Source organism: Pholcus phalangioides, unplaced genomic scaffold, assembly GCF_987345545.1.
Source record: "Pholcus phalangioides strain wild (caught in Gottingen) unplaced genomic scaffold, Ppha-v1.0 ptg000042l_1, whole genome shotgun sequence".
Taxonomy (NCBI): Eukaryota; Metazoa; Arthropoda; class Arachnida; order Araneae; family Pholcidae; genus Pholcus; species Pholcus phalangioides.
The window spans coordinates 25,613,859-25,863,081 of NW_028301628.1; the positions used below are offsets into that span (position 1 = coordinate 25,613,859).

Sequence of the window (249,223 nt, forward strand, 5' to 3'; positions counted from 1 at the left end):
CAGATTAGTGCGTGTGTAATTCAAAATTCTATTGTCACACACAGGCTGGTTTAATTGGCAAATCAATATTAAATTAATTAATATTGAAACACATAATCAAAATATTTTTTGAATAATATAGAATAATGCATATATCAAAAACTATACAGAAATTTTTATTGTGTTTAATTAGCTATAACTTAATATTAGATTGTAATAGAAAAATTTTTTGGAAAATTTCACAATTTTTGGATTGATAAATCATTTTTCCTATCAAAGTAAGTAATGTATAAAAGTTCACTATCAATAGTTTTACTGAAAATTAAGAATTTTATGACCATTTACATTTATAACTACGTATTATCTCTATTATTTATCCCTATTTTATTTTATTTATAATTCAGTTTTATAATTTCTATCAATCATTTTTTTTATTTAGCATATTGATTTTTATCTTCATATAATTTCTATAGTTTTATCTTTATAATATTTCTAGATCTTTAATTAAATCTTCATAACATTTCTGAAATTCTATTTTCATGAATTTCTTATAATTTTATCTTTGCAATTTTTTAAATTATTTTATCTGCATACACATAGTTTTTCTATCTATATACAACTTTATTATATTTCTATTAATTATTTTTACATCGATAATTTCTTAATAATTTTTCATCTCATTATTTATAGTTTTATCGTCGTATATTTTTATAGGTTTATCCTTGTAATATATATAATGTGTATCTGTAATTTTAATCCCAGTAATGTTTAATTTTCATAATTTTTCTTTTTCCATTTTGATGATTTTCAAAAACTACATGTTATAAAATAATGCTTATCTTCAATATATCTATAATTTTTTTCCGTTTTATACCACTTTTTTATTAAAATGTCACATACAAACACAAGGCCACAACAGGCAAATTGCCCATCGAGGTGGCTGAGAAAAAGATGCCCATAACAAATATGGATTTCATTGATTTCTAAACTACAGCAGTCCAATTAAAAGTGCCATTATAAAAACTCAAGACTATGCGTACATGATGCAATATAATACAATGTCTATGAAAAATAATTATGGCATCTTTTTTTATTTTTTTACATTTTTGTTGCATTCGTAATTTCTCAGAAAGTTCAACTTTAGTTTTTTTTTCTCAAATTTTATTTCACTATCAATAATTTCACCGATGTGATTAAGAACTAATGATTATTTTCATATTTCATTATTACTTTCATCTGATAATTATTACTGTATTCAATTTCAATTTTATAATTTTATTAATTCGATTTTTTTAAATTTAGAATAACGTTTTTTATCTTCATAATAAGACGGGAAAGACTAACGCATTCATAATCCTAACTAGCTATAATACCCGACGCGGCCCGGGTTTTCTTCAGTGAGGCTTTTTGGATCACGTGGTATCTCCCTCTTTCTTTGAGGGACATACAAACTGTGTCCACGTAAACAAATATGGCAACTTCCTACACGACTCATGAAATAAACAAATCTAGATTTAAGGAAACGTAGAAATGAATATATATATATATATATTTTCCTTTTTTAAGAGGTGCGCGCTAGGTGTTTCGAGTCCCCTCCCCCTTAATCTTCAAATTATCCATCTGCCTGTTTCAGATTCCAAAAATGCTTAGTTAAAGCTCTGGAATTTTTTCGATGAACTTTTTGCGGGCCCATAATTAATTTTAAAATACCTTAGCCCACACGAATTTATGCAGTTGGATATCAAATGGCAATACGGCGACATTAATTTTGATGCTTGAGAAGATATAAATAAAAAGTTGAAATCAATGTTATTGCAGGAATATCCAACTCAAATGTAGGTCCTACTAATTACTTCATATTTAATCTCCTAGGCTTCGCATATCTCTAAACGAACTCAATATTTCAGAAATCAAGAATTCACTACAATTTTTAAAACTTCTAATGTGACAGAAAACCCCACCAAATTTCCGCATTTCTACAGTAAAATCGGCAATTTAGCACTGATTTCTATGAGGATCACCCTTTTCCTGACCCTCAAAGGGATGCTAATGATGATTCAAAAAGCCTCATTAATGAGAGTATTGAAAATGTGACAAACTATTGTAAAGGCATATACACGTCTAAAACGCATTGCTAGGGAACCACGGTTACCAAAGTAAACGTTCGGAAAGTGATTGTTGATCCCCCAAAACCATTGTTGCCTGACTGTTTCATGCCCATTTGGGGCATTTGCCCTGCTGTGACGAAATTTTAAAGTATCGTTCAAGTCGGGTCCCATTTGATGTAGGCTATATGCAAAATTTGACGACGATCGATCTAAAATTGTAGATTTGTATAGAGAACATACACACACACACAGAAAATCAATTTTATATAGATAGATAGATCTACACTTTAATCTTCATAATTTTTTGAAATTGGCATATTTGAGATTTTCTAATAATTTTGTCTTTACCACATTAAAAATGATTTTTATCCGTTACAATATATAATCATGTAGTTTTACTACAATTCCATAACTACAATTTTTTTTTGCACTCATAATGTTTGAATAATTTTCATCTTATACACTTTTTACAGGTTATAGTGTAATGGTTTATCCTCACAATATAATATTTTTGTAATTTTAATCTCTCCATAGTGTTTCTGAAATTTTAACTCTCATAATTCTTCTGCATTTCATGATTTATATATATATGTAATTGCATTTTTTCGAATATTCTCTTCTTTATGATCGGTCTATAATGTTTCTATATTTTTTTTCTACACGTTTTTGCATCCATAATTTTCCTGCTATTCCAACTTTTATAAATTTTCTTCAATCTCTTTTCCTTATAAATAACTTCACTGAAAATTATTTATAAGGAGAATTATTTTCATATATATATTTCAATATTATTCCCATTTCTCTTCACTGTGTTTGCATTTCAGGTTTTCAATTTTTTTAAAATATTTTATACAACTTCTTTAGTTTTATCTTTACAATATATTTTAACAATATATTCATGAGCTTTTCTTCAATTTTCATACAGAAAATAATCATCTTTTATAGGTAATAATGACTCAAAAAAATAAATTATAAATAATTATTTGAAACATATTCAAATTGACGAGAATAAATATAATTTTTTTTATGATGTACACGTGTACTTACGATGAATCACGTTTGATGATGTCCTTGGCATTAGTTTGAATAGAGTTATTTTCCCATTGACTGTTCCGTGGATTCCTCGGTAACATTAGTGAAGATTCGAGGGCAAATAACTACGTATTTCACATATTATTCCGACAAATAATTTTCACATCCTCATCTTTTCTTTTCTCAGACGTTATTTTCCCAGGCGATTCGTCAGTTCGGAACGGATTCCTGTTTTTTACGGAAATTTTTTTCTTTTACTTCGACCTTTTTCCACCATTATTACTTTCGGATTTCTGAACAAAATGAAATTTTTAATGTAAAATATTAATTTTATAGATCATACATTGCCTATTAAATCTTTCTCATGATCAAGGAAATTGTTGTTGAGTATCTTAAAAACTATTTTAAAGTTTAAAATTAAAACTATTTAAAGTATACAAGTATATGATTCACAAAAGAGATACATATATTCTATTTATTCATACATACTTCTTATTCTCTATTCGCTTTTAATATATATGTAGTAAAAGGATATTCTGCGTTTTTATTTCTTTTAAGAAATTAATAAGCCGAAATATCAGTTTGTGAATGAAACATTTCGGAAAACTTTAATATTTTTTTTCATCCTCATATAATTTTTTTTATAACAAAGTGAACAGTATATATGAAAATTCATTGTATGTAATTTCACTGAAGGTTGAAAACTTTACCGTTCATTTTATACATATTTCATCTCTTGCCTCAGTATTGTGTTTATATTTCAGTTGTATTGTTATCAATCATTCATTTTTTACCCAAGTATCATAATTTACCAAGTGTATCATAATTTTCATCTTCAAAATTTACCTTATCATCCTCGCACAATTTATTCTTATAACAATATTTTTACAATTTCAGTATCCATAATTATTCTGCATTTTGATATTCATTATTTTTTCATATAATTTTATCTTTACAATTTCTCTAATAATTTATCTACTGGTTCGGCTTTACTACGGGGCTGGACAAATATCCAAAAATGTACATACCACTTGTAGCTTAGAATAATAGATGCCCGAATGAATATTTTACATGCTCCAAAAGTATCACTGGACTCACTTAAAAGATTTTAAAACCAATTGATTTCATTTGCGTGAAAAAATATCGAAAGTGTAATAATATTTTTTTAACAATCCAAATTTACAGGCTGCGGTCCGAATTATAGAATGCGCGGACTCAGTTTTACTAAAGTGCGCTATTATCCAACTGGAATCAACTGTTATCCAACGCTGGAATAACATCACAGGGCTGATGTCCGCGCCTTTTATTCACTGTGACGCAAATTTGCATACGGTTCCTTCTTCCCCACGTTACATTTGCATGCATGGTGTTCTTTTTCTCCAGATAAATTTCAACAGGAATACCGTATTAACGTTTGCAGAACGTCCGTTTGGAAACGTGACTTGAGCGTTTGCGTTTCATGGTAGACCATGCATTTTTGATGGCAATTGTTTGTATTGGTGTGCACTATCACCAGGGCCAGACTTAGGCAGGCGCGAAGGGTGCGGCAGCACCGGGCCGCAAAACTGGATAAAAATACTACTTTGATTACATTTTGACTTTAATGTTTTTTTCGTTTTGCTCAACGTTAACAAAGCAAATAGAGTAAAATTCAGTCCATGACCAATGACCTCTACAAGGATGGGTCTGACCGGGTTCTAGTGTGGACCGATTCTCATCGCTTTTTGTTTTTTACACTATAGATTCACTCCGGTGGGGCCGGCCAAAAATCCTAGCCTAGACTTCTGCTGCAGAATGTTTGGGACCATGTCAAGGCCTCTAAAATTCCGGCATCAAACCCTCAAACCCCATTAAACCCAGGGTAATTGCAATTTTTTAGATGAGCAACGAGCGCTATCGTCCAAATTTATTGTCGAATGGTTTTTTTATGACTGTGAAACATGAAATAGCAGTTTAATTAATTCTCGGTTATCATTGTAAACCATGGGCCCTGAGGTAGTGGGAAACTCCGTTTTAGAGGGCCGCGAAACTGTTTTTGCACCGGGCCGCTAAAACCCTTTCAAGGTAACCTCGTCAAGCAGAATTTTCCTTGAAAATTTCCCTATTGACTAAATTTTTCCCACACATTCTGAAAATTATGCTGCCACGTATCGGTGGAAATATATAATCAAGTATTTTACACTAGAAAACCATTGTTTTGCATTTATATATTTTTTCAAATAAAAATTCTTTTGTTTGATGAACTCTCAAAATTTCCCACAAATGCCTAAAAATTTCCCATATGGACAAATTTTGGCCAACTTTTCCCACAAGTTACTATCACTGACTTGAGCCCTGACCAGGGCCGTCTTAAAAGCATCATGGGCCCCCGGGCCAAGTGGTTTTTCTGAGGCCCTACCAGATAAATTCTAGAACATTTTAACTAGATCTCGTTTTCCTGAGGCCCCCGGGCAGTGCTCGGGTGGGCCCATGCGTTAAGACGGCACTGGCCCTGACTATCAGCTGGGCCGTCTTAAGAGTATCATGGCCCCCGGGCCAAGTTGTTTTTCGGAGGCCCTACCTGGTAAATCCTAGAAAATTTCAACCGGATCTCATTTTTGTGAGGGCCCCTCTTCTCTTGAGGCCCCCGGGCCGTGCGTTAAGACGGCCCTGACTATCAGTCTATCACCTCTTAAAGTTTTGCTCATCTTTTCTGAATCACTCTGCATTATTTTCCATTTGACATATCGAAAACATTGAATCGAAATGTTTGTGCTGCCATCTATGAAAATAAAAATTAAACTCATACGAAAATATTTTTATGAGGTAAATATTTATATATTAAGAAATTCTTTTTAAAAACTAACATTTAAAAAAAAAAAGTTTTCTTTTATTTTTTGATCGGGTAAATTATTTTTAAAGAAAATAGTTTTATATAAATCATTCATCAATTCATTAATACTATTTGTTACCACACGCTATTTTCAATAAATATGTCAGTGCTCAGATGGCGCCACTGCACACATGCTGGTTGTTTGTGTATATAGTGCTGGAGGGAGTACGATCCCCCATGGAGATCAATGTTAAAATTTCCGATTTTAGCATAGAAATGCGGAAATTTAGTGTGGTTTTCGGCCACATCAATAATTTTAAGAATTGAATTTTTGATTTTCGAAATATATTCAGTTCGATTAGGAATACGAAAAAGCCCAGAAAATTAAATATGAAATATTCAGCCAGACCCACTTTTTAGGTGGATAATCCATATGCAATAACATTAATTTCAGCTTTTTATTTATATCTTCTTAATCACAAAAATGAGAATTAATGTCTCCATATGGTCTTATATTATCCAATTGCATCAATCCATATAGTTTAGGATGTTTTGAAATTTATTATGGGCCCATATAAATTACATTGAAGAAATTCTGCAGCATTTTTTAGCTGCAATAGCAAAAATAGGCAGATCGATTAATTTCTATGTTTCTTTAACTTAGATTTGTTCCTTTCATGAGAGTAATTAAAGATAATTCCAGAATTAATGAAAGAGATACTTTCAGCATTGACGAAATTGATAATTTCAAAATTAATGAGAGTGATAATTCCAGAATTGACGAAAGTGATGATTCCAGAATTGACGAAAGTGATGATTCCAGAATTGACGAAAGTGATGATTCCAGAATTGACGAAAGTGATGATTCCAGAATTAATTAAAGTGATAATTCCAGAATTAATGAACGATATTTCTAAAATTGATGAAAAATAATTCCAGAATTAATGAACGATATTTCTAAAATTGATGAAAAATAATTCCAGAATTAATGAACGATATTTCTAAAATTGATGAAAAATAATTCCAGAATTAATGAACGATATTTCTAAAATTGATGAAAAATAATTCCAAAATTAATAAAAGAGATAATTTCAGTTCCAAAATAAATGAAAGTGATAATTCCAGCATTTACGAAAGATAATTCCAGAATTGATGAAAGAGATACTTTCAACATTGACGAAATTGATAATTTCAAAATTAATGAGTGATAATTCCGAAATTAACGAAAGATAATTCCAGCATTAATGAAAGATGATTCCAGAATAAATGAAAGAAAAATTCTAGTTTTAATGAAACAGATAATTTCAGTTCCAAAATGAATGAAAGCGATAATTCCAGATTAATAAAAGAAAAAATTATAGAATTAATGGAAGAGATAATTCCAAAATCGACGAAAGAGGTAATTTCAGCATTAATGAAGTGATAATTCCAAAATAATTGAAAGCGATATTTCCAGCATTAATGAAAGATAATCTCAGACTGATGAAAGTGACAATTCCAAAATTAATGTAAGCGGTAATTCCAGAATTAAAGTAAGAGATAATTCGAAAATTAATGAAAGAAAAAATTCTGGAATTAATGAAAGAAATAATTTCAGCATTGATGAAAGTGATAATTCCAAAATTAATGAAAGAGATTATTCCAGAATTAATAAAAGAGATTATTCCAGAATTAATAAAAGAGATTATTCCAGAATTAATAAAAGAGATTATTCCAGAATTAATAAAAGAGATTATTCCAGAATTAATAAAAGAGATTATTCCAGAATTAATAAAAGAGATTATTCCAGAATTAATGAGATATAATTTCAGAATCAATGAAAGCAATAATTTCAGCATTGATGAAAGTGATAATTCCAAAATTAATGAAAGAGATTATTCCAGAATTAATAAAAGAAATAATTTCAGCATTAATGAAAGAAACAAATATAGAATTGATGAAAGCAATTACTCCGGAAGTAATAAAAGAAATAATAATTAATAAAGGAAATCCCAGAATTAATGACAGAAAATTCAAGAATTAGTGAAGGAAATTTTTCAGCATTAGGGGTCATTAAAGTATTACGGCAGCATCGGGAGTGGGGGTTTGAAGGTTGCTTACGTCATTAACCACCCTTTTTAAAGATATGAGATATTCTAAGCTGCTGACAAAATTTTGCTGACAAGGGGGGGGGGTCAAAAATGGTTAAAAATCTGCTTACGTAATACTTGAATGGCCCCTTAACGAAAAAATTATTCCAGCATTAATGAAAGAAATGATTCCAGTATTAATGAAATAAATAATTTAATCTTTTTTCATCATTAGATGAGTTCTCTATCATTTCTTTAAATCTTTAAAACCCAATATATTTAGAGACCGAACTCTCAATTTCTATGGGCCAACGATCTTTTTCACCGAGTCACGTGGTTTCCTCCATTAATATAAGCTCATAAGCTCGATGAGCTTATATTACTGGAGAGGATACGATGTGCTTATATTACCCCTTACAAAAAGATACAAGAACTGAGAATGGAGGATGTCTGCGCGCGCGCCCTTTGTGACGTCACTTATCCCTATTTCCCCAATAGATGGCGCTACTATTCTGATTATAATAATATGTATATACCCGTCACTACAATAACTTTTCCCAACTCTAAAACAGAACTGCTAAAAAAAGCAGAAACAGAAAAAATTTATGCTTTCTGGGAATTTCGTTTCGACGGCTACTGGTGAATGCGTGTGGAAAAAACCACTAATATCAATGGAGAAATATATGTTTTAATAAAGTGGTAAAAAAAGTTTTCCCTGGAAGAAAATAATTCAGGAAACCTGAAAAGGGGTGGACAAAAGGGCTAATTTTCCGAAACGTGGGGGGACGCTTGAAATGTCATCAAAAAGGAGGACGGTTGGTATCCCTTCCTATACAATACATCGAAAACTCGATACCGAAACTTAGCGGACGAAGAAACAAATATTGTAACAAAATAGACACGCTTAAATTTATACCATTGTATGCATCTGTTCTGAACTGACGTTGTTAGTACTACCATAAAATACATTTTGTGAGTGTTTATTCATGACAAAAAAAAACACTTGCAGAGCATTTAAGAGACCCGTGGAACATTTCCAAATCTCTCAAATGGTCGTGGCACATTCACGGATCAATCAGGCGCCCACAGCACATTTCCAGTTCTCTTCAGAGATACGCGGCACATTTACACCCCACGGTACATTTGTAGCATTAACGTAAGTTAGCTGGGGCAACCGGGATACTGCCGTAGGGCCATGTGCCCAATGGCGGTTCCCATAGAAACGCGCACTTATATTGCGTAGTAATGACCCTTTCAAGGGGGGCCCCCCGAGATGGCACAGATTTGCAGATAACTCCAGTGACTCCAGATATATTTAAAACCCCGTGGCACATTTACAGAACACTGCGGCACAGTTCCAGAGCACTAAAGTGACCCACGGTCCACTTGCAGATAATTTAAATAACCAGCGCTGCACCAGATCACTTATTTGAGTGGTCTGCTGCATGTTTTTAAATCGATGAAGTGGCCCACATCCACCCTGTCTTAAAGGTTGAGCACCCTTGATCTATCGAACCTACACAATATAAATCGCTCCTCCCAACACATTGCCCTGAAACTATTACTAGTTTCTCTTTGCCCCTAACTATTAATTACTCCAGAACATGTTTTTCCCCATGGAGGTGAGGCTGCACTGCATAGAACCGCACACCCCCGTAAAATTTCACTAAATCGGGGCGGGGGATTGGCCTTACTCGTGACATTTTTCTTCAATATTAGTTTGCTCAAAAAATCAATTCAATAACAAAGGTCTCGCTCCTTGATGTGGGGAGCAGATTCGACAAGTGGGCCAAGAGAAAAGAATAGGGTCCAAAATGGGCCATAGGCGAAAAAGGTTTAGGAACGCTACGAATTAACAAACCAAATATCGTAAATGACAGTCGCAGCAGCCAAGCTAAAGTGTAAGGTTGACGTAAAGCAGTGATTCCCAACGGGGGCGTTACCTTGGGGGCGATGGAAAGTTCCAGGGGGCGGTAGAAGCTACGGGTATAACACAGGATCCTATGGGTTAGATTGCGTTGGGGGGAAAAAAATTTCTGAAGAAGGGGGCGATGGGACAAAGAAGGTTGGGAAACTGTAACGTAAAGGATGGAGAATATCCTTCGAAAAGTAAACGCATCACGCAGGCAATACTCTTGTCCACATTTAAAGAACTAAATTTGCTTTATTCCGTCGTTTCCCAGCCCCATCAGGCTGTCTTACGACATATAAATTGCGTTTGTGAGGCTCATCCATATAAAACGTGTACAAAAAATTTATCCAATAAAATATTGCTTAATTTTGAATTGATATATATAACAAGATGAATTAGTTTCATTATTTATATTTTTAAATAAAGACAAAGCTAAAAAAAGCAAGCTAATTTTATTTTTCTTGCCAATTGAGACGCTTATCGAATAACAACATTTTTTTAATGTTGCTTGTCTCTACCTGTAACAGATGGCGATACTGAAATCTTAAACTTCCGATAATCTACACTATCAGTACTTGTTAAATTTTATTTTTTAAAATAAGCGTTCCGTCTTCGGTTTCTCTCTCTCCTATGTTTCTGTCACACCATCAGCTTCTCTCTTTCAAACGAAGCACAGCTCCGGTCTATCGCCACGGGTAATTCACTACCGAGTGAGTTGTGCCTGAAGTATAAAAGTAGTGTGTGTGTGCGCGCGCGCAATGTCGAACCGTCGATCTTAGAGGCATACTTCCAATTAGAAAAAAAGTGTCCAAATAACATGTATACGTCATTCGTATTGCAAATGTATTTGCACACTGCAGTTATTAATATACAAAAACTAACTTTTTATACGGATACCCCTGTCCTAAGATAACCCAATTAGAGAATTTTCGCCCTGTCACTCCCGACGTCAACAAAGAAAGAAAAAAATTCCCATGTCCATAAGTGCAATATTCGCAGAGATGTTTGAATATCGAAATACCGGAGAAAAATTGGGAAAGAACAGCATAAATAAAAGAAACGTTTTACGTTAGTTTTTGCTGTTGTTGCACAATTTTCCCCCGATTTTTGAATTCAAATATCTCAGTGAATATTGAACTTAGAAACGTGTTTTTTTTTTTGTTTTTTTTTGGCCTCAGAGAAGATACGGGACAACAACTTTTCAATTAGGCTTTTGAGGACAAGGTGGCAGTACAAAAAGTTAGTTTATGTATTTAAATATATATACAACCTCTTGCAATATGATTGACGTATCTGAGATCTGCACGTGATTTCGATACTTTCTCCAATTGGAATATGCGTCTAGGATCAACGGTTCACCAGTAAAATGCGGCCTAGCGTCTTTCCTTACTTCCCTGCAGTGTTTGTCTGATTTTTTCAGTGCTGCCATATATTTCAGAAGTGAATGATTAAATATTTGTATCGTTGCGGGCTCTGTGGCGAGACTACTCTCCACCACTGACAATCCAGTTATCGTTCGCTGCCGACGCCAATAAAGACTACGACTTATAGTTCAAAACTTCAACTGGGAACTAAATCTATGCCAAGAGTGATCAGACGTCCCAGTTTGTGGTTTGACTAGTAGTAGTAGTGTTAGCATATTTCTTAAGTTGCTCCGGATTTGGTAGCATCATTTGTCGTAAAAAACAATGTTTGGGAAAATCACATTTGACAAGAATCAGTAATACTTGGCGAAAATCAATGATATTCAACTCTTACAGAGGCACTGATAAGATACCTCACCAAACTTGATGTCTTTTGCCAAACTTGATTTTGGCAATTACGAGATATCTCGACTCCTCAAAACTCTCTTATTTCGGTGATGCTGATCCAAAAGATCTCTATAAAGCAGGCTTTTTCGTGAACATGTTTTTCACCCCTCCACCTCTTCCGAAAAGACTGGCAAGGGTCTTCAACCTTTCAGACATCGCTGGCCAAATTGGATCTTCCACGAAGCCCTCCAGACCAACCGTGATACCCCACCCCCCGCTCTGTCCCTCTAGGGGGATATAAGCTAAAATTATTCTCAAAGGGACGTGGGCCTTTCTTTCTTTCTTTCATACCGAGCACAACTCAGGTCTATCACCATTTATGGGCGATTTACTACCTAGTGAGTTGTGCCGGACATGTAACTGTGTGTGTACCTAACAGTTTGAGTGCATATGCAGTGTTGTGTTTGATTTTTCAGTGCTGCCATCTATATTTCAGAAGTGAAGTGAATGATGTGTTATGATTGAATTTGTGCTGTTTGTAGGTCTGTTGCTCTCTGTGGCGAGACTTTTTAACGGGGAGATCGGCCCGCATTCGCGCCTTGAAGCTGGGAACCACAGGAAACCAACTTCAGCCGACCACCACTATGGCGACGGTGGGGTAGGGACGTGGGCCACGGTGTTCGAAGAAGCTCGCAGGCTACCATTACTGAGGTAATTAGAATGGATGAGGTGTTAAGATGGAATCCAAATTGACAATGGCACAGTGACATCTCAGCTGAAAAACTAACGGCACTCCCCCCGCCTCCCGTGTTTGAACGGGGGGACCAAAATAATGTGTATGACCTCATTTATCTTGAAATTATTTCTTTTATTAATTATCAATTTCGATTAGTTCTGATAATCATTTCTTTCAACAATTCTAGAAGAATTTCTGATTAATTGTTTTCTTTTAATTATCCTGAAGTTCAGAAATTCCGGAATAATTTCTTTCTATAATTATGGAATTAATTTTCTACAAATTATGAAATAGTTCCTATCGCTAATGCTGAAATTATTTCTTTCCCAAATTCTGAAAATATTTGTTTCAAAAATTACTCCTTTCTGGAATTATTCTTCCATTGATTAAAATTTTTATCAATTACGAAAAATATTTCAATAATTCCGAAATTATCTCGTCACAAAAATTCTGGAATTATTTGTTCGTTAATGTATGTATATTTTTTTGAACTTCTGTGAATTTTGTAATTAGCTATGTGTTTTTGAATGAAAACTTTTCCTATCTGAAATTGACATAAATGTCCATTATTCAAAATTAAAATCATTGAAATCAGGGGTCCCAAAAATTGTTTGGGCCTCATGGTTGCTCAATCGTCTTTCGATGTCTTTAGCCATTCTCTAAAAATAGTAGGCGGGTCGCGGTGAAATTCTCCGAGTACCAAAAGCGGCCAGTGGGCCATCCATTGGAAACCCCCGGGCTGCACTGTTGTATCAAAGGAAAATTCTGAAATACACTGCTGGCCACCCAAATTGCAACACCAAGAAAGACAAGAGATATCGCAACAATATTTATTTTGTAGATAACATGTTGACCAAGCATCAAATGATTAAATTTATAGACTTCTGTGAAGTGTGGTTCCTGCCAAAATCAGTAGCCAGAGTAGCCGCCATTGTTGGAGATCACCGCTGCCACACGCCTCGGCATTGATTCAAAGAGACTTTGGATGTGTTCTTGGGGTACAGCAGACCAAGCAGCTTCCACGCGTTGCCAAAGTTGATCTGGTGTGGCAGCTGGGGATGTAATCTGGGTCAATCGTTGAGCAACCATGGACCACATGTTTTCTATCGGCGAAAGATCCGGAGAGCGAGCTGGCCAAGGAAGCAATTCAATCTGGCGATTGACGAAGAACCTTTGGACAATGCGTGCCATGCGTGGTCGCGCATTATCCTTTGAAATATGGTTGTGGGCAAGCCCTGAAGGTAAGGAAGGACAACTGGCTCCAACACCTCGGAGATGTAGCGCTGGCTTTTTAAAGTACCGGCAATGCGTACTAGAGGAGTGCGAGAGTGATATCCAATACCGCCCCATACCATAATACCCGGTGCAAGACCAGTGTGGCGGTGCATAACGCAGCTGTTCAGCATCCTCTCTCCACGGTGTCTCCAGACTCGAATCCGACCATCGTGGTGTTGCAGACAGAAGCGTGACTCGTCAGTAAAGACAATTTCATTCCATTGTGCCGTCCACATCCTTCTTTCATCGCACCATTGGCGGCGGAGACGGCTGTGGTTCTGCGTCAAGGGTAGACGAAGCAATGGACGTCTTGCGGACAGACCACTCTGCTGTAAACGGCGTCGAATGGTACGCGCAGACACTGGATGATGCGGTACAGACTGAATGTGCTGTGCTATGGTTCGTCATGTGGCTGAGCGATCCGTCACTGCCATACGCACAATACGCCTGTCATCACGTGAAGTGGTGCACTGAGGTGGATGCGATCGAGCACGTCGGTCCGTCGTACCCTCCTGCATCCAACGATCACATATCCGCATTACAGTTGTTTGGTTTCGTCCGACACGACTACCGATTTCCCTGAAAGATAATCCACAATCTCGGTAGGCCACTATCCTTCCTCTGTCGAACTCGGATACTTGATCAAAAGATGATCGCTGTTTTCTACGAGGCGTAATTGATCGTTTTTTTGAAAAAACCACAAGAAAAACACAATTGCCGTACTTCAAATCGTCGAAATCTCCAAGCCTTAAATAGCGCTTTGAAGTGGCGCCACAGGCGCGCGTGATGTGCGTCTGCGTTGAAATTCTAATCATTTGCATATCTCACCTCCGCTAATGCATGTTGTAAATTTCATATTATTTGCATGCTTCCTTCAGGGTGTTGCATTTACGGTGGCCAGCAGTGTATTATCAATAGGGTTAGGATTTTTAATGATCTAAACACAGATAGAATATGCTCCGAAAAAATTCATTCATGCCCTAAAAAGTTGAGAACATGCCGTTAAAACCTAAAAATATGCTTTCAGAAACAGACTGACCATATTTCCTAGAAATTACGGGAAAGCGTCAATCATTGTAGAAAATAATGCCAAAGACACAAATAAAATTGCCAACGGTTCTTAATATCGCCGGAAAATCACCAATCATTCCAAAGGTAATATAACATAACATAATTTATTTGTCCTCAGTCAATTACGATAACACTATACGAACTAGAGTTTTCAATTAAATTACATTTTACAATATTTGAAAATTGTTAGTTATTGCTAATATCGCCGAAAAACTGCTAATGAGGGAAATGAAGCTAACGAAGAGTTAACTTGGGGGGAAAATCCTTCTTCATTGTTCTGGTGGAATATGCAAAATAATGCTCAAAAATATGAAAATATGGATTAAAATCTGTAAATCATAAAAAGTGCCTCAAAATTTCTGAAAAATCATGAAAAGTGCCTCAAAGTTTCTGAAAAATCGAGAAAAGTGCCTCAAAGTTTCTGAAAAATCGAGAAAAGTGCCTCAAAGTTTCTGAAAAATCATGAAAAGTGCCTCAAAGTTTCTGAAAAATCATGAAGTTTTCAAATAACTGGAAAATGATGAATAAAAGCTCTATCACATAAAAATAGGAGAATATGCAAAATCATAAAAAAAAACCGTGAAGTCATGGAAATTCGAACCCTAATCATCAGTATTCAGTCTTTTCCGATCGTGGCTAAATTGTTTTTTTAAAATTGCCAGATATCAATGAAATTTATGGTCCATATATAATACCGTACTTTATGAAAACAAGATGTCCACATATTGTGAGAAGATATCGGATTTATGACTGCTTCTGGTCTGGGAAATTCGACAGTAATGAGTATAATAGCAATGATTATAATAATAATAATCGGAACCCGGATGTATATAAAACCATATTCAATCGAGAACTAAAGATATTAAATGTCATTTCACAAATGGCCATTGCATGCCGTTTACTGTCAACAGAGGCGAAATATTCGGTCACGACTATGAAAGTTTTATGGTTCGATTCGAATTGATTGGAGTTAGAATCACTCTCATTTATGACAAATTTTGTAGTAAATAGCGCATAAATATTATAAAATACATATATATTTTTTCTTTTTGAGGAAGTGATTTTATTCTCGTGAAAATCGCTCGTTTCTAACTAAGGTAATGGAACGATACTCTGTGGGAAAATGTTTGAAGAATGTTATAATAGTGACCTGGGAAATTTTGAGAAATAAAGAAATGTGCAAGCACAATATTCAAGTCAACAATATTGTGCAGTCAATAATTTTTTCAGTATTTTCCATCGTTCACGATGTTACGTATGTTTCATCAATATTTTTACGTGTTTTTCATTGTCAATATATTTACATATTTTTCACCATCCAATAATGTGTGTTACCTATTTTTCATCACAATATATATTTTAGTATTTTTTATCGTCAATATTTTCCTTTTATTCATCAATATTTTTCCGTACTTTTCATCAATATTTTTACGTATTTTTCATCAATATTTTTACGTACTTTTCATCAATGTTTTTACGTATTTTTCATCGTCAACATTCAGCGTGTCACGAAATCAACCGGGTATGTCCCAAAGTACTTTTACAAAAGTCAGTCTAGGAATTAATTTTAGGACCATAAAACATGCAGTATTTTCTAATTGGCCGAATATATTTCATCATCATCACACACACACACCTAGCTCTGCAAAAAAAAAAATTGTTTGGTGTCTGGAATTTTTTAACAAGTTTTTAAGTTAACAAGTTTAACAACAATTTTTTTTCAAGTCACTCTTTTAGTCATCCACATGCTTGCACACTGTTTTGATCACCCACATGCTTGCACACTGTTTTGATCACCCACATGTTTACACACTGTTTTGATCACCCACATGTTTACACACTGTTTTGATCACTCTTTTGATTGCTCACTGACACGGTTCCTTGCTGGGTTGCTCTTTTGATCATTTATACCTTTACAAATGCGCTAGGGCAGTCTTTTGATCATTCACATTCTTGCACGTGATCACTGTTTTCACCATTCACAACCTTGCATGCTCTTTAGATGACTCTTTTGGTCATTCACATGTGTGTTTGCACTCTAGGTCACTCTTGCGCGCATTCACAATCTTGCACACGCTCTAGGTCACACACTAACCTGGTCCCTGCTTTGCATACATAAGGTAAAAAATGCCTGGAGCACCAGCAAAGCACCATTTCTTACTAACCGAATACATTTTATCCTATATTAAGACAAGTACACTACTGTGTAGTATTAGGACCGCCTTTACCAAACGCGGGACCCGGTGCGAAAATAATAGCGGAGCTATACAGATTGAATTAACAAAAGAAATTTAACGGAAATTTCTTACAAAAAAAATTTTAAATTCGTGAAAGGAATAATTTCAAAACCAGTTAAATTTGCGACCTAATGAGAGAAATTGTCTGAGAAAATTTTTAAACTCAGAATATAATCCCAACACCATGAAAATTCAGAATAAATGAAAGAAATACGTCCAGAATTGATAAAATAACAGAATTATACTGTATAACTGCAGAAAATTCAAAACTCCAGAGCAGGGTCGTAACTAGATCGGGGCAGGGTAGGATTGGGGGCAACTGTCTCGGGCGGCAGTTTTAGGTGGGAACAAAGAACACCGTTACAAAATTATCGAATTTTAAAGTTTTGGGGGCGGCAAAAATCTTAGTTACGGCCTTGCTCCAGAATGAACATACAGAATAAACGGAATAAATGAAAGAAATGGAACTGATAAAAATAAATGAAAAAAATGCCTCCACAATTGATGAAATTTCAGAATTCCACAACTTATGAAAATCAAAAATTCCAGCATACACGAAGATTCAGAATTCACCAAAGAAATTTTTATTACCGTATGTACGGGGCTCGGTGCAACCGAACCTGTTGCACACCCCGAGGGCGGCTTTTGGGCAGTAACTATAAGTATTGTGTTAGATCCTAGATCTAACAATAAATTACCCCATAATTAAGAGGGCTTAGTTATAAATAGGTTATGATTAAAAGTTTCACAAATATTTTATCCTAAGTTCATAAAGAACTTGATAATTCCAGAGCCTATAATTCAAAAGAAGTACTGTGATTTTTATGACTAATTAAACATCTTTGATAGTGTACTTAAAAATCAAATTTTAATTTTAATCAGCAAAAAGTTTAAGTGAAATTAAAGTTTATTATTTAAAATTAAAATATGAATTCAGAAATTAAATTTAAAAGTTTAAGAAATAAATTATATTATCACTCAAATGGTCGCAACACCAACTAAATATCTAAAGTTTGGAGATTATTCAATTAAATTAATATTTTCGACTTCAGTTGAGCTTAAAAAATCATTTAACTCAGGAAAATAATAAATAATCAATAATATTAAAATTCGCAATTAAAGGAAGAAATATTTCTCAAAAAATAATTTTCCTAACACTTTCCTCAGGAAGAGGTATTCTAACACTTCCGAAAATAATATTTTAGATAATTATCGCCATGCTTGTACGGTAATTATTATTTATTAATAATTACCGTACAAGAGAAATCATCACATCTTTTTCGAATTAAAAACAGATATGATCTGATCGTTCAGAAAAATGCATAATGTATCATCGATCTGGGACAAATCCCGATTATTGTTCGATTCGGCCTCTTCTTCTTACTCCACTGACCTGTACTTCCTCAAGGCGTAGACGATGGCGTAAATAAAAAAAAAAATTATCAAGAAATTCCATATTAAAAAAGCATTTTTTTTTATCCCTTATTTTTTTTTCTGATTTTCCAGACACCGAACTTACCGAATGGTTTACTGATATTGCTTATAAATAAACGGTGGTCAGGGTTATTGACCGGTATTGAAACTGAAAGGGATAAATGGTCATTCCATCATTAAAGGCCCACAGGGGCTGGTGGCTACTAGTGTGATTTATTTTCTGACGGAAAGTAGACTGAAGAGCTCTGCCCATCTCTTATTGAGTATGACATATCGAAAAAAAAGAAATGGCTTCAGGGAGGAAGAATCGATGAGGAAAATCGATTATGTTCTACCTTTTTCTACATTTATCATCGGCTGTGATAGCTTGATGTATGCTTCTTTTCAAGATGATGCTTGATATAGATTTAATTACAGTAAATGCGGGTGATATAACCACTAATCTTGCCACCTGGGTAGTGAGAGTCCATAATGTCTCACCAAGTATAACCAAAGATTTAGATAATACGTAATTGCGTCTATTCCTGTTAGGGCCGCCCACCAAAAAAAAAATGTCTGAGCTCCATTTAGCCAGGATTTTATTTATTTTTGTGGGAAATCGTTCCCCAAAATCTTCCTTTTCTACAGAATCTACAGGAATTCTGAAAATTATAAGCACACAATGAAATGTAAGTTAACATAAAAAATTAATAAAAATTTTGGAATAAAAAAAAAATTAATTAATGAAAGAAATAATCAAAGAGCAGATAAAAATTCAGAATTGATTAAATATAAATAAGAAAAAAATAATAATTGAAAGAAATAATTCCGGCACCTGCGAAAATTCAGAGTTACTGAAAAAATAATTCTGAAATTGATGAAGATTTAAAATTAACGAAAAAAATAATTCTGAAACGGATGAAGGTTCCGAATTAATGAAAGAAATAATTCAGAAATTGGTGATGATTCAGAAAAAAGGAACAAAATAATTCTGAAGTTGATGAAAACTGTGATGACTAAAATAATTCGGAATTAATGAAATAAATAGTTCTAAAATTGATGACGATTCGGAATAAATGGAATAAAATTATCCTGAAACTGATGAAGATGCGGAAATCTAAGAAAGAAATAATTATGAAAATTTCAAATTAACAAAAGAAATAATTATGAAATTCATGCCGATTCGGAATTAACGAAAGTAAAAGCACCGAAATTGATGGATATTCAGAATTAACAGAAGAAATAATTCTGAAATTGATGGTGATTCGAAATTAAGGAAATAAACAATTCTGAGACTGATGAAGATTCCGAACCAACGACAGAAATAATTCTGAAACTGACGACGATTCAGAATTAACGAAAAAATTATTCTAAAATGGATGAACATTCAGAATTAATGAAAAAAATAATATAATTCTCTGAAATCAATGAAGATTCAGAATTAGCAAAGAATTAATTATGAATATTCAGAATTAATGAAATAAATTATTACAAACATTCAGAATTAATGAAAGAAATAATTATGAAATTCATGACGATTCGGAATTAATGAAAGAAATAATTATGAAATTCATGACGATTCGGAATTAATGAAAGAAATAATTATGAAATTCATGACGATTCGGAATTAATGAAAGAAATAATTATGAAATTCATGACGATTCGGAATTAATGAAAGAAATAATTATGAAATTCATGACGATTCGGAATTAATGAAAGAAATAATTATGAAATTCATGACGATTCGGAATTAATGAAAGAAATAATTATGAAATTCATGACGATTCGGAATTAATGAAAGAAATAATTATGAAATTCATGACGATTCGGAATTAATGAAAGAAATAACTGAAATTGATGGATATTCAGAATTATCGGAACAAATAATTCTGAAATTGATGACGTTTCGTAATTAATGAAATAAACAATTCTGTGAAACTGATGAATATTCAGGCCTTACGAAAAAAATAATTCTGAAATTGATTGCCGATTCAGAATTAGCGAAAAAAATGATTCTAAAATCAATAGAGATTCAGAATTAATGAAAGAAACAGTTACGAAATTCATAAAAATTCAGCATTTAATGATTGAAAAATTCCAAAAATGATAAAGATTCAGAATTAATGAAAGCAATTATTCCAAAATGGATGAAGGTTCAAAATTAAAGAAAGAAAGAATTCTGAAATTGATTAAGGATTAATGAAAGAAATCATTTCAGAATCGGAGAGTTAATTGAGATAACTAATACTGAATCATGTTAAAAAAAATGGCATCGGGTCGTTTAAAATTTTTAAATTTCTTCATCCATCAAATTCTCAGATTTGAAACAAGGATAACTAACACAAAATTTCGATACAATAACATATGATTATTATGAAAAAAATATTTCTTCGTAGAAATAGATTTATATCTACACTTCCTTCACGAAATAATACAATTTCTACTTTTAGCATCACGTGTGAAACACTTCGATGTAAATGATTTAAAAATATGTATGTTTCTCTTTTTCCTACGTCTATGCCTGAGGTAAGAAAGCATATTTGCACATTTTAAGTGTTTCGATCTGGAACAACAACAACAAGACGCCCCCGAGCCATTAGAGAAACGTTCCAATGATTGAACACTTCGAAAATTATTAGAAATTATTTTATTTTGTAGTTTAAAAAAAAGGGGGGGGGGCTTCTTCCCTAAATCCTAAATAATCCTTAATACGATGTTCATCCGATTGTGTCGCCTCCTATAGGAAGCTAAACACTGTATGCACCTGTAAGACTTGATCACAAGTTTGATTTCTTTTAATGCCTCGTATAATCTTCTAAGTTTTCCTTAAATATCAGACTCGCGTATATTTTCACTGTAAATTATTTCATCATTACGCAGTGATATAGGATATTCCAAGCATGATTACCGATTTTTGGGGGAAAATTTTTCTCATTTCCAGGCATGAAGAGGCTTACTGTGTTTAGTAGTGTATATTGTGGATTAAGCATTTGAGATGTAAGACGTCTTTTGAATTTTAAGACATTATTGAGTGTTATCACAATCGCAAAGATATATATGTATTAATAATTAGTTCATTTTAAAATATATATATTTGAAATCAATTGCGAATTTTGATTCGATGATGATGAAGAAGGAAAATACATGATAGTTTAGAAATTCATAAAAATTAAAGAGGAATCGAAATATTTGAATGCAGTTTGCGAAAAAGGTATTCTCTCACGAAGGGGATCAAAGCGATAGGGGAGTTTCTCTTGATCATAGTGTGTATACACATCATATATGTGTATTTCTGCCATCTATGTAATACAATAAAATATGGAGCATTCAAAATATTGTCATAACTTTCAATAAATTCAGTCAATTTACTTACTCTTTCTTGCTTTAATTTAGAAGAATTTCAATTTTTAGAAAATTTTTTGTGATGATTGCATCTTGCATTCTCATTGATGTATAACATTTTAGAATGGTAAATTCTGAAAAATAAAAATGATTAAAGCACTTCCATTTCTTAATGTGATGATATTCTGAAGATTCAGCCCTGTCGAAACTCACACACCCAACTATCACGTACAAACAATTTCTAATCTTCTTCATCCAGCTCGTACGGAGCAGCATCGAACAGCGAAACTTATGGAAGTCAATAGACTAGGTACGGCCTGAGAAAATGCATCTACTTCAGTCAGTCAGTCTCTTCAATTTCCTAAAAATTCACGTGAATATTTAAAAAGTCCTTTCAGGACGAAAATACTAATTAGGACACACAAATTCCTAAAAGAAAATGGCACTATTATCTGACCTGATAAAGGCTAAAACGATAAACAACTCGCATCATGAATATCAAAGTGTCTAAGTCTTCTGCCCATGACCCTTTCTATGTACATATAATTCAGGGTGACATAACCATAATAATCATCACAGTTCGTACCTGTGGATATATGTAGCCAATAGAATACCCACAATTTAAATATGCACGTCCCTTTTCTCTCATTCAAAAACATGACCGGTCTTAAAAATTCTCGTTGGGACACAAGCATCACGATTCAAAGTATTTATTTATTTCTTTTCACCATTGCAAGAAATTGGAGCAAATTTCTAGATAAAACAACCAGAACATTAACAGCAACAAAAACAAGAAACTGAGATTCATGGTACCGGAATCACACAGACATTGACACGATTAAAGGTGTATAATAGGAATAAAAAAAAAGATTCTTAAAAATAGGAAATAAGAATTACAATATAAAACCACATCAGATAGTTCTCTTTTGAATTTTATTGTCTTCGCGAAAAAAAAGGGGTCCAAATTGGAAAATATTTGAGATGAATATCTATAATCATAATTATCGTAATATAATTTGTATGTTCTAAAAATAATCTTAGTTCTTGATTTCAAGAAAGAAAATCTTCTAGTGATCTCTTTGTTAAAAAATTGGGTAACGCGGATAGAGACAAAAATTACGAGAAAATACGGAAATATCCGAGAAATATGGGTCATTCAAAATATAGCCGTAATTTTAAGTAAATATAGTTCATTAACTTAATTTTTTTTATATATTTTAAGAAATTTTTATCTCGAGTCATAAATTTTGCAACGATCCCATTTGTAAAAACCGATGAATATCATCCTGAAAAGGAATCCTAATTTCTAAACAATAAAGAAAATGATGAAAACAATTTCTGAAAAAGTAAATGAATATTTGAAAATTTATTTCACTACGAAAGCGATGGGTTACAAGACACAAATTCTCTAATGGCATTATTATCTGACCAAGGTGAAAACGCTAAACATTTCGCATAATGAATATCAAATTATCTAACTCTCCTGTCCATGACCCTTTCCATTTTACCATAATAACAACATATTTCGTTCGTTATACATATACGTATATATAGCCACCATGTCCACAAATTAAATATTCACGTCCATTTTCTCATATTCAAAAACGTGATCGTTCTTAAAAATTCTCATTGGGGCGCAAACATCACGATTATAAAGAATTTATTTATTTATTTTCGGGCATTAAAAGAAAAAGGGAGCAAAATTCACAGATAAAAAAACCAGAACATTACTAGCAACAAAAACAAGAAACTGAGATTTATGGTATCGGAATCACACAGGACATTGACACGATTAAAGGTGTATAATACGAAATAAAAAAGATTTTTTATATAGGAAATAAGAAGTAAAACCTCATCATCCTTTTTTTTTTTTAGGGTTTTTTGTTGTCTTCGGGCCTGGGGCGTAACCAGCAGTGGCCGCAGGTTTTCTTTTTCTTTAGTGACTTCTTCAAAGAAAACAAGAACAAGTCGGTTAAAAACGGAACAATTCAAAAACATACATTTCTTGTTCTTTTTTACTTTCTTATTTGTTCTCCTTTTTATAGGCGATGTTATAAGAAGAAACATCAAAAGATGCCTTGATGAGAATGGAAAAGAAAATAAGAGAAAAACTCTGCCCATCCTTAGATACTTTCCCTGTATTCTTTTTCTGGTCAAGTGAAAGTAGAGCATCGGACATTAACTGTCCTCTCGCATTGGTCTCTTCCAGCCGTTAATATTGTTATGATATTCTATATTCAGCTGGTGAGCTGCTCGTACGCGTTCAAGCATCGTGATTGTAATGCAATTTAAACTTGACAGTGAATGGCTGTGTTGTGAATGCACAATTAATTTTCTTCTTTTTTTTTTTCCTTACATTACGTTATTATTTTTAAATCAGGACGGAATGTTTCTATCCTAATGCTTAAATACGTGCGGATTTTGTTAAATATTTAAGGGTTAAAAGTTTCATAAATTTTACGTCGTGAAGATTTTGTCTCAAAGAAAATGATCATACAGTAGAATCTCGGTAATTCGAGTCTCGAAAGTTCAAAGTTCTGGGTAATCTGAGGTGCTTGGATTGGTTAAAATTCATTCTCAGAATTTTACACTTTCTGTTTTTCGACAAGAACGCGTTTTTGATTCATTTATTCCTACGAATGCCAGTAATTTTAATTTAAAGAGGACTTGCCAGAGACTGAATTGGTCTTGATCCCAAGGGTGGAGTCTTCGTTGGGCCTCTCTGGGCCAGAATTTCCACAGGCCTCTCTATAGTAAATTCACAGTGTAAAATAAATAAATCATATTATCGTATCTCGTCGCCCCCCCCCCAGGGCAGGAGCCCCTGTCAGCCCCAGTTAAAAAAAAGACATGGGTGTATTGACAGTCCAAATTAATTTGATTAAAGCCAGTGAAACAAAAACTATACATAAGAACGAAAGAGTAAGTACGAATACGCAAGTTTAAAGAAGGAAAGTTAGAATAATCTCATCATATGAGAACAGTTCCAATTAGTTCGATGGCCCAGGATTTTCTAAATTTTTACCACAATTTCAGCCAACTAAAAAACACAAATTTCGTACATTTCTCTGCAAAAGCGAGGTGGGCAGAGATGAGTTCGGATGTTTTTTTTTAGCTGAATGGGCTTTGTAGGTCATTATATTGGATGAAAACTAACATGGGGCGAATAGTGAAAAAAATGGGACCTATGGTTCCGGCCGTTATTACGGAACGATCGCATTAACGTATCATCGTTATAACGAGCGTCGACTATACTTTACATCTTCATTACGAAGAAAAAAGTTGTAACTGGTAAATTCTCTGAATGGGCTGCCTAACAGATATTCGCTCTTGGGTTCTACTTTTTAGAATATCTCAAGACAAAAATATTTTTTCCAAATGTTTCTTCAAAATTTAGCTAGTTTCAATTATAATTCATATTCTTGAGTAGATTTCCAATCCGAAAAAATATTCGTAATACCCGTATACAGTCAAACTCAGTTATAACGTCGATAACAGGTGATCTAGAATGATCTCCATACATATTAATCGAATTTTAAGAAACCTTTCTTATGATGTCAGTGAAAATGCCACGAACACGGATATAACGACACAGTTTACGTCATTTTATGATGTCTGGCACCTAATGATGGAAAAAATGGCATTTTAAAGGTTTAGCTCTCCGACGTGATCAACATGTCCCATATACTTTACACTAATATATAATTTCCCGTAATTTCCCCTATTCCGATTTTTTTTCATTGCAAAAATGTCCCGTTTCCCACAGTTTTTTGGACAAAGAGACCTATAATTCTTAATCCTATAAAAATTCATGTTGTATATTCACGTTGACTTTTTTTCCCCGCGAAATACATTTTAAATTAACGCATATCTTTTCTAATACTCTATTTTTCGCCTAAAGTCATCCGTTAATCAAATTCGGCAATTTTTTCTAACGTATGGTAATAATTTTTGGCGAGTATTGGTTATTTCTCATATTTATGACCCCGATTTCTCGTTTTCTCTCGATCAAATATGGTCGCCCTAATCATAATGGAATATAACAGCATTTCATTGCATCTGATTGCATTTTCCGTCGAAAGCAAGTCTCGGAAAAGGCAATCTATAATGTAACGGCACCTTGGTTATAACGACAAAACTTTTTTTTTTTTTTTTTTGGCAGAACTTCCAATATCGTTATAACAGAGATTGACTACACATTCAAAGATTTCTCTGAACTTTCCCAAAAAACCTTCCGTGATTCACCGTCAAGAACATAAGATTTAAAGATAGAAAAATTTCCCACACCATTTATATGTATCAATCATATTCCCTCTAATATATCCCATCTATAAATATGGTTCAAAGCACATACACAGATGCGCATAAATCGAAGGCAAAAAAAATAAAATAAAATCGTACCATGCGTTAAATTATTATCAGTGAGAGAAAACTTTCTTCACGATCGATCGAGGAAGTGGATCGATAGTTATGGTGTGTGTGTGTGCTCAAGAGAAAAATTACTATTCCTTTAAAAGAAGACAAAATGGGAGAGTGAAAATCTTCACATCCCAACCCTCGAGCATTACCTTGCCGTTGAAACAACAACATGTCAGTTTTATGAAGGAGAAGAAAAGAATAGAGACGAACGGACACAAGAGAAAAGATCTAGCTCAGATCTATTCTTTTGACATGACAGAGCGCAATAGTCTCGAAGACAAGACTCTTTTAAAGAGCCGAAATGACCGCTAGACCGTGAAAGTACGGAAAAAATAGCTTTCCACTTTTAAAAAAGCTCTTTACCTGTTTTCGATTTCAGTAACAGTTTTCAGCCTTCCACCATAAGGAATATATAACAGTTTCTCTTTTCCTATTATTATTTCTTTAAATAATTCATTTCTCTGCCGACGAAAAGAAAATTAACTAACTTACCTTATAGGTTTTTAAATTAAGAATCATTTTATCGTAAAGTTCTTCCGAAACCTGTTTGTTTTAAAATGTTACATGTGTGTGAACTGTCCCTTTATATTTATTTTATTTTTTTATTCTCCGAGTGGTTTCCGTGCTAAAAATAATTTATTTAATTTTTTTTTTTATTTTTTAGGAAATTTAAATTATATCATGCTGTGATGGAATTTTTTTTTTTTTACGTGGTGAATTTGTGTTTTTTCCTGTGTGTCATTTGTTTTGTGAATGATTTCGGTCACAATGTTTTTAGAAGAGTTTTAAAATACAGTCTTCGTCCCCGCTTAATTGGATATTGTATGCTGGAATCGTTGATACCCGATTACGCGGGGAACAATTCAACTACTATGTTACAGTGTTAGTATAGTTTGTATACCGAGAACACTGATGGAGGATCAATATTAATAAAGCTTCTCGAATGAATCAGACATAAAAAATGAAATAATGAAATGAAAATTATATTTAATTACAAAATGATCATAATACCTAAGATTTTTACTTTTTATTAGGAAAGTTCTCTTACGAGTTGAATGGTGTCGCTATCCCGGATGCAACTAGGGTCACCGATTTGGGAATTATCATTGACGAGCGGCTTAGGTTTTCTGAACATTGTTCAGCGGTGGTCAAAAAATCGAATAGAATGCTTGGTTTGATTTTCAAAAAGGTCTCTTCGCGTTCTTCTAAAGTCATTCTTTCGTTTTTTTGAGGCTTAGTTCGTCCTGGACTGGAGTATGCTGTAGGGTTTGGAGACCATACCTACAGAGGGACATAGACTTGGTTGAAATGGTGCAGGAAGAGAGACTTCATTTTATTATATATTTTTCTATTGGATGAGCGCAGGTGTCAGGGAGATATGATCGAAGTGTTCAAAATTTTCAACGGGATAGATAGGATGGACCATTAACATTTATGAAACCATCACCTGCTTTTACAAAGGGACACCAGTATCAATTGGTAAGGGACAATGCGAGGTTAGGGTGTCGCAGGGAATTTTTCTGTAATAGGGTTGTAATAAATGGAATAGCTTACCCCCCCGGAGGTAGTAAATTGTAACACAATTGACACGTTTAAAAAGAAAACGATAAACATGTTAGGGTAAATCGAGAAGCTATCCATACTTAGAATAAGACAACCATAAGTATTCTTAATGGCCATTGTATCATATGTATATATGATGTATCATGTGTGCCTGTTGTGGCGTTGTATTTGTATAAAGTTAGCGTCCTCTATTGGCTTAACAGAGAACAAAAATAAAATATTTAAATGTACGTATTCAACACAACTTGAATACTTGTAGGCTTGTACTGCTCTCATATGTATTTATCTTAACTTAATAACATATTTTTTGTTAATCGAAATGTTTCATTCAGTAAAACCGTTATGAGTATAGTGGTTGATGAGTATTAACAGTTAACGTGTGAAGCGTAATATTCGATAAGCGGGGATCTTTAACATTGTCTCTATGGGAGAAATTTTGGTGCCGAGGGACTTTGCCCATTTAAGCGGGATATCTGTTATTCGATTGAGCGGGCCAACTGCATTTGTTTTTGTGGTGTATTTTTCATTGTATGTTACTTTTTTTTATTATTCTATACATGGTGCATAGGGAAGTCCCTTTTCCTCTAATAACTCGCGTACTGTTGATCCTAGAGGCATCCATACTTCCAATTGGAAGAAGTATCTAAATAACGTGTAGACGTCAGATGCTTCTTCATATTGCAAGCGATGTATAATTATTAAAATAAAAAAAGCTCATTTTTTATTTGGTCACCCTGTCCTAAAAAGACTCTATTAGAAAGATTTCCCGTCACTCCTGAGCCCAACAAAAAGATTCCACGTTTTAGCTAAGTGCAATATCCGCGTAGGCATTTGTATCCGAAAATCACTGAAAATGGAGCACAAATTGTCACATCCGTGACAAGGCAATACAGCTTGAGACGGAATGTAAACGTTAACAAAAAAATTTTATATTGTAGTAGGGATAAAATTTTAAATTACGAAATTAGAGTGAAATAGAGTATCATAGGCGGAGATAGACTTGGAAGTCTGGGGGGAGGGGAGGCAAAGTCATTATTGCTGGGGGGCACGATGATGATGATGTCAGTTCATATACATACACATACATTAGATCTGCCCACTCCACTTTTGATGCTGGGGAGGAAATGTCCCCCCCCCCCGTATCTCACCCATGAGAGAAACATAGCCGACAATTGATGAATAACTTCAATGAGTTCTTCTACGAAATTATTTCACTCGAAATTAGTAAATGCTACGACTATAGAAATGCCTATGCCGCATGAGCAACTCTTGAAAATCGTATAAGGCTTGGGAAAGGGTGTATACAGGATCGACCTGGAGGTGGATGGCCACACTGGGTTTAGGGGAGTGCACAAGGAATCTCTTTTAGAGAAATTTCGAGTTACTAACCTTCAAAAAATATTTTAAGTCGATAAAAATTCTAACATAGGTATTTTCTTTCGAAATTTTACATATTTTCAAAAATAAATTGAAAAATATTAATAAATTTTGATCGTCTCGGAAGACAAGGGCTCTCCAAGGCCCTTAGTATGTTCAAGAATACGTAAGATGTTTGCGTACCCCATAGAAATGCGTAGGAAGCTTAGGGGCCATTCAAGTATTACGTAAGCAGATTTTTAGCCATTTTTGACCCCCCCCTCGTCAGCAAAAGTCAGCAAAACACTGACCCCCACCCTCCCCCCCCCCCCATCAGCAAAATTTCGTCAGCAGCTTAGAATATTTCACATCTTCAAAAATGGTGGAAGATGACGTAAGCAACCTTCGAACCCCCCCCCCTGTCATCAAAAGTCAGCAAATCCGAACCCCCCCCCCCCCCGATGCTGACGTAATACTTGAGTGACCCCCTTACATACGCTTCCAAATGCGTGAGAGGCTTGGGTACTCATAGAAATACACACTGGCCCCATTCCATATCCCCAGTAATGCGCGCGTAGGAGGTACTCCCAGAATATTCAGTACGAAAAAATCTGTGTGTGCCCCATAACGAATTTTTTGCACTTTTTTTATCACTTTACTCGTTTTTCCCCCCGTAAAACATGATAGCAGATAGCCTTTTCAATCAGCAATTTGTTAATGCAGGAAGTTACAGAGTTATGCATGTGAGATAAGGGTATTCTAAAGGGACTATATGCCAGTTCAGAAGCGACCAACGCAGTCTCTTGAGTCGGAAAATTCGCACAGTAATAAAATAAAATTCCGCAATAAAGAAAGATAGAAGAAAATTGTCAATTATGATGTTGATCATCGTTGAATTATGAGGAACTTGCACCAAAAAGAACCCACATAAATGCATATAATAACGATCCAATATAATCATGGGAACTGAACAGTTACAGAGGCATTGAATCGACTCAGATTGTTACAAGCGATTAACTGACATAGATACAAAGTAAAACAACAGCTTCGAGTTGTTTTCCCGATATTATTGTTAGCTGCTGCTGTTGTTTTGCGTGGTATGTATGTCAACAAATAACTTGCAACAATCTTTGCGTTGATTGAATGCATTCACAATCACTAATTTCCCGTGATTCTAGAGAGTTATTACAATGCGTTTCTTGTAGGCGATTCCTCATAACTAGAGACCGGAGTATATAAAACTGTGAAAATATTCACTAAAAAAATTCGTATCTGTAATTTATGGGGAAAAAATAAAAAATGAAAACGATAGATATTTAAGGTTGGCTGCCCTATATATTAGCTATTTTTCCATATTATTTTGTAATTGCATTATTAGTTAATCCAAGTTGATACTGTCGTGCAAAAATGTGTTCTTCCAGTGCCTAGGTCGGAGACGAATTAATCGAATACCAACTATGCAATTAGCTAACATGCAAAAAAAAGTACTAGTTAAAATTAGAACATAATAATAATTAGTGACTAGTTGTATAATTATGTTTTAATTAGAACTCAAAATGTCGATGTGAGTCTGACGGTTTGTTGTTAATTGCGGTCTGAAAACTATGTATAGCAGAGATGAAAAATCTTTGTCGCACATCTATGCTTGACAACACTGTTTCGTCAGATGTCTACATCTCAAGCATTTATGCATATTTGCATTCGAATGCTATTGGGAGGGTCAGTAGGATTTTCTGATAAGAATGAATTGAGAGTGAATGAATATTGAATGAATATTGAGAATTCAAATTTTTAAAAGTGCAATCGAATAGGTGAGCAGAAGAATAGTACTAGTCTGAAATTCTCCGACAAGTACTAAGGGGCCATTCACGTATTACGTAAGCAGATTTTCAGCCATTTTTGACCCCCTCCCCCATTGTCAGAAAAAATCAGCAAAACACTTACCCCCCCCCCCCATTTCGTCAGCAGCTTAGAATATTTAATATCTTCAAAAAGGGGTGGTTGATGACGTAAGCAACCTTCAAACCCCCCTCCCCTCCTTGTCAAAAGTCAGCAAATCCGAACCCCCCTCCCTCGGTGCAGACGTAATACTTGAATGGCCCCTAAGAAGTCTCACCACAGAGAATAACAGACCTACAACGGTGCAATTATTCAATCATTACACTTCATCCATAGTTTAAAAAATTTATGACAGATAGCAGCACCGCTAGGTTCTTCACGTTAATCTTCACGTTAGGTTCACAGCACGTATACTCACATTCCGGCATGTACCAATTCGTTAGAAATTCCGTAGAGGAATGTGTACGAGGTGCATATACGGTTAAGTAGTGTATCTCTCCAGTTTTTTTATATCTAGGACGGGTCCCTCATAGACTTTCTTCATTGGATAGCGCTCGCTCAACATCTTTCTCCTGTTTGTATCATGGCCCACCGCTCTGTCTCAATGAAGAGATATAAGCAGGTGATTGGATAAGACCTGGCACATGTTGGAAAATGCGCGTGTACGTGTTGTGAACCTAACGCGAAATTTGTTTCTGCGCAATGCTTGTTACAATGCTGCCATCAATTTTTCTAACTGTGAGTGAAGTGTAATGATTGAATTTATGTACCGTTGTGGGCCTATTGCTCTCTTTGGCGAGACTTTTTTGACTGGGAGATCGGATGACATTCACACCTCGAAGTTGGGAATCACAGAAAACTAACTTCAGTCGTCCACCACTGTGGCAACGGCGAGGTTCGCAGATCTATGCGATGCGAGTCCACGACTAGAACACCACAGCGGTGCCCTTGCTTAACCCGATTCTTAACAAATTTTAAAAAGTTCTGGATCATAGACCAGCAGAGTTTAGTCATACGTCGTCACGTACCGTGCCAAGTATCATCGTTTTGAAGAAAAGAATTGACGATTTTTATACCCACATCCAATCACTATGCGGTATTTGTGAGCCAATCAAGAAGATTCTACGCCAAAATAAGAAGAAACGAAATAGGATGCCGGTGTTTCAAAATGTGGCAAACTTGCTAGGTTCTGAAGGACGTTTATGGCAAACAGTGCAGAGGCCTTCTACCCTAGGAGGTGCTGCACGTACCCGGGCGTTTAACAGTCGTAAACAAAAATTTTATGCTCCGACACATGATCTTGTTGGTTGCGTCTGATGAGTATTGGAGATTGTTTTGTACATGGTAGGCCGCCAATCTCTTTGAAATTTATTATGTTATCGTGTCTAAAGGTCTGGAATTTAGCTGCTGCCGAGACGATCAAGTAAATACATTCATCCTGAAAGTAGATTCAATTATGCCTCATTGTCATTATATTCTTTTCATGGTAGTACTGAAATCTCTATCGCAGGGAAGGAACGAATGTTCCCCCTCAAAGGAAAATAATGGTAGACATTCTCGAAGCGTTTTTCTGCTTGTAGAGCTGCTAGAAATTGCACTACGGTGTAATGTCTGTTTTATCCGGACAACTATCCGAGGACAGATGAAGCTTCTTGACAGAATCCGGAATTTTCGTTGAAATGTAGTCCAGTAGAAAAAAAAGGATACTTAATTTGGGGCTTTTCTTGCTTTCCCTTCGTAATAAACATAATAGTGGCCCGCATTTCTTTTTACATTGGTAATTTCAGAGGCATTCACCCACGATAGTAAAATGTCTCTCGAATGGGTATGTGTGGGAGAGGGAGGTTTTGCATAAAATTAAAACTAAGCACTGCTACGCAAGGGATTTTGTTCACACAGATCCGAAACGTCTCTAAGCTCATCGAAAAACTTATTGGCACGACTTTGATGGATTATGAGCTGCGCTGTCGCTACTCTCTCAGCGTCGCCATTTAAGTTTTTTTCCCGGATTCTTGATCCCAAGTGCTCTCATTCTGAGAATACGTTCACTTTCAAGGTCGTTGAAATCTGAGGTTATGGTTATTATGAAAAAACTTCAAGTAGTATCCATATTTGATTTCATTTCAAGGTATTGTTAGAAAAATATTTTAAAATATGCAAAAAGGTATCTTTTTTGCATATTTTAAAATATTTTTGTAACAATGCCCTGATCCGGAAAATTAAATCAAATATGAATACTACCTGAAGTTTTTCATAATAACCATAACCTCAGATTTCAACGACCTTAAAAGTGAACGTATTCTCAGAATAAGAGCACTTGGGATAAAGTGCTAATAATTAAATAATAAATTTGCATAACAAAATATGCAAAAAAGGTACTTTTTTTACATATGGGCATTTTGCCTGAACTTCCGGGTTCTACTCATAACTTAATGTCCCATATCATGGAGACTCCGGTCGCCACACAGAAACTACCATCAAATAATTCTATACCGTCCCGTAAATAATTAAAAAAAATATATTTTATTACATAAAACGTGATATTTTGAATTCAATGCGTGTAAGAAATAGAATCAAATATTTCCTTAGAAAATTCGCAAAATGTATTTATCAATTATCAGTCTGATTTCCTTTCACCGTTTCTGAGCGTTTTCGTTTTCCCTCCCACAAGTTTAGCACTAAAATGGATCCACAACCTGACGAACAAAGGCACTGACAGTTCCTGTTACGCGTACGTGGTATTCTTTCGTCCATTGTGTCTCTAATGGTCAGCGGGTTATAACAAGTGTCATCACAAATAACCTAAAAATGAAATGAAGGAAATCCATACTTTGATATATTTACTGAGAAAAACCGGTAAATAGAGTTTTCATCTTTTGGGAAACAAAAAATAAAGAATTCGTTTCCCGTTACAAACATGAGGACATACATTCAAGATAATATAGAATTTCCTATATTAAGGACATTGAACTATATTTTCACATGATTGTTGATTAAATAAATCATTACATGAAGTGTTTTGAGACAACCGGATCCGGATAATTAGTTCGGTATTCCTATATTCCTATATTCGGACGTACACGGTCATTTTCTATGGCAGTTGAATTGTTTAAATATGAATATCGGAAATGGTGTAAACTGTATTTTTGGATATTTAGGTCAGAAGAATGATGGCATCTATTATAATTGTCTTTATATATAGTTTTTTTTCGATTCCTCATTATCATAGAGGTTAGTTAGCAGTCGTAACTACAGTAATACCCCGTAGGTACATTAGGAGGGACCGACGATAATCGCGTTAAGTCGTGGCAAAATTGTGCAGACAAAAACATATTGGTAATTGGGGCTAAAATTTAGGAGAAATATCTACCTGTTGGTAAAAATTACAATGAAAAAAAAAATGCAGTTATTCCTGCACAACGTACTAAATGGAAAGCAAAAATTTATTTTTATGATGATTACTTCATAAAATCCAAGGTGCCTCATGGTTGCAATCAAATCCTTAAAAAAAGTCCATATTCTCTGAAATTTGTTCAAACGAACATATGTAGTACGGCTTTAGTTGTTTTTCATAAAACCTTAGTTTCGGAGGCAAGAAAACAACTTTCACTTGTGGGTTAAAATTAATTAAGAGTTGCAAACCCAGTAAATTATCATTGATGAGCATCACAGTATAAAAAAAAAATTTAAAGCTGGCAATAACATTGGACTTCAGGTGTGAATCATGACCAGTCTGCTTGGAGTAAGCCCCAAGACTTGAAATAACATTTTTAAAGAACACGGCAGTTTTCATCGTTAGCAACTTTGCAAGCTTACTACTGTATCTTCTCAACAATCAGCTTAGTTTAGTGCAGTGGTTCTCAACCGGGGGAACGACATAAGGCCCCCTTGTGGTATTGTGATATTAAGGGAAGTCACGGGCGAAAATAAGATGAAATCCATGACAAATGATGAAGGGGCCACAGAGACTTGTAAGGAAATGAAACTTTCAAGGGAAATATGTGCGTGCATAAATGTGCCTACTTTTAGGATCCAGCTAATGTGTTCAACCAGGGAATCTTAACCCATTGTCTTCCTGGCCCGGGGGCCTCAACTAGAAACGAAAGCATACTCTGGCGTTCGAGGCCAGTATCCATTATGGCTCCCCCCCCCCCCACCGTAATTTTGAATGGGACAATGGTAAACCCAGCTATCGGTGCACCAGACCACCTCCCCACTCCTGTAGTTACAGCCCTGCTTATGTTTATAGGAAGCCTATACATGATATTTGGTACTATGATTTTCGAGCGTAAGTATATAAATATGTAAGCTGTTACTTCCAGCTAAATATGGATCCCCAGAACATCACTTTTCCCAGGGAACCATGATGTTGTGATGGCTATGCATAGAACCCCGACAATAAAAAAGGTTACTGTAACTTAAAACGAATACACACTAAACTGACGTGGCGTGATTTCACGTCATGCCAGAGAATGAATTTCCACGAATTTTATGTGAATTTCCACGAATAAGATTTCACAAATTCATCGTAGTGTTTTTCGGTCTTAATGCATCAGACCAGTGTGTAAACCGTATAATGTCTGATATGATCCCGCGCCATCTGACGTCACGTGGTTACACGTCACGTCATAGTAGTGTGTATCCGCCTTTATGGTAAGCGCGGACCCATGATGATGTGTCAGGAGGGGCGATTCATCATGTAGGTTTATTGAATCGTCTCGTATTGTACATAGACATGTTTTTCCATACAAATCGGCACTTAGGAAGAATGATTTCCCCCTCCCCTTCTGTATATGTGCCTGGCCCAGGTTTACTGGGATCGATCCTAATTATAACATTTTTGTTTATTATAAATTGAGTTTTAACAAAGTTCAATTCAGTATAAGTAACAAGGATTTCCCTTCTGGGAAAAGAAGAGGTGGGGGAGGGGTATGAGAAAAAAGGGGGAAATTCGAAGAGGGGCCCTGGGCTAAAATAAAGAAGAAACACTGGTTTAGTACATGCACTCTATTCTGATTTACCAAATAATTCTAACTTGATTATAACTTGATAATCTCTACCGACTCAGCAATTCGCTTAATTATAATTTGTGTAATATGCATTTTTTTACAGGCAATCGCGTAACTCTGAATTCTTGTGTAACTCGGGGTATTACTGCATTGAATTCTTTTTCTGCAGAATACATGAACGTAAGCTCAAGGAAAAGACTTTGGAAATTTCTGTATCAAATTCATAAAATCAAATTCATTCATTAATATCAATGAAATGTAATTTGATTGATAAATGTAAATCTCATTCCACAATGATAAATTCATAAATAATTATAATTATCATAATATTAATGAGACTTTATATGTTTCTGTCATATTGATGTACTGATTTTTCCTTGATTTGCTTCAAATTTTGAATGTGAATAAATATATGTTTTAAATATTGTGTGAATTAATATATTTAGCATTTTGAATTTCTTGAATTCGATTCAATTTATTCTGAAATTTTTAATAAATTCATTCTCAGAGCTAGAATAAATATTTAAAATTTTGAAATCGAACCAATTTATTTAAAATTTTAATAAAGTCATTGAAAATTTTATTAATTTTGATTCAATTTATTTAAAATTTTGATTCAATTTATTCAAAATTTTGATTCAATTTATTTAAAATTTTGATTCAATTTATTCAAAACTTTGATTCAATTTATTTAAAATTTTGATTCAATTAGTACCAAAACTTTAAACTTAAATCAATTTATTAGAAATTTCGATTCAATTCAAGCCAAATTTTTTTCAATTTAAATCAATTTATTTAAAATTTTTCAATTCAAGAATTTTAAGTTTTGATCCATTTATTCTGAATTCAGGAATTTTTAATTTGAATCAATTTGTTTTCAAACCTTGATCCACGATTTCATCAAAACAGAAAATTTACAATAAATAAAACTCATTGATTATTGCAATTCGGATAATGAAAGAAAAGCATCTTCATGTTCAAATAGTATACGATATAAACTTTATTTAATATTTCATTTGAAATTTTCAATTTTTTTTTTAATTTATCATAGGCATAATTTTTGATAATTTTAAATTAAATATTAAATATCTGCTGGGAAAAATAATTTTCAGCTACATTTTTGTTGGTTTTCTCTTGATCAATTTCACTCTTGAATGAAACTATTAACCAATCATCAGGCAACGAAATCGTTAAAAAGCTATTGTTTTACAAAAGTGCGAAAAAATGTGAATCATTTTCATTCATGAAAATGAATTATTTCTGTCATATAACCTGACAGTATATAAAAATTATGTCAAAATTCTATTTAAAACCCTGTACACAAATTTGTTATCCATTCCATTCTCCAATTTAATTCGAACAAAATAAGCAGGAATTTCATTCATCATCTTATCTTATCAGAAATTGCGTATTGAGTGATGATTTATCAATGAAATGAGAAACCATTATTTTACATATTGGAACCCGCCCCCGTTTTGAAGAGTTCAAGAAACGGTGGCGCATGATGGGCGTTGTGCGGCGCTGCCTATTTCAATATGTTTAATGGCCCGTAGCTTTTCACCAGCCAGTGAATGGGACTATTGTAGATTTCACGATGACGCGAGAAATCGAAAGTCTTTTATCGGGTTTTCTTTTACGCCCATAGACACAATGTAGTTGCCACCTTGTTAACTATCATCACTACATGGTTATGTGTCACTTTTATTTCTTTTCTTTCGATAAGAAAAATTGAATGAATAAAAGGAGCTGTCATTTAAATTTTTTGAAAAGGAAGCTTTCTTCTATTTTCTGAATAAGTCGATATCAAAATCGAAAATATATAGTAGACCAGTCAATGTCCTATCGTGAATAACCTAAAAAATAGGAGATGGCAGTGCTTCGGTGAATGTAATTTCCTCATTCGATGTATCAAAGCACAGTGATTAGTGATTTCCGACATTCGAGTACAGTTTCTGTTTAGAGTAGTTGTTTTAATCTAGCGGCAGCAGCACTACTGTTGAAAGGGCGTTGTAACCCAGACAGGCAATGTAGTTTATACGAGTATTATAGGTTAGTCATATACTGTGGCAGGGCCGCCCTTACCAGACGCGTGGCCCGGTGTGGAAATGATAGCGGGGACAGAGGCATCTTAGTAATTTCGGGGACACTTAGTCCCGATTAACATTTCTGATATTCTGTGGGAAAGGGGGTATCGGTGCATCCGAAATACCTGCCACAAACCCTTTAGGGTGGAGCTGTGCTGTGGTTGGGGGACCCCCAAACTCCTCCGTGTGTCGGAATAGTAGTCCTGTAGCACCACGTCTTGAAGAACAACTCAAAAGAATTGATATTAAAACGTGTAATATACGATCAACTAATTATTAAAGAATTATGATTATTAATTACTTAATGTCAGGAACTAATACGTTCATGATTGATTCATTAAAAACCGGCTTCTACTCTTCGAAGTAAATTAATTAATTACAGTGGTTAATCAATCCATTAAGTAGTTATTTAATTCCATGTACCAAGTACCAAGTATTTGAATTATGTACTTCTCAGTCTGTTTTACAAAGCTTACCAATGAAGAGTCCAAAAGGAGAGAGAGAGAGAGCTCGAAAGTATTTCTTGCATTCACTGATCGATAAGGGGGTTAAAAATCAGTATCAAGATAGGTACAAAATAGCCTGCAATGGAAGAAACTCGAGAATGCTCTAGCTAGGGCTCCTTGAAACCCCAAGCTGCCTCATCGTTTATCTTTGAGCGTAAGTTTGTCGTATTATCGATATTTTTTATTTTTTTTTTGTTATTTCGACGTCACTTGGAGCGCCAAAACCAGTATTTGGTCCAAAGACAGAACACGATGAGTCTGCCTTACTTTCTAGGGATCTAGGTATTTCAAGGGGCTCAAGCTGGGGAATACAACAGAAACTGGGCTAATTTTTTTTTTCATGTAGAGCAAACAAATGCTCTACGATTTTGACAGAAATTTTTTGAGCAGTACTTTTACCTCAAATGTCTATAAAGGAGACTAGACGCATCCACTATGTTTATCCTCAGTCTGGGTCCAATGAGATTCTTGTACCGTTCTCTATAAGAAAGAAAACAAACATGCACATAATTATTTTATACCGGAATCAGAACGATTCGAAACTAAAGAGCACGGCATTTTCGTATTTAAAAAAATTATTGAGACAATTAATCGGAAGAACGATCAAATTGAGAGTAGCGTTTGAAGGGAGTGTATTTAAGGATAACAGGATAACAGTAAGCATCTGGTCTTAAATCTATTAAGGTCTAAATTAAGGCATCCAGGTCTTAAAAGCGCTACAGTCTATACTGCTGTATAACATCTCAAGCATTCAATTTTTTTTTGCAGCTTTGTTTCTGTTTGACCCAACTAGGTTAGACCGCTCGGTCACAACAGTCTATATTCTTCTCCTCATCGTATACAAGCAAGTTGTGGGAAAGGAAAGTACATGTGAAATTTCTCTGAGGCAACGTGGGTACGCAACTAACTCAATACAAAACATAAACGGCATTGACGTTTAAGATTAAACAGCGTATAATCTTGTCAAACAATACTACGAAAACTCTTTTGATGTAAGGACTCTTTTACAGTAAACCCCGAGTAAATAACTAATCACTTGGCGTGATAAATGTATAAAAAAATCACCAAAAATTAATCCCAAAGCAACAGCATGTCACACTAAACATGACCATTTATATAACTGCTGACTTCGATTGAAACAACCCTAGAAAATAGTGAAAGGATTGGCCTATTTCAAGCTTCACAATTTAAAAAAAAAGAAGAAAAATCAAGCTAATAAAATGCTTTATTACAGTTATTACATTGTACGTATTTCACACATATTCAGTTCTGATCTCACAACCTTAACTACAAACTATAAACCAGATTTATTTATTAAACTTGATTTACATTCTGGCATTTTATTTCTTATGCAGATTCCAGATTATATAGTAATAAAAATAACAAGGTATCATCTCTCAGCTATTCTGCTCCATATATTTAGCTTTCACTTCCTTATATACGGGCGCATCCTTCCACATAATGACCAGCTTCCATCACTGTAATCATATATATAACTTATAATATAATATTGTATACGGTATATATAGAGAGAAAAGTCTTTTATATGGGATAACCACTACCTATGGGATTTTTGGAAAGCGGTGAAATCAAGACTATCGGACTATAATTTGCACAATCATTTTTTTTTAAGGGAAGATACTTCTCTTTTCAATGGATTTTCCCCGTAAGGATTAAATAAATATATGAAGTTACGCTATTTTGGTTCGAGCACCTCTTTGAGATGACCACCGGTCGAGAACTTCCGATTTTATGTCCATTTTTTCTTCTTCTTCCTTATCTTGACCGGTTTTCTTTCTAGTCTTTTTCCTAAGCAATCGTAACATCTTTATGGAAGCCTTAAATTTTCACTTCTTTTCTCTTTGTCTCTGCTTCGTTGTGAATACATTGCGGCTTCGATATTTTTTATGGTCTGATACTGTCAAGATTTCGCGGTTATCATTTCGGTTTACGGTTTCCTTATTATTGTGCATTGGCATGTGAAAGTGATAACGGGTTTTGGCTTCGGAAAAAGAAATGCAAAAAAAAAAAAGAAACTATCTCACAGATGTATTAAAAATAATTTGACGTGATAAGTGTGGTGGGGAATATTTACTGTCTTAACGGATTAACTGTCGTTAATTCTTTTTCAGTATTTTAGTTTATGGTGTGAGCAATAATCTACCGCAGGAATATTTGTAGATAGCACGTCGTAAAGTATTATGACATTAGTCTAATGATTGGGGACACCCCCCCCCCCACACACTCCTGAAATGGAGGCGTGAGCTTGAATCATTAAATAATTATTTAGTCAAACTCGGTTATAATCACTAATAATCAGATTGAATTTTTAAATTTTTCTTTTTTGATTTTTCCTTCTGATCCTTTAGTTCAAAGATGATGTCAACCAATGGAGGTATAGATATCAACCAAAAAAAATTCGTGAAAAAAATTTTCTAGTTGGTTTTCTGGACCTTCCCATGTCTATAGCAACAATATTTAAATCAGAAGCAAAAAAATGTTCATTTCACCTTAAAAATTGGTGATAAAAAATAAATAGCATAAGTGCTTAAATAAATGAATTTATGAATTCTGTTTTGAAATTAAAAGTTTGGAAACATTCAGAAAAAAATCAGGTGCTTTCAAAAAATCACTTGAAAAATCATTCATGTAGGAAACATATTTTTCTCTAATAAAACCGATGTTTCCAATTGGGAACATTTGCCGTTAAAAGGTTTTCGAAATTGCTTTTGGCTTTTCGATGTAATCTGACGTTTGTGCATTGCTGAGAATGTAGGTTCTCTTGTAATATGGTTAATACACGAATATAGTTCTTCTCCAAGGACGATTTCACTCTTCGCCATCCATTCGAAGGTTTTCAACAGTTGGCTGATGCGAAGATGAATTTAGGAAGGAGAGAAAATTCAACTGCCCTCTTGCGGGGAATCGAATCCATGTCCTCTCACTTGCCGGGTGAGCTCCCTAGACCACTAGACTACAAAGGCAACGAATCTCAATCTTTCCTTAGAGCTCCGGTGTGCTTAACGGGACCATACATGGAAGGTCGGACCTAACGATATTGGCTCGATATATATTGAACCTAAAAATGTAATCTCTCTCATTGGCTCATTAGCTCATTTGCTCACTCACTGGCTCATTAGCTCATTTGCTCATTTGCTCACTCACTGTCTCATTAGCTCATTTGCTCACTCACTGGCTCATTAGCTCATTTGCTCATTCACTGGCTCATTAGCTCATTTGCCCACTCTCTGGCTCATTAACACATTCGTTGACTCATTAGCTCATTTGCTCACTCTCTGGCTCATTAACACATTCGATGACTCATTGTTTTCACTCAGTGACTCATTTGCTCACTCTCTGGCTCATTAACACATTCGATGACTCATTGTTTTCACTCAGTGACTCATTTGCTCACTCAATCACCCATTCGCTCACTCGTTCACTCATTTCCTCACTCACTCGTTTACTTGCTCACTCGATCATTCCTTCACTCGTTCATTCAATCACTCACTTGCTCTTTCGAACTCATATCGAACTGTTGTCAGTTAACTGTGTGTCGTTGTCGATGAATTTTCCATTTGGTGGATTTTCCCAGCGGTAAATTTTCCGAACACAGTTCTATGTGAGTATGGAGCATTTGTATGTTCTCTGTCATTCCACAAGTTTTTACTGTGTCTCGAACCATCTCATGTTGATGCATCGAACATCACTAAAACCATGGAAAAAAAATCATTGTAATATTAATCATGCACACTTAAAATAGATTATGCTTCCTTATTGTCTCTTCAGGTATTTGCCATTGTCGATCATTTTGATAAGCTCATCCAAATACAAAATACACACACACACACACGTCCCATTTAAAACTGGTATTATCTATGCTAATCATGATCCATCGATTCCTTAATAAGCTACTCGAAAGATCTCCCGAGTTTATCTCTAAATCGTTCATTCCAAATGGGAATTTATAAACCGAAATTGGCGTCGCGTCAACCTTCTGCGTTCAATTAGGCCTATTTTTGTATATGTTCGGGTATACGATCATTAGAGGGTTTCCCGTTTGATCGATCAAACTCATTTCAATTGAGAATGTTCTGATTTCTCATCATCGTGGGCGGTTTGTCCAAAATAATTATACGAAAAAATATATCACCATTTCTCTTATGCCATTTCAATGTAGAATGCGCAAGACATCGGAAACTCATTAAGAACATGAATCAATCATTATCATGCCAGATTATTCACAACATGAACGTTATATATATATAATGTGTGAAGTCATATCTTTATACATCCTTTATCTTTTGAACCGATGGTGATTAGAAAACATCTTTCAATGAGGAAAAAGCATCCAAATAACGTGCGCGTTTTTAGATATGCCATTTTTTTCTACTAAGTGTCTTATATGTAGTGGGATAGAAAAATTTAATTTTTTACACAACTCTCCTGTTCTGTGATTTCCAATTATAAAGTTGTTGCCCTGTCTCCCCGGAGCCCAAAAAAAAAAAAAAAAAAAGTATATGTTACAATGCGGTAAACAACGATAAATGTGATAAATCGCTTACCATGCATGACAACCGGTTATTATGCATAGTCGCTAATTGTCTATGCAAGTTCGATAAATTTATTACTTTACCAACGATTACGCATAATACCCAAGAGTCGTTGGTAAATTTGATAAGTGATAAAAAATCGTATTTAGTGATAGTTGGATAAAATGATACGTAATATACGGGTGCAATCGTGAAATTTGTTGAATAGCCGTTCGTTATATCGAGATCCGATTGTAGAATTCGCCAGATGGGACTAATCTGAGTCTGATTGTTTTCGCGCAAAACTTGTAGAAACTCGTTCAATCAAATAATTTATTAACTGAAAGTTCGTTATATAGGAGTACGATCGCAAACTTTGTTAGATAGGAGTTCGTTATATCGAGGTGAAATTTCAGAATTCATTAAATAGGTGTTATTTTGGAGAAGTTTGGAAAAATTCGTTGAATCAGAGTTCATTATATCCCGTTCAGACTCTGGCTCATAAATACGGCCATCCAAATAATTAATCCTATCACGGCATTAGAACGATTTATCATATTTACTGGCACGAAATGCCGACTATGCATAATAACCGGCAAATGTGATGAATTTATTACGATTTTTCATATTTACCAACGACGCTTGGGTATTACGCATTATCACCGTTAAAAGTGATATTTTATATAGCGTTTAGTAAATTAATTAGCAACGCTTGGATATTATGCATAATTGCTGGTAAAAGTGTAAATTTAGCGAAATATATATCGAACTTACCAAAATGTCGGTGGGTTTGCGTATTAACTGGATTTATCACATTCACCTAACATATAATGTACTGTTTGTAACATGCATGGCTTTTCTTGAAAATGACATTACCAATATAGAATTCCCAAATAGGAAATGCATGAATATGTGAATGTGATAAATGTGGTTATTGTTTATAGTAACTGATTATAATGTCTATTTACCAAGAATTTCCAAGTTTGATGAATTTCCCTAAATTAATCATTTTTACCAGCATTTATACATAGTGTCCAAGCGTCGCGTCATCGGTAAACATGATAAATCGTACTAAATGATTTTTTACCCCGTACTTGATAGTTCATACATATACTGTATCACTATATCGGGGTACAATCGCAAAATTTGTTATCATTATATCGGAGTTTGAAGGGATTCATCACGCATACTAGACTCATTTGGATTTTTTTTTTTTTTTTTTTTTTTTTTGCAATTTATCAAATTCACCAGTTACACTGGGGTATTATGCATAATCACAGATAAAAGGCGGTAAATTTGAATTATTTATTTAGATTTACCAACTACGCTTGGTTATAATGCATATTCACCAGTAAAAGTGATAAATTTATCCATTCATCGTAACAAATATATACCATAATATATTCATGTGTGAAATTTAGCTTTATTACATTCATTGGAAAATTATAATTATAATTCATTCGAGCAAAAATTCAATCGTCCATTGTTCAAGTAAATGTGTAACAGTAAAAATCGTTTTTTTTTTAAATTCAGATTTTAAATATATGGTACATATTTTTTGCTTCAGAAAACAAAACCAAAGGACAAACTCCATTCTTCCAACAAAAAAAAAATTCATGTTAAATACACGGGTATTTTTAATTTTTGTGAAAGTTTTCCCTATTTGCAGCGTATCGTTCGATTGAAGGAAGTACAATGGATTGAAGGAAGTACACCTTAATTCATTCTGATTTGATGACATAATAAAGTCATCGAATCGGTTTTAAATGAGGAAATGTTAATACTTGTTATAATTTAAAGAATATTAATATTCTGAGTATTGACAAGGAATCTGAAACCAATTTTCAAAACCATTTATTAAAAAATATTTTGCAAATTATTTTAATTATTTTTTTCATTTTAGAGAAAATTATAGTAAAAAAAATGTTTTAAATATTGTTCAGATCTATTTCACAATATTGCCCGAATCTTTTTAAAATATTGACCATAGCTTTTTTAAAATACTGTACAGATCTTTTTTAAATATTAACCAAATCTTTAAAAAAAGATCAAGTTAATTTTTTTTTAATATTAGCCAAATATTTTTAAAATATTGTCCATTTCTTTTTCAAAATATTGTCCATTTCTTTTTTAAAATATTGTCTAGATCTTTTTTTAAAATATTGTCTAGATCTTTTTTTAAAATATTGTCTAGATCTTTTTTTAAAATATTGTCTAGATCTTTTTTTTAAAGTATTGACCAAACTTTTTTAAAGTATTGACCAAATTTTTTTCAAAATACTTTGATCATTCAAATCTTTTTTGAAATATCGCTATAAAATTCTTTCAATATAAATAATATTAATGTGCTCAACACCAGATTTTTTTCAAATAATTAAAAAATTATTCATTCATATATTCCTTGGTTTTTCTTAAATACACACTGTTATATATAGTGATACTTCCAAAAACTGACTGAATTTTTTTTTCAGCAATGAACTTCGAAAACTTTTTTTTAAATATATTACGTGTTTATAACATATTCAGTGCATTATAAAATTTTCTTGGGTGTTCTCAAACAATTTCATAAATAGATTGAAATTTTAAAAGAAATTAATGAAATAATTCAGACATCAAAAAAATATTCTGATATTGATTTCTAAACTTTTCATTTTTTTCAAGTATTTTGTAAATGTTATTATCCTCGGTGTCTATTCCGAAAAACACATTTTTTTTAGTACTGTATTGTTAAAATTGTTTTTTAAACATATTTCTTTTTAAAGATAGTAAAAACTTTTTTTTTCAATGTTGTGAAATTTTATTTTCTTAGATATTCTGAAGTATAAAACAGTATTCCAAATAAATCAAAGTATTTTTCCTTTTATTTAAAGAGAAAAATGTGAAAAAAATCTTTTGAAAAAACTTCCTATTTTTTTAATATAATTTTTGTAGAAATATTCTTAATTTTTCTGAGTTTCCTAACAAATATCTTTTACGGGGTGTTCGGAAAATTCTCTCTGAATTCTGCTCCAAAAAGTTTTTTAAAATCAGTCCTTAATTTTTTTAAAAATTAATGTAATCTAACTTTGTTACCACTGCATTACAAACTATTATTTTTTATATTAGACTTTTATATTTTGCAATAGTGTATTGGAAATATTTTCGAAAGTAATCTTAATGTTTTCCAACGATCTAGAAACGTTTAAAATATTCTAAAAATATCAAAATTGTTCAAAATATTAAAAAATTATTGTTTTAATACCATTTAAGAATATTTAAAATAATTATTTAGATATAATATATTTATTTCTTTTGGAATTAAAGAATTTAAAATAACATAAAAAAATTCAATACATTTAAAAATATTGTATATTGTTTCACAATATTCTAAAAATATTTGATTTTTTTTTTGAGTATTCTGAATTTTTTTTAACATTGTTCTGAAACTGTTTACATCCAATTTTTTCATTTAATTAATCGATTTATTTTTTATGCTCTGCTCTGTGATCGTAATTCAAAACTAATGAACGAACAGGATAAATTTCGGATCCATTCACATCATTCAAGCAACACTTTTTCCTGAAGAAAACGGGGAAATAAGAATGCTCATAAAAAGAAAAAAGTGTAACTTCTTGAGAAAATTTAACCAAATCAATTTCTAATAATGCATTCATTATTTTTTTTTTTTACTTTCTTCCTGAGAAAGAGATCTACATATTAATTAGTCTATTTTTGATACACCACCAATATCCTTCTTGTTGAGTGTATGGATTAAAATTATCACTATAGGTATAGAAAAATTTGTTTTCTTTCCTCGGTCATCATATTACAAAAAGAAAGTTCACGGAAACAAATAATAATGGCAATAATCACCAAACTTTTGGCTTCTTTTGGCGACTTTCACTACTGACTTAAAAATCAGGCCGCTCGGGATGATTCGAGCATTAACAAAAACGTCTCTGAACCTACTCTTTCCTGGATAACTTGCCTTTTTGTTTGATGTCCATCGTTGGTAGATAAGAAGCAATTGCGCGAATTTTATTTTCCAGAGAAAGTTATAGTGTCACAACATGAATCATCAAACTGTACAGGTGAGGGCTAAGTAATTTATTTCACATTTTTCATGACAATGTTTCCGAGATTCTTATACTCATTTCATTATTGCTAGATACTGTATTTTTATTTTATTACAAAATAAATTCATATATAAATCGTATCTATAAATTTTTAGTTTTCTGTTGAGTAATAGAGAACAATAAGAAAAAAATTCATATTATACACCAGTTGATTGAAAAGAACTCGTGATGAACTAATTTTTTGTCTTTATTGATTTTCTAGTGTGCACAATGCTCAACTTTATAAAATTTTATATACGAGAGTGCAATTTATAAAGCTACTGGTGTTATAAGTATTTGGAGAGAATTATTTTACAAATTAGTAGTTACGATAGAAATCAAATAAATAACAATATGATATAATCCTCTAGTAATATTTTAAAAAGTTGTTAAAATTTAATTATTTATCACAAATGTGTCCCAATATATAAATATACTTCAATGTTATAAAATGAAATAAATAAATTTATGTTAAGAAACAAAAAAGATTCTCTTATTAACAAACTTTTCTATATGATGAAATTTCTACTAGAAAGCTCACACTTCTATTAGTTTACTTTCTGTGAATTACTTTCATTAATTCACTCTGAATTACTTTCACTAATTTGCTCTGAGTTAATTTCATTAATTTACTTTGAATTTCTTTCATTAATCTCATTGAAACTTATCATCTATACGAATTACCTATATAACGACAATTTTTTTATGGAACAAAGTGACTTCGATGTTACAGATTCAATTTCATCTATGATAACCAAATAAAAACTACAAAATTTCCTAAAACAAGTACGTTCTCATATATTTTTTTTATCAATTTTAAAATTATAAAATTGTAGTTGAAAGCGATTATAAAATATTTCATAAAATGGATTTCACAATTTTTTCTCTTTTAAAAACTATTTTATTCGGTTCATTCAGAAATATCAAATGAAATATCAATCGATTTCTAGCAATCGAAATTTTAGATTTTTATCCTTTCTTAAATTGCAAATAATTAAATTATCATCAATGATTATTTTTTCCTGTAAAACAATAATTGTTATTTTATTTTTAAAAAAAACATGTTTATGAAACAAAATATATTTGAAAATGATGTTTCATACAAAAAAGTTTTTTGTTTCATTTTCATTTGATCATTTTTGTCGCACCACGGTCATTTTCTGCACACGAGGGTTAATTAGACCGGGACCTACAATTTATCCCCGATTCCGAACGGCAGGCTTGTTAAATTTCATTTTCAATGTAAAAAAAAACTATTCCCGACACAAGTTTTACATTGTAATATAAATCACTTTCCACATTTAATAATAATAATAACAAAATGTTTCCTGAGATACAGTATTACTAAAATGTAATAAATTTATTAAACTAATTCAAAATCTGATAAAAAAGAAATTGAACTGAATAATAAACAGTTTTTATCTTTATTGATCAAAATTTATAAATTCAAATCACAGTAATAATTCAAAATTTGTAAAATTTTAGATGAACATTTTGAAAACTCCTTTTGAGTGAAAATAGTGATAAAAATATACAGTATTAAATATTGAACTACAGAGCAGGAAATTATCATTTGGACAATATTCGTAAAAGGCGTATTCTTAATAGAGGTGAATTAATCTATTCGAAGAAATTTTCAGCCATTAAAAATTTGGAAATGGCTCTTAAGGGGGATCTCATATATATATACCTTTTACCACGGTCAAAAATTTTGGTCTAGTGGGAATATCATTTCCAGAGCCCAGAAGTTCAGGCAAAATGCCTCTTTTGCCTATTTTCAAACTTTTTTTTTTGGATACTTTTAGCATTGAGAACTTAAAAGAAATTTTTATGATTAAGATCTTTTTTATGATTAAGATAACCAACCCTTAGGACGAATTAATTAAACGGGGCCGGTTGATTGCTATCAAAATGGAAGGGTTTGAATTTTCGTGTTACCACCGACAGGTCAATTGCCCTTTCTGATTTTCATGATTGCAGGTGATGGGGGGGGGGGGATTTTGACACGTCTCAAACGTTATTTGAAGCAATGATATGAAAAAATTATGTGCAATTTGTTTAAGAAATTGGAAGAGCGATAGATATGTTGATGCGTGTGCCAAAGAAGAAATGTTTGTTTCAGTGTTCTCTTTTTTTTTTTTGGTTACATAAAACACTAATATCTGAATCGATGAATCTTATAAGAATACCTATATCATTTTTTTTTGGAAAAATTTGTGTTGTAAGTTATTATATTGATAAAATTTATTTTAGAAAAGCTCAGTTATAGCCAAATTTGTTGCAATCAAAAATATCGGTTAATTTATTTTTATCTTATTTTGTTGTGGTGGACTGTATTACCTTTCGAAGCAGTTTCAGTTTCGGTTTTTTACGTGTGAAAATAAATTAAATTTGTTTTTTAGCGGCATCTATCTTTGACATTGAATATCATTTTCTAATTTCACACGTATAAATTTTTATCATTTTTATCACACACATTTTCGAGCGTTTTTTTACTCCGAGAAATGAATTTCTCAATAATTTACAGAATAATTAATAATTTTGGTAAGTTTTTCCCACTTATAAAATAATTCGGATACAGTGAAATATCTGTTAACACGATGTTTTTTCTGCCTTAATGTGACAAAACTAAAAGGCGTGCCTGTTTCAATTAGTGCGGCCAGTTTTTAGCCTAGTTTTTGGGTCCTTAATGCTGTTGCTTTTTAGTTTCTTCCTATCGCCTTCTTCCCATTGATTGTAAATGCCTTTATTTTAGGGCATATTTTACCATTTTTAGTGCCTGAACTTCCAGGCTCTGATCATTACAAATATCATTAAACCATTGATTTATTTCAAATTCTTTGCACATATTTTTGATTATATATGCTATGTCATGCCAGCACATCAGCGCAATGTGTACACCATATCTCCAATACTTATTTTTGGCAAATGTTCGATCAAGGAAACAATATTTTATATTAACACTTTGCACGAATTATGAAATGGCATGACAACAATGCAAGTGAATAAAAATTCATTGTGAAAATGAAGAAAACTGTTCAATTCATAAAATGAGGCAAAATGTTTAGATTTCATTGGATTCAGTCTTGTTTGAAATCGAATTTGGAATTCAAAATTTAAAATAAAAATCAAAAATATTTTTTTTTTTGTATACTAAATCAAATATTTATGGATAGATCCCAAATATTTTCATTTGATGTTTGATGGGCTGAATAATTTCTGCTTTTGAAATAATTTTTTGTTCAATTACACAGATATCATGCCATTTTATCGTGCACGCAAGATGTTGATAACGAATTTTATTTCTAAATGCCTGCAAATTAGCAAAAAAAATAAAAATAAAATAGGTTATAGAGATATGTATAAAACGTTATTGTAGGGATGCACGCACAACCTTTCCAGTCCGCGGACCGAATATGCGGTATTTGGGCTACTCGTGGATCCGAAACTTCTATAGAGTGACCATATGACCCTTATTTTACTAGATATTCCAGTAATTTTGTCCGTCTCAAGTTTTTTATGTGAAAAATGTCCGGTTTTTTCCTCTATTTTCAACAAGGCTTAGTTTAATTTTTGAAATCAAGAATTAAGATTATGTTCATTACTTGTAAATTTTAAATTTTAGCTCCCCCCCCCCCCCCCCAGCGTCAAAGGTGGAGTCGACTGATCTAATGCATATATGTATATATGAATTGACATCATCATCATCGTCGTCGTGGCCACACCAGCAATAATGACCGTGCCCCCCCCCCCAGACTTCCAAGACTGCCTCCGCCTATTGATGATTTATCAGCAATTTTAGTGAAAGGGGGGTAACTTTACTTACCTTTGAAAATTATTTCGGACAAATTGGCAATTTTACTTATTATATTAAGAACTCTTTGACAATTATTTTGTCCATATCCCATATTTTCACGAAAGAAATTATCAGTCTAGGTATTTAAGCATGAATTTTTTTACACCCGCATGAGAAGTATGTGAAAAAAAATTTGAAATAAATCAATTGTAATCACAAATAATATTTTTATACTTACAGAGCGTAGTTTCTGAGGCATTTCGACCATGTGGTCTAAAAGGTACTAGACTCCTTTAATCGATGTGGCCCTCACCCCTTTCTCTAAATTTTAAGTCACTTTCGATCGATTTCATTATCAATTCACTTTCAGTAATCGATAATTAATTGAATTTTTGAATATTAATTAAATTAAATTAATTCCTAGTGGAAATGTTTTAGTTTTTCAATTGGTTGTATAATAGTTATTATTATTGTAGCAACTTTTCGTAACCACTAGAGGAACCACAAAAATAATAATCATTATCTGATGTAAGGATCATAATAATAACTCTCAATGGTTAATTAAATCACACGTTTAATGACAGTTTTTTCTTCCTCTTTCGCTATTTTCAAGTTTCATTGTATTTAGATAGAGGAATAATGATGGATAAAAAAAAGGAAAAGAAGCATCAATCGAAAAGCCTCAGACTAACTGAAGTTAATGAGGTGATAAATCATAATAAAGATTATAAATATCAATAAGCATCAACCATTATGATTGATCAGTTTGTCATTAACCTGCTCATCGAATAACGATTCATTTTATATGACCGTATCCTTTAAGCTATGCCCCGGGTTATGGATTGTTAATGCTTGGATATCGTCTTGACATAATACGTGAATGGAAATTCATTATTCATGAATAATGACTTCGGGAACATGTCGAAACGATTGCCTTCTTCCTAATTAATCGACTTCAATTGATTAATTTTTCCCCCAAATTTAGAGAAAAATAACAAAAATATTGTTAAATAATAATAAATTTTAAAATGAAAATTATCAATAATTTTCAAGATTCCTCAGCAAATAACTATTTTTCTAAATTTCCGAAATTTAAATTCAAACGGGCAAAACATTAAGTATTTATGAAAAAAGTCAGGAAGAGTAAAATTACGGGAAAATATGGGATATGTCAAAATGAGCAAGTCGGAGAGTCAAATTTTCCACAGTTGAGTATCGATAGAACAGACGAAAAATTTAATTGTAGGAAATTATTGTGAAAACTCCTCAAAAAAACGCGAGCAGAATGTATGAAAAATGTGTCATTATATCCGAGGTCTATCAGCACTATTCTTTATAGCAACGGTTCCCAACGTTTTTCTACTCACGAAGCCCTGTTTAGCCTTTGATTTCTTATGGTAAAGAACCGTATACTTTTTTTTTATTTATTCCACACATTTACTGATTTACTTCATTGTCCTGAAGGGGCTATGTTAGGGCCACGCAACATGTTATTCGTGTAACTGATTCGCTAGAAATTCCTCAGAGAAATGTGTGTGAGATGCATGTACGGTTGAGTCTGACCTGTCTTTTCGTTACAGTACAGCCGGCCTGGTGCCCAAACCCCGAAGATGTATTCAAACTAGTATGTTATAATTGAATTTCTCTAGGTAAGATCCATCTTCAGACAAAATTGGCTTCTCTCTCCGCATCTTTTACTGCCTGGGATATAGCGTAAAATACTGTAATTTCATTTCGATACTGTGCCGTAGGAATGATATCATAATTTGAAGATGTATTTTCATCAACATGGTATCGTCAGATTTCCCAATTCGGATTTTCTATAGAAACAAAAACCTTAAAGTACAGTATAGCATGTACTTATTTACTTATATATGAGCGTGCGTCGTGATATATCGGTCAGGGGCATCTTGCGATATCTTGGAAATAAAATTTTATTTTGTATTGTAAAATTTTAATAAGGATGTGATTCCTGAAAACTGTGTAGACAGGATTGGGTGTGTTGCTATGTATTGGAATCAGACACAGAGGTGCCGCGAGATAATTTATAACTTCCAACGGTGACGCGAAATCGAAAATTTGGGGAATCGCTGCCTCAAAATCAGTTCCTCTTTAATACTGTTCCCAACTTCGAGTAGTGAATATGAGCCGATCTTCCTGTTAAAAAGTCTCGCCCCAAAGAGCAACAGTCCTATAATGGTACAAATATTCAGTCAGTTCGTGATACTAGATGCCTATAATACTGCATCACGGTTCTTTAACGCGTAACCCACTACTTCACCAACTCTGGCCATATCGCTATATTGCAATTTACCGCCATTAGTGAGATGGGTTGGAAGTGAAGGCGCTGTCTATCGGTGGTCGCCTCGAGTTCGTTAGGGAAAATATCTTATCTATATCCTCCCTTGGGTTCGAACCCGGGACCCAGACAACAACCTTCACGATGGTAGACGAGTATCTTACCACCATGCCACACGGACACCGCATAGCCCACTGGCCACATGTTGCTCTCGGAGCTTTTTGTTGTAACCCGTAAACCATTATTTTTTAAAATCACCAAAAAGTTTTAAAGAAAATTTAATCAAAAATGATTTGATGAAAAACTCGCAAACCAGTGAATAAGTTGGGGAATAAGTTAACCGAAACGGTTATTCGGGCCCTTGATTTTATATATTTCAGGACAGAGAAGTTGGCATCTAAAAATGCCCAGCTAGTTATGAAGTTTACAGAAATGTTGAAACATACATTAATAAAAAAAAATTTCAAAAGAAACAGCTTTGGAGTTAATGAAAGAGATACAAAGTTCGAAATGTTTTAATAGTATATAACAAAATAATGAAAAATAATATCTAATAATAAAGAGATATAATTTCAAAGTTATTCAAACTATTTTATAATTCATAAAAGTTTCTAATTAATGTCATAATAATTAAAGAATTATCGAAGAAAATATTTTTTTGAATATTTGAAACAAATAATTTCAAAATTAATGAAAGAAATAGGTAACAAGAATCAATAAAACACAAATGATTTCTAAATATGAGACAGAAATATTTTCTTAATTAATAAAAAATACTAATTGCAAAATTGTTGAAATAAGTAATTTAAAGATTTATTGGATAAGTGATTTAAAGATTTATTGGATAAGTGATTTAAAGATTTATTGGATAAGTGATTTGTGAAGATTTATTGGATAAGTGATTTGTGAAGATTTATTGAAATAAGTGTTCTTTTTTTTTTTTTGCAAAGAGAATTATTGAAATAAGATTAGAAGATTTAGTGAAATAAGTGATTTTGAAAATTTATTGAAATAAGTAATTTAAAGATTCAGTGAATAATTTGTCGAAACAAATCATTACCGAACCACTTGAAGAATTTTTCAAAAGAATTAAAAGAAGTGATTGAGATCAAAACGTTTTTCAGTAAAAGTGAAAAATGCGATCTCAGAACTAATCAAAATTAATAATAAAAGAAAATTTTTCACAACAAATAAATTTTTTAATTATTTTTGTGGGTGCCCCTTTGTCTCATCCGTCAAAGTATGGCTACACATTACAAGCTTCTGTAAATCTGAACTAGTACGAGTTGGTGACTCGTAAGTTCCAATTTGGCCCAAAATGTCTGAAACGTTGAAGACCCCTGGACTACGTGAAAAAAAATTACTATTTCCCTCAAAGTTTCAAATTAATTTTTTTTAACTCTGGTGATTTCAATTTCCATTGCGGGGTATTATGGTACATTAAATGTAATTCGTATGATAGAATTTTTCCGATTCAGCTCACGTTTACTCCTCCAATTCGGATAAAATGCAATGTAAAATAGGTCGAGATTTTCTCCTGTTAGTCTTCTGGGCACCGCTATCTTGATTTCGTATTCAGTTCCCTGGTCTCTCTTTAATGTACACATATCTTTGATAAATTCATCTCCTTGTCCACTCGTATCACGTCTTGATGGAATCAGATAAAAAGCGGGCATAATTGTGACTTTTCAGTAGCCGTGTATCATTACAATCACCACCACCACCATAGAACATATAACATCTATACACACGTTACGGTATTAAAGATGGGTTGTGCGAGTGGTGTATGTAGACGTCTATATTAAGGTGAACTATGCGGACGGACAATAAATCTGAACTGGAACGCATTTTTTCCTCTGAGGTTTCTTGACCTTTATTCTAATGAGAAGTGCAGAAAGGGTTCAAGGTTTTTTTTTTCATTACTGTTATCATTATTCTGTACATGGTCTTTCATCCGACGTATGAAAGCTCGTAACACGCATCGGACATTCGTCCCTCATCCGTCATTATCAGTCAGCAACGAGATCGGAAGAACGATGAAAAGAGACCACAAAACATCTCTATTGAGCGCTCGTTTTGTTCGGTCTGTTTATTGGGAAGCGGCTAACCATCAAAAGACTCAAGAGGCCTATATATAATAACTTAAAAATAGATATCCTTTTTTTTTTATCAATATTGACATCTAGTTTTGTAGACCTATATATAGTATACAAGAAGGTACTCCTATAACTTCAATTAAACCCAATTAGCGTAACATTGTATTACTTTGTTGTTTTATTCTAAGGGAGTCACTTCCCAACTAATTAATTTTTTTGTCCGATGCCTCTACTGTTCTAGATGCCATTATATGGAGTTCAAACATATTTTAGAGTGACTTTTTGAATGGTTTTTTTTTCAGCAAATATGCGTTTGCATACTCCTACTTGCACTGACGTATTCGTCGGCGGCTAAAGAGATCAACTCGACACAGGACTTGGCCAAAGAAGAGACCCAAGGTTACGAGACGTCTTGGGAAGATCCAGGAACTCGAAGCAGTTCGAAATCTCACTCGTCCAGTTCTAGTAAAAGCCATGGTTCGGGTGCCGGCCAAGGCACTGGTTTCGGAGAGAGCAAGAAGAAGCCAAAGGGGCATTACGTCGTCGGGGTTCCAGAAGAAGAGTTCAACAAACAAGAAGGTGGGGGATCGTTACTGAGTACAACATTTTTTATTTCATATTTGCACGTATGTGGCGCAAGTGCTTTCCTGTTCGGTGGCGGAAGACTTCTACTCAGTAAATGTTGGTGGGATCTCCAATGATTTCACACGATAACTACACTAACATGATGAAGCGTCTTTATTTTACTGCACACCTCCGCCTGCCGTTATGTAGCATTAAGCCCTGCGGTCAAAGGCTATAGCGCTATAGCTTTAGCATAAACCACACGACGGATATTAAGAGGGTTGGCACCAATCCTCGAATATGGCTCCGCTGGCTCTCGATTCGGGAATTTCGTCCGTCTCGCCAAGTCAGATCTGTACTGAGTAGGGTGGCGGCGTCCGATTTACGAAGCTACCTGAATACTCTTTGGGTTGGGACAGGAGTATATCACTGAGATTACTGTACACCTCCCAAAACACAACCTTCCAGGGCAGAAGCCACATTCCAACTCACGCTCCGTCCTCTCTCAGAAGATAGTTTTTTTTCTTCACCTTCCTTTATCAACTCATAAGCAAAACAAATCATATTATGCGGTACAAGGCCACAGACAGTTAGTAAAACAGCCACACAAATAAAATAGATTTGTTCCGTGTATACATTTCATTATCACGTTCAATCATTACAAGATATCCGTCTCACCAATGGTCTTTGCATGTTCCAGAAGTCACCAGAACACTCACAAATTCATCTCCGAACTCAGTTCAAGAATGACCAATTGTGCACTCTTCTTATACAGTTCACTGGTTATAATATCACGATATTTGCACTTGAGGATTACAGCATGAACTGATAAAGATAGAGTTGAGCGCAACCTCGAATGCATAAAAATATCTTTACGGGACTTAATCCTGTTTTCAGTTTTCAGGTCCACTTTTGTGATCATCTCTTTCTATGTTCTGTGACATTCTATCATATCCCGCTCACGGCATTGGATCCATAAATGTGTGGTGCTACTTCCGCAATTGACCTTCTATAGTGAAGGCAAATGGAAAATGAAAAAAAAAATTCTTTCGGTTCTCTTGATCAATTTTTACCAGAAATTCAGGATATTTGAGCAAGCAAATATCAATTTTTTCTAATTAGCCTATGACCTCTTATGTGGGCTATTTTCAGTTGCAATGGTAGAAGTTTCATCTGAAATGGTAAAAAATCCTCTGACGATACTAGGTGCATTCGCGAGAAGTTGCATAACATATCAGTGTTTTGTACGTCTGCTGGTAGATTTCGTTAAGAAAAATTCCAAGGATACCACTCCAGTCTTAATACCTCTTCTGTCTAGGCACCAAACTCGCGGCCCACTTTCGTAACGAAATTGTTTTGCGCTATTTCTCGAGAGGTTCGCACCGCAAACAGAGGCTAACGATGTCGTCTTATAGGCATTTTTGAGACAACTCTAACGATGCTACTCTGGTTTTAATACCTCTTCTGGTCTGGGCACCAGGCTTGCGACCCGCGTCCGTAACAAAATTATTTTAGGCTATGTCTCAGGAGGTTCGCAACGCAAATAGACAACATTGGTATCGTTGTCGTGGGCCATGTGACGCCATATTATTGACACTAAACTTCTCAATGTGTTAAAATTTTATCTTTGAGCAATTTCACCAAAAAATTAACAGTTTGAGATTTTTTGAGGCTCTCTGCAGATCTTAGGGCCCTAGGCTGCAGACTGTCTAGCCTACAGGTAGGTCATGACCTACCCCTGAAATAAATGCTAATAAATTGAATTCCGTCATTGTCCATTCATTCTTCCATAATCATCTCGGAATCAATTAATATTAAAACCTGACACGCTTACCTAATAGTGCAAAGGCCTCCCCAAAATGCCGGTACTCAACATGAACAAGTACCGTTCTGCGATGGCTGATTGTGAACGGATTCGATCTGGATGTAATAGCGTTTCATTTTAATGACGAGTTTTAAAAATGGCTGCCCATAAATAGTGTAATGAACCCGTTCGGAAAGACGTTCGGCAAACAACGATTCATTCCTACTTCCTTTTTCTCCCACTGGTAAATCGCAGTGAAAATCCGACCTTTCCTCCAATTTTGGTGAAGAAGACTTTCTTTTTCCGTGTACGAGCTTCGAAAATCGAAGAATTTGAATACATATAAACCGATCAGATTGATTCTTTGCTTTTCCCCCATTTCGTTATTACTAGATAATCGATAAAGAGTAATAATAACATAGTATTCTTAACTGCGAAGTCTTTCATCCTTGTCTGATGGGGATTTTAGAAAGAAAAAAAATATCGTAAGCGATTAACGGCAGTAAAATACAATTTGCTACCTTTTTCTCCCTTAAATACACACTTTGTAATGCATGAATGGCGCAAAATAAAAACACTCAAGAGACGAATAACCTGTTGCAAAAAAAATTATTAAATTGATTACCGTATTCCCTTGCATCAGCCGGCATGCCGAGAAACCCGAATCACAAATACAGTAAAAACCCTTCTTGACAGACACCCCTCAGATGCGGTCATCTTATACGGCCAAATAATGACTTCCTCTTGTATAATAAAAGTATGCATTTCATACCCCTGATTAATGGTCACCCCTCTTTTACAGACGAATTTTTTTGTCCCACCCAGAGAGGCTTTACTGCATCTTTATTACAAAAATCCTTTATATAAATTGGTTGAATGTATCCCGGTATGCGAGGGGGAATACGGTATAATTATTGGCATGATGATGATTCCGAGTGTGTGGTCATCGTGATCATCGTAAAAAAAAATACTGCATACTATCAAATGCGTCTCTTACTTGGCAAGAAATTATGATTCTTTATTGGTTTAAGGTGACATCTATTGTGAAAAAAAAATTAGCGTAACGGGACGTATGGTCTCTCATACTTTGCTTTTTGAACAATAGTGCGGTTTCAATATAAAATAACAGGTTCGTCTTCTCTAGGGTCTCCTAAGAGAGAGAAGCTAAAGCCTTTCACCAGCCTTTCTCCCAGTTGAACGTCTCGCCGCAGAGAGCAGGCAGACCTACAACACGATACTGGCATAACATAAAAATTCAAGCATTTCCATCTTTACATCAGAAAATGGAAGACAGATGGCAGCATAAAACGAAAATCAGCACAATTGAAAAACATAAATACGTTAGGATAGGGCTACACATAAACTCTGAACACAAATTCCGGCATGTGCCGATTCGTTAGAAATTTCGTAGAGCAATGTGTGTTCGAGGTGCATGTACGGTTAAGTAGTAGTAGTGCATAGTAATAGCCTTTCACTAGGGTCATTGACGTACGAAAGGGGGGGGGGAGGGGGTTCTAACCCCCCCCAATCAGAGTAGTGTTATTTTGCAGGAAAAAACGTAACCCCCCCCCCTTTGTGAAGAAAAAAATTGAACCCCCCCCCTCCCTCCCTTGCGAGAATTCTACGTACGATACGCTCACCTCTTTTCCAGAACATTTCAATTTCTCAAAGAATATTAAAATAGATCTTTAAAAATAATTTCCAGTTTCCTAGTAAAGGTTTCCATTACTATGAAACACATTTCATATAATCAAAAAGAAAGAACTTCAAAATTATTTGATGTTAATTACTTTTTTTCAAGAAATATATTTTCTTTTTGTTAATTTAATATTTACTTTTACATGTATTTTATACAGTGATTGCAATTTCAATCACCCGCAATATGAATAGTGTCTAAAAAAATAGCTTGTTTATTTTAATTATTCACTTCCAGATTGTATTTTAATCACAAAAACGACACATTTCAAACCATTTATAGTTGTAAATTTTGCCAACAGATAGCATGCAAGAAATTTCCTATGATGATTTTCAAAATAGGCCAGTGCCAGAGGTTCTCAAACGGTGCGCCAGCCTTTATCTGGGACGGGCACGGATCTATGTGTGTGTGTGTGTGGGGGGGGGGGGTTTGATCACTAAGCGAAATATATGCAATATTTCCCTCGATGCGATTATTCATGAAATTTTCGGAACACGTATATGATAATATTGCATTCAATCAATACGTTGCAAATTACGTGTATCAACGCTTTTGAATTAAATAAAAGAAATCAAGAAAACTTCAACTAAAAAAAACGGGGAAAATCGGAACCGAGCAAAAATAGTGACTGTTCCGGAAAATATGGGACAAAATGTGGGAGGTATGGTCAACCTATTCACAGCAATTCGTAAAATCACTCCTCCCAACAGCAAGCTCTAGATCCGCCTCTAATCAGGGGTGCCACGGAGCAGCGGCACGACAAAGCTTTTCCGAAGAGATTCTATAAATTATTCTATAGATTCTTATTTTGTTAAACTGCTCTGTTGTGTTGCGGATAAGCGTTGATTAGGTTAAGAGGCGCAATAAGTATAAAAAAGGTTTGAGAACCTTGAGGTTAGTCATTTTTCTTTAGCACCTTGTATGTAAGGTTCACTGTAATTAGTTCAATTATTTTTAGATAATTCAAATAATGTTTTCCTTGATAATCAATTCCTTAGCTGCCAAAAAGAAATACCACGGTTCCGGTAGCGGTTACGGAAGCCATTCCTCCGGTGACGGAAGTTATTCACAGGGTTATGGCACCGGCAGCGGTGGCTCCAGTGACGGAAGTTATTCCCAGGGCTATGGCACCGGCAGCGGCGGATACAGTAGCGGCCATCCTGCGTACGGGGCACAACACGGAGGTGGACAAGGTGGAGGCTACGGACAAGGTAACGGTAATAACTCAGGTTACGTTATATAAATAGTAACTCGAAATGTGATTCTACCTAATGAACCGTACAGTCAGATTGTTTCGGGGCAGCTATCGCTTACTTTCCCCCCCCCCCTCCCCATATGTAATATATATTCTCTCAATATTGAACGACTTTATAATTATGATTATAAAAGCCTCTAAATCACAACACAATGTATAGGAAGTGAGAGGAATAAACGCTCATTTTCATTCTGCACGAGGAAGTTGGAAATATGTAACATGCCCAGTGAAGTGAAGAAAATGAATGGATGTAATAAGTGATTGAGGAACTTCCTCTGGGAATTTATTTGAAGCTTTTTTATACCCGTGAGAATTTTCGATTTTAATAAAGGTGAGCAGCTTAGGGCGGTATTCACCGACATGGTTTAAGCCAGTGGTTCTCAATCGGGGGTTATATGGCCCCCCTAGTGGTATTAGGATACTTCAAAGGGGCCGTGGAAGAAAATTTAGAAAGGGGTCATGACAAGCGGTTTGGAGGACTGCAGAGAGCTGAGAAGAAAAATTAAGGTGTGAAGAAATAGTGCTTTTTTATATTAGTGACTATACACTTACAGAATCCAACAAAATCACCCATAAAACCAGGTCCGTCTTAGGGCATGGACCCACCCGGGCCCGACGGTCTACATTTCACAGCAGGTTCCCTAGGATGGGGGTTTTTCGCAGGACCCCGGCTAGAGTTTTCACGTAGCCCACAACGTGTTTCCAACCCGATGAAGTGGTAAACACCGCACTCCCTGAAAAAAAATATTGAACACCCTTGATTGAGGGAGGGGGGGGGGTCTTGTTGGGTATTTTTAATGCCTTCCTATGCAAAAATTGTTTCCCAAAATGGGCAATATCACCCCTTGAGGATCTGTGTAGAAGTACAGATGCATCATTCAGATTCGGGCCGAGATAAAATTCCCACCCATGCGAGACATCATTTTGGGGCCCATTCGGCGTATAAGCCGCACCAATACCACGTCGTGGGAAAATTCAGAGACTTTTACACGCAATGCGTATGCTTCATACAATTACAATTTCCTTCGCAAATTTTTCCATCCAAGACATTCATGAGTTGAATTTTACTCTGACGAAACATTTTTTTTTTTTTTTTACAAATTTCTCCCTGCATTCATTTTTATTTTTCCTAACCCCTGATTTCACGCACTTTCTATATCGGTGAGAATTTCTGGTATATATCCGTCATGGTAACCTCTTCCAGCAAAATTTCCCTCAAAAATTTCCCTTTTGACTAAATTTTTCCCACGCATTCAAAAAAAATATGCTGCCATCTAGTGGGGGATATACGTAATCAAGAATTTTACAATAGAAATGTATTGCACTGCATTAATTTTTTTATTTTTTGCAAAAATTCTTTTTATAAATTTTTTATAAATTTTCAAAATTTCCCACAAATGCTAGGAATTTCCCACTTGGGTGAATTTTGCTCAATTTTTCCCACGAGTTACCATCACTGGGTGTAATCAAGGCTACACACAAGTGAAAACTGTAATCGCGTTAGTACTGTCCTCTAGTGTCGAGATATTTAACTAAAAACAATATCCGTGGCATTGTCTTTCTTGTATATGTATTTTCTCCAGAGTTGCTCAACTTTATTATACCATATTTTATTATTTTTGACAATGTATTTCAATAAAATAATTGCATAAATGAATATCTTAAGTAAAATAACGAGTGCCATTTGCTAATTTTGATGTTATATTTGTGTCTATAAGGGGTCATTCAAGTATTACGTCAGCATCGGGGGGGGGGGGGAATTTCGGATTTGCTGACTTTTGATGACAAGAGGGGGGGGGGGGGTTTGACGGTTGCTTACGTCATCAGCCACCCCTTTTTAAAGATATGAAATATTCTAAGCTGCTGACGAAATCTTGCTGACGGGGGGAGGGGTCAAAAATTTCTGAAAATCTGCCTACGTAATACTTGAATGGCCCCTATATTCTAAATCACTACAGGTGGACTACTCTGCTATGAAAAAGTACTAGCTAAAGAGGATTAGTCTTGAGTCATCCTCCTAAGAGGCCACAGAAATTATGTGCAGGGAAATACCCACATCAAACTAAGGCCCCTAAAAAAAATCAAAGACCAGAACGGGAGCACTGTTTGTCTTATGGCAATGGATCCCGCTTACCCACCCTTCCGGAAGCCTCTATCACCTCATTAACAATCCTTAATAATGAATGATCACGAATTTTCCTTGTAATATTTCTAAGTAAGGGTCTTCAATCTTTCTCAAGTAGTGAGCTAAGTCTTTATCCAGCAATAGGAAAGGGGGGGGGGGGGGCGATGAGTACCCATAACAGCATCTTTTATGTGATACTGCTATATACAATGTTAGTTCCACTCAGGGGGCGAGGGTAATTATCTCCCCCCCACCTCAGACGAAGAAAACCCTACACTTAAAGAAAAATTTGAAAAACATAGCCCCCTCATGGAGGTTGCAAAATTTACAATATAGCCATATAATAACGTAAAATTATGTAATGAAAGAAATAATGAAAAATTAATGGAAAATTAAATTTATATAAATCATAGCCTAGATGGAACGATTAATCAATACTGGCCATTGTCTCCTATAGGATACGGAAAATCTCAGGGTCCCTACATCGCCAATGCCTACATCGAAGAAGAGAGCCCTGAAGAAGAGCCACCTACATATGACAGATACCACAAGAGAGCTCCAGTCTCGGTCGACGGTTACTCGTCATCACAGGGTGTGAACACCGATTCAGACCGTCAAAACCACCACCACCAACCAATATCCAAGCCCGTGTCTTTCGAATACCCTAATTACCACGGTGGATATTCCCCACTTCATGACCATCAAGCTCAGACCACGGGTTACAGATCGACGAGCTCGTCCCCTGAGCACGGACACCACTCTAAGCAGTGGTTCCATCAAGATCCAAGTTACCACCAGCATCACCAATCGTCGAAGAGCCAGCAAGGATCGACAAGATATACCACCACCTCAGCTAGACAGAGTAAAAAGCCCGAGTATCAGGCTAGATTCGGACAGGTCCAACCTGGTAAGAAAGACGGAGGGCAGGTATCCGTTTTCATCAGACAGCTTGGCCATGCTCCACCACCGACGGAAAGCAAATCGTACGGCAATGGCGGGGGCAGCGTAGAACAGAATGGATATCTCCTTTTGCCAGTGGTTGCAAACGAGGGAAGCGACGGGAAGAAATATTCCAGTGGAAATGACGATTACGCCACGGTCCCAGATAACCAGAAGACTTCGAGCTACAGTGACAATCTTGATTCCAGCAACGGTTACGCCACTGGGTATCATCTACAGTACGGCACTGGTATCAAACCAGAAACATATCTCACCACATTCGGCAAATCGGGAAGTAGCGGATACAGTGACGTGGAAGAGGGCAACGAAAGGGATGGAAAATCTCTCAAAGGACAAGAGGTTTATTCTTCTTCCAATAAAGGCAGTAGCGATCAAGGCTATCACACTGGATCCAGTTACGAACCTTACTCCGAGAAGGACAACCCCTCGCCTAATGACGAGTCTTACGAAGAGAAGCAGACATACCAAGATAATACTGATAACGGGGAGAAAGAAGCATTCGACAGCATACCCCTACCGCCACTGCCACCACTGAAAGACATCAACCTCGAGTACGGATTCACTCCATTCGTCGAGAACGCAGTCTACGACTCCGACAACAAAGCTGGGAACCAGAACGCTTACGGTAACCTACAGGGATCATACAAACCCTCTCCGGAACCTATTGAATCGTACCAGACATTCAACAACGGTCTCAAGAAGCAAACAACTCGCGTCATCCACAACAGGCCCGAAATCCCGAACATCCTCACGGAAAACATCGACTACGGCGTCCCACTCAAAAACCTCGATGGACTCATCCCGGAAAACCTTTTCAAAGAGATAAGCATACCAAAATCCATCCCAGAAGCCGGTTTCGTGCCAATGATCGGCGGTATACACGGCAAGCAGGTCATCAGCCACGAACCATACGGTCTAAGTGTCTCCTACAACAACAACCACGACATCGGTAGCGGCTTCCTACCTATCGGAGGACTCAGCTTTCTCAACGGTGGTTACAACCCGGACAGTAGAAGCTCCCATAACTTCCACAGGATGCACAGGCATATCCCACTCAGGCCATATTACAGGGGTCCTAACAATCAGAAGACCAAGCAGTTCGCCATATTCATGCAGAAGGCTCCCGGATTCAGTCCTAGCCCAGTTATACCCCAAATCGAAGGACTCCATAACAATTTCAAAAACCTGCGTGTTAACCATGGATCCAATTTCAACATCGGTAATTTGGCGTCGAGAAATTACGGTGCCAAGAACTTGATACAGCGTGGGGGTTATTTACACGATATGAGTCTGATGGGGTCGACGATTCTACCGTTCGGGTACCACAGGAACTTCTAAGGTAACTCCAGAAAGGATAGAACACTATGCAAACACGAAACATTGTTCCTTATGTGTGCATTTGTAAATAACAGTTTCTATACATACATGTATTTGTTACAATTCAGTCAGTCTACAGACATTATGACATTGTGTATTACAGTAATACACGGATCATGGGCCATGACCAATATCCTCACTGGCACGTTCATTGTTTGCCAGTTCATTAATGCACATCCGAAAAAAAAATCAAATTTATTTTGTGTATTTTTGTATATTTTTTTTGTATATAGTTTTGTTAATTTTTATGTATGAGATGAAGCCAAATAAAGAAATTAATTAATTACACATATAAACTGTCATTAGTTACTTCATTTTTATAAAAATCGATATCGGTGAAATAATTCTATAAATCAAGACTATATTTCTTTTGATAATTTCGAAAAACATTGGTGGCAGTCATAGATTTTTTTCCCCAGTTATTTAATCAATTAACCCTTTGGTTTTGCGAATAGTCGGAGTAATTATTCTCTCTTTTGTTGGAACGAAATCAATAATTCCTTTTTTTCAGTTTTCTTTTGTGAAAAATAGATGGCAATCAGACTCAGAAGTTGCAAAATCAGTACAATTGAAAAAAAGGGGGATTGTGATGGAAACACACAAAACCAAGATTCGAACCTACTGTCACGGGGACACTAATGATTGGCGGCAGACACTCGACCTCTACACCTCTATACAAGCTCATGTAAACGCATTCTGTATAGCAGGGGTGGCCAACATAGCGGTTAGCTGCAGTGTCGCAGACCGTACCTTCCGACGTGTAAGCCGCACCAGCATAGGTGGAGATAGACTTGGAAGTCTGGGGGGGGGGGGGGTCACGGTCATTATTGCTGGAGGACACAATGATGATGATGATTATATCAGTTCATATATACAAGTATACATTGGATCAGTCGAATCCACCTTTGCCGCTGCCCCCTCCCCCATCCCGTATCTCCGCCCATAGGCACCAGTAAAATGACTCGGAAAACTCGTAGATTTGTATGTGTCATAAGTGTTGTGGAGAAACACGGGCAATTCAGTCAAACTTTTAAACTGGTTTTTGTCCTCCTCCACTTCATAAACTGATTCTTATTCAATGTGTACCTGGTTTCGTTCCCAGATAGATGCAATGCATCAAAAAAAAATTATAGATTCTTCTGCACACAAATTATTCTATCCAATACATTCATATTTCCCTCTGTAGACAAAACTTTTTTTTCAAATGTTTTTACGATCATTTTCACCCAACCCTTGATTGAGCATCCCCGAGGTGCACAGGTTATTACGATGAATTGGTTCACGTACCGAAGGTGTGTAGAATTTTTATTATCGGGATGAAATTTTGCTCTAAGACAGGCGCGTGCTACTATATCCGGTTCGAAGGCACCTAAAGAGGGTAAACACGTGATGGTACCATGATGAGATGGACCAGCTTTTCATCGACGAGACATTCTACCTCTAGATGTGAAAAGATGTATGCTCGATATTTGATGCTTCTGTACGTCCATAAAATTACACTGAATCATGTTCGCGATATGCGTATTATTATTACGTGAGCTACTTTCTTTAACCATAATATCGGGGATTCGGTTTGAAGAAGTGCCACTCTGGTGCCACGCAGAATATCATCAGCTTGCCATCTCGAAATTCAGAGATGACTGCTTTTCAGTTAGATAAGGATTGCCTCTCCCATTTTAGCGAGAATAATCATCGCGTCAGAGTGTGGAATTCCCTTGGTCAAAGGCATAATATGAACCCGACATGGGCGAAGATGTGGGGGGGGGGCCCAGCAACAAAGATGGAGTCGACTGATCTAATGTATATATGTATATATGAATTGACATGATCATCATCATCATCTTCCCCCCCCCAGCAATAATGACCGTGCACCCCCCCCCCAGACTAAGCCAAGTCTATCTCCGCCTATGGTGGTGGTGGTCATGTGGAACACATACTGCTGTAATAAACGATTTGAAGACATTTTGTTCGTTATTTACGCATCTTTTCTTTGATTTGTGTACTAGGGTGGATCGAAATGTGGATAAAAGAATCGGCTTATAGGATGCAAAAGTTGTCTTTTAAGCACTTTAAGCATATAAATTGAAAGCATTGAAATTGAAAATTTTTTTCAATTTCAATTAATTTCTCCCGGCTCCTCAAGACACTTAAATATTTTCCAAAAATCGATTTTTATGCAAATATTGAATTTTTTAAAAAAAATGAGTTAAATAATCGATTTCACAGGGAAAATACTATAGGTAGAGAATGGAAAATCGTTTATTGCTTATTATTCAATGTATAAAATTATTTAGAATTGTAAACATTGGAAGGAATGGTGAAAATATTCAGGCCGTACCGAAGCAGTTGAAGGATGCATTGCCTAGGGTCTGAGGCGTCGGAAATGTGTGTGCGTGCCCAGAAGACACACGGCTTCATATTGAATGGGATAAAATCAAGAAGCCATATCAAACATTTTAATACCAAAAAGCATTACAATATTTAGAAATATGTAAATCACTTCAAATGAATACAATTAAAAAAGCCATTATATAAGTTCAATTTTTATAAGTTTTATGATTTATTGCTTTGATTTTTAAACTTATACTTCATATATTATTATAAAATTATTATTATTTATAAGTTTGTACTTTAATTCCATATTTATTTATAAACATTTTTCATTAATTTACAATTTTTAATACATTTTCATAAAAGTGTGAATTTTTAACTTTTTGGGGCGCTTGGAACACTGGAAGATATGAATGGATTTCAATAAAAAAAAATTACGCAAACTAATATGCAACTGTATATACCCAACACACAACTTTTCCACCCCACGCCACCACACACACACACACACACACACAAAAGTAGTTGAAAAAAAAAAATTTCTCCTATACTTTTCGATCCACTCTATTGTGTACGTCAACGCCACCTACCGACTATTATTTCCCCCGTCAAGAAAATTATCGTGACCTAGCAATGCTAACCCTGCAAACCGTTTTTTATTTCAGTTATTTTTCCGGTTTTTATGAATTTTTCATTTTTTACGTTTCTAGACTTTTTCCCACCCTGTACAATTGTTTATCCATGAATTCTTGGGGGTGGGAGAGCTAAGCCCTTTTACAAAGTTTAATGGTGGGGGGGGGGGATTGCAAGCTGAGTCTTCAGTTCTGGTGTCTATGCCCAATATGGCGTAGGCGAGACAAACTTCTACCAATGTACTTGCATACACAATCTGCATTGCGATAATCGAATTTATGATTCAAAAATAAAAACAAGTTTAGACCTCAAAAAAGAGACAAACTGAACACTTTTACGAAAATAAGAGGAGAGCTGAACAATATTTTGCAGAAATGTGGAGAGAACGCTCGTGTCCCGTAAAAACAGGATGTATGAACTGCATGTTAAAATTCGTAGTGTGGGACGCGCATCGAAAATACTGTGCCCGAAATTGGTTAAATACATCAATAATTAAGTAGAAGTCACCCGATAGAGGAACGGGTTGACAATATGATCACTCACTCACTCATAAGTTCAATTATACAGTCGCCCAAACATTTGGGGCGAAATATCGGGGAAGAGGGAAACGTCCGAGGGCGAAATGTACTAAGAGCGAAATGCTGAGGGCCACCTTTTCGTAAACCGTAGCTACAATAGATTTCGATCGAGGGAGGGGACTAGATTTCGATGTACCCCTGATCAATCAGACTTTTTCCTGGAGTGCCTCCCAGGGCCGTCTTAACAGCATTACCGGGACAAATTAATGCTCTCTCTGAGGGTTGCCCTTATCTCTGGACTCTAGCCCCGGACCCAAGGAGATGAATCCTGTTTTTTGTACAATAAATCAACTTTAGAGAGGGCCCGTGAAAAAATCCTGGTCTGGAGTAAGCCAACTATCACAGCCTAGGGGCCCCACTCCAGAACGTGCGAGTCATGGTTGTGTGGACCTGATGCTCGATGCCGATTTGTGTGTCTCATCTAGCTTGGCTTGCGTCTTTATTTTCAGTTTCGAATTGAAATAATGGGTTCAGCTCTATGGGTCAGTAAGCCCACCACCTCAAAACCCGGCACCAACTGGCACAGTGACTAGAAAAATACTAGCCCGTGATACCATTGCCACGACGATGTTAAAGTGTAAGTGGCTGAGCAACTGACCTCCAATGATGCGAGAGATATTCGAGAACACAAAGGGTTCTCGACTCAACCAGCCAGGAGATCAAGATACTCGGCACCTCGCTGATCCGCAGAGCTGAGACCTCATCTAACCGGGATGACAACAAACAACAAAGAAAACATCAAACTAAAACACTGGATTATCCCCCAAAGCGGCCTAACCATGTCAATGCCCAAAACCGAACCCTAAGAACTGTTATACTTACTCGAGTCTGAGTTAAGCCTCAAAGAGAGGCCTTTCCTTTAGGGCAAGACGCAAATGCGTCTGACCCGAACGAAATCTGCACCATGAATGAGAACTTCAACAAGTGTTTCAATATTTCCAAAGCGTATTGTTGGAGATCTGTTTGGCGAATATTTGGTCAACAAATAAAGGAGTCGTTGCTTGGCATTGTTGCTGCTTTAATATTATAGCAAGGCTGCCCTTACCAGAAGCTGGGTCCTATACGTGAGAAATAGCGGAATCAAGGCCCTTCTTGAAAGGGGACGATGACATCTTTTCATGATCTCGGATGGACAAGAGGGGGAATTTGACCCACGGGCATCAAAGCATGGGCGGAGATACGGGGGGCCGTGGGGGCATTGCCCCCCCCCCCCAACGTCAAAGGTGGAGTCGACTGATCTAATGTGTATATGTATATATGAATTGACATCGTCATCATCGTGGCTCCCCAGACTTCCAAGTCTATCTCCGCCTATGGAACCCGACTATGCAATTTGAGACATTTTTGCCCTCTGGAATTATTAGTCTACATACCTAGATGGTGTCATTGCGAGTACACATTCACTTCGGAAAAATTTCGTCACAGTGAGCAGAACATCAAATATGCATTCCGCTGCAAATACAGAGCCCACTACAGTCAACTTGCCCAGCCGCTGTGGTCGTCGAGTGGTTATAGTGACGGACTCGCGATGCGAGGATCCGGGTTCGAACCCCCACAGTGGTGGTCGGCTGAAGTTGGTTTTCTGTGATTCTTAACTTCAAGGCGCGAATGCGAGCCGATCTCCTCGTTAAAAAGTCTCGCCACAGAGAGCAACACGCCTACAACGTTACAAATATTCAATCATTACACTTCACTCACAATTTGAAGTATAGATGGCAGCACTGAAATATCATACACAACACTAGCTACACACTCAGACTGTTAGGTGTACACACTCACTTTGTTCGAGACTCTGCCACGAAGCTGGGCTGGAAGAGATCTCGGCAACGGGATAAGTCCGGTGGCAGAGACCCTGACGTTCATTCATTCAGTCAACTTGCCCAGCGAGGTGGAAGAAAAAAAAAATTTTCATACCAAACTTTATGAGCAATTCGTGTGCTCGAAAAGGTGAAAGAACATGGTAGTTTTTTTTTTTTCTTCTTTCTTTTTTTTTTTTTGCCAACAGAAATAATTGATGCGAATAGTTTGTTGATCAGGAAGTCTGTTGTTAGAACCAATAGCTCAAATGATGATGACGCATTTAATGCGTTTTAATACACAGTATTTTACCTTGTCGGGGGCCGAAAAAAATCACCTCGTGGGTCAGCTGTTGGCCACCCCTGCCATATAGAACAGAGAAATATGAAAAAAAACTAGAACATATATATAAAATATAGGAGGATTGAGAAGGCTACTTCGCTCTTCATCGTTTGATAATGGGAGCACTTTACGGGTTAAAAAAACACATGCCGAATTTTATTTTATTAGTTTCATGAGATTTGAGTGATTCCGGTAAATAAGGAGACACCTTATAGAGGAGGTATAAGGGAGTTTATATATCTCTTCTAAGGAAGAACTGGTCTTAAAGATCATCAAGATCTTACTGGCTTGTAACCGCGAGGCGTTTTGAGCACCAAACAGTCTAAATTCCATCCTAACGAACAATGTCCGCTTATCCAACTGCCAAGCCTTGACTTTATGTTCAAAGTACCCCGGAGGCAGATACTAAAGACCCCCTTTACACCCCCCCCCTCCCCCATGATCAGGATCTAAGATGTTTGATTAGTTAATGAATATAATTTTTTCTATCGTTTGGGAAAATTGTAAAAATAAAAACACTAAAATGATTCATGAAATTTTGGAAACCCTAGCAAATGATCTACCAATCTATGGGGGAAATAAAGCCCAACCCAACGAACACTATGGCAGTGTGAACTCGGCCTAAGTTAAACTGGGAGCATTTCCACCTTCCTCTAGAAGTCTAGATCACAGTTTCACAACCTTTTTTGCCCCATCGCCCCCTTCTTCAGAAATTTTTTTCTTCCATCGCCCCCTTCTTCAGAAATTTTTTTCTTCCATCGCCCCCCCCAACGCAATCCAACCCATAGGATCCTATGTTATACCCGTAGCTTCTACCACCCCCCCCCCCCCGGAACATTCCACCGCCCCTCAGGGGCCGTTAACGCCCACGTTGGGAATCATTGCTTCAGATCAATTCGTTTTTCTCTCATAGGATTCTTGCGTACTCCTTGAATTGTGCAGGAGGTGTGCATGTCCCTGGAACGCGTAGGAAGCTTATTTACTCTCCCCCTCCCCCGTATATATTGTGACATAAACTTCCTAATGCTCACTGATCCCTCAAATACCCCCTTCTCCACGGGCATGCTTACCACAGATTGGAAACCACTATTCTAGAGCCCAGCAGTTTGAAATCACGGTGATGTTCTTCTCACGTTGTAACACCTCATACGTTTCCATTCAAATTTGTCGAGTTTTATGTTCAATAGCCTCATTTCACAATCCATATAGAAATAGCAGTTGTATTTTGGAGACCTTCACTGTGCGATGCTTAAATAAAATGAAAATCCGGATATTTTCACTTTAAATTATGGCAAATATGGAAGACATCTGGCAGTACCGGTGGAACACGAAACATGCATAACTATGGTAACACAAATGCAATAGAGCCACGCACGCGCACGACACGTTAAGGCATGCATCAATTCGAGAAATTCCTCAGATTAATGTTTACGAATCGCACGTGTACGGTAAAGTAGCTGTATTTTAAACGATCACACTTAATGCCATGTAGTACCGCTCGCAATACTGTATATCAACAAAACGATGCCTCTCGCCATAATGGCTAAAGGTCATTGCCACCGACGGCTGCTGCTCGTGCATCCGCCTCCATATATGTTGTCGTGCCACGATCCTATTTTCAGAACGTTTTTGATCTCGAATGTAGTTGCATAGTTGACAAGGTAATAAATACAGAATTCGAATTGGTGATTCGACGATTACTATTTTTATTTGCTTTTTTTAAATGTTTTTGTAGCTGTTGTGATGGTTGACATTCTGAAAGAGTCATCGTGGCATCTCGAATAGTGTAGTTTTTTTCTGTTTGTTTGTTTTTTCAGCGCTTTTGAAATGCTGCAACCGTCTCAACACACACAATAGTAAACTAGAAAATAAATATATACGCATATATATATATAAACATTTTATGTGTAGAGGAAATAGCTTCTATTATAACTTTTTTTCTTCTCTCGTAGTTTGCCCACAGCATCGCACGTTTTACTTGCTTGTATTTGCTTAGTGTCCCGCACCGGAATCACATCCTTTTTTACCATAGAGGAAAAAAATTATATACGAATACGTATGTTTCCAGACACATTCGGACATTTTTCGTACGTGATATGACCTTCGAATACGTGGAAGCGGTTCAATATCCCTGTTATGAATCAGTTTAATCCTCATAGGATTTATTGATAAGCCATCAGCTTGAAATACGTAAGTGTTGTTGTTTTGTTTTTTTTTTCGATTTGTACACGCGTTTATATACAACTGGATGATGATAATTGAATAGATTCGTCGTTGTTAGGAGCGTAAATCCGGGTTGGTTATTGAACAGGAAATTAACCTAGACGTTGCATCATTTCGGGGGTGAAAATTCACTGCAAGATAATAAACGAGATTGTCACATAGAGATAATAATCATCATGATCATCACATCACTTTTTACATACTTCAGACATGTCGGGTGATAGATTAGTCCAGTCCTAGTTCCTGCATTAAGAACATAATAAATAGGCATTACGTAATACACATTGCAACAAACAGTGTTTTTTTTTACATTATTTTAATGGTTCGGGTTCACGAAGGCAACAGAAACATCGTATCAAAAGATATTTCACTGTATCCAATTATTATTACCACCACTTATAAAATAATATATTTATCTAAATACTCAAATATTCTGTGAATTATTAATAAATTGATTCTTCAGGTAAAAGAAATATTAAAAAGTATAGTTGTAACTAATATTCATGGATGGAAAATCAAAGATAGATGGCACTAGGAGACGAAACTAATTTATCTTGGAACGCATGATTATCGAAATTGAAACTGTGGGGCCGTTCAAGTATTAAGATTTTTGGCCATTTTTGACCCCCCCCCCCCGCCCCAGTCAGCAAAACTCTGACCCTTGTCAGCGAAATTTCGTCAGATCTGCCCCCCCTCCCTACCTTCTAACGCATATTGGGATCACATACGTACGGGGGGAGGGTGGTCACGAAACCTCTATGCCCCACCCGACGATCTTTTTTCCCCTCCTTTTTTTATGCAAAAAATAAAAAATTCGGAAGGAAATACCTTGATATGTTATTATAATCAATTTCTGTTAAATTCAATGCTGCTTAAAGAATAAGAACTCAAAATTTCTCTTTGAAAAATTCATTGCCCTCGAGTCAAATGTGGCCCACCACCTCAAACCTAATTTTGGAAAAATGAACTATATATAAACTTCAGCACATTTACAGATCGCTTGAGTGTCCCGTGGTACATTTTCAGATTGTTCAAGTGGGCAAAAATTCAAAAAAAACCCTCCCCACTTATCATCAAAAATCAGCAACCCCGAAACCCCCCATCCAATCGATGCTGACGTAATACTTGAATGCCCCTGTCTTGAAACGGACACTTCGTTTCATCCTCATTTATGACAAATGACGTTGGTACTTGGTTTCTTGCTTAAGTTAAATTCACTTCCTGGTATTTGTATATTTTGTTAAAAGTTATTAATTTCCTGTCCTAAGAACTCTTTATCCATTCGATTTCCTTTTAAGTGTGCTCAATACTCTCAAATACGGGGTGATTATAAAAAAACTATCCCGACATATGGGCCCCTAACTATCATACCATTCACAGAAACTGAATGAAATTTTGGCATAAGGTATTTTGAGGTATGCGCTCAAGAATGATATGGAAAACAACAGTGTCACTCTAACAGTTACGGTTCCAGTGAGAAAATATCAAATGGCAACACCAAGTTTTTTGTATTGGAATGCGATCTCCATACTGAAAAACACTAAATAGCGTTGGAATGGTACCTGTAGCACGAAAATCCCTAAAAAAACTAGGCAAGGAAAAATTAAAAAGGACTTTGCCGTGCACCAGAGCATTAATGTTCGTTTCATTCGTCACACCGTTTCTTCGGCTGAGATCCCAGCCTGATTAGTCCTCCACAAGGTCATGTGAAAAATTTGTGAAACACAATAAAATGCTTTATTTTATGCTGCTTCTCTGTCCTTATTGGTTGTCCTCACTTTTAGCATATCTACCGCCGGTGATTTTCATGCTACAGTTGCCGTTCGAACACTATTTAGGGTTTTTCACAATGGAGATCACATTCCAATACAAAAAACTTGGTGTTGCCATTTGATATTTTCGAAATTTTCTCACTGTAACCGTAACTGTTAGACTGACACTGTTGTTTTCCATATCATTCTTGAGCGCATACCTCAAAATACCTTATGCCAAAATTTCATTCAGTTTCTGTGAATAGTATGATAGTTAGGGGCCCATATGTCGGGATAGTTTTTTTTATAATCACCCTGTATTATAAAAATAATAGATTTGTAGTATTGTATATAATATCTGAAAAAAAAGATTCTAAAGGAAGAAAAGACATAAAATCAAAAAGTGTTGTCTATAGTGGACAATAGTTGTCTGTAGTGAAACCGAAATTAACTTATATTGAAATTATCAAAGTTAAAGCAGATGTTAATGTGTGTAGTCAAATACGCATCATAACGTCATAGCTTACATGGCATAATTATTTATATTAGATCTTCTTGTAGTCCCTTGCTTTAGTTTAAATATTCCCAGAACACATATCCCGAAAATTTGGTTCCTTTGAAGTAACTTTTCAATAACTGAAACATATTCTCACTCACTGTGCAATAAAAATCAATATTTTACTGATTCAAGTTCACGAGAACAAAATATGTATATATTAACCGATGTTTGGCAGCAACAAAGTTCATCACAATTGAGCTCAACTTTAATAAATTTTATCGAATAATAATGAACGTAAATTTCCCCAAAAGAAAAGATAAACGTACGTGTATTGCTAAAATATGCATCATTTCAGAAATTAGTGTATTAAGTTAACTTAACAGCAAATGACGCTAGGGGAAGATATTTTTAGGCACGTGTAAAAATCGAAAATGAAGCTGTTGGAGATGTTTAGATGCCCTGCCACGAAGCTTGACACGTTTGGTTAGTTTACAAAAATAACTTGAAGGGAAAACACCTTGAGCAATTGTCTGAACCGATTGAAGACTTCAATGGCGTGTTTCATTCGAGTATCTATCAATGCTCCCAAACCATAAGTATTCTTTGTAAGTACGGAATTGGGCAAGCATCGAGTACTCTCTCGGAAACTTCAGTGAGCACCGCTGTGATCGCGAACAATGGGATTTGTGCCAAAGAGGGGAAAAGAGGAACGTACACTTGCGTCAGTTTCTATGTGAGGTGAAAAATATATATTTGATGATTGTTAAAACATGAATAGTTACGATTAAGAAAAGACAATTTACAAGCATGATTGTCCACTACAGTGATGGTAACTAGTGGGAAAAATTGACCAAAATTTGCCCGCACAGGAAATTTCTTAGCATTTGCGGAAAATTTTGAGAGTTCATCAAACAAAATATTTTTTTGAAAAAAATCAATAAAAGCAGTGCAATACTTTTTTCTAGTGTGAATGCTTTACTACGTATTTTTTCCTGATATATGGCTGTATATTTTTCGAAATGTAAAATAGGAAAAAAACTTACCCAGAAGGGAAATTTTCGGGAAAATTTTTCTCGACGGGATTACCATCGCAAGTCCACCACCTTAGGTATCTTGGCTGGAATTTATGACAGACCTCTATGGCCGGGATTACACTATAAAAGTTTGATAAAATTTCTTTTATAAAACTTTAAAACCAGTAATCGTACGGGTTACATTCGCACAAATGCAACCGATAGTCTTATTGGCTAAGGTGAGTGCCAAAGTCAAATCTACTGCACTAATCTTTTTTCCCCCTTGTATTTCTAACATGCATACAAGGAAACCTGTTCTTTTTTTTTTTCAATCGCTGATACTTCAAATAAGGATCATTCCGATTTGTTGCTAAAAGCCTGAACGTGAAGGGGTTGATATAATAATCAGTCATCCAGCACTAACCACTGCTTTACGAAAAGGAGGGTTTTCGAGGGTTCACCCCCCTTTCCCCCTCGAGATTGTAATTTTTTCAGTAAAAAAAACGAAAAGGAAAAAAAGATGAACCACCCCTTCCCTAATATGGGAAACAAATCGTGGTTGAGCAATGACAATTTTTTCCGTGAAATCCGCTATAACTGACATCACCCATTAGCGGATAACTCCCATCAACGGACACGTTCGAATAGGGTGAATAGTTTGAACCCCCATAGATTACGGTTTGAAATCATTGAAATCACTGAAAAATCCCCAATGGTGGGAAATGGCGCTTCATTTCCCACCATTGGGGATTTTTAAGTAATTTCAGTTATAATTGGCAATTCTGCTCATCTTTGGCATCATTTTCAACGCCAATTGGTGATTCCATGAATTTAAGATGAATTTAATCAAAGTTTTCTCAAAAAATATATGGTCAGTATTTATCAACCACAAGAATTAAGGGATGCAGTCACTAGCGTCATCTCTAGAGAATTTACGGCTATTTGAAATCAGTTCAGTTATAGGAGAATGGATAAAAATACTTTTTACTGTTACCAAACAATTGGTCAAGGTCGTCCATCCCGATAATTTGGTTTGAAAATGACCCTCACATGTAGATGGGCGGTACGTTTCAAGTTTCCCTTTGCTCTTTACATTAAATGATTACAAGTAAAAGTTGTTTTGTATATTTAATTGTATATATTTGATTACTTAAAATTGTTTATTTTCCATAAAATATTTTCTATCGAGGTTTGAACAGGTGCCAGGCAAATTTGATTAATCCATATATTATGTCTTTTAAAGTCTGGGCTACCATTTTGTGTGTTGATTAGATTCTGTACATTGTGCGTAACTTACATAAATATTTTTTCAGTAAAGCATTGTATGTAAACATTTTGAGTTTACACTATTCACATAATTATTCTCTTCGCAATAGCATCAATGGATCACCCGAGAGGAAACGGCATACAAATTGCTTCAGCTTGTAATTGGAATGAATAGTCCGAGTGAATCATGAGATTAATTCAAGACGCCTGTGTCCCAATGGTAAGCTTGAAACCTTCCTCTTGTAAAATATTCAGGATTGTTTCGTTGTTTCTATTCTATTGCTGTTTCACAGACTACTACTATGTAAGCGTACATGCACTTCACACACATTACACTGTAGAATTTCTAACGAATCGGTACATGCTGGAATGTGTGTTATGGGTAACATATTCATGCTCTCAGAGTTGGCTGAAAATGGAGTTCCAGAAGGCTCGGGTGCCTGCCCCCTCTTTCCAGTGCCCCCAGTTCTTGATCTTTATGATTTTGGGCTCCAGGCCGTTAGGCCAGTTCTCTGTATCTGTTACTTGTCTCCGAGCGAACCTGCAGCTCCCTCACCCTGAGGTAAGCCCAGGAGGGGCCCATGAGCCCAAACACTGGCCAGAGGCACCCTCAGTCACCCCCACCCCCCCAGGACGCTTTATTTACGTGAAGAAATATATATTTCAGTTGTATTTTGTACATTGGTCTGTTGAAATACATTGGCACTTGCGGGACGTGACAATTGACTCTATGGGCTCAGCTTTCACATTTGTTTTGGATGCATTCTTTCCGAAACAAGGAAAAAGATACGGAGGGGGAACCTTTAATTTTTTTTCACTTCTCATCCTCTACCACAATCGCATTATCTCGTGACCTTGAAAAGTAGTTCTACCACCTTGAAGTACAAAGTCCTGTACTGTTAGTGGTATAACCCACAGGCTATCAGAGTCCCTGAATGAATATTCCAAATTTTCCAATTTCTGTGAGTTTTTTCTCATGCGGGTTATATACTGAAAATAACGGTAATTTCGCGGCTACTAACCTGCATTCAAAGACAGCATTTTTCACCCTTTCAACTCCATTTGGCACCCATCTTATAGTGCACTCAATATCACCGCACGGTCCGCCTCTGCATTGGTTGGGGAGGGATATGCTCTTAACAAGTCAAAGAAGGAGTTTGTACTAGGAGCATGCTCATTTTACATAACTTCTGTGAGATACTATCATATATAAATATCCTACCTTTCCAAAACATGTTGTTGGGGAATGAAATGTTTGCACCCTTGTCTTGTTTTTCGCACACACTCTCTCTCTTGTGCATTGCTGGGATGGTACATTACTCCCTCACATATTGCTGGGATGTTGCTTAACATTACATCACCAACAGAACTATCAATTATGTGTGATAAATGAGTTGCACTCAGGGCCACAACTAGATGCTTGGTCACCCAGGGCAAGCACACATTTTGACGCCCCCTTCTAATGTTGAAAGAAAGACTTCAGAATAAAATTTGCGTCTCCCCCCCCCCCACCTCCTAGTTGCACTACAATTCAAACCATTACAAGGAGTGAAATCAGTTCAAAGAATAGAAGGGGCGCGGTAGCCCGGTCGATAAGATGCTCGCCTAAAGTACCAAAGGATGTTTAGAGGTGTCGCGAGTTCGATACCCAGTTCGTCCTTGTCAGAAAACTTTCCTGACACAGGGGTACAACAAAAAACGGCGACTTGACCGCAGCAAAAATTGCTACCGCAGGGAGTCCCCCATCGAGGGGTTGGTGCGCTAACCCCTCGACGAGTATAAAAAACAAGCCTGCCGTTCGGAATCGGCAATAAATTGTAGGTCCCGGTCTAATTAGCCCTCGTGTGCAGAAAATGACCGTGGTGCGACAAAAATGATCAAATGATTCAAAGAATAGATAGATAGATATTGGGCAGACATATTCAAACTTTGTAACCTTGAAAGAAGCCCAAAGTTCAAAATTTTGCCAATTTTGGTGAAGGCTTTTTTATCTTTAGCACATGGTAACGAAGACAGTGAAAGATAGTTCAGAGTGTTATCAAAAGTCTGTTTGAGCAGTGAAAAATCTGTCCATCAAATGCTTTAATGAAATAAGACGCACAAAATCTTATGTTCAAGGGCACGAAAAATTTGAAAAAAATTGTCATTGAGATGCTGAACTTCTGAAAGCGACTCATGATTCATATAGAAAGGCTTCAAACTGAGAAAACAGCAGGATAAAAAAAACATTTTTAATCTGTTAACATTCTATATTATGTTAAGAAATTGTTTAAGTAAATAAGGTAGGTCATTTATATTTTTCTCGTTTTTTGCATTTTGCTTTTAAATTTAATCATTTCTTTAAATTCTGTGAGAAGCTAATCTTTTTTCACAGAAACCCTTATTATATTCTGCCCCCAAATTTTTTTTTTTTTTTTTTTGCTATATCGGAAGAAATACGATTTGGTGTTAAAGCAGCAGAAATTCTTGCTGGATAGGTTTTTAGTATACATTGTGTTTAATTTGAAAAGAGTAGTAATATTTATTCGTCATTTCAGTAATGTGTGCTTTAGTAGTGACAGATAAGATACTTCAGAAAAAATTTTAATGGACTTTAATGTGTGAAGGAAATTTATTTGGAATTATTCGTTCCACCCATTTTTGGCAAAACTTTTGGCATTTCACAGAAGAAATTACTCCTTATATTGCAGATATAGTTAGTTTTTAGTTCTGCTCCGAAAATGAAATTTGCTGCTCTAAAATGGATGATGGGCACTTGAACCCCTGAAGGTGCAAAACGTTTTGTGACTTTCTGAAGGGTATCTGAAGCGGTGGTTCTCAACCTTTGGAAGCCTGCAGCCTGGCTGATTTCTTTTATGTGAGCGGAAGACCTGGTTATATGCACGCCTAATGGGGTATAAATGGGTAAAAAATGAATCGTTAACCTTCCCAGTGGTTGAGAAACACTGATCTAAAGTTTATGCCACCTGAAATGTCATGTTTCTGACTGATACAAAGACCAATAGACAGCTGATGAGCCATTATGCTTGGAAAGAAAAGTTTTTAACCAGTGTGTGCTACTATAGCACTGACTTATAAAGCTGAAACATGGACACTCAGAAACAAGACAATGCAAAGGCTACAGACAACACAAAGGAGCATGGAATGATGTATATTAGGCATCACAAGAAGAAACAGAAAACAAATCACTTTGATAAGAAGCCACACAAAGGTATATGATATATCATGAAAAGAATTAAATATTTAAAATAGAAATATTGGCAAGACATATTGCAAGAAGACGAGACAACAGATGGACCACAGGTATCCTGGATTTGGTACCCCCCCCCCATGGTGTTGGATGTCTTCGAAGTTGCCCCCACGCAAGATGGATCTACAAGATCAGAAAAGTGACTGGAATCAACTGGATGGCTAAAGCATCAGAGTAAAATGGAAAAATTTAGAGGAGAACTTCATCCAGCAGTGGATTGAAAATGGTTGATTATAATTATAAGACAGCTGTAAAAAATGTAGTAAACCAATCAGAGTATTGGTGCTTAAAATTTTCTATATGTTGTCGCTAAATATATATGAGTAAGGATGACAACTAATTTTCTGATTTCATTATTTAATATAGGAAAAATTTAATGAATATAAGAAAAATTGAAAAAATATATATATTATCTAAGTTAGGGTTGTTTTTTTTTTTTTAGCAGAAACCATGCTTTGCTCCTAGGAAACTTGGCTGGCGCCTGAGCATTTTTTTATATTTGTCAAGCCATGGTATAAACACATCATGCCTGAATCTTCAGTGTTGAATATGTTTTGCACTATTATTGTTGATTTCTTGACTTCTAATTTTTCCTTTTTTTCTCTCTTTTAATTCCTTATGCGAGCAGGTAATATCTCAAACTTGACTTGATCGCACTACTACGAAGTTGCAATGTCTTACAGCAGGGGTGCATAACCTCCTGCCTGCAAAAAAATGCTTGTAAAAAATATACATGTCGGTCCATTCAGTTCCATAATTACACCGGTTTGTAGCCATCTCTCACATCTGGTTCACAGACCGAAAAGTTGTTGTGCACCCTGGCCAGACTGTTCGTTCCATGTTTAAGGTAACTCAGTTAACGGTAACAGTCTTTTGTCATTGAATAAGATCGCAAAGCTGAAGCTGTGAGAATAAGCTGGAAGGCACGTCTATTCATGTAGCTTCTTATTGAATTTCTACTTTCCAAAAGCACTGTCATGCTGCTGATTTAATGCACATGTAACATCGTAGGTTGCAAAACACCACATGGTTTCTGCAAAATATGCTGTGTATGAATTTTATTTTTTTTACAGCCTTTGTCACCTTTCATTACATCGCAGGTAACACATTCATTGATGTTTTTTTGTTACAATCAGGATAACAAATACACTAATACACTTCTTCTATACTTAGTATAGAAGATGTCACTCTCCGCAAACGAAGGTTTTGACAGCTGGCTGATGTGAAGATAAATCCAGGAAAAAAATTTCAGGAATTTCCTTTCCTGGATTTAACTTTGCATTAGCCAGCTGTCGAAACCTTTGCATTAATAGCGGAGAGTGACATCATCTTTGGATAAGTCATAATCTGGTGGCAATGTCGGCAATATGAGCTTTGGCCTGAGTTATGTCTGGCCGTGTCCATGTACAGTCCCGTTCAGCGCACGCAATCTATAAGGAGAGAAGATTCGTGGCCTTTGTAGCATAGTGATCTAGCAATTTAACTGCCCACAAGGGCAGTTAAATTTTCTTCACTGGATTTATCTTTGCATCACCAGCGGTCAAAATCTTCGTGATACCTAGTAACTCTTCTCTCTAGTAACTTTAATTTATTTTACTAATTTATTTTTTCTCCCTGTAGGGATCATATTCTAGAAATGTCTTGTCCGCCATATTCTATGGACTCTGCTCAACGTCTATGGCATTTGTAAACAAGGCAGTTGTTTCATCGTATGGTTTCAATTTCCCATTTTTCATCATGAGCTGTCAAATGGCACTGTCTATCATAACCATGGAAGTTTGTCGAAATTTTCAATACAGCAAGATAACAAAGTTCAGCATGTCTCAATGTAAGACTATTGTTACTTTTTTTTTCTTCATGCACTAAATAGTGAATTAGAATTCGCTAAAGTCTAATAATGGTAATAAGAACTCTAATGCACGGCCCGCATTTGAGTCTTAAAAATAGTTTCTTCGTCGTTATTCAGTAAATTCATATCTCTTAAAGGCTTTCATTTAATCATTATTACAGAGAATGTTTCCTAGTATTCTTTTTGATTCAATTTAATGACTAAGCTATATATCTGCTCATTTTTAGGTCTTTCACTCTTCTGGGCTTCACTATTTTCAGCAGCGCATTCAGTCACATCATTGCACGCACTCAGTGGGATGTCCATTCCGATGTACGCAATTATAAAGAGATGCACCCCGCTTGTTACGTTGGTTCTGTCTACTGTATTTCTCAGGAAGCATATGCCGAGCATAGATGTGGTGTTTGCAGTATTGTTCATTACTGTCGGCTGTGTTCTCGCAGGTAGTTATCAGGGCTATATTTGCATTGTGTACTTTATTTCCATTATGCATGACATTAAAAACCTTTTTATTTTTTTTTAAACAAACTTATTAAATGGTATAAAATTATTTGTGTAATATGAAATGATATTGGTTTTTCAATAGTATCTACTATTTACTAGAGTTTACCAGGAACGTTCTTTTCATTTTCAATTGTCAGAAACGAGAAAAGTATACAACAAATGTTGCACAGGTTGATTCTCAAAGTATTTGACGTCCAACTGCCAGTTAAAATTCTAGGATCTTGAACATCAAATGTGTGTGTGCTGTGAGTCTTCCCAATTTGCAAAGGCTTTGAAACTAAGGTTGTTTTACTCAGAATAAAGAATCAGCTGCTACTATTGACATTAACTTGCTAATATAAAAGTGGTATATGTGACTGATTAGTTTGCAGCTGTTGGACAATGAAAGTTTTTCTAGGGGTACATTATAACATTTGAGTATCTGCTCAACATTTTTCCAACAACAGCGGTTAGCATCATTAGTTTATATTATCTTATTATCATCATTATCTCTTGATGATGCTAATCGCTGGTGTTCGAGAAATCTGTAGTCAAAACTCAAATTCACAATTGACTCTTTCTTTTCTTTCTTTCAAACCGATCACAACTCAGGTCTATTGCCCATGTGTATCTAGTGTTGTCTGATTTTTCAGTACTGCCATCTGTATTTCAGAAGTGAAGTGTAATGATTGAATATTTGTGCCATTTTTAGGCCTTTTGCTCTCTGTGGCGAGACTTGTAATGAGATCAGCTTGCATTCACGCCTCAAAGTTGAAAACCAAAGAAGACCAAACAATTCCCGCCAACCACTCTTGTGGTGCCGGTGAGGTTGGATCCCTGTACCCTGCGATGGGAGTCCATCACTAGACCATCACTGTGGTGTAATGGACTCTGGGGGCCCAAGAAAGTCTTATTCATCAGTTATATGATCAAAAAAGACATAAAACTGGAAGGTTCTACAATTCTGACAAATTTTTGTTTCTTTTTTAATTTAAAATTTTTACACATCGTTCCTGGATTCTCAAAACATTCTATGGCTCTCCATTGAGCATCTTTTTCTGAAATTTGCATACGTTTTTTCTTATCTTCAAAAATTTGTACATGTTCTATACCTGAGCTTCCCAAAAACATTGTTTTTCCATTGAGCTCCCCTAAATGTGCACAAATTTTTTTCTTTCCTGGTTTACACAAAATCTGCGCATGCCCTTCCTGAGCTCCCAAAGCCTTCTTCACCTAAAGCTTTTAGTCTTTTATAATGAATTTTTCCCTCTAACTGTTAGCTTTCATATTGATATACTTATACTGTATTAAAGATAGATGATTTCCAACTGTAGCGATTCAATGAATCAGCCATGTCTTATGTTGCATATGTTTAAACATTTTCCAGCGTCTCTTGTTAATGTCTTTAAAACCCCCTAAAAGTTCAACTTTAAGTGCTGCCCTCTGATGAAAGCCCTCAAAGTTCATACTCACCATTTCTAACTCAAAACTTACACCATCCTTTAAGTCAGGGCTTAACTCTCTGAGGTCAAAAGAAAGAATTCTACAGTGATGTCTATCTTGCTACTATTTCCGAGGCAATGCAGATGCCTGTAAGCATCATGGAATCGTTGGTGACACTGTTGTGGTGTATAACCTCTAACACGTCCAATTTTATCCAGTTCTGCCACTTCTGTTTTGAGAACATCTTTCAAAGCATCTAAGACCGCTTTCTCTCACAATAGTTCCTGTGGTGTTGCAATTTTGTTTATTTAATAGGAAAATGAAGTCCCTTTACTTTGAAGCAGTGTGTGCAACTATTTTGCGGTATAAAACAGTGTTCTTCAACCTTTTGACACCTGTGGATGAGCAGAAATGAGAAAAAATTTACAGACTAGCAGGGAAAGTAATAAATTCAATTTGCAAACTGCAAAAGATAAAGAGATAGGAATAATTTATGGGCCGTCAAAAAAAATGTATAGATCCACACATAATAATTATGGGACCCACAAAAGAGGTAAATAAAAGGGCGCAATAATTTTCAGACGAGCAAAAGATAAATATGAAAAACGATTTGCCTACAGAACTGCATAAAATAAATAAATACGGGAAAAAAAATTGTTTACCGACAGTAAATATATGAATGGGGGGAAAATAACTAAGTGGACTGGCAAAAGATAAGTAGTAGGAATAATTTGCAGACCGGCTGACAGAACAAACTGCCACTGTAGTGGTCAACTGGTCATAGTGACGAACTTGGGTCATGAGGAACCAGGATTCTAAACCCACCGGCGCTGCAGTAGTGGTTTTCTGGTGAAGTTGGTTTTCTGTGTTTCCCAGCTTTGAGGCACAAATTCAAACCGACCTCCCCATTGAATAGTTTCGCAACAGGCCTACAACAGCACATATCTTCAATCATTGCACTTCACTCACAGTTCAAGAAATAGATGGCAGCACTATAACAAGCATTACAAAAAAAGGAACTTCACGGCAGGTTCACATGTATGTACATACACATTTCAACATGTACCAATTTGTTAGAAGTTTTGCAGAGAATTATGGTGTATGTGTGGTTAATATCGAAGTGCATCTGTGGTTAATATCAAGGTGCATGTGTGATTTAATAGTAGTGGCTAGAACAAATTTTAGAAGTATTTTATTTCTTCACTCCGAAATTATATGGGACAGCTACATACATTGAGTGAAACTTTTCGCATGGACCAAAAGAAAGTTCCTACGGACTAGTGGATGAAAAACACTTGTATAAACAACATTGTCTTGCTTTACAGCAGTGTGGCCACTATGAAAAGAGGGGGGAAACACTTGTATTCATAAAATAAGAATTGTTATATCAACTTTTTTTTTTTCAAAACAATATCGGATAAAAAAATTATATTTATTTCTAGGGATGGGAGATCTTCAATTCCATGCTGTGGCTTATGCATATGGTGCCGTGAGTGTTCTTGTTCAAGGACTGTATCTGACGTTCATTCAGAGGTGTGCAGAAAGCATGTCAGCACTACAGATACTGTATATAAACAGCTATAACATATTTCCAGTTTTCTCAATTTTATGTCTAGTCTACGAGTCGAGGGAACTTATTGAGTTCCAGGGCATTGGTGGTACGTATGAACGGCATGATAATCATCATATCACTGTCTAATTATAATTTGTTGTGTATAGGCTTATTACTGCAAAAATTACTTAATACATATTATCATACTGCATTCACTAGAATATAATGTGTCCCTAATTCCAATATGCATTTCATTTCTTACTGGTCAAATATAGTCAGGCATTTGCAGAACTCTTATACCCGATGTTGGTATTTGTTATTGATTCTAACACCCATTTAAATAGACTATCAATTTTTATGGAGAGAATTGTGTGATACACTTAAGTAAACACTGTTTGTTGCTAATGCCAGCAATTTTAAACTTGGAAGATACAATCAAAGGTTTCACTTTAAACATGCAGTCAAGCAATAATTCCAGCTTCGAGATGCAAATGCGAGTTGGTCTCCCATTTATAAAGAGAGTCAAAGAGCAGGCAGACCTACAACACAATACTGACATAACATGAAAATTCAAGCATTTTTATCTTTACTTCAGAAAATGGAAGACAGATGTCAGCACAAACACAAAACAAACGCAACTCTGTAACATAAATATGTTAGGGGCCACACATTCATTCAGAACACACATTCCAGCATATGTCGATTCGTTAGAAATCGAAGAGAAATGTGTACAAGGTGCATGTGTGTGTGCAGTTAAGTAGTCAATTTTTATATCCCCCTAGGGGAACATAGCAGGAGCCACGATTGGTCTGGTGGAGGTTAAGTAGTAGTAGTAAAGCAATTATTGAATCCAGACCTGCCAACTTTCCGGATTTAGCCTGCAATGCTAGATTGTGCAAATTTTACAGGATTTCCGATTATGAATTCATATTGCTTTATGGTTCCAATTGCTGCCAAATATGAAAAAAAAAATTTAAAAATGAAGAAAAGAGAAAAATTAAGTTTGCTGTTTTACACTGTTTCTTTTCTATTCTTTTCTATCAAAAGCAACCTTTTCCCCCTTCCCCATTTATATAAAAAAGATGTAAATAAACATTGAAGTTTGTAATTTACACATTTTGCACTGTGCTTTTGAAAGTGGTCTTAAAAGAGCATCATTCTTAAAAAATCTTACATGCCTTCATATAATTTGCTGTGCATTGTCGACGAGAGTTGACAGATTGTACTGTAAGACTCCAAAAAAATGTTATTTATATTAGAACAGAAAAGAATTATCTGGTTGCTAGTGCACTCCCCCATCCTACTTTTTGGTCCTGCTTTTTCCTACTTTTTCTAACTTTTTTGAGTGGGAGCCCTGCTAATTTGGACAAGTGGAAAACACCTCCAGAGTAATGAATCCTCAGAATGACTGCTATCTCCTTCTCTTAGCCAGATCAGTTTTTAATTATTACTGCTCTTTTAAAAATATTTCAGAATTTAATTTAATGAAGCAGGGATATTCTTCAACAGTGAGGAATTCAAGAAAAAGAGAAGCATGTGACTTCAGCTTCTGAAAGTTTCGGTTAGATTTAGAAGAAAAAAACTATGGTTCTGGTTACATAGCTAAAGGTTTTATTTTTGACAGATCAGGACACTTTTGGATACATTTTCTGCGGGGTTAAAAAAATTTGGAGGAAAAAAAATTCAGGCACCATCCCCTGATTTCTCAGAATTTTCATTATCCAAATTCATTTATTTTACCACAAACAATTTTCTTGCTGCAGTTCTGCATTCAACTCAAGGTGCAGGTACAATTATGTAAAAGTGGGTGTGTTTGTGTGTGAACAATTATTCCCTTGTTGTATGGTAAATTTTATTAATCAAATACATAGTTTAACGTGCACCAAAAATGTATATTTAGACATAATGTAAGATGTACACATAAACGATGTACATACATGTTTAAATTAGATATTTTGAGGTTGGGGAGGGGGGGGGGAATAGGAAATTCAATTCAAAATAGGAAATAAACACTGGTTTTTACAACCTTGGCTACAGGGAGTCTGTGGTGCCTTGACCTTCACTAATGTAGACCCACTGTATCAAAAGTTAAACACTGCTGTGCAGTACAAATATATATACTTTCAAAGTAACAAAACAAACGTAGAACTTTGAATTTTACTTTATATGATGACCATGAAAGCCTTTGTTTCATCGGATAAGTTGTTACAAAAATTATTAAAACTTATGTTACTGTTTATTGATAAATGATTACACAAATGTGAAAAGGCAATATTGTAATTCATTATTGCTTTTATCTTAGGCCGGACAGTCAAGAGTCTACTGTATAAGGCCGATTAGAAAGTGCTAGATAATTTTTCAATCAGCCAGGTACATTGCAAAATAATCAGTCTACGATAGATATGCATGTTTATTTATGCTTGAATTTGTCTAAAGGGGCTTAAATGAACTTGGTCTCTTGACCTTTCACCTTGATAAGATGTCCCTGGATATAACAATACCTATGAGTTTATTAGCTCTTGAAAAAAAAATTGAAAAAAAATCATCGACAGAAACAGCATGAAAGCCGAATAATATGAGGACAAATAATTGTTCCACCCCCATCAAAATGGGATGTATGACTTTTACTCTACAATAACCTATATCCCCCTCCCCTGAATCCTTTCCATTATGAGGGGTTTATGATAACCACAAGTTATGTAGTAAATTTGAATGCTTCTCATAAAATGTTGTCAAGTTCCATCTAAAATGCATAAAATCATTATTGTAATTATTGAATTTTTTTCCAGACTTGGGTTTCATTGTATGTTTCATGATGCAAGTTTGTGTAGGATTGCTTCTGAACTTCTCGCTTTTCCTGTGCACGGCTGAAAACTCCGCTCTAACGACAAGCATAGTTGGTGTCATGAAGAGCATCCTACAGACAATAATCGGTGCTTTCACTTTTGGTGGAATCATTTTCAATGGCCTCAATTTGCTCGGAATAGCTATGAACACTTTCGGAGGGGTTCTGTATACGTATGTCAAGTATAAGAAGCATGTCTCATCTACTGAAATGATTATGTCATCTTCTCCTGCAAAAGCTGTTTAGTGGGGAGAGATAATATGTGATAGGCCTATTCTATATTTAAAATAAGCGACATGTGATATAGATATAATATTACAATGCATCTGGTTTGTGCAATGCAAAAGCAATTTTTGTAGTTTTACAATATGATTTTCTGTTAATTTATATCTTATAAAAAAAAATTCTAATTTTGTTTGTGATTTTTTTTCTAATGTTTGTATCAAACTAAATTTCCAAACAAAACTTTTTCAAGGATGAAATACAGGGTGCTCAAAAAGTCTGTATAAATTTTAAAAATTCATAAAAACTGGAAAAATAACAAATAAAAAACGATTTGCAGGGTTAGCATTGCTAGGTCACAGGAATTTTTTTGAGACAGTAAAAAAAAAAAAAACCTCAAAAACAGCTGATAGATAGCACTGATGTACACAAGTCAAAGTTGCTTCTATATGAAATTGTAGAAGAATCACAGAGTGTCTTATGGATATTTGAGCAGACACTGTTACTTGTATAGAGAAGTTACTGAGTCTTGTGGATATTTCAGCTGCTTCTATTTGTTACTTGTAGAGAAGTTTCTGTGTCTTGTGGATATTTCAGCTGCTCCTGTTTGAACTTGTGGTGATGTTTGAGATTTGTGGTGTCTGTTGGGCATTTTAGTTGTTTTCATTTGAACTTGTGGATGAGTCTGTCTTCCTGTGTATGTAGGAAGGCGGGGGGGGCAAACGTTGTCTTTTAGAAAAAAACAACTTTCCTTTGGTGTTCTGCATTGACATCCGTGGTAGTCTTCTTTGAGAAGGGAATGATAAAACCCCTACACCAAGTCTATGATATATGCCTTAAATTGTTGGTAATGTAGAAAATTAGCAGAGTGGTACCATCATTTTATGTGATATATAAAGTTCGTATATTCGTTTTTTTAATCGTCATACCGGATATTGAAAAGAAATAATAATAGCCCTCATATACCATCCCACAATTAACAGTGATTTTTGTCAATTATATGGTATTTGATCTTTCTCGATCGCCACGGAAAAAACAACGTTAGTTCCGCTGCTGTTCAAACACTTTTCTCTTTCAAGAACAACAACTTTATGAACATAGAAATGCGTATGTATTGATTAAGTTTATTCAGGCATAAATGTCGTCCTTGTACTGTTGTGGGGAAGAAAGTAGCAAATTCCTCCATGATCGTTTTCGTAACCATTTAATTTCGTAGCTCTCCGAGTGTAGTAGACATGTGAAAGTACTATAATCTATTTCTATATTCGGTAAGCTTATTAATTTGTTTTCTTTATCGTTGGGATTTTACATAAACAAGTGGATTCGTTCGCGGCACCTGGATACACATACTCGTGTTGTGGATACCGTAAGTGAATCACATTAAATCTTCGTGGGCCAAGAGCAATCTTCGTTTATTTTTCAGTTTTCTTTTCTTAGTTTTCCCTCAAAAAACTGTTTATCTACCATATCTAAAAAAGCAACGCGAAATGCCTAATATATTTGTTCAAAAATCGGGAAAAAAAATAATTTTCAAGAAGTAAGGGCGTAAGTTGGGGTATTACTGTACTTGTGTGCAGCCAGACTGGGTTATAACGACATCTCGAAAAGGCCGCGAAATTGTGGCTTTACAACAAACTGATATTGAAGTTTAAGAAGCAAGGGCGCAGCGTCGTCGTCGTCCCCTTCAGAAATGTGAGAAATTCACCGAAGAAAGGGGAAAAAGATGGCCAAATCTATTGTTCTATCACTTTGATCCCCCCGAACGAAGTTTCTGGCTACGCCCCTGAGAAGACGGTATGATCAACGGGCGTGTATCGTCCATTATTTCACCCTAATGAAAATGAAGCAGAAATAAACATTGCACCATACCCCATGTGAGGAAACCTTTCAGAGGTGCAGAGCACGTCTTCGTGATCTGAATAGATGATGAAAATGAAAAGTAGGTTTTTTTTTTTAGGTAGTAGTAGTCTTACCCTTGGAGAGTGGGCGATTGAAGCAAATAACAGAAATCCCTTCAGACAAAACATGAATGCCCAGATTAAAAAGAATTAAAGATCTCGGAAGAGCTATCCGAGTAGCTTGCTATGGACACTAAAAAAAGAATAGACATACGAATAGGGAATGTATTTTGCATTGAGATTCATGAAGTCTTCAGAACAACTGTAGCACTGCGACGTTTTCGCGTCGAAGTCACAATGTCGGAAAACTGCAGAAAATGCATTTAGCGCCAAAGGGATGTTACCAAGTTTATGATTCTGCTAAAGGGGCTAAAACAACTGTGCGGTCGACAGAAAATTACGATTCATTCTATACTGAAACATATCGGTTGATTCAGCCGAGAATCCAGGGCCGTTACTAGATACTCTGTGTGCAAGCATTCGTTTTGGCCAACCCCCCTCCCCGTAATGTAGATATCACTGGTGAATTCGGTGCCCCCCTTCCTAGTTCAGTGTCCGGGGCACTAGACCCACCTGTTCTCGCGCTAGTTGCAGCCCTGAGTGAATCTATCGATTTCTGCCATCGAGCTTATAATGGAGGGAGCATGAAACCGCTGTGACCGGGCCAATATCTAATGAAAAGGAAATCACGTGACTCGGTGAAATCACAGTTCCTCCTGCCTGGCAATTTCCCCATAGAAATGTCTCTAAATATTGCGTTTTAAAAATTAAATAAAAAAGGATAGAGAACTCATAAAGAGATGAAAAAAGATTAAATTATTTATTTCATTAATACTGGAATCACTTTTTTCGTTAATGCTGTAAAATTTCTTTCATTAATTCTGGAATTTTATTTCCTTTATTAATTACTATTTCTTTCATTTATTCCAGATTTGTTTCATTAATGTTGGAATTATTTCTTTCATTTATTCTGGAATTATTTCTTTCATTTATTCTGGAATTATTTCTTTCATTTATTCTCGAATTATTTCTCATAGTTTCTCTAGTTCTAGAATTAGCTCTTTCATTAATTTTGGAATTATCACTTTTTCATCGAAGCTGAAATTATCTCTTTCATTAATTCTAGGATTTTTCTTTCATTAATTTTGGAATTATCTTTCCTTAATTTTAAAATTATCTTCCGTTAATTCTGGAATTATCTTTTTCATTAATTCTGGAACTGTCTTTCATTAATGTTGGAATTATCACTTCATCAATGCTGAAATTATCTCTTTCATTAATTCTAGAATTTTTTTTTTCATTAATTCTGGAATTTTTTGTTTCATTAATTCTAGAATTTTTTGTTTCATTAATTCTGGAATTTTTTCTTTCATTAATTCTGGAATTATCTCTCATTAATTTTTGAATTATCGCTTTCATCAATGCTGAAAAATGATCTCTTTCATTAATTCTAGAAATTTTCTTTCATTGATTTTGGTGATTGGCTCGATGATTTCTACAGTTTATTACACTTTTCTTGTCCACCAGGCCCCTACCCTCAAGGCTAAATTCACTCTCATTGTCAACAATCACTCCTCATTAATATACGGGGGCGGCTCGGGATGAAATCTCGATACGTGCAAGGACTAGAGAGATTTTTTGGGATTTTGTACGGTGGGACTGTCCGTGGAAATGAAGCATTGTGAACCTTTCTGTAATGGGACAGAAAACTTTGTCCGCTAACAAGGATGTCCGTTAATTGATGATGAAACAGCTTTAAGACCTATTCCGAAAGCCTTTGCGCATAATACTTTGTATGCGCAAATAGTCGTAATTATGCCTTTCTGTATGCGCGAGGAACCTTGGTGCTCCTGTTATAGCGGACAGAATATATTTATCCCTAATGCTTTTCGGTTAATAAATAATTTTCGTTCTTTCACTTCAGATTTGCCACCCCTCTTAGAGCAGAGAGAAATTATTTTTACACATTTGTTTTGGTCAATAAATATTTTTCACCCTCTGAACTCGAATTTTGGCGTCCCTTCTAAAGCGTATGCTAATACAGATGTACTTATACATACAAGGAAGAAAGAAATTTCAAATGGAGTAAAAAACAGCTGTGCATTCATCACTATGTTTATCTTCAGTTTAACGGAGTTTTACGAAGAAAAAAATGTGGTATTCATTGTATAATAATGGTTTAAAAATAACATCAATGTTATTATGTTCGTACATTACAACTGGAAAATGTCCTCTGGGGGGGTACTTTGTTGGATGATAGAAATTTCGTGAATTATTTATCATATCGCCATTGTAATTGATGGAAGAAGCAAATGGATCTTTAAAGGGCTTCAGTCGGCCTTAATTATTATTTCTACGAATGATACGGATGCACTCTCTAAGAAACAGACGCGTCGTGAGCTGAATTTTAGTGTCAATCATTATATATATGTATCGGAATTGCTGTCACTCGAACCGATTAACTCATGTCCACCTCGAAATCTCTTTACAGATGTACCTCAACTTCTCTTTCTGAAAGGTTTTGAATCATTTCATGTCAAATGAAAGATTCAGCTGATAGCAAATGCATTGAAAGAAAAGGAACCTGTGTTTTCAGAGCACGCGTGCTTTAGTGGAAGACTCTTAGCAGTCTGGACATTCTAGGAGGTTATCTTTCTCATCTTCATGTATCAGGCACAGAAATGAGCTGGCCGAATCACAAATGAATGGGGGACACCTACGAACTCGACAGTGATGTGTCAACAAAAGCTTTAGTAGACTACAGTCGGTATTTATTGTGTACACAATGTAAAATAAGAAAGATCTTCAGTATCTTATCTTGTAAATTCTCATTCATTCCAATTTTGAAACAGTTCATTTTAGCCTTCGGTCGGTTTTTTTGTCTCTTTCCCTCTCCCTTTTCCGCTCTGTTATAAAAAACTTAAAAAACTCAAATTTTGGACCATATCTGGAACAGATTAAACGATTTACCATATAAACCTAAGGGAAATCACGTTTCAGCTAACGATAACGAACGTGATTCCGCAACGAATTATCTTCGTTTGCCGAAATATTACTGTATTACGATTCACACGACAACTGTAAATACATACCAACCACTATGTGTATAATATTTTTGTTGGACAAAACATTTGGAATTAACGGCAAATATTTTGCCAAGTTAAGACGTGGGAAGAAACCTGGACTTCAGAATGGGTACTAGTCTCAAAGTATTCAAGTTTTCTTCCAGTACCTACATTTAATTATTTTATTTTTACTCTGAGTTAAGTCCATTGAGGGCACTAACTTTTGAAAATATAAAATCTTAGGTATTGTGATCATTGTAATTCAGTATGATTTTCATTTCATATTGATGTATAATTTATTTCAGAAGCATTATTAATATTGATCCTTCATCACTTTTCAATATAGAAACTATGCAAGTGTTTTTCAATTGTTTTTGCTTCTCGATACACTTCAAAGCACTTAGCTTCCACGGCACATTTGAATTAAGATGCTTAAAAAAGTAGAATTTCAATGATTTAATTATTAACAAATGCAAATTATTCCTATTTGTAATTAAAATTTCTGGAAAAAGTCTTGATTAGATATCTAACTTTTACGCTTTTAGTTCACGCACAGTGCCAGTGTGCTAGAAACCCCAATTAGAAAACTGTTGCCCTGTCTCTCCTGAGGCCAACAAAAATTTTCTCGTTTCTAAATGGAACTGAGCTAGAATCGCAGCCCGCATTGTATTGCTAAAAAAAAAAATTAAGCAAAAAATTAGAAATCTAGAAAAAAAAACAGCTGAAGAACTTTCAATCATAAATAAAATTGATCCCAGCAGAATGATGGTTAGCCAAAAAGTGAATGTTACTGAAAAACAAATAAGGTTAAGAAAAGAGCTAGAAATAACGAAAAGAAAGAATCCCAAAGAAAATAATAACCTACATATGGTCGGAAATGGTCCGAATTAGATCAGAATCCGGTAGTCGCTGAATTTATCAATCACTTAGCACAGCAATTCTCAACCGGTACTCCGGGGTCACCAATGAAGAGTCTCGAAAGAAAAGAGAGCTCGAATGCATTTCTTCCATCTACACAAGGTCTGGATATCTCGTTATTGTACATTAAAGTATAAAAAAGTAAGAGTTCACACCAGTGGCTAAACCCACAAACATTAACATTCTGTTGAATGTGTAACACTGTAAATGACTATCGTAATGTAAAAAAGTTCTCTTGATCGAAAGTTTACATACCATACACAAAATCAGATGAGTAGAGAACGAACCTTGAAATTTGTATAACTTGACATTCTGGCTAACGTTAGTCAAAATCAAATTGAAGATGACCTCAAGGAAAAAGGATTTGAGGTAAGAAAATATGTGATATAAAAAAACTACGCCACCAGAAGGGGCAATTGCGCAGTTATCTCGTGGTTTTTAATCAAAGTATTGCTCAGTAACAAAAGTGTTGTGAATGCGCCGGGCGTTCTTGTTGAAATGATAAGATATAAGAGGACTCGATTTCACTTCAATGCCGAAACTGTCTGTTTCTTGGACATAAAATTGTTTCTTGTCCTGTTTCTGATAAAATGTCCAAAAATGTACATTCTGTGCAAAAACACACTATACTAGTGAATTTCTTTCCTTTCACTGCACACTAATTCCAATCATATTGTCATACGGTAAATTACTTCATATCGAGAAATATATGATTAACCTACGATTTGGGTCGGAAATATATAGAGATTCTACTTGTTGGACCTGGAGTAGTTCCCCTGCACCGGAAGGGGGGGGGGGTTCTGGAGCTACGCCCTGTTGAAACAATCAAATACTTACGATGTATCCTATATAAACCTTTAAGCTTGAAGTCGCACCTTTAACCACACTTATGTAATGAAAAAAAAAGGGGGGGGGCAAGAATATTAGCGTATGTGCATGCATTAGGTGCACATTTTCACTGTGTTAAGGATCATGTGGGCAATGGTAAAAATGAAGAAGTTGGCAACATTAGATATCACACTATTAAAAGAAACGGTTAGGATGTGTCTAAAAGAACGCTTAAGGCAAGAATTTTTCATTATATTTTGGAAACATGGAACCAGACAGAGAACGGCAGGAGGACATTTTTTCATTATGATTCCATTAAGAGAATACAGGATGATTTTTATTTCAATTAAGTGCTTACAGACCCCCCCCCCCAATGGTGCCATACTCATCATCAGGGATGACATCATAAGAGAGATAATTCGTGTCTTTTGTCAAGAAAGAGATACTCGATCGGACCATTATTTGTTCGATTGCACACACACTGGAGTCAGAAAAACAAATTGTCTTTCCTGCAAGCGCACGATAAATGGGAATACTAAACTTGTACAATAGGCTAAGAGGTTAAGGAATTTGTACGCAGGGACGTCGAAACATGTGTTGATGTTGCTGAAGTAATAATACCAATCACCAATCATATATTGCAATAAAAGCGCTTTATATGTATGCCGGAAAAAACAAGAATTTTTAATCGCGATTTATTTTTATCTTCGTGTTACCCGTCGACTACGTTGCGAACTACCGACGGTGAAAAGCCACCATTCGTTTTCCTCCCCCCCCCCCCGGAAACCTATCAATTTCTGTAAAGCTTGCCCACTATCTAAAAACGTCTGACGCTGGGGTTAAAGGACACCAGTGATGTCAATATCATTGTCATCTTCTTCCCGCCACTTCTTTTATTCACCCCTCCCTCCTGTGATTTTCTTCCTGTTATTGAAATTCTCGATGGTCCTCAACGCGTTGCCAGAGAGCACCATGATCCTCAAAATGGGGGGTTGCAAACGAATACTGTTTGTAACTTACTAGCTTTTTTTTCCGAATCCAAATGTTTCTATACGAAAAAAAAAACATTGTTTTGCAGACTATACATACTGAACACATGCATTCAATTGACAATAATTGAATCTGTCGGTCTTTTTTTTTACTCAGTGAAAAGGCAGCCACTGATAAGCGTACAATGAATGAATGCCGGCGCTATTTTTTTTGAGTAAATACACAGTATACAGTATTTCCCATACGAGGGGGGGAAAATCGTTTTTACTGCTGCGCAGCCATACACTTTTTTCCAAGAACTTTCAATGGTGTGTGTGTCGCAAATTTTTCTCACCTTTGTCCGATGACAGGTGCATATAAGGAATGCGACTGTATCTTATTTGTCGCTCCTGTAAGATTTAACCATTCGCATCACATAATAGTGATCATAAATATGCAACATTGAATGATGAAACGTCATTATTCTGAGCAAAAAAAGGGCAATTACATAATATTTGTTACCTCAAAGAATTTCGTAGTGGCATAAAGTATGTTGATGAAATAGATTCTTCACTTCAAGGGGGTAAGTCCACTTTTAACTAAAAACGAGTTCTTAGAAAATTTATTTGTATAAATAACTCTGGAAAAACAAACCTCAGTCGTTTAAACAATGTGTTCTTTTAAATACAGAAGTGCCATAGCCATGGCTCCCTTCAAGGGTGGAGGGGTCCAGTCCCCGGGGCACGGAACAATTATCATTTTTTTTTGTTTTTTATACTATAAATTCACTGTAAAAGAGCCCATGAAAAGACTCGCTTGGAGGCCGACTAAGATCCTAGTCTATGGGCTCAGCTTCAGGATGTAGGGCTATGGGTGTAGTCGGGGGAGAACATGAAAGCCATAGCTCCCAGTGAAATTTTGTCTATTCTCCTTAGCATCTCGAGTTCAATTTTTCTACAAGCGAAACTCTCGTTAGACTAAAGTATTCAAATCGATTATTCGGCTCATTACGACTTCCGAGGCTTCAGTGTGGGCGTGTTCAAGAAAAACGGACATGCAGATGTTGCAATTGCAACGAAACGAGGCATTAAGATTCTGTGCCAGAGCTTTTACGTTTTTAAGGGGTTCTGGCACACTAATGACTTGAAAGTTCCATTAGTGATTGACTATATCGAAGAATCAACATGAAAACTTACGCAACTCCCCATTTCACCTTAAAGACATAGTTAACTACGATTTTGGAGGACGGATAATCTACGAAAGACCCCCCCCCCACCCCCCAGTTCATTCTGGATGTGGGCAAAACTGGGAAATCTCATCGACCAAATTGATATCACCGGAATAGAAAAATTTATCAACGAAATGAGGGGGTGACAGTCATCATAATCAACCAAATATCATCAAAATCAATAAAAACAATTGCCAAAATTTAACAAATATCACCAAAATTAAGAAAAATTACACCAAAAACCAACCAAACTCCGTAGTATATTATGTGTTTTAAAAATTCTGTAATATTTTATTGTAATTGTAGAATAAATTTCTTTCATCCAATATTCAATGACTCTTCGATATTTTATTTCCGACAGGAATATGGACTTAGAAAATAAAGCCTGTAAGGTCATTTCCGGAGGAAAAAAAGATGAGTTATCCGCACGAATCGACATCAATCAAAATGTAACAAACGAGAAAGAAGTGAAAGTAATTCGAAATATCATTTGATCATTTCATTGTTTTTTCCCCCATTACTTCCAATTCATTTAAGAATGATCATTAATGTCTCGTAATATGTTTTTTCTAGGTGCATAATTACAAGAATGCTATCTCCGCTATCATGTATTTGGTTTGTTCAACATCGGAGACTTTCCTAAACAAAGCTTTGCTCACGTCGTACGGATTTCAATATCTGTTCTTCATAATGACCTGCGAAACCATTTTGTCCGTCGCAGTTTTCGAAATATGTCGATGCTTTCAATGCGTCAAGATACGTGAAGTTCATTTTTCCCAAGGCGAGTATGAGTTTTGTGTCAAACAGTGGCGTCGGAAGTGTTTGGAACTTGTGGGTACTTGTCTTGATCTTCACTAGGAAATTTTGAATTTAGTGGGTGCTCAGCTTTATGCCATAAAATATCGTAGGTGCTCGGGCACATCTACTTCACACGTTTCGAAGTTAGTGTCATGATCCATTCTGATTCTGCCTCTTCCTCGCCATTTCCCCTCCATAGTTGCCGTGAAACGAAGTAAGGCATATTCGTTTAAATTTAAAAAAAAAGCTCCACGGTAACCTTCATCTGGCTGGAAACGAGTTCAGGTAAAGCACGTTAGTTTTCTGAACATCCACTTCTAAATCTTAGAACTGCACTTCAGTACGCAGATTGTCAGCTCGGTCACTTGTTTACAGATACGACATAGACTTCAAATCGCTTGGCGCAATCTCACGCTTTCTCGCACTCCTCTGTAGTAACACTGTCCCCGTTACTAGTTCTGAAGTTCGCATCACCACCTATTCGAATTCTCCGTCTCATCCCCCATCCTTAGTTGCCAAGAAGACTTCAGAAATTTAAGGTATGTTCGTTCAAATTTAAGAAAAGAAGCCCACGGTAACCAATAATTTTCCGCAATACTTGAATTCCAGTTGGTTTGTGAGCGCCGCATTTGAATTTTGGAGGGCCTGAGTGTTGCTGTGTTTGAGGGCCTCGACCGCGAATCTCGTTCAGATACTTAAATTCAGTATACATTTCAGATGCAGCACGCGAATCATTAGCGCAAGTTTAAAGGCTAAACACCAACGCAGACGTGATTATCACGCCACGTCAGTGTAGTAGTATTTTGGCCTTGAGAGAGGCTACAAGTCCTCTGCCATGACAACTTCAAATCACGGCTCAATTTCATGCGCTTTCTTGTACTCTTTAATGACATTGTCCCCTCATAACTTGTGCGGAAGTTCGTATGATCCATTCGCCCCCCATATTTGTCGAGAAACAAAAATGTAAGGCATATTCGTTTAAATTCTAAGAAACGAAGCCCCACGGAAACCAATAATTTGTCATCTGAATGCCGCTTTGTTCGCGGGTTTAAAAAAACATGCTTGTTTGAAGGATCTGAACAGCCGTTTCCGTTCTCAATTGTGGGGCTGGACGGCCACTTGCGTTCTGAATCTTAAAAGTGCTGGGCTTCACTTCGGTACGCACATTATTAGTGTAAGTCTACCCACAGCCACTTATTTACTGCCACATCAAATCGCTTAGCGCAACTTTGCGTGCTTTCTTGCAATCCTCTTCAGTAACATTCTGCTCCCGTAACTAGTTTCGAAGTTCGTACCACGATCCATTCTAGTTCTGTCTCTCCTGCCCATGCCCTCTCCCCCTCCCCTCCTCCTTAGTTGCCGAGAAGACGGGAACTTCGACATTAGTTCGTATTTAAAAAGAGAAGCCCCACGGTAACCAATGATTTGCAACAAGTTTGGAATTCTAGTTAGTTTGTGAACGTCGCATTTTAATTTCGAAGGGGCTGGTCTAACTTTGTTCGCGAACGTTGGCAAATTTAAATCACTTGGGGCCTCATTTCATGTGCTTTCTTGCACTCTTTAGTGACATCCCCCACTCCCATAACTTGTTTCGAAGTTCGTATAGTGATCCATTCTAATTCTTTGTGTCTCCTTCCCACTCCTTAGTTTGCAGAAAAAACCAGAAATTTAAGGCATATTCGTTCAAATTTAAAGAACCGAAGCCCCACCGTAACCAATAATTTGCAACAATATCAGAATTGGACGACCAGTTTCGTTTTTTTTCGGGGCTCGGACGACCACTTTCGTTCCGATTCTTGGAATTATTGGGCTTGCAGTTCAAGCTCAGTACGCAAATTGTTAGTGCAAGTCTAACAATGCTGACTAGTCCACTGCCAGGACAACTTCAAATCAGTTAGAGTAATTTCATGTGCTCCCATGTATTCTTCCTTATTGACATTGCCTTCGTAACTACTACTTAACCATACATGCACCTCGTACACATTCCTCTACGGAATTTCTAACGAATCGGCGTATGCCGGAATGTGAGCTGCGAGTGAATGTGGGACCCTAACGTATTTATGATGTAGAGTTGCGTTTGTTTCGTGCTCATGCTGCCATCCGTCTTCCATTTTCTGAAGTAACGATGGAAATGCTTGAATTTTCATGTTATGTCTGTATCGTTTTTATGCCTCCGTAACTAGTTTTGAAGTTTGTATCATGATCCATCTTGATATCAGGTCTAAGTTCATTGAACGCGGTATCGATCGCATTACAAATTCATCATAACCTATTGGATTTTATTCAGTAAGAATATATGTCTATAGAGAAACGGGCCCTGCCTAAGTGGGTGATTCGATAACGACTAGGCCGAATTTGTTCATTATGGGAGCAAGGACTTAAAACACAGATGTTATAGGAGGGGTGACGTTACGCCGAGATCTGACTGTAATACTAGTTTATAATAATACGAGCGACATTAATATAATAATTATTCATAATTTTTATCGTAGGTCTGTCTCTGTTTTTCGTGTCAGTGTTTTTCGCGGCCTATTCACTTACGTCATTGCATGCACTCGGTGGCATGTCGATTCCAATGTTCGCTGCCGTCAAAAGATGTACGCCCGTCGTAACATTGATCTTATCTACTTTGGTACTGAGGACCAACGTTCCGAGTATCGACGTTATCATCGCAGTCATTTTGGTGACCGTCGGATGCGTACTTGCAGGTATGGAATCCAATATTAATGTTTGAATTAATTTTCTTTTTGTGAGTTCATAATTATTATCAAACGTATAGTTCGCATAAAAAGTATAAGGAATGCGTATTTTTTTGGTTAAAATATAAAAGAAAGCAACATATCCAAAACATTTTTGCGACACGATTATAGAACTATTTGATACACACCTTTGCGATAATTTCGACATGAATAACAAAATTTGAATTTGAGTTATAACGAAAAAAAATCTGCTTGAGAGACTCGCACGATAGAAGTGAAACTTCTAGGTTTGAAATGACTAGATTCACGAATTTTCGAAAATTTGTAACAATTACAAATACAATAAAATATAAATTATATCAAATAAAGTTTAAAATGCATCAAAAACAGCTTGCACGCGTAGTAAAATAACTCGACATCAATGTAATTGAATAAAAAATGTATTCAAAAGAAATTTCGTTATGACAACGCGGCCAATTAGGAGCTGGCACTGGGACGTCATAAAACTTGCGTTCGTGTGCGAAATATTCTCTCGCGTGGCGAAGAGGCCAGAGATCACGGGGAGTAGGGAAAGGTAATAAACTGTCTTTGTCCGACACAAAACCGTCCAAACGACCCCCACTCAACTGTATTTTCTTACACCGCCGAACCTCTATTGGCATTCCCCCAGCCACCACTAAAACCCATCTCCTTCTCGGCCAAAGCTGCATTAAGAGCTGCATCTTTCAAGCGGCTTTGTTCTCGGCCCTTCATCACACAATCAGTTAGAGAAAAAATGAAAGTTGGGGTTTGAGAGAAAAGAAAGCGTTTCAGTTTTTATGATGAAATTCCTTTCCTTCACATAAATTCACTCCATTACCGCAGGGAGTGTCCCATCTAGGGGTTAGCGCACCAACCTCTCGATGAGTATAAAAAACAAGCCTGCCGTTCGGAATCGGCAATAAATTGTAGGTCCCGGTCTAATTAGCCCTCGTGTGCAGAAAATGACCGTGGTGCGACAAAAATGATCAAATAAATTCACTCTTGTGTCGCTTTCACTGTTATGTCGCTATAGAAGTTTTCTGCGTAGAGAGCGAGAGACTACGTCAGTGAGTGACCAAACGAGTGACCCCGAGAGTGGCGGACCAGGTCAGTGAGTGATCAAAAGTATTTGCAAGCATGTGAGTGATCAAAAGAGTGACCTAGAAAGTTTGAAAGCGTGTGAGAGATAAAAAAAAAAGGGATCTATAAAGCGAGGGACCATGCTGTTGAATGACCAGAAGAGTTTTTCTAATTTTAATAATAGTTTTTCTAATTTTAATAATAGTTTTTCTATTTTAATAATAGTTTTTCTAATTTAATAGACTTTTTCTAATTGGAAGTACTCCTCTCTAGGATCAACGGTTCATCAGTAAAAGGCGGAAAAGAAGTAACGGAATCACCCTGTATATGCGAATAATATGCATTCTCTATACTTTTGAGACGCACCATAGAATATATATGGTATTTTATTTCATGTTTTAAAGGTTTCGGGGACGTACAATTCACTGCCAGGCCTTACATCTACGGTGCAGTCAGCGTTTTGATTCGGGGTCTCTACTTGATATCCATAGAGAAATGCGCGGCCGATACTTCACCGCTCCAGATACTATACGTGAATAGTTGGAGCACTTTACCAGTATTTTTCGTCTTGTTCCTCGTCTTCGACGTGGAAGGAGTAGCTCGCTTCAAAGAAGTAGGAGGTACGTGGGAACGCTTAGCGTGTTTAGTCACTCGAGTGGGCTGTCGATTGACTAACTTATTGTACTGATTTATCGCTGACTTCTCTTTCTGTTAAATATCTTTACAGATTGGGGTTTCCTGCTGTGTTTGCTGGGACAAGTATGCCTCGGGTCGTTTCTCTCCTTCTCGTTGTTCTTCTGTACAGCCGAGAACTCGGCACTGACCACGAGCGTGATCGGTGTCGCCAAAACGATCTTAGTCACCGGAATCGGCTGCTTCACTTTCGGTGGCATAATCTTCAACCCTATGAACATATCTGGACTCGCCCTCAATGCTGCCGGAGGAATATTGTACGCGATTGCTAAATGTAGAACGAAAAGTGATGGGTCGAGTGATTCGATAACTACCAGAATGTAACCAGGGCACACGAGAATCATTACTAGTAACCACATAGCTCGTTCGTAGATCCAGATGAGGGGGGCGATCGCCCCCTGCCAAGAGTCGGTTAATATTGGAAAAATTGCGTCTGTCTCGTAATCTACATGAATGATTAGTCGCTCCTATCGCAACATCACCCTGGATCAGCGCTATCAATATCTTATGTGGTATTGACGGCTGAAAATTTTGAAGTAAAAGTTTGAGTATCCTCATTCTCTGTGAGAGTGTTTATTAGCTCCACCCGATAAGAGTACCAAGAGTTCAATCTATTTGGCTCAGGGGTCTTCAACCTTTCAGACGTTGCGGGTCAAATTAAACTTTCCACGAAGTCCGCGGGACACCAAGTCATACCGCGGTATTCTCGGTTATTTAACAGAGTTTCCCCCAAATTTATTGAACACTCTTATTCTTTCTGAGTTTATTTCTAGGGCTAAGAATCGATTAAAATTTTTAACTTGGTTAATCAAAAAAATTTAATCGAATACTTTCAAGTAGCAACAAACTTATTAGACAGCTTTTTTATACTAATTGATGCTACAAAAATATATTTTATTCATTTCTTTCTCAATCACCTATTCGCTAGATGCAAAAAAAATATATATCAGAATGGATTAGGAAATTAAGGCTCTACGCTTTTACTCTTTGAGGCACAAATTTTAAAGAAAATAAAAACCCTAGTTGCACAGAATTTTTATTCTGTGCAACTAGGGTGCAACTTCTGTGCAACTTCTTAAAATGGGGAAAAAACTATTCATTTCGATTATTTAAAATAAAACATTACTCAAAATAATAATTTTTTTTTCACTTATTTACATATTTACCGTTGGTGCATAGCATTGCCAACTGAATGACACATTTAAATAAAATATTAAACTGTATGATATGAGTAACTTCAACTTTTCAAGGTGGGTTAAAATATATCCCACCATTCATAAAAAGCTAAGCAGAAGGTGGGACAGTGTTTAACCTACCTAACCCCAAAAGAGTTAAATGATGCTGAACTATTTTTGTCAGATCCTGGAATTTCTTCTCTAGGGGATCTTGTTAGTTTTTTTTAGAAAATCAATCATTTTAGTTTAGTCATTGATTTTGGAACTACTTTCGATCTTATTTAGAAACTGCTCTCTTAAACGGTACTGGCGGAGGGAAAGGAAGGAGGGAACTAATGTTTCTCGAATACGAAAAATGGTGTTCAAAGTGGAGACAACAAATTTCGGTCTTGTCTTCTAAAACTGATAACTAAAAAAAATCCTTTTAAAACTGAAATCATCACTAATTTTCGTTGAATCGGCTTGTATTTCCAGTTGTATTATATATCCCCGTGTTGAAAAATTTGATCAAAATATTAAATCAAATATTTTTAAATATGGTTACTCATTTAAAATGTTACTTCTAAAAATATAATTTAAGACATCTTGTCGGTTTCGGCAAACAAATAAAAATAAATTACGAATTTTTACTAAACATTTTAATCGTTATAAAGGTTTTTAACAGCTGGCTGGCTGATGCAAAGATATATTTTGTAGAGAAAATTCAACTGCCCCTGCGGGGAATCGAACCCACTTTCCGGGTGAACTCACTAGACTACAAAGGCAACGAAAAAATCTCTCAATATCTCAATCTTTCTAGACTGTCCACTAGTGGTCTAGGGCGTTCACCCGGAAAGTGAAAGGACGTGGGTTCGATTAAATCAGTGTTGAAATTGCCGATTTCACTGTAGAAATGCGAAATTTAGTGAGGGTTTTCTGCCACATCAATAATTTTAAAAATTGTATTGAATTCTCGATTTTTGAAATATTGAGTTCGCTTAGAGATACGAAGCCCTGAAAATTAAATATGAATGATCCAAAAAAGCCTCATTGAAGAAAACCCGGGCAGCGCCTGGTATTATAGCTAGTATGTAAATAAAACAGGGAGATCTGGAATGAATTTCTCCTATTTGCGTTGGATGTCAGGCTGATCATTAAGAAATTGAAGTTGTAGCGTTAAAATGGGTGAAAAAGTACTGAAATTACTATAAATATGTACAGTGATATCATTACATACTATAAAAAGGCAATAAAAATAAAAAGACAAGATAGCGGAAGACTTTTTTTTCTCATTTTGTATTACACTGATATGAATGAAATCTCTCAAAGTACAGCGTATTTCATAATTTTATAATGGTATGATTATGACCACTGTTATTTTTTGCTTTAATTAAAGAGATCAATTATCGTAAGCTGGAATAATTTAATTTTGAAGAGAACGATGTTATATTCCACAAGTAACGACACTGTGTGTGTGTCAAACAATGTTTTCCTAGGAGCAGGTTTTCTGTGCCGTGTGCATCGTAAATCGCCCAGCGCGACACGTCGTCCATTCACCAATAAGAAAAACAGCGCGACTGTTTTCCTACAGAGCGCAATACGCCTCACGGCAGCGTTATAAGTCGGGCGTGATTGGCCGACTGCTTCTGGAGGAGTCAAATGCGTCGTGCGCCGCGGTTTTGCCGATATGCTCTTCACTCTTCTGTGTTTTCTTTCCCTTTAAACCGGAGCATGCAGACGACAGAGGGGTCATTCAAGTATTACGTCAGCATCGGGGGGGGGGGGGGTTCGGATTTGCTGACTTTTGGTGACAAGGGGGGGGGGGTTTGAAGGTTGCTTACGTCATCAATCACCCTTTTTGAAGATATGAAATATTCTAAGCTGCTGACGAAATTTTGCTGACAAGGGGTGGGGGTCAAAAATGGCTAAAAATCTGCTTACGTAATACTTGAATGGCTCCAGAGTAGCTGATCCCAAAGAATATAGCCCTCCTGATCTGATGCGCCATGCTAGGAAAACACAAACGCGTAGCGTAATTATGTAACACGTTTCTGCCGGCGCGAAATGGTCTAATTCGGTTCATGCGGCGCAAGAAACGTCTATTCCTAGGAAAACCCGGCTTAAGTCATGCATTGGCTGACGATATTTCTTTGAGAGAAATACGGGAAATTGGAATTCCAAATACGGGAAAATACATGACATCGCCAATTATCGCCAAGAACAACGCCAAAAGTGTACAAAGTTGCCAAATATTACTGAAAATACGTAAAAATAGCGTTGGCGGGAAACGAAGCGTTACTGCAAATTGCAGTGGATTAAAATGAATTCCCCGAAATAAAACGTTTAACAATAGAAATGTGGGAAATAAATGTTCTTATTTATAGTTGTAATTATCATAGTATAATTTATGAGACGCAAAATAATTTCAATCTTTGACTTCAATAAAGAATAAAGATCCAAGTAGGTGTCATGTAAAAAACGGGAAAAACCGGGACACTTTTGCAAAAAAGTCGGGACGGCCAGAAAAACAAAGAAAACGGGACTGTCCCGGGAAATACGGGATGTATGGTCATTCTAGTCATGCATATCAACTAGATGTTTTTGATTATTTTGTACTTGTTAATTTTCTGGACTGATTGACACGTTTTTTTCTTCCAACGGGTGCTTTTAACAAGAAACAGTTTTTTGTGTCGATGGTCGCCTGCATCGACGAAATCGCCAGAGCGTGGCTGCACGCTGAATACACTGAGCTATAAGTAAACTTACTTTACTTATAGCTCAGTGGCTGAATATAAAGGCCTCTATGTTTGCTGACAAATGAAAATTCAGACTTCTTTGACCACGATTAAAAAATAATCTCATCTCACGAATTTGCTGCCATCTGCAGTTCAGAAATGGCACTGGTTCAGTGTTTTTCGTTTGCTTCGTGAATAATAGATAGCATTACGAGCATCGAGCTTATACTACTCGATTATAATATAAGCTCGATGATTACGATTCCTATTTTTGCTGTTTGTGTTTCATCAATCGAAGTTCAGAAATTTCCGGATAGATGGCGAGAAAAGCAGCAGTATTTAGGCATGGATAGGCTGACCATATTTCCTCGAGAGAAATACGGGACATCGGGATTCCAAATACGGGAAAATACGGGACATCGCCAATTATCACGAAATACAATGCCAAAACCAAACAAAGTTGCCAAATATTGTTGAAATTACGAAAACTCACAATGGCGGGAAATGATGCATTACTGCAAATTGCAGTGGATTAAAATGTATTCCACGAAAAAAAAAACGTTTACCAAAGCAAATGTGGGAGATTAATATCCCATATATAGTTGTAACTATCATAAAATAATTTATGAGTTGAAAAATAATCTCAATCTTCGACTTCAGTAAAGAATAAAAATTCAGGTAGGTGTCGTGTGAAATACGGGAAAAACCGGGACACTTTTGCCAAAAAGTCGGGACGGCCAAAAAAAGAGAAAATACCGGGACTGTCCCGGGAAATACGGGACGTATGGTCACCCTAGGCATGGACTTGAAATCGCATAAAAACAGTAATAACCTGACCATACTTCCCAGATAAAAATGCGGTTAATTAGGACTGAAATATTTGAAAACATCGGCAATTGCCATTTGTCACCAAAAAATAATGCTAAAGGTGGGAAAAAAACCACTAATTACGACAGAAGTCTCTATAAAAATGGCGATTGTTGAGAGCATTCTTTCCCCCCCCCTCTTCCTCCTTCATTACCTCATCTTCAAGAGCTTTGACTGACCGTATCCGTTATCGTGTGTTTACATTAGGGTCCTTACATAATTCCTGTGCGGCACCCTGAAACGGCCCCTTTATATATACACAGGCTTACAGTAATAGCTTCATCATGGCCAAGGTTCCAACCATTATTGAACTTTTCTACGATGTCCTCTCTCCGTATTCATACCTTGCGTTTGAGGTAAGTTTCAAACAGTTGTTATTATTATTCTCTCAACAATCCTATAATTTCCTTATTCCGCCATCTTTGAAAGATAATTCAATTGATATTAATTTTCATGGAGGGGAATAGACAAAATTCACCAAACAGCCTAGTACCATATATGCTCAACCCATGGCAGTAGGCTAAATGTGGGCCTTGGAGGGTGCTGAAATGGAATCTGGCCCGAGCTATGAAGTAAATTTTTTGTTTAGTTGTGCCTTTTAGCACGCTTCCAGATCACTTGAGTGGCTCGCTTGCTGCAAACTTCCAAGTCACTTGATTGGCTTGCAGCACACTTATAGATCATTTAAGTGGTCCTCAGCAAAATTTACAGCTCACGTAGTAACCCTTAGCATTTTTATAGATCACTTTAGTGGCTCTTGCACGTTTCCAGAGCATTTAAATGACTCGTAATCAACAAAGTGGTCGACACTCTCCACACTCTGCCTTACAAATACCCCATGGTGATTGGATATGGGGCATAGAAATCAGCAATTCTGAGCCTGGTCATTTCTTTTCTGCACAACGATGATAGTGGCACGAGATGGAAATTTTTTCCCTCAATTTTCAGAGGGAAAATGGACTATATGCTGACATCACGGGCAGCGTGTGGAGGCCTTCTATCTCTAGGCAGCACTGGTTTGATCTAAATATGGAACAGGTACTGTATAATCCAGAGATTGGTGATTTCTGGCGTCAAACATGTTGGACGGCCCGACCAAAAGTCGTCAAAGCCGTTAGACACTGTGGACGCCGAAAAAAAATCGCCAGCATAGAAAACAATAATAAAAACCCATTCAAATAAAACAATGATCCTGCATGTTGTAGAAATAAGTATATTCTAGGTATAAAAAAAATAAAACCCTGACTTTTTCCGGGTATCAATTCTTTTAGATAAACAACGAAAATTAAATAAAATAATGAATATTAATAATCAAAAGAATACAACCTTCCCGGTCGACAAAAATGTAATCCGGTTCGTGTAATCCTAACGCTCGGAACGGAAAAAAACGAAATTACTGTTTGAATGTTTCAAAAGACACGTTAAAAACAACAACTAGCGAAAGGTAATCGGGAATAATCCAAGACAACAACGCTACTGCACAAAGGGAAAAAATGTCATCCGTTCGCCCGCTCTTTAAGCGCCATCTATAATGGAAGGGTAATGGAAGCTTCTAGAAAGAAGCTACAGAGGAACAATCTAGAACAACGACAACCCGGCAAAACAAGTGAGAGCGCCGGCATTGGCAACTTATAGCGCTCTTGGCGTTCTGGATTATATTGGATTTGGCGGTCTGGATTATACAGCACCTGTACCCCAAATACAAAAGTTTTATTATGAAAGTAATTTGCAGAGGACTCGATGAACATTTAGGTTAGAATCAGGGGTATTTATAATCCACTCGAGAGTTTGAGTGTGTCTGGGACAAGGGAAATTTTTCAAAAGTACAAATCAAGCGATCGCACCAGCCCCCATCCCTTTGATCCTACAGAACATTGAAAACAAATGCTTAAGAGCAGATTCTGTGCCTGCCAAGTCTAATTAACATAATTTAACTTGTCAAGAAGTTGATGGATAAAATTAAATGTCAAAGGAAGCCTACCAAACTTTTTGAAGTTATTAATGCTCGAAATATCCACCTTATACAGAATACGGCCTCTAAAAATCCCGAAAACTTTCAAAAATAAAATCATTGTTTTTTAATCAATATATTTTTTTCTTTTTTTTATCGATTTAAAATTTTGTGATCATTTCAGGTTATGTCAAGATACAAGGTAAAGTGGAACATGAACTTACAGCTGAAGCCGTTTTTATTAGCAGGAATAATGAAAGGATCTGGTTGGTTTTCATTTAAAATCTTTCGAACATGGTGTGCATAACCTTATCAGCATGGCCCCCATAAGGGGGGGGAGGCTGAATTGCCTCCTCAGAAACTTTAGCCCTGGGGCCCGGGACAGTTATCATTTTTTGTTTTTTTATACTATTAATTAACTACGGAAGGGACCCATGAGAAGTCTGACTGGGGGCCCGCAAAAGATCCCATCCTGGTGTGGGGGCCATGCTTATCAGTTTGTGGGCCAGATATACTGCCAGCTGAATGATGGCCATATACGGTAACTTACCTAGATGACTGCAGCTTGCGGTTCACAAACCCGCTGCACTCACAGTGTTGTGTGGATTCGTATATATTTTTTTCAAGGGCCATATAGTATCACATTAAGATGCCTATTATGACCAGGGTTATTTAATGCCTTCACAGAACTAATTTTAAACGAGGCTTTCGGTGAATACAATGCTGATATCCGAATTGGGGGGGGGGCAGATATAGTTAAAACGATAAGTTTTGCAGATGACCTTGCTCTATTGGCAGGATGCCCGTCAACATTGAGGAGACTATTCTCAACGTTGTTCATTCATTGTTCATTGAGGAGAATAGTCTCCTAAATGAACAATAGTTAGGTTCTCGTCATGTAAAGTGATATTCTCCTCCTAATGTATAGTCTCCTCCATTGAGGATTAACCGCAAGGTCCAGAAGTACGAGGTGAAAATAAATAGAAACAAAATGAAAACAATATCAATATGCAAGAAAGCTCATTGCTTCACAACTAAAATTAAAGGTCAACAACTACAACAAGTAACATCGTTTAAGTACTTGGGGAGCCTGATCATTAAGATATATGTATGGTCTACCATGCTATATGGATCAGAGACCTGGACCATAAACAAGAAAGACTTGAAACGATTAGAAAAGCACTGGAGATGTGGTGCTGAAGGCTCAGGGAGCACATAAGCTGAACATTGAAAAGGTCAAATTCACAAGTATTGACATAGGTTGGAGAAAACCCAGTGTAAGCATCTGTATTTAATCTTTTCCAGGATTTCATGATTTTCTCCAACCTTTGTCAATACTTGTGAATTTGGCCTTTTCCATGTCCAACTTATGTGCTCTATGGGCCTCCAGGATTGAAAAGTTCCAAGGGAAAAGCCCAGAGTCACCTGGATCTCAATGTTCAAGAACAAGCCTAAGACAGAGATGCGTGGCAACTGCTCAACATAGGGGCAAACCAGTCTTAGGACTGATGTACCATTGTTGATGATGATGATGATAGTATCCCTTGGAGGCTGCATTCGGTCCATGGCTCAAAGCAGGGGTACCTCGAGCTTGCCTGCTGTTCACGTTCAAAGTCTCATGTGCCACTCCCTAAAGACAACTCTTGTGGGAATCTGACAGGGCTTTAGCCTAAGGGATCGTGGAATAAACCTGATTTTTTTCCCTAGTAGAGAGTCGCTTACCATTGTTTATTGAGCAAAATGTGCATGACCATATGTTTCGCTTTTAAAGAAAGTCTCACTCTTTGTTCAAGAATTATTTTATTCTTAATTATGCCAGATAATTTGATCCCCTATTAAAGCTCTTATTGCTGAGCATCATTACCGGAGGTGGCTTGAGAAAAATCTCTACCTGTGTGAGACCATACAGTATTTTTTCCTTAAAGTAGTGAAATTTGCATCTAGGGATTTACAAGATATATAAGTCGGAAAAATTCTGTGAAGGCAAAAAACTGAAATTATTAAACAAATATATTTATAAAATTGGAATTTCAAGATTTTGAATTGTATTTCTTTTTCAAAAAGTTTTAGTCCGAAATGATCAAGATTTCACTGGGAACCTTGCTTTATGACCAATAATGAAATGATTACAAATAACAGGATTGTTGGTTGCAATACACTTGTATGTTATCTAGTCCAGTATAAGTTAAACGCACATGCAACATAAATGATAATTACAATATTTAAAAGGTAACAAATGCATGTGTCATGTTTGATTCAATTGTATTTGTTTTGCAGGGAATTCTCCTCCAGCAACTGTACCCAATAAAGCTGTGTACATGAAGAACGATCTTGATCGTTTGCAAAAATATTTTCAAGTGCCTATCGTATTGCCCAGTGTATGTAATTCTTATTTTTTTTTACATATACATATTGAATATGATTGAATTACATATTGGATTTCATTGTTACGTATTGCTGCATAATACTCAATGCCACATTTTCAGATAGAAAAACACTATGAAGTAACGGGAAAACACTTTCCCTTTACTTTATGGTGTCCCCCCCCCCCCTCAACTTTTCTCTGACTTTTGAACTTTTGAATCCAAATATATCAGTAAAAATTGCACTTGGAAACGTGGAATTGGTCTTTGGAGAGACGAGGCAACAACTTTCTAATTGGGCTTTTTAGCACGTGGGGACTGTATAAAAAGTTGATATTTTTATTATTTTACTAGCTATAATACCCGGCGTTGCCCGGGTTTTCTTCAATGACGCTTTTTTGGATCACGTGATATCTCCCTCTTTCTTTGAGGGACATGAAAACCGTGTGTAAGTTAACCAATATGGCGACTTCCTGCGCGACTTCATGGAAATAAACAAATCTAGATTTAAAGGAACATAGAAACGAATATATATATTTTTTCTTTTTTAAGGGGTGCTAGGTATTTCGACCCCCCCCCCCCTGAACTTTAAGTTCTCCATCTGCCTGTTTCAGCTTTCAAAAATGCTTAATTGAAGCTGTGGAATTTTTTCGATGTACTTTACGGGCCCATAATTAATTTTAAAACATCCTAAACTATGAATTTATGCAGTTGAATATCAAAAGACAATACGGAGACATTAATTTTTGCTTGAGAAGATATAAATAAAAAGTTGAAATCAATGTTATTGCATGAATGTCCAACTCAAAAGTAGGTCCGGCTAATTACTTCATATTTGATCTCCTGGGCTTCGTATATCTCTAATCGAACTCAATATTTCAGAAATCTAGAATTCAACACAATTTTTAAAATTATGTATGTGACAGAAAACTCCGCAAAATTTCAGCATTTCTACAGTAAAATCGGCAATTTTAACACTGATTTCTATGGGGCATCATCCTTTGCCTTACCCTCAAAGTGATGCTGATGATGGTGTCTATTCAAAAAGCTCTCATTACTGGGAGGATTGAATAAAGTGGCAAACCATTATAAAGGCATAAATATTATACATATACGTACAGCATTAAAGAAACGACAAACCATTGTAAAGGGATACACACGTCTTAAACACATTGCTAGGGAACCACGGTAACCAAAGTAAACGTTCGGAAAGTGATTGTTGAGGCCCAAAAACCATTGTTGCCCTACGGTTTTTTGCCCATTTGGGGCATTTGCCCTGGTCTGACGAAATTTTAAAGTAGCCTATCGTTCAAGTCGGGTCCCATTTGGTATATATGCAAAATTTGGCGACGATCGATCTAAAATTGTAGATTTGTATAGAGAACACACACACGCAGACACACACACAGAAAATCAATTTTATAGATGTGTTTGATCCCTTGAAAAAATTATGTCATTTAAAGAAACCGCATTGTCATTTAAAAACTTTTTGTAGTTGGAAGTAGGTTTAAAAATCATTAAAAAAATTTGTACCTTCCCTTACTAATATTGAAAAATGTTTTTGAAATATTGTATCTGACGTCTTGTTTATTTGTGATCTATTTTTCACTCTAATTCTGAAATAACATTATAATGACTGATATTATATTTTATTAAAACTGACACTCCTGTTTTCCACATATTAATAGGCATATTCTACACCAAATTATTATGTTTATTTACGTTTCTTTTCAAAAAATTTTTATCCATGTATCTAATAAATTCTAACAATATTAATGAAAACCATTTCATTTATACACAATGAATTGTATTTATATTTTTGTGTTAATTATGTAGATACATGAAATGAATTGTGCCCTTTTCATCTATGACCCTATTTTCCAACTTGGGGTCCACACCCCACAAGGGGCGATTTGATTTTTAAGAGAGGCAATTTGAGATTTTCTATGAAGACTTGGAAGTTTTCGAACTGTCTTCATTTTTTTATATCGGCTCAAATTTTTTAATTCTGAACAATTTCTTGATGGCTTCTTTTTTTCTCTTTCAGCATAAAGGGTTTGACTAAGGGTTCTTAATGTTTTGTGTTCCACGGAAAATTTGTGCCAGTAAGATAAATTCCACGGACCCCTGTGCCAATAAAGTGAAGGCTACGAATTCCTTTAAAAAATAATATTCTGTGTATAGTGTGTATAGCAATGTAAAAAACAATGAACTAATTGTTGTTTTCCTCATCCAAGCTCACAGACTCCCCCTGTTCCTTAAGTCTCTCTGAGGAACCCTGATTAAGAGAGAGACAGGTAGAGAACCACTGCTTTTAACTAAGTTAAAGTAGACTGAAGTGGGGAGAGTGCAAAGACCCCTGGTTTTAAGATTTAAGGAGGCAAAACTAATGGTTCTTACATTTGAAAAAAGAAAAAAACAACTAAGGTAACAGGGTAATATATACCCTGAATATTTGTAATGAAAACACTTAAGTTGAATAATTTTAACTTTTTTGTGTGTCTGATGCATGTAATGAGTGATTCATTGTTTCAGAATTTGATGGAAATAATGTTCAACAAGGGTTCTTTGAAAGCTCAACGATTTATTACTGCCGTTGACATGAAACATCCAGAATATACTGAGGAGATATCACGAAGCTTATGGAAACGACTTTATGAAACCGTAGGTCTATAGTTTAATAAGTGTGTAATCATGTGTATATGTGCACTAAGCTAAAAACAGAAGGGGCTGCTATTGGGGTGACCAGACACTCCAGTTTAACTGCCCTTTAAAAACCACTCTTAATGGTCATGCCCCCCCCCCCTCCTTTTTACGGCAAGTGATAATTTTACTTTTATAATAAAAGTATGCATTTCAAATCCCTGATTAACTATGGACAAATTTCTTTGTCCCACCGTTGTCTCCAAAAGCGGGGTTTTACTGTATTTAGAATATTCATAACATTTTCATTGTTGCAACTCTGCCACCTAGATTTACAATACAAATTTATTTTAAAAGTGATAGTTTCTATTATCGCAAATGTGGGACCTGGTGTTACTGTGCCTGTTGCAATTTCCCTTCCCCACCTTTTAGGTCAGCTCTGTTCAAACTTGAATGTGCATTCACAATATGGTTTCATTGGATTTGTCTCAACAATATGCATTTATCCATACAGAACATAAATACATAAATTTTAATTTGTACCTATAGGCTTAAGGCCAGGATTACACTATAAAAGTTTTATAAAAGTACTTGTATAAAACTTGAAAAATGCCACCAATAAGATTATTGGTTACATTCTAGAAAATGCAACCGATGATCTTATGGGTAGCATTTTTCAAGTTGTATTAAAGGAATTTTATCAAACTTTTATAGTGTAATCCCAGCCTAAGAAATATTAGCATTCAAATTATGGTCTATTTTCGGGATGGGACAGCCAATATGACATCCAAACTCACAGATAAATTCACATGAATGGGGCACCACTGAACATCATCAAAAAGATTTATTCATAGATATTGATGTCTATGATAACTATATTACTTTTTGGTGCCTATACATTTTTTATAGTGTTTAATATACAGTGTGGTCATAAAATAATTTTGTGATCTCTTAGCCGCCACAAAAATCAATAAATGGGAGTGAAATTTGAGATTTAGGTATTTTGGAGTACATTTATGCACTTAAGAATGAAAGCCTAACTCTCTCATGATTCAGCAACAAAATTTCAAAAAATTCAAATTGCAACTCTCAATTTTATGCATATCAGAGTAAAAAACCATGAATGACGTTATAATGGTACCTGTAGTGTGATAAACACCTATAGCGCTAAATTCTTCAAAGAAATGTAGAAACAATCAATACAGATCAAATTATTGCCGCACGAAATTCTCCAACCAAGGGGTTAGTGTCATCGTCGTCTGCATCCTATGTTGCCATTTATGGTGCTATACATGCAAATAAACTGCACTGATCACTTAGCAATGCATTAAAGTGAGTGGTGCTATTTTAATTTTTCAAAATTTTGTTGCTGTGACCGTAACCGCAAGAGCCAGGGTTTATTTATTTATTTTTTCTTCATTCTTGAGTGCATATTTTGAAACACATCTCAAAATCTCATTCACATTCTTCATTGATTTATGTGGCTATGGGCTTGTATATCGGCAAAGTTATTTTATGACCACCCTGTATTCCATCTGTAATGTTGAATCCTTCATAATGATACATTTCTTTGGAACCTGTAGTATTGGTATGAAGGAGTTTCTCTGTATTCTAAATATTTCAATCAACACTGATAAGGATCTGTTCTTAACAATAACAGATGGATCCTCATGAGTCATTGACTTGTTTGCCGTGCAACTTGTCTTTATACAAATTCTACTGGAGCTCTGCAAATCCCCAGAGTACAAGCTTGCGGTGTGGGACCACCCTAAAGATTCTTATTTTTTATTGGTTATAAATGTGTTTCAAAAATCTGTAAAATCTAAAGTGAAGTGTCATAGAAGAAAACTGTCCATTTATATAAATTACATTGGACAGTATAAATTTCTATTGGCATATTCGTTTTCTGAATGAATATAGTTGATTATGTTCCAATTAATTCATCTTTATTTATGAATATTTATAGCATGAAGATATTTTTGAAGAAGAGAATTTCAGAGTGGTGAGTGCCAATTTATATATAGAATCTGCAATCTGTTTAATGTCTAAAATAGCTTTGTATTCATATTTGGGCATTTTTTTTTATTTGTTCTTTCTCTCTATAGCCATTGCGAAGCCCTGTTATGTGACCTCAAAGTGGTGCAGTGGTGTAAACGGGTGGAAAGGGTGATGCACAGCGGGAAGATCATTACTCCCAGCAGGTTCAACCATGCTGTGAAGGCCTTTCCATTATACCCGGCTAACTAGTATAGCAGGCAAACCTTTCTAGGGTGCGATCAGGTGAACTGGGGGAACTCTTCGGATGACCGAATGGAGTCTCAGAGGGTGCCTGTAATAGAGGGTACAGGAGATAAAACTGGGTTTTGTTTTTGCGTTTCCCAGGCCGCCAGATAGTGCAGGGGCCCGAACCCTGTCCAGCCAACAGGGAGGCTGCCCTATCAACTGGTGAATAATCTCGCTCGTCCTGTATTTCCAGGTGGCACCTGGGTGGGGTGATGCTCTGCAATGCGGGAGGCTCTCCCGAGGCCACTGCTGCAGGAGGATTCTGGGGTTAGCTTCAGGTAATCTTCTGATGAGGAAACCCATGGAAGCTGTTCGCACCTGAAAAAAATGTAATGAAAATGTCAAATAATGGAAAAGAGATTGAAAAAAATGCATCAGATGAATCCCTGTCATCCTTGACCCTAACATTAGGAGGGCACGTGGAAGCATGTGCAGAAGCACAAGCGGAAGCAAAGAATCCTAGTGTTGAGGGAACTCAACTTCTCTCACTTACACCAAGTGAGAAGAAGAAATTAAAGAAAAAACGCCAGAAAGAAAGGCGTGACTTAGAAAAGGCTATGGCTAGCTTTTCTCTAGCTGAGGAAGATGAGAGGAAAGAGAAAAAGGCCGAAGAGGCCGGACCCTCTGGAATCAATTCGAACAAAGCTGGAGATTGGCAGCCTAAGGGGACTCCTTCATGCAAGAGTGAGAGTGTCCCCGGGGCCACTGTAGCCTCAGAAAAACCTTGCAATGTCACAAGCAGGGGAATTATCCTCAGAGTCCAAGCTAGAGATTCTACTAGGAAAATAACTCCAACCGATGTTTCTTACATCACCGACTTGGTTGAAGATAAGATGCTAGAAGACACTGGAGGTATTTACCCTCACGTTGAAAAAACCACTTTGGGTGTAAATGGCCTTCGCATAATTTGTAAAGACCAGGCCACCCTAGGGTGGCTAAAAACAACAATTGATAACTTGCCACCACCATCTTCGATTAAAGGCCATACTGGATACCTTGCTGTAGGACCTGGTGACCGGCCTCCAATCAAGAAATTCTTTGCTTGGTTCCCTGGTGACCAAGATCCTAATGAATTCATGGAACTTCTAAGTACATGCTACGAAGATCTGGTGCTCAGACAGTTCTACCTCTGGGCTGTCATTCCGGGAAATGGAGGTAAAACTGCAATTATAGGGGTGGAGCAAGAGATGGTGAACTGGCTGTCCCACAGATTTTTTAAAGTTCGCTGTGGAAATAGCATCATAAAATTCAAGGAAGCCACAAAGAAAAAACAGCCAGCCAAAGAAAAACCACAACAACAGTCTTCTGAACCAGGAGCAGAGCAGTCTACTGGACCTAGCCCTCATGCTGGCAATGTTTCAGAACCATCATTAGAAGGAAGATGCCTTAATGGAGGAACAGGCAATACCGCTAGAAATGGACAGGAACGAAGTAGCTTCTGAATCCGATTCTGATCTGTCACTGGCCCCTCTTATTTAATCCAGATGAGTCTTATTGCATCTCATGGTACATGCAATACCTGAAGGTAACATTTTATTGAAGTTCTTTCACATTAATTTCAAATTTCTTTTTTTCTTAGGCAAATAAATCTGTGCTGTTTAATGTTCCAGCTTCTCTACAAAGTTGATGTATTTTTTTGCATTTAATTCATTTCTATCTCATGGTTTTTGAATCAGTGGTATTTTATTACTTAGCCATACATGCATCTCATAAACATTCCTCTAGGAATTTCTAACAAATTGATACATGTCAGAATGCATGCTCGATGCTAATTCCATTCTTATTGCTATTTATTTTTTTGTATTGTAGTATATACTCATGTATTATCTGAGTTTTTTGTTGAAAAATGTGTGCCTTAATTTGAAGGGCTCACGGCCTATTCTCCAATCAGTTTTTAAGGAGAAAATATCGACCCCTACTCTATACCAAATCATATAGATATGTTACAGCCAAAGCCTGAAGTGCGGCTAATTTGCGACTGGGCCAGCCAATTCTCGAATTGGTCAAAGTCTGAATTGCAGAAATGATTCAGACTTTGGCTGGTTATTTCATGAAATGTCCAGAGGTCCCCAGCTAAAGCTCGACGTGCTGATGGAGAAATGTTAGGAACCAAATCCATTTTTTTAAATCAACGTGTGATATATGTGGGAGCTGTATTGGATTAACTCCACATGACAAGAGGAAAAAACTAAAAAGTAATTATAATTTTTCTTTCAAATTTTAGTGCAAAAAATATGGTTACCGCTTGTGACTTCAGTTTGATAAGCTGCCATAACTAACATAAACATAATTATCACCTACAAATACGGCAACTTGACAATGACTCCAAATCATGTCTTCTGTTATCAGACTTTGGCCAGGGATCATCTGCCACTTTTCAAACTGGTCGGATCAGTATTTAACAATATTGGCCAATTTCAGGCTTTGGCAGTAGCATATATACACAACCTCCACACGGGTAGCTTGAAGATCTGCGACATCATTGGACTAGTTTGGATGGCGTCAGTAATCAGTAGAACAATTTTTGTAGCTATAGATGCATCCTAATCAGTAGAGAGTGATTTTTGTAGATCAGTAATTATCAGTTCAAACCCCACAGAACAGAAGATGTTAAAGTCAAAGCAAAAAGAATCATAAACTTCATTGGCTTTGATACCCAGTGGACTAAGTCGATTTTACAGCTTTTTGATGTGAGCATCAATGAGCCTTTTAAAGATTACTTAAGAAATTTATGGCCCAAATGGATGAGTTTCGAAGATAAAGAAGAAACAAAGTCAATCATTGTTTCAAGCATTCTAATATGCTTGTTAACAAAATTCATCATTGGCCTAGTGTGCCAGTGGTTTAATGAGGAATTCTGTTTCCATCCAAATCGTCATCGAATCCTTTAAAAAGTGTTGTATCAGTAACATTTTTACTGAACTGAAAATGACATGAAAATATACACATCCTCCCCCCCCCCTAAAATACGCTGATTTAGGGGGGGGGGTCAGCTTATACACAGGCTTTCAATTTATTGCGGTTTCGGTAATCTTGAAGTAAGGTGGTTGGCTTGTGTACGAGTCTATGCGTGGATTTGTATATGCGTGTATATGCGTGGATTTATTTTTTCTTTTTCATTATTATTTGTGCTGGTGTGCATATAGCCCGAAAATATTTTGCATCTGTATGCATAGCCCTAATATATTTGTGTTGTCAGAGTTATGCTTGTTTTGTGTTTTTCTGGTGCTGCCACCTGTCTTCCATCTTTGAAAAGGAGAAATGACAGATAAATTTGTTTGGAAAACCAAGAATTATTGTCATGTGCATGTATTTCATTCATGCATTTTAAATCCGTAATGCAGGGTGTTTCAAAAAGAATCATCCGACTTTAAAAAAATCATAACTATTCAGCTTTTAATCTGTTTTGATTGAATAATATATAAGTAGAAAGAGGGAAATCTCGAGTTTAATGCAGTTGCTGAAAGGTAGCACTAATGCTCTTCCTTCGGCCGCCACTTCAGTGTTTGTCAAGATGGCAACTGCACAACAGAAATTATTTTGTGTTCTAAGCTTTGCGAAGTACAAGTCCGTAACACTGTTCATCATGTTTTTCGTCAACAATACCCCGTTGTCGAACTTCCTACCAGTCAAGAGCATTAGGTGATGGTATGAACAATTCCAAGACATGATTTGTCTGTGTAAAGGGAAATCCCGTGGCCATCCCTGCATGTCAGACGAAAATGTGGAGCGCATTTGACAGAGTTTTGCATGTAGTCCACAGAAATCCACTCGCAGTGGACGAAACATGCTCACTAAAGTTTGGGATGAATTTGACTCCCATATAGCCATATGCTGTGCATCCCAAGGCGAACATATTGAGTGCCTTTAATTTGGTTTGTAAAAAACTTATGATTAATTTTATATTACATGGCTAATCACAAAGTGACTATGTTCAATATTTTTTGTAATATATGCATTTCAAATCGGATGATTCTTTTTGAAACACCCTGTAGTGTTCAGATTGAATTTTTTTTTGTTCTCATTATCTGGAAATCTTAACTTGTGCACTGAACAGGGTTCTTGCTGGCAATTTTGTCTGAGTGATTAGCTAAATTTTTTAAATGTGGCTAATCACTCAGACAAATAAAAGAACAACACATTAACAATCAGGATTGGAATATCATGTCTCAATACAAGTTGAAGAAATTCATTCCGACTCTGTGTTTTTTCAATTCTCTTCTCATTGTCGGGAAGCTTCATTTTTACTCTATAAACTGAAGTTTCCCCCTCCCCATTCACCTTAGCATTTTTCTTCCCTTTTATCATCTCTGCAGAGTTGTGTAAATCTATTCTTCCCATGAGACCAATTTTTTTCTTCTCTCAAACATTATGAAAGAGAAATTTCCTGCACTCATCTTCTCCTTTTATTTCTAATATGCAAAAAAGGAAACCAATTTTTGATATTTATTTGCTGATACTTCAAATACGGATCATCCAAATTTGTTACGAAAAGCCTGTACGTGAAAAAAAGAGGCGGTCGATGAAAGGATGATTCAAATTGACCCCGCCTTTAAAAAGATAAAGGTGATAAATTTCAAGTATTTATCATACTTACCAATGACGCTTGGGTATTGGACATAATCTCCGGTAAAAGTTATAATTTTTTAAGTATTTATCAAATTTACAGACAGCACTTGGGTATTAATATACCAATTTTATTCTCCAATAAAAGTGATAAATTTATCAAACTTACCAAGATGATTGGTAAGTACGCATAATACCTGATTTATCACATTTACTTTAACACACACACATATATATATAGAATATAAGGACAATTATTTCATCTTGAATCTTTCCAACTTATAAAATTTAACTATTTGTTTCGTTTTTTCAGGCTGGTAAAAGCATAGGCATGAATGAGGCGGTTCTGGAAGATGCGATAAAGTCTATGAGTGATCAAAAGGTTAAAGACAGATTACAGCTTTATACAAAACAAGCCTTAGATTATGGGGTGAGTCTGATTTGATTGTAAATTTTATCAAAATTTGTATTGTTGATACAATCGTATCTGGGCAAGTAGATAAGGGCAGTCAGACACATTAGCAGCCATGATAGGTACATGCTCGGTTTGAGGAACTTAATGATAACTAGATTGGCAAAATTTATGTGGCAGCATACACATTTGGGCTCAAGGATTCACATGAAGGTCGGTTGGACCTCAATTTTATTTTAGTGACAGTAATAAAGTTGAATTGTTATTTTTAATTCAAAAGCACCTATTTCAACTTAAGTAGAATATTTTCCGTTTGAATTGGTTTAGACGCTCTCTTCAATGGCTTTGTGTCAACTTGTAACTCCAAGTTGATTCTCTTAGTAAAATTATTTTGTCAATTCATTATTGTATGAATTACAACAATGGAAAAATTTTGAAAATTTCTTAGACACAACCACTTACGGCATACAAAATGACCTGTAACAGTCATATTGCACCTTTATAAGAAAAAAGCTGCTGGTTCCTAATCAAACTTTTGAGGCATTTTGGAAATTGTGCAAAAACTAGCACAGGACTTAATATATTATACATAATATATACCCACAATTTATTTTCCTTGTCAGTAAACTTATTTATGACCAAAATGACGCCAGTTTTTTAACAGCACTATGAAGATAATGACTATGCACACAGGATACCAAAAGAATGAAGTAGTTTACATGCAGGGGTTGGAAGAGGAGTTCAATCGATAAAAACTGAGGTCTGTTAGACCAATCTTTCTTCAATCGCTGGTTGGCTGACAGAATTTCCTTTGAATTCATATGGTTGCTACATAACTTTGGATTTAATAAGTAAAATACAGTCTTTCTGTATTGATTTTTATTTCATGGTCCATCATTAGGTCTGCAAATTATTTATACTATTTCTGTCCGTTTGTGCTTATTGTCCAACTATTTTCATGGGTCTACTGTTGTAAAAGATTGAGACATACCATGTTAGACCTCACATGCTTGCTGCCTTGTAGATTTGTTCAGGAAAAATTACTTTTGTCATGAAGATTTTGTATGTCGAAAGAACTTCACATATAAAATAAGTTTAATTTCTTATATCTGAAATGTAAGAATCAGTTGACATGTTTGGTGCATTATATTCTATACAAAATAAAAGTTGTTTGGCACAAGGCCACAATATACCATATTGTGTGCTAACTCTTCCTGTTTTGACTTGTTTAAATCTTGTGCACTTGACTTTCATCTTCATGTATTGTATGAGATTTTCTTTTTTGTACCTTTCATTACACCTAAAATATTCTTGCAAGTTCGTATATTTTTAGCAAATGCAGTGGAACTTTTTGGTTAACGAGCTTAATTTGTTCCAGCAACATGATCATTATCTAAATAGCTCGTTATTTGAATCAAACTTCCCCATAGGAAATGATGGAAACTCAAATAATTAATTTCACAATTAGTCATTCACATAAAAATGACCAATAATTATGCATAATGCAATAAAATATACATAATATAAATACCACAAATAAACATACAAGACGATAATGTTTAATTCAGTTTCATTCAAGTTAGCAAAAAATGTTGAGTATGCTAACTATGACCAAAAGATTCTCAAATCCTCCCACAACAGTACTAATGATAACTAGGGATACATAAATTTTGTATTTATGAAATAACCGCAATAAATGCAAAACTCTCAACATAAATGAGATAAATGCAAAATTTGCCGATTTTGACAAATAAATGCTAAAATTTGAGTTTGTTACTTTTTAGTAAAATCTAGGTAATTTACACTTTCTCAAGTGGGAAAGTCGTAATTTTGGTCAGTACTTGTGAGCGTGCTTGAAAGGGAAACCACAAGTCATTTCTTTCTCCCTTTGACATTGTGTTAGATGTGACTACAGTCGAGTTCAGTTATAAGAAATCCTCTTTGTGATTCAAGAAGTGTTTGTAATAATCAACGTGTACGCTGTAAGCGAGGTGTTGGAATTAGCTTATGTAGCAATAGCATATAGGCCTTTTTGAGATTGTCTAGGACAAAATAAGCTTATGCAACACATAATTGAAATACGTAATATTATAATAAATAATATAGCATGAATATAGTTTTTGATTGATATCTGAAAAGTTTTGAAAATTTATGAAAAAACGCAAGATATACAACAACATGCAGACATTTTTGGAAACTTTAATGATTTTTTTTGAGTTTATGATAATAGTTTTTCCCTTTGAAGTTTTTGCCTCAGTGACTGAGTTGATTTACAATTTTCTTTGCCAAAATAGTTACATTTATCATTGACAGGTAGCGCTAAAATCCAATATTCTGTGCCATCTGTTGATGAGAAATATAACTATTCTGACAATAAAAAATTAGTGAAAATATTTGTCTTTTTGTGAGAAAATGTCAGGATATCACGTAATACCACATACAATAAATGTTGTATAAAAAAGGTCTGTTTTTGACTTTTTTCCATGGTTTTTTGCAGTATGCTATATCCGGATTATTTTCTTTTGGTAATAAAATAAAGACCATTCATTTGGTTTGTAATATCCAAAGAGCAATTGCATTTTTAATTCGGTTACTGTATTTTTGAATTATATGGCACACATTCATATTTGTTATGGGCATTTTTTTCTCAGCCACCTCGTTGGGCATTTTGAATGTTGTGGCATTGAATTTGTAAAACAGAGGTAAAAATATATAGAGGCGAATGGGCCAAATTTTAGGGATTTCATATCCGTATGTTATATCCATGGTTTATGTTATATCTGGGTTATGTTATAAGTATACTCGATTGTATATGCAACTTTTTTGGAATTTCGGGAAAGGATACTATAAAAGCATTTAAAAAATAAGGTTAAATTAGGGGAAAGTAGATACATATTATTACAATGTTAGATTTCAACTAGTACTTTAACACTTTCCAGTGATACGGCCAGTTTTTTTTATGCAAATTTTTTTATTTTTTAGCTGTTTTATGTATTTGAGAAGTTTTTTTTTTGTGAACGAATGTGAAATTTGTCATTTGGAATTCATTACTGCTAATAAATATGAAATTTCTGATCTGAATGTATTTTGCGAATAAATACGAAATTTCTGATCTGAATGTTTTTTGCGAATAAATACGAAATTTCTGATTGTTGAATTTTTTTTTTTTGCGAAATGTACATATCTCTAATGATAACCCATGAAAACTTGCCATGCTTACAGTATTTCTTGGGTGTAAAATTGGTGAAAAATTTGGTTTGATATGTATTTTAAAGCCAATTTACTTGTATTGGAATAGGCCTTTGGAGCTCCACTTATCGTGGCACATAAAGAGGGAAAGCCAGTCACATTCTTCGGCTCTGACAGATTTGAATTACTTGCACATACTATCGGTAAGTTTAATTTAAACAAACTTAATTATAAAATGCATGGCTTGATTATAGCTCTTCCTTGATATTACTGAACTTTATATTCTCATAGGTGTCAATGCTTCGGATTCAGCTGGAAGCCTTCCGATTTTTCAGCCTTATGAAAATCCTTCTGTTGGAAACAAGATTTTTCTGACTTCTCATATTTTTATGGGAAAAATCCTTAAATTATGCTTCACTTGAATAAAAAAAATCCCCAAAAAGAAAATACTCTTTCAGTCACCAGTATAGAGTACTCTTCAGCATATATATTCTGTGCAATCTAAGCAACTTAGATACAATTATCCAGTGATTCCAGCAACTGCTGTGTGATGGGCTCACATTGTTAGGACTATGGTGCAATCCCAGCAGTCAGCACTGGTAGCAGTCATGGAAGTTACGTTTAATTTTTATTTTTCCCCCAGTTTATGAGAAAGGAACCCTCTCTACCCAAATTTTAAAAAGGTCTTGCGCAATCATCCTACCTAGTGTAACAAGAGTAGGATCCTTGGGTGAAAGGCTGTCATCCTGCCTGGAGTTAATTTTATTATCAATTTCTTTACATTAATCTTCATATACATATATATATTTATTTGTGATATATGAAAATTTATTTAGAAATTGTATAGTTGATGTTTATGAAATTAATTTTCTTACCTTCCATGGATGAGTGGGCCATTCATTGAAGGTAAGAAAACTAATTCACACAAACACAAAGAAAAAAAAGTGTTGAACGTGACAAATATGTACAGTCGGCTGTGTATTCGCAGCCTCCTTCCCAGTTTTTTCGGAAAAACTATTGAGTTAATAATTCTATTATATGAACAAAAAATAAATTGTGCTTGTTAAATAAACGTCTAAAAAAAATCACTCTTAAAAAGTTTTGCTGATGCTTCAGAAAATATTTGTACAAGATTGTTGTTTTAAATGTTTCTAAAAGTGAAATACTTGTCAAGTATTTCGAATTTTCTTTGCAAAGGCTAGCTTCATTGCTGCTGTTTCCTTGTTATTTCAGCATTAATGAGTCTACAGTCAAATATATAAAGAAATAAGCATGTAAAATTTGATTAGCTGTTGCTACTGTAGAGCCGTGGATGTCTCTCATGTAGAAAGTGCAGTTTTTCCATGGGTGTGATAAAAAAGGTATGCAAGTTATGTATTGCATAACTTGCAAGCTATAGTCATAATTATTTAATCTGCAAATACGTGAGGTAATGATGAAAAGAATAATCACATCTCTCAGTATTTTGTATGAACAATAGAAAAGCTTGGAATAGGAAAACGCTCTTTCTGGATTGTTAATGGAGAATAGTTTACTGATGTAGAGATGAAAAAAAAATTATAGAATTATATTAAAAATTAATAGAATTCAAAAATCAACAGAGGAGGGATGAATTGAGCTGACTGCTTCTGAAACTGAAGCCAATACTTTATGAAGATGATCAAGACTGAGAAATAGAAGACAAGTTCTCATTATGAGTAACATAGTGAAGGGTTCGTAAGTTTGAATCGCAGATGGATTGTTTCCATGAAATAGACCTAACTGTGTGGTATGTTTTTCACATGGAGAAAAATTGGTAAAGGAAGCCTTGTTACAAGCCCGTCATTTTAGCCCCCTCCCCCCCCCCCTGCTTTTGAAAAATACTACACTGCTTTTGAAAATACACTATACTATTTAGGGAAATTTCCTCCCCCCCCCCCCGAAAAAGGTTGAAATGACGGCTCTGCCTTGTTACTATACTTTAACAAGCTAACTGGAATATAAAAGAAACGACTAACAAACATTATGTTTCCAGAAAGCATACACTGTAAAAATGACATGCCTAAAGAACAAAATTTTAGGATTTGGGTTATTCGCAGTCACCACTGGAATGTAATCCCTGCGAATATGGAGGGACAACTGTATAGTAAAAATTACCACAGAAATTCAAGGATGCGTCGTAAAAAAACAACTGAACATTTATGCACAATAGTTGGATGGGGAAAATATAGGAATGTCTCGCAAAGTTTTTTCACTATATGTATTACTTTTTATTATGCCAATAAAAAAATTCTAAACATGCAAAAGTATGGTTTCAGAATTTTCATAAGTAAATAGGAATTTTATCTTTTAAACTCTTGCAGGTTTGCTCACCATTTTTCCAACTTCAAGGTGCGAATGCAAGCCTATCTTCCTTTAAAAGAAGTCTCTCCACAGAAAACAATCATATCTACAACATTTAAAATTCACTCCTAACACAATAGTTAAAATAACTTGTCACATTGTTAGTCGAAATTCAAAAGGCAGATAGCAACACTATTTGAATACATTCTCGGTAACAGACTTTGAATTAGGTGCACAGCACATTCTAACATGTACTAATTTGTTTGAAGTTCCTCACAGGAATATTTACAAGGTAGTGTAGTAGGTCTGTACACCTATGGTTCAGAAGACCTAGTCTTTGGAAGAATACAACTAAATCTTAGTCCACCTTGTACATGCATGCTTATCTGGCATGCAAATTTTGTTATCTTATTGCATAATTTCCAGTGTATTTCAAATACTGTTACAACTTTGTTGGTGGATTTATTGTATTGAAATGAAAACTTAAAACATTTTACTGTTTATTGTAGGTGAAAAGTGGGAAGGACCTGTTCCATCATCAAAAATGTAATACCTGTTCGAAAATGTTATATGTATGAGAAACAAGAAATTTATTTTATGCTAAATTACTGTTGATAAATGAGTACAATATTTTATACGTAATTATATTTAGAATCAATTTGATTTTGTAATTTGTTATTGATCAAACTATAAATGATTTTGCTATGTTTTCTATGTCGTTTTTTAGTTTCTGTGACAATGTAGATCAGTTTCCAAGAAGCCTGTTCACCTTTTTCAATTTAAAAACAATATCATAGACCAAAGGTGCTAAGATACAAGAAAGGAAACTGTTTTGGAGGTTCACATTCAGAATGAAAATTATCCCCAATGAATGAACATTAAACTTATAATTTTTAGTGGTGGAAAAAACACATGAAATCAACATAAAATACATCGATAGTACTTTTTCCTTCAGCATATAGAAATAATTCAATACTATGCCTATTTTTGTCAATATTAGGGTAACTATTTGTTGCAATTTTGTCTCGCTGCGCAGAGACATAGTACACCAAGTCTTATTTCAATAAATAACAGATATTCACTTCATAAAACAAGTAAGCTGAAAATAAATCGATACCAAAAAAACTCTTAAGTTCTCATTTTAGATTTCATTTTTTGTGACATGGTGCCCTTTAACTCACTCTGGCATACAGATTTATGCTGTTTGCAGGAAAATTGCTTATTTTGAGTTAGGAAGGGGGCAAGAAGAGATTGCTGAGAAGTCCATGTGCTGATGTGATTAGCTATAGCAGCAACTGAAATGATAAAAAAAATTACTGAACCACCATGAATCCAAAGGGGAAGGATGGATGCACAATGAGCCTGATAATATGGGGTAGATTGATCCATCCTGTGAAATACGGTATGAACCTGCGCTCTCCATCCTCATAAGCGGATACAGACTCTTTGAACGAGTGGGCCCGATCACCGAGGGTATGTATAGGGGTGGGGGTGTCTACCTTCACCAGACCATCGCTCTGGATCTGCACCTGTTATAGAATTATAATCAGGACCTCAACTAGATGCTTTGTCAGCCGATGCAAGCACGTATTTTGACGTGCCCCCTTGTGATGGAGAAGATGTAACGTGAAATTTTCGCCGCCCTCTGGTCCGGGGCACCAGACCCACCAGTTGCGGCCCTGGGTATAATGCACTGTAAGGGTCACAAACCGATTACCGCCGGTCGGAAGCGACCAAAGCTGGTTGAAAGTGCACGGATAGGAAACCTGCATACGACCGTGAGAGCTTCGTATCCAGCCCTCTTAATCTGGATTATAATTCGATGAAGTAGGTGGGAATACTCGTGAAATCTCTCTAAATTGGCGTGATTTCAACTGACGAACGATCCACCGAACTGAAGCTATTAGTAATCCAGGGAGTGACTGCATTTGGAGACTTAAAGACCGTATTCACTGACTGAGTTTAACTGCAACGCAGGTTAAAGGATTAGAGATCGACACGTATTGGTTAAAATCCCGAATTTAACCAGGCCGTTTCGATCGCTAATCCTTTAACCTGCCATTGTAGTTAAACTCTGTCGGTGAATACGACCGTTAGTGAATACAAAGACTTCATTCGGTATTACAATAACCATTTTTATTCCAGAAATACATGAATCCACATATTCTATTTGACACGTGCATACCTGAAGCTCAATTCATCAATTTCGATCAAAACGCGAATACATCGTAAGCAACTCACGAAGCCGATACACAAAATTCTAAATACGATATTTTCAGAAAAATAAAACACAAAGTACATACACATGTATAACGTGCAAGGTATATTACACAATTACAGAACTTGGCTAATTTTAAATTTTTCCAAACTCCCCTTAATTAAGAATTCTAAAACAAAATGCCGGACCAGAGGCGGCGGAAGTGTTCCTGTGGGTGCTCGGACCGAACTTTATGTAGGAGATTTTGGTTTCTGAATTAATTCTGGCGGAGGGGTGCTCGGCCCCAAGCTACAAAATACTGTAAGTGCTTGATCCACTTACGGCACCCCTGCCTCTGACTTTAAAAAAAAAAAAAAAAATTAAATAAATGCAATAGACCAATGGAAGTTTAAATATTCAGTACCTACTCAAGGGGGTACTGTTTTTTTACCTTAATAAGTGTTGTTTTGATAGTCAGGCGTGGGTCCAAAGCCAGAGAAAGAAGAGGGGCAAACGCCTCCCCCCATGAGTCAAAAAATAAGAGGGAAGGAAATTTGTCCCTAAAAATACGGCACGATCGAATGAGCCTACCCAATGAATCGCATTTCTCGACACATCATCCTGGATCCGCGCCGTCGTGCAACCATTCTTTTGGCTCGGCAAAAGTACACAGAGTGGAAGCCTGATGGTGAGGGTGCCGCGATTTTCGAAATTTTATTTGCTCTTTTCGTTGGATTTATCGTCCAAAAACTCAAAATTACAACAGATGCTAATGATGGGTGTACCAGCCAATGGACCAATCTAGCTGTTTCGAGAATTTTATCCGGCCCACTAACCAATCTGACCCTTCAAATAAGTTTATCCGGCCCTTCACAGAAGTCTATCCGGTTCGTTAACCTACGAAACCACACATGCACCTCGTCCATATTCCTCTGCGGAACTTCTAACGAAACGGGTCCGATCACCGAACTGACCCTTTTGGGGGGGGGGGGGGATTTAATCCTGCCCGTGTGCCGACCTGGCCTTTTCGAGAATTTTATCTGACCCAATAAACAAATCCGGCAGCTCGATGTTGCCCTTACGAGAATTTGATGTGGCCCACAAAGCAATTCTAAAAGTATTACATTATTTTAAAGTATGATACATAGGATATGGAATGAAAATTTATGCGAATTAATGAGAGCTGTCAAGAACGAAGAAAATTTCTGACTACGGCCCGGGAAGGAGCACAGAAATGCTTAATTATATACAGAATTACGTATTCGTCGGAGAAATTCAAAACCATGTTAATTTTTTTATTAAAAAAAAAATCTTTGCTATGTACAGTATATTCCGGTCTAACCACATTCACACATAAAAATACTGTTATTCTGAAAAACTCTTATTAAACTACAACAGTTATTCTGAAACTCTTCGTGGCTTATGATATGAAAAAAAGAGATGCGTATACACATAGGGTGACCGTATGAAAACCGTGTTCTACTGGACATTCCTGTATTTATATTTTCCCATAGGTTTGATAATCCCGACGTTTTTATCAAAAAAAAACGTAATTTTTATTTCTTTTTCAATTTTTTTTACTGAAGCTCACTTGAGAATTTGTAATACGGTATTTACTGAAATCGTTGGAAACTTTTTAACAAAAATATAAATATGTAGCCGATATTCATCATATTATTAAACGCACTTTTTGTCCTATAAATAACATCTTGACGATAATTGGCGGCTTTGTCGACAGCTGTCAATTTTTCCCCCCGACAATAAGCGACGTCCTATATATTTTCCACAGTATCCGAGAACTCAATTTTTTAAGGTGTTCATCGATTGATACTGACCGGTGTGGATCAATGATATGTTATCAACTAACTAGTCATACGAGCACCCTATTATATACACAAAAAAATGTTATAAGTACGCCACTAAGTGGCGCTACAAATAAATTGATAACATGAGATAAAATATCACCTTACGGTTGCGGTTAAATGCTATATCATCGAAAACGATGGAAAGATTTTATATATTTTCATAATAAGCTCTTTTAACATTAATTCGTAAATCTATTTCGACAATAACATACTTTTATAATGGACCGAAAGCTCTCGAACCTGCCAAAAAAACACGTCTCCGCACAAATCAGTTGATGTGATCATAATTTTGAACTAATTTTAGTACATCTGGGGGTTCTTAACCTTTTGTGTTCAATGGACCCTTTATGCCAATAAGAGGAACGCCAGGGACACTCCCTGCCAATAAAATGAAGGCCACATACTCATTTATCGAATGAATATTCAGCATATAATATTGTGAAAAACTATAAGTTAGTAGTTTTTTCATCCAAGCTCACGAACTCCCCTTTGAAACCTCTCCAAGGACTCCGTGGAATCCTGGTTAAGAACCGACCACTGCTGTACAGGATCATACACAGTGTTCTTCAACCGCTGGCCCGTGAAACATTTTGACCAGTTCATATAGCCACTGTATAAAATTTTACATTTAATTAAATATTAAACTGTCCTTATATATGTTAGTTTTTTCTTCTGTCATCGACAGGTCTGCGAATCATTTCCCCCATTTATTTTTTTAACGGTTCAGAATTATTTCTTCAATTTATCAATTTTTTGACGGTTCATATATTATTACTCTCATTTATTTTTTTGTCAGTCCATAAATTATTTCTCTCACGTATTCATTTCTGCCGGTCTGCAAACTATTTCTTCCATTTATTTATTTTTTGACAGTCCTCAAAATTATGGCTCTCACTTATTCACCGGTCTGCAAATTATTTCTCCCATTTATTTATTTTTTGCCAATCTGTAAATTATTTCTCTCGCTTATTCATTTCTGCAGGTCTGCAAATTGTTTCTTCCATTTGTTTATTTTTTGCCAGTCCTCAAAATTATGGCTCTCACTTATTCATTTCTGTTTTGGTTTGCAAATTTTTTTTTTCCATTTATTTATTTTTTTTGCCAGTCCGCAATTTATGTCTTTCATTTATTCATTTTTCTGCTGGTCTGCAAACTATTTCTTCCATTTATTTTTTTTTTAATTTATTTATTTTGCCTGTCCGCAAATTATTTCTTCCATTTATTAATTTTTTGCCAGCCCGCAAAATTATTTAATTCTTTTCATTTCGTCCATTTTTTTTGGCCGGACCGTCATTTATTTCTTCCATTTTTTTTTTCTATCATTTATTTTTGCCGGTCCGCAAATTATTTCTTCCATCGGTGCACGCTATTAAGTTGAAAACACTGATCTCACCCACAAACCAGCATGATATGCTGCCATCTTGCGATATAACAACGAAACGGGAAGTAAAAATGCATTATAGTAGCGACAGATGGCAGCACTATCTTAAACTGGATATTGATTCATTCGCTGCGGTGTCGTTATCAGTTTCGTCGATTCATGAAACTTCTCGAGGCAACAGTTACGGGAAAATAGGCTCCTCAAGTATACGAGCATAAGTTGACGTTTTTAGACAGGTCCGACGAGGCGGACAATGAGGAGAAACAATGTTGATGTAATAATATTTACACAATACTACCGGGTATTGGTACAGGGTGCACTAAAAGTTCCTTAAAACTTGAAAAAATTAATTGAAAAGGCACAAATGAAAATATAATTTGCACAAATGGGATCAGGAAAAGAACGGATTTTGAAAATTGAAAAATAGTTACAAAAGCCACCGATAGATGACGCAGAAATGCAGCATTCAGAGCAGATCCATGAAAATCCAAATCAAGCCGTCAATTAATTGGATGGATAGATAGATGAACGTGCATTCGCAACCTGATTTGTATAATTTGCCACAGATGGTGTACCTCAGAGCCATCTATCTTTTACATTTGGTGATAATTTAAAAAAAAATCAAATCCTGTGATTCAATTCGGAAAACTATAATTTTTTGTCTCACCGAACTCTATTTTTAATCAATTCGGAAGTAGTTTTAACGAGCTTTTGGCTCACCCTGAACACATCCTGACACATTGACAAGCATATAAATTTCATTACAATACACAGATAGTCTATCAACTCTGCAACATGAAACATTGGCCATTAATCCGAACATAGGCCCCTCAACAGGGCCATCTTAACGCATGGGCCTCGATGACAATGAGATCTGGTGCTGTTATTTCCGAAAGCAAGTATGTAAATTGGTAGATGGCACTTCCAGCCAAAGAAGTCCCAAGACACCTTTTAGCCCCGGGGACCCATGATGCTGTTAAGACGGCCCTGCTCGTTAAAAATCATTTTTCTCACGAACGGTATCTCATAACACTACAGATGATATACATCGATAATTTTTCAATGGCCAGAGAGATCAGTGAAACCGCAATTATTGGACGTCACTCAAACGTAGTGTTTCTCAATTTCGTTATCACGAAACCCTTATACATGAATATTCTATAGGGGAAGGGATTACCAATTCTTTATTGGCGCGGAACGATTGTTACAAGGCGGTTCCACGGAACCCAGACAAAATACACAGGATGAACGCAATCAGGAGAGAAAGAAGCTATACAGGTTGATCCAAAAGTTAGTTGCGCACACACACACGCGCGCGTGCTGGAAACGACGAGGGATTTTACTGAAATCTTAAAAAAAATAATAATTACGAAAATTGGGCCGACAGATGACGCTGGAAAGATCTGGAAAAAAAAAAGCTAATCTATTTTTGATTATGATAAGAATTAATCTTTGCTTTCAGAAGCATTACAATTCCGGCTTTTGTCATCAGATGAAACATCAGATGAAGCGTCATCTGTTGAAAGTTTTCGTAACTGCTTTTAATGATTTCAATAAAATCTAATGCCGTTTCCAGAATGTCAATTTTTATCCCTCTGCGTACATTATTCCGTGAATTATTGAACTTTCAAATGTTGACTGACTTTTGGATCACCCTGTATTTTCCACCAGCTATTCTAGTACGAGATATCTCGTCATTTTATGGGAAGAGATCGAAGAATTGGATTATTGTGGATTTTTTCAACCCGTTTTACTTTTTATGGTGAAAAAGACTTAAATTCTATTATAAGCTGAATTATAAATTACTTTGATTCCGAATTGAATACATACTGTATTGCAAGGGGGTGCACAACTTCTTAGTCCCAGGGCCAGATACTGTATGCGATTTTGCTACCCCTCGCTAACCAGAAACTAACATATATAGGTTAACCATATGACCCGCATGTCAAAATATATTCTCATAATTTTGGCCATCCAGATTTTCTTTGTGTAAAATGTCCCCTGTTTTTTCTTTATTGAAATTTCCTTGATTTTCCTAAAAATTTTGTCCCGGATTTTGACAAAAATGTCCCGTTTTTCTTGTGTTTCCAACAAAGCTTAGTTGAATATTTATTCTTTACTGATCAAGGATCGACATAATTTCCATAACATATCAATTTTTTTAAGATAATTATGTCTATAATATTCATCTCGCACATTATTTGCCTAACTAAACTTTTTTTTTCGTGAAATAAATTTAAATCCACACGCTGTTGCATTGATTTGCAATAGCGTGCGTGCTTCATTTCGTTCCATGGTGATTGTTCAGTTACCGTCGAACCCCGATATAACGAACCTGACAAAAACCGATATTTTCATTTGTTAAAAAGATGGACATATTTGTGTATTCGGGTTGAGATTATAAATAAATTCTTTTTAAACACCAGTTCGCGTTATATCGGGTTCCGACTGCATTTCAGTGGTTAATAACAACCACATGCCTTCGGAAACTTTTGCTGGCGATATAGGTGATGCCCCCATGTTTTCCCACAGGGATTTCGACTTATCGTATTCTTTCTGCAGGAAATATGGTCAGCCCAGGTGTACAGCGTGCACAGGGGCGTAGCCAGAAATTTCGTTCGGGGGGGGGGGGGAACCAAAGTGATAGAACAAAAGATTTGGCCATCTTTTTCTTCTTTTCGGTCATTTTCTAACATTTCGGGGGGGGGGAGACCAGACCCACAAGTCCCCCCCCCACCCCCTCGCTACGCCCTTGCGGGTGTATATGAAAGTCTTTCTATCCCGGAAAAACTTGCGAACCGTTGATCCTAGAATCATACTTCCAACTAGAAAAAGTATGCAAATAACGCATAGATCCGTAGATACATCATTGGTATTGTAACAGGTTGTACAATAATTGGCTTAAGAGACAGGGCAACACCAAAAAAATTAGTTCTCCTGCCTTAAGAGATATATACAAAGTATATGTTACTTTTTCTAATTAGAAGTGTGCTTCTAAGATGCCTATGCACCCGTGAACATCATGCTGTGGGGATTATACTTTTCTTCTGGAACGTCATCCGCGAGCCGGATGAATGCTCTCGGTAGGCCACATTTGGCCCGCGGGCAGAAGGTTGTGCACCCCTGCTGTACAGAGAGATTGTAGGCAGTACATATTGAGATTTCAAGAATCTCAATATGTACATTTGGGCCATCGAAATGATGGTATCCACGCAAACGGATGTGCCATTCGTAAGAGTTGGCTACTCATACAGATGTAGATTGCAGAAATGTTTGACGTGAAACGTGTTCATGGATGAGGATTTCACTTACTCGAGCGTCCCTTGATGATTGAAAGCACGCTTATGTTTCAATTAATTACATAATTAATCTAGATACAAGGATAACTCTAATTGTACGTTCGTATCAAGCGAATTTGGCAATACCAGGTATCGTATTATAGATACTTGATCGACTATGGGATAATGCCATAGTCATCAACGACGATCTATACATGAGATTTATACTCCCGTGGCAGACACATGGCGACATTTTGGCGAACAATTAACACAATACTTTCCGTAATTTCGTATATACAGGTGAATACCGCGAGATCAGTCATAAGCATACGAATCGCACGTATGTAATGGATGTTTACGAATCTCTTTTCCCATTCTGGAAATGTGATGCCACAGCAGCAGCTGAAGGAAAGCAGGAAATAGGTGTATGAAGAACTTTCCACACACAGTCACATTTTATATAGGATCTCCAGAAACAGTAGCGGTCATTCTTTCCGGAGAATCAGGAATCTCGAAGATTTCTGGTGGTGCTGGACGGCACGCACAGAAGATGGTTGCCACGATGCCGGTACGGAATCTCGGATTCGTAAGGAAGTAGATGATCGGATTGAAGACAGTCGACGCCTTGGCGAACAACGGTGGCAGCAGCGTCAGAGTCGGCGGGACCGTCGAAGGTCTATCGAAGATGGTCCAGAGGCAGAGGACTGCGTACGGAGTCCAGGCGATCAGGAAAGCCACCACGAGCACGAACGACATCTGGCGTGGAATTCAGAAAATTTTAAGATTCCTCAATGAAATGATTAGGTACGATAGAAGATACATTTTGAAATACACTGGCTTCCAAAAGTTAAGCACGTGACGGCTCATGTAACAGGATCCGGGTATTTCACCCCTGGTACATTACGTGCCCGGTAGATTTCGCCTTGTCCTGACCGTGTCAGTGACCAAGTAATTGGATGAGTGACAAAGTGAGTGTGTAATTGACTGTATGAGTGAATGATCATATGAGTGATCAGGTGAGTGACCAAGTGAGTGGGAGAGTGATCATATGAGTAGTCAAGTAAGTAGGTGAGTGACCGTAAGAATAAATGAGTGTGAGTGATCATTTGAGTGTGCGAGTGACTGTATGTGGGAGAAGTGAGTGACCGTATGAGTGACCAAATGAGTGGGAGAGTGATCATATTAGTAACCAAGTGAGTAGGTGAGTGACCATATGAGCAAATGAGTGAATGGCCATTTGACTGTGCGAGTGACTATGAGAGAGTGAATGGCCGTGTGCAAGTGACCAAGTGATTGGATGAGTGACAAAGTGAGTGTGTAATTGAGTGTATGAGTGAGTTAGTGACCGTATGAGTAAGTGAGTGTGAGTGGCTGATGGGTGAGTGAATGATCATATGAGTGATCAGGTGAGTGGGAGATTGATCATATGAGTAGCCAAGTAAGTAGGTGAGTGACCGTATGAGTAAATGAGTGTGAGTGATCATTTGAGTGTGCGCGTGTATGTGGGAGTAAGTGAGTGACCAAATTAGTGAGAGTGACCGTATGAGTGACCGTATGAGTGACCAAATGAGTGGGAGAGTGATCATATTAGTAGCCAAGTGAGAAGGTGAGTGACCATATGAGCAAATGAGTGAGTGGCCATTTGACTGTGCGAGTGACTATGAAAGAGTGAATGACCGTGTGCGAGTGGCCAAGTGACCAAGTGAGTGACCGTATGAGTGACTTCATTCACTTGGTCTCACATAGGATCACACACTGTCACTCATTCATATGGCCAACCATCCAAACACTATTTTGTGCCTAAGGCTCCACATGGAGGAATTGCCCACTCAAGTACCACGTGTTTGTGCCCACTAACCATCCAATCCAAGGGGGGAGGGGGAGAGAGATTAAAGTCGTGTCGGTAATATAAGCCATCGCGTGCTCAACTTTTGGAAGCCAGCGTATTTTATTCACACTTACCACCGTTATGGTGTTGTCGTTGGCCCATTGATCTTGGAGCCGCTTGGCCGACGGTTCCCTGTGACGGCGCATGTGCCTGGCAGCGGCGTAGTAACAAACGGCGATTATGATGAAAGGCACGAGGAAACCCAGCACAAAATACACCAGGATGAAGGACTTGTAACCGGTGTCACTGTGCTGCCAATCGATTGTGCAAGTCGTTATGCTGGGCTCTGGGCCGTATCTAAATAACACAGAGACACTGTACAGTAACACAACGTAACATCAAATTATTACCACGAATAGAGAATTCTAGTTTATTGAATAGTCAGTCAAATTTCAAAAATCGTTAAAATCAAAATTATCATTTTCATAATATAATCAAATTATCATTTGGTTGTGGTGGACGTATTTCATTGAAACTTGGTACATACAAAATGGTATTTGGATTATGGGAAAAATATAAAGGCGATCAAAGTGCCATTTTTTCACCCCGTGAACAAAATTGATGTTTTTTTTAATTGAATCTTTCTTCCCCCCCCCCCCATGGTCCATACACTCTATATATATACCAAATTTCATCAAAATATCTATCAGAATGGGCGTCGCTACATAAGTCTAAATTGTGTCAGTTTATTTATAACCACCCTGTACGTCAATGTTCTCATTTCAAAGCTAATAAAAATGGCTTTTAATTTCATTTCATACAATGAACAGTGTCCTTTTTGAATGGACGACATGCCTGAAACATAAATCTGAACCATCATGATAATTATCCTCTGATTCGACAACCAAGACCATCTCAATAGCACCCATGGGTTGTCGGGCAAAGTGAAGTTCTCTACCTTGCCTGAAAAACAGTATCGGTCTATCAATTTTCATATTTACTTTTTTCCAGTGTGTTCATGTTGCGAGAGCCGATCACCCATTAAGAAGAGTCTCTCCACACAGTGAGCAATCAGACCCTAAGGTGTCGGAAGTGTCATGAACCTGTGCGTGCTTGGCTTGAGCTTTAAATGTAAATTTTGATTTGTGAATGAATTATGTAACCGGTGGTATAGAATTCTGTGGGTGCTCGAGCACCCACTGCACTCCCTGCTCAGCGTGACCTACAGCAGTGTTTCTTAACTTTTTTTTGCCCGTGGCCCCCTTTGAACCATGTTTTTTTTTCTCGTGGCTCCCCTGTCTTACCCAGAGTTTTCGACCCTCATCTAAGATTTGCCTCCAGACCACTGGCATAGAATTTATTGAGCTCCCCAATCGTCCGAGTTCTATTCAGGGCCGTCTCAACATCACGGATGCCCTAGGCAAAGTGATGCTATGGTAGTTCCATACTTAGCTGGAAATAAACAGCCTACATACACATAGTATTTCCTACTTATTTTCAAAATTTATTGTACTATACAAAATATCATAAGGTGGGATTACTTATGGACATGAGATTCCCGGGCATGACCCCTCACAAGAGTGGGACTGACAGAGCTGCAGCCCGGGGCCTGATATAGTTTTCATCATTGTTTGTTTTTCACACTATAATTTTAATATAGAGGAGGGGTCTGTGAAAAATCTAGCCTGGGGCCTGCGAAAAACCCCAATCTAGGGAAGCTGCTGCAAAATGTAAGCGGTGAGGCCCGGGTGGGTCCATGCCCTAAGACGACCCTGGTTTTATGGGCGGTTTTGTTGGATTCTGTAAGTGTATAGTCACTAATATAAAAGCTTTATTTCTTCACACCTTAATTTTTCTTCTCAGCTCTCTTCAGCCCTCCAAACCACCTATCATGGTCCCTTTCTCCATTTTCTTCCGTGGCCCCCTTGAAGTATTCCAATACCACATGGCCCCCGGTTGAGAACCACTGACCTAGAGCATAGTTACAGATGACTTGAGTTACATGCAGGGCTGTTCCAGATTATTTAGTTCAAGTGGCTTCGCGACGTGTTTTCAAATAAATGACGTGATTCGCATTTGCCTAAAATTGAACACCCTTGTCACAGAAACTATCAAACAAGTTCAAACAGGTGCCATTGCTGCGTATCTTGCTGCAGATCCCTACAGTTCTATTCACATACTCTATACACAGATACATAATGAACTGTTTTTTAGCGTGATAATTCTCCTGGCCTTGAATTGTGTGGTAATTAGTCGGTCAATCTTTTCCACGCCCTTTAGTCATGAATTGGAAGTTGAAAAACCATATGAATAAATATAAATATCTTTCCCCTCCCACAGTGGTGAAGATCTTTCCAGAAAGTCTAAATAGCCTTGAGAATAGGAAAAGCTCACTTCTATCTCCGGAATATCCCTGAAATCCTTCCTTATTTGGAAACATATACACCGCGGTGGAATCATTAGGGACAGGATTAGTGTACGATACTTACCTGAGCACTCCTGAAGAGTAGCTAGTCATTAAGTGACAATATCGGTCCACTCCGGGTAATTAATTTCAGTCTAAGGAGAGTCCTATTTCGAACCGAATTGATATTGAACGCATGTATTTATCTGGAGGAATACTCTCCAGTCTCTTAATTTTGAGACATCTTGGAATCTTGACTACCCCTTTGATCATTGAGTTCTGAATCATTTAAACCGAGGTCATGCTGCTTGCGGAGATCCTTAATAACTGTTGAGGTAGTTGATTGGTAGATATTATAGAAAAGTTTGTTACCAAACATCATTTTTCACTATTGTCCCGTTTTCCTGTACTCTTTTTATGGCTCGTATTTTAAATTTTGGAGGAAAAAGGAAAGATTTTGAATAATTAATAGCAAGCTTAAAGAAGTTCAAAATTTTTCCCATATATAATTTAAACTCAGTTATAACGAGCTCGATTATCACGAGAGTTATAACGGAATAATATCAAGAAGCTGAGAATCTAAGAAAATAAGGTAGTGTTTCCCAAAGTGTGGCTCTCGGCTTCTAGAGATGTTGTGACGAGCTGGAAGTGTTGATTTGTGTGCCCATTTATGCTTTGAAATGGTTCTTTTATAAGTGAAAATATCTACTAAACTATATTTTGAGGACCCGCTGATGAGTCATAAATTGGGCAAGGCAGCCGTGAGTGACAAAAGTTTGAGGACCACTGAAATAAGGGGTGATTCACACCAGTGCCAATGCCAACGAATATTCAAAGCCAAATTAATGGCTTCAGTTATAACAACATAATTTAACTGAAGACGACCGACCTGATTTTCATTATAATCGAGCCTGACATACATAGGGTTTTTCTTTTCAAGAAAAAATGTCATGCAAGTAAAACAAATAGTCTTAATAAAGGAAAGATTGATAAAAATTTACTTATTGTAGTGCTACCGTCTGTTGAAGGCAGAGGAAAGCGTATCAGCCGAATTTTCCCTAACTAATGTAGGGTTACCATTTGTCCTTTTTGGTGTCCTTTCAAGCGTCCTTTAGTGTTTTAGAAAATTCATCCTTTTGCCATCCTTTTCAGGTTTCGGGAATCATTTTCATTTTATTCAAGGGATTTTTTTTTCACTCTGAAACATATATCTCTTCATTGGCATGAGTGTTTGCATGTGTATTTTTTTTTCCTCAAACATTTTTTACCTGCTTTGACCAACGCCCTCGAAATTCCCTGACGAATCCAAATTGCCTCCAAGCAGGGCAGATGCAATCCTAACCATGGCCCAACTTGCCCCAACATAAAATGAAAAAGACAGTCGAATAACAGCTCTGAAAGAAGAAGTCCGCAATGTCCATTTTGAGAATATTATTGTTATATAACCAACCGGAGATGAGGTGTATTGAAGTGGGGAAGGATTACCTATTCCATTCAGAAAATAAGATGCAAACAACACTCAATGCTGACTCCTCTGGCAAAACAACAACACACGCTACTAAAAGATTAAAAAAAAACCTTTTTAAGGTATAGAAAGAAAACCCTTTCCTTGCTCCAGGCGAAATAATAATACTGACCAGGTGGGCCCAATTCATTAAAAGCTAGGGAAGATGGATCTTATTATGTTTTCTTTTTTGCTCCATCTCATAATGTCTATGCTAGACATATATGTAAAAAATGTCAAGACATTTCATGTTCACGACTATTGTATAGCTTTTGACCGCCATCATCCTACTCCCCTTCCCCTCTCGCCTGGTCTAAAATTCAAAAGAGGGTGGGGGGATGAACCAATGGACGGTAACATTAAATTAAGCCCAATTATGCATAACCACCAATCGTTTCGGTAAGTTTGATACACTTCTCTACGTTTGTCCCTTTTACCGGTAATTATACATAATTCCAGATTGAAGTTGGTAAGTATGTAGTAAGATAAATATGGAAGAAATCATGCGAAAATATCACTTAAATTTAACAACTTATCGGTACGTACTTGATGGATGCACTACACATTTTGCTATAAAAACTAAATTTCCGTATTTTAATGTGCGTAAGGAACCCCCCTGAGTTTTTGGGCTTAAAATTTGGAAAAAAAATATAAAACATATATCTATAATATTATCTATGTGTAAGTAACCTCCTTCTATTTTTGGGATAAAATTTTTGCAAAATGGGTCCCTTATACACCCACGGTAAATGAAAATTACGTGTTATGAGAATATAAAACCGTATAAATTATTATCAGCATTGTAATGTTAGCTTTCTTCACGCTTATCGACATTTTTAAATATAAACAACATCACTGATCGTATCCATTTATCCTGAACTCAAATTTGAGCGAAATTCCGGTAAATTTAAACAATTTATTGACGATTTATCATGTTTACCAACACGAGCTGGGGATTACACATAATCAAAACAAAATTTATTAAACTTCCAAAAATGGTTGGTAACTATGCATAATAACTGGATTTATCAAATTGCTGCAAAATAAAACAGAACTGCTGTATAGTTATACAGCAGTTCTGTTTTATTTGAGAAAAATTTGGCCATGTGTTGTGAAAATTGGGTAAAATGACGTCATCAAGGGTGCCCATATAGGTATTCTCCTTTCTCAGTTTTCGAATCTGGTGACCCTAAACTAATGCTGCACATGGTATGTTGCTTGTTAGTTGACACTGCCATCTATATTTTACAGTCAATGTCTCTCTGCGAAATATGCATTACGTATTTTGATTTTCGAAATTCATATATCTTATGGAAAATTTTCAATCAATGGTGCTTTCTGTAAAAGTAATTATGCCAGAGTATTTGAAGTTGCTAAAATGTTTGCACTCAATGTACATGTTCTATGTAAATCTTGTGTTTAGTCAGAAAACATAAAAAAAAATGACAATTTAGTCTCAGATTTTTGTTCATAGCATGCTTAATTGTCAAGATAACCCCAAAAATTGATAAATTTGCCACCAGGGGTCATTTTCGTCATTCTCATCGAGTAGCGTATGCCCGATTTAGTATAGTTAGACGTTTGTCCCATCGCTCTACCTTTATCCATTCACAAGCTATAGCAGTTTATCATTAGCAGTTTGTCATCATCATCATCATCACACTCAGCCTCTCCCAATCAGTTTGGGATGCCTGGGAGACAAAAAATGGAAATTTATGGAAAGTATAGAACATGGGAAAATTCTTATTAACGTGAATAACTCTTGAAATATAGTAAGCAGAGTGCTGGAAGTAGTGTAATGGTATAGCAATACGAGTACGCTCTATACGATAGAAATAGACAAACCTGAACCTGGTGGAAAATTCAGGAACTTTTTTAAACTATCTTTAAATTTACCGAATATAGAACAAGATTCTTATTCCCACATCATTACACAACACGTAATTAGTCTGTAAACGGATATGGTTTTAGAATGTCGTGTGTACAGTCACTTAAAAAATGTATGGAAGATCTAATTACTTGCTTATAATAACTGCCTATATTCAGTTTAACTACAGCTTTTCTACTAGAGAAAAAATATTATAAATTATGACTCCCTCTGAGAGAAGATGTTCAAGATGACATTTTACATTTTTCAAAGAATTAAAGACATGAAAAGCATATTACAGTGGAACCTCTCACAGCGGACACCCCCCCCCCCCCGTTTGTGGAAACCTCCCGTTCACTGACACTTTTTTGAATTACGTCGTTGAGACTCGGTGTGTGTGTGTATGTATTTTACTACTCATTAAATGAAGACTTTTCACTAGCAGACAAAATTTTTGGTCCCATGGGTGTCCGTTAACGAGAGGTTCTACTGTAGCGATTTAAAATCGAATAGTTCGCGAATGCAGAGAGAGAAAAACAAAAGAAAAAGACTCTTTCAACATTCCATAAGAAAATAAGTACAGTACAGTACTGTGTTAAAGATCTATGCAAATTACTCGCAACTATTCTTAGCATGTGTCTTTGATTTTTAATGAGTAGGCTATAAAGGCTCTACGTGCAAAGACTCAGTCACCCGGCCAGAGTCGCATTTTAGAAAGAAAATTTGCTCTTTCGCCCTGGGCCGGTGTCTATTTTGTCGTTCCCTATCCTTAATTTTGAATGGAAAATCCGTAACCTTGCTGCCGTTCCTGATTTTCTGCCCTGGGCACCGGAACCCCTGCCCTCCCCAAGTTGTGGCCCTTCACCTGGCAGGTATCAATATTATCAAGCCTGGTACGTACTCTTATCAGCATTCATCACTTTTATTTATGATGCTGCTTTTCAACTCAGAGTTGTAGCAAGTGAAAGGATAAAAACTTTGTCCTTGGTATAGTAACAAAAGGTAGAAGGTTCGGACTTTGGTCGGTAGGTATGGTTGACATCTAGGTAGACAGGTTTAAATTACAGAGGGTGAAACAGACCTAGTTTACCAAACGTGGGGCGAGGATTGATAGACGAGCCCATGTGAAGCATAAAACACCTTAGCAACCCTATCCTATCTCTAACCGTTTTCGAGTTTGATGGGTTATTAATTTTCAAGGGTTACAACACCATCGTCTGATGATCGGTATATACATGGATTATGCCAGAAAATGCGCCAAGTCTGGAAAATAATTCCCCAACTGTCCATTTCAACAGCTTTCGAAAGAGCTTACAATAAACCATATCGGTGCTCTAGTTCAGGAGTAATTTAGCCGTTTGAGTTTGCAATACATTACTGAGATCGGGAGTATTCGGAATTGACGGTTAGAGATTTTGGGGATAATTTGATTTCGCAATTCGCTAACCTTTCAGTTCTTGTAGCTCGCCATTAAATTCAGATAATCTGATGAAAATTATTTTACCTGGTAGGATTTTTTCTGCTCTTTTCAAGCATGTGCTTAGTTTGCACGTAGGCGTTTCAGAAACTTCACACAAATTTGGGATTTTTTTCAGAATTTACGAATTTTCTTCCATAATTCATCACCAACCATTACTCAAATACGGATACAGATAGGACAGGGTCGCTATGATGTTTTATGTTCTACATCGGCCTCACCTATCACTCCTTTCATTTGGCAGATTAGATTAAGTTCACCCTATATATTCCGGTATTTACATCTTCCATGCCATGCCCTTTCCAAAAACTTCGATATGCCATTGTCATAGAGTACAAATGAAACTGCAACTGTGTATATTCATTTGCTTATTTGTGTGGTGTTTGTTACATGCCAATCCAAAAACATTACCACAGCTGTGTCTAGTGTCGAAGAGGTGTTCAGCAGAATCTGGTGAATAAAGTTCACCCCCATAGAACTTTCATAATTTATTTATAAAAAACTTAAAGATATATTAAGATTGATTTAATTAATTAAAATATTCATTTTTCAATGAAATGTTGAAATTGCCAATTTTTCTTGTGCTCACCCTGTACAGCAGCGGTTCTCAACCGGTGCTCCACGGAGGGCTTGAGGCTCCGTTTTCACTTCCCAGCGGCTCCACAGCCACTGGAAGAAAATTTATTAGTTAGTATTTTTTAATTAGCATTTTTTAAGTTAAAACTATACTTCTACGATGGACGGTTGCTGATATTAAGACCGCATTAGCATTTAGAGGCCACCCTGTATGCTAAATGAGATCCGCGAGTCGATAAAGGTTGAGAACCGCTGCTGTACAGTAATCGCTGACTCATAATTACCTGCCCCAGCCGAGCAATGGCATGGCTGCCCAGAACAAAGCGTAAACCCATACGGAAGACAGCATTTGGCAGTACCTTCGGTAAGTCAATTTTCCACCTGCAAAATAAAAGAAATGCTCGCAATTTCTAAAATAACGTGACTATAATAATCATTATCATTACTAGAACGATGACCATATATCCCGTAATTTTGGGCACATCTCGACATTTTTAAATAAAAATTTACCGTTTTTCCTCTCGTATTACGTTGCCGTCGTTCATTATTCGAAGTACAGAGCATACTGTGCCTCAATCTTCCCTGTCAGTGACACTCCTATTTTAGCCTATGTAGAGTATTTGATTTCAAAAATGGCACAGAGAGCTACTCGCTTATAAGTGAGTAGCCTTACGGGGGGGACATAAACTTGGTAGCAAGCGTCAGAATTTCGCATCATTTGTTTTTATATATTTGATTACTACTTGTAACTTGCGATTCAACAAGAACACCTAAACCTGCCCCAGAAAACAAATAGATAGCCCAAGACGAAGAAAATAAAATCTGATGAGCATATGGTGTTAACATAGAACAAAATGAATGGATTGGGTCATGGGCAGTTCGAGATTGGGGTGCCAGCCTTACGGAAGAACTTTATTTCTCGAAAAAACTTGCCCCCCCCCCCATATATAAAGGTTTCTTTTTTTTTTCTTTTCCTCTATCTTTCTCCTTACACACACATTTGTTTCTCCACTACGGTAAGTTCTCTACTATGGTAGTTAAATTTCTACTCTTAGACCACTACATTAATTAACTGTTAGAATTCTCAGTTATTTTTACAATGTCAATGGTGTCGTAGTAGCACATATTATTTGGTACCTTCTTATGACACAAAATGTACAAAATACTTTAGACTGGTTCTCACAAGTAATACAATTCCTAATTTTCACTGTACCCAGTACACTCAAGTTGTGTACGCACATTTCTACATGACTTCTGAGGCAAATTCTCAGATTACTCAAGTGATCCACGACACAGTTCTTGAGCACTTAAGTGGTGTGTTCGCGACACTTTCTCAAACCAACTGTTCTAAAGATTAAGCACCCTTGACATAGACGGACAATCTATATCGAATGTGTCCGAAAAATACAAAAATGAACCGCCTTCCAAAAGTTAAGCTCGTAACAACACCAGTGCCGTCTTAAAGCATGGGGCCCACCCGGCCACGGCCCGGGGGCCTCAAGAGAAAAGGAGTCTCACAAAAATGAGATCAGGTTGAAATTTCCGAGAATTTGCCTGGTAGGGCCTCAGAAAGATGACTTGGCCCTGGGGCCCATGATGCTCTTAAGACGGCCCTGAACAACACCACTTTAATCTTTCCTCTCTGGGTTAGAAGGTTAGTGGTAAACAAACTGGTGTACACTCATGAGTACGGTCAGTTCGTGTGAAGTCATCGACGCACAATACTGGCAGTGTATTATTGTCTTTGATAAGACGTTACGAGTATACATCGTTTATATCACTCGCCCCTAAATAAAAACACTCAAACGGAACATCAATCCCGATTTCCATGGCACCATATATTCAATCAAGAGTGACATCTGGGATAATACAGATTTATTACCCCTTCGATGTAACCTAATTAATTAGATCTCAACTTCCGATCAATAATGTTCAATTCCATATACGAGCGGTTGTAGGATAATCTTCCTCCTCCTTCGAGCAACGATTGGTCGAACATCGATTTTCAACCAAACAACGATCGATCTCGAGAAGACAAATTGTCAGCACTGGTATTGACTGGTGTAATTAGTTAATAAAAGGTGACGAGGAATCTGAAACACTGTATTTCGAGTACGAATAGTTCGAGGTGCTTCGGAGTTCTGAATGTTTCGAGTGGTTGAATATACACGGTGATATGTAATTGAAGGACCACAACAATGTTGCGTGTGCTATGGATTCAGTTACAATGCGCGGCATCGATTGAATAAGCTTACGATATGACGCTGAAGGAGGTGTTGCTGACCACTTGGTGTTGACGAGATTCCACAGTTTCCATCCTCTTTTGTTGCGGAAATTCATTAGAATATTATAGAAATATTAGAATGAATTATTAGAAATTCAGTGAGAATAGGTTTTCTCGTTTAGAGAAGGGGGACTCATGATGGTTAATGAAGTGTCTGAACACGTTGCAGAGATAGCCAGATTGTGTTCTCTTATTAAGAATAGCTTTCTTCACAACCCAAAGATAGATTAATGAGATAGGCTGTGAATGTCATTGTGCTCCTTATTCGTACCCGGAGCTCCTGAAAAACCTAGGCTGGCTCATATTTGTGTGAAGTGTAACCTCAATATTATCGCTACAGCACAAATAGCTGTTCCTGGTGTCGTTTTCCTAACGATTAGATGTTGTTACTCTGAACAGAAAACTGGTTTCGCCTGTCTAAGGGTGCGGACATAGTGCATGTTGGTTTCCGATTCTGCTAATCGACGCCGTCAAAAAAAACCTGAAATTCAGGTTTTTAACCCTTTAAAAGGTCAATTTTTTTTTGTTCAGAATTTCTGGAAGACAGAGAAATAACTTATTTTATTAAAATATGTTCCCATCTTCTAAGTTTTATATGGGTGGGTAGGATATATTTGTTCCCCCTGAATATTCACAACCTTGAGGTATCAAGCAGTGTATATGATGAAGCATATGATCCCAGTCATATACAGTAATAGCAAATTCAAAACTATCGCAGTGAGAAAAGAAGTATTTAACGACTTAATAACGTGGGATTCCCAGGTTATCGGAAATAGAAATTCAAAATGTATTTTTGGAAACATTCGATGTATAAGATTTTTTGTACAGAGTATAGGTCTTGAATAAGCTGTTGGTAATTTTCCTCTTGATGGTTCCCTAAAAAAATCCCCTTCATTGCAGATGTAAATGATTGATATGCGGTGAGTTTCTATGTGAAAACAAAATCCCCTGATAGTTTCCTTATTTGAGGATTAAGTTTTTTGTCCCATTTAATTTTGAAATTTTTTTCTTTCAGGTGCGAGATACCTGGGCCAGATTTGTCCATAACTTTCACAATGTTTTCCATCAGCCCCAGTGGCGTACGCAGGATCGACTTAGGAGGGGGTCACAAAAAGTTTAGGGGGGGGGGAGGTCACACAGGATTTTATTTCCAGAGAAAGTTTTAGTTATTAACCTTCAAAAAAAAATTTTAAGTTAACAGAAATTGTTAAACTGGCTGATATAGGTATATTATTATTAGTTTTTCAAGATATATTTTCATCATATTTTTTACAAAAATATTTTAAAATATTTTAAATTTTTTGATAGTCTTGGGAGGGACCCAAGTTCCCCTTTGTTCCCCCTCCACCACTGCGTATGACTCTGATCATCCCCAATTTAATGTGAAGTGGTGTAAGCAAGACTCAGTTGGGAACATTAACACATCTGCGGCATTGACTTAGCTCTATTTTTTGACTGAAAGGTTGTACATAAATATGAAGCCTGTGCTTCTTTTTCAATTAAAAGAAATAGAGAATCCGGTTGAAATCAGAAATAGAATCAGTGTTGCCATTCCTCAAGTTTCAGATGACAAAAAATAGGAATATAATTACCTATAGTATTATCATTTCACACGCGTAGCCTAAATATGTAAGTTTTGAAAGATATTAAATACCGTATAACAAAAGAACTAGACATGATGGTCATTTTTTAAGGTCAGATCTGGAATCAGCACCCGGAGAAGAATTACTTGAAAACCACAGCTTACTACTACAACCACAAGATTACTAAGAGAAGCTAAATTTTTCCATGTTAGAAAAACCTTGTAGACCAGTGTAATTATTATACCCCATGAATTCGTAAATAGTTTAGAAATTCATAAAAAATATGAAGGAATCGGTATATTTGAATGCAGTTTGCGAAACAATTCGTCTTCACGGATGGAGATATTTTTTGTTACAAGAAAAAAAAAATTAGTTCAAATTTTTGTCGATAGGGAGCGTTACGCGAACGTCAACCATGAGTGAATGGACCTGAACCTTTCAAATCTAATCCATTCTGGGTCCGAAACGTTCGTAAAGCTTCAGCCAGAGATTCGTTGCTTAGGTAAAACAACTTCGCCAACAGTGCTTTTTCCCCCACCAATATCAACAGCATAATTAGAACGTTATGTAAGCTTAATTAACGCCGCTGTAGCCTATGGCGATAGACCTGAGTTGTGCTCGGTTTGAAAAAAAGGTCGAACACCCTGCACTTTTATAGAACTCTGATGCCAATTCATCCAAATTTTTTAAAAGAATTTTTAAACTATGTACGAATTTATGGGATACTCTGTGTAGTAAACTAAACAAATTATTGATTTTAAGAAACTTTCTTTTTAAAATTTACACATACATATATATATATAATAGTCCAACTTCTTTTCAAAATTCTATTTGAGACTCACGTAAATTAAATTAATTTAAAAAAAAGCAGTTAAAAGACTATTTTCCTGAAAAATATTTTCTTGTAACCTCTTCCCGGATTTCTAATATATTTCTTTCCCAATTAAATATAAATTCGTTCTTTGCATTTTTGAAAATATTTTAAGATTAGGAAATAATTTCGTCGCATGTGTTTTCTGAGAAAATGAAATACCTTTTTTTCCTCTCCCCTTTAAAGAAAAATTTTTAGTAGGGAAAAAAAAAAAGAAATTGCGTCATGAAATTTGATTAGAAAAATCCGGAATCGTATGAATCAAATGCTTTTAAAGGGAATTTTTAAAGAATTTAATTCAAATACGCCTTTTAATAAAGGTTAAGGTCAAAAATATTTTTAAGGAATTTCATATAAAAATATGATCACACACGTGCCTGAGATAATGGGGGAAAAAATCCGTGTTTTTTTGGCGGAAGAATGGCTTCTATCATGGCCTGCGTATTCGATGGCAGGGCCAGGGACTGTTTTCCTGCATGGGGAAGCGGAGCACTTGCCCAGGTTCCACAAGTTTTCGGGGCCCCAAAATTGGCTGCTTCTTGTATTGTAGGTTCAGCTCACATGTCCCCCTTTCCCTGTGTACGTCTGAGGTGCTGCTCTATAAGACTACTTATAAGAGCATACCCCACACAAGGGGGAAGGGGCTGACAGGGCCCCAGCCCTGGGGGTACCCAGGACGATTTTCATAATTTTTTTCGTCTTTTCCACTTACAAATTCACTACAGACAGGCCCGTAAAAAGCACCAGTTGGGGGCCTCACAAAATATCGCAGCCTAGAGGCCCTATTGCAGGATGTGGGGGGGGGGGACGTGTATAAGGAGCCCGAAAAATTCATGTTTGCCCAGGTTCCGAATGTCTGAGGAACCGGCTTTGTCAGGTTTCCCCCATACACTGGGATCTTTAACGAGCCCCTAGGACAGACGTTTTACGGGCTTCTATAGTGAATTTATAGAATTAAAAAACAAAAACGATAAGAATCGTCCCAGCCCGGGGGCTGGATCGTTTACAGAATCACCCTGGCCTTCACACACACATACACACATGGGGAAAGGGCACCTTAGTGAGGAACCTGGGACAACCTTATTTAAAAAAATTGCTTCGAAATTTACAATAAAAATCAACTTTTAAGTAGAAGGGATTTTCAAAGGTCAACTTTTGGAGAAATTAACGTCGTAACCTAGTGATAGACCAAAACTGTTGGCCTAGTGTTGGATGATTATCGTTTTTCGATTCGTGATCTTTTTTCCGTCTGTCCCATGATCATGATAAACGCGCCGGTTCTAATGTTCTGACTGATTTTTACCAGAAAATTCGGGACATTGTCATCAAAACAGTTGCTAATCATCACTATAATTTCTGAATAATCACCAATAATGGAGGGAAAAAGGAAGCACTAAACCAAATCGATGTGAATTAAAATGTGTTTTCCATGAAATCAGCTTTGTTTCTTGAAGCATAGGCGGAACATAGAAGGGCTATCCTACTTCTTCCCCGATCATCAAAAACTAGTATTATTTGTATTAGGAGGTGGTGAACAAATCGCCCCCCCCCCCTTATTCCGTTCGAAGTGCCTGTATCCGCTTATGCGTTTAAGAATAAGCTGGCCATATTTCGTCCAAAACAAAAAAGTCGGAAAATTTGGATCCTAAAACTACGGGAAAATACGGAAAACACTTCCCCATCACCAATTGTCACAGTTACTTTAATTATCACTAAAATCTCTGAAAAGTCGGAAATGATGCATTATGGAGAAATTACAAATGATGAATGATGCATATAGAGTAATCTCCATATCACAGTGGATTAAAATATGTTTCACAAGACTGCTTGGTTTATGAGAAGGCCGACCGTATTTGAGAGGAAATACCGGATTGAGATCTTAAATACGGAAAATACGGGCAACATCAATTATGCAAAAAAAGAGGTCATCAAAGCTTTCAATTACCGCCAAAACTGATTAAAAATCACCGATGGCGGGAAATGGGGTACTACTTCAAATCGCAGTGGAAAAAAATATATTTCATGGAAAAAAATGCTTAACATGACAAACATTCGAGATACTTAATTTATTTAATACGAGATAATAATTATATTAATAAATCTTAATTTGTACTGCTGACACAACTGAAGATTTGATAAAAAATTTAGAAAAACACATTTACTCCCCGGGACAATTATCATCATTTTTTGATTTTTTTCATGCTATAAATTCACTATAGAAGGTCCCGTGAAAAATCTAGTTCGGGGGCCCGCCAGAGATCCCAGCCTAGGGACCCTGCACCAAGATGCGGGGCCATGCCTATGGCGTTTTCCTTTATAATCCCACGAAGCTCGTGTTTGTTTGGAATCAGCGCTGTCGGTCGTGACTTCACCACTAATGCTCCCTATTGGTTAAAAACCTGAATTTCAGGTTTTTTTTAGCCTGTCCGTAACTACACCGACTCATAAAATCGGAAACCAGCGTGCACTATGTTCGTATCCTTAGATCAGCGGTTCTCAACCGGTGCTCCGCGGATCCCTAACGGCTTCGTGTGAACTTCCGGAGGTTCCACGGAGGAAAATAAAAAACAGTAAATTTAAAAAAAATAATAATTATTAATATTTTTGAATAATAAAAATAAGTCAGTAACTTTGATGAATAAATAAAAAATAGGCCTAGGGGGCTCCGCCATAGAAATTATATACCGGAAAGGTTTCTGTGGGTCGAGAAAGGTTGAGAACCGCTGCATTAGATAATGGACCAGGAGCCTCAGCTCTTTTTAGCTAGATAATGAGGAAGAAAGAGAGAAAAAAACTACTTACGAAGGCTTATGCGACAAGTGACCAAGTATCGATCCAATGCCAGGATCGTCAGCGTACCAATATGTGCAGACCCGAACAGAAAACCCGTGAAGGCGTACCACTGGCACCCACCATCTCCGAATAACCACCTATAAGTTATGAATTAGTCAAAAGATTATACGCGTATATACTTTTTTGAACTAATACGTATATAATATATATAATCATATTAATATTATTATGGGTGCATCACAATAACTGTATGTGATGGCGACTTCATTCATACATGGGTCTGGATGGGGTGCGTGAACCTTGTGGGTGTCCGGAGGCCTCATGTACATGGGAGACATTCGTGATAAGATCTGATGCTATGATGTATATGGTACCGAAAAGGTGATAAATATTCGGTTATTATGCATAAATCACTGACCATTTTGCTAAGTTTGATAAATTTCCCTAAATTTATCACTTTTACCAGCGATTTTGCATAACACCCAAGCGTCGTTGGTGCATTTGATAAATGCTAGAAAAACTATCATCTTTACCGGTGATTATACATAATACCCAAGTGGTGACCATGATAAATTTTAAGAAATCCATAACATTTGTCGGGTATTATGCATAATTGCCATTTCATATCGGTGAGTTTGATAAATCGGTCCAATTGCCGTGATATACTTTATTATTTAGACGACCGTATTGTGACCCAGAGTCTAAATCAAATATAATGAACTCTGATTTAACGAATTTTTCCGAACATACAAAAACTAACTCGGATTTTACGACATCTGCAATAAAACCTTGATATAACGAACTAATATTTAATAAATTTCACTACCGTTCCACGATATAATAAAATTTAACAAATTTTAGTAGCGTACCCCGATATAACGAACTTCCACACACACTTATCAGATTTTTCGATTTAAAGAATTTTTAATCACGATTTTAATCGTTAAATCTTGAAATTCATGAAATGAAAGTTCGTTATATTGTGGCCCCGATTATATTTATCCAACACATTAGACGTGTCAATCCATTTTACCAATTACACTAGAGTATTATGCATAATCATCAGCAAAAGTGGTGAATTTATAGAACTTACCGAGACGATCGGCAATTATGGATAACAACCAGTTATTACGCATAATAATCGATTTATCTCTCATTTACCGAAACATAGGCATATGTATGTGAGGTAAGCTATTCCCATATTTCCAGCACCATATGATTTTGTGAAGACCCTGTATAAAACTCCTCGCAAGAGGGAATCTCACTGAATTCTATCCAATCCAGGAGGTCCATAGAGGCAGATTCGGGGGGGGTGGGGTGATCACCTGTCGAGGAGTCTGTATCCGCTTATGCGGGTCCAGAGATGGACCGCATTTATAAAATTTATTATCACTAAATTTATTCAAAAAATCAATGCAATGAGTAAAAAGGGGTCTCGATCATGGATGAGGGGTGAGAGGGCCCTGGAAAAGATTCGGGGGGACGGGACGGGAAGAAAATATGGTTCGAAGGGCATTATGGGCGGGAAAAAGAAAGGATTAAGAAACGCTGATGTTCAGCTTGATTATAAATTTGGTATTAATTATAAATTAATTCAAATGAAACGTGAATTTTTATTGGCGCAGCGGACTCACCGTCCGGCGAAACTGGACGAGGACGAGAACGGGAACCCGAAGAGGATTAGACCAAGATCCGAGACGGCCAAGTTGATCAGCAGGACGGAGGTTGGCGTCACCAGCGAGCGGAATCTCAGGAACATCGCCAGGACCACGGTGTTGCCGAACGTTCCCAGAATTCCTTTAAGAAAAGAAATTCGCATTAATTTTAATTAATATATGTGATAACGTAAATTTGATAAATCGGTTACTATGTATAATTCACCAATCATCTCAGTAAATTCGATAAATTTATCACTTTTACCGGCGGTTATGCCTAACACCAGACGAGTATTTATGGGAAGGGGGGCTTGGAGGGCCATAGCCCAGGGTGGCAAGTTCGGAGGGGCAACAAATAGGGTGGCAAGTTCGGAGGGGCAACAAATTTTAGGAATGAATGGCTAAGAAAATTAGTACATAATGAGAGAAGGGCGACTTTATTTTATAGCCACTAATTCGCCTCTGCCCAGAGAGTGAGAGAATAGGTCAATGAGTGACCTAGAGAGTTTGCAAGCATGTGAGAGAACAAAAGAGTGACGCAAAGCGTGTGCAAGCATGTGAGTGAACAAAAGAGTGACGCAAAGCGTGTGCAAGCATGTGACTGACAGAAAGAGTAACCTGGAGTGTGTACAAGCATGTTAATGACTAAAACAGTGACGCAAAGCATGTGCAAGCATGTGAATGGCTAAAACAGTGACGCAAAGCATGTGCAAGCATGTGAATGGCTAAAACAGTGACGCAAAGCGTGTGCAAGCATGCGAATGGCTGAAAGAGAGACCTAGAGTGTCCACAAGCATGTGAATGGTCAAAATAGTGTACAAGCATGTGGGAGACTGAAACAGTGTGTGAGCATGCGAGTGACCAAAACAGTGTGCAAGCATGTGAACGGTCAAAAGAATGAACGGTGTACAAGCATGCTAGTGACCAAAACAGTATGCAAGCATGTGAATGGTCAAAAGAGTGTACAAGTACGTGGGAGACTGAAACAGCGTGTAAGCATGTGAGTGACCAAAACAGTGTGCAAGCATGTGAATGGGTCACTAAAAGAGTGACCTAGAGAGTGTGTGAGGATGAGTGATGTAGAAAGTGTGTGAGGATGAGTGATGTAGAAAGTGTGTGAGGATGAGTGATGTAGAAAGTGTGTGAGGATGAGTGATGTAGAAAGTGTGTGAGGATGAGTGATGTAGAAAGTGTATGATGACTTAGAGAGTGGGTGAGCATGGGAGTTACCAAAAGAGTACGCAGTTTTGTGAGTGACCAAAAGGGTACGCAAGCATGTGAGTGACCAAAAGGGTACGCAAGCATGTGAGTGACCAAAAGGGTACGCAAGCATGTGAGTGGCCAAAAGAAGGACTTAGAGACATGGCCATACTAATGGGAGGGGGGACTAAGCGGGTTAAAGTGCACGGTGGCGAATTCGAGGAATGAGTGATCAAGAAAATTAAACTAGAATGAGAGAAAGACGGCAAAATTTGGGTAGCTCACAGGTGGCAAAACCCTAAATACGCTTCTGTATAATACTCAAGCGTCATTGGTAAACTTGATAGAGGCTGAAAATAATTCTCACTTTTACCGGTCACCCAAGTGTATCTGGTAAATTTCATTATTAGTACTTGAAATTCATCATTATCACCGGTGATTATATTACAATACCAAATTGGTGAATTTGATAAATATGAAAAAAAAAAAATCTCAAATGAGTCTCGGTAGTATGTTTGACTCTTCGTTGAGATAGAACGGGGGGGGGTGGCATGTTCTGGTTAGGAGGAGGTAACTGTTTGATAAATTTGTACAAATCATAAAATTTGTTAAATAGAAGTTCGTTATATCGAGGTTTGATATGTAATTCGTTAAATAGGAGTATGTTGTATTGGTGTCTGGTTGTAGACACACAAAAACTGGTAATAATCCATTTAATCCCTTAAGCGGCATTGACGGGATATCTCGTCTTCATAAAAGCCTCTTATTTTATCACTGACAAGCCCATATAATTTGTAAAGTTGATTTCTCGATGGAAAAATTTTCCCCTGTGTAACCCTTAGTCTGAAAATGGGAAGAAAGCCTACTTCGTGAAAAAAAGCTATGGCATTTTGAAGGGAGGTTTAGTGATTTCTAATTGCTGGTTAATCAAAGAATTTGTTAAATAAGAGTTCGTTATATCGAGGTCTGCTTTCAGAATTCGTCAAATAGGAGTTATTTCGAGGATGTTCGGAGAAATTTGTTAAATCAGAGTTCATTACATTCGATTCAGACTCTTGCTCGCAAATACGGTCACGCAAATGATAAATCTTATCACGGTAATTGGATCGATTCTGATAGAGGATCCTATTACCGTGGCATAATACCGGCTATATTAACCAGTAAATATGATGAGTACTTACTATTTATCATGTTTACCAACGGCACTTGGGTACTACGCATAATAAATGCTAAAAAAATTATCACTTTTACCGGTGATTGCATAATCACCGGTAAAAGTGATAATTTTTTAGTATTTAATAAATTTACCAACGACGCTTGGGTATTATGCATAATCACCGGTAAAAAAGTGATGAATTCAGGAAAATTTATCAAACTTACCAAAATGGTCGGTGGCTGTACATAGTTGCAAGTTTATTATGCATAATCGGATTTATAACATTTACCGTAACATGTATAAATAACTCTATTGTTTTTTTTACGATAATCGTAACATGAAAGTCGAAGATACGATGATTGGATTTCCATGTTCAAAAATAAGGAAACATCAAAGCAAAAAAAAGATGAATCTCGAGGAAATTAATCCTTTGACAGGGTGAAAGATTTCTTCAGTTTCCTTCAAGATCATTCTTCTTGAAAATATTTTTGTCTAACATGGCGGAAAATTTCATGCATATTCATAAGATTATTTTCTCCCTCTGAGAGATAATCCGAAGCAAAGCAAAATTTCTCTCACGGAATAAAAGTGAGAAAAGCTTCTTCTCGGGAAGTTCCGAAGCAAGAATCATTTCTTTCAGAGAATCATGTTGAGCATGAAAAAAAAAAAAAAAAAAAAAAAAATATATATATATATATATATATATATATTGAAACATTAAATCTGGCTTTTTTAATTATTATTATTAATTAGCTGGTAACACACGAATATATCTTGTTTGCTAAATGGGAAAGTCAGCCGAACTGACACGTTGTTTGGTGGGTGGTATTCGTCAACAGACATTTGTTATTTCGTAATTTTGGCGAGCATGTGCCCGTTATTAAATGACAATGGAGAATAAGCATTCGTTATTAGGTGTAATTAACGAATGTACATTCGTTATTGAGTGTAATTTTTTTTACGAATGAACACCCGTTATTTGGTGGCATTGGAAATTGGAAACTCCATAATTGGTTGCATTGAAGGGCCGCCATTTCAAATTTTTCCGGGGGGGGCAAAGAACATGTATTCAATGTATACGCCATTTTTAGTGTATTTTCAAAAGCCGGGGGGGAACGGCCCCCTCAAATGACGGGCCTGTTACATTGTTTAATGGGCGCTCATTGTTTGATGTTATGGAAAATGGACACATATAATGCTATTTGGTGACAGTGATGAATGAAATTTCGTTATTTGGTGACATTGGTGGATAGATCCGGTCATATTGGCGAACGAAAAATTGTAATTTGGTGACGTTGGAGAATGTACACTCGTTGTTTGGTGACATTGGAAATTGGGAACTCGTTAATTGATTATATTGGTTAATGGGTGGTCATTGTTTGATGTCATGGAGGATGGACACATGTTATTTGGCGACAGTGATGAATGAACATTAGTTATTTGGTAACATTGGTGGATGGACACTCGTTATTGGGTGACGTGGCGAATGGACACTCTTTATTTGGCATTATTAGTGGATAGACCCCGCCGCTATGTTGGTCGAGTGGTCATAATGACAGACTCGCATCACGAGGACCCGGGTTCGATAACCACCGTCGCGATAGTCGGCTGAAGTTGGTTTTCTGTGGTCCCTAACTTCGAGGCGCAAATGCGACCCGATCTCCCCGATAAAAAAGTCTCGCCACAGAGAGCAACACGCCTACAACAATACAATTATTCAATCATTACACTTCACTCATAGTTAGAAAAACTGATGGCTGATGGAAGCACTACACACAACAAGCCATACACAGAAACGCATCATGTTCGCTAGACATATACACACATTTCAACATGTACCAATTCGTTAGAAGTACCGCAGAGGAATATGGAAGAGGTGCATGTCTGGTTCAGTAGTAGTAGTGGATGGACCCCCTCCGTCACATTGGCAAACAAATACTAGTCATTGGATTCATTTGAGAATGTTATTTAGTGATACTGGTGGAGTGGAAGAGCTGGCTGATGCGCAGATGATTAGTCTTTGTCCTTGTCGTTAGTCACGCGTAATGAAGAGGGAAAGTCCCTCTACTCGGAGGCAGGATGAACATGTAACAAGAATCCATTGACAACGACTGATGTCGATTCATCCAAAATCAATGGACATAATTAAATCACGACGAGTTTATAACCCAAAACTGATAAATAAATGGAGATTCACGGAATTCTTCTTGTCTCTTTGGGCTGAGGGTTTACCGCATTAACCATGGACGCGACGTTAATTGGGCGTGTTTGCGTTCCTTGTCATCCCCGTCCGTGATTTGCGGTTGTCGCGGTCCTTTTTTAAAAAAAGCCATCGTTTCTCTTCTGTGTCCTCGTAACTAAACCTTTCGTGGATGTTTTCCTGTGGAATTCTCCGCATCCCTGTAACCGTCCTAGTATTTCATGAAGCAAATATGCCATGAAGGGAATTTCCCTTGCTTGTTAGTGTCATTCCTCCGAGCTTTTCAAATGGATAGGAATTTTTTCTCTTAAAAGAAATTTATGTACTCGAAATATATATATACGAGTAACATCATAAGTATACGAGTTAATGCCGTTATATCCGATGATTGCTATTTATGAAGGGGGAGGAATCTGGATTTTTGGGTATTTATTGCCCTCATAAACTTTAAGAAGCTTAGAATGTCCATGGAGTTTGCACTACACGTAGATTATCATGGTATATGCGAAGGATTGGAATGTACACGCGAATCATGTGCACCCACTAACGTCCCCGGTAATGGACTACACTGCAATTAAAAAATATCTCGAAAGGTCGGGTATGTTGCAAAACTACCTCTGTTGTAGCGTATAATTCGTGTGACTGTCACTCTGACTACCTTCACCGCACAACAACTCCAGTCACATATCGCCATACGGCAATTTGCAACTAGTGGAGATCGGGTGGGAAATGACGGCGCTATCTATCGGTAGTCGCCCCAGGTTCGGTAGGTAAAGAACTTGTTTCTGATTTTCTTAGGCTGGATTCGAGCCCGTGGACCTTGACGGCAACCTTCATAGTGAAAGACGAGCATCTCACCACTGCGCCACTCGGACGCTACTATCACTGAGTGGACACCACTAGCATATATGGCTTCTATGGAGATATGGACATATAAAAGTGATAATTTTATTAGTACTTATTAAATTTACCAATGACGCTTGGGTACTGTGCATAATCGCACAGATAATGTGATATCGGAGCGACCGTTTCGATAAGCGCTTCATGTTAGACCATGCATTCTTTCTAGGCCGCAACTAGTTTTTTGGTCAGCCAGGGCAAGAACGCATTTTGGCGCCCCCATGTAATGTTAAAGTAGGGGTTGATTGGTGATATCTACGCCCCCTCTGGTTCGGTGCCCGGGGCACCAGACCCGCCTGCACCCTCGTAGTTGCTGCCCCGCATTCTTTGATGACAACTGTTTGTATTGGTGTGTACTATCACCTCTTAAAGTTTTTCCCATCTTTTCTGAATCACCCTGCATAGTCCAATCATATGTACACTTCACTCACAATATAGACGGCAATATATTTGAAATATATACGCGAGTTATCGCGAGTCAGAAATACGTGTGATTGCTCCCATTCTATTCCATTTTTACCCGCGGCCGTCTAAGAATATCCAATTATTACGAGAAGGTCCCAAGTGAGTGCAATTGATATACAGCGGGGGGGGGGGAGGTGTCTTCACCCTTTCAGACACCGGTGTCCAAATTGAAATTGCCCACGAAGTCCGCGGGCCACCAACTCATACTGAGATATTTATAATTGCAAGAAGAATTCAGATTTACTAGGGCCTTTCTCGTTTAATTTACGTCTTAATAGAATGGCTGATTGGGGCCCCCGAGTTAAACAGGGAAAAAATAATTAAATATTTTTAGTTATTCTGAAATTATTTATTTTATTAATTATCAGTTTTTATTGGTTCTGAAACCATTTCTTTCACGAATTCTAAAAAACTTTGTGATTAGTTTTAATCTGTAGATACTTTAAATGATTCTATAATTATTTCTTTCATTATTATTAGAATTATTTCTTTCATTATTATTAGAATTATTTCTTTCATTATCATTAGAATTATTTCGTTCATTAATATTAGAAGTATTTCTTTCTAGAATTGATCGTTTTTCAATGTTTCCAACCATTTTCTGAATATGATAGGTGGGCCACGACAAAAGCCTTCGATTGAAAAATGTGGTCCTCGTTGAAGACCCTTCTGATTTACAAGATAAATCGCGGCATCACACAACACGCGACTTTGACTGCAGTTTCGATCATGTTACCCTTGTTTCGCATGCTAACTGTCAAAAAAGGAAAGCTTTGACATCTCTTCCCCAAGCCTCCAATTTCCTTAAGCATTGTTCCTAGGTCAAAATTCTCTGCTAAAAAGGCTCAAGACCGGGGCCTTAAAAGTTGGTTTTCCTACTAAATTTACAGTGTAAAAAATCAAGTAAATAAATATTGATCTTCAGGCCCCTCTGGATCAGGCCGCAACTAGGGGAAGAACAGACCGGTATGCAGAGGGGATGCCAATTGCACCCTTCAACATTACAAGGGAGGCACCAAAATACCTGCTTGCTCCCGACTGACCAGGCATCTAGTAGCGGCCCTGCTCTGGATAGAGCCCGGATAGCCTGAAAATTTCGGAGCTTTGATGTTGCTCATTTACCGTAGTGAATTTTATTTAGGCCTAATGCAGGGCTGGACAAATTCCAGGAACCATGGAATCCGCCATGGAAACTAAAAAAATGGGATTGGTGCCTAAAATTTTCTATATATGTGGTTACTAAATTGAATTCATATCAGCGTTCCTATCAACGTAGAAGGGGGCCTCTATGTCCTGGAAAAGTTAGAATAAATATTATTTTGATATTTATCCTGTTTTTCTTCGAAAAAAAAAAACAAAACCTAGGCTCCTAAAATTATTTTCACGCGCCTAGATTCCTTGTGATGCCGTGGCCTAATGTGTATTATGATCGGAAAATTATTGCATAGATAAGAGTGTATTTATTTTTTTTCCTGTTACATAGTCTCAAATTTAAATTCATGTTTTCTTCAAAAACATGAAAAATGATTTCCGGATGTTGATATCTTTATATGCAAAGCCGGATGTTGAAAAGAGAAAAACGGGATAAAACATCATTTCCTGGAAAAAATAGCAAGGAAGTGCTTGTAGTAGCTCTTTACGGCAAGAAGAGCATTTCCCCTTCGGGAAAATATTTGCCTTGTATCACTCTATATCACTAGTCTTATTTTATTTCTTGGGGAACGCTATCAATTTTATTCCCCCCTAAAGGAAATATCTTGGAGATAATATACACAGCGCATAGATGTGAGTCCACATACAAGGGGTCGCGATAAAATGTAAGCAATAATGGTGGGGCAAAAAAAATTGAGTAAAGTAATAAAAAATGTGAAGCATATACGTTTACACAAGGAGGTAGATAGAACCGCTCACAACCCCGGACTTGTGAGCAAAGCAACTTACTTCCGTTACCTCTAAAGAGGCAGGGTTGTGGCGGAAAAAGTTAGCAAAGAGTTAACACAAGGAGGTAGGTAAGTTGCATTGCATGCATTTCTACGGGGTAAGCACTCCTATTGCGTATTCCGGGTGGGCGAGAATCTTAGGCATTTCAGGGTTACGCAAGTCTTCTATGTCTGTGGTTCTCAACGTTTGGAAGCCCGCGTTCCGGTAAATCTATTTTGTACAAGTGAAAGGCCCGATCATACACATACACAATTAACGAGAAATTAATGGGAAAAATGAAACTGTGAATCACTCACGACAGGGTACTGGGCCGCGACTTGGCGGTTGAGAAACACTGTTCTATGCATTTCTATGGGTACACAAGTCCCGTATATGAGCATTTGAAGCTGAAGAAAACTACGCATTTCTAAGGGGGTGATCTAGCTTTTCTACGTGTGAGTAAGCATACTATGTGTGCCTAAATGACGGTAAGCATCTTGAATATTTCCAGGGCTAAGCAAACATCCTGCGCATGTCTAAGAGTAGGCGAGAATTCAATGCACTTTTAAATGTAAGCGAGGATCATAGAGATGATAAGTAAGCAGGCATCCTACGCATATCGAGAAGAAAGCAAGCATCTTACGTATTTCGGGGGGGTTTATGTAAGTACCTTTACGCATGTCTAAGCCCAGTCCAGCATCCTCTGGCTGTCTTAAAGAAGGGGCGGGAGTCTTAAAGATCTGGGTCCCTTTGGTCCATAATGCATTTGGCACAAAAATGCATTTATTCAAAAAAAAAATAGTTTGATGTATTTTTTTTTCTCTTTTATTACCGTAAGTGCTGCCCCCGCAAAGATCGAGGCCCGGTGCGACAACACCTGTTGCACCCCCCCCCCCCAAAGGGCACCTCTGCAAGCAATCTTCCTACTCCAAAGTCGAACACGTCTAAAGTTTCAAGACTTACATTTAAAAAAAAAGTACTTCTGGAGAGAGAGAGAGAGAGCTATCTCGAAGCATATACTCACTAATGGTTACAACCTCATAATAAAAAGGCATTATCAAGTTTCTAAACATAATACCGATGGAAAGACATGAATACGCTTCAAGTAGCTGCAAGCTATAAATAAAAACCCCGTGAAAGTAAGTAGAAAGCAGATGTAAATACCCACAAACACAAAGAGATTTCTAAATGGAGGCAAGATGAGAGAGAGAGAGAGAGAGAGAGATTCTCGAAAACATACTTATTGAAATTCGAGAATGCGAGAGATTTCTTTTCATACATATATTTTCAATAGAAATGTCGGAATTTCTTTTTCTTTGAAGAAAGTCCCAAGAAATTCAATATCCTATATATTTTGTAGGATAAAAATAAAACATTATTCAAGTAAAGAGGATGGATTTTGAATGACGAGAGAAAGAATCTTTATGAGAATTTGATATCTTGCGATAATAACAACTGCATTCCGATTATTTTATGCAATATTAAAAGAAAATTTTCTTTATACTGTACATGGAAATACATTTTATTATGATTCATTTATAACGATAAATACTTCAAAATATTCAGGAAAGATAAAGAGACATTATTTAATAATAATGATAAATAGTTTTATTTTCCCGAGGAAAGACTAGTTTCTTTTTAAATCGAAGTATCATCTCAAATAAAATCAAATGAAGGTTTTTATAAGAAGAAATAATTAATATTTACGTACATTTATGATGATAATTATCACTACAATTATCACAATTAATTATATTGTCAGATAAATATATTGATTTAAGTTATCTGTCAAAAATATGGTTTTTTTTGTGAATTAGATTTTAACCACTTTAAGATCAAAGGACGTAATATTGCGTCCTAACGCCAGTGGAATGAATTCAAAAACAAGCTCGCTCTGTTTTCTTTCCTCTATCTCTCTTCTTTTCCAAAGCTTTGTTGCAACCTTACAAATTTTTTTTTCTTTTTGGTTTTTTTGTATACCCTCTGATAGTGGATTTTCTCTCTCACGTATGATGTATCTTATAAGAGTGAAAGAGAACAGGTAGGGTGAGGGTGAAAAGAAATCTAACTTTGTACCTGCATTCTTATCACCTTATCTTTTATATACTGTCTTACTCTTTTATTTGTGTTTTTTTCCTTCCCTTTTTCTAATGTACGGTTAGGTTAGGACAAGGTTACTATATTTATTGCCGATTCGTGAAATATAGAGCATCCGAATTTCTTGCCAATTTACTTGTAAGCGAAGGGGTTAAGTTAGTTTCAGTAGATCTCTATTTCCCACCATTGGCTATGTTTCAGCAATTTTAACGATAATTGCTAATTTTTCTCCCTTATGACATTTTTTTTGGTGACAATTAGCAACTTCACTTCCCTTTGACGGTTTGTTTCTTACAATTTAATTGGAAAAATTTTCCCTTTCACAATAACTAACGCAGGTAGTATAAAATTTCCGGCTATAATTAGCAACCTTACTTCCCTAAATGACCTTTTTTTAATATATAATTGGCAAATTAACTTATTTTTAACATTTTTTAGGCGATAATGGGCGATGGACCGTATGGACCACGATTTCCTATATTTTGATATGAAGGGAATGTGGTCAGCCTTTCACTGCTGATACAATTTTACCGGAACACCTTTCGCGGACCGCGTGAGGCCTCTTGGCGTGCCACATTTGGCTGGACGTTGTGCACCCCTCTCCCCCCCCCCTTAAGGCCTAAGCCACGAGTTTCATTGAGAATCACCGTTCCTTCTATTTCATCCCACTTTCAGGTATTGGACCTCACCGTTCCTTGATCTTATTATCCGTTCTAGATTGCAGCCATTAACAACTTTACCAGTGTTAACATCACAGACTTTAGGGCTGGTCGTGCACTGGCATTAACTTGAAGTGATAAACAAATCGCGAATCGCGTACAGTTGCTAACCCACAAGACTAATCCCACTGCATAGAAAGTTGGTAGTATAAAATAGTAGTTTCCATAGTGGAAGACAAACGTTGCCACCGCTCAAAATCGTGTCTACCACTAGAAACGATTTTGAGTGGTGGCAGTAGCAGACGACCGGCAGATCCGAAAAATTTTGGATCTTACGCGGCTTACCGGCTCTGCGTAGGCGCAGTGTAGTTGTTTACTTTGCTTTCGCTCCTCTCTCTCTCTCTCTCCTCTCACTCTGCCTTTCTCTCTAACTCCCTCATTTACCGCATGACAAACGCACTCGCCTGCGCGGAGTGCAATTGCGAACTGAGTAGCGTGAAGGGCTGCTTTCAGTGAATGACGTCAGACACCCTTTAGTCCTCTGACTCGATGTCACCTGTTGCCGCGTGTTGCCGCTTCCAGTGGAAGACCGACCTTAATTTAACCATGCAATATTCAAAAGTCTCACACACAATTACTAGGGAGACCAGAAAGTGATATGTGTATATATATATATATATATATATATATATTGGAGCTACATTGGCTTTTATATACAGGGTGCTCTGTCAATGGACCGACGAACTCAGAGGGTTGTAAGTAGGCATCAAGAGGTACGAAAATTGCGATGGAACATGTTGTCGCAAACCACGTTGAGAGGGTGAAAATCGCAAAAAACGCATGCAGGCTCTGAGTCCAGAGGAGACGAAAAATGGATGTCAGAAGAAAATTACATTTAGACTTGCAATACCCACCATTTTCTACGATTAGCGACTTTTCAGCAATTTCAGCTATAGTTTCTTAGGGCAACTTTTCTCGAATTTAACAATTTTTTTTTTTTTTTTGGATGTGATTGGCAACTTTACTCGCTTTTTTTGACATTTTTTTTTATTTGGCTGTTATTAACTTCACTCACGTTTGATAGTGTTTGTGACTGTAACTGGCTAATTTACTTGCCTTGACAATTTTTTTTAGATTGTGATGTTGGTTGTAAATTAATAGACGCTATTTAAAATTAAGGCGGCTGTGAGATGAGAATATTTTGAACAAAATGGAGCGTCTTGCCGCAGCCTTCAAGATGAGAGATAGTATTCCCTTCCCGACCTGAAAGAAATTTGATAACGACATTGATTAATTGCCGAATGTGTGAAAGGTGTGGTCGAAATTTCATGGATGATGGAAAAAGTTCTTAAATGGGCCAGACTGTTTAAGGAAGGCCTGGAGAACGTGCATGAACTGAGTTTGAGCAACACCACCAGCTATAGTAGGTCTAGTAGGTATAGCTTATCAAAACCAATACCAGCTATAGTATACTGTAGCTGGTATTGGTTTTGGTCAGCCGTCTTTAATCACCATTAATCTCTCATCTGCGTTTTTACGTGTTCTCTTAGCCGTCCTTAGTAAGTCCCATCTAATATTATTTCGCCGTCTTTGGCGATTCATTTCAAACGTTTATCAAATTTCTTGCTACCTGGAAGCTTTTTCCAGGCCCGCGCGATTTTTTTAAACATATCCAATACTTGACTCAGAACGTATTATATACAGACTACATAATTCAAAATAATGCCCGATTGGGAGCAATGAACGCATACGCCGTGATAGACATGAAGGGGTTAGGGAGGGGGCACGATGATGATGTCAACGCACATGTACTTCTGAAAAGTATAGCCTGAAGTATTCCTGAAAAGTATAGCCCTCTATGCTAGAAATACAACACAGAGATTTCAAGACGTATACTTTGTCAAATATATACTTATACGACAAGTTGTTTAGCGTCAGCGCTAGATCACTATCTTGTAAGATCACCCCCTATATACTGTAAATTTGATGTTGGGGGGGGGGGACATTGCGCATGCGTAAAAGTGTCTCGTAAGAAAAGGTATTACCAAACGTTCTATAATTTAGAACCGACGATTACAACCTGGAACCCTCGTCTGGTCCGCGAAAGATTTTCCAGTAGAAAAGTATCAACGGGAAAAAGGCTGACTTTATTCCTTCATAAAAATACGGAAAATCCGGACCCCTATGGGACATAGGGCCTGCTCTGGACATTTTCCAGGTGTAAACGAATAATATTTTGGTGATAAAAATTCACCAAAATCACCCCTCCCCTTCAGTTGGCACCTTCTGCGACAGTGCAGTTCCAGAATTCAAGTTCCGGCCTTGACGGGACATCGCCAATTGTCGACAAATTTTTTTTCAAAGGTAAGTAAAGGTTCCATTAAGCCGAAAAATTGTCAAACGGTGGTAAAGTTTAAATCGTAGGCAAAAAAAAAAGAAAAAAAACTGTCGAAAGTGAGTAAAGTTGGCAACTATTGCTACAACTGAGGAAAAATCGCCAAAGGGAGGAGGCTATAGGGGGTACCGCAACTCACAATGGATTAAATTGTAATTTACCAAAAATAATATATTTCACAAGTATGAATACTGTGTATTTATATCACTATAACCAATTATGACAATTAGAGTCATACTTATCATCACATAATTTATAATCTCAATCCCTGATTTCAATAAAAAATAAAAATTCGGATAAGATTCGTTGAAAGTCGAAAAAACGGGACATTTTCATAAAAAAAGTCGAGTTGGCCAAAATTATTATTATTCCAATGTCCCGTAAAATATGAGCCATATAATCACCCTATATACTCCAGTTTTTGGTCTGCGAGCAGCAGAAATACCAAATATCTGGCTCGTAGACTGGAAAAATTGTGCACCCCTGATTCAGAAGTAAACTTCGCAATTTTATATCGTTAAATATTCCAGATGCTGGAGGGAGGGAGGGAGAGAGAGAGAGAAAGAAGTAAGAAAATAAAAGGGAGAGCCAGAGTGTGAAAAGAGAATGAAAAGAAATTTTTTCCATTAAAAGCTGGACATTTAATGTTGGAAAACACCGGCCATGAAAAATTCTCACCAAAAAAAGTAGCCAAACGGGGGGATAGTTGCCAATCATAGGTGAAATTGAGAAGACACTGATCATGGGAAATAGAGCGCTGTTGCAAATCGCAGTGTCATAAAATGTATTTCACGAAAATACATGATGGCAATATGATGAATTTATGAGTTGGATATATATATATTGTTGTAGTCATACTATCAGAATATAATTCATAAATTGTGATAATATTCTTCGTCCTTCATTTCAATAGTATGAAAATCCAAGTAAGTGTCATTTAAAAACAAGGAAAAAATGGGATATTTCTTTTAAATAAAAACGTCGGAATGGTCAAAAATGCGGGACGTGTTTGGTCTTGTTATTGTGAGAAAATATAATTTGTTTGCGATCTCCGTGTTCTTTCGTGGTCTCTATGATGATACCATTTATGTCGAAATTCCCCTACCACATTCAATACAATACTTTGTTTTCGAAGCCTATAGGGCTTCTATTCCAAGTGTTTTTCCTCTTCTCCTCAAGGGAAAAGCTTACGAAAAAATAAGTTCCATCACCTATGAGTGTCTTTTGTTCTTCTTAGGGTTCTGTCTAGGGTTCTTCCTAATGTTAGGGATTTCTTTCTCCTCCAGGGCCATCTTTCTTCCTTATAACGTATGTGTCAAAGCTTTTTGTCCATTTACTTGTACATACGGCCATTTCTTCTTTGTTTCTCTCCATCCTTCTAACAAGCATTTGTTTCTGCTCTACTTCGCGAACAAATCCTTCGTCTTTGGTATCATCCATCACCTATATCCATCAGGTTACGATGGATCTCGCCATCGTAGTATAAGTTATATTACTTCATCATTGTTGACAAGATCCATACGCTGCGTACATCGCCTCAGAGGAAAAACGTGATAATATTGTTCTAATCGTGATCAATAAGTCATTACACAGGCGGGGTAGCTATCTAGGTCGATAAGGCATTCGCCCAACTTTACCAAACTATGTTCAGAGTTTCAAACCCGGTCGCAATCAGAATATATTTCTCCTTCCTGATACAAAGGTACTATTGAAGTTTTTAAAGGACAAGAATGACTTACAAGGAAACTGTCCCAAGGTGTCGTCCTCAAAAAATTACGAAAAAATTTAAGAGCATTTTCATCTCATCCAGAAACATATAAAAACAAAAAATTAGCAGCGGAATGCAATTAATAAAGCCAAAAAATTTTTATTAAAAATGACAACAGTTGGCTACTCATCTCCTCTCGCACTTCATGGTGATATTTATAAAAAAAATTCTTTACACTCTCTTCACACACACTCTGGTTTTCCCTTTTCTCTCTCTTTCTTTCTGTGATGTACCTGATCATGTGTTGTTTGAATGACGTCATTCTAGGGTTGCGGAATTTTTTAATTTATTATTGGCCTCTCTCTGGCGTTCAAAATATAAATATTTACTTTTTCTCTATTTTTTTGAGTAAACCATAATAATTCTGCCAGGTTTCTTTTAAAATCTCTGCATATATCTAAATGAGTTGAACCGGTGGTAATTTTTTCAAAACTTTTTGAAGACGTCGCCTTGGGATCCTTTCCTTGTCAGGGATACCAGCGTTTCCTCAACCTTTCCGAAACCAGTAAAATGTCTAAAACAATTCGACGGACTACGTACAGCATCAGTAGTGTGGCCATATTTAACGTATTTTACCGGGCATTACAGTACTTTTTTGGTCGATATGATTCTCTTACACATGTTTGAACAAACAAGACAATTGGTTCTTGTCTTGTTTTTTTCCAATATCTGTAACTTTTATTAAAATCATGAATAAAGATAATTTTCACAAGAGGATTTGCCTATAAACTGTCGGGTCCAGGACTAGACAAATCTCTGAAAATTTACATGTCCTGTTGAACATGTGACTAAAAAAATAGTTCATCCCCGTATCAATATTTTACATGCCCCAAAAAGTATTATTAAAATCTTTTTACGGGATACTTATTTTACTATAATATTCATTTCTCATTGTTGAAAAAAACGCACATAAATAGCTTCATTTAATATTTATTCATATAGTCCTGTTTTAAATAGCCATTAATGCATATGCAAATTTTTAATATGTATAAAGCATCATCTGAATCTGCTTTATCACTTCTATGACTGTAGTAATCGATGACAAGCAGGTACTGTCACTTCTCGCGCAATTCTGTTAGAAAATAGAGAAATAATAAAAGAAAACTAGAATATATATATATATATATATATATATATGCTTACGCCATCTATGCGTCATTTAAAGAACTTCGTGATAAAAAGGAAAAAAATTCAGATTTCAGGATGGATGATAGGAGCATTCTGAAGAGGTAAGACACATCATTAGATTCATTGCCAAATTTACTAATTTTTGGCCTATCGATGCTGGTCCTCATAAAACTAATGCGGTCCCAAATTCAAAATCTAAGATCAATCAATTCAATTTTCCGCACTTTTGGTGTCTGAAAAGAAGTCGGCAGAAGTTACTGTTCACTTCAGGGGAGTAGACAGAAATTTCGTTCGGGGGGGGGGGGACCACTTTCATTTCCAGAGGGGACCAAAGGGACAGAACAATGAATTTGGCCATCTTTTTCCCTTTTTTTCTCACATTTCGGTCCCCCCAAGCCCCCCCCCCCTCGCTACGCTCTTGGTTCACTTCACACATTAAAACCATGGACGTTTCACGTTCCGGGACCAGATTTGGGCAGGTGCGAGAGCGAGAGACACAGCAGAATCAGATCGCAAAATATTAACTAGCAGCTCCTATACTGTTTAGGAGCTATCATCAACAAGCCTTATTATACAGCGTGTCCCTATCCAAGCACTTTTGGTCTCAATCGGTTATGGAAACATATTTCAATTGGGAAAAAGTATCCAAATAATGTGCCCATTTTACGCGTTTTTCATTTTATCACGTAAATTGCGAAACTACCTGTTAAAAAAAAAAAAAATTCCTCAGTCGTGTGGTGGTTTAAGGGTGGTTGTGATTTGGAAAAATATCCAAGATTCAATAAAGCTATTAGATGGCAGCCCAAAATTATTTACTTTTTTCTATTGACTTATATGTTTATTCTATTGACGATACAGAGAAGATTAGCATGGCCCCTGCGCAAGGATGACACGCAAAATCGTGAAGCGTTCCACGTTTTTTGGCCGCTGTGGTGGTCGAGTGGTTATAGTGCCGGACTCGTGATGCGAGGATCCGGGTTCGAACCCCACAGTGGTGGTCGGCTGAAGTTGGTTTTCTGTGGTTCCCAACTTCAAGGCGCAAATGCGAGCCGATCTCCCCGTTAAAAAGTCTCGCCACAGAGAGCAACAGTCCTACAACGGTAAATCATTCAACCATAACACTTCACTCATAGTTAGAAAAACTGGGGGCAGATGACAGCACTACACATAACAAGCATTACACAGAAACAAAACTTTACGTCAGGTTGCACTACACGTACACGCATATTCCCGCAGGTACCGATTTGTTGGGGGTTTCGCGGGGGGGGGTGCATGTGTGGTGTAGCAGTAGTAGGTGGGGCCTTCAAGAAATGGCCTCGGGGATCCATGATGTCTTAAGTCAGCCACCTCGTTGGGCAATTTGCCTGTTGTGGCGTTGTATTTGTATTTGTATTATATGTTTATTCTATTGACTTATATGTTTATTCTATTGACTTATATGTTTATTCTATTGACTTATATGTTTATTCTATTGACTTATATGTTTATTCTATTGACTTATATGTTTATTCTAATCATATTACTATGATTTTTCGCATTAGATATCTAAAAACTGTGATCAATATAACCTGGAAAAAACTTATAAATTTTTCAGCTACATACTCCCTTATTTGCTAAAATAATAAAACCAAGAATAATTATTTGTGTAATATATATATATGTGTGTTCCCTGTAATTATTGTAATTCTGTAACTTTGTATATATTTTTCTCAAGCTTCTTTGAGCTTTTAACCTGAAGCTCTGTATATATTTTTTAAATATTGTATTTTTTAACATTTTTTTCATTGTCTTTCTTTCGTGCTTTTGAGAAGGCAAGAACAAGGGTTGGCATTTTTAATGCAATTAGGCATAGCCGAAACACTTGCATCGCTGCCGATAATTGCAATCATAATAAAAAACACGAAAGTGATTCATTTTTTTTATGTACCCGCGTCGGACATATGGTTGGAAAAAAGAAAAAAAACCTGCCTAGAGTAAAAGAATTTTTACATGCTCCGAGCATGTCGGGCAATAGATTTGTCCATCCCTTCTACGGCCCCCGGTCCGAGACTCCTGATTAATTAATGGACGCAATTTAAGATTTAGTCGATAATTGTGATAATTTGATATTGCCAATGAACGTTTGCTATGGAGTTGACGGAATTCATTGCGGAGCGAAGATTTTAAGAATAGGTCGATTCGAGGATCAGCGATGATTTCATAAAGCCATTAATAACTGAGATCAAAGAATCTAATCGAATGAATCATCAATGGGATGTGGTTAATCAGAATTCTGTTACTGGTTGGAGCCTGCTATGAGAATTAATCGTGAGATAATTGCTATAGCAGGCATCCCTCGCTTTATGCGATTAATTGGTTGCGCAAAATAATCGCGTAAAGAGAGTTGAATTTAACATGCATAAGATGGGGATAGGGAGGGGGGCGGGTTTCTTCAGAAAGATAAAAGAAAAACAAACCCAACTTCTCCCTCCAGAAGCAAAATGATTTTTCTTTTAATAAATTCATCATTCAAACTTTCAAATACATCTCGTAAGTTTAAGCTGTTTTGATGAATGAATGAATGAATTTATACTATCTTCGGTTCTTCTGATCGATTATAATTTGAGTGTGGGTGTTTTTTCCTCCCCTGAAGGTACGATAACTGGCTGATAACTGTTTTAATGAAACAGTCGAGATTCAGGTGATGGGCAGCATTCTTCGTGTCTTTATGAAAACTTCAGTAGCAAGAGAATAGCTAGAGAATTCTGAATATCCCCCCGCAAATACGACGATTCTACGTAGTTTTCGTTAGGACTTCTGTCTTTGATTAAAATTCTAATAGTCTTCTTTATCTTCATTCTCTAATCTTAATTAAATCTAATTAAGATTAGACAGAGATTAGAGAATTCTAATTCTCTAATCTTCATTGTGAATGTTATGAGATGTTTATTAATGAGATTCGGTGAATTGGATTTGAGCGTTTGTACCACATTTGTCTCATCTAAATCTTAAAATCTAACTAATCTTTGTCATTTTAACTTTGGTATACTGTGTATTTGATTTGCAAGCCCATTTTTATGATTAACATACAAGTTCTAACCAAATTTTGCAGGCTACGATTTCTAAAATGAACTTTTCAAAATCTCGTAAAGTGAGACCGCGTAAAGCGAGGGATGCCTATAGTTTTATTCGAATGGAAAGATGGCGACGGCTTGAAGAAAAAATACACAGCACACGGAGCACCTAAGCACTAAGACCTTGATAAAGACTAAGCACTAAGACTAAGCACTAAGACTAAGCACTAAGACTAAGCACTAAGACTAAGCACTAAGACTAAGCACTAAGACTAAGCACTAAGACCTTGATAAAGACCTTGATAAAGACTAAGCACTAAGACTAAGCACTAAGACTAAGCACTAAGACTAAGCACTAAGACTAAGCACTAAGACTAAGCACTAAGACTAAGCACTAAGACTAAGCACTAAGACTAAGCACTAAGACCTTGATAAAGACTAAGCACTAAGACCTTGATAAAGACTAAGCACTAAGACCTTGATAAAGACTAAGCACTAAGACCTTGATAAAGACTAAGCACTAAGACCTTGATAAAGACTAAGCACTAAGACCTTGATAAAGACTAAGCACTAAGACCTTGATAAAGACTAAGCACTAAGACCTTGATAAAGACTAAGCACTAAGACCTTGATAAAGACTAAGCACTAAGACCTTGATAAAGACTAAGCACTAAGACCTTGATAAAGACTAAGCACTAAGACCTTGATAAAGACCCAAGCACTAAGAGCAGTAGTATATCCAGTAGCATGTCCAGCTCCGTTCGGCGACAGATACACATAAGTGTAATTTGGAAGCATTTGCACACAGCCATGCCTTTTCTTAAAAAAATTACTTATTTTTTTTCTTTCTCTCTACCCCTACTTTCTTTTATTCCCCCCCTTAAACGGATAGGATAGCGAGGTAGTGGGTTCTACCTCGCTTATAGTAGGGCAGTATCAAAATCACGTTAATAAAACTCAGCTACATCTTTTAGGGATGGAATAAACTGCACTTTAGTTTGGATCATATTCACTATAACTGAAATAAAGTTTGGATGATATTCGTTAAACTGAAATAAGTCAAGAGCGTGCTGTTTATTGTACACAGAAATTTTTTTTTGCGCTCTAGGACGGACCAAATGGGTTCCCAAGAGCTGCATTTATTGTTTTGTTGTGTTGTCTTTTATTTGTATTTGCATTTTGTATTTCATGGTGCGATGTCTGTTGCGTTGTTAAAATAATAATAATAATAAAAAGATGGCTGCTCTTTCCACTTCCAACGGAGTTTTTGCAATGATTACCATTATTATTAAGGGGGGATTCAAGTATTACGTAAGCAGATTTTCAGCCATTTTTGACCCCTTCCCCCCCCCCCCACCCTTGTCAGCAAAATTTCGTCAGCAGCTTAGAATATTTCATATCTTCAAAAAGGGGTGGTTGATGACGTAAGCAACCTTCGAACCCCCCTCCCCCCCTTGTCATCAAAAGTCGGCAAATACAAACCCTCCCCCCGATGCTGACGTAATACTTGAATGACCCCTAATCGTTAATTAATTGATTTACAGAAAAATATAGACATATAGTTTTTCTTTCAAATTTTGAAGGGAAAAAAATGGTTATATATACACCGCATCGTGACCCTCATATTTGCTTCTTATGTGAATACAGTATAACGATAAACACACACTCACTATAGTGAGAGCTATGGCCGCTCCATGTATACTAAAGATATATCATATATATTAAACTACTATAAGGCTCGCCATGTCCGCCGTTGAAGGACGATCCCCAAAGTCATCCGTCTAGTAGTCCGATAATCCACGTCTTAAAGAACAACCCAAAAGAATTGGCATAATTCTTTCAATTTCAGTGGCACAATTTCATGTGAATGCATCCCCCCTTATATCTTTTTATAACCATAATGGCCTTTAACTAGGCCATTTATGGTATTGACGAAAAGAAGGAAGGAACGGGGGAGAAAAACAGATAAAGGAAGGGTCTATGCACAGAGTAAGAATAATATTTATATCTTAATTTAATCTTTAATATAATTTATAATATAATTTATAACTAATATAATTTATATCTTTAGTCTATGGGTCTATGTTTTGCGGAAGTGTCCCCGAATTACCCCATGTGCGGAAATGCACCGTGCGGATCTGTCTGTACACCTGCCCATACAGCTGACTTTCCCAGCTACAGCATGGCCACCGAAGAAGTTCACGTCCACGGCGACTGAATTCAGTCTGGTGTTGTAAGCGGTTCTACCTCGCTTTTAACGTCAGTTACATGCAATCAACTCGGATATAAAGACATATTTTCAGTACTTTTGTTTCCCGTGATGTTTTGCCGAGGAAAAAAATTTGCTGCGGGGCCCAGAAAACAAATATTATAGCAGTGAAACCTTGAAGAAATCGATATTTTCCCCCCCCCACGAACTCCTAATATTCAAAGGGCGAAATTTCGCTGAAAAATTCCATTATCTCCCTTGAATAAAAGCTTATCTGGAAGAAACGTATCAATGAGACTTGGAAAAAAGAGGGCTCTTCAAACTTCATTTGGGGCACCAACCTCCCTGACAACAAAGAACCCGTAATATTGCCAAAGGATCGATAAGGCAGTGCTATCGAAAAGAAAAAAGTAGAAGATACCATCTACGAGAGAGAGTTTCCCCTCTATATTTTCCAATCTTACCCCTTTTACAAGAGCCCACGATTTAATATCTTCAACGTTGCAAACATTAATTTCGACATCGGTGTATTTCCAGAGAGATCGATTTGCTATTAGTTTTATCATTACAAGTCCCAAACGTAGCAAACAACACACGGATTTTCGATCAGCTATGTACACAGATGGTACACGACGACGAGCACCAGAAGTGCTACGTATTTGCCATTGAAGTTATTTGTCTTTCAAATAATTAAGTATTAAAATCGGATTTTCAAAATAATGATTCAATGTTTAACATAGTAATTAATGATAAATTTTTGAAAAAAGTTCTATATCTATAGCAAATTTACCATCTGTCTAAATACTGGGTGTCCCACGGATTCTTAAATACAGTCGGCCAAGCTTAATCGGATATCGTATGATGGAATCGTTGATATCCAATTATGACAAGAATTGCCATTTTATAACATTAGTATAGTCTGTATATAGAAAACTGATGAAGGATTAATATTAATAATTCTTCTCGAATAAATCAGACATCAAAATATGAAGTGAAAACTATATTTAATTACAATGATCAGACTACCTAATATTTTTACTTTCTATTAGGAAAGTTAGCGCTCTCTATCGGCTCAACAGAGAACAAAAATAAAAAAAAATAAAATGTACGTATTGAAGACAACTTGAATACTTTTGGAGGCCAGTACTTACTCTTAAATGTATTTGTCTTAACCTAGTAAGATATTTTTCATCAACTCTAACTGTTTCATTCAATAAGCACATTATGTGCATAGCGGTTGATGTGTATTAACAGTTGACGTGTGAAGAGTAATGTTCGATTAAGCGGGGATCTTTAATGTTGTCTCTATGGGAGAAATTTCTGTGCCGGGGGATTTTATCCGTTTAAGCGGGGTTTCCGTACATCAGATTTAGTGGGGCCGACTGATGTTTAAAAACTCATAAAAATTGAAGGAATTGATTTATAGTGATACCGGTATGAAACGGAAACGGAACGTCAATAGAACGAAATAATTTTCCGTTTTATAAAAGTGCAAATCAAAGCACTAGCCATTAAACAGACTATATTTTGATTCCGTTTTAAAGAGGTTTCCGACTCATACAGTATCCGTCTTGGACAGGTTTCACTGTATTTGAACGCGGTTTGCATGAAAGTTACACTGAAACTAACTTCACGTCAGGTTTCACTACACGTACACACACATTCACGCATGTATCAATTAGTTAGAGGTTCCGCAGAGGAATATGAACGAGGTGCATGTGTGGTTTAGTAGTAGTAGTCGTAGTTCACGAAGCAATCTACAGAATATGGAGCTGAATCTATCTTCAACCTCTTCCATGTCTGAAATGTTCGAAAGTTTCAGCCGGCGATTCGTGGCTAAGATAATACCACTTCAGCAATAGTGCTTTATCCACCAATGCAAACATCACAATGGAAACCTTATGGAAGCGCCAGCAACAGTAAAATTCAGAAAAATACCCTTAGAGAGTCTTTGCATCATAAAATGGAAGTATTCAGCAAATTTCATATTTGTAGCTTCAGCGGGTTCGGATTGACGTGATTTTTCTTTGCAACCTTTGAACCCACCTTACGTACCCCTCAGAGGTTGAATTTCGAAAAACCCTTTCTTATTGAGTCATGAAATAAAAATAGTGACTAAATTTCAGCGGTTTGAGCTCGGCGATGATGAATCACTCAGGCAGTCAATGAATCAGTCAGGATATTTTATTATACAGGGTAGGCAAAAAGTCCGCAGAAACTTTAAAAATGAATAAAAACCGGAAAAATAACAAAAATAAAAAACGGTTTGCTGGGTTAGCATTGCCAGGTCACGGGAATTTTTCTGACAGGAAAAAACAATAACTCAAATAACAGCCGATAGGCAGCGCTGACGTACACAAGTCAATGAAGAGATACGCAAATAACGAACTCCTCCAAATCGTTTATTACAGCAGTATGTGTTCCACATGACCACCACCACATGGGATAACACATTGCAGGCAAGTCACATATCCAGCAATGACAGAGTGCAGCAGGGGGACCGGATCGATACACTTTTTCTTGACTTGTGTACGTCAGCGTCACCTATCGGCTGTTTTTTTAGATATTTTTCTGTCAAAAAAATTCCCGCGGCCTAGCAATGCTAACCCTGCAAACCGTTTTTCATTTCGGTTTTTTCCGGTTTTTATTCATTTTTAAAGTTTGTACGGAGTTTTTTTGCCCACATATAGATATATATATGATAGTTTAACAATTTTTTCATTCCATTACCTCCTCGTTCAAGAAATTTCCCTTTTCTCATCGTCCCCCCCCCCACCTCAAGCTTCCCCATAGAATCCTATACAGAATCCACAGTCCCTACCGCCCCCAGACCTTTCCATCGCCCCCAGGGAGCGATATTGCCCACTCTGAGAAACACTGGCGTAGATAATAAAGCATCCGACTGCATGAAATGGAATTGGTCCGCAAACTTTCTGCGCATTTCTAGAAATGAGAAAAACCAAAAGTAAGCCTTTTGGATATATTTCTAGGGTTTCTCTTAAGAGAGCGGAATATATATATGCATATATATATTGTCGTTACTTAAGAGGAATTAAATGAATATATTAAGCTGAGATATTTAAGATGGACGATATATATTCTTGAAATTCGAAAATATTCTTGTTTCATCATTTTTCTTAGAAAATGGAAAAGCATTAAGGGATGATATCGTCGATATTGAATAATACAAATGGAAGAAACATGTTCTCATAATGTGAATGGAATGGATTTTGATACCTCAATATATCTCCAATTTAAAGGATATCACGAGAAATGTAATCGTTTTTGTGAAAATTTTTCGAATGAATTGAATTTTAATGGGAGAAAAATATTTTATCGAGAAATATGTAGGTATTTTATAGCCATCATATCCATTGCTTTGGTATTTTTCGATTGGGTAATTTCTACGAGAGTGTAGAATTGAACGAAACTGATGTGGAAAAATTCAATCAATTGAATCGAGGGTTCTTAACGCTTTTCTGCCGTGACATAAAATTGACAACATTATCAGCTTTGCGACCAGCGGGAATACTTGTTTTCCAAAATTAGAAAAAATAGTGACGCTAGTGACGAAATAAGTGCATTTATAACAGGACTGTAAGTGGAATTCTGCAACTCATCTTGGAAGCCCCTGAGAATTAAGTTTGGATCATGATCCATTGCTCAAGAATTCCTGTCTGTAATTGGACTTATTCGACTCATCTCGGAAGTCCCTGCGAATCAAGTTTATGTCCATAGCTCAAAGACCTATGAGGCTGTTAGTGGATTTGTATGACCCATTTCGGGAGCCTTGTGAATTACGTTTGGGTCACGACCCATAGTTTCAGAACCCCTGAATTAAGTGTTAGCTGCCGAAGATGCATGTATGTGCATTGGTGGTGTTACCATCCAACTTCCAAATTCTAAGTGATTGGGGAAGTCATTGACCATGTCCTAACTGACTGATTCATCATCGCCCAGCTGAAACCGCTGAAACTGTAAATACGAATTTGGTCAGTATATATATGTAATGCAAAGATTCACTAAGAAGAGTTTTTTTTTTTAATTTTACCCCCTGAGGGGGCTATAAGAGGGTTCAAAGGTTTTATAGAGAAATCACGCCGAGCCGAAACCGCTGAAGCTATAAATATGAAACTTTGGAGGTCGTTTCATTTCATGACGTAAAGACTCACTAAGAAGAAGTTTTTTGAAATACTTTCCCTAAGAGGGTGGAGTTGTCATAAGGGGGGGTTCAAAGATTATATGGAGCAATCATCACTGAGCCGAAATCGCTGTAGCTATAAATATGAAATTTAGCCAGTGGTTTTATTTTAATTTTAGACTCAAGGACGGACAAACTTCAACCTGTAAGGAGGTCATGAGGCAGTTCAAAGGATATGTGGGGCAATCATGGCCCGCTGAAGTTATAAATATGAAATTTGGTTAGTATTATATTTGATAATGTAGATAACTATTTTTTTTTAAATGGAATTTATGAAAATTCAACCCCAACGGGGTCATGAGGCGTTGAAATGTTTCATGGGGGGGGGGGGAGGGAAAGCAATTTTCAGATCACCAAATCCACGGGTAGCAGCTAGTGAATATACTATAAATTCCGTGCCATAACGAAAACATGTTTTTTAGTTTTGCAATCATTGCTGCTTAACTATTAATATGAATAATGTATTTGTAAGATGGTAATATACAAATAATTAATAAACACCTCACAAACACCTTTTAATCTAAAACGAAATGTAATTTACTAATTATCCAGTGTGGAAATCCCTATAATTCGTATTCATTAGACGCTTTTTTTTCATTCTTGACAACACTGAAGCTACTTTATAATATTAATATTAAATTGATGAATTTTAAAAATGAATTTTTCATTCACAGTTATTAAGATATTAAAAATTTCAATAAAGTTTTAGAAGCTGATTTTTGCGAGTTTTCTTTTGTTGTTTTTTGGGCGAATGCCAAATCTGGAAAGATCATTAAGTATTAACTATCATTAACTATCACAGTGAATCTGACGTCTCTCTTTATTCATAGAAATTTTCCTTGAATACTATTAATTACTATGGATAACAATAACGTCATCATTTATTATTCATAAAGATTTCCGCGATAACTTTTAGACTTTCTTGAAGAAAAATAAAATTGAATCCAAAATATATATCTTTTTTCGATGATCAAAATTTATGTTGAAATTTTTTGCATATACAGTCAGCCCCCTGTATTCGCGGTTTCCTTATTCACGGGGTTTTTTTCCCCTTATTGGAATTTCTTTTGCAACACTCAGAAATCGTCATTCATGTGTTTTGTTTACAAAATTTGACTTGTGCATGTTTAGGATGGCTCGTAATGACATTACTGTCATCACTCACTAGAGGCGTGGCAGCTCCCAAGAGAGAAATAGCCACCTCGGGTTGGAGTAACCTTGGGCCACAATGTGGACTAAAAGACACAATCATTTCTACAGAGCCAGCTGAAGACTATAAACGACATTGTCACGTTTGCGAAACAGGTGGGTGGAGATGGGTTCAATGATATGGATATAGAAGTCGAACAGCTACTTAATTGCAATTCAGAGGTATTCACCGAGGAGGAATTAATGCAGTTGACTGCTCCTGAAACTGAAGCGGTACCAGATGAAGAAGATCAAGATAAAGAAGTAGTAAACTAGTTCACCATGAGTAGGCTGACCATATTTCCTCGAAATACGGGAATTGCGATTCCAAATACGGGAAAATACGGGACATCGTCAATTATCGCCAAGTATGACGTCAAAAGTGAACAAAGTTGCCAAATATTGCTGAAATTACGGGAAAAATCGCAATGGCGGGAAATGGAGCAATTCAGCAAATTGCAGTGGATTAAAATGAATTCCACGAAATAAAACGTTCACAAGATTAAATAATTAATTAATATAATATAATAATTAATATATATTAATTAATATAATAATAATATAATTTATGAGTTGAAAAATAATTTGAATCTTTGACTTCAACAAAGAATAAAAATCCAAGTAGGCGTCATGTAAAAAACGGGAACAACCGGGACACTTTTGCCAAAAAGTCGGGACGGGCAGAGAAAGGAAAAAAACTGGGACTGTTCCGGGAAATACGGGACGTATGGTCACCCTAACCATGAGTAACAGCGGTAACCATGAGTAACAGCGGAAGGGCTTCGCACGTTCATCCCTCTATGCTGTACGCTCTTCACATGTAGAAAAATTTGTAGAGGAAACCTTGTCATCATATTCCAATATGAAGAAGAAACGGCAAACAGAAATCACAATGTTTTTTTCAGAAAACATCGCCCAACAATCACTGCACACTCTTTTACATTCCCTTATACCTCTGCGTTTCCCTGCTCTTCTCATGCTGTTCAATAAACGAGATATACAAGAAAAACTATGGTTTCGGTTATTCGCGGTCACCCCAGGAACGTAACCCCCGCGAATACGGGGGGGGGGGCGACTGTATATAAGAACTGTTTAATTATAATCCTCTCTGGTGTTGCGTGAAAATTCCAACAAATTAATTTTTACTGATTGATATCTCAATCCTATACCACAAAACCATATTAATTATGAGCGGTGATTTTCACGTCAATTTTTAGGTGATTGTACGAGTTCTCACTAAAACTAAGTTTTACGACGTCGAGTATTTTTTTTTTTTCGTTATAACCAAGACGTCGTTGTAACCGAGGTTGACGTTCTTAAGGCCTTTTGATGAAAAATGAAATCAAATACGCCGAGCATGAAGTTTTCTTTTATTATTATTATGGTGACCAGGGCCGTAACTAGGATGTTTGAAGCCCGGGGCAACAATTATTTTTTCACCCCATAATTTTAAAATTCGATAATTTTATAACGGTGCTCTTTGTTCCCACCTAAAATTACCGCCCCTAAATTTTTCCGTTATGGCAGTTGTCCCACGCCCTCTCTAGTTCCGGCCCTGATGGTGCCCATGTTTCATCTTGAAAAATACGGGAAATTGATCAAATTAATGAGTGTCATCGCCGATTCTCACCAAATATGTTACCAATTTTCGACGAATTTGCCAAATATTAAATATTGCTTATAAATAACCTTTTGCAAGGAACAAAATGCTACAGCAAGTCTGCTAAAATGTATTTCATGGGAAAAATTGAAATGCAACTAAAGTTGCCAACCCCAGCCAAAAACTGTCAATTGGGAAATTGCTATCCATGCAGATAATCACCGACTACTGCCAAAAAAATTGTCAAATGCAAGTAAAGCTGCCAACTACAGCCAAAAAAATAGTCAAAGGAAAGTAAAATTGCCAACCACAACCGAAAAAATTGTCAAATGCAATTAAAATTGCCAACCATAGCCAAAAAAATTCTCAAAGGCAAGTAAAGTTGCCAATTACAGTCCGGAAGTTTTCAAAGGCAAATAAAGTGAGCAATCATAGAAAATTAATTTTCAAATTGAAGTAAAATTGCCTATCACTGACAAAAAAAATTGTCAAAGATCTGTAAAGTTGCAAATTACATCCAAAAAAATTGTCAAAGATCTGTAAAGTTGCAAATTACATCCAAAAAAATTGTCAAAGATCTGTAAAGTTGCAAATTACATCCAAAAAAATTGCCAATGGCACCAATTTATCAATTTATGTCATGAAAATAATCACAATTCTTGATCCCATAAATTCAAGTTAAGTGTCGTTTAAAACTAAGGAGGAAACAGGATGCGCATACATAATTATGGAAAAGTTGGGACGCCTCCTTCCCCCCCCCCCCGGAAAACAATTTTCAATTCCTGCTCAGACGTGTCAGACTTGCTGTAGCATTTGCGGCGATTTCACTGGCAACTGGCAACAATTGGCAATTTCGCCGACAATAAGTAACCTTTTCGGCAAGAATTGCTGATGTAGCATGTTTATTGATCCCAATTTCTCGTATTTTTTCCGATGTAATAAATCGGTGAAAATAAATTGTTAACTCCAAATAAATGAAATATCTCCATTTTTGTATTTCATTGGATCTGATTACGTATTTCATATTTAAAATACCTTGGTGAATGTCAGCATTGGTTGTAACGACAACTCGGTTATAACGACGAAGTTTCGCGGATTATTCGATGCCGTTATAACCGAGTTTGACAGTATTTGAATAAAACTTACCCTTTTTTTCAATAAAACTGTTTTTCTTACGATAAAAATTTATCGATCGGAAAAAAAAGGAGAAAAAACGGTGTTAAATTTCATTTTTTTTTCCTATTATATATATTTTAGGAAAAATAGGGGGGAAAAAGGATTTCCAGGACAGCAAATGATAGGGTCGTATTCACCAACCTGGAAACAACACTCGAGAGATATTAGAGAAAGTCATATATAACCGTGGCGATTGATTCTCTTGGAAAGATGACGTTCATCATATGATACTGGATGGTGTAAAGCTTCTTTCCTTCTTGAGAAATGTGTAATATCTCTATCTTCAGGGGGTTTTTTGCGGGTTTTTTTTTCCTGCGGTAACTGATGAAAATCCAAGAACTGTCACGTCTTGGCGTTTTGAAATGATGAAATTTTTCTTGGTGATAGTATTTGTACCCGTTTCCGATAAGAATGAGATTTTTATGGTGGAAATAATGTGAGGAATTCTTTTGTTTCAAACCTCTGGTAAAATAGCGACAAGAAATAAAAGTAAATGCATTCTACGAACTTTGTTTTGTTTAAAATGTACGCTCTGCTTCTTTGATACAGGGTATCCGGGCTAAAAGTATCCAAAAGTTATGGCTTATATATCAATGGTTCTCAAATTTTTGTCGACCACGTCTGCCTTGCACAATTCTACATCTGCGGTTCCCCAGTTTAGTTTTATGTAGATATTGTCACTTGTAAAACAATCACTTCAGAACATAAATAGGCACACAAATCATTATTTCCGGATCATCGCATCGAAGCCCCTAGAATCACACTTTGAGAAACGCTGGTATATTCTGAGAGAAAACCACACATCCTTAGATGTGAAAGTGCTGTCAATTTATCCTGTTTTTTCTCCGTTTTTTGAATTCAAATATGTATCTCAACAGATATTGCAATTAGAAACGTGGATTTTTTTTTTCAATGGTATCAAAGTATAAAAAGTTAATTGTTGTATTTTGATAACTATACAACCGCTCTCTCAACATGAATGACGTATATCTGAGTTTGGCACGTTGTTTGGATACTTTCTCTAATTGCAAGTATGCCTCTAGGTCAACGGTTCACCAGTAATATGCAGTTCGTCCTGGTAGCTATGCAACCTGTGTATACAGTGAGTGTATTCTATATATATATATATAAATATACAAAATTGATTTCCCGTCTGTCTGTCTGTGTGTGTATGTTCTCTATACAAATTTACAATTTTAGATCTATCGAAGCCATATTTTACATATATACCAAACAGGTCTCGGATTGAACGATAGACTACTTCAAAAGTTTGTCAGAGCTCGGCAAATGTCCGAAATGGGCAAAAAACTGTCGGACAACAATGGTTGCTTTGCTTTAACAATCACTTCCGGAATGTTTACTTTGGTTGCCATGGTTCCCTAACAATGTGTTTTAGACATGTATATGCCTTTACAATGGTTTGTCACTTTTTCAATCTCCCCACAGTAACTGAAGGAAACCCGGGCAGCGCCGGGTACTATAGCTAGTGTATATATATATTTTCACAAAAAAAAGAATTATTTTACGAAAAAGGAAAAATTTTATATAAGAATGAAATAGAACCCTATGCAGTGGGTCTTCGTCAGGGAGAACTCCATGCATGGTTCGAAAAGTGTAGGTGTTTCTGAAGGGTGGCTATGCCTAATTGCATTAAAAATACCAACTTTTGTTCCTTTTGACTGCCTTCTCAAAAATATGTTGGACGAAAAGAAGACAATGAAAAAATATTAAAATTTTATATATATATAAGTGCAAATACATGAATGTTGAAATGAATTTTATTATGTTTCTTATGTTATGTTCTTTATATATAATTTGAATAAATATTTGATCAAGAAAAACCACGAATTGCATTTTTTAGAAAATAATTCGTGTAAAAAATAAAGTACCTATGCTTAATTACCAAGGTGAAATAAAATATACTAATATGCACTATACAACGAGTCCATTGTTTAGTTGCAAATTACCCTTCTAAATATGGATGGATTTTGCTACAAGGTTTTCGGAATTTCTCAGCGATTATGAATATGATTATATTATAAATAGAGCCCTGCGCTTGATGATGATGATCTGAAATTTTCTCACATTTTTTTTTTTTTTCAAGTATGATTTTTATGCACTCTATATCTACAGGTTAAAAAAAAAATGACTACAGAGTATTCGTAAATTATTGTAATCCTCGATGGAAGCACAACTTCGGTTCTGAGACTACAACTCGCACCGTCACGCCAAAGAAGCATCATTGCACTTTGTCACGAATGTATGGGAACCATTAGCATTAACCCTGGTAACACTTTCCACGTGGAACGGTATCGGTCATTACCACAGGGCTGACTGTAATATACTTTTGAAACAAGAAAACTTTTTTCCCCCATCCTTAACTAGAAGGATTTGACATCCGGGCACGTCCTCATATTTTTCTTTTTTCCTAGTGTTTTCTCCTCAATGAAAAGTTCGGGTGACTATTTGTTACTCGGAAAATGGTCAAATCTCCGTGTAACAAGAAAGACAGAAAAATCACGGAAATTTTCGATTCCTTGCCAAATATATATTCTCGAGCTTGTTTACAAAATATTCTGTTTTGCCATTCGTCATAGAGTTCTCTATTGATTTTAAGTGGAAATTCTTCTTCACTTTTTGGGAGTGTTCTGTCATTTTGGACGTAGAAGTGGCTACTTTTTCGATCTGCATTTGAACTGATAGTTCAAGAGCAGTGCCATTTTTTCCAAAGGTGCTCAACCTTTTCGAGAGTGCGGTCAACTTCACTGATTTGAAAAAATGTGCCGCGGGCCACTTAAATGATCTGGAAATGTGCGGTGGATTACTGAAGTGATCTCGCGTCATTTAAGTGATATCAACTCTTGCAATGGCATACAGGGGTTGGACAAAATAATATGAACATCTGTGAAATGAGAGAAAATCTTTATTAATAGGTTGTTTGCTATAGGCTGTCATTACCGTCGACAGGGTACTTATCCCGACCAGGGCCGTCTTAAGAGTATCATGGGGGCCCCCCGGGCCAAGTGGTTTTTCGGTGGCTCTACCTGGTAAGTCCTAGAAAATTCCAACCGGATCCCGCTTTTGTTTTTTGTGAGGCCCCTCTCTTTTTGAGGCCCCCGGATGGGCCCATGCTCCCGATTCCAACAAGTGTGGCCGTTTTCGTTACTGTGGCGGCCCCGGCAAGACGGGCTCCAACAATCATGCCTCTTTCGAAATCAGTGGGGAAGTTTTTTAACGTCCCAATATACTGTTTCGCATCCGAATGCTATCAATGCTACGACTAGACTGATGTGTGAAAATTCTCGCCTTCTAGGTGGCGCTCTTCCACACTAGAGGGCGGGAGTATACGACAGGTACCCTGGAGTCTTGTTTTTTTCACAGGCGTTCATACTATTTTGTGCAACCACTGTATCTGAGTACCGTACATTATTTGGATACTTTTATACTTTTTTCTAATTGAAGTATACATCTAAAATCAACGGTTCGACAGTAAAATGTCGTACGCCCTGTTATCTATGAACCCTGTATAAACCACACATTTTTTTTATCATTCAGCAGAGGAGAAAAAAACGCTGACATCAAAACAAAATTAAATTGTTTGCGTTTAACAAGTTTTCTTTGAGAATTTTATGATACTACGTGACGGCGAAGATAATTTTGGATCAAAAACTTAATTTTTACACTAGATAAAAAAGAAAATTTTGAAGGAAAAATATCAGTTGAATTAATTAGAATCCCTTGAATAGAACGTCAGAAAAGAAAATAATTGGATAGACCGTGTCTTTGAATTAGCCTTGAGAACTAAAAATTCATTTTTCGTACTTTTTTAACCAATTCCTTCAATTTTATTTTATGAATTTTTAAACTTATTTATGGGACACCCTGTACATACGATGTGAATAACAGGTGTTATGTGTTGGAATTATCTTTAGAGGGAATCCGAAGCATAGAATACATGCATTTTGAATCGCTCTATCGAAACCAAAAATTTCAATTTACATTATTTATTTCTAAAAAATCATACGTACATTATTAAAAGATTAAAAATTCACTAATTAAAGTTGACTTCATTGTCAGTCACTCTTTTCAATCTTCAATCCCGGATACTAGAATAATGGCCTCGTATCATGTCCCTATTCAAATGACTTAATTAGAGAAGATTCCGGATCTCTCTTCGGAATGTTCCACAACATTGCCTCTATTTTTCTTTTTAAATTTAGCACGAGTAATTTACATTCGAAATAATTTGCATCCCACAGCTAATCTTCTTCCTAATTGAGACTGTTTCTTTAAAAAAATAATGAAACGTCTAATGAGGGAAAACAAATTTTTATTTTCCCCTTACCAGTATAATTAATTAATTTTGGACTAAAATTTATAGTAAATATTTTTCCTATAATAAATACTGATTAAAATTCGTCATTATTTCACGCTTAAGATATGAAATCTCGAAATTTTAATTAATATTTGAGTATTGAAGAATTTGAAACAACAGCGTATTAGATGTTGATAATCCTATAAAGAATATGCTCAAGATAATCATTATCATTAATTACTAATAGTAGGATGAATAAATGATATAGCTCAAATTAAACTCAAATACAATGGCCACAACAAGGAAATTCCCAACGAGGTTGCTGAAAGAAGATGCCTATAAAAAATAGGGATGTCGAATATATACATCTAAACTATATAAAAAATGCAGAAACTCAATAAGAGTAATAAAAAACCAATAATTATGATGAAATATAAATATACTGCCCATAAAACATCATGGTTTGTCTCATCTAAGAATGGATAGCTTCTCGATTTATCCCAATATGTTTACCGTATTTCTTTCCAAACGTGTCGATTGTGTTACAGTTCAATCTCTACCACACCACGACCTAGAATTGTCCTTTACGAATCGATACTGGTGTTCCCTTGTCAAAGCAGTTGATTGACGATGTACATTCGAATCCCGTTATAACGAACTCAAAGAGACCGGGGAAATTACTTCGTTATAACGAAATTTCGTAATAAAGGAATTTCAGGTTGTTTGCATTGTTCTTATGTAATCTTATTTGAGGGATTAGATAACTGTTCGTTAAAACGAGATTTTCGCTATAACGGGATTCAACTGTATTAATAACTCATGGTCTATTTTATGAATAATTGGAACATACTGTATATAGATTAGCACACAAAAAAAATACTAATTTAATACAAATGCACAGTTTTTAAGGACGTTTAAAAATGCTAACAGGTATGGGATCCTCGAAAATATAAGTAGATGAAATGAAAAATAAATTTTTTGGAAGCCCATATTAAGCAGTTTTTCAAACACAGTCGGCCCCACTTAACTGGATAAATGTGTGTGGATACCCACTTAAATGGATAAACCCCTCTCGCACCAAAATTTCTCCGACAGAGGCTATGGTTAAGGTTCTCCCGCTTAATATGATAATTTCAACAACTTCTCTCCCCCATAAATCGAATATTATGCCTCACACGTCCTCTTAAGACCGAAACACACAACGTTGTGAAGAACAGACAAACAGAATTTAATTTTTCTCGTCACTGCCCAGCCCGTGGGGACTGCCTGGCGACTTACAGACTGCCCTTGCCTACTATGAAGGGGGCTATAGAGAAGTTTGTGCGTGTTTGTGTAGATGTGAAGTGCTTGTTTAGTTAATAGAAGAGGGGAAAAAACACAAACATACGATCCAGTAAATGTTACTATCAGAATACTACAATACACAAAAATACAAAAAAAAAAATTGAGAGCAGATTCTGGCCTCTAAGTATTCGAGTTCAATACGTACATTTAATTGTTTTATTTTTGTTCTCTACTAAGCCAATAGAGGACGCTAAGTTTCCTAATGAAAATTATATCCCCCAATAATCATATGTGATTATAACCCCCTTTAGACCTGCTGGAAGGACTTTTAAGTCCCTTGGGGTCACAAAGTGTTTGTATTCATGTGTTTTTGTGTTTGTACTTATGTGTATGTTTGTGTTTGTACTTATGTGTATGTTTGTGTTTGTACTTATGTGTATGTTTGTGTTTGTACTTATGTGTATGTTTGTGTTTGTACTTATGTGTATGTTTGTGTTTGTACTTATGTGTATGTTTGTGTTTGTACTTATGTGTATGTTTGTGTTTGTACTTATGTGTATGTTTGTATTTGCATATATGTCTGTGTTCTTGTGATTTGTTTATTAAAAAAAAAGTATAAATCTTAGGTATCGTGTGATCATTGTAATTAAATATAATTTTCATTAAATTTTTGATGCCTGATTCATTCTAGAAGCTTTGTCAATATTGATCCTTCATCAGTTTTATACAAATCAAACAATACACAAACTATACTAACGTTGTGAAATGTCAATTATATTGTGCCCCGCAAAATCGGATACCACGCTTAATCGGATACAGGGGCATAACATGCTTTCTCGGGGCCCCGAGCGACTCTGTTCTTAGGCCATCCTCCGAAAGATTATTATAATGCAAAATAAGAGTACATTTTTTTTGTGAGGCCCCCCATTCGGCTCGGGGCCCGGGGCAGTACCCGGGCATATATTGCATTGAGATATTTATATTATAATTATAATCTATGATTAAAAAACTATAAAATAATATACTTCACATAATTGTCAATACATATTTTGACAACATAAATAATATAAATTCGGGATTATCCAATCATTCACAAAAGTGATTTTTTTGAAATAAATCACCTATGGAAAATGTTCTAATATGTTTCCCACCCTATTATATCTTAAAAATATCAAATATTTCACCGGAGGGAAAAAACTATATTCCTAACTAACAAAGTTTTTCCTCATAATAAAATCACTCATTAACTCCAAGAAAAAAAAAATTGTAAGATACGTAAATTTCTTTTCCCAGCATTTTATGATCCGGAAAATCTAATCATTGATCAAAGAACGGATCTAAAAGCAAAGTATATTAACAGTATCTAATTAGAAAAATAACTTTTTTCCTTAAAAAAAATATTATATTAATGAATGCGTAAAATTCGGTTATTCTTTTATAATAGAATTTATTTTCTTTCGTAATTTTAGGAGAGAAAAAAAATATATATATTTTTGATTTATTGAACGAAAATCCACTTTTCTTGGAATTTTTCTTTTCTCGCCTCATTTTTCTTTATTTTATCCTATAAATAAAATAAAAAAAATCTTGGAATTCTATTATTCTTCAATATATTTTTGTGTTTTTTGGAAATCCTATTTTTTTTTCCAGGGTTTTAGGAAGTTTATTTTGTTGATTGATAAGAAGAGTCAATTTTATTTTCTATGATATTAATTTTTGGTATTATTTTGTTTTGAGCTATTGTTTGAACGAAATTGAATTTATCTTTCTCCTTTTAATATTATTACGAATACTGAGAATACAGTTTTTGGTTTTTTTTTTTTTTTTTAAATATATTTATTTATTCTATCTTATACCTTGAATGTGATTGGATTTTTTTCAATTTCATCTTGAGGGGATGGAAGGAATAATAAGATTTCAATTTCATTCAGATGTGAAGAAATAAATGAACTGATGCATAGATTTTTGTTTTGTTGAAGTTAGCGTTTCATTCCTACGCGTGTTTAGGTGCTGCCACCTGGCTCCGGAATTAGTACTGAAAAAAACAGTCAATGAATGTATTTTTCTGTTGTGGGTTTGGACGAGGATTTAAGCTGTAGGTCTTGTTCGGATAAAAAAAAATGCTTAAAAAAATGATCAGATATGCATTAATAAAATTGTGATTTATTTTGTAAGATGCCGGGGAAAAATCACTTTTTGTTTAAAATCCTTCATTAAAATATTTTTATCTGAACATTAATCCAATCAACTAACAAAAATTTATTTCACATTTCACATTTGCAATTTATTTTGCAATTCTTTTGTACGTTTTCTTTAAAATTTGCAGTTCTTTAGATTTTCTTCTAATTTTCCAATTCTTTCGATTTTATTTCCTTTTTATTACTAAAATTTTATAATTTTTCTAATTTAGTATTCCTTAAAATTTAAAAAAGTTTAAATTTATTATTTTTTTATATTTTTCACCGTTTTTATTCTTTCAATTTTTTACTTATTGAATATTGTAATTCTCTCTTGTAATTTTAAATATTTTGATATGAGGTTCTGTAAATCAGTGTAAACGTTTGTGCAAAATTGAAATTGACTATAAATTTTATTTCATTTTTCAATTGCTTAATTTTGGAATTAATATGGATTTTTTTTTTAATTTTGTAATTTTTAAAATGATTTTGGATTTTTAAATTTTTGCAATTTTCAATTTTTTTAAAAAATTATATTTTTAAATTTTCTTTAATTTTTTTTATCCCTTTACCCTTGGTGTGCACGGGTTGTGTCTGTGAGACCCATGCATATGTATTTCTCCCATTTACTGACAGGTAGCAGGAACAACTTTCTCAAAGTTCTGTCTAATTCCCTATTTCAACTCGTTCATCTACTGTGTGCCTAGCTATTTTTTTCTTTCCAGAAGTGTTGAAAGATTCAATCTGTGTCTGGGTCTGTGAGACCAACAGATACCATCATCCTAGAGCGGTTACCATCTGCTATAGCTGGTGTTGGTGAGACCCAACTCATACATCAAGTAACATCTTTTTCTTTCGATGTTAATTGATATGGTTATTTTAAAATGACGTTAAAATTGAGATATGAATGTTGAAACAGTACACGCCACTTAATGTGATCACATCGGAATTCGGTGTTCCCAATAACAATAACCAAATGATAATTATATCTCAAAAGTCCAGTTTGCAAGTACGGTGAACATACATCCCGTTTGGTTGAATGACGCGTATGCTAAACGGGTATTGGCAAAACGGGACAACTCTGCTTTTCTTTCCCACATAACCGGTACAAAATATTGATCGTTCCAGTTTTTTAAAAATTCTATTCTAAAACGGGACGTTGTTTTTCTCCTTTAAGTTGAAATCCTGCATTTTTTTTATTCATCCATTGGTAATGCACGAGAATGAAACTGTCCAATGCAAGGGTGGCAAAACTTTTTTCCATGCCGTGCCACAATCAAGATTATTTTTCATGATCGTGCCAATAGAAAAATTGATATCATAAACCGTAGTCCCGACAACAAAAATGGGAATGATAACATTATTCTGTGGTTCTAATAAGCGGCGTCGACTGCATTTTCATATTACAAGGTTTATTTCACATATATTTAAAAAAATCATTGTTTTCATCATTGAGTTCCAGCTTTGGTATATGATGTTATGAGCAATCCAGAACTGTTAATTTGAAATGCACTATAAAAAATACAGTAATATATGGCTAATTATACATTTATTCATTATATGTTCACTTTGTAGCCAAAATGTCTTAATAATATAAAAATGCACTATCCAAATAACTACAAAAAGGAAGTGTATAAATATTTTATGTAATATATAATTTTCAATGTTGGTGAATATATATGCCCAATCCACGCATTCACTCAGGGGCGTAACTAGAGGAGGGGGGGGGGCAACTGCGCTGGGTAGCAAAATTTAGAGAACGGCAGTTTTTTAGGTAGGAACAAAGAAACACCGCTACGAGATTATATAATTTTAAAGATGCGGGGGCGGTAAAATAATGTTTTTCCCGGGCGGCAAAAATCCTAGTTACGGCCCTGCACTCTCACTGAACATTTTCTCACCCGTGCACTGGAGGGTAAAATTTTATGCAGCTTTTGCATATTTTTTCATTTAAAAAAGTATAGATCTGAAAAAAAAAAATTTCTCCAAAATTGAAAAATAATTCATTAATAATATTTCAGCCAAGACAAAATATTCGATTTTAGATCAATATTTATAAGATGATGTGTGTATCGCGCGGAAATGTTTCATTCACAAAATTTTGCAATTACCGTACCGGAAGCTTTCATTCAAGAGCAACATTCTTTAACACAACAACAACAATCGTTATGCAAATCAGAACCGATCTCACATGCAAATTTTTTCCCGCCTTGCATTGTGCGTGTGTGTGTGTGCGTTCGTTGGATCGATAAACACTTTCTCCGTGAGAAGTTTGTTTTAGAATCTGTTGAATAGAAAGAACTTGGCTTTTTTTATGGAAAACATTTGGCTCTTATTCTTTTTAGAAGGTTCGAGAGAATGTGTAAAATTTATTTTTACATCTGATCCATTTACATAAGGACGTTTTCTAGGACGCAGAATTTTTTTGACTCCTTGAAACGTCCCGTTTTCTGGGGGTAAAAAAAAAAATTCATTCTACTTTTATGCTCGAACAAATCCAATTTTCCGCCAATGATCAAAACTCGATCTGTTCCGATATCCGTATCCGGGAAAAGAGGTAGGCAAAAAAAAGGAAATCCCCGGATGCGGATATTCGAGCGAGTCTCAAAGTGCTTTCGTCTCCCCTCTATCGATCGTTTTATCCGGGACAAAAGTTCTTAGTTATTTCTCTATACAGTAGAGTATTTGAAAGTCTTATAGGGGAAAAAAAGAGGTTTTTTTTTTAAACAATTTCGTATGTGTTTCCCAAGACGATGTCGAATTGCTAAGGGATCGTTCGATTTTCTTGTTTAACACTTGCCAATACATCATCAGATACCCCTCAATTTTTGAAGCTGGAGATCCATTTCGTAAAATTTTGGAGGATGTTTTTAGCCTCTAAGGGATTCTACATGGTATCAAATCCCATTTCGCCCCTGTATCATAACTTCTCATAGTACAGTAAAGCATCGATTATTCGAAACAATTCGGGACTGGGGAGAGGGGAGTTCGGATAACCGATCATTCACGGAAAAAAATTGTACCAGTGTTACATATAGGAGCAATATAAAATGAATGAAAGAAACAGTGATATTAAAACACAAAACTGTATATATTTTGTATTACACGTCTTTCAAATAACAAAGAGAACTCGCTAGCCTAGTTTGAAAAGTTCAAAATGGCCATTAAATTAGAGACTACAGTTTAGGAAAATAAGTCCCAAATTTTCTTTTGCTTCTGAGCTGAGACTCTTTCTTTTGCCGCTAAATCTCGCAAATGTTTTATATAAAGACAGCATCGCATTTGCCGAATGAAACGATTTCGGGTTGACCGATGTTTCGGTTGATCGGTATTCAGATAATCGATGCTCTACTGTATTTCTCCTTTGATTTTATTGAAGATTTTTATTACGTCTACACAACCCAATTGTTTATAATAGGCTAATACAGTGGTTCTTAACCTGGGGGATATGTGTCCCCTTGCGGTCATGGGATATTCTGAGGGAGCTACGGGTGAAAATCAGATAAAAAAGTGAGACACGAAAAATAGTTAATGGGGCCACAGTGAGAGGGGGAGAAGATCCGGCTGTGAAGAAATAACAATGGTCGATAGAGCCTGGGTGGTGCAAAATGAAATGAATGTGAAGAAATAAAGCTTCTAAGTTGAGTATGGTGGTCGAATAAATGTGACTACTTCGAAGATCCTTGCAGAGCTTCCCACAGAACCTGTTCCATATCAACGCATGGGCCCACCAGGGCATGTGACCAGGAGACCTCATGATCATAGAAGGCCTTACATGATAAGATCCTAGTGCTATTAATATTCGCTAATAAGTATGCAAATATGTCAACCTTTACTTCCAGATAAGTACGGGGCCGCAAAACATATCCCGTGTTGACTCTGACAGGGGACATCTGATGTTAAAACGGCCCTGCTTACAACAAATTGCTTTCGTCTCCCCTCTATTGATCGTTTTATCCGGGATAAAATTTCTTAGTTATTTCTACAAACAGTAGTGTATTTGGAAGACTTGAGAAAAAATAGGTTGTTTTAAAAGAATTTCGTTTGTGTTTCCCAAGACGGTGATGGGATCACTCGATTTTCTTGTTTAACACTTGCCTATTCACCATCATATCCCCTCAATCTTTGAAGCTGGAGACCCATTTCGAAAAATAAATTGTTGAGAATGTTTAAATAGTTGATAAGGTTTTCGCGACCATCATTTGATGAAAATTGTTTGTTCGGGTTCGAAGACCGTCGTCCGTTTGAGTTAGTTCTCAACGTATTTCCCAACACTAAGTGGTTGGCATCATCAGGATAATTGATAAAACTGGATCAAAAGTCAAGTTTTCCGGAGTCTCAGGTTGTATTTACGTATATGAGTGGCTTGACATACACTATTGTTTTAAGATTGGTCAGTTGATCCTATGGCTGGCAGCGTTGAGAATGTGAGAATGTATTGTGAATGTGTTTTTAGTTTAAAGGATTCCACTTAGTAATCAAACTCCCATTACGCCACCGTATCACAGCTTTTTATATTATTTGCCCTATAATTTTTTGGAGATTTTCATTACATTTATACGTTTTGTTATTTTCAACATATTGTATTTAATATTTTTATAGCAGATCCGGACACAGCCCAGACAGTCTAACCCGCGATGCTGAGATCCGGAAATCTCAAAACAAGCTAAAATTTCGACACTACCGAAATTACAAGGAGAAAAATCTCGACACTACCGAAATTACAAGGAGTCAAAATCTCGACAGTACCGAAATTACAAGGAGCCAAAATCTCGACAGTACCGAAATTCCGAAAGAGCCAAAATCGCAATACCACCATCCTATGCCCCCCCCCCCTCCTACCGGACCATAATTTTTCCCAAAAGGTCCCTTGTATTATTCTATCCACAACCGCATATATAAAAAAAGAATCTGCAGGAATCATTATGGGGCACTCAGAAAAAAATTTAAGTATTGAAATTTTTTTTAAACGTCTATAGAGGCCGAGAATGAATTTAAAAATCCCGCAACCCTAGAATCTTAGTGACATCATTCAAATAATACATGATCGGGTACATCACAGACAAAGAAAGAGAAAAAAGCGAAATAGCTATAGTATCAGGCTGGGATTACACAATAAAAGCTTTGTAAAATTTGAGAAATTCTGCCAATAAGATTATCGGTTGCATTTGCTCGAATTTAACCTATGAGCTTTATTGGTTGGATTTTTAAAGTTTTATAGAAGGAATTTTATCAAACTTTTATATTGTAATCCCTTCCTAAAACAGAGAAGCTAAAGGAAAAGAAAATGAAAAATAAAGTTTTTATATCGCCAAGAAGCGCGAAAGGCGATGAGTAGCCGATTTTTAATAATCTTTTGCGGCTTTAACAATTGGATCTTTTTTTATTTGTTTCTTAGATACTTTCATAGTTTTTTGAGGACGGTCCCTTGGGACCCTTTCCTTGTTAGAGGTATTGTTCGTATTGGCCATCAAAAATCTACACGAAAGATCTGAATTACTCGAATTCAAAAGCGTTTCCATCCAGAATTAGTGGAACATATAATGGACTATGAATTCATATTTCATTAGGCATTAGCTTAAAAGACATCGTTGCAAACATCTGGTAAATACATCATAATATAACGTACACACAGTATCATTAATTTCCCACTCCATCTCAGTTTCCGATAATGGGATGAAACTTATTGCACGGTAACTATTTATGTAGTGTGTCCGAAATTGATGTGTCATCTTCGGTTTGACTACAAATCTCTACTCCATTCCAGCATGCGATGGAATCAATTTTAAGCATCATTAATTATTTTGCACATTATGGTCGTTATTAATGTAAGTAAATCCGCATCTTGCTTCAGTGGAATATGTTGCAGCATGATCTATATCATGCATACTCAATCCATGGCCCGCGGGCCAGATGTGAGTTATTTGATGTGGCCGGCAAACCCAAAATTAATTCTTCAAGATTGAACTAAGTGGCACATTGCCAGATCACTTAAGTGATCCTCGGTACAGTTCCGAATCAATTGAGTGGCCCGTGACATATTCCCCGATCACTCAAGTGGTTTCCGGCACATCCATATGCCACTCAAACGGCCCCGTAGCACAGTTCCAGATCACCCAAGTGGCCCGCAGAACCGTTTCAAATCACTTGAGTGCCCAGCGGCACGATGCCAGATCAGATAAGTGATCCACGACGTAGCTCCAGATCACGTAAATGTTCTGCAGCTCTGGTTTGACGGAGTATAAATGCTCGCCAGTATACATTACAAGGGTGATGTCTTACTTTCCTATAAATATTCCAAGAGGACCGAGTCAGATCGATTCCCAAAGTGAATTCGTATTAAGAACGATGATAGTTCATGACAATAAATTCAATCATCATCAAACTAAAATTAATTTTTCGGTCGCTGAATGGCTAAATGATCTCCACTGGCGATAACTTATCTTTATTGGAGGGCTCAATATCAGATCAATTCTCAACCCTTAGGCTGCGATAATAATAAGAGAAATGATGCTCTCAAAACGGCCGCGTAAAAATATTGCCCTTTTTTTCAGTTGTCTTTTGTGAAAAATAGATAACACTCAAAACTCATACGTTGCAAATAACAGTGAAACCTATGTAAGGCTGGGATTATACTACAAAAATTTCAGGAAAGCTCTTTTGCAAAACTTGAAAAATGCAACCAATAAACATATCGGCTACATTTGAGAAAATCTAACCAAAAAATTTATTGGTTGATTTTTTTTTAAAGCATTGTGAAAGAGAAATATTTTATCCCGGCCACGACATGGTATTTACACTAAGTAAAGGGATATTTTCGACGGAATTGGAAGCACAAACAATTCCTTGTTCTGATTAATGCTTTTATGTGTGGTGGTGGGCATCTTTGAAAAACGGAAGCCTGTCTAAAATGGCATATTATTTCAGTTTTTTGAGGTTCCGTGTGTGGTGGAAACAGCGACCCCACAGAGAGTCACCGACAAAATAGTGATTGGTGGCAGTTAGTCTCTCTCTCTGTATCACTATTTAATAATACACACCCAACATATATAGTACAAGCATATCTTAGAAATATAGAAAAAAATCGTTAAAAAACCCTATAATATATATATATGCGTACGCCATCTGTACGTCATTTTAAAAACTACATATGAAAAAAAGAAAGAAATTCATTGCAGGATGATTGAGCTGGCTACTTACGCTGGGGATGCGGAAATTCATTTTGCCCCGGACATTTCATAAGCCCTGACCGTATGAGTGACCACAATAACTAATTGGGTGAGTGACCATATCAGTGAATTAGTGCTGTATGAGTGACCATATCAGTGAGTAAGTGCTGTATGAGTGACCACATCAGTGAAAAAGTGCTGTATGAGTAACCAAGTGAGCGACGGTATGAGTAAGTGAGAGTTCGTGGCTTTATGGTTGAGTAAATGACCATAAAGCCACGAACTCTCACTTACTCATACCGTCGCTCACTTGGTTACTCATACAGCACTAACTCACTGATATGGTCACTCATACAGCACTAACTCACTGATATGGTCACTCATACAGCACTTGCATGGTCACTCACCCAATCAGTTATTGTGGTCACTCATACGGTCGGGGCTTATGAAATGTCCGGGGCAAAATGAATTTCCGCATCCCCAGCGTAAGTAGCCAGCTCAATCATCCTGCAATGAATTTCTTTCTTTTTTTCATATGTAGTTTTTAAAATGACGTACAGATGGCGTACGCATATATATATATATATTATAGGGTTTTTAACGATTTTTTTCTATATTTCTAAGATATGCTTGTACTATATATGTTGGGTGTGTATTATTAAGCTACGAGTATAACATAGGGTTGCGTTGGGGACGATGGGAGAAAAAAAATTCTGAAGAAGGGGGCGATGGGACAAAAAAGGGTGGGAAACTATGATATAAAGCATAGCGCATACCCCAGCGCAATCTAACCCATAGAATCCTATGTTATACTCGTAGCTTCTACCGCCCCCCCCCCCTAGAACATTCCATCGCCCACGTTGAGAATCACTGATATAAAGGATCAAGTGAGTGACTGTATGAGTGACCAAGAGATTGTGAGTTACTATACAGCCGAGTAAATTGTCTCATACGAATGATCAAGTGGATGACTGTATGAGTGAGTGACCAAGTGATTGTGAGTTACTATATAGTTGAGTAAATTGTCTCATACGAATGATCAAGTGGATGACTGTATGAGTGAGTGACCGTCACTCAGTTGGTCACTTATGCGGCCACGCACTTTGGTCACTGCTATAGTTAGGGAAAGTCGAAGTTTCGGGGGCGAAACGTGCTAGGGACGAACGTCGGAAGCGAAATATGTCGGGGGTCAACTACGCTGATCATCTATCTATGGAGGACGAGAGCATTCTGAGGGCTAAATCGAATTCGGATTAAGAACGAGAAATGTAAAAAATCCAAGGGGAAATATCTAAATATTTATAGTATATATGGACCCAAATAAAATGAAAGCATCTATAAATGTATAAAACGGAAATTTTCAAAGCAATGCCATCAAAAATAGATTAAGCAAAGATTTATATCGTGTTCGGCTCTAAAAAAAATTCAATATAATGTCCGAGAATTTGATTTAAAAAATATCGAATAAAAAAGGAAAAAATTCCAATGAATCCCAAATAAATAAGGATCGAAAGTGACTCTCTCTCTCTCGGATCATCAAGATCCCCTCACAATGGAATCGAAAGCTACGTTAATTTTCACGATTTCTGAATTGATTTATCCCGCCAGTGGGTAATCCGAATTCATGACCTGAATTTTGGTGAAAACCTACAATCTGTTTGATATTCCTCTTAATTATTTAAAGTTCTAGAAAATTTTTATATTCAATCTGTCCATCATACATGCTCAACCTATGGCCCGCGGGTCAAATTTGTTCCTTGAAGTCACCTGATCTGGCCCACAACGTTAATAGTATTATTTTTTAAATGAGAATTATAAGAAATATATTTCTAGATCCAGTGCTGTCTTAACGGATGGGCCCACCCGGGCATGGCCCGGGGGCCTCAAGCGAAGAAGGAACCTCACAAAATGAGATCCGGTTGAAATTTTTGAGAATTTACCAGGTAGGGTGTCACAAAAATCACTTGGCCCGGGGGCCCATGATGGTCTTGAGACGTTGGTCTTGTCCAGATCTCTTAAGTTAAGGGATTGAATGACCCACACACACATAACATATTCACCGATTACTTTAATGGTCCGCTGCACATTCCCTGACAACTTAAGAGATTATTTGCCCAGAAGCCTATGATGCTTTTTAGACTGCCCTGGTTCATCCCAGTCAATAAAAAAAGATAAGGCTCGCATTCTTCAAGCGATAATCACTCATCTACACCGGGTGACAGCAACAATGTTATTCAACATAATGGATATCCAATCTTGAGTAAAACCTAACAATACGCTATGGTAGTATTGAAACGTCTGTTGAAGATCATTCTCGTTGGAGTTTCCACTCTGGTAAGACGCGTTCGCGTCTGGCCTCCAAGAAAAGGCCTGTCTTGAGGTCTAAGCTAGACTCAAGTAAGTATAACAGTTTCTTGGGCTTTGGGGAGTTGACATGGTTAGGTAGTTTAGGGTGGGATTTCCCAATGTTTTCGTTTGACGTTTTTGTGGCTCGTTGTCCTCCCTGTTAGATAGGGCTCAGCTCTGTGGATCAGCGAGGTGCCGAGTTTCTTGATCTCCTGGCCGGTTGAGTCGAGAACCCTTTGTGTTCTCGAATATCTCTCGCATCATTGGAGGTGAGTTGCTCAGCCACTTACATTTAACATCGTCGTGGCAATGGTATCACGGACTAGTGTCTTCTAGTCACTGTGCCAGTTGGTGCCGGGTTTTGAGGAGGTGGGCTTTCTGACCCAGAGCTGAGTTCAAATAATTTCATTAAACACACACACATAAATGTATATGCTAAGGTAAATGTGATCATTTTTGGTAATTATGCGTTCTTACCAATCTTCTTAGTAAGTTTTGTGAACTTATCCTTTTCCTCGGCGAATATGTGTAATACCCAAGCGTCGTTGGCAAATTTTATAAATACTTGAAATTTATCACTTTTATTCTGTGATTATGCATAATACCTCAGTGTAATTGGTGAATTTGACAAATATGAAAAAAAAAAAATCCAAATGAGTCTAGTATGTGGGATGAATATAGTCAGACCCCGATATAATTACAGTCGAATCCAGTTTTAACGAATACCATTATAGCGAAAATTTCATTGTAACGAACACTTTTCTAATCCCCCAGATAAGTTTGCATAGGAACGGTGGAATTCAATTAGAGCGAAATGTCATTATAACGAAGTGATTTCTCCGGTCTCATGGCGTTCGTTATATCGGGATTTGACTGTATAACAGACTTTACGATCATACTCCGACATAATAATACAATGCATGTATTAATTATCACGTACAGCATATCATATAATACGATTTATGTTTACCAACAACGCGACGCTTGGATAATCATGCATAATCGCCGGTAAAAGTGATAGGGAAAATAATAGGTATAAAGTTTAGTGAAATTTATCAAATTCCCCAACGACGCTTGGGTACTCTGCATAATCGCCGGTAAAAGTGAAAAATTTAGGGAAACTTATCAAAATGTTCTGCGATTATGCCTAACAGCCGGTTATTATGTTTAATAACCAGATTTATCACATTTATGGTAAGATATAATTCAAATACTAACTCCGATGTCGATTAATGCACAGGAAGACTAATGCTCGAGGGACCCGAGGGTTAAACACTCCGTTGCTGCACATTATTCCATGCAAATATTAATCTACATCCAAAAAAATTCTTTAAATGAAAAATTACATTTTTAAAACTATTAGATGTTTTTTTTATAAATTTCGACAAGCAATGTTAATGACAAGGAGTGATGAGGATCAGAGAATGTGAGCATGGCATTTTTGTAATTGACACTATATGAATAGAATAAGAGGAAAAAAGGGAAACATGGTTAATGTTCGTGAAAGGGACAATTCCGATGCGTATACGATAGTTGAAATACTTATTTACTTGTGGATACGGATCGTTGATTTGATGCAAACCGCATATTTTTACCACAATTTCTTCGATTGTTCTGATTTATTAAAAATTCTAAAGACTTTTGATTCACCCTGTACACCTCAACTAATAACCTGTGGGCCAACTGTTCCCTCCTCCCGGTACCATCTCATATGGCCCACAACTTCAAAATGTACTAAAAGGCATATTTCCAGATCATAAGTGACTGCAGTTCCACAGCAATTAAGTGGCCTATGACATAATTCCCCGATCACTTAAGCGACCCGCAGCACATTTTCAGATCACTTGAGCGACCCACGTCATATTTGCAGTCTCTTGAGTGACCCACGTCATAATTGCAGAGTCTCTTGAACGACCCACGTCATATTTGCAGAGTCACTTGAGTGACCTGCCTACAGTACCAGAGCACTTACAGTGAAATGCAACGTATTTTCACAAATCACTTAAGTGACCCACAGCGCAGTCCCAAATCACACAAGTGTCTCGCGACACATTCCCAGATCAATTAAGTATCCCGTGATGCTGTTGCACATCACAAAAGTGGTCCATGGTACATTCCCAGATGACTTGAGTGATTCGCGGCACATTCCCAGATGACTTGAGTGACTCGCGGCACATTCCCAGATAGTTTGAATGTCTCGCAGTGCATTCGCCGACCAGTAGGGGACCCACGGCACATTTACAGATAATTTTCATACAGATAATTAGCACGTATTACCCCGCCCCCCAGCGTCAAAGGTGGAATAGACGGATCTAATGTATATGCATATAAATGTATATGAATTGGCATCATCATCATCGTGCCCTCCCAATAATAATGACAGTGCACCCTAGACTTCCAAGTCTATCTCCGCCTATGTCCACATCACTCAAGTGTCCTGGGGCAAATTCCCTGACCACTCAAGTAACTTGCGGTGCTGTGTTGCAGATCAATCGATTAAGTGGCCCCCGCGACACATTTCAAATCAATGAAGTAGCCCGCGATACGTTTCAAATCAATGAAGTGACCCGCACTCTCGTTAAAAAAAAAAGTGTCGTTGTTGTACATTATTTCATATAAATATTCATCCAAGTACAATTTAAAAAAAAAAATTCTCTAAATTATATTTAAATGGAAATTACATTTTTTAAAATCATTATAGATTTTTTTTAAAAAATAATCTGGACAAGCATTGTTAATGACAAGATAGATGGCAGCGATGAGTATCGGAGAATGTGATCACGACATTTTTGTAATTGACTTGATATGAATAGAAGGAAAAGAGAGAGACGTGGTTAATGTTCGCGAAAGGGAATGGGGTGTAATTAACGATTGCGGAAAGGAAATCCCGATTCATGTACGGTAATTAAAATGCTTAATTACTTGCGGATGCGGACCGTTTCATTCAATTAGTCCACAGGTCATCACGTGAAGACTTGAACTGTACTATCTCTTTTCCCTCCTCCTCCTTTCAATACCATCATCCATACATAGAACTCTACGTTCATCGTGTCAAAAAGACCATTGCCATTTCATTCATTTTATTAAGAATTAAATCATATTGAATGAGGCATTGACGCTGTTAATGTTCATTAATACTCTTGCCGTAAATTTTCTTGGATTCTGAAGCAATGGAATAAACTAGCATTAATTTTTTTTTTTTTTGTTTCTTTGTTTGGTTTGAGAGTTTCGAGTTCTGTTTACAGCAGGGGATCTTAGCCTAAGGTTACGACCCAAACTAGATTCGCTGGGGCTTCCGAGATGGATCGTAAAAATCCACCTACAGTCAGGAATTCTCTAGTTATGAGGCCCGATAAAAACTTGATTGAGGAGGGGCTTTCGAGAAGGGTCGTATAAATCCACTTATAGCCAAGAGGGTTTAGACCCAGACTTAATTCGCAGGAGCTTCCGAGATGGGCCGTATGAATCCACTTGCAGCCAGGTTATTTTTAAGCTATGTGTCTGCACACAAACTAGATTCGCAGGATGCTTCCTAGATGGGTCGTATAAATCCACTCATAGCCAAGAGGGTTTAGACCCAGACTTAATTCGCAGGAGCTTCCGAGATGGGCCGTATGAATCCACTTGCAGCCAGGTTATTTTTAAGCTATGTGTCTGCACACAAACTAGATTCGCAGGATGCTTCCTAGATGGGTCGTATAAATCCACTCATAGCCAAGAGGGTTTAGACCCAGACTTAATTCGCAGGAGCTTCCGAGATGGGCCGTATGAATCCACTTGCAGCCAGGTTATTTTTAAGCTATGTGTCTGCACACAAACTAGATTCGCAGGATGCTTCCTAGATGGGTCGTATAAATCCACTCATAGCCAAGAGGGTTTAGACCCAGACTTAATTCGCAGAAGCTTCCGAGATGGGCCGTATGAATCCACTTGCAGCCAGATTATTTTTAAGCTATGTGTCTCCACACAAACTAGATTCGCAGGATGCTTCCTAGATGGGTCGTATAAATCCACTCATAGCCAAGAGGGTTTAGACCCAGACTTAATTCGCAGAAGCTTCCGAGATGGGCCGTATGAATCCACTTGCAGCCAGGTTATTTTTAAGCTATGTATCTCCACACAAACTAAATTCGCAGGGGGCTTCCTAGATGGGTCGTAAAAATTCACCTACAGTCAAGAATTCTGTAGTTATGAGGCCCGACAAAAACTTGATTGCGGAGGGGCTTTCGAGAAGGATCGTATAAATCCACTTGCAGTCAGGTTATTTTTGTGAGCTATGGGTCCCCACACAAACTAGATTCGCAGGGGCTTCCGAGATTGGGTGGATTCTTTTTTCTACCAGGTTTCTTTTATTTTTTTTACTTTTTTTCAGCTATTTGTCGACCTAAACTTGATTAGCAGGGGCGATTATTTTTTTTCCCATTTTTATTATTATTTTATTTATTCATATATATATATATATTTATTCGAAAGTGGGGGGGGGGTCACACTTCGCATAGGTCGGGAAATAATCCAGACCGCCAATTATTGACGTTATATCCGAGCTGTCGTTATAACAGATTTTGACTGGAAAACTTGAATTTTGAAACGCACTGAAGAGTTCCCATTCCTTCAGGACACTTTTGGCGGAAACACCCTGTGTATAATACTGTAACAGTATGTAGATTACGTAAAGTATGTGATATGATTTCCGTCTTCACTTTCACTTTCTACATACAAATCAATTCCGGCCATTTCTTTCTCCTTTTCTTCCATGGTCTTGCGTGGACATCTCTCTGTCCTTGGAGACTGTCCCAATCCCCCTCCCCCACCCCTATCGACCACTTTCAATCGGAAACGTGGAAGAAAAGGCATCCAGATATCGTATAACATATTATATGTACCGAAAACGGGGACAAGAATGCAAAGAATGTTGCCTCCAGAATATCCGAAGAATGCGACTTCAACAGCGTATCGTATTTTTGGATCATCTTAGATGTTTTTATCGTAAACATCTCGTAGCCGTATTATACATGGAGTCTAATGCATATTATAGGCTTGGTATACGAAAAAAAAATAAGAAAACCCATTAGGCTAATGTAGGCATTAATGATATGTGATCGTTGCAAATTATTTTACACGGAATACCGTACGGATATCAAATATTCATGTTGACATCAAGTTGGCTTGAAAACTGAGCGGAACTAGAAATATACTCCAGAGTGCAAGTAAATACTCTCGAATATACGAGTGTTCAATAATTAAATCCAATTAAATGATCTGAGGTTGATTACGAAGCATCTATAGCAGTGTTTCTCAACATTTTCCCTCTTTAGAGGATTTTAAATAATTAAATTTATTAGAAAATTCACAATTTAATGTGCAGAGTGTCCCATAAATTCGTAAATAGTTTAAAAATTCGTAAAGATTGAAGCAATTGGTATAAGCTACTTGAATGCGATTTACGAAAAAGTTATTCTCGCGAAGGGAGGGTTGTTTTTGGTTCCGTAAACCAGTGTGACTTGGGTATGCCCAAGACACCCTGGTTTATGGGGATTTGGGTGGGTTTGGTTCGGGGGTTTGGCTGGTTTACTTGGGTACAGTTTGGGGATTTTGGATATTTTTTATATCATCTTCCTTATGAATTCACATTTTTCACTAAAACTAGCACCACTAGAGAGAAGTTTTTAGTTGTTTGTTTATGCAAGAATAATTGTTTTTCAACTTATCATAATGGAGAAAAATGAATGCAAAGTCGTAATCAAGTCACTCCTTCAGGTGGCGTGACTGACTAACAGAATTCATGCATTTGCAATTTTTTTTTCATTTGTGTGTGTGTGTGTGTGTGGTTCTAATTATATCTAGTTGGGTTAGATCATACATGATCGACCCATGGCACGCGACAGCAAAATTAAATTTGCAAATATGAACAAAGTGGCACATTTACATGTCATGCGACCCGCAGTACATTCCCAGGTCAACCGCGTGTTCTGCGACATAGCCGTCCCAGATCCGAATGGCTCGCAGCGCGTTCATAGATCTTTTAAGTGACCTGCGGTGAATTTTTTCGTCACTTAAGAGACTCGCGATGCAGTTTCGCATCACTTAAATGATCCGCCGCATATTTACAGGTCACTTGACTAACCCGCAGTGCAGGTCCACATCACTCAAATGACCCGCGGCATATTTACAGACTACTTGAGTAATCCGCTACACAGTCCCAGATGACTCAAGCGGCCCGTGGCACATTTACATATCGTTTAAGAGTGCCCGCGATACGTTTTCAAACCAATGAAGTGGCTTACACTCTCCAAAAGGTTGAGCTCCCTTGGGTTAGATGGAAAACATACTCCCATCCCCACACCTGAAGGCGGGTGAGTACTCTAGATTACTTATCATCAACACTTAAAACAATAATTATAATTGCCAAAGCAAATTCCTATCGAGACTGAAAGGCGTAACCACTAAGCACTGTAAACAAGTTTTGCAATGGTTTCGTGAAACCTTAAGGGGCCGTTTAAGTATTACGTAAGCAAATTTTTAGCCATTTTTGACCCCCTCCCCCCCTTGTTAGCAAAAGTCAACAAAACGCTGACCCCCCCCCCCTTGTCAGCAAAATTTCGTCATCAGCTCTGCCCCTCTGAATCCTAACTCATATTTTCATAAAGGGGGTTGATGACGTAAGCATTATCCAAACCCCCCCTCTCCCCTCTTGTCATCAAAAGTCAGCAAATCGGAAACCCCCTCCCCCCATCGATGATGACGTAATACTTGAACGGCCCCTAAAACACAGGTTATGATAAAAATAGGTGGGGGAAGGGGGGAAAGCGGTAAAATATGATGAAAGATTTAGGCACCATTTTCAATCAATGGGCCTAACTCTGGCGACTAGACTTGGATTCACTTCTCTAATTAATTTACAATACCTATGGCGTAATTTAAATTAAAAGAACTTGGAGTACGTACTCAGGTCACCCTCTCTACGGTACAGGAAAAAAAAACATTCAAATTTTGTGGATAGAGAGTGCTGCACGGAAACGAATCGCTGGAAATGAAATGCAGAGGTATAGTATCAACAGCATATTTCTGAATTCTGCTACTGCCACTTGCGTAAGGCTTCCATTGTAATGTTGGCATTGGTGGATGAAACACTATCGATGAAGTGATTTTACCTTATCCACGAATCGGCTTCACGTACGTTTCAGACACAGAAGAAATTGAGAAAATGTTCAGGTCGCCAATTCTATTTTCGGACTGGTTCTCCACGCCCTCTATCGACAAAATTTAAATTTATTTTAATTTATTTTAATATTTTTTCCTGAACCAAAAAAAAAAACTCTATTCGTGAGAATAACTTTTTCTCATTCAAATATACCAATTCCTTCAATTTTTGTAAATTTTATATTAATTACGAATTTACGGTGTGTGAGGAAAGTGACTTTGAGAAAAATTTAATAATAAAATTTTTTTTGGAAAAACATTGATGTGAGAAAAATGCATTGAAAATGCTATGTAATACTATCCTATGAGTAAAACGCACTAAAAGAATTGATCGAAAGAAATTTCGTATTCATTTCATTTAAATTTTTCGTATAAAATGTCATTTTTATACACGCCGAAACTGTATACAAGACGAACATAATTTTCATTCAGAACAGGGGGAAAAACATTAACATCAAGATAAAATTAAATGTTTGCGCTTAACAAGTTTCTTCTGAGAATTTTATAATAAGTAAGAATTACTTACTTTTGTGTGAGTTTTATAATATTCGCGTGACGTAGAACATAATTTTGACAAAAAAAAAAGTAATTTCCAGACTGGATCGAAAAGAAAAATTTAGTAAGAACTAATTAGAATCCCTAAAACAAGAACGTCTTAAAAAAATTGTTGGATATACCGTATCTTTCAATCAGCCTCAAAGGTTAGAAATTAAATTTTAAAGATATATAACGCTTGCTTATAATGTTTATGTACAATAAAAATACGAAATTGCTAAATACTTGCTAAATGATAAGTATCGGATTCCATAAACGAACAATTATTGTAAATTCTTCAATATTCGGTAAAATCAGGGGTTTTCAACACCTTGCGGGCCAAATTAAAATACTCCATGAGACCCGGGGGCTATCAAGTTGTGATGTGCTATTTAGAATTGTAAGACGGTAGCTAGATTCGCAAAGACTTGATGTTGTGTACAATAATGCCTTAATGGGTGGAACGAATTCAGGGCCCTGAATCAAACGGGGGGTGGGAAGGCCAATAAGTGGCCCTGAATCGTTGAAGAATCATTTTTATTCTGAAATGGTTTTCAAAACTGATATCAATGATATGATATCAATATATATATTGATTGATATCATGAATTGTGGAATAATCTCTTTTATTGCATAGGAATTATTTGTAATTTTATCAATTCTGAAATTATATTATTATCTCATCAATTATGAAATTATTTTCTGTGATTCTGAATTTTTTTTAATGAATTATAAAAATTTTTCTTATCACTTCTCTGGAAAAAAAATTATATTTTTTACAATCACAAAATTTTTCATCAATATCTCTTCAAATTATTTCCTCAACTAATTCGCGAAATAATTTTCTTATTATGATTATCTGTCAACTCTGTAATTATTTCTCTCATAAATTGAAATAATTTCTCTCATAAATTCTCTCATTAACTGTATTTTTATTTTATTTTTCATTAATAATAAAAAAAATTTTCCTTCATGAATTCTTTTGATTCATTTTATTCATTAGATATTAAATTTCATCAGTTCTCAAAATAATTTCTGTCTCTTTCAATAATTATATTAAATTATTTCTTTCATTAAAGTGTTTTCAGCGTTTTCGTAGTTATGCATGCTTGTCGGCAGGCCACGGAAAAATCCTTCGGGGCCACATGTGGGCCGCAGACAGTGCTTCGAAGACACCTGGGTTAGAGAGAGATAGACGGCTTTCTTTTTCTTTGCCCAAGATATCAAGGAAATCGGTATTTTCTGGATATTATGCTAAGGTGAACTCGGAAAGGAAAGTCATCTTGTCTCCACCGGGACTCGAGCACACGCCCTCTTGCATACCGTTTAAGCGTGCTACCATCTACACCACTGAATGAATGAACGCCAGAACTTTGCCACTGGACTTATCCCGTTGCCAAGATCTCTTCCAGCCCAGCTTCGTGGCAGAGTCTGGAACAGCCATCTACACCACTGAAGACACGACCCTGCCTTCCTTATTTCACGCATTGCGATGTGAGGCGCTGAAGTAGAGGCATTAGTAGCCTCTCTTAACTTTAGGAAATGGTCCCCAGGTGGGACGGTAGAGAGAGATAGACGGATTCCCTTCCTTTTTTTCCTGAAGTTAAGTGGTTATTAATGTCTCTGCTTCAGCGCCTCATGCCACAGTGTGTGAAATAAGGAAGGTAGGGTCGTGTCTCCAGTGGTGTAAATGGTAGCATGCTTGCACTGTATGTAAGAGGACCTGGGTTCGAGTCCCGGTGGAAACAAGATGGCTATTCTTTCCGAGTTCACCTACGCATAATATACAGAAAATATCGCTTTCCTTGACACTTGGGTCAGCTCACTGATATTGTTTCCTGGCTATTCGTCCAAGCATTGAGAGGTCTTTAGAATAATTACCTTTAACCGATTTTTATAATTAATTATCTTTAAGAAATTCAAATATTCTTTTTTTTCGTAAACAGCATGCATTATTAGAAAGAAAATGTTTATATATTCTTTTCCGATAATTATTAGAACTGACAGCTGATTATCGTGACTTCTAATGTATAATCCAAAACTGATGGAACCGGTTATTATGTTTCTTCATAAATACATTTAATAAAAGAAAAAGTAATGAATAATTATTTGCCTAAAAATCTCTATTACGATCGATAAACAAAACATCAGAAAACAGCGATTAACTGCGAGTTAAATTGGTTTCCGATATACTAATACAGTGTTTCGAAACTTTTTATCGAAAAAAATCACAAGATAAGTAATTTTCATTATGATGATAATAATATATAATTACGCGAACGGATTTCAAGGAATTTAGAAACTTCGAGAAATCAGAGGCGTGTGTAAAATTTTGATGCATTAATACGCTCATAAAACAAACCGTTTTCTTATTCTGCTTCTTCATTCTGTAATAGTAAATTCTTCTTTAGCAGTTTTAAAACGAACATAATTTATAGAGGTCGAAATATTTATTGGAATAAATTGAAAAAAATTATTAATATCTACTGAAATTTGAATAAATCTACTGTTTTAAAGTAAAAAAAAGAAAGAAATACTCATTATTTAATTAAAATTTTTTAATTAATTGAACCCCCCTAAAAAGTGAATATCCAGAGGATTAAAGAATATTTAAAAATATGTATATTAAAATGAATAATTTTTTGCATGCATCAAATAATTTTGTTCAAATTGAAACTAACACTCCAATTTCTAAAATTAGGTATCGCAAGAAACAATAAATACATAAAAGAATCGATAATTGTTAATAATTACTGTATTTGTTTTAAGTTGATGTTTAAAAAAAGAAAAGAAAAATTCGCAATGTTGAAAGGGAAATAATGGGATTATTAAAATATGAAGTGATGTAAAGTGTGACGGAAGACAAATTAAAAAAGAAATTAATTTAATTGTTTAAGTATCAGAATAAATTACAAAGGCAAATCGTGAATAAAAAAGTATTATTTGAAATGCCATTAAAATCATGAATAACAAATTTCGTTGACTAATATTTTGTGAAAAAAATAATAATTTATTTATTTTAAACACAAAAACTGCCTATTGCATACATTTGGGCATTTTCATTTTGTTTATTTTTCATGATATTTCTCCATTTTATAGCTATTTTTAATTTTATTCTAATTATGCTGCATTTATCTACCTAGAGAGCACTTGACCTGCATTAATCTATTTTTATCTTTTACACATTTATGATTTATTGTAGTATTCGTAATTTTATTATAAGTTGGTTGCAATTACTAATTGAACTACAAATAGTGGCTTTACATGCTTGATAATAAGCATAATGTCATTGATGAATGAAAACTTTAAAATTATAATAGATCATTCTTAATTTTATTTCGCTATTGTATTATAATACAGCTCCGTATTGGAAATAATTTCCCTGTTTGAAAAGTCATTTGTTAACACTGATCACCAAGAACATTTTCTCCAAGTTGCCAAGGAAGTTTTACAAATTTTAGGGCTACAGCTAAATTGGTTCTACTTTTTGAGATAATACACTCTCTCAATACAGTATTTCAATGTGTTCTGCAGGCCACTAATTTTTGAGGTGGATTTTTACATTCAATTTTTTTATTTATTTTCCTATTTTATTTACTATATAATTACATTTATATCATCATTAGACATCAGAGTAGGTATTAATCTTGAGATTGTAAACTTCTTACTGGGACAACAAAGCGTACATACAAAGAACCTTTTCATTAGCTTGTGGAATAGTAAAGCACATTGAGATCATTGGAAAAAAATGAAATGGCTTTAAGAGAAATGCTCACTGTAGGTGCAGCGAATATTGTTAGAGAGCCATAGGTTGATAAGAAAAATATATGTCTTCCATTACTTCATATAAAACTTGCTTGGTGAAGCAATTTGAGGAGCACCGAATAAAGATGATTGCCTTCAATACATTTGTAAAACGTTTTTTTGATTGAACAATGAAAAGCTGCGAGCAGGGACTTTTGTTGTTCCTCAGAATTCATAAGCTTTTTGAAGATTCAAAATTTTCAGCATCTTTCATTGATATTGAATCTTTCTTTTGGTCATGTTTTATCTTGCTTTAAAAAAAAATTATATACAACCATATAATAAGACAACCATAAGTATTTTTTATGGGCATTGTATAATATTTTATCACGTGTATATATTGTTTATAATTTTTATAATTTCCATCTTTGGGTTGCTGTATTTTTGAAATATATGACATCCATATTTTTATGGGAATTTTTTTTCTCAGCCAGGTTAGGAATCTTGCCTGTTGTGGCGTTGTATTTGTATTTGTATAAAGCAGAGAGAACTACGTATTAAGAATTGGGAGGAAATGAGCCTCATTTGTAATAAAGTTTTAAATTTCGAACTTTTGAAAAAAATAGTAGCTAACATGGGCACAAAGTACTGCATTTTCTTCATAGTCACTGGAACAAATCTTCAGAAAATCTAGGTCATTTTAATGAGGAACAAGGAAAGAGATTTCATCAAGATATGAAAGCAACAGAACACATGAATACCAAGGTAGACGAGACTCGCATATGACGGCAGATTTTTGCTGGAGCCTCCTTCACAAGACTTCCAATGCACGTAACAGAAAATCGTATAAACGCTTTTTCCTTGAATGAATTGAAGCACCTCATTTATTTATTTTTATTTTAGTAGACTAAATGCAACACATATCACATATTTTTCGCATACCATTGCGATTGATCTAGTCTGATTTCTTAAATTAATTTCACTATTTTTATTCATTATATTATTTGACTCTCTCATTCTTAACTTTCATGTCACGCAGACTTCGTGTGTGGCATTGTGTATCGCCCGCCTATTTGAATTTGCCAATTTTATGGTGTATTTTCCGAAATGTGCATTTATTTAATGTGGCAGAAGGGCGTGCCAGATAAAAAAAAAGCCGGATAGGCCGGCGTTCAATAAATGGTCACTTCCCACCTCATCCATACCATTAAAAACACCCTTTACCAAAACACGTTCTTATTGATATTTCCTAGCCACTAAGTACAGGCCGGTACTTTATGAATTTTTGCTATGTATTGTACTCTATATACAATAGCGTAAGCAGGACTTTCTTGGGGATGGTTCAGGTTTTTTCCATTGTTTCCCCAGCGTTTCGTTTTTTACTGCAAAAAATACACCATAATCTCGGCTTTAACCCCCAATCCCTTCTCCTGGTGCCTATAGTATTGCACGTTTTAAAAATTTATTACACTGAAAGACCTGACAAACATCACTTCCCATCCCAGAAAGATAGCGAAGGGTTCCCGAAGGAGGGATGTATCCGGAAATTCATTAATTTATGTGAAAATAACAGACAACGATATCTAATACATACATATCTACAATAAGAATCTGGAATAAAAATTGTAATCATAACATCGTCTACAATTAATCAGTCCACAATCGTACAATAATCTTGCCTCGTATAAGATAGAATCTGGAATTGAATTTATCCAATTTATATATAGAATATACCAATCTCACACATTGATTTCCAGTATAAGCAATCACGCCGGAATAAGATGTAAATTGTTCGTCTATACGGACTCCATTTCATTCGCAGCACTACCTCTTTTGTTGTCTCATAAGACGGGTCCTCTGAACGAATTTCGTCCACTGGTTCCTACAGTTCGCATCTTATTGTGGAGTAGATGTAGGTCACGGTCCAGGAATTGAATCAACTTCGAAATTTCAAAGGGCTGTCTGGAATTCTTATCTTCCAAGCCAGCATTCTCGGGCAGTTGGCCAGGGTGGAAGTCTTTCGTCTGGGGTCATGTGGTGATGTAATGCCACAGGGAACCATTTGAACCACAGATGCATATGCTGTTACTAGAGCGTTTAAAACGCAAAAGATACACCACGCTAGTACCATGCTCGGTGATAGTGATTGTTTTCTCTCTAGAGTTTTGACCACAGTTTCCCAAACTTTTTGTTCTATCATCCCCTTTTTCAAAACAATTTTCCTTTCATCGCCACCAGCTCAATCGAACACATAGGATGTTATACTCGTAGCTTCAGCCGCTCGCTGGACCATTCCATCACCTATCGGGGGGGGGGGGGGGTATTGCCCGCTTTGGGAAACACTGCTGTAAACCATACGCACATACAGGAAAAAGGAAGTCCAAGAATAAAAAAATACTGTATACATTTTAAAATAAATTTGATGATGTCTAACGTCAGGAAATACAAAATCATGTAAACTGTACAGTATGCATGCGTAAACTTTTCAAATAAACAAAATATCAATGTAGACTTAATTCTTAAAATAATAATAAAGATTTATTTTACTGTTCATATTTATTATATAATGCAAAAAACTGGTAACCCTTGAAACGCTTTGGTAAAGTAAATTATTCCTCATATTATTACGGAGGAATTATTGTTTTACTATGCCGGATAGTGTGGAGTCCGGATAATTTAGAGTCTGCTGTATATAATTTCTCGTTGGAATTAAAGAATTTATTTCGAAGTACTGTATTTTCATGTTCATAATTATATTATCATTATATTCTCATTATCATATGATTATTAGCTTACCGTATCGAAAACAGTTTTCACGTTGAATCAAGACTTAAGACTCAATCAATCATCCGTAAGTGTATAATAAGTAATTATATACAATTGAACTGATTCTCGTAATTAATTTATTTCTGTGTTGAATAAAAAACTTCATTCATAGTTATGATGAGCAATAAGTTCATAGTAAGTTATTAAACAATTACAGTGAAACCTCATAACAACGTTGTTGTTGGTACAACGATAGATCCCCCTCTACTACAATGTATATTTTTTTTCCAAATCTTGATTGGAATCGTCAGTAGTCTAATATTAAACCTCCTTTCGATATTACGATATCCTTTACTATGATAACCCCCTCTATAACGATAATATTTTTTCATAGATTTCGAAACCCCGCTACAACGATATTTTTTATATTTCGCTCAAAATCACCTTCAATGTATATTTAAATTCTTATGACATGTTTTAATTCTTTCGAAGGTGTTTAATAATTGATATTTTTTTCATTATTTATATACCTAAGGGGCCGTTCAAGTATTACGTCATCATCAATGGGGGGGGAGGGGGTTTCCGATTTGCTGACTTTTGATGACAAGGGGGGAGGGGGGGGGTTTGGATAATGCTTACGTCAACAACCACCCTTAATGAAAATATGAGTTAGGATTCAGAGGGGCAGAGCTGATGACGAAATTTTGCTGACAAGGGGGGGGGGGTCAAAAATGGCTAAAAATTTGCTTACGTAATACTTGAACGGCCCCTAACCATACGGAAGTGTAAATGAAGTTACTGTGAAGCTACTTTCAGTGCATTACACAAAAGTTCTGTGCGATAAACCCCTTTACAACAACTGAATTTTAATAATCAGCTAATCAATTTAAATTTTTGTTGCGAACAAATAAATATAAATGCACTTCATTGTGACATTAACTGTGCCAATTCAGAAGATATGCTAACAACAGCATAAATTTGGCGGTGATTGATAGGAATGCTACCTTTACCGATATAACGATAACCTCTCTATAACGATATTTTTCTTGTTCTGGTGCGTATTGTTATATCGAGGTTTCACTCTATGTTATTTTCCTATCAATTAAAAAGAAAATTACATATAATAGATAAATAAATCGTGGCATAAAATAAGTAAATTTTCTGAAAACTTTTCCATTGGATGAAACATTTAGCCCTAATTTAAAAATAATGGCATTTAAATAACTGCTATTAAGTAAAAGTAGTCATTACAATAGAATAATTTCCATCTTGTGAATAAAATATTTAAATGAATTTTTCACCTTCATATAGCATATATAATGTATATCGCAGAATCAATTATATCTATTCTTAGTTACCGAGCTTATACAGTATACGAACAAAGGAGAAAAATAACCTCATCAATAAGTCCAAATTCTCTTTAGACTAATTAAAAGCTCTTTTGTGATTAATATTACTTCCATTTCATTAATTATTTAATTAATTTTTATTAACACAGTAGAAAATATTAGAGACAAAATCTAAGAGAAAAGATAAAATACGAAATATTTATTTTTTTTATCGAAGAAGAATATCGTCTTTGAAGAAAATAAATCGTAAGTTGATAAAAGCTTTTAAATAATTATTTTCGTATTTATCTATGTAAATTTTATAATACCTGCTATTTATATATATTATTATGTATATTTTTAATATTGTAAGATTGTTTCAATTTAATTTGGAATTCTCTTTGTTACAAATATTTTTCACTTTTATTTATTTTATGGTTTATTCTACCTTGATTAATCAATATGGAGGAAAATATTTTCCAATTTTAGATAATATAATTAAAAACCACGATATTTTATCGTGATTTTTTATTTGAAATGAGTCGTAAATGAAAAGTTTGAATGAAAATTAATCAATTAAATAAATGAAGAAATTTTAATTTTCAATGTATAAATGGATTTGTTCTTAAATTTTTTATTTCAAATATTGTTTGAAACGTTCGAAACAATTCTTATGTGATTCATAATTTTAAATAAAATTTCGAAATTAAGGATATATTAAATTTTTAAATGAAGTTTTGAAACATAGTTAAAATATATATAAAAATTTAAAATTTTAAATATTACAGTAGTACATGAACTTAATTAAAAGTAATGATCAATTACTTTAAAATATTTATCATTTTTTAAGACGATATAGAAACAAAAAAATTATCGAAAAGACAAATAGGCTAATAAATTTTTTGTTTGAAATTTCTCTTGAATAAAATTGATTTAACAGAGACTTACAATGTTCATAAATTATGAAAGTATGACAGACGGTAAAATAAATAATATTTTAAAACTAATGAGAAAATTCATGAAAATGGTAGTCATAACTTGAGGGATGATGGACCTTTTATATAAGTTTTACTATAAGTGCATACAGCCACAGCCAAACCCCTCTTAACGGTCACTCCCATCAGATACGGACACCCTTTTTTAGGACCGAAAAATAATTTCTCTTTACATAATAGAGATATATGCGTTTCGAACCCCTGATTAACAACCATTACTTCTTTACGGACGAATTTTTTTGTAAGGCCGGTATCCGCAAAAGAGAGGTGTTACTACTCCGTTATAATTAACTGAAGCTTATGTTATCAGTGACACAAAAATACAGTCGATTCCGTTCTAAACGAATACCGTTATAGCAAAAATCTCGTTTTAACGAAAACTTTTCAACGGATAATTTTACGTAGGAACAATGTAGAAATAGGGAATTCCTTTACAACGAAATTTCGTTATTACGAAGTGATTTCTCTGGTCTCTTGGAGTTCGTTATAACGGGGTTCGACTATATAATATTTTTAACGCAAATGCTATTTACGATTAATCACGTCATAATTATCAGAGAAATTGAACGAAAAAAATTCAGAAATTTACGAAAAATCGAAAATAATTCGAAGTGCCGACGAAATTTACGAAACGATAATGAAATGTAAGATAATTTTTTAATAAAATTATATTCACTTACCAACGACAAGCAGGTAAGATCCAACAATAACATGAGTATGTGGTGGGAAATAGTAAGGATAAACTGTCGAGGTATCTTCGGATAATTTAGTTGTCTCTTCCAAAGTGTTATTGTCCATTTTTATTTATTTTTCGTACTGATCAATCAAATGGACTTTGTACTTAATAAGTTAATCTTAACGATGCTAATAAAATAGCAATAAGCCAAAAAAAATAACAGAAGGTTTATTTCACACACGCGCGCGAAACCCAAAGGCTAAAAAACATGTCTATCTACTAACATCACATGTGATGATTTGACGAGAAAACCCAAACAGCTTGTCGTTATATGAAGAGTCAATTTATCGCCAAATTTTCTGAAACTTCGCCAATTTCAATTTCCTCTCTCTATATCTCTTTCTTTCCCATTGTTTCTTTTCCTCATAATGTATATTTTGGTTTAATACCCCCCCCCCAAACAGGAAGAAATTTAAATTAATTAAATATTTAAAATTATATCTATAAAGTTTTATGAAATTTCTCGAAATTCAATTTTCCTTCTCCGTCTCCCCTCAACAAATTTTTTCTCCAATGATATTTTAGGGTATGTTCACCATCTAAATGAAAAAAAAAATTGAAAAAATTTATTAATTATTTAAAATTGAAAATTTTTACGAATTTTTAATTTTTAAATTTTCTTTAATTTCGCGGTTTTTTTTTTTATATCTTCTCTATCTCCTTATTTTCTATGATTTATTTCACCTTCATTTTAGTATGTATTCTCCTACAAAATACAAAAATACATTTATATGAAAAAAAATTTCCCCCTCCTCTCTCTCATCCATAAATTTTTTTCTCAAATGTTATTTTAGTGTATATTTTCACCCCTACCCCCAACGAAAAAAACTGAAATTAGTTGGAGAACTTCCAAATTTTTTTATTCTCTAAAATTTTTTGAAATTTCGTAATTTCTACTGTCTCACAATTTTTTTTCTACTTGATATTTCAGTGTGTATACCCCTTCTCCCTTCGTAAAAAGAAATTCAAACTAATTAAATAATTGAGAAAATATATATCAACAAATCTGAAACTTCAATTTCAATATCCTCCCCAACACTTTCTCATCCATAATTATTTTCTTCAATGATTTTTTTTAGTGTATATATCTCACCCCTCCAAGAGAAAAACTAAAGTTAATTTGGAAAATTTCCAAACTTTTTTACCCTCCAAGTTTTTAAATTTCGTAATTTTAATATATCTTCTTTCTCTCATAATTTTTTTCCACCTGATATAATTTCAATACCCCCTCAATTCACAAATTTCTTCCCCAAGTGATGCTTTACTATATATTTGCCCTCTCAAAAAAAGGAAGAAAATTGTAAATATATATCCCGAAGTTTTAATCTCAAAATTTTCTGAAATTTCACCAAGTTTAATATCCCCCCCCCCCCACGTGGTAAATTTTTTTCGCTATACATTTGGTATAAGAATGTAAGAATGAAAGAATGTAATGAATTCGATAACTAAATTTAATCGAAATTATTTCGCTAAATTTCCTCAAATTTTGCAAATTCTACAACTCTCTTTCTTCTCACCAATATTACAAAAATTAAATTGAAACTATACCAAATTTTTTTTTTTCGATTTTCTCTTTCTTTTATTTTATCTACAAATTTCCTTCTCGTTATATATTTTAGTTTATATACCCCTCCCATCCAGGGCCGTCAGCCTCATGGGCCCTCGGGAGAAGTGATATTTTGAGACCCCCAGTTAGCTGAAAGCACCTACTTATAGATTTCTATGCTTCCTGTCGAAAAACAAGCACGCACCAAACCTCATTACCAAGAGCCCTCGGGCCGTGCCCGGATCAGCCCATGTGTTAATGTGGAACTGCTTCTATCCAAAAAGTATTTATTGATATATTTAAAAAAAAAAATAAAGTATTTGATTTATTAAAATTAAAATTTGTTTTGTTTATATTTATTTTATTTATTTATTATATAATAATATTAATTTATACATTATTCATGTGATTTGTAACATTTAATTTTATTTATTATATTGTTGCTAATATTGTTGTTAATATATTATTATTAACACATAATATTATTAATAATATTGTTATAATACTGTAATATAAATATTATTAATTTGTTAGTAATATATAATTAATATTTTATAACATTTATTTTATTTATATTTTATTATATTTATTTTATTCAGAAAATATCTTTTTATCAATTTTTTAAAATAAGTGTCAAAATATAATTTTAATATTTTGATGTATTTTAAATTTTTATAAACATTTTTTCAATAATTATTATAACTATATTTATATCGGATATAAAAAAAATCGTGGATTTTATGTAGAAATAAAAATGGATTGACCACAAAAAATTGTTGCGTGTTATTCATTAATAGGTATCCATGGTTATATCTAAGATACATATTTCCGTGTTACGTTTTCTTTACGGTCTTGAGTAGACTGGACGACGGCCAAACACACAAAAAATACACAAAATACAGCTGAAAAATACTAAAAAAAATATGATGTAATTTGAAGAGTGTGAGTGGCACCGGTTGCTGAAGGAAAAGATATATATACATACATACATACTGAGGGCAATATCTGAAGTCTGGCCGATTCGCGTAGTGGCTGTTGTCTAGCTTTTCGCTTACAGCTTTCGACTTTGGCCAATACGCGAACTATCAAAACTTTGGACATTGGCCATGATATATATATACTCAGGAGTTATATATGAACGGTCATCTCTGATGCTAATTTGTGTAATGTAATCGACATTAGATGATGCTTATGTCCATTTATCATACTGATAATTGGATGGGATCGGTGAATTTATGGATTTTCAGGTAATTTATGTACTGTCAGGTTTGTATATAATTCGAATATAGATTATTGCAGGGCCGGAACCAAGAATTAGGGGGCAAAGAGGTCAACCGCCACGGGCGGCAAACTTTAGGGGCAGCAAATTTTAGGAGAGAACGGAAAAACAACCACTGTTATAAAACTATCAGCTTTTTATAATGGAGGGACTGTGCAAATTCCCGTTTACCTTCCACTCCTCCCCCTAAAATCCAAGTTTAGGCCCTGGGTTATTGCTACACAGTATCCCTCTCCCGCGGGCAAGGCTGTTTTTTAAGAGTATCACGAGCACACCGGGCAAAGGGATCTTCTGAAGCTTCCATCTATTTAACCGAAAATTCCAGCTTATCTATTTACGTATTTTCGAAAATACCAGATTGCATTCGTGGACGCTCCACTCCATATGCACCTGAGGCTCCCGTACTTTGCCCAGATGGGCTCATGCTTTAATATGGCAACATGAGTACGCACGTGTGTCGTGGACATGAAATGCATGAAGAACTTAAATAGAGGAAAGAGAAATGCACATATACACACATTTATATACATATATATAACTGCCAGGTCGAGCCATCTCGCTCGAAACCTACTTTGGTGAGCAATGTGGGATTAGTTTAAATGGGGGGATTGTCTGGAAAGAGCCTTAGCTAAAAGGATCAGCTTCGATCTTTTTGTTTTGGCTAACTCGCTCTGGCTGGTTATATTTATATTTAAAAAAAGAATATATATATAAAATAAAAACTACATGTAATGGTTATTATGAAACCATTCGTGTCCTCCCGACTAGTACCCCCGCTAGAATAGCGGAATGAAGGACACTTGTGGTTATCACATTTACATCATTGTAACGGGAGTGTAACAGAAAAATTCTTGTTCGGATCCCGTTAGTACATGCTACATCCAGGGCCGTCTTAAGAGCATCATGGGCCTCCGGGCCAAGTGGTTTTTCTGAGGCCCTACCAGGTGAATTCTAGAAAATTTCAAACAAATCTCATTTTTGTGAGGCCCCTCTTCTCTTGAGGCCCCCGGGCCGGGCCCGGGTGGGCCCATGCGTTAAAACGGCACTGGCTACATCTTGTACACGTAATGGTTATATATTAGTAACGGCAGTCATGTGGATGAGGATGTAGGCCCAGACCGGGGCTGCATATGTCATAATTGGTCGAAGTATAGATTTATATAGTATGACTATGCTTTAAGGAGAGAGACGAACTTCCTAAGGAGAGACGAAATGTCATTTAGAGCTTGGGTGGCATAGTCAATTTCCTGACATAGTCACTCTGCAGACCAAAAGGTCTGCAGATTGACTTTCACTTTTCTTACTGGACCCTAGATGTAGGTGGGAGCGTTTCCTGGGTCCGTTTTTCTCGTGAACCAAATAAATTGGCACTTGCTGTGGTTCAGCTCAATGGCGTTGATGCCACACCGATCCTCAATGGACTCGAAGATTTTCACGGCATTTATTAGATTATCTGATTGGTAAGTTTGACTATATTCTTGATATGAATATATTTTTGATAATATATGAGATATATTGTTGCATCGAGTTGATGGCTGTCTTCATGGGGAGAACGACGCGAGTGATTTGATACTCGCGAGCCACCACTAAATCTTTGCTAACTTTTCCGACACAACTCTGCCTCTTTTGAGGTAACGGAAGTGAGCTGCTTCGCATCAGTCCGGGGCGGTTCTACCCACGATTGGTACGTATGATTCCTGCCAGAGGTGCAGGAATGACATTAGTAAAAAAAAAATAAGGACTACCCAACAACATACATTTAATGGTTAAAAATTTTAATAAAAAATTTTTCGTTACGTATTTATCAACTGATAAAGTTTAATCCATCCTTTATTTTATGAAGCTGAGTTTGATATCGATTATTAAAATCAATATGTTTTAACCCTCTAACTCTCAGCGTGTGATTGATCATCTTCAGATCTGGATTTTATTTTTTGAAAAAGGAATTTTTTTTAACATGAAGTTCTTAAATAAACGTATAGATGGCGAATGTGCATACATACATTCTAGTTTTTTATTTTTTTGTCTCTATTCTCTAACACAGCGGTTCTCAACCTTTTTGACTCGCGGAGCCCTTTCAGGCATATAATTTCTATGGCGGACCTATTTTTTACTTATTCAGCAAAATTACTGATTTATTTTTATCATTCAAAAGTAATTATAATTATTCTTTTTCAAATTACTGTTTTTTAGTTTATTTTCCTCGAGCTGCCGCGGAGCCCCTGTAAAGCGCATAAGGTGCCCTAAGGGCTCCGCGGAGCACAGGTTGAGCACCGCTGCTCTAACACATGGGTGTATAAACCGCTCCAATTATTAATTTAATTAGTTATTAAGTTAATTTCGTTAATCAAGAAATCTACCGTTGAAACCGATAGTTCAAAAATAATGATCACAAATTTAATTTTTTTACGGTACTTTTACCTTCTCGCGAGCCGCATAAAATCACTGCACGGGGCAGCTGTTGGACACCCCTGCTCTAACAGATGCACTTGTACTCTACAGCAGTGGTTCGCAAACTTTTTTAAGTGCAACAACCTTTTGAAAAAAAAATATTTCAACCATCCTCCACACAAAGGCTAACCATATGTCCCGGTTTCCCGGCACATCCTATTTTTTTTGTCAGTGAACGAGCTGCCCGAAAGCCCTTTTCGGAACACTTGTTTCGATGTTGGTTAGGCGATATTGACTTCCAAAGATATTCAGTTTTTTTAATATCATATAAATATTTACTTTATTTTTTGATGAACTTACTGCAAAATGGAAGTGTAGCAATGTGTATAGTCCTTGATTTTCGTATACAGGGAGATTAAGAAAGAAACATCCGATTTCAAAATGATTCTACACTTGAAAACGACCATTAACAGAAATCGTTCATAAAGCGTAGACACTTCCCCCCCCCCCCCGTATATTCGCATATTATTTATCATTCTATATTCTGTGTTTTTAATTTTTATAAGAAATATACAATTTCGAAACCGGCTGATTCTCTCCAAGTCACCCTGTGAAAGTACCAACTTGGTATCGTCCGCCGCGTACCAGAAGCAAGGAATGTGTACAAATTTTCCTATTTTGTTATCAACTGTTTTTAAACCTTGTTTTGTTATCTAAGTTGTGCCTGAAACGCGAATGTAACACATGTGTGCAGAGGTGGTATTTTTTCGGGTTGAAATATACTGAGAAATTGAATTTTTTGGATGTTAATGCCTAAACTAATATAGGCATTAACATGTTCTTAATATGATGTTAATGCCTAACTGATGTTATATCCATTATGCATTAACACATCCAGAAAATTCAATTTCTCAGTATATTGCAGGCCGAAAAAATACCATCTCTGCATACAAAACGCCAACTGGGGCGAAAATTGCTATAGTTAAGGGAGGCTGCTATGACTCCACTCGGCGCTATACGCTACTAATGCGTGTTAAAAGGAATTGAAAAGTGCGTCTCTGGTGTATTGGTTAGCGCACTTGCTCGGTATGCAAGGGGACTCGGGTTCGATTCCCGGAGGAGGCAAATCACTTTTCCCCTTTCCAAATATTAGTTTAGGCATTAACATCCAGAAAATTCAATTTCTCAGTAACACACGTGTTTCAATAATGTCCTATTGAAACACACGTTACGAAACATTTTGGGAAAATAACTTCTATGGAATAAGAACCATTCGAACGTCATTTTCCACGTTCCTTTTTTTTGCAAACACATTGTACATTCGTGATTCTGCCATGAAGGATCCGATATATTGATTATTGTACAGGTAGAATTTGATGAAATTGCATTGTATGATGCATGGTAATTAGCTCAGCTGAATAAAGGCACACATTCTTTAGTTTCAACACATTTTTAAATAAAAATTGAATTTCTTATTTGGAAATTTTTATTTTGGAGAATCTTTCGTGATCCCCTAGTTCATTGACGGTTTGCGCAACACTGCTCTATAGCAGTGGTTCTCAACCTTGGCAAGCTCACGGCCCAGTTTCATTCATTTTTGTGAGTGGAAGGCTCAGTCAAACACATGACCAACGGCAGATGAATGAGAAAAAATGAAACGGATGATCATTCGCGGCCCGGTATGAATGAGGTCAGGGTCCGGTACTGGGCCGCGGCCTGGCGGTTGAGAAACACTGCTCTATAGGACACATTGATGAGTAGTGGCCTGCCTGCTCTCAATCATTATTTTGTTGGTGATTGTGGGGTCGAACCCAGCTTCTCTGTTTTTGTATCACACCTTTTTTTTTCAATTATAAAATTATACTATGGCAGCTGTATGATTGATTGATTGATTGATGACCGCTCATGCAAAGAGCAACACACCTGTATGAAACGAAACGTCAAGAGACTGAAATAATATTCCATTCTAGAAAGGTTTCCATTTGTTAAAGGTGCACACACGCACATAAAAGCATTAATCGATGATAGGACTATTTTTTTATTCGGTCAAAAACAGGTTTCCATCCCATACAGTGCCTGTCTTAGGCCGGGATAACATTATAAAAGTTCGTTTATAAAACTTGAAAAATGCAACCAATAGGCGGATCAGTAAAGTTCGCTCGAATGTAACGGATGTGTTTATTGGTTACATTTTTCAAGTTTTATAAAAGAATTTTTATCAAAGTTTTATAGCGTAATACCAGCCTTAGATTAAGTATCACTGTTTTGCAACATATATATAGTTTGAGTGTCATCTATCTTCCACGAAAAGCAACTAAAAAACTTTTTTTTTTTTTTTTTAGGCTGCCGTTTTGAGAGCACATCTATCTTTTCCCGACTATTCCTGCAGCCTAGGAGTTGAGCGGCACATAGTAGAAATTTGTAAACCCCCTAAAAAATGTCATCTATTTTTTAATGAACTAGGCTTTCTTCTGATTTTCAGCAGGTGCAAAGTACGGGGTCAGGAAGAAAGTGTTCCATTGAGAAATCAACTTTACAAAATATCTAGGCTTGTCAATGCTGAAATAAGAGGCTTTTAAGGCGACGAGATATCTCGTCAACGCTGCTTAAAGTAGGAGTGCCCAACCTTTTCAGTCGTCGTGCCAGAAACCTGTATATAAAAAGTGACCATGTGACCCGTATTTCATTTGATATTCCCGTAATTTCGGGAATTTATAAAAAATGCCCCGTTTTTTCTCCTTATTTTCAACAAGGCTCAGTTGAGTTTCCGAAATCAAGAAGTAAAATTATTTTCATAGCTTATAAATTATAATATAAGGTAATTATGACACTATCATAGTCATATAAATATATTCAGCTCACATATTTGTCAAAAATATCCCTTTTTTAATGAATTACATTTTGACTTACTTTCACGCATCATTTTCCGCGACTGGCGATTTTTCAGCAATTTTAGCGGTAGTGGGCAACTTTTCTTGCCTTTGTCAATTTTTCTTGGCTATATCATGTATAATTTGTTTCCGGTGATTTTTTTCGGTAACTGACAACTTTACTTGCCCTTGGCAATGTCTTCGGCTGTAAATTGCAGCGTTCTTGCCCCCTAACAACTTTTTCGGCTGCAATTGGAAACTTTACTTTTCCTTAACAACTTTTTTTTGGGTGATATTCCGTATTTTTTATGAAAGAAATACAGTTAGTCTAGATATTGTTATAGTGGTATGCGTACTTATACTTTTCCACTGGAATAAGTTTCACGAGCCCGCGGGCTGGAGGTTGTGCATCTCTGGCTTAAAGGGTTGATCTTGTTTTGCAATATTTTGCAGCCGCACCCTTCACAATGGCTCAGATCAGGCCCTGTTTGCCGCGAGCGTAGAAAAGGGCTTGAAAAGTAACATCAAAAATTATTCCGCGGCGTTATTATCCTAAATAAGTAATACATTTTTGTTCCCCATCAGGTCGAAATATACTTAAGATTCCCGGAAGTGGAGATAATGTTTCGCAAGTCATATCCGGTTACGGAAATTGGATCCGGGACCTTTCTTTTGTCCATTTAAGAAACCTGTTGCATGTCATTTGAATCATTTCCTGTAACAAAATGACTTCCGAAACCATAATAAGAGTTGCAAATGAAGTAATTTTATCATCCGTCTTATACATATTGATTAGGTCCTTGTATTTTTTTTCATTCTCCAGCCTATTGTGTGCACGTATATAGGCCTGTATCTGTCTTTTTCAGTAAGAAATTCGAGCCCCGTAGTTGAATCTGAATACAGTAAAACCCTCCTCTCAACGGGCACCACTTAGATGCGGTCAACCCCTCTCATACGGCCAAATACAGTCAACGTTGTTATATATCGAGCGTCGACCGTAATGATTTCCCCGTGTATAATAAAATATGCTTTTCAAACCCCTGATTAACGTTTCAAACCCCTTTTTGACGAACTGGAATTTTTTCGCGCCATCTATGTCCGCAAAAGAGATGTTTTACTGTATTTGTATTGTTTGTTGGGAGAACGATTCGGAAAAAAACACAAACATTCGAAAAAAAATTTTTCCTCAGTTTATATAAAAATTTGATTTAAAATAATATTGAGATTGTTTAGATTCAGGTAGAAAATATTTTTTTATTAATTATCTTAATCCTTTTTTTATGACTTGCACTGCCATCTATCAGTCGGTTGACCAGATTTGTGACGAAATCTGAAATGTACGACAATTGCCCAAGTCTCTTCAGACTTGTTCAAATGATCAGGGCTCAGTCATGATGTCTAGACTCTAGACCAGGCGTCTTCAACCCGTTGCTCGCGAGCACCACGGTGCTCCTTGAAGTACTCAGAGTGCTCACGAGCACTTGATCACCGTCCCAATAAAACGCCTTGCACAAATTCACATTCAATGATTAGAATCATCACAATTTTATGCAGACGCGTTTGTCAAATTACAGCAAAAGGTGCTCTTCTTTCGATGATGGATGCAGGCAGCGCTCGCGTCTAGAAAAATATTGAAGACCTCTGCTCTAGTTTCTCAACCGCCGGGCCCTGATATCATTCATACCGGTCCGCGAGTGATTAGCCGTTTCATTTTTCGTTGGGCGTGTGTTTGATCGGGCCTTCGACTCACAAAAATGAATGAAACCGGGCCGCAGGTGTGGAAAAAGTTGAGAACCACTGCTCTAGACGGTCTACAGGTTGGCAATATTTCATCAAGAACAATACGTGACGATGGATTTGTTAACACGGAAAATCACCAATCGTTGCCAAACCTAATTTCCAATTGCTGAAAAACTGCGAAAATATCCTGACCAATATAAAAAAAAAAATTAGTGGGAAAATAAAAAAGGTGAAAATTCATTCAAATCAAAACATACTCATACAACATCATGTCCAGCAAATTTTCAGTAAATTAGAATTCTAAAAGAAAATAAGTAAATATTTATACAGCAATAAAAATATAGGCCACCCCCTTAGTGGTCCGCGGCTAAAGCCAGTAGAATGTCCATAAAAAATAGTGGCATGGAACTGTCGAAACAAGCTTAATTCAGCTCAGCTCAGCATACAGCAATAAATTATTTTACATCCATGATGATAAAAAATTGAAGTAAAATTTGCTTAAATGAACAAAAAGGTATGAAAAAACAGGAAAGTCCCGTAAATACGGGTCATGTTGTTGTACCCATGCCACGTGTCAAATTGCAACGTATTTCTGGTAAGAATATTTCAATGAAAAAGACTAATTAAATTTTTTTTAAATATATTTGTTGAACTTTGCCCGGATTGTATGAATGCTGAAAATGTACCAAAAGTTATCCATGGATTTTATTTTCCTGTACGGAAATGTATTGAAAAACTGGAAGGTAAAAGCTTTTTTTTCCCCCATTTCTTGAGTGAAAAGAAAAATAGGGATTTCTTTTCGGATAGGATATAGTAAAAGCCCCTCCATGTTGGGAGATAAAAGCATTTCTAGAGAAAGAAAATACAGTATCAGATTACTTCTGATAAAATTTTACAAAAAAACCCTATAAGGTGCATTCTACTGTGAGTACTTTTACCTTTTCTTCGTTCGCTCTTAAAAAGTATTTTACCGAGAGATGAACTCTTGGATATAGACACAGAAAAGACGTCTTTTTTCCCCTGAAAAAAATTAATTGAGTTGTCGAACTTCCTCGAATTTTTATTTATTAATAATAAGTTCTTTTATTATAAAGGTTTTTAAATTTTCTTGGAAAAACGATTCAAAATCCTTGTGTCTTGGATCGGAGACACTAAAGATGACTTAGGCTGTGATCGAACGCGGTTGGAATCCCCGGAACACGTAATTATCAAGAAAAGAGGGGAAGGGGTGTAAATAGTACTCGGTGTCGTGTGTGATTTCGCGTACACGACTTCTCAATCGCCCCCTCCCCCCAAGAATTAATCCAGCTTTATGTTTTTGAAAAATTAGTACAGCTTTTGTACGGTTCTTGGAGCATTATTTCAGCTTTCTTGCTGCTCTTGAGGGGATTACTCCAGCTATTGTGTGGTCCTTAAAGTATTAATTCAGCTCTCATACGGCTTGTGAAGTGGCTATTAAGCTTCTATGCTCTCCTTGGAAAATTAATCCAGCTTTTATGCTCTTGAAAAATTAATCCAGCTTTTATGCTCTTGAAAAATTGCTACAGCTTTTGTTTGGTCCGTGGAGCATTAATTCAGCTTTCATCAGGACCGCAACTAAGGGGGAGCAGTCGGGTCTGGTGCCCCGGACGCTGGATAGCCCCCTGCAGTGGGGGCCGCCGAATTAGCTCTTTAACTGTTCATACATTACACGGGGGCCAAAATACGTAGTTTCCTTGGCTGACAAAGCTAGTTGCGGCTTTCATGGTCCTCAAAATACTAATACAGCTTTCATACGGCCCTCGAAGAAGTTATTAAGTTTCTATGCTCCCCTTGAAAAATTAATCCAGCTTTTATGCTCTTGACGAAAATATAAGATTATATCTGATAAAATTTTACAAAACCCCTTATACGTTGAGTCACTAGTACCTAGTAACCTTCTTCGTTCTTTCTATATGTACCTTTACCCTTTTTTCGTTCCCTGGACCGCGAGGGGCAGAAATATCGCATTCCTAGCCTATATTTTGAAAAGGTGGTTCAATCCTACTCTGTCATCTCTTTGGTGTCCCGGATCTGAGACGAAAGGATTTTATATCAGAGACACTAGTGAGATGACTTAGACCAGCGTTGCACCCCCTTTTCAGACCACGGGCCAGATATGCGATATTTCTGCCCCTCGCGGGCCACAAGTTTGTGTAGAGTGATATGATACCTATTTTGTGGGATATTCCCGTAACTTTGGCCGTCCCAACGTATATTGTATTGAATGTTCTGTTTTTCACCTTATTTTCAACAAGGCTTGGTTGAATTTTTGAAATCATCGCTTATAAACTATATTATGAAAATTATGACCATATCATAATTAACTATAGTCATATTAATGTAAAAAGTTCATAGGAAAAACCAATTCCAGGTGGGTCCAGCTCAACAGCTAAAGAATCGTTCACAACACCATAAAAATTACTGAACAACCAGTTGCGAATTGCTTTCATTGCATGATCCGCAGGCATGCATTGCATCCGCAGGCAAGTATACGCAGCTTTAGAATGCTCGGCCTTTTGGATCAAACCCAAAGACGTGCTTAGGTGTGTGCTAAGTGTTGTATCGTCGATAAGGGGATTGATTGCTCCACACGCACACAAGTTCTCCATCCATATTTTTTCTATTCAGAATGCGAATATGTAGCCTGTACTGTCGTCAGATGCTTTTAGACGCTTTTCACAGCAATCGGGTGTTGACTGCTGATCAGCATCCACAACTGATCTGGCCAGCTGAATTTAAATCATCGGCTCGTTTTATACGCTGTGAATGAATTCATTGAAATGAGTATTTTTTTTATTCATCCAGCTGGGAACAGTAGCGAGTTTACTGGGCTATTTTACCGGTGTGGCTTATAATTATATTATATACACCCGCCGATGGGGGAGGGGATGCCAAAACGATGCGTCACTCATGTGGTAATTTTGTCTCGAGCAGTCTCTGTCATTGTCGGACCACTCACATCCTTGCACACTCTCTAGGTCACTCTTGTGGTCACTCACAGACTAAGTTGTTCACTTACCTGTCACTCACTTTCAAGGCAGAGGTAGTTTTTATGATTCTGCCGCCCTTTTCCCATTTTATTCCAATTTTCTTGATCACTCATTCCTCAAATTTTTCGCTTCTCTGGATGTGCCACCCTGGGTACACCCGGAGGGGGCTGTTCAACCCTCCTATAAATATGCCTCTGCCTACATCCGTCCTAACAACGCATCTCTCTGCCACAGTTGATTTAATGACACCCTAAATGCGATAAAACATTTGGCAAGAGATGAAATAACGTTTGGACACCTGCAGGACGGGGTGTATTTACAAGGGGAGGGGGGCTTAGTGGGCCACAGCCCAGGGCAGAAAGTTCAAAGGGTCAGCAACTATGAGAAATAAATGCCAAGAAAGTTAGTAAAATGGAAGAGCCAAAAAATATGTATAGCCTTCCCTAAATCCACCTTTGCTCAAAAAGCAAGAGACTAGGTCAGTGAGTGACGAAAAGAGTGGCCTAGATGTTGACCTAGAGAGTGACACTTGCATACATGTGAGGGAACAAAAGAGTGAACTAGAGCGTATGCAAACATGTGAATGATCAAAAGAGTGACCTAAAGAACGAGGGTCAAGGTCAGTGAGCAACAAAAAAAGAGTGGCCTAGAGCGTGTGGGAGTATGTGAATAACCAAATAGTAGCGTATACAAATATGTGAATGGCCATAAAAGTGACCTAGAGAACGAGGGTAGTAGTAGAGAACTAGGTCAGTGAGCGACAATAACCAAAAGAGAGATCTAGAGTGTATGCAGGCAAGTGAACGATCAAGATATGTGACATATGAAGCGATGGACCGTGTTGGTGAGTGACCTAGAGAGTGTGTGATCTAGAGAGCAAAAGACTAGGTTAGCGAGTGACTAATAGACTGGCATAGAGCGTGTGCAATCATGTGAATGACTGAAACAGTGACCAGTGCTGTCTTAACACATGGGCTCACCCGGGCGCCTCAAGAGAAGAGGGGTCTCACAAAAACAAGAACCAGTTGAAATTTTCCACAATTGGCCAGGTAGGGCCTAAGAAACATTACTAGGCCCTACCTGGCATATAATCAAATATATATAATCAAAGCGTTCGCTAATCATTACAGTATTTTCTTATTTATGGATAGTCAAATTTACTTGCAGCTCTTGGCAAGTTTCCAATTTGTGGAAACTCCCCGGGACTCAACCACGGGGAGGTGGCTGCAACTACGAGTCCCATTAATTTTGTTTTTATTTTGAGTTAAAAATTTTATCTTTAGAACTTATAGTTAAATTTTATTTTAATTCCGTACCCACGTGTTTAATTAATTGCGTTCTTAGTTGGTTATTAACTAGTTATCACTTAGCCAGTTAACAAATATTCATTTTTTCAGTTTTGTTTTATGTTAGTTCAATTATCATTGATGTTAAAATGAATTCAGTGTTAAATTATAATATTGAATAGATTATTTGATTTGAAGGAAAACCAAGTTATTTCAAGGTGGCTATTTGGACTTCAGTTAGTAGAAACTATTTAGATTTATGTTAGTTGAGGCTAGTTATAGTCAGGTAATTTAAGGCTAGTTAGAGTCAAAAATTTAAGGCTAGTTAGAGTCAAAAATTTAAGGCTAGTTAGAGTCAAAAATTTAAGGCTAGTTATAGTCGAGTAATTCAAGTCTAGTTAGTGAAACTATTTAAGGCTAAATAGACGAATTTATTAGAGGATAGTTAGAGTCAATTTATTTGAAGCTAATTAGAGTTAGTTAGTGGGGAAAGTTTTTAGTTTATTAAGGGGCAAGTTTGAATCAACTAAAATTATCTTATTTAGATTTCAGTTTGTTTATATGCTATTTAGATTCAACTTGGTAATATTAACGTTAAACAAATAATGAAATTACTTACCCGTACTTACCAGTGTGCTCCAGGTACTTACCTGCACTAGCAGGAGGAGCACACGAACCGTAGGATCCTCCGGAAGCAGCGACAAAAGCACCTCCCACGACGGCTCCGGGTAGGCTTCGGTTCTGAAACAGGAACAAGAAAAAGAACAAAAGAGAGAAGAGATTAAAATACAGTATATATTACATATATTATTCCAATATCGCGGCAATGTCCAGCGCGAGAGTTGGCTTCTCCCTCTTTCAGTTCCTACTTCGATAATCGAATCCAGTTTCACCTGGAAAGAGAATCTGAAATAGTTCTGTACTAGCAAGAAAGAATGCAGGAACATATAATGTCACACTATATACGAGATAAATATTTAGACGATTATGACCTTTCGAGGTTTACATTTTAAGTAAATAAAGTATTTAAAGTATAAATACATATACTAACCATCTGAGCTCAAATATATGCAGACGTATGGGTCCGCTGCCGGCCTTTCGCTGTCCTGGAAAGATAAATGTAAGTAAACATCAACATTCATGTAAAAATCTGAAAATTTATCCCCCGTATGTAGGTCATTATTATTGTGATAATTATCAATGGTAGATTACAAATACCGATTACTCAATTCCTAGACAAAGAGATTAGTATAAAATAACCATTTTACTCACGAAAAGATGTATCAACGCCCTATCATCGAAGTTCACGGACTTCTTGACCGGGACTCGGCTTTGCTGCAAATAAAAATAGCAGCATTCAAATGCGACCACTGAATATCAATAAAAATTGTGAGATGCCGTATTAGGGGGATGTAATGGTCAAAATCACAATATTGGCTAGTCAAAAATTACATCAGGTTATTTACCCTTCAACTACCATAGCAGAAATCCCTTACCCCCCCCCCCCCGTGAAATGCCATGTCTTTTTTATGAATTAGAATTCCTCCGATTTTCAACAGGTGTAAAGTAAAAGGGGAAAAATGGGAAAATGTGTTCAACTGAGAAATCAACTTTACACTATATCTGTGCTTGTCGTGGCTGAAATAAAAGGCTTTTAAGAAGGCGAGATATCTCGTCAGTGCAGGAGAGAGGGTTAAGCTTAAAGTTATTTTTTCAGCTGATTTATGCGGAGATGTAAAAATGCACGAGTGAGAGTTGATTTTATGAATCCAACAAGCGATAAAAGCGAGGTGATTTAGATACAAAATGCAAAATTCCGCGTGCATAATATCATTAATGTAAAATAACTTATTTTAGACGATGCAGATTCAAAGGAAAAATTGGAATTTTACGAATCAAATACGGATAAGGCGGGTATTAAACTATAAAAGTTTGATAAAAATTATTTTATAAAACTTGAAAAATGTAACCTATAAGCACATCTGTTACATTCGAGAGAACTTAACTGATCCGCCTATTGGTTGCATTTTTCAAGTTTCATAAACGAACTTTTATCAAACTTTTATAGCGTAATCCCGGCGTAAAAACTACTATTAATAGCATTTTACCTCCATCTGCGCGATGATCTTGTCGACATCTACTTTGATATCACGCGCCTCACGAAGGATTTCCAGGACCATGTTTGTCAGCTCCTGATAAAGATTTTAAAAAAATCCGGAAAAATTATATACCATCAAATCAGATTTGTTTCTTGCTGAAAACATACATTCGTTATCTAATTCCAGATTGAAGTTATATGAGAGAGTATTTATAGGTACCGTGTGGATACCGACGAGATCGTCCACGACCGAAGAAATTTCTTTGGCCAGCTCTGTTACTGACGACGGCTTGGAGTCGGTGCGCAAGGCAACCAGCTCCACCATGTTGTTCTGAGAAAGAGAAGAGAACTTATCGTTTATTTTACAAAATATTTACATCGAAATTAAACCGATTCAAATCACGATAACGGGATTGCTTCACAAAACAACCTCAAGCCTTTGCCTAACAATGCCATACACCGGTGATTCCATAAACCTGTGATCTATGATCACTCCAGGAAAGTAGAATAAATAAGTAAATAAATGATAAAAAGATTCCTAAATTGATATTTATTCAAAAAGTGGCTCCACTAGTCGAAAGCTGTGATTCGGAACCACTGTCATACACTTAACGTATAAAACCATTTGGAACAGTAAATCTCAGTATAAAGCCATATGCCCCCCCGTAGCCGGTCAATTTGTCGCAATCAACTTGTCGCGCTCAACTCGTCGCGCATCAATTTGTCGCAGTGCCAATTCGTCGCGGTACAAATTCGTCGCAGAGCCAATTCGTCGCGATACAAATTCGTCGCGGTACAAATTCGTCGCGATACAAATTCGTCGCGGTACAAATTCGTCGCAGAGCCAATTCGTCGCGGTACAAATTCGTCGCAGAGCCAATTCGTCGCGGTACAAATTCGTCGCAGTGACAATTTGTCGTGTAACCAATTCGTCGGGACGTCAATTTATCGCAGAGTCAACTCGTCACGCGATCTGTATGTAGGTTTTTTTGTCTCATACGTGAAAAAATAAACATGAAGAAAAGTTTTTTTCCATCAAGAAATGCACACAGTTTACTAAATTTTTTTTTTTGTCATTTCGAAAAAAATCATCGAAATTACATCGAAATTAAAATTACAATTGATATTAATGTTTTATTATTTAATTATTGTAAATGTTAAAAAAATCATTTTTTCTATGATAAAATTTTAAAATTCTGTAAAAAAATGTCGGTGTTTATGATATTCCCCAAATTACAGTACAGCGGAGGCTGTCTTTAAGTGTAAACTTGTATCTGTCCCATGTGGAATCGAGACTCCCACCAACATTAACCACTACAGTATCTCCACAAGAACCTGAAATAATTAATAATTTAATTTAATTAATATTTCATTTTCACCGGATAAGCCACACTTGTCGCTTTCTCTCGAGATTTGCATTACTCGTAGCGAGGGGAGTTGGGGCGCACACCGAGATGATAAATTGCGATCACATACATTTTCAAAATTTAATTTGCACCGGATAAGTTGCTCAAGTTGAAAACTCAAAAAATCCAACCAATAAAGTTCATAGGTTACATTCGAGCAAATGCAACCGATAATCTTATTGGTTGAATTTTTCAAGTTTTATAAAAGGACTTTTAGAACACTTTCATAGTGTAATGCTAGCCTTAGATATATTGTCGGTAAAAAATTCCTCAAAGATGTATTCCCTACATGGCAGATACATATTCAATAGTGAATTAGGGCCATTCAAGTATTACGTGAGCAGATTTTCAGCCATTTTTGACCCCCTCCCCCTTGTCAGCAAAAATCAGCAAAACACTGACCCCCATCCCCTCCCCCGTCAGCAAAATTTCACCAGAAGCTTAGAATATTTCATATCTTCAAAAAGGGGTGGTTGATGACGTAAGCGACCTTCAACCCCCCCCCCCCCGCCATCAAAAGTCAACAAATCCGAAACTCCCTCCCCGATCCTGACGTAATACTTGAATGACCCCTTAGGCAAATTGTGCTTTGGGATGGGCATTGATCCTAATTTATCATCTTGGTGTGTTCCCGCAACACCCCTCGCTGCGAGAAATGGAGATCCCGCCAGAAAGCGGGAGTGCGGCTTATACGGTGAAAATTTAATTTTGAAAATTTATTTTATCGTAATTTATCATCTTGGTGTGTTCGCCCAACGCCACTCGCTGTGAGAAATGGAGATCCCGCCAGAAAGCGGGAGTGCGGCTTATACGGTGAAAATTTAATTTTGAAAATTTATTTTATCGTAATTTATCATCTTGGTGTGTTCGCCCAACGCCCCTCGCTGCGAGAAATGGAGATCCCGCCAGAAAGCGGGAGTGCAGCTTATACGGTGAAAATTTAATTTTGAAAATTTATTTTATCGTAATTTATCATCTTGGTGTGTTCGCCCAACGCCACTCGCTGTGAGAAATGGAGATCCCGCCAGAAAGCGGGAGTGCGGCTTATACGGTGAAAATTTAATTTTGAAAATTTATTTTATCGTAATTTATCATCTTGGTGTGTTCGCCCAACGCCCCTCGCTGCGAGAAATGGAGATCCCGCCAGAAAGCGGGAGTGCGGCTTATACGGTGAAAATTTAATTTTGAAAATTTATTTGATCGGCGTACTGACTCTGCGACAAATTTGTACCGCGACGAACTGATTCTGCGACAAATTCGTACCGCGACGAACTGATTCTGCGACAAATTTGTACCGCGACGAACTGACTCTGCGACAAATTTGTACCGCGACGAAATGAGTCTGCGACAAATTTTCACCGCGACGAACTGACTCTGCGACAAATTTGTACCGCGACGAGTTTGTAGCACGACGAATTGACGCTGCGACAAATTGATTGCGACGAATTGTCGTGCGACAAGTTGATCGCGACGAATTGACCTAGACCCTTACAGGTATTCGCGGCACAGTTACAAATCATTTAAGCGACCCGTGGCACATTCACTGGTCACTTATGGAGATCACTTAAATAACCTGCGGCGCTGTTCGAGGTCACTTAATTAAGAGGTCCGTGACACGTTTTCAAATCATTGAAGTGGCGGCCGGCACTCTCTCTCCTATGGGTTGGGGACCCTTGACAAGCGGTTAGAGGGGAGCCCCACAGAGTTGTGAAAATTTTGATTTGAAAAGCAAAAACATGTCAAGCTGTAGGTAGGACAAAATCAGTAGGGAAATGTTATGTCTACTTTCAACTATGTATTATTAGAAGCAGGGCCGCCTTACACCCCTCCAGGCACGGCTCATGAGGCTTTGTGTTCATAGAAGGCTCACATGATGAGATCATGTTAAGACCCGGAGAATAAAATGCGTCAAAAGTGGACAGGAGTGAGTTTAAACCTCATTGTCTAAAAATCGACTTTCTGACTTTTCTGCATTAAGCCCTTTACGATAGCGAACGAAATATTTCGATATTTGAAATATTTCGTCCAAATGCCATTGGATTGGGAGAATTTCAATCCAGTTCTCTGTGTTTTCCCCTCTCTCCTCGTCATCGCAAAGCTTTATTGTATCCCTACGTGAACCAAAATTTTAATTTTTTCCTCCCCGTTTTCCCTATATTACTTTCAGTGGAATTCCCCTCCCCCACATATAATGCATCTTTCTACTATATACATGTAAGAGCGACAGAGAACACATAGGGTGAGGGTGAGTAGCGGAAAAATTTTTTCTTTCTTATCCACTTATCCGTTATACCGTTTTCCCTTCTCAATTTACGCATTTATTTTTCTTCCCTTTCCTCTATTTTTTTTCTTTCCCCTTCTTCCTTTCTCCATGGACAAAGTTATCAGGTTTATCGCCGATTTGTCAAATAGGGAGGTCATCCAAATTCTTGTTTGCCAAAAATCTTGTAAGTGAAGGGGTTGAAACGAGAGATGATGATATACATTGCTACTCTATAGCATTCAATAGAAGAAATTACTTACGACGTGGCCGTCGATGAGGTCTTTGATGACGTTGGACGCTTTCGTCGTGAAAGCGAAGACCTCCTACACGATATAGAGAGACATGATATTACACACTTGCGCTGTGTAAACCACTCGTGTGTTTAAAAACATTAGAATTCATAAAATTCATGGTTACAAGTGAGTAGATTACGAACGAAAAATGATGAGATTGTCCTTTGAAATGACTTTCAATTTTATCGTTACTCGTATTTTTCTTTTAAACCACGACGTTGTTATAACGTTCCTCAATTCATTACGAGATACAATAATCAACAAATTTAAGTTTGTTAATGATACGTAGATAGAGGTTTGAATTTTAAAAAGGGGATAATATTGTACACAATGGTATATACTGATCCCTTAAGGATTGACATGGAAATATTCATGAAAAAATCGTACACAATTATAAATACATAGAACGAATAAGTAGTAAACAGTCAAACTCACCTCCACGACGGCGGGAACCTTGAAATCGTCCACCTTCAGTGTAGGTTCCATCTTTCTCCAAAATCAGTTCCCTTTTTCACTCTCAAGATCGAGTCTTATTACTCTCCTCCTCCTTCTCTCGAAATCAAGTCACAAAGCTACGAAAAGCTTCAAAATATATCTCAGGAATCACCTGAAAAAGTCAAGAACGAAAAATCACAAGTTTTTTTACAGCAGTAATTCTTAGTTCTGAATGTCTGTTGGGAATCGAGCTCCTTTTATGTGGGCCCTACATTGTTCACGGCAACAAACATCGAGAGTGGGCGTCAACAATGCAAATGCCAATAAATTCGAATTTTTTAAAGTATCTTTTGTTAACTTCAGCGAATTTTGGAACTGTGATAAACTAATCACCCTCCCCCCCCCGATCTATATAGCAGTGGTTCTCAACCTGGACCGCATGGCCCACTTGCGGTCCTGGGACATTTTAAAGGCCCCACGGGTGAAAATTAGATTAAAGGTGAGCCACTATAAGTGGTGAAGAGGACCAAAGCGAGCTGTGAAGAAACAAAATTTTCAAGTAAAATATGTTGGGAAGAATGTGCCCGCTTTCAGAATCCGCACTGCTATATATGGGAACCAGGATCATCTTGTCGGTATGGCTTGGGGGGGGAAAGGCTTATGTCCATAATGATGAGATCTACATGATGAGATCTGGTACAATGATTTTCGAGTGTAAACATGTAAGCTGCTGCGATTACTTCCAGCTAAGTAGGTCTATCTATAAGGGCCCCGGAACATCATTTTGCCCGGGGACCCATCATAGTGAGACGGCTATGTATGGAACTCCCACAAGAAGAAAGATTACTGCCCATGGTACGTGTGGACCAGCACCTCCTAGATATAGAAGGCCTCCGCACGCTGCTTGTGACGTCAGTAAGTAGTCCATTTTCCCTCAGAATATTCGGGGAAAAAAATTTCCTGCTCGAGCCGAGCCAGTATCATCGTTGTCCCACACGGGTAAAGGGCTTACATCCCGGAAGGGACAGAGCCCGGGTCGTGTCTGGTCTGACTGTATCATCGTTGTGCCGGAAAAGAAATGATCGGGCTCAGAATTCTCGATTTCTATGTCCCACATCCAATCACTATGCGGTATTTGTGAGCCAATCAGAAAGATTCTACGCCAAAATAAGAAGAAACGAAATGGGATGCTGCGTTTCAAAATGTGACAGACTTGCTAGGTAAACTAAATCACGTTTATGGCAACCCGGGCGGAAGCCTTCTATCTCTAGGAGATGCTGCGTGGACCCATAGTAATATGTCGGAAAAGGAGATATATTGTGTAGGTTCTAGGGATCATCCCGTATTTTATACAGACATAGTTCCCCCCATATAATTCGGCTCTTAAGAGGGGCAATCAGCCCCCCGCACACCGCTTCTGGATCCGTGCCTGGCCCAGGGTTATAGAGATTGGTCTAATTTGTAAAAAAAAAATTCGTTGATTTTAATTTATTATCGACTAAATTCAATTGAACAAATGGAAAGGGTCTCACCGAGCATCCACAGAATTGATTCAGAAATGGGAATTTCCTACATGAAACTCAAGACGAGCACACATAGGTTCGAAAAACTTCCAACGCCCTCTAGCGGTCTGCAATGAGAAACGGTCCCATTTATGCCGATTCGCTAAAATGTCCACTTAATTTCAGCTGTCTGCTATGAGAAAAAGGTTGATTAACTTTATAATTACGGGCCTTATACGGTTTTGTTAACACTGAACAAAACCGGATAAGGCCCAGGCTTTAGTGTCAGTCGGTAATTTTATCCATTGCCTTACATTGACACTCCATAATGTCCTCTGAATTTTTTTTTCCTTTTCGAATCCCGGTTTTTGCAGTGAATTTCCGTCATGTCCCAGTTTCTTAGTCGCATGGTCTGGCAGCCCTATCTTAGACCCCGCACCTGACCAAGTCCGGTCCCGTACCGTAAATCGGCTATGATTCTATACGAGTCAAATTGTAACATAGTGACGGAAAATCAGAAACTAAATTGACTAATTTTAGATTTTTAATTGGTGACCCCACACACGCACACACACACTCACTCACTCACTCTCTCTCTCTCTCTCTCTTTTAAAAAATATGTGACTTTTTCGATATTTTTTATGCAAACAAATCAATTTGATTTTCAATCCAAATTTTTTTAAAGCTAAGCGAATCCAGTGAGATAATATCTTTCGGACATGTAAAATATTAATTCGGGCATCTATTATTTTGCGTTACATGGCCCGGCCTGGCATGCGAAATTTCAGGAGATTCGTCCAGTCCTGGTCCTTGGATATCCTGAAGGGATCCGGGAGTGAAAATCACCTGGAAGGGGAATCATGACAGGTGATTGAGAGGCCACAGAGAGGGCTAAAATACTCAGAGGTGAAGAAACAAAGCTTTTAAGTGAAAATATAGAAGGAATAAAATGTACTACCTCTCAGAAAACAGCAGAACTGCTCATACAACTTGGGCGATTTCTCGTATTTATAATGGCATAAAGTATAAATATGAAGTATAATAAGTCTGAGAAATTTAGGAAATTTTCTTCGTATAATTTCTCTCTCTCTCTCTCGCCAGTTCACAAATTATTTTCTCGCATTGACGTCGGTTCACGAAATGTTCACATCATTTCAGTGGTCTGCAATGAGAAAAGGGTTGAAGAGCACTACACTAAACTTTGTAAGACTCAAGCTTATATATCCATATACAAACAATTAACGTAAACTAGCACAAAAATTCAGCACTGAAGGTAATTTTAAAACTAATGAGAGAAACAATTAGCGAAAATTTGAGAATTGATGAATTAAAGCTCTTGTAAGAAATTATTCCAGCACCAATGAAAATTCAAAATTAATGCATAATAATAATTCCAGAGTTGTTGAAAATTCAAAATTTATGGAAAAAATAACTTCGTAATTGATGAAAACTCTGAATTAACGGAAGAAATAATTACAGAATTGATGAAGTAGATAATTTTGTAGAATTGACAAAAATTCAGAATTGATGACAGAAAAAATTCCAACATTTATGAAAATTAAGAATTAATGAAATTAATAATCCCTTAAACTGATTAAAATTCAGAATTACAAAAAAAAAAATTCCAGAAGTGATGAAAATTCAGAATTAACTCAAGAAATAATTTAAGAATTGTGAAAAAAAACCTCCAATAATTTACATTGAGTGCATGTAAATTTTTGGAGATTTGTCCAGCCTTGTGGAATATAGCCCAGGGCGGGAAATTTGCGGAATGAGTGGTCAGGAAAATTGGATCAGAATGAGAGAAGGGCGACAAAATTTGTATAAAGCCCACGGGCAGCAAAACCATGAATCCGTCTCGTTATTACGACAAAATTTCGCGGAATCTTCTATGCCGTTGTAACTGAATTAGACTACTTATACACACACTAGACCGGATGTTCTGTGTGAATGAATTTACTTAAGAATGAATACACATAAAGAAAAGCCAGCCACGCGCGGTTAAAAACGCCCACGAGGGCCGAAAACGCCACCTCAACAACCATAATGTTTTCAATTCAAGATGGACACCTACACTGAGCCACGTGATAGCAATAATGCAATTAATCCGAAGAAAGATTTAGGTTATTTTTTTTATCAGTCCAAGTGAAGGTCCGAATCTCTCTCATTTGGTTGGTGCATCCATTAGCAATACGAAATAATTTTCGCTGACATAGAGGAACGAATGGTCCCAATTACCGCTCGCTTCCGATCGTAATTATGCGCGATATAATGATGACGATGACTGAAATGTCTGTTATTATTATCATCATCATCGAGGTGAATCCGTTATTTCCCTAGTGAGATCTTTGGAAATGCCACATACAGCGAAGAAACGTATAATGATGATAATTCCCCTCGTCTCAAGCTCGTCAAAGCTTATAACCCCATGGGTATTTTTAACAGAACAAAAAGTGTGACCATACATCCCGTATGTTCTCGTGATTTTGGCCATCCCGACTTTCCTGTAAAAACTTCCCGTTTTTTTCACGAATTTTTAACGCAGCCATCTTGTTTTTATGCTTCATCGAAAAATCAAAGATTAAAATTATCTTCCCAACTCATAAATTATATTTATGATAATTATGACTATAAAGACAATATTGATCTCATACATCTAAAACTAACGCTTTATTTCGTAGAATTAATTTTAGTCCAGTACAATTTGCAGTGGTGCTTCATTTCTCGCCATTAGGGGTCATTCAAGTATTACGTCAGCATCGATGTGTGGGAGGGGGTTTCCGACTTGCTGCCTTTTGATGACAAGAGGCCGGGGGGGGGGGTTTGGATGATGCTTACTTCATCAACCACCCTTTATGAAAATATGAAATATTCTTAATGGCATCTTATTCGGTGCGCCAAAAACGGGAAAAAAACCTTTCGATAGTTATTGCGCCCCCTGAACTAACATTCTACCTATTGATAAGTCCCCTGCAGAGCCACTTTAATGATCTCTAAATGTTCTTCAAGTGCTCTGGAAATGTTCCCGGGCCGCTTAAGTGCTCTGGAAATGTTTCCGGCCGTTTAAGTGCTCTGGAGCTGTGCCACGCACACTCAAGTGATCCGTAATTATGCCACGGATCACTTAAGTAATCTGGGAATGTTCCGCGGGTAAAACTTGAGTGATGTGCATGAGCTCCCTATGCCCCTCCTCCTTCCACGTACGCGTTTCTGATCCCACAAATTTGCGTTAGGAATCATTCAAGTATTACGTCAGCATCAAGGGGGGGGGGAGGTGTTTGGATTTGCTGACTTTGATGACGAGGGGGAGGGGGTTTGAAAGTTGCTTACGTCATCAAATACTCCTTTCTGAAGATATGAAATATTCTAAGCTGCTGACGAAATTTTGCTGACAAGGGGGGGGGGGTCAGTGTTTTGCTGACCCCCCCCCCCCCTTGTCAGCAAAATTAATGTTCAAAATTACATTGTTGGCCATTCAAAAATACTTGAATGGCCCCTTAGGAGGTGGGGGCAGTGATCACGAAATTTTGCTGAAAAGGAGGAAAGGGGTCCAAAATGGCCAAAAGTTTGCTTACGTGATACTTGATCGGCCCCATAGTGATTTTCCAGTGGTTTCAGAAGTAGTTGGCAACCTCGCTTACTTTCAGCATCATTTTTGGTAATAACTAGGCGATGACCCGTATTTTCCCCTGTTCGTGCAAGCATGTGAGTGACGAAAAGAGTGGCCTATAATATGTAAACATGAGAGGGACCAATAGAGCACGAAACCAGCTAGGTCAGTAAGTGACCTAGAGGGATGTGTGCACGAGAGTGGCCAATAGAGCGAGGGACGGGATTAGTGAATGAGTAAGAAAGTGTGCAAGCATGTGAGTGACGAAAAGAGTGTCTTAGAAACAGAGATGTATTTACGGGGGGGGGGGGAACAAAGACTAAGCTAAAACCTAGTGACCTAGATAGCGAGGGCCCCCGGGACAAATCTCATTACTTTGTTATTTTTGCACTATAAATTCACTTAGAAGAGGCCTCACGAAAGATCTCGGTCTAGGAGGGTGCCTAGCTCCAAGAGGGGGGGGGGTGCACAAAGGAAAATTTTTGGTCCTCTCTCTATACACACATGTTCTTTCTTTGTTTTCTTCTACATAGTGGATAACATTCTGTTTAATTCCGCCTGCACAGACTTGTTTCTCTGCGCGCAGAATTTCGATGTGTGTGCGGAATGAAAAAATATCATGCTGCTACCTTATACAATATGGGGAAATTTTTTTCCTGCGCAGCATGAACCCTGTGTACACGGAGGCATTCTCACTGCAGTGTTCGCCACTACGCATCTATATATAAATGCGCGATTCGGAAATCAAAATCCATTTTCACTCCTCCAAATTTTTGCTGAGGAGTTAAAATACTGGTTCAAATTTTATATAATTTTTTTAACACTTATTTCTCTGTTTTTAATTTAAAAAAAAAACAAAAAAAAACTCCTCTTTTTACAAAATCGCCCCTGAAACTTTGGAGAGGAGTGAAATTATTCTTGAAGTCATTTTTGTGCTGATAACACTGATTCTCAGCCATCGATCAAAGAATCATAAGGGGCCATTCAAGTATTACGTAAGCAGATTTTTAGCCATTTTTGACCCCCTTCCCCCCCCCCCTTGTCAGAAAAATTTCGTCAGCAGCTTAGAATATTTAATATCTTCAAAATGTCCCTCCCCCCCTTGTCATCAAATCCGAAATTTCCCACCTCTCCCCCTCGATGCTGACGTAATACTTGAATGACCCCTAACAGTTGTGTTTTTATTGGATAGGTGGCAGAAGGGGTTTCAGTTTAGCGATGTTTCTCAATACTGTACTGTATATTTATTTTCTAGAAGCAGGCCCGTCACGGGCCTGAGCGGGGGGGGGGGGGGGAAGATAAATGAAGTGGACAAACAAGGTGGATATATATATATATTGAATATATGTTCTTTGCTCTCCCTCCTTCCCTCGAAAAAATTTTAATGACGACGGACCTGTCTAGAAGGCTTATTTTTTGACTGATACAAATTTTATTTTTACCTGTTTGGTGGTTATAGACTAGAACAGTGGTCCTCAACAGGTGATCAGCTGAGCCCTTGCCGTAACTAAGCAGGTGCAATAGGTACACCCGCACAGGTCCCACTTGGAAGGGGGCACCAGAATGGGTCCAAAAATGAACCAGAAGGGGCCTAAATTCAAATTCTTGCACAGAGCACAGGAATGGCTAGCTACGGCCCTGCCTTGGGCTCCATGTGCACTTCCAAGAGGCTCCGCGGCCGCCCTTAGAGAATATAATTAAACTCGATATATATATAATTGTAATAAATTTTCTAAATTCGTTATTTTTCAGTCCCCTGTTTCGATAAAAGCAAGATACAGGCCTATCGGGCTCCACTATAGAAATTTATATACGAAAAAGGGTTTTGCGAGTCGATCAAGGTTGAGAACCACTGGACTGAAGTAACTAAGAAAGACATGATTTTTTCATGGTGTTTACAAAATATGGACGTTTAGAGTCTGAGAATGACTGAAAATCCAAAAAAAATAATTTTGGAGAGTAATTTCACTCCTCAACAGATAAATAACTCAGTTGAAAAAAATTACCCAAAATTTGAAGGAGCATTTTTTCACTCCTCAAAATTTGGAAGAGTAACATTGAAATTTGATTCCTGAATCACGCATTTAGATGCGTATTTGCAAACACTGCTGAGAATGCTTCCGTGTACACAGAGTTTATGCTGCATAGAAAAAAAAAAAATCCCCTATATTGTATATAAGGTAGCGTGATATTTTTTCTCCCGCACAGATATCGAAACTGTGTGTGCAGGGAAACTACAAGCCTATGCAGGTGAAATTAAAGAGAATGGAAAATAAAAAGGATCCTTGGTACCCCACCGAAACAAAAAATTTTTTATTCAGCTCAGCAGAATTTTTGGAGCAAGCTGATGTTTACTATTTTTTTACATTTCATAGATGACAGCAGGAGTTTCAGTGTGGAATGATGTTATTTAGCATTTACGTACTCAGTATGCAAGAGAAAGCGTTGATATAGGGTCACCAGAAATGCCTAAACTTGGACTTTAGGACAAACGAGCACTCATCTAGGCTATGTTCCTCACGTGTGTTTACAAGAGATGCTGCCACTACACACCAACAATGAAAAACACACCCTACCGGAGGGCATTCATTATTTTATTTTTTTTGTCGCACTACTATCATTTTCTGCACGCGAGGGCTAATTAGACCGGGACCTATTATTTATTGCTGATTCCGAATGGTAGACTTATTTTTTATACTCATAGAGAGGTTGGTGCGCTAACCCCTCCATGGGGGACACCCTGTGGTAGCAATTTTTCTGTGGTCATGTCACCGTTTCTGTTGTACCCGTGTCAGGAAAGTTTTCTGACAAGGACGAACCGGTATCGAACTCGCGGCACCTCTAAACATCCTTTGGTACTTCAGGCGAGTATCTTATCGACCTGGGCAACCGCGCCCACGGAGGGCATTTACTAATTATCAAACATTGAATGCTGTTTCACTCATTTACAATTGCATGCTTTCACACACCTTCTAGGTCTCTGATTTTGTTCCTCGCTCACCAGGTCATTATTTAGTCACTCATATACTTACACAGTCTCCAGGTTAGTGATTCTAAAATAGTGGTCTGGATTTTTTTCAAGCGACAATATCTCGTTTAAATTAAAAAAATACCACTAGGTCCAATCCCAGGGTTTGGCAAAGAACAGTTTTCCAATCGGACCCAAGGTGACCACCGATAAGCGAAGTGTCCCTTTCGTGCTCAAGAGATGAAGATGGAAGAACAGTGCATGCCGCTCAATATGATCACATCGGCACCCAAGTTTCCAGTTACAACTGGTTGATAAATTTTTCCAAAAAAGAAATCCTGGTAGTAAGTGTAATGGCTGTATGTCCCATTTAGTCTAACTGGAAACATGAAAATGGGGGCGAGGACTATCTTGTGTTTCCCACACATTAGTTTCCAAATGTTGAATAGTGCTGGTTTTTTTTGGGGGTGGGGAAGTTGTTTTCATGTTGATCTAAAACATGATTTTTTTTTTTCTCTTCAAGAAAAAAATCCTTTATTTTTAAAACTGACGAGTGTTAGAATGCTACTACCTAGCATGTATCTCTCATGAATTATACTTCTTTTATATATCATACGTTATACAGTCTATAGATACCTTGTAAAAGTCTTGTTCAGAAATTGTGAAAAATTAGATTGGAACTTTTTAAATGCGCATTACGAATTGCATAAAGCCAAACATCTGTACTCACGATTTTTTCCCCAGTTTTCTGGAAAACACTGTTGCAGCAACAATTCTCATATAAGAACAAAATTTAGGTTGTACATGCACTGTTTATAATTTACAATGAAGTTTGACCACAAAAAGATGGCCTTTGACCTTTATCATGAAAATAGAATGTTTATTCTTCAGTAGGGAGAAACGGAGGGGGAGGAAAGAAAAAATATCCTCCAGGATTTTTTTTTGCTGCTGGATTCTCCCCCTCCCCCCTTACTGAAAAATGAGCCCTCTCTTTTCATGATGGTCATACAAGGTCCGAGGACACCTTTCCATGGTCAGACAATACATTCCACAGACTCCCTTGCCAAGTCTTTCCACAGAGGAACTGTGAATGTGGTGAGTTGAAAGGAGCCCACCATGAACAGAAGAAAAGATTTTTTTGGCCAAACACGTCTTCACTTTTGGAAGAAAATTACAAGAGGCC

The 249,223-nt window shown here is 36.5% G+C and overlaps 5 protein-coding genes and 1 non-coding gene across 12 annotated transcripts; 5 read left to right on the top strand and 1 right to left on the bottom strand.

Moving 5' to 3' along the window:
• The first annotated feature begins 46,970 nt into the window (after positions 1–46,970).
• Positions 46,971–65,407, top strand: LOC149064692 (uncharacterized). 2 transcript variants are annotated; one of them, XM_089255072.1, is made up of 4 exons: positions 46,971–47,115; positions 55,633–55,909; positions 60,393–60,611; positions 63,232–65,407. In XM_089255072.1, the coding sequence occupies exons 1-4, from the start codon at positions 47,095–47,097 to the stop codon at positions 65,070–65,072; spliced, it is 2,358 nt and encodes a 785-aa protein (XP_089111198.1). In that variant the 5' UTR covers positions 46,971–47,094; the 3' UTR covers positions 65,073–65,407. The 2 variants fall into 2 exon arrangements, with proteins under 2 accessions (XP_089111198.1, XP_089111199.1); XM_089255073.1 differs by having other exon boundaries at positions 60,393–60,605.
• A 7,337-nt stretch (positions 65,408–72,744) lies between these two features.
• LOC149064693 (uncharacterized) lies at positions 72,745–89,378 on the top strand. 3 transcript variants are annotated; one of them, XM_089255216.1, is made up of 6 exons: positions 72,745–72,982; positions 77,655–77,764; positions 82,415–82,622; positions 82,871–83,086; positions 86,012–86,227; positions 88,911–89,378. In XM_089255216.1, exons 2-6 carry the CDS (start codon positions 77,732–77,734, stop codon positions 89,210–89,212), a joined length of 975 nt encoding a protein of 324 aa, XP_089111342.1. In that variant the 5' UTR covers positions 72,745–72,982; positions 77,655–77,731; the 3' UTR covers positions 89,213–89,378. The 3 variants fall into 3 exon arrangements, with proteins under 3 accessions (XP_089111342.1, XP_089111341.1, XP_089111343.1); XM_089255215.1 differs by lacking the exon at positions 72,745–72,982 and adding an exon at positions 77,241–77,341; XM_089255217.1 differs by lacking the exon at positions 72,745–72,982 and adding an exon at positions 77,314–77,386 and having other exon boundaries at positions 88,911–89,368.
• Positions 89,379–90,356: 978 nt separating this feature from the next.
• On the top strand, positions 90,357–105,891 carry LOC149064694 (uncharacterized). 3 transcript variants are annotated; one of them, XM_089255109.1, is made up of 6 exons: positions 90,357–90,554; positions 98,456–98,567; positions 98,668–98,875; positions 101,385–101,600; positions 103,097–103,312; positions 103,420–105,891. In XM_089255109.1, the coding sequence occupies exons 2-6, from the start codon at positions 98,460–98,462 to the stop codon at positions 103,707–103,709; spliced, it is 1,038 nt and encodes a 345-aa protein (XP_089111235.1). In that variant the 5' UTR covers positions 90,357–90,554; positions 98,456–98,459; the 3' UTR covers positions 103,710–105,891. The 3 variants fall into 3 exon arrangements, with proteins under 3 accessions (XP_089111235.1, XP_089111232.1, XP_089111233.1); XM_089255106.1 differs by having other exon boundaries at positions 90,357–90,456; XM_089255107.1 differs by lacking the exon at positions 90,357–90,554 and adding an exon at positions 97,323–97,449.
• Positions 105,892–108,121: 2,230 nt separating this feature from the next.
• On the top strand, positions 108,122–128,579 carry LOC149064695 (glutathione S-transferase kappa 1-like). Of its 2 annotated transcripts, XM_089255488.1 has the most exons (8): positions 108,122–108,497; positions 110,277–110,358; positions 112,370–112,470; positions 114,991–115,119; positions 117,065–117,100; positions 122,261–122,377; positions 125,658–125,751; positions 128,380–128,579. In XM_089255488.1, exons 1-8 carry the CDS (start codon positions 108,426–108,428, stop codon positions 128,418–128,420), a joined length of 672 nt encoding a protein of 223 aa, XP_089111614.1. In that variant the 5' UTR covers positions 108,122–108,425; the 3' UTR covers positions 128,421–128,579. The 2 variants fall into 2 exon arrangements, 1 of the variants encoding a protein (XP_089111614.1); XR_016195754.1 differs by lacking the exons at positions 108,122–108,497; positions 110,277–110,358; positions 112,370–112,470; ... (2 more) ...; positions 125,658–125,751; positions 128,380–128,579 and adding an exon at positions 117,587–118,906 and having other exon boundaries at positions 122,261–122,367.
• Positions 128,580–134,762: 6,183 nt separating this feature from the next.
• On the bottom strand, positions 134,763–219,560 carry LOC149064696 (visual pigment-like receptor peropsin). Its single transcript, XM_089254956.1, has 6 exons — positions 219,287–219,560; positions 155,413–155,575; positions 153,788–153,915; positions 146,532–146,628; positions 138,554–138,776; positions 134,763–137,347 (listed from the first exon to the last, which is right to left on the bottom strand). Exons 1-6 carry the CDS (start codon positions 219,402–219,404, stop codon positions 137,048–137,050), a joined length of 1,029 nt encoding a protein of 342 aa, XP_089111082.1. The 5' UTR covers positions 219,405–219,560; the 3' UTR covers positions 134,763–137,047.
• LOC149064697 (U6 spliceosomal RNA) lies at positions 172,139–172,242 on the top strand. The gene has a single exon (XR_016195868.1). It is a non-coding gene; the product is annotated as a U6 spliceosomal RNA (small nuclear RNA).
• Positions 219,561–249,223: the final 29,663 nt, after the last annotated feature.

Coding starts and splice junctions, on each gene's coding strand:
- LOC149064694 (XM_089255109.1), top strand. CDS start 98,460: ATGGACTTAGAAAATAAAGCCTGTAAGGTCATTTCCGGAGGAAAAAAA. Junction 98,568..98,667: donor CAAACGAGAAAGAAGTGAAA/GTAATTCGAAAT, acceptor TGTTTTTTCTAG/GTGCATAATTACAAGAATGC. Junction 101,601..103,096: donor CGTCGGATGCGTACTTGCAG/GTATGGAATCCA, acceptor CATGTTTTAAAG/GTTTCGGGGACGTACAATTC.
- LOC149064695 (XM_089255488.1), top strand. CDS start 108,426: ATGGCCAAGGTTCCAACCATTATTGAACTTTTCTACGATGTCCTCTCT. Junction 108,498..110,276: donor ATTCATACCTTGCGTTTGAG/GTAAGTTTCAAA, acceptor TGATCATTTCAG/GTTATGTCAAGATACAAGGT. Junction 115,120..117,064: donor GGAAACGACTTTATGAAACC/GTAGGTCTATAG, acceptor GAATATTTATAG/CATGAAGATATTTTTGAAGA.
- LOC149064696 (XM_089254956.1), bottom strand. CDS start 219,404: ATGGACAATAACACTTTGGAAGAGACAACTAAATTATCCGAAGATACC. Junction 146,629..153,787: donor CACTTGTCGCATAAGCCTTC/GTAAGTAGTTTT, acceptor TTTATTTTGCAG/GTGGAAAATTGACTTACCGA. Junction 138,777..146,531: donor CCATTGCTCGGCTGGGGCAG/GTAATTATGAGT, acceptor TGTGTTATTTAG/ATACGGCCCAGAGCCCAGCA.
- LOC149064693 (XM_089255216.1), top strand. CDS start 77,732: ATGAGATTAATTCAAGACGCCTGTGTCCCAATG. Junction 82,623..82,870: donor AAAGTTCAGCATGTCTCAAT/GTAAGACTATTG, acceptor GCTCATTTTTAG/GTCTTTCACTCTTCTGGGCT. Junction 83,087..86,011: donor TGTCGGCTGTGTTCTCGCAG/GTAGTTATCAGG, acceptor ATTTATTTCTAG/GGATGGGAGATCTTCAATTC.
- LOC149064692 (XM_089255072.1), top strand. CDS start 47,095: ATGAATCATCAAACTGTACAG. Junction 55,910..60,392: donor AGAGTTCAACAAACAAGAAG/GTGGGGGATCGT, acceptor TCAATTCCTTAG/CTGCCAAAAAGAAATACCAC. Junction 60,612..63,231: donor AGGCTACGGACAAGGTAACG/GTAATAACTCAG, acceptor TGTCTCCTATAG/GATACGGAAAATCTCAGGGT.